The sequence below is a fragment of the Ovis aries genome, chromosome 1 (genome assembly GCF_016772045.2).
Source record: "Ovis aries strain OAR_USU_Benz2616 breed Rambouillet chromosome 1, ARS-UI_Ramb_v3.0, whole genome shotgun sequence".
NCBI lineage: Eukaryota > Metazoa > Chordata > Mammalia > Artiodactyla > Bovidae > Ovis > Ovis aries.
Genome location: NC_056054.1, coordinates 176,801,126 through 177,089,483, shown reverse-complemented (window position 1 = coordinate 177,089,483; position 288,358 = coordinate 176,801,126). Strand labels below are relative to the sequence as shown.

The 288,358-nt window shown below is 38.8% G+C and overlaps 1 protein-coding gene across 3 annotated transcripts; it reads right to left on the bottom strand.

The window, feature by feature from the left end:
* Nucleotides 1-80,086: 80,086 nt before the first annotated feature.
* On the bottom strand, nt 80,087-209,374 carry NECTIN3 (nectin cell adhesion molecule 3). 3 transcript variants are annotated; one of them, XM_042231110.2, is made up of 9 exons: nt 209,145-209,374; nt 167,288-167,629; nt 159,437-159,733; nt 155,817-155,934; nt 151,452-151,603; nt 133,555-133,693; nt 131,716-131,800; nt 89,918-89,980; nt 80,087-89,122 (listed from the first exon to the last, which is right to left on the bottom strand). In XM_042231110.2, exons 1-9 carry the CDS (start codon nt 209,302-209,304, stop codon nt 88,943-88,945), a joined length of 1,536 nt encoding a protein of 511 aa, XP_042087044.1. In that variant the 5' UTR covers nt 209,305-209,374; the 3' UTR covers nt 80,087-88,942. The 3 variants fall into 3 exon arrangements, with proteins under 3 accessions (XP_042087044.1, XP_027835684.1, XP_042087034.1); XM_027979883.3 differs by lacking the exons at nt 80,087-89,122; nt 89,918-89,980; nt 131,716-131,800; nt 133,555-133,693 and adding an exon at nt 137,318-144,997; XM_042231100.2 differs by lacking the exons at nt 80,087-89,122; nt 89,918-89,980; nt 131,716-131,800; nt 133,555-133,693; nt 209,145-209,374 and adding exons at nt 137,318-144,997; nt 195,361-205,113.
* Nucleotides 209,375-288,358: the final 78,984 nt, after the last annotated feature.

Here is a 288,358-nt window from a genome sequence, read left to right as displayed (position 1 = left end):
CATTTATCTTCAGCATTGAGAACCCAGAGAGAAAAATTTATAAGTTTTCAGGTTCAATGGCTCTTGAACTGTGAACTCTGTCCTTTCAGTCTGCACTCTCTACAGTCGAGTGATCACAGCATCAACAATTGGGTGGCCATTCCCAAGACCATGAACCCCTCGCCTGACTTCAAAGCTACATTTATAAATGGCCATGAACAAAGCGCCTTGCCTCCCCCATGGTCATATGCTGGGCTCCTTTTCTCAGTGGGGTCAGCGTTCATCACACTGCACCGCTGGAGATTCTATCCTTGTTGGAATTAAACTGGTCTGAAGTTTGGTGCTTATTTGTCTGTCTTGTGGAATGAAGATGCATACATATTTATTATCCAGTTACCACACAGGTGACTCGTTCCAGTCACAACTGCTGTGTAACTATCTATACCAAAATGTATAGTTTAATAAGCACAGTAGCAGCCAGCACAGAAGGGATGGTTTGTCTCTGCTCCACGAAATATGCTACTTTACCTGAGAAGATTCCAAACCAGGATGACTTGATGGCTGGGACTGGAGAGATCACTTGGAGGCTCTTTCACTCACATGATCTGCGCTGACCTGAACTGCACTGACATGCGGTTAGTCCATGTGACTTGACTTCCTCAGATGGCCTCAGGATGGTCAGACTTGATGGTCCAGGGTTCCAAAGTAGAGCCTTATAGTGAAAAGGCAGGGCTGCCTCCCTTTTTATGAGCCCAGCCTGGCAGTCACACAGCATCATCACCACCACACGCAATGGTCAAAGAGGGCTCTCTACACACAGGAGAGGAGACAGACCTCAGCTCTCAATGGAAAGAGTGTCAAAAAACTTGCAGCCAATTTTTAAAAATGCTACACTCTCCCTTCCTCTTAAATTTACTCCTCTCTTAACACAGCCTAGTACATCTGCCACTAAGGCTAATAAAAACTTCTCTTACAAGCTCTACAGGTGTGGTAATACATCTTTTGTTCATTCATCTGCATAAAGCCTCAGCAACTCACCTTTTGTTACTTCACCTGCATAATAAAGGAGCTGGACTTGAAGACTAGTTTTCTCCCTTCCAGCTTCTACACTACATGCTTCTAATATTGTAATGGGTTGAATAGCATTATCCAAAAATTCATATCCACCTGGAACCTCAAAATGTGACCTTTTGGGCAATAGTGTCTTTGTAGATGTAGTTAGTTAAGAATCTCAAGATTAAAATATCCTAGATTTAGGATAGGCCCTAAATACTGTAACAGCCATCCTTATAGGAAGAGAGGACACAGAAGGACACAGAGAAGAAGGCCATGTGAAGATGGAGGCAGAGATTAGAGTTAGGCTCCCACAAACCAAGAAATCCCTGGAGACACTGGAGACTGAAAGAGGTAAGGCAGGCACCTCAGAGCTTTCAGAAGAGCCAAGCCCCACTGACACCTGACTTCAGACTTGCCTCCAGAACTCTCTGAGAGTAAACTTGTGTTGTTTAAAGCCACCAACGTTGCGGTAATTTACTGGAAGAGCTCTAGGAAACAAATGCAACTGCCTTGTTCTGTCTCTTCCTTTCCCAAATCGAGCCTCAGTCACCACAGGTAAAAGGCTCCTCTCTGCTCCCTCCTCCTGACCTGCTCCCCATTCCTGACCTGCTCCCCAGCAATGCATGACTCTGTGAGCACAGTTACAAGACATGAACTTAAAGGACAGAGACTCTGGGGGATAAGCTCACCATCTAAAGCCTTGGTGCACCCAGGTCACCTCCGCATTGCTGCTTGTTTTCATTGGGTAAACAGTGCGGTTGAAGCTGAGGATCAGAGGTCCCAGTGTGTGGAAGACACAGATGTGCTCTAATGCAGGCTCCAGAAGATGGGCAGGGAGGACAGGAAAACATGTTGTGCTGCGTCCCCTGTAGATGCCACTTTTTGAGAAGGACACCCAGCATGGCACAACCGCCAGCCTGAAGTACCACTACCAGTGTTCTCAAGACACGGAACAAAGAAAAAGTAGAGTATGTAGAGTGGTAAAGCCCAATCAATTCAAGTGTTTAAACTTATTTTTTTTTTTTTTTTTGGTATTAGAAGCTGAAAAAACAAGAAATAAGAAATTTAATGGGGGCATGAGTAATCTGTAAGAAAATCATAAAACTGCAAATGATTCAACTGTTCATGCTTAGACTTCGGAAGACTCTGCTAGCTGCCAAAGGCTGCCTGCTCCTTCTTGACTAAGATGCTTTCATCCCTTCCTCCTGACTCTAATACAGCTCTCTCCTCGCCCCCTTGACTGCCAAGTCCAGAAATGTGTTGCATCCTCATGGGAGAACTCCCCTTCTCTCTCTCACATCTCATTTAAATTTCTAATTCCCCAAAGCCTAAAAAAAATGGATGCTTCAAGACAAGCTGAACTCAGAAAGTCAAAGTGAATAGTAATAAGGGGTTCAATTACAGAGCATGCACTTCCCTTATCTGGGTGACAAACACACTCATGTCATTTGAGTTCCTGCCCTCATTTTGCTTTGAAAGTGATTAGGAGGTCTTAATATATTTTGAAAGAAAGTATCTCCCCCACCTTTATATTTTTCACAGACCACATGCTAAGCTAGCCGGCAAGAAGAAATTTCATTTCAAAGCAAGATTAGAAAGTGCCTTTTTGAATGCTATCAAAGCTGATGCTAAGATGTGAAAGGTACAGTTAACCAGATATTTAGAATATAGAGGCTTACATCATTAAGAGGGTATATTTTTCATTTATGCAAATCATTTTCAAGTAGATGGTGAGGGAAAAGAACGTATGTAATAAGGACATTAATTTTTAGTTTATAAGACAGAAGCTCACAAGGGGAGCAGCAAATGAGCTGAGCTGTTTATCAAAGGGCTGCAATGGAAGAAGAGCACAGGCAGTTACCCAGCACAGCAGGCAGCTCAGTGAACATGGAGGCCCTGCTCACAGCCCTTCTGGAAACTGCAGGAATTAAGCCTTTTTGTTCTTGCATTGTGGCCTGGCTGACTTTGCACCAGGTCGAAGCAATGATCTGTATAATTGCAAACCCTCCCCTATTACCAGAGCCTGTCACTTCACAAAGTGATATCTGGGCTCCAAGCCAGATTTTTGGTTTCACCTTAGTTTTCAGAATACTCTGTATTGATGAAAGGAAATATATTATGGTGTCTAAAGTGGGGAGAGAGGGGTCAGGCGGTGAGAAGGAGAGAGAGAAAGGAAGAGAGGAGAGGAGGGAAAGGAAGGAAGAGAAAAGTATAGGGAAAGAAAGAGAATGGACACAGGGAGAGGAGGTTGGGTCAGAAGATGGCCTGTGTTTTAGAAACAGCATATCTGTATTTGTCTGTTTGTGGAAAAGCAGTGTGAAGAAGGACAGCAGCTTCCCTTCTAACCAAGAGGGAAAATGGCATAAAAGGATATTTCTCTCTTGGTATGCTCTGCTATGCCTCTTCTTCTGGATAATTACCACCCTTATTCTTAAGATTTGCACTCAAAGAGTAATTGTCCTCTTTAGTCATGCATCATTCATTATTTAAGTTAGAAAGTAAGTGCACAAAAAACACAGCAGGGTGGGAAGGGACAATTTCAATTTGGTGGAGGCAGAGGACGTGAAAGAACAACGTGGTGGGATGTGATCACAAGTCCACTGAGTCATTCTGGGGAACTCATTTTTTCTGAGAACTATTTATAAACCATAAAAGTCTCTAATAGAAAACAATGGCCCATCACTCCTAGAAACTCAAATCTCCTCATAGGCTGCTGCCATCCTTTTCCTTCAAGAAACAATGATCCATCTTCCCCTTAATTTCTTTTTGTCTCAAGCTGTTAGTTGGCCCACAGTGAATGGCAGGAATAGTCAGGTGATCAATACTGGTTAGTCCCTAGTAACGGAATGTTTTCACATTCACGGGACTGGGGAAGAAACAGTAATGCAATTGCCCTTCTCACTGTCAGTTGAGGCACTCAATGAATGGTGCACCAGATCCCATTACATACTGCCTCTTTCCTCAAGGGGAAAGCAACTATGCATCTTCATAAACCCTTGGATGGACAAGCTCTCTCCTCCATATCCTCTGTGGAATCTCCAAGGTGACCTAGTCAGGTCCTGCACCTCTCAATAGCTACAGTTTTCTCTGTAATAGTTCTTTTCAGTTCTCAAAGAACATCATTCTGCTTTCTCTAGGTGAAGAATGCCTCAGAGAGAAGTGGTTTATTCAAGACTCCATGACTAGTAAGAAGGGATTCTGGACCAAGAACTGGGGTTTCTCACATTATAGAAGAACTAGATATACCTAACTGCTCTGAAAACATCATTTTAGGCTGGACAGTGGGCCTAAGTAAATAAATAAATTAATAAATAAATGTTTTAATTTACAAAAGATAAGTAGGAAATGTGGCTGAAGATAAATCTCTTGACCTAGGTAATAAGACAAAATAAGAATTGGAGGTTGGGAAATATTAGCAGCTACTTAAATATTAAGTAGAAATATTATCTCTACTTAAGCAAAATGTATGTGTATGTCTCCGCATCCTTGTTTTTAAATTGATGGAAGGGATTAAAGGAGTTATGACAGATGTTCTAGTTTCACAAATGAAGTGAATCAGGGCACATTTTATTGACTGAAATGACCTTAAGGCTATAAACAATATATTAGCTTTTTCTAAGTTATGCTTATCATAATTAAAGATGATTGTGTGGTTATGCTTGATAAATGGGGAAGAAAGCAATTATAGCTTTTTATGTCCCCATTACTATAACCTATGAAAATTAGATAATTAATAGCTCTCTGCAAGAAGCAGCCTACCCCAATTTGGCATTTCTTTCTACTCATCTAAGCAAAGCTCCTCACCAGTACTTAACATTTTTTTCCCATCCATCTGAAAGCAGATTCATATTATTCTGCTTCTGCTGCTACAAACTGAAATATGCCTTTTCATCAGTAGTTCAGTCAGCACACCTACTACAATATTTATTGAGAATATACCATGTTAGGTACCAAGGGCGTAATAGTGATTAAGGCATCAAAAGTAATCATTCCCACTATGATTATGGAAAAAAATACCTATTTTCTAAATAGCAAAATGGATGGCCTAAATCTAATCATTTTATTTCTTATTGAAGTAGAGCTGACATATAATATTGTTCATTTCGGGTGTACCACGTAGTGACTTGATATTTGCATACATTATGAAATGATGGCCGCAATAACTCTAATAACCATCTGTCTCCATACAAAATCATTGCTGTATTACTGACTAATATGCTGTATATTATATAACTGCGGCCTATTTATTTCATAAGTTTAACCCTTTTAATCTCCTTCACCTACTTCACCCCTTCTTCCACCTTCCCTCTGGCAACCACGCTTTGTTCTCTTATCTAGGAACCTATTTTAATTTTGCTTTTTTTTTTTTAGTTTTGTTTAATTTTGTCTTTTAGATTCCACATATAAGTAAGAGCATACAGTATCTGTTTGACATTTCATTTAGCATGATACCCTCTGGATCCATCCATGTTGTCAAAAATGGCAAGGTTTATTTTTCTTTGAGTAATATTCTATTGTCTAAATATACCACATCATCTTTATCCATTCGTCTGTCAAAGGGCACTTAGGTGACTTCTATACATTGACCATTGTAAATAATGCTGCAGTGAACATTGGTGTGCCTATATCCTTTCAAATAAGTGTTTATTTTTTATTTTTTCAACAGCTTTATTGAGGTATAAATTACATACCATAAAACTTACCTATTTTAAAATGGTGTATAGTTCAACAAGTTTAGTAAATTTATACAATTAGGTAATCATCACACAATCCAGTCTTAGAACACATCCACCACCCCACAGAATTTTCACCCTGCCCATTCCCTGTTTCTATTTTCTTCATGTAAATATTCAGAAGTGAAATCGCTGAGTCATGTAACAGCTCAATTTTTAGTTTTTTGAAGAAACTCCATACTATTTTTCCATAGTAGCTGCACCAATTTACATTCCCACCAGTACATGAATGTTCCTGTTTCTCCACATCCTCATCAAGATTAATTATTTGTTGTATTTTTGAAAACAACCGTTTTGACAAGTATGAGATGGTATCTCATTGTGGTTTTAATATGCATTTTCCTGATAAGTAGCAATGTTGAGAATCTTTTCATATGTCTGTGGGCTATCTGTATGTCTTCCTTGGAAAATGTCTCTTCAGGTCCTTTGTTCATTTTTAACTGGGTTGTCTGGTTTTTCCAATAGTCATTTATTGATGTGAGAGTTGGACCATAAAGAAGGCTGAGTGACAAAGAAATGATACTTTCAAGTTGTGGTGCTGGAGAAGACTCTTGAGAGTCCTTTGGATTGCAAGGAGATCAAACCAGTCAATCTTAAAGGAAATCAACCCAGAATATTCATTGGAAGAACTGATGCTGAAGCTGAAACTGCAATATTTTGAACACCTTTTGCAAAGAGCAGACTCGTTGGAAAAGACCCTGATGCTGAGAACAATTGAAGGCAGAAGAAGAAGGGGGTGGCAGAGAATGAGACAGTTAGATAGTATCACTGACTCAGTGGACATGGATCTGAGCAAACTCAGGAAAATAGTGGAGAACAGAGAAGCCTGGCATGCTGCAATCTTGCAAAGAGTTGGACATGACTTAGTGACTGAACAGCAACAACATGCTTTTCTGAAGTTGAGTTGTATGAGTAATTTGTATATTTTTCATATTAAATCCTTATGGAGTATATCATTTTCAAATATCTTATTCAGTAGACAGCCTTTTAATTTTTTTGACAGTTTCCTTTGCTGTGCAAAGCTTTTTAGTTTGATGTAGTCTCATCTGTTTATTTTTGCTTTTATTTCCCTTTCCTTAGTACATATGTCAAAAAGAAAAGAGCAGAATGCATATTTTTTCTTCTAGGAGTTTTACAGTTTCAGGTCTTACATTTAAGATGTCAATACATTTTAAATTCATTTTTGTATATGGTATGAGAAAGTAGTTCATTTTGATTCATTTACGTGTAACTGTCTAGTTCTCCCAACATCATTTTTTGAAGAGGCTGTTTTTTTCCCCACTGTATGTACATTCTTGACTCATTTGTCATAGATTAATTGGCCATATAAGCTTGGGTTTATTTCTGATCTCTATTCTGCCCCATTGATCTGTATGTGATTTTATGCCCATACCACACTAATTATTGTAGTTTTATAGTATAGTCTGAAATTAAGGCATGTGACACCACCAGCCTTCTACTTCCTCAAGATTGTTTTAGCATCTTGAGGTTTAGTTTAGGGGTCTTCTGTACTTTCATACGAATTTTAGAATTATCTGTTCTAATTCTGTGAAATACGACACTGGAATTTGTATAGGAATTACCTTAAATATGTAGACTGCCTTGCATAGTATGAACATTTTAACAATATTAATTCTTTCATGAACACAGTGTATCTTTCCATTTGTTTCTGTCATCTTCAATTTCTTTCATCAACATAGTTTTCAGAGTACATATCTTTTACCTGTTTGTTAAATCTATTCCTAGATATTTTATTCTTTTTGATGCAATTTTAAATGGGATTTTTTGCTTACTAATAGCTCATTGCTCAGAGAAGGCACTGGCACCCAACTCCAGTACTCATGCCTAGAAAATCCCATGGACGGAGGAGCCTGGTAGGCTGTGGTCCATGGGGTTGCAAGGAGTCAGACACGACTGAGCAACTTCACTTTCATGCATTGGAGAAGGAAATGGCAACCCACTCCAGTGTTCTTACCTGGAGAATCCCAGGGACAGAGGAGCCTGGCAGGCTGCCATCTATGGGGTTGCACAGAGTTGGACAGACTGAAGTGACTTAGCAGTAGCAGTAGCAGCAGCAGCAGCTCATTGCTAGTTTATAGAAATGCAACAGATTTCCATGTATAGTTTTCTATCCTGAAGTTTACTGAATCCATAATTTAGTTCTGTAGTTTTTTGGTAGTGGCTTTAGGATTTTTTGTAGAATACTATTATGTCATCTGCAAATAGTGACAGTTTTACTTCTTCCTTTCCAACTTGAATTCCCTTTATTCTTTTCCTTGTTTGACTGCTGCAACTAATACTTCTAATAGTAGATTAAGAGGTGATAGTAGAGATCCTTGTCTTAAGAGATATTAGAGATCTGATCTTAGAGAAAATTCTTTCAGCTTTTCATTATTGAGTTTGATGTTCACTGTAGTTTTGTCATTCACAACATTTATTATGTTGAGGTATGGTTCCTCTGTATGCATTTTATTGAGAGCTTTAATCATAAGTGAATGTTGAATCTTGTCAAAAAATTTTCTGCATCTTTTGAGAAGATCTTACAATTTTCATTCTTCAACTTATTAATGTAGTATATCATGTTGGCCGATTTGCAGATATTGAACCAACTTGCATCTCTGGGATAAATCTTACTCGATCATATTGTGTGACTCAATGTATTATTGAATTTGGTTTGCTAAATCTTGTTGAGGATTTTTCCATCTATGTTAATCAGTGATATTGGCCTGTAGTGTTCTGCCTTGATATTAGGATGATGCTGGTCTTATAGAATGAATCTGAAAGCATTCCTGTCTCTTCTTTTTTTTTGGAATAGTTTGATAAGAATAGATGTTAACTCCGCTTTCAATGTTTTATAGAGTTCACCTGTGAATCTATCTAGCCCTGGACTTTACTGGGAGTGTTTGAATTATTGATTCAATTTCAATACTGATAATTAATCTGCCCATATTTTCTATATTTTCCTAATTCAGTCTTGGAAAATTGTACATTTATAGGACATTATCCATTTCTTCCAGGTTGTTCACTTTATTGGTATACAATTGTTCACAGTAATCTCATGGCCTTTGTATTTCTGTGTTGTCAGTGGTTAATTTCTCTTTCATTTCTGATTTTATTTGGGCTCTTTCTTTTTATATTGATGAATGTGGCTAAAAGTTTATCAATTTTGTTTATCTTTTCAAACAACCTGTTCTTGCTTTTATTGGTCTTTTGTATTTTTTAACTATTTCATTTATTTCACTTTCATTTTTTTTTCTTTTCTTCTATTAACTTTGGGTTTTGTTTGACTTCTTTCTCTAGTCTTTCTGGATGTAAGTTTAGATAGTTCATTTGGGATTTTTCTTGTCTCCTAAGATAGGCCTGTATTGATATAAACTTTTCTCCTAGAACTGCTTTTGTTGCATCCCATAGATTTTGGAATGTTGTGTTTAGATTTTCATTTATCTCTAGGTATTTTTTTATTTAAATTTTATTTTTTTACTTTACAATACTGTATTGGTTTTGCCATACATTGACATGAATCCACCACAGGTGTACATGAGTTCCCAACCCTGAACCCCCCTCCCACCACCCTCCCCATATCATCTCTAGGTATTTTTTAATTTCCTCTTGATTTATTCAATGATTCATATTGTTAGAAGCATATTGTTTAGACTCCACATGTTTATGTTTTTTAGGGGTGTCTTTGTAGTTGATTTCTAGTTTCATATTGTTGTGGTTGGAAAAGATGCTTGATATGATTTCTATCTTCTTAAAATTACTGAGATTTGTTTTGTGCCCTAACGTGTGATCTATCCAAGACAATGTTCCTTGTGCACTTGAAAAGAATGCGCATTTTGCTGTTTGGGGATAGAATGTTCTATATACAGCTATTAAGTCCATCTAAAGTGTTGCTTAAGGCAAATGTTTCTTTACTTGATTTTCTGTCTGGATGATCTGTCCATTGATATAAGTGGAGTGTTAACATTCCTTACTATTATTTTGCTACTGAAAATATCTCCCTTTATGTCTCTTAATGTTGTCTTTATGTATTTAGATACTCCTTTATTGTGTGCATATATGTTTACAATTATTATATCTTTGTGGATTGATCCTTTTATCATTATGCAATGCCTTTCTTTGTCTTCTGTTACAGTCTTTGTTTTAAAGATGATTTTGTCTAATATAATATGGTTACCCCAGCTTTCTTTTCATATCCATTTATATAAAATATCTTTTTAACTTCTGTCACTTTCAGTCTGTCTGTGTTTTAGATATGAAGTGATTTCTTCTAAGCAACATATATTATACTAAGCAACAGAAATCCATTCAGTCACACTATGCCCTTTCATTAGAGAATTAACGCATAACATTTAAAATTTATGGATAGTCATATGTTTATTGCCATTTTATTCACTTTTTTCTGGTCTCACAGTTCTCTATTCCTTTTTTCTATTCTTGATCCACTTGTTATTTGATTTTAATCTTTAGAAGTATGTTTAGATTTCTTTTTCTTCTTTTTTGTGTATCTATTATAAATGTTTGGTTTGTGGTGATTATGAAGTTCATATACAAAAAAACTATATCTATTTTAAGTTAATGATCTCTTATGCTCAGATGCATTCTAATAGCCCCACATTATCACACTCTTTGCCCTGTTTTAATATTTTGATGTCATATTTTACATTTCTTTTTATTTTGTATATTTCTTAACTACTTACTATAAATATAGATGACTTTATTTCCTTTAATAACCTTCCTACTAGTTTTATAAGTGATTGATCTACTACATTCACTACACGTTTGCCTTTACTAGTAAGATTTTTCCTTTCTTTAAGATTTCTAATTGTGGCCTTTTCCTTTCCACTTAGAAAAGTCCCTTTAACATTTCTTGTAATGTAAGTTTAGTGGTGATGAACTCTTAACATTTTCTTGTCTTTAATACTTTTTATCCCTCCTTCAATTCTGATTGATAACTTTGCTGGATGGAGCATTCTTGGTTGTAGGCTTTTTTCTTTTCGTTATTTTGAATATATTTGTGTCACTCCTTTCTGGCCTGCAAAGTTTCTGCTGAAAAGTCAGTTGATAGTCTTGTGGGAGACCACTTGTATATAACTAGTTGCTTTTCTCTTGCTGCTTTTAAGATTTTCTCATTAATTTTTGCCATTTTAATTATAATGTGTATTACTGAACAGTGCTTCCTGGATCTGGATGCCAGTTTCCTTTTAGGTTAGAAAAAGTTTTCAGCTATTATTTCTTCACATATGTGTCTGCCCCTTTCTCTCTTTTCTCTGTTGTGGACTTTATAAAGCAAATGTTAGTATGCTTAATGTTGCCCCAGAAATCCCTTAAGTGACATTCATTAAAAAAACACACACACACACTTTTTTTTTTTTTTTTTCTATTCAGCTTGAGTGATTTCTACTACTCTTTCAGACTGCTGATCTGTTCTTCTGTATCAGCTAATCAACTATGGATTCCTTCTAATGTATTTTTCACTCCAGCTATTGTATTCTTCAGCTATGATTGTTGATTTTTATATTTTTTAATTTTTGCTGAAGTTCTCACTGTGTTCATCTATTATTCTCCTGAGATCAGCGAGCATCTTTATGATCATTACCTTGAACTCTTTATGGATAGATTATCTTCACTTTGTTTAGTTCTTTCTCTGAGATTTTGTTTCATTCCTTTATTTGGAACGTATTCCTCTGTCTCCTCATTTTGCCTAATTCTCTGTGTGTATTTCCATATATAAGGTAGTTTTGTTACATGCCCTAAACTTAGAGAAGTGGCCATATGTAGGAGACCTGTGGTGACCAGCGCTACACTCCCTTCTGGTCACCAGTACTAGATGCTCCAGGATTATTCTGTACATGGGCCACAGGCTTTTTTATTGCTGCTGATAATTGTGGGTGAACTTATAGGTGGGGCTGACCCCTGCCCTGGCTGGCTGTGAGATTCTGCCTCATGTGGCTATTGCAGCTCTTCTAGCAAGCAAGAATGGCTCTTCAAGCAGCTGGCTGTGTAGCCTGCTGGAGTTCAACTGCTGTTGGCTCATTGGTTAGGATAGGTCCCTGGTGTTAATAAGCTAAAGGAAGGATTCCAAAATGACACTTCACAGTGCAGACGTCAGTGTGGTAGGATAAGATTACAAAAATGACTGATGCCAGTGTCTCCATACCAGGGGCAGTTCAGCTGCCTCCTGTCCCTCTGAGAGGCTCTTCAGGATCAGCACGTGGGTCTGACACCAATGTCTTTCAAACTACTGTCTTTGTGCCGGGACTCAGAGCATTGACATTCCGGGTGTGCTCTTTAAAAGTGGATGTGTACTTCCTATAATTTTCCAGAACGTAAGTCCCACTTGTTTCAAAGCCCAACTTTCTGCTGGCTTATCTTCCTTGTGCAGGATCCCAGGCTGGGAAGCCAGATGTGGAGCTGGGGAGGATCCACATTGGGAAGTATCTCTGCAGCTGTGATATCACTCCCACATGTGGGTCGCTGACCTAGGAATTGTATCTCTGCCCCCACCCTACTACTTGTCATATGCGGCTTCCTTTTTATATCTTTAGTTGAGGACAATCAGACATGCAGATGACACCAAACATTATGGCAGAAAGTGAAGAACTAAAAAGCCTCTCAATAAAAGTGAAAGAGGAGAGTGAAAAAGTTGGCTTAAAACTCAACATTCAGAAAACTAAGATCATGGCATCTGGTCCCATCACTTCACGGCAAATAGATGGGGAAACAGTGGAAACAGTGTCAGACTTTATTTTTGGGGGCTCCAAAATCACTGCAGATGGTGACTGCAGCCATGAAATTAAGACACTTGCTCCTTGGAAGGAAAGGTATGACCAACCTGCTGCTGCTGCTAAGTCGCTTCAGTCGTGTCTGACTCTGTGTGACCACATTGACGGCAGCCCACCAGGCTCCTCTGTCCCTGGGATTCTCCAGGTAAGAACACTGGAGTGGGTTGCTATTTCCTTCTCCAATGCATGAAAGTGAAAAACGAAAGGGAAGTCGCTCAGTCGTGTCTGACTCTTCGCGACCCCATGGACTGCAGCCCACCAGGCTTCTCCATCCATGGGATTTTCCAGGCAAGAGTACTGGAGTGGGGTGCCATTGCCTTCTCCAATGACCAACCTAGATAGCATTAAAAAGCAGAGACATTACTTGACCAACAAAGGTCTGTCTAGTCAAGGCTATGGTTTTCCAGTAGTCATGTATGGATGTGAGAGTTGGGCTATAAAGAAAGCTGAGTGCCGAAGAATTGATGCTTCTGAACTATGGTGTTGGAGAAGACTCTTAAGAGTCCCTTGGACAGCAAGGAGATCCAACCAGTCCATCCTAAAGGAAATCAGTCCTGAATATTCATCGGAAGGACTGATGCTGAAGCTGAAACTCCAACACTTTGGCCACATGATGCGAAGAAAAGACCCTGATGCTGGGAAAGATTGAAAGCAGGAGGAGGAGGAGATGACAGAGGATGAGATGGTTAGATGGCATCACCAACTCAATGGACATGAGTTTGAGTAAACTCCTGGATTTGGTGATGGACAGGGAGGCCTGGCGTGCTGCAGTCCATGGGGTCACAAAGAGTTGGACATGACTGAACAACTGAACTGAACTGAGGACAATAATTTTTTCTAGCCTTCAAATAGTTCTGACAGAGGATGAGATGGTTGGATGGCATCACCAACTCAGTGGACATGAGTTTGAGTAAATTCCGGGACTTGGTGATGGACAGAGAGGCCTGGGGTGCTGTAGTCCATGGAGTTGCAAAGAATTGGACATGACTGAGCAACTGAACTGAACTGAGAACAATCATTTTTTCTAGTCTTCAAATAGTTCTTATAAATACCTGCTGTGTAAATAGTGTGATCTTGGTGTGCCCTTAAAAGGAAGTGAGTTTGTGGTCTTCCTCCTCTACCATCATGATCTCTTTCCCCACTCCCCACCCCAGCTTTTAAAAAAATTCATCTCTAAATGCCTAACCTTTAAGCTCAGTAAAAAAGTGGATATGGAAAACCCAACAGTGTCCACGGGACTGGAAGAGGTCAGTTTTCATCCCATTTCCAAGAAAAAGGCAGTGCTATAGAATGCTCAAACTACCGGACAATTGCATTCACTTCCTTTGCTAGTAGGTTTATGTTCAAAATCCTGCAAGCTAGGCTTCAATCAAGCCATACTTGAATCAAGAACTTACAGATGTACAAGATGGAATTAGAAAAGTCAGAGGAACCAGAGATCAAATTTCCAATATTCATTGAATCATAGAGAAACAAAGTGAATTCCAGAAAAACATCTAGTTTTGTTTCATTGACTACACTAAAGCCTTTGACTGTGGATCACAGCTGTGGAAAATTCTTAAAGAGATGGGAATACCATCTTACCTGTCTCCTGAGAAACCTATGTGCAGATCAAGAAGCAACAGTTAGAACCAGACATGAAACAATGGACTGGTTCAAAATTGGGAAAAGAGTACAACAGGGCTGTATATTTTCACCCGGTTTATTTCACTTATATGCAGAGAACATCTTGTGAAATGGAAGGTTGGAGGAGTTACAAGCTGAAATCAAGATTGTTGGGAGAAATATTAGCAACCTCAGATATGCAGATGATATCACTCTAATGGCAGAAAGCAAAGAGGAGCTAATCAGCTTCTTGATTAGAGTGAAGGAGGAGAGCGAAAAAGCTAGCTTGAGACTCAATATTCCAAAAAACTAAGATCATGGCATCCAGTCCAACCACTTCATGGCAAATAGTAGGGGGAAAAGTGGAAGCAGTAAGAGATTTTCTCTTCTTGGGCTCCAAAATCACTATGGATGGTGACAGCAGCCATGAAATTGGAAGACATGTACGTCTTGGAAGGAAGGCTATAAAAACTTAGTACATTAAAAAGCAAAGACATCACTGCCAACAAATGTCCAAATAGTCAAAGCTACGGTTTTTCCAGTAGTCATGTACAGATGTGAGAGTTGGACCATAAAGAAGACTGAGCACTGAAGAATTGATGCTTTTGAACTGTGTTGCTGGAGAAGACTCTTGAGAGTTCCTTGGACTGCAAGGAAATCAAACCAGTCAATCCTAAGGGAAATCACCCCTGAATACTCATTGTAAGGACTGATGCTGAAGCTCCAATACTTTAGCCACCTGACACAAAGAACCGACTTATTGGAAAAGACCCTGATGCTGGGAAAGATTGAAGGCAGAGGAGAATAGAGCGGCAGAGGATCGGATGGCATCACCAATTCAATGGACATGAATTTGGATGAAGTCTGGAAGATGGTGAGGGACGGGGAGGCGTGGTGTGCTGTGGTCCATGGGGTCACAAAGAGTGCGACATGACTTAGTGACTGAATAACAGCAAAATGGTGACTCTGTCCAAGATGCCACCATAAACACTTTCCTACTTTTTACCCCCCAAGAAGAGGAGTCAATGCTTACATTACAAAATGCCATATCTGGCAAGATTAAACATATAGGGACCCTAATTATAAGTACATAAGGAAGACAGATGATGAGGAATAAAATCTCAGACTGTAATAAAGTATTTTCATCTTGGAAGCTTCAGCCTTCCTAGCAATGCATCACAGATTACACTTTAAAGTTTTCATTCTGTTAATAGGAGATTTTTTTTCTGAATGGCGAATAAATACATTGTTCTTTTATCAGTAATAACCCTATGGATTACTAGAACATTTTCTTCCAAGTCACAATGCCTTTGAAGTTTATTGATGGTAATTTATTGCAGCACATTTAGCAGAGCAAGGGAAGATAGTGTTAGGTCAGACTCACAAAACACTAATATTTCAAACATCAATGAGTCTCTGGAATCTTATATTAACTAACTCAATAGCCTATGTGGTTCCATAGCTGTGTCTCCTTTATTCTCCCACTTTTACTCATTTAAATTTTATCTGCTTCTAAAAAGAACATTGTATGATTTAAATACATATACTTAAAATGAAGGTTAAAGAAACAATTTAGGGGAGAAAGAATAATTTTACCCGTCCTGAGAATGAGATCATTACTGTAATTAAACACTTATTTTATCTTCCAGCTTCCTAGTAGTAAAGGATAACATTAAATGTAACATTATATAGTTATATATATATATATATATTTTTTTTTTTAAAGCCTACAATTTTACCTAGGGAGACATTTTCATGTCTCTAAATTCCTGGGCAATGATTTTCAGTCTATGTCGTATATGAAGCAGGAAGCAATAGAATAAGCACAACAAAAAATAATAATTTTAGAGGTGATCATGAAATATTCTTCAACTAGATCTCTATATCAAAATTTAATAAAAACCCAACAACAGAGAAAAGTTTAACATAAATATACCTTTGTGGGAAGTTAAGTTATCAGTCCTGGTATATAATATCCTGATGATCTCATTTTTACAAGGATCAGGTTTGAAGAACCTAGATAATGTACCTCTTAGCCTGTCTCTTTTAACCACAATTTATCAGTTATACTCTCAGTGGATAATTTATAGGAGCCACTTCAAGACTCAGATCTTTTAAAGACATCTAGACTGCTGATTTTGTGCGTGTGTGTGAGAGAGAGAGAGAGAGTGTGTGTGTGTATGTGTGTGTGTGTGTGTGTGTATGTGCTGTTGACTGGTAACAGTGCTGTGATCAGGAGATGGATTTTTGCTAAGTAAAATATAGGTGAGGGTCCCTCATATTTATTACAAGACACTAACTTTGACATCTTCTGTTCCTCTGGTACCACAACCAGAATGAGCTATCCCTATTCAAGAGAGTGATTTAGCTCACCACTGAACACCACCAAACACCAGCGACAATAAAAAATTTACAATTTTAGTTTAATACATCAAGTCTTTATCAATAATTCGTTTTTTGAAAGACCAATTAGCTCAAAGTTACAGTGAGAGAATCAGAATCTTAAAATTGTAAGATACTCCTTCAACGTTGGGATGTGAACACATCCAGTGACAGGTAACTTACTGCTAAATGAGACAGCTTGTCTAGCTTCTAAGGCACTCTAAATGTGAGAATGTATTTTTAGATAATGTTCTTTTATAAAATTTACTTCTAACTTCCATTTATAGTCTTTTCTGCTGCCCTCTGATGCGTGCAGGATATGCATGATAAATAGAAAATATCCATTTCAAATCACTGCTACACAGGCATTTTAATTATGTCATGGGTAGTGTGCCTACGTTATTTCATTGCATGATCACTTTTTGTGATGTTAATAGTATATGTGATTCTTCTCTATTGACTTATTAGCTCTTTTCTTTCCTCTGTTAGAACTTAATCCAAATGATTTGTGGGCCTGCCCTTCCTACACTTCCTAAAAGGTCTGTGGTATTCAGTGTGTGCTTCCACCCCATCTTAGATCATGACTGGTTGGAATATGAATAAATATCCCAACCAAAAGTTACCAATTCATGACCGGAGTGATTTGTATTACTCAAAGGAAATGGTCCCATAAGAGTTTCTCTCTTTCTGAAGATGGATGTTAACTGAATCTGCTTTGGTAATATGTGCTGTATGCCTTAAAGTTTCAGTTATGTTTTTTAATTAGTTATTGATATAACTGGAAAACATTAATTAATTTTTTAATGATTTTCTCTTAAATACAAAATACGTTGTCAATGGTGAATGTTAGAGTAGGAAGATCATGAAGATTGGAGGATCTTACAGTTTAAGCTGTCATTGAAAAGATGACTAACAAAGATAAAATAAGCGTTTAAAGGAAGGAGAATAGAGTGTGCAGAAGAGGATTTGCTGGTAGTTTATCTGAGCCTGAGCAATAGAGAAAGCAGTTTTTATACTTGCTGCCTTTCATTTCCACAAGGCCTGGTTACAGTGGTTCCCATCCTCAGGTCCCTACGTGAGCTCTGAATCCTTACAGTGCCCTCTCACCTTTACTTGATCTGATCTGACTGGGTCTTTGTGTCTTGAAAATGAGGCAGCCCTGACTGAAGAGGAATGAAATGCAAACATCCCAAGTGTACAGATGGAGAATCCAATTTACAGAATGGGACTTGAATTAAGAACACAGAGAGCTATATTTAGCACTGGCAACTGAAACCCTTCTAATCTCCATTTTTGTTGTTATTCATTTGTTCAGTCATGTCTGACTCTTTGTGACCCCAAGGACTGCAGCAGGCGAGACTTCCCTGTCCTTCACCATCTCCCAGAGCTTGCTCAAACTCGTCTCCATTTAGTTGGTGATGCCATCCAACCATCTAGTCCTCTGTCATCCCCTTCTCCCCCATTTTAGTTCTATTTTATATGGGCTAATTTCAGTTACAGAGATTGTTTTGTATACTTTTATGCATAAAAAAGGAAGAGATCAAATTAAAAGAGATTAACTATGACTCTATTCAGCCTGTGTGGTTCAGAGAGCAAGTATCTGCATATAAAGAATTCAGTGCACTTCACACCACAGATCATCCCCACGAACTTGGTCTATTTCACAGTAAGATGCTGGTTCAACATGCAACTTGTCCCTGTTTCATACTCAGGATGAGCAGCAGTTTAGACTAATGTTAGGAAGCCCTGCTTCACATGAACAGAGCAGATCACAGAGATTGTGGAAACATACTCGGGAAATCCTCCTCACACACCTCTCATCTGTGGATGGGCTGGAATTCTAGGAGGATAGATGGTGCCTGATTGAGGGACAGTGGGGCAAATGAGGGACAGAACTGGCTTTGACTACTGGGAGGGGAAGGTATAGATGACATTGGAGAATCACTGGTTTGGAACATGATTCATAGTATTTTCCAAAAGGGAGTTCCTACCACATAGTGCACAATTTTACACCATGCAATATGCATTCATCTTCCCTTCCTTCTCCATTCTATTACAGACTTTTAATGAGTCATTCTTGACACACGTTGTATTGTTTCGGACACCAGTTATTTTGAAAAGCAGTGTGGAATAAAATGCTTTCTCATTACTTCATCCCTAGGAGCTATTGGTTATTTCATTTGGTTTGTAATATTTCTTTTTTTGGTTCATAAAATAAATCATTTAGTGAAGCCCCAAGGTAATCATGCATGAAAATAAAAACATCTGACAGCAAAAATTCGCCTCACAAAATTCCTATTTTATTTATGCCCAAGTGCAGTTTTTTGGGAATTATAGTGGGAAGTAAAAAGCGGGAGAGAAAAAGACAAAGACTTCATAGTTAAAGTGATTTCTAACAGGCACAGGATTTAAAAAAAAAAAAGGCAGAAATTACATTCAGCAACCAAAGCAAAAAGGCAGAGCAAAATGAATCGCAGAAATGTCTGCTCAGAATCTGAAAATTAAAATATTGCTCTGAATAAAACAGATATGATTCCCAATTGAACAATGAGCTGAAATCCAGGAAGCTTTCAAAAATAAATAGAAGGTAATCACAGTGAAGAATAAAGATAAGTGCACCTTCTCATTTACATAAGCGGACAGTAGTTCCATAGACACTTGCTTATTAAAATGGATTGTTACCCAGACTGCAAGAAGCAAAGTGAAATGGATCATAAAGTTGCTCATTTTAATGCTACAATCTCTCAATGAAAATGTATTTTCAAATTAAGATATAATATATGAGATGAAATCTCAACATCTGAGTGATCAAAGAATCACTGGGGAGGGATTTTGAATTAACCAACATGTACTGTTCAGGGCAAAGAGAGTTTTTGTCTAAGTGACCCACCCATCATTATAATTCAAGGGCTTGTTAGGGGACTTCCATATATCCTTCTCTCATAGACAATTACTATTCTTACCTTTCCTGGATAGTTGTATTACTGCCCTTGTTGTTGCAGAGTGACTGGGTCAGCCATGAAGTTACTTATCTAGGCACCAGGATATAAGCCCTACCTTCAGTGAGTTTACGTATCTGTGAATAACTTATTTCTTGCTATTTAACAATCTATTCCAAAACTTAAGGACTTAATTTACTGATTTATGATTCTACAATTTTAGCTCGACTCAGCTGGGCAGTTCTTTGCTCATCTTTCTGAGTGGTGGATGATCTAAAGTGGCCTTATTTAACTAGATCTGTGGTTCTCAGTTCTCTTCCACATGACCTTTCCATGTTTCTAACATAAAGGAAACAGCTGTCCACAACAGCAATCCAAATACTCAAGTACATACCAAACCTCTGTCTGCATGATTTTTATCGATGTTCCACTGGCCAAAATCACATGGCAAGTGACACAGCCAACCCCAGAACCAATGTGGGAGAGAAATCACACCAAATCCTGAAGTTCTAGAAGTCACTATTCATAGGGCTATTAATGCAACAATACATTAAAACTCCTATTTTCGGTTGAGCATAGAATAAACTACAAAATACTTAGCCTGACATTTCTACATATTGTTACCCCAAATCACCTTTTCTTGTCCCATAGAAATGTTACAGTAGCAAAAATAACCACAGGTTTCCACATAAAGACAAATGCCATACCCAGAATCTGTCCTTTTGAGTGCTGAAATACACTATTATGGTCTCCACTCTCTCTGCCCAGGTCCTTCCATCTACTGAGAATCCTGGCCATCCTTCAAGGTCCAGATTAGAGGTTGCCCATTCTGTGAACACTTCCATCATTGTTCCAACAAATGAGTAATTTCTCCCTTCTCTGAACTCAGTATCAAGATGTCACCACGTAGTGCAAATGACCGACTTTGGAATCAGACATACTTACTTCCAAACCCCAGTTCTTCTAGTTATTAGTTTGTGATTATGATCATATTACCTCAGCTTCCTGTTTTACTTTATATCCTCTTATTTTGAGAATCTGTCAAATAATGTGAATCTTTAAAGACACAAATAAGTATCAACACCTTTTTATTGCCCAAGTCTACCTCCCAGTCTACAGTCTACCGCCTGTACACAGGTCAGGAAGCAACAGTTAGAACTGGACAAGGAACAAATAGGAAATAGGGGTACGTCAAGGCTGTGTATTGTCACCCTGCTTATTTAGCTTATATGCAGAGTACATCATGAGAAACGCTGGGCTGGAAGAAGCACAAGCTGGAATCAAGATTGCCAGGAGAAATATCAATAACCTCAGATATGCAGATGACACCACCCTTATGGCAGAAAGTGAAGAGGAGCTAAAGAGCCTCTTGATGTAGTGAAAGAAGAGAGTGAAAAAGTTGGCTTAAAGCTCAACATTCAGAAAACTAAGATCATGGCATCTGGTCTCATCACTTCATGGCAAATAGATGGGGAAACAGTGGGAACAGTGGCTGACTTTATTTTTCTGGGCTCCAAAATCACTGTAGATGGTGATTGCAGCCATGAAATTAAAAGACACTTACTTCTTGGAAGGAAAGTTACGACCAACCTAGACAGTGTATTAAAAAGCGGAGACATTACTTTGCCGACAAAGGTCTGTCTAGTCAAGGCTATGGTTTTTCCAGTGGTCATGTATGGATGTGAGAGTTGGACTATAAAGAAAGCTGAGTGCCGAAGAACTGATGCTTTTGAACTGTGGTGCTGGAGAAGACTCTTGAGAGTCCCTTGGACTGCAAGGAGATCCAACCAGTCCATCCTAAAGGAGATCAGTCCTGGGTGTTCATTGGAGGGACTGATGTTGAAGCTGAAACTCCAATACTTTGGCCACCTCATTCAGAGAGCTGACTCATTTGAAAAGACCGTGATGCTGGGAAAGACTAAGGGCAGGAGGAGACAACAGAGGATGAGATGATTGGATGGCATCACCGACACAATGCACATGGGTTTGGGTGGACTTTGGGAGTTGGTGCTGGACAGGGAGGCCTGGTGTACTGCGGTTCATGGGGTCAGTTCATGGGGTTGCAAAGAGTCAGGCAAAACTGAGTAACTGAACTGAACCTCCCAGTCACTTCTGTATGTAGTGTTTATTCAATGTTAGCTGAAGGCAGAAAAAAGAAGAAAGAAGGAAAAATAGAGAGGGAAGGATGGTGTACATTACTTCTTCAAGCAAATGGTGTCAGTTGTAGTACCTCTCTTTGTGAAGGGCAAAGTTGCTGATCATCACTGGTAATTATTCAAACTGCTAAACTGCTAAGACATACTAAATTTCACTGTAGAAAAACATTTTTCTAACCATAATAGGTCTATTTGATAAGTAAAGATATCATGGATTTATAGACCTAGAATAAATGCTAAGAAATTGTTTAACCTAGCTTCTATCTTCAAACAGAACTGCACCCAATTTATAAAGACAAAGGTGAAGCTTGTCCTCACACTGGAGGAAAGGAAAGACTCTGCTGAAAGGAGGTGTGGCAGGCCTATCATGTAACCAGGCTCCCACTGCTGAGGTACCCTGAGGAAGATGCTGATGGTGGATATGTAATTTCTAGCAAGTCACTATTAAAACAATTTACTTTTTCCCAGTCACAGGGGTGTGTCTATGAGCCTGGTTTAGAGCAGTGTAAGAAAGTCACTGGAGAGATAATGGGAGACAGTGAAGCTGACATTCAGGGAAACTTAGGACAATGTGATTTGAGTCAAATAAAGAGAAACGAGTATATGATTTTAAATGTTGCCATCAGAAGAAAGGAGTTGTCAAGAGTTAGGGATGGGGTGAGGAGGAAGTCAATGTAGCTATAAGGGGTAGCTGGAGGGATCTTCATAACAGAACTGCTTTTTATCTTGACTGTATCAATATCGATACCCTGGTCATTATATTGTACCATAATTTGCAAGATATCATTGGGAAAACTGGATAAGTGGAATATAGAAATCTGTATTATTTCTTAACAACTGCACATGAATCTACCTGTATTCAAAATTAAATGTGTGATTTAAGAAAACTTCTAGAGATGCAAATAAATCAGTTGAGTTGAGAATCAAGTATAGAAATACAGAGTTTGTTGTCAGAACAAGTTTTCAGTCCCAAGTCCATCCTTAGTAGTTGTTTGATCTTGGCCAATGTCTTAATCACACTGAACCAGAAAACTCTTGTCCTTTGAATAGGCTTAGTATTAATATTAGCACCTCTCTCAGAGGGATATGCAAGAATTTAATGAGTTAAGATATAGAAAGTCTTATCCCAGAGCCAGGCACATGGTAAGTACTCCATAGATGCCATTTCTAATTATTACTTCACATTTCCTCTCTCTCAGTACAGTCCATATCATTTTAGGAACACAGGAGAAATAATAAGATACAAAAATAGGAAGACTTGGTTTTTATTACACTGAAGCTGGGTAAAGACTTAGTGTGAATATCTCAAATGCATAAATTATAATGAGACGCAAAATGCAGTTATAATTAAACTAAGCAATTTTTATGAACTAGAAACAAAGTCACTGCCCAGGTTTATGCATCTCCTTTTTCTTTTTTTATGAAACAGAGAACCAATTAAACAGTCAGTGTGGAATTTTTGAATTAGCATTAAACAGAGGCACAAAAGTGATAAAGATAATTCCTTGCTAGTTCCCCAAATTACTAGCAATAATAACTAAAATCAATTAAAGTTTCCCTAAGATCTTTTCCTGAGAAAAAAATTTCTGAGATGTTCACACTTTTATGAATTCAATTACCTGTTTTTGTGCTTTTTCCTTTAAGGAATATTCTTTTCAAAATCAGGAGAGGTTGTAAGGGCATGTGGACCCTCTCTTTTCCAGAACAGTGGTGGATGGGGATAATACAGGCAATTGAAGTCCCTTGGAAAAAAATCTAAATTTGTCATATCAACTACTTTGGTCTTCTTCTCTAATAAGCAGGTAACCATCAACCATATGGACTAACTAGCATTTTTGGTTGACCTGATCACCAGTTGCTAAGAAAGAGAGGAAAAGAAACACTCGAGGTCAGAATAAAATATAGCAGTCTATAGAGTTGAGGATATGGGCTTCCCTGGTGGTTCAGTGGTAAAGAATTCACCTGTAATCCTGGAAACATGGGTTCGATCTCTGGGTTGAGAAGATTCCCTGGAGAAGGAAGTGGCACCCCACACCAGTATTCTTGCCTGGGAAATCCCATGGACAGAGAAGCATGGCAGACCACAGTCCATGGGGTCAAAAAAGAGTTAGACACGACCTAGCAACTAAACAATAATAAGAGCCAAGGATACCATGCAGCCTTGGCACTTTAAATCACCATGGATTCAAGATTTCATAGAAGACAAACACCGAACTATGAAATAGAAAACAAAAGAATTCAGCAGAACATGGAAAATATGCTTTTCCTAACAAGGTTTCACTATGAAATGATGAATCTATCACCCTGGTGAAATGGATAGAACACACGCACTGAAATAAGCTAAACTTTAGTCAAAACCCAAGGTCCAATGACTACTTGCTGTGGGACTTTAGACAAGTTACTAATGTCTTCGAGCTGCAACTTTTTCATTTGTAAAACTGGAGTTACAGTAGCTGTCTTGCTGGCGGCTCTGGACCCAAATGAGAGCACGTTCATGACATGCACATCGCAGTGCGTGGTGCAACAGGAGCTGAGGGTAGTATTAGATCCCTTCCCTCTTTGCTCTTGCATCTTCTGTTTCTCTTGCTATTGCGGTTACTCCCCACTACTGATTATGAAACTGTTCCTTAAGGACAAACCCTGACTCCTCAAGGCAACACTGAAGATAGATATCTGGATATTCCATTCCAGGTTGTTACTGACAAGTAAATCCTTCTGAATCAATTGCAATACACACATACTAAAAAAAAAGGTCAGGTAGAGTTATTCTTTGGAATATTAAAAAGGAAAGAGAAATAGGTAAATGGAACGGGGGTTGGAGAAGAGCTCGATTCCAGTGACAGGGGGCACTCCATAGCCCCATGGGTTCATTCCCATAATCTTGCAGAATGGCCTCACCCAACACCTTAAGCAAAGGCCCCTGACCATGCAGAGAAGCTTCAAAGCCTGTGTCTAACCCAGTTTCAGTCAGCAAAACATCGGAAAACTGAAAAAGTGGTTGTCTCTTGAGAGAGAGAAGTTAGGTGGGTCTCTCATGGGCCAAGAAGCAGGAATCTAGGTTTAAGCAAAGGTTGAAGTCTCCTTTGATTACTTATCCATTATGCCCTCACTTCACTTATGCCTTGATTTTTTCCTAATTGAATAGAAGAAATGTACCATTGTAAGACGTATTCTGACATGAAAAAATGTTAGTAATAGTGTGCATGAAATAGTACAGGGTTAGACAACTCTAATCCTTTTGTATATTTCTAGTTGCCTATGATAGATTGCTACAATAATGGCTCCAGTGAATGACGCTCTCCTTTTTTTTTTTTTTTTTAGTTTTTTATATTTTAAATTTTAAAATCTTTAATTCTTACATGCGTTCCCAAACATGAACCCCCCTCCCACCTCCCTCCCCATAACATCTCTCTGGGTCATCCCCATGCACCAGCCCCAAGCATACTGCAACCCTGCGTCAGACATAGACTGGCGATTCAATTCTTACATGATAGTATACATGATAGAATTCCCATTCTCCCAAATCATCCCACCCTCTCCCTCTCCCTCTGAGTCCAAAAGTCCGTTATACACATCTGTGTCTTTCTTCCTGTCTCGCATACAGGGTTATCGTTATCATCTTTCTAAATTCCATATATATGTGTTAGTATACTGTATTGGTGTTTTTCTTTCTGGCTTACTTCACTCTGTATAATTGGCTCCAGTTTCATCCATCTCATCAGAACTGATTCAAATGAATTCTTTTTAACGGCTGAGTAATACTCCATTGTGTATATGTACCACAGCTTTCTTATCCATTCATCTGCTGATGGACATCTAGGTTGTTTCCATGTCCTGGCTATTATAAACAGTGCTGCGATCAACATTGGGGTACATGTGTCTCTTTCAATTCTGGTTTCCTTGGTGTGTATGCTAAATCCACACACATATGGACACCTTATCTTTGACAAAGGAGGCAAGAATATACAATGGAGTAAAGACAATCTCTTTAACAAGTGGTGCTGGGAAAACTGGTCAACCACTTGTAAAAGAATAAAACTAGAACACTTTCTAACACCGCACACAAAAATAAACTCAAAATGGATTAAAGATCTAAATGTAAGATCAGAAACTATAAAACTCCTAGAGGAGAACATAGGCAAAACACTCTCAGACGCTCTCCTGTATCAACTTCCCTCTGCAGTGTGACCTGCGACTCCTCCTACCAAGCAGAATCTATTTCCCCATCATGTGAATGTAAGCTGGGCTTGTGACTTTCTTGGACCAAGAGAATGTGGTAAAGTGATAGTGTGTGACTTCCAAGGCTAAGCCTGAAAATGCCTTGCAGCTTGTGGAGAGGCCCCATCGAGAGCCAACACCAACCGTCAGTCAAGTGAATGAGGTCATCCATGAATGCCCCCGCCCCGAGTTCACCAACCAACACTCTGAGAACATGTGAAGGTGTCCAGCCAACCCTAGAGGAGCAAGAGGGTTTCCCAGCTGAGTCTAGCCCTATGACACTATGATTCATAAGAAGAAACTGGTTTTGCCTCATGTTTCCGGTCGTTGTTTAGTCTGCTGAATCATAACATTTCTGGTACAGAACTCCTAAAGCCCTACGTGATAAAAGTAGGGCTTTTATCACGTAGGGAATTTCCTACGTGATAAAAGTAATAGGGGTGTCTTTTGTAATGTTAATGAGGCCATAATGGAATTGCACCTAAAGGTCGAGACTGGTTGTCAGGAAAATCAAACAGTTTGGTTAGAGGATTGAAGGCTTTCAGTTCCATCCTTCTAGTTTCCAAGGAGTGAAGAAGGGCTGGAGGTTGAGTCAGTTGCCTGTTGCCAATGGCCAGTGATTTAGTCAATTTTGCTTGTGTAATGAAGCCTCCATAAATATTCAAAAGGATGGGGTTTAAAGAGCTTACAGGCCATGAAGACATGAAGGTGTGGGGAGAATGGTCTGCTGGAGACGGCATAGAAGCTCCATACCTGTCCCCCCCCCCCACACACCTTGCCCTAAGCATCTCTTACAGCGTTGCTGAGCTATAGTCTTTTATAATAAACCGGTATTTCTCTGAGATCTGTGAACTACTCCAACAAATTGATCACACCCAAGGAGAAGGCTGTTGGAACCTTCAGCCTATAAGTGGCCCAACAAGCGCTCAGGTGATAAACTGGACACGTGACTGGCATCTCAAGGAGGGGGGGGGAGGGCTGCAGCTTTACAGAACTGAGAACATGACACCATCTCCAGGCACACAGTGTCACAATCTAGTTAGACTGTAGGACACTCAGCTGGTGTCAGAGAACTGCTTTGTGGTGTGGGGAAAAAACCCACACATTGTAAATGGGTATAGAATCATAAGCCCAGACTGTTCATGCACGGAACTGTGACCAAATACACAGCTTTGTTTTAAGCTACTAATTTCTGGCTTGGATTCTTATCCAGTAATGGATAACCAAAACACAAGGTAAAAGGACCTGGAGAGGCAAACTCCTGACACAAAATAAAAATGAAGCTCAGAAAACTAGTCACCGCACCTCCCATTTTTGTTACATCCAGTTGCCTTCTTTTTATTCTTTTTTTTCCCCTTGGTACTTCTGCAGCTTTTAAGATGTCTAACCACCCTTTTTGGAGATGTCTCCATAATTTCCTTCACAGCTTTCCTGGGTGTTACACAATCTCCTCCCTCTCCATCACCTTTTCCAGCTTCTTTTCCTCTAGACTTTCAGCATCCCAGCTCTTGACTCTCTGTTCTTATCTCCCACTCACTCATGTAACTTTCTCCTGCAAATAATCTCCTCTATTCTGATGATATGCAAGTGTTTAACTGTTGCCTGGATCCCTATATACCTTTCAATAAGTACCTGCAATATGGTTTTCACATGGTTTCATATGGAGAAAAATACACACCCTGACTGTGAATCTCAGTTACATTTGACAACACCAAAAACATCTGAAAATCTATTTGTTGTTTTCAGTCACTAAGTTGGATCCCAACCCTTTGCAACTTTTAAAGGGTTCTGATTTCAAGAGACAATTTCCCACCCGACTGTGAAAATCTGCTGTATTATATTGGGGTCAAAATATTTCCCATCCTAAACGAGGATGACAAAAAAAAATCCAGTACGAGTTCAACTCTTATTGTACCCCCAAAGACACAAGATGAATGAAAGATTCAAGTATTAAATATTCACATGTCACTGCGGCTTAAATACCTTTCTTCAATTCTCACTTAAGCATTCAAAGATGCTTCTGACAGTTCCAAATAGGAATCCACATGTAGCTCTGGGCTTCAAAGAATGAAACAAAACAATAATTTCAATTTCTAAGTCCTCAGAGTGAAAACAACTGAGAATGTAGCCTTTTTCTGGCTGTTGTGTGTTCCAATCCCTGCTGGCCAATTAAGTTATTTCAAAGCCCCAGCAAGGGCTTGAAGGTTAATTAAAATGTGTGATTTAGGGAAAAAGAGAAAAACCAAACTAAGGATGCTGTAAAGGCACACACTCTACCAGCTGCTTTGGAAGCGACATTTAATTAACTAGCAGTGAAGCGAAGCGCCTGCACCGTCCATCTCAGCACAGACACCGTGGCTGCAGGGGCCAAGGTCTCAGTAGGTGATGTTTGCAAAGACGGCAAACAGGATGTCTCTCCATTCCCCACCCCCAACTCTGTCCCCTCCTCTTATAGACAGGGATCCTGCTTTTTATTGTCTTTATTATCAAAACTGTATAAGACTCCCTCCCACAAATCTTTCCCCATTGACTCTCCTCTAAAGCCCCACAGAGAAAATTTTCTCATCTCTTCTGTTCTCCCCTCTACACACAACTTGCCCATCTATTTTCTGCTCTTCAGAGTGGCAACTACTTGGTTAAGTAACTAATGGCCTGTTAATATGTTAATCCGCTCTGGAAACACATACGTCTTAAATGAAGGACCCACAGGGCTTGAAAGACTATCACTGGAAAGGGGTGGCCAGCCTCAGAGACACCCCCAATGACCTCTGCCTCTTGGTATGCACACATCCCCTCCCACATTTTACCAGGGTTGGTCTGAGTGATCAATAACATATAACCACAGTAATACTATGTCATTTCCAAAAGTAGGTTATGAAAAAAAGAAAAACTTCCATCTTAGGTTTTCTCTCTCTTACTAGTTCCTTTGGGGGAAACACAGAGTAAGAGCCCTGTGAAGAGACCTTCACAGCAAGGAAGTGAAGAGTCACATGAGTGAGCTTGGCAGTGGTCCCTTCAGCCCCAGTGAAGCCTCAGAGACTGCAGGCTTGATGGATTGCTTGGCTGTGACTTCATGAGAAATATTGGTCTAGAGCCACCCAGCTAAGTTGCTCCCAGATTCCTAACCCACAGAAACTGCGACATACCCCATGGACTCTAGCCCGTCAGACTTCTCTTTCCGTGCAATTTTCCAGGCAAGAACTCTAGAGTGGGTGCATTTCCTACTCCAGGGGATTTTCCTGACCCAGGGATCAAACCCACATCTCTTTTTGTCTCCTGCTTTGGCAGATGGGTTCTTTACCAGTAGCGCCATCTGGGAAGCCCCAGAAGGAACTTATCTCAGAACAGTAAAGGCCACAGTTAACATCATGGTAAAAACGGAAAGCTTTTCCACTAAGTTCAGCAGCAAGCTAAGGATGTATACTCTCACTACTTCTATTCAACATAGTACAGGAAGTCCTAGCCACCACAATCAGTCAAGAAAAAGAAATGAGTTCAAATTGGAAAAGAGAAAGTAAAGTTATCTCTGTTTACAGATGACATGATCCTGTATCTAGATAACTTTAGACTCCACACACACACACACACACACACACGTATTAGAACTAATAAATTAATTCAGTAGAATTTTAAGATACAAAATTAATATAACAGCTGCATTTCTATGACTTTCAAGCATGATAGATGAGTGGCAGTGGGTTACTTTGATTAGCGGAAGATGTCACTGGGCTGAACCTTGGATAAAGAAAGGCTGCCTCCCACCTCTGGTATTTTATAACTGGTATTGGGTGCAGGTCTTATTTTGGGGGGAGAGGTGCAGGTGTTTTAAATAAAGCATTGGGTGATAGAAAGAGCATGGACTTTAGTGTCAGGCAGACCTGAGTTTAAGTTCTCTTCCCGGTACTCCATAGTTTCTGACTGTGAGAAAGCTATTTTGTCTCCTTTGCTTCTCATCTGTAAAATGAGACTATTAATATTTACTTACAGACTTGTCAAAATGAGATATGATATGGTGTATATGAATATAGAATGCTTAAAATTTAGTTAAGTTCCACAAAATTTTGCTGTGAATGGTGGCAATAGGAGAATAAGTAGTAACAGTAAAATCAAAAGTATTTATCAAGCACTCAAACCTTATATAAGAATTCATCCCTCTGAATGCCCAGACTTTTGAGACACTACTCCTTTCTCAAATTTCTCAGAAGCTCTAAACAGAAGAGAGGGTGTGAGTATATCAGTGTAGAGAGGGGAACACAGGTAACAAATACATCTACTCCCCATGGTGCTCTTGAACTTGGCCAAAGCCATGGTAGCTTCCACGGTTTGTGACCGAGAAGCTATATGGAAGAGTTGAAAATGAGTGTTTTGGCATCAGATGCCTCTGGGGTCTAATGTATTCTCTGCAGCTTACCTGTGGTGTCAGGTGGGTAATTTCTCTGAGCCCTGGATCACTCATCTATAGAATGGAAATGATGTCTAGCTCATTAGCTTATTGGAAGTGAGATAATATACATAGGTCTCCAAACGCAGTTCCAGGAATCTGGAGAATGTTCACCAAATACTAATGTCCCTTCTTTCCAGTCTCTCATCTGAATCTTTCAGAGCAACTCTAATAACTCCCAAGGATTTAAAAAGAACTCTGGGGTCTATTTCATGAGTCAAGAAAAATGAGAGGTGTATTATAATTCTTATGAACGTGCAATCACTTTTGAAGAAAGAGGAAATCATATGTATGCCCTAATTTTCATGTTATTTTTGTTCCACCTCCAGATAATACTTAAAATACACATGATTCAAATAAATTTACAAAATTATTCAAACCACAGATGAAGCATATGTGAATATTTAACTGTTATCGATAGGCCAAGGACTAGCTCTATGAAAAAGATTTCAAGATGAAAGGGGACTTAGAGCACATGGAGGCTAAGTGCACACTCCACAGGGAAGTCCCACCTAGAACACCTTTAGAGACAGAACAGTACTGGAATACCTGGATTCAAACCCCAGCTCTGCCACTCATTAGCCGTGTGACCATGGGCAACAAACTCTCTGAGCCTCAGTCTCCTAATCTCTAAAATGGGAATAATTGTAATACTTGACTTTTAGGGTTATTTTGAGAATTAATTATATCTATTATATACACATATATCAACAGTGGACTGCCCTGGGGATTCAGATGATAAAGAATCTTCCTGTAATACAGGAGACTTGAGTTTGATCCCTGAGTTGGGAAGATCCCCTGAAAAAAGGAATGGCTACCCAATCCAGTATTCTTGCCTAAAGAAGTCCATGGACAGAGAAGCCTGGTGGGCTGTAGTCCCATAGGGTCGCAAAGAGTTGGACACAACTAAGTGACTAACACTTTCATACCAACAGTGCCTATTTATACTAATACCTGGTAATGACTAAATATAAGTGGTCACTGCCATTTTCAAGTAGCTATTGAGCTCTAGCTTGAACTTCAGGAAAACTCAGGAAACTTAGCCCCTGATAAGGCAGATCTTCCACTGTTTGATAGCATTGGTTCCATGTTCTGGGACAGAATAAAGCAAGGCTACTCTATCCAGACAGGCCAGCCTCCTGATACTCAGGGGCAGCTAGGGCCATGCTCTTCACTGTGTCTCCCATCATGAAGGATTTCCAGATCGTCCAGTCCCTGGGTGGCCTCTTCTAACTGCCCCCAGTTCGTCAGTGATCTTTCTGGAGTGTGTCATGTAGAATTAACTCAGTACTACAGATATGATTAGCATCAATAAAATGGGACTAAGATTTCCATTAACAAAGACTAACTCTGTACCTTTACTAAAACAGAATCACATTATGCTAGGGTTTTTTGCCTGTTTATTTTTGTTGTAGTATTATAAGATAAAGCTTGTGCTCCGTGTTCAGTTGCTTCAGTCATGTCCAACTGTTTGTGGCCCATGGACTGTAGCCGACCAGGGTCCTCTGTCCATGGAATTTTTCAGGCAATACTGGAGAGGGTTTTCATTTCCTTCTCCAGGGGATCTTCCCGACCCAGGGACTGAACCTGTGTCTCCTGCCTCTCCTACACTGGCAAGCAGATTCTTTACCACTAGCGCCACCTGGGAAGCCCCAAATCAAGCTTGTTTATTACTGAATATAGGTCTTTACTCCTGGATTTTACCTTATTACTATGATTCCAGTATTCTAGCTATTCTATTCTAGTACTAGCACTTTGAATTCTTTCTGTTTTTCCTACTTTTGTAGCTTTGTCAGCTACAAAGCTACAAACCAACAAGAAGCCTTCACCCAAGTCGTGTGGAAAAGGGTTTTTTCTTATACAGCTGCTAGTAAGCAAGGAGCACTCCCCTGTCTCAGTGTGTGAAACAGGGTAATGCGATGGGCATCTTTTGGATCCAACATGACTGTGGATGGTGTGGCCTGGAGGGCTGCAAGCTTTGCAAGGAGACAAAAGCTACTGAGCACAGCAAAATCAATCAATCAATAGATCATTAAGGAGAGGCCCAGAAGAAGAAAACTCCAGACCAAACTTCACATTGAGCAAGACATGACCAATATTAGATACTCTGGAGAAAAAATAATTTTTTTGAGAAAGGTAACTCTATTCCTAAACAGGGTAGGAAAATAAGTTACTCAAAAGAGGAAACATGCAGAGACTTCCCTGTGGTCCAGTGGCTAAGATTCTGCCCTCCCAATGGAGGAGGCCCTGGTTCTATCCCTGGTCAGGAACTAGATGCCACCTTCTGCAACTAAGAGTTTACATGCTGCAATTAAAAAAGAAGATCTTGAATGCTGCAAAGAAGATCGAAGACCCCCATGCTGCAACTAAGACCCACCCAGCCAAATAAATAAATACTTAGAAAGAGGAACTATTTAATAGAAACTTCAGTTAGTTCACAATACAAGCAGACTCTCTTTCCCAGAAATTTTGAGGCAAAAGGCTTTCTTATCTCAGTAAAGCCTTTCAGATCACATGATTTACACCTTTCACAAATGCAAATAACAAATAACTAAGAGATACAAAGGACACAAACTCCTTAACCTGAGGAATTTGCTTTAGAATTAGAAGAGTGAATGAAAACTTGTAAAGAGAACATAGCAATATTAAACAGCAACAAGAAGCTATGGGAAAAAATGAAAAGAAAATGGAAAGCAAACCAAAACATTATTGAGAGCCTACTCTATGCTAAGTGCTTTCCACACATGATCTCTTTCATTCCTTCCCAAGACTCCTTAGTGTAAATAATCCATCTTTTTTTTAATAGATGAGAGAAGTAATTTTCTCAAGACTTACAGGTAATAAGAAGCCAAATGTGACTCAAACCAGATTTGCTAGACTAAACTATGCTCCCTCAGTGCAACACATTGCCTCCTTGGGTTTTAGTCTATTTTTGGGAAAGTAGATATATACAAATCGAAGAAAACAAATTATGCCAATGATCACTGAATTGATCGTTGACAATATTGATAACTTTTGTAGCACAGATTAGAACTTGTTTTGAAGTTCGAAAGTAAAGAAAACCTAAGAAATCTAGACAGGTCAGAGAAGGTGGCTTCATAGAAAGGTTGACCCTTAAAGGGTGAGTATAGAACTTGAGTGGTTGTGGGGAGAGGGGAAAGACAACAGAAGACGTCGTAGGAAGATAAGGAGAGCCATTTCTTAAGAAAATGTGTTAGGACCTAGCATGGCACGTGATATGGAGTGTGAAGGATAGAGAAGAAAAAAAGACAACTGCAAAGTGTAACGGTGGTCCCACCGACAAGGGTCAAAAGAAAGTGAAGAGAAAAGATGCTTTTAGATGAAAGAAGATAAATTCTTCTCAGGACTGCTGAATTTAAGATGACAGCAAAGCACACAAACTAAAATCTGAGCAGAGGAAACAAACTAAAACTAGTGAGAAAATCGGGCTTGAGGTCCATATCTGAAGGGTACTTTACCATTGAGGTGATAATTGCATTTAAAGATATTATTAATGAAGACCAGACCACAGTACAAGCAACAAGGGTACTGCTGAAAATCCAGTTACACACAGAGGATCCAGTGAAAGGTCACTGGAGTTCAGAACAGTATAGAGTCACAAAAGCCAGAGTGGAAGAGAGTCTCAGGCATGGTACCCTGAATGACTGGCTTCAATTCCCTGCATGCAGCCTCTGCCGTGGCCTCACTAGAAGCAAATGTACCATTCCTGCCCATGACTTTAGGTTTACCCAAGTGACTTGTTCTGAGCAACAGTGGGAAAAAGTGACATGGTTCCAGCTCTAAGACTCTAAGAAGCTTTCCATGTTTCCACTTAGCTTCTTGTGTCTCTACCATTACCGTGAGAAGAACAGGCCCCAGCTTGCTCACTGATCATGGGAAGAGGATAGGAGAAACGTGGGAAAGAGCCTCCCTGGCTGAACCTAAGTGTACAGCAGGACTATGCCAGCAGCCATAGCCCGAAGCAAGAGACACCAGCCAAAGCCATCCTTTATCAGACAAACGCCTAGCAACCTGCAAACCTGTATGAGCAATAACATCTGATGGTTGTTTTAGATCAATGAATTTAGGGTTGGTTTGTTATGCAGCTATGACTAAGCATCAGGATTGCTGACCTGAGCAAATATGTCAGAGATGATAAAGAGAAAAGGACTACCGAGCCTGGAAACAGGGCAGCCCATAGAGATTTTTAAGAATAAATGATGTTGTAGTTGTAATATTTCTCTATGAAACACAATTGCAGTAGGCTGGCAGTGTATGAAGACTAGCTCTTGAGAAGGACAGGGAGCTGAATCTGAATATATCATCAGATTCTGAACATATTGCCAGCTGAATACAAATTGTTGTTGCAGGCTGGATTACCTGATGGCAGAGCTTTCTTAATAAGCTCTCTTGAATAAAAAGTGTATGTTCTCTTGAATAAAAAGTGTAGGTACAGAATTATTTAGACATGCAGAAATGTTATCATTTAGGAGCATATGGTCTGAAATGACTCTAAAGGAACATCCTGTGATGGGCAATGAAAATGTGTGTGACTCTCAAAAAAAAAAAAGAAAAGAAAAGAAAAGAAAGATGCTTCAGGAGAACTGCAAGTGCCAAAACTAGATTTCAAGGAATAAATAACAGTGGGATGGATTGGGAAATGCACTTGTAAGTAGAGATCACTTAGCTAAGAAGCTTTAAGGTTAAAGTAAAAAGGGTAACTATTAGCAAGATACTCAAATATCATATCCCAAAGTGACTTGTACATATCTGGAAGCACAGGGAAGGAATCTGTGAAGGTGGGTTGGTGGTGGCGGGGGCAGGGAGGGAGGGGGAAGGAGGCTGATGATTGTGGAGGATGAGAGCCTCATTGTGGAAGGAAGGGTCCCCAGAAATCAGAGGGAATGGTGAACAGCACAGAGCGTAAAATGATTCCGCACTCTCCAAGGTGACATGATGAAGGAACTGAAGTCAGGTCCTGAATCAATAGACCACAGATAGGAGGAGTATATTTTCAGTGAAATTCTTAGATTGCAACTTGATAGCAGTGATGAGGATGTGAAAAAGTATTGCACACTTGCTTGTGAAATTTATTTTCTTTGTATTGAATAGGATTCTGTAGAGTCAAATGTCTAATCAAGAGATACATCCAAGGAGTTCTTCAGTTTCTGAAGAGAGAGTTTGACACTACATAAAATTCAAGTGCATGGCTTTGAGCATCTTTAGGTACTTCATAGTGACCAATCATGGTGTCAAATGGGGAAGAGGAAGTTCACGGGATCACTACGTGAGGAGGGAAGCATGTTGTCTTGGAGACAAGTATGATGCACTGATGCTCCAAGAAGTCACTGGACCATTCTAGGCTAGTGAGAGTGCTGCTACCTTCGTGTTCCTATGACCCAGGAGGTCATGAGATTTCCTTTCACTGTCCTGACTTCCCGATCTCCAGCCAAATAAATGAATGTATCTGTCTAAAGGCCTTTCAAAATGACATAATAAGGCTACAAAATAAGGTCTGAGAGCAATTCATGGATGAGGATGGTTCTATTTTTGAACACTGGTTTGTAGCAGTGTGCCCCAAACTAGCTGAGACCAACATGCCAGAGCCACTTGAGTGAGCAAAATGGAATAGGACCTATTCCTGGCATGGCAGCTGCTGACTCGCCAGGAGAGGCAGTGAGCGCCCCAGCAACTGTGCCGTCGCTGTACGCTGTCTGCCTCATTTCTGCTCTAATGGTGAGGCAGAATGATATTTACTCTGCCTGCTCTGACCCCAGTGGAGTGTCATCAAGGCTGCCCTCCCTCTCAGGCTGTGTCTGGACTGTCAGGGAAACTCTGAGGCCTACATACTCAGAGCCACTGGCCTACTGGCTGCAGGCACACCAGAAAGCAACCAAAGCCAAAGTTATTCCAGGGCACCTGTCAGAGGGTAGGAGCACCGGCGGGAAAGGATTAGTACAAGAAGGTGGAGGGAAGCATCTTCTGGGTCTTCCAGCGAAGGAAAAACAAGTGAACGGTACTCTGAGGACAAGGGCACCCAGCATCTGGCCTGCTCCCAGACACTCATTCTGGAGGCACGTCTGGAAATGCTACGTGAAGCAAGGAAAATGCAGACAGGGTGGATCTAGGGACATTATCCAGGACACTCCCTACTCCCCTACGTTCAGATTTTAAAGTTGGCCATTACAGTATGTCAGGAGACTTATGATCAGTGCGATAGACTCTGCCCACCATAAACTCCTCATCAGTGAACAAACTGCTAGATATTGTTGGTTGAAAATCAGACCCTTTCTACCTGTCTAAGCTCTCCTCTGTACTGCAGGGATGAGAAGCTCAAATCCCACAGTTCCCAAGCTCCCTGGCCAGGAGACCCAGTTAGGTTTGGCCAGCATTTTGAGATTTTGGGGACAGAAGAGAAGAGCCAGTTGTTCCCCAAGCAGCAGCTGCAGACCAAGATGTGGGTATCAGCAGATGACACACACGGCAAGGATTTTACCCTAGGCTTCCATGCATCCTCCTGGGAGCCATCTACTTCTCCATGTGAGGCCATGGTGATGGCTTCTTGTGAGCCTGTTCTTCCTGGTTCCTGTGCTGAAATTTTGCTTGCCTTTACTCCCCCAGCCTCCCAACTGAAGGCTCCAGTTATGCCAACTCCAGTTCTTCTTATTCAGCTTCTTCCTACTTCAGATACCTGGGGTGTCTTCTGTTTTACCGACAAACCCTGACTCATACACTCATTAGAATCATATATACTCGTTCATATACTCATTAGAATCTGCACGCTTCTAATTGAAGAAGGCTTGCACATATTGACATCTCTGGTTTTTTTTGACTGGAACTAATGGCAACCCCCTCCAGTACTCTTGCCTGTAAAATCCCATGGACGGAGGAGCCTGGTGGGCTGCAGTCCATGGGGTCGCTGAGGGTTGGACACAACTGAGCGACTTCACTTTCACTTTTCACTTTTATGCATTGGAGAAGGAAATGGCAACCCACTCCAGTGTTCTTGCCTGGAGAATCCCAGGGAGTGTGGAGCCTGCTGGGCTGCTGTCTATGGGGTCGCACAGAGTCGGACACGACTGAAGCGACTTAGCAGCAGTAGCAGCAAGCCCCAGGAAGCCACACCCTCATCTGAGTTGTAAAACACAGAATGAGATGGGAAACTGCTAGCTAGTTTTGAGCATGTGTGGCTTCTCTGCTAAGGAGAAAAGAAAACTTGTTTTTAAAACAATAGAACTTTAATAGGTACTCCACCAAAGAAGATATACAGATGGCAGATAAGCCTATGAAAAGATGCCCCACATCATATGCCATTAGGGAAACCCAAATTAAAACAAGATACCATCCCACATATTAGAATGACAGAATTCAGAATCATGACAACACCAAATGCTGGCAAGGATACAAAGCAACAGGAACTCTCATTCACTGAAGATGGAAATGCAAAATGATGCAGCCACTTCAAAAGACAGTGGTCATTTCTTACAAAACCAAACATATGCTCCAGCATTCATATTCTTTAGTATTTACTAGAAGGAGTTGAAAACTCATATCCACATTAAAATATGAATACAGATATTTATAGCAGCTTTATTCAAATTTGCCAAAACTTGGAAGCAACCAAGATGTTGTACAGTACGTGAAATGATAAACTATGAGATATCCAGACAATGAAATGTTATTTGCTATTAAAAAAGAAATGAGCTACAAAGACATAGAAAGCCATGGAGGAACCTTAAAGGCATAAGTGAAAGAAGCTAGTGTGAAAATAATAATCTGTATGATTCCAACTATATGACATTCTGGAAAAAGCAAAACTATCGATACAGTAAAAAGATCAATGGGTTGCCAGGGGTTGTGGGGAGGGAGGAATGAATGAGCAAAGCAGAAAAGACTTTTAGGGCAGTGAAAATACTCTGATACTATAATGGTGGACATATGTCTTTGTATACAATTTTTTGAAACCCATAGAATGTACAGGACCAAGAATGAAACTTGACATAAACCATAGACTTTGGATGATAATGATGCATCAATATAGGTTCATCAATTGTAAAAATATACCACTCTGGTGGGGCATGCTGGTGATGGAGGGGTGAGCTATGTATAGGTGGGGTCAAGGTGTAAATGGAAACCTCAGAACCTTCTACTCAATACTGCTGTAAACCTAGCATCGCTCTTAAAAATAAAGACTATTAAAATATAGAGCTTGAGAAAAGACAGACACAGCATTCATTCTCTCCCTGAAAGCCACAGTGCACTGTTTCCCACTGTCCAGCTGCTCCTCACATATAACCTATTGACTTCTTGCCTTTGGTTTGTAAACACCATTTGCAACCTGGCTTATAAAATGATTATGAGTTCTACACCAAGCTCTTATCAGAATTTTCTGCAAACGGCAAAATAAGGACTTTGTTCCCCAGATGGTGACAAGATGATGTTGAATTGAATGAGAGGGAAGAGGCTAAAAAATAATAATAATTGAAAGCTAAGAGAGAAAACGCATGTACTTTGGCTGAGATGGTTTTCCTGGGAAGAACGGCCAGTAGATCCTGGAGAATGTCTCATGGAGGGGGCTCCAGCGCAAGGAGACCGTGAGAGTTCCCGGCGCTGTGCTCCAGACCCCGCGAGCTGAAGAAGACGTCAAGACAGAGGCTCTCTGTTCCCAGAGCCACTCTTTTTTTTTCCCCATCGATTTGTTTATTCATCTTTATTTTTTAAATTTTATTTTAATTGGAGGCTAATTACTTTACAATATTGCATTGGTTTTGCCATACGTCAACATGAATCCACCACGGGTGTACTCGTGTTCCCCATCCTGAATCCTCCTCCCACCTCCCTCCCCATCCCATCCCTCTGGGTCGTCCCAGTGCACCAGCCCCGAGCATCCCGTATCATGCATTGAACTTGGACTGGTGATTCATTTCACATATATTATACATGTTTCAATGCCATTCTCCCAAATCATCCCACCCTCTCCCTCTCCCACAGAATCCAAAAGACTGTTCTGTACATCTGTGTCTCTTTTGCTGTCTCACATACAGGGTTATCTTTACCATCTTTCTAAATTCATATGTATGTGTTAGTATACTGTATTGGTGTTTTTCTTTCTGGCTTACTTCACTCTGTATAATAGGTTCCAGTTTCATCCACCTCATTAGAACTGATTCGAATGTATTCTTTTTAATGTCTGAGTAATACTCCATTGTGTATCTGTACCACTGCTTTCTTATCCATTCATTTGCTGATGGATATCTAGGTTGCTTCCATGTCCTGGCTATTATAAATAGTGCTGCAATGAACATTGGGGTACACGTGTCTCCTTCAATTCTGGTTTCCTCAGTGTGTATGCCCAGCAGTGGGATTGCTGGGTCATAAAGCAGTTTTATTTCCAGTTTTTAAAGGAATCTCCACACTGTTCTCCATAGTGGCTGTCCTAGTCTGCATTCCCACCAACAGTGTAGGAGGGTTCCCTTTTCTCCACACCCTCTCCAGCATTTATTGCTTGTAGATGTTTGGCAGAGCTGCACACAAACACTGCGCTGAGACAGCTTTGTCCAAACCAGCTGCCAGCACAAAACAAACAGTTGAAACCTGAAGGAGATGGTAAGGGAAAGATGAGAAGGGGATAGAGGGGAGGGGAGAGGGAAGGGGAAAAGAGGAAAGGGAAAGGAGATGTAGGCTAGCTATGCCATGTACTACTCGGGGGCTGTGAGGAAGAAAAATCCCCAACAAAACACTGGGAAATGAAAGAGCGAATATATCTGAATTCCATTAAATAAACTTAGCCAGGACTAACACAAACAGGAATTCCAACCTGACTTCAGAAACACTTAACTGAAAGGATGAGAGTGGTTATTACAGATTTTATTTGCTGTTTGGTTCCACAAAATCTTTTCCTTGATAAGCTTCTCATCTAAAGCCTCATTTAGGAAAATATCACATTGTCATTTAAAATAAAATCTTCTAGCTCTATGTAGATATGAAAAATGTACAGCAGAATTCACAGGGCTGTTAACACACCAACACCCTAAATTTTGGAAAGAAACTCCTGGCTCTAACAGCTCAGTTTGTCAAGCCCCTCCTCTCCACCCCCAAGCCACCCCCTGCTATATACACACAACGCACACACAAGGCACACCACACCCCTTTCACTCCTCCCATGGCTCCGGGAGTCACATATTTTAACATCCACACACAGGCTTCTTACCCTCAGCTACTTCTATGGTGGACACACATCGAATGGGTTATTCAGTATGGGGGCAATCTTGGCCTCAGCTATTGTGTTCAGGGCCTGATTTGAGAAGCACCGAAAGCCCCCTGTGCAGAAGTGTGGCCTGCTCATCTTCTAAGTTTCTTGCTTTTCAGGTAGGAGCATGGACCACGGCCTCAGCATCACCTGTTGTTGTTTAGTCATTAAGTCGCATCAGACTCTTTTGTAACCCCATGGACTGTAGTGCACCAGGCTCCTCTGTCCATGGGATTTCCCAGGCAAGAATACCAGAGTGCGTTGCCATTCCCTTTTCCTGGGGTTCTTCCCAACCCAGGGATCAAATGTGAGTCTCCTGTATTGCAGGCAGATTCTTTACCATCTGAGCCAGCAGGGTAGCCCCTGTGAACACACCTTATACACTCTAAATGCAGTCATCCAGATGGATCAGGAATGTGCCTGTAATGCAGGAGACCCCAGTTCAATTCTTGGTTTGGGAAGATCCTCTGGAGAAGGGATAGGCTACCCTATCCAGTATTCATGGGCTTCCCTTGTGGCTCAGCTGGTAAAGAATCTGACTGCAATGTGAGAAACCTGGGTTCAATCCCTGGGTTGGGAAGATCCCCTGGAGAAGAGTACGGCTACCCACTCCAGTACTCTGGCCTGGAGAATTCCATGGACTGTATAGTCTACGGGGTTGCAAAGAGTCGGACATGACTTTCACTTTCAGATGGAACTCAGTAAGTCTGAAGATCACCTGAGTCTGTCAGGTATTATGTCAACAGTCATGGGTTCTACTTCCCTGTAGTACTTTCCTCTACGACAGTGAGTGTGGACAGGACGCTCTGCCACAAGCAGCTGTATTTGCTGCTGCAGTTGCGGGCACGTGGAAGAAGCACAGAATGTGCAGTCAGGATGCATAGGGTTGAGGTTTTCACCCACATCTCAGCCGTACAACTAAGTCCAATTTCACTTTCCAGCCTCAGATTCCTTTACTGTAAAAATAGTAGCTCTTTTATGTATACCACAAAAAATTGTGAGGATACATGAATATAAGGTAAGGTGTAGGTGTAACATAAGGTGTAGGTGTAAACTATGACATACTAAAAATGCTGGAGGTTGTCATTCTTATATCTATTAAACATAGTATGCCCCACATAGTTGTTGATTGGGTACTAGGCACATAGATAATTATAGAGCTTTCAATTTTGAAATAAATTCCCTATTGATTGCCTCCTCTAGGGCAGAACAATTTTTAAGGTTTGGTGAGCAGGGCTGTACTGTCAGGTTATCAAGTGTAATATATATAAATGCCCTTCTGCTGGAGAAGGTGTGTGGACTGTTTGCAGTGGGAAAAGGCTGATGAAGGCAAATTCAGATTAGAGCCAAGTTAAGAACATGACTCTGGGGACAGAAGTCCACGTGAGATTATTTGGCCTGCTACTCTGTTTTCCTTCTTGAACCCCAGTTTCTGCATCTGTGAAATAAACTACTGCCTGGAACTGTTGTGAGGCTTCCAAGAGAAGATGCACATGGTTAGCACTATAGTTGATCCACAGTCTACCCTAATCCATAACCGTTTCCATCATCATCTCAGCTCAGCAGAAGCCTGCCTCATCATCCTGGGAGAGGCAGCAGCTTTGGTGAAGTTTCAAAGCGACCTGGCCATTCATCTTGTTTGGGGGGTCTGTGTGGAGGCTGTTGGCAGGTTTGTTTAGCAGGGACAGGCCCTCGGCTGGCACTCTGTTTGATAACTTCAAGCCGTTTGATCACATTCTGCTGGACAGACGCATTATTGCTGATGAGCAAGAGAAGCAGCTCACAGGATTGATGGCTCTTTCCAGTCCGGGCAGCTCCCGTGGGGCTCCCCTCTCAGAGTCTGCCCTCCCAGGGAGAACCTTTCTGCTTCATCGACTTGGGTAGATTGAGTCCCGCCTCATGAGTTCCCATCCCTGACGGGCACTCTATGAGCTTATGATAGCTAGTGTCATTATTCCAGCTGGGTATTCATAAGAAACCCTATCAGCCCAGCAGATCTCAAATTACTTTCTATAACTTCTCCTCTTCTGAGAAGCCTTTTCTTGGAATGATGTGATCCCTGGGTGACAGGGGGAACACCGGAGGGGATGGCACAGGGCCAGAGCAGTGACAGCGAGCTGGTATTTATAGTTGTAACTGACTGTGCCTTGGATGGCAGAGGCCAGAGGACCAACTGTCTTGGTTTATCGGAGACTACGGGGTAGTCTTGGATGCAGAACTTTAGCCAAATTATTGAGAAAGAGAAAGCATCAACCAGTCAGTCGTGTCCGACTCTTTGCAACCCTCTGTCCATGGGATTCTCCAGGCAAGAATACTGGAGTGGGTTGCCATTTCCTTCTCCAGCGGATCTTTTCAACCCAGGGATCGAACCTGGATCTCCTGCATTGCAGGCAGATGCTTTACCATCTGAGCCATCAGGTAAACCCATTTTCAGGAAAAGTTTCAGGAAAACCCAAAACACCAGGATAACTATTTGATTATTGAGAAGTCTAGACATTAGATCTCATTCTTAGACCAAAAAGGTAGAGTAGTACTTCTCAAAATTTAATGCGCGTGGAGTCGCCTGGGATCTTGATAAAATGAAGGTTCTGGTTCAGCAGGTCTGAGGTGGGACCTAACAGTCTTCATGTCTAAGAAGCTCCTGGGGGATAGTGATGCTGTCAATTCTTGGGCCACTCCTTAGTGGACCTCTAGGAGGCTTGGGAAAGGCTTGGCTTGGCCACCTGGACACATCTCTTCTCAGACATTATTCTTTGAACTTCACTTTCCTTGTATGCTTGAATCCTATCCCCCTGCAGATAAAACTCACTGCCAAGGTTACTCATTATTCTGTAATCTTCAATCTCCCTATGCAGCCCCTCCTGTTTACCAACTCTCATCTTTTCCTATTTATGCCAGTGCTCACAGCCTCCAGCAGGGGGCACACAGTCATACTCAACAGATGCCAGTTTCCTCTCCCCACTCCCATACCTTCATTACTGCTGATTCTAAGCCTCATTAAAACCCTTCTCCTCCCCTCAACCTTATCCGTTCCATCCATTTCACCCATTCCAATGTAAATGTGGATGATTTGGGCCTGGGTGTGCCTAAGGACATTGAGTCACAAACGTTCCCCTTCTAGCTGCAGGCTTCCCAATTATGGTAGGCAGAAATCTAAGATGGTAGAGAGGATTCCTGTCCCTTGGTGTATGTATATCAGTATACCATCTCCCAGTAATTCAAACAAATGCTAATCTAGGTGCTGCTATGAATGGATTTTGCAGATGTATGACTCAATGGACATGAGTTTGAGTAAACTCCAAGAGATGGTGAAGGATAGGGAAGCCTGGCATGCTGCAGTCCCTGGGATCACAAAGAGTCGGACACGACTGAATGACTGAGCAACAAACAACACATTAGTTTCCCTAACCTGTTGACTTTTGAGATAGGAAGGTGATTCTTGGCAGGCCAGACCTAATTAGATAAACTCTTCAAAGACTGGACCCTCCTTGGTGTGAGAGATTAGAACTGTGAGAGTGATCCGATATGGGGAAATATTCTCCCTTGTTGGATAGAGGGTGCCATATGAGAGGGGGACGACAGGGGACTCTAGAAGCTGAGAGTGGGTGACAGTCAGCAAGGGAATAAAGATCTCAGTCCTTCAGTGGCAAGGAATAACATTTGGCCAACCACCTGAATGCGCTTATCATCAGATTCTACCCCCAAAGCCTCCAAGCAAGAACCTAGACCAGTCAACACCTTGATTTAGCCTGTGAAACCATTGAGCAGAGGAGCCAGTTAATCTATGCCTGGACTTGTGACTCACAGAAATTACAGGTGATAAATAGCATTACTTTAAGACATCACATTTGTGGCAATTTGTTTTGTGACAATAGAAAATGTATAGCCTAATACACCCTCTCACATTACCATAGCAGAAGAACAACCGACCACCAGTCCACTTGGCTGACCTTTCTCTTCCCCCAGGAATCGGAGCACACTGGGTCAAAGTCTAAGTGAAGTGACAGGCACACGGAGTCTAAACGAAATGCTTACTGAAGTTGAGAACCATGATTTCTCTCTGATTTCTCTCTGCATTATTTCCCTCATTTCCCCTATTCTAGCCATACTGGCCTCTTTGCTTTTCCTCAAATACATCAAGTGTGCATCTGCCTCAGGGCCTTTGCACATGCAGATCCCTCTGCCTACATCACTCTCCTCCAGGTGGCTCCACGACTCCTTCCCTCACCTGCTGCAGGTCTCCACTCACATGCTTCCTTATCACCCCTGTTTATCATGTGCATGATTCGTCCCCAATACTACTTAAAATAGCCACAGGGCTTCCCCCACGGTTCACTGGTAAAGAACTTGCTGCCAGTGCAGGAGATAGAGGAGATGCAGGTTCAGTTCCTGGGCTGGGAAGATCCCTGGGGTCGCAAAAGAGTCGGGCACAATTTAGCAACTGAACAACAATGACCACCGTCTTTCCTGGTCAATACCAACATTCACACACACTCCCTATCCGTACCCCCCTGTTTTATCATTTCTCCCTGCTTTTTTGTCTCTTCCAAGCAGCTATTAACATCTACGTAATTTATTTCTTTATATCTTGCATCCCTTCACTGGACCATAAATTCTGAGAAAGCACAGAATTTGCCTATTTGTTCATTCCTACAGTTCCAGTGCCAAGCAGATAGCTGACATGTAGTAGGCATCAAGAAATACTAATAAATAAGTGGCTATTGTAAATTGTGACATAGCAAAACCTTCTATATAAGAAAATAACCACAATCAGCCAGATAAATGCACAAACAGACTACAAAGCATAAAGCATTCTGACTTCAAATCCCTTTATAAATTCCTTCTATAATATTTATAGTTTGAGTTTATGTACCTAAAAATGCATAGGTGTCTATGGACTGTCACATGCCTTTGTGGGCACACATTCATACACAGTCACACACAAATATGCACACACACAAAGCTTAATAAGGGGTACAAATAGTGTGCACCATAAGTGTGTTTTGAGGGGAGGGAGTTAATTCCCTGTGAACCCTGAATAGCATGGCACCACTGCTTGAGCACAAAGTGCAAGGCTCTTCTCCTGCAAGGACAGCGGTCCTAGTAACCATGTTTCTAAAATATCCACCTGACCAACTCAGCGGAACTTGATGAACCGACCAAATCTCAGTCATCAAGCAGAAAGTCAGAGAAGAAGGCATATTGCACCTAAAAGGTGTCTTAACTGTTTCACAATCGCCTAACTTTATTGCTAATGGCTTACTTTCCAGGTTGCACATCCTCACTCCTTAAATTGAACTTAGCGTAACTGATGCCAGGTTAATCACTGTGCCAGCCAAGGGAAGTGTCCACAGGGCAGGAGCCACATGCTGTTCTACCTGTGCTTAAAAAATGTCACGCCTCTCTGAAGAAACAATGCTGTCTGAAAATAGTACAGAGTCTCAAATGAGACCTTAGAGAAAAAGAAAGCATGAAGCAGAAAGGGGGAAAGAGACAAAACTCACCACTGTCTAAGAATTAAGATGAATATTAACGTGTTTATTTTTTCTTCCTTATATCATTATCTTCTGAAAATAGAATGATGTATATTATTTTATAACTACTGACACTGTAGTTTTATGTAAAAAATGTATTATATGGAAAGGGCTCCCAATTTTAATTGGGACTTGTCTTAGTCTATTTGGGCCACTATAACAGATAACCATAGACTGGGTGGCTTAAAAGCAACAGGAATTTGTTTCTCACAATTCTGATTTTCAAGAATTTCAAGATGAAGGCACTAGCAGAATTGGACTTCGTAACGATCAGTTTCCCAGTTCAAAACTGGCTTGCTCTCACTGGGTCCTCACACAATGGGATGGGGGAGTTCTGTGGGTTTTCTATTATAAGGACACTAACCCCATTCATGAGGACTCTGCCCTCTTGATCCAATCACCCTCAAAGGTCTTACCTCCTAATATCATCACATTGGGGTAGACTTCAACATGTAAATGTTGTAGGGACACAGACATTCAGTCTGGGGCAGGACTAGAGAGAACTAGAAGATTCCAATGATGCACGTACTATGCTCAGTCTTGACCAACTCTCTGCAACCCTATGGACTGCAGCCCTCCAGGATTCTCTGTCCAAGGGATTCTCCAGGCAAGAATACTGAAGTGGGTTGCCATGACCTTCTCCAGGGGACCTTCCTGACCCAGGGATCGAACCTATGTCTCTTAGGTCTCTGGCATCAGCAGGCAGGTTCTTTACCACCAGCCATCTTCGAAGTCCCCCCAAGAATGCATACTGAAATGTTAACAGTAGATACCACTAAACAGTGAGATTAGTGTTAAATCTTATTCCTGCCTCCTCTCCTTTTTATTTTCTTAATTTTTGACAGTGAGCATCAGCTACCTTTCTAATTTAAAACCAAGTGGGTTAATTTTCTTAAAATTACTACCATCCTGTTTGTGTAATAACTAAGCATTTATCTGCTTGCCTTGAAAAGAGAGTTAGTCACACAGTTGTGTCTGACTCTTTGCGATCCCATGGACTGTAGCCCACCAGGTTCTTCTGTCCACGGAATTCTTCAGGCAAGAGTACTGGAGTGGGTTGCCATTTCCTTCTCCAGGGGATCTTCCCAACCCAGAGATCGAACCCAGGTCTCCTGCATTGCAGGCAGATTCTTTACCAGCTGAGCTACAGGGAAGCCTTGTTTGCCTTGGGTTCATCTTAAACAGATTCCATCTCAGATTCCTGGCATTATATATACTAAGAAGTGGAAAGGTTTTGTCTTGAAGAGGTAAAGAGAGTGTTTTCTGTAAGGTGTCACCTCTTAGAAGGAATCTTGGCATCTTGCCTCTCCCTAAGATTTCCCCTTCTCTAGTGGAAGCAGGGGAATTAAGGGGAGCTGCTCTCCTGGGCTTACACTCATTTGAATGCAGAGCCGAGTGGCCTTGGAAGTCACCAAGCACCACCCTCTGCTTTCAAGAGTTCCTGAAAGCAGAAAGGGCTTACTCAAGATCACAACATGTTGGCGACATCATAGCAAACCCAGGTCTGGAACTCAGTGAGAACCTGTGTTCTCTCTGCTCTCTACTTATTCCCTGGACTCAGATATAGGGTCCTTGAGAATTCTCAGCATGGTACCTTGCATAGCCCCCAACAAATGAAGTTTGGAAGAATAGAAAAATTAATTTTCAAAGTCTGGAACATTAACGATCAGTGCTTAACATGGAGAAAAAAAAAAAAGAGGTTCTGAAAACAAATACAAGTTCCTTTTCTTAACTTGACAGGAGAAAAGAAAAAGCAGAGACAAAACTGCCTTAAAAGTAGAACATCCACCCTGTGGGCCACCCGTGGTGGCAGCAGGTGTCTGGATCTGTCCCCAGAGAGAAAGTTAAGATGACTCTGGAGATGGAAACGCACAGGGAGGCCTGCACGCTTCCGTCTTGGGGTTTAAGAGGTCCCAAGACCTCAGGAGAAAATGTAAAAATGTATACCTCTTTCTGATGGGGAAATAGAAAGCCTCACCCAGCGGCCACAAGGGAGTTCTGGTAAGTGCTTGATTGAGAAGCCTCCAAAACCCAACGGGACATCACTCCGCTCAGCAAAACTGATGTGGCCCACACATGACAAACTTCAGGTATTAAAGGGAGGTTTAAATGCACCCTGGAGGCAGCAAAAGGAACAGGAAGAACATTTAGTCCCCAGAGTAGGGACAGTTTTAGAAGCGAAGAGAACATTTTCAGGATTTAGTACGGCTTACCAATAAGGATGCACAGGCTTCTCCAATGACAGGCTGCACATAAAATGCAGGGCTGGCTTTTCTTCTGCCATCCTCCTGTCATTTGAACCAGCTAGAGTCTCCTCAGTAGCTTGGCTTACTCTGAGACAGTCATTTCATACGACTCAGTAAACCACACCACTCTCAGAACGGCAGGTACCAGAGTTGATGGAAATTTCTCTATCATCTCCATTTTGAGGGTTTCTAATGCTAATTTTCGTATTTTCCCATCTAGAGATGCTTTCTGCGAAGATTCCAAACTGTCTCTTTAAAAAATTGTTTTACTTATCTATTCATTTTTGGCTGGGCGGGGTCTTCGTTGCTGCGGGCTTTCTCCAGTTGCAGTGAGCAAGTGCGGGGCATCGCAGTGGCTTCTCTCGTTGTGGAGCGTGGGCGCTAAAGCACAGCCTTCAGCAGTTGCGGCACATGCTCTTAGCTGCTCCACGGTATACAGGATCCTTCCAGGCCAGGGACTGAACCCGTGTCTCCTGCTTTGGCAGGCAGATTACTTACCATTGAGACACCAGAGAAGTCCTCCAGATTGTATTTTCAACCCCAGTCTTTGGCTCAGGTGACCCGTGATGCAAACATGGAACCATGGTATGCCAGGCATACTTTCATAGAATGTTTTCTCCCCCAGTTCTGAGATTAGGGATTCAAACTGTCGTGACGGGGTGAGAAAACAACAGGTCAGTGCAGACGAGAATGCGGCATTGCTCTCCTGTGTATCGTGAGGCGGGGGCAGTGGGCAAAGATATGCATACAGCTCTCAGGGAGCTTCAGTTTACTCAGATGCTCCCCTAATTGGAAGATAATCTCCGCTTCTTTTCATTTACTAAAACCATTAACTATCAACTAGAGTTAGTTGGTAAAAACATGGCTTTCCATAAGGAGTTGTCCAGCCTGAAAGGAAATTTATCATGGGCTCTCAGCTTTAAAAAGAGGCTTCCATACAGAAGTTCCTTAATATGCATTCATTTATTTATTACTAAATAAACTGTGGAAGGCAGAATAATGATCTCCTTAAAGATGCCTATGTTCTAATCCCTGCGGCTTGTAAAAATGTCACCTTACATAGTAAAAAGGACTTTGCAGGTGTGATTAAGTTAAGGATCCTGTGATAGGGAAATTACTCTGTTTTCTCATAGGTATAATGTGATCACAAGGCAGAAAGGTCAGAGTAGAAGGAAGCTGGAAGACTCTCCACTGCTGGCTTTGAACAGGAGGAAGGGCCACAAGCCAAGGAAGGCAGGGAGCCCTTCGAAACCAGAGAAGGAAAGGAAATGAATGCTTCCCAAAAGCCCTCAGAGGGCATACAGCTCTGTTGACATCTTAATTTTAGCCCAGTCAGACCCAGTCCACACTCTGACCTCCAGAATCATAAAATACTAAATTCTGTGTCATTTTCAGCCACTCGGTTTGTGGTAATATGTTACAGCACTAATAGGAAGCTACTACAAAACCCAAGTGAAAAGGCACATTTGAGAATTACCCAAACTATCCCTCACCCCTTTCTAGAAAGAGATGATTAATAGACAGGAAAACAACTCCAGAGACTTCCAGTGCAGATTCTTCCACCAGCCTGTCTCAGCAAAACTGCCATGGTGACCTACAAACACGAGCACACAAAAGCACGGCCACCCTCGCTGTGGCTAATATGCATTTCACAAAGTCATCTGCAATCAGAACAATCACTTCTAAATAACAGAGCTTTTTGCTCTGCAAATCAGCTCTCTGGCCTTCTTTTTACTCCAGATTATAACAAACTCAAATACCTCAGTACCGCATGAAACAAAGACACAAAGACATTGCCTAATGTGTAATTTGGGAGGGAATTTAATGATACATCTGTCTGTTTTGACAAAGCACAGTCTTGAAGTGTCTACTTAAAATAAAATCAGCAGATTGGCAGCGATTAAAAATGAAAGGCTATAAAAAGTTTAGGGAGAAAAAGCATTAAAGTCTAATAGCTTTTGGTTTATGTGCCAGTACTATAGTAAATATTTCCAGCACCAAATTTCTCTCCTGAAATCTCAAGTGTTAGCTACTGCAAAAAATACCACCATTAAACACATATCAGAAAAAAAAAAAAATCCATCCTTTATAGAGATTAGGCAGTGAATCTACCTGGGATACAGTAAGACTCGGTATGCACAATGTTTTAAGATATTTTATTGAACATTGCTGAACTCCATCTTTCAAAGCAGAAAAGTAGGAACAATATCCTGTTATTTTGTGTAAATGTTGCCCTGCAATCTTTTTGACACTAACTGAGCAATCTATTAAGGAATTTTGGAAGTGTGTGAATTTACGGTATTCTAAAAGATCATTTGGAAATCTAATAACCATATAATATATTGATATCTGCTCTCAAAAACTCTAATATAGTTTATAACTTAAAGCAATAATGTAATGACAACCAGAGAAACCTATTACCAAAATGAAGTTTTTAAATAAAGTCAGTCATAAAATCACAGGAATTGCCATGATAGAATGACACCTATAAGAACACTAAGAGTAAAATCTACTGCATGTTTAACAGTCCTGGACACAGAGCCCACCCTGAACCACACCCCAACGCAGACCTCAGTTCTTTCCGGCTCCAGTCATACTTAATGTCTCCTTAGGGCACCTGCTCCCTTTCCTCTACTTAGCTTATTAAATCATTGGACATTTGTGAGAATCTAGTCCTAATCTAATAGATCTCTTATCCAGTACAGATTCTCTTATACAAGCTTCTTATTTCATGGAGAAGCTTTACATGCAATAACTCTTCCAAGAACTGCAAACTAATTCTACAGCTTTTAAAAAGCTAGTTAATGGTGGAAGTGGCTAAGGATGATTTATAGTATAGCATCAGTTCAGTTCAGTTCAGTCGGTCGGTCGTGTCATAGGACTGTACAAATGTGGAACTTTGATACTTTTATTATTGTAACTACTTCCTTAGTATAAACTTGGCCAAAGCTTCTCTAAGAAGAAGGAAAATGTGGGAAAGAATATGATCAAGGAAATCATGCTTATTCATTTATTTAATAAATAGGTATGTCTTGTGCTGAGGGTTGAAAATACAATGGGAGATAAGACAGTCATAGGTGTGGTCTTTTCCTTCAAGGTCTAAGATGACTGCTAAAGCTCCAGCTATCACAAATGCATTTCAGGTATTTGGATGTAGGAAGGGATAAAGAAGATAATGTCTTTTCCATTTAAGGGAGGAATTTTTCACACTGTCACTTAAGTCTCATTAACAAATACTTAGCCCCATGTTCATAGTAAGCTGTAAGGGAGCGGAGGAAAATAGATTCTTAGGTGTCTGATCTGTGCCCAGCTTAAAATTAGTGTTCTTATTTCTAAAGAAAGAGAAATAGATCTTCAAAGTTAACTAGCATATTCTGAAACAGTATCTACTTTTTTTATATCCAACAACATGTAGTCTGACTTAAAGCATAGGAAATTCATTTAATTTGAATAATAATCAAGTGTAACAATATAAGAAACAGCTCTTTGTAATCTCTGAATTGCCACATACATGTAAAATACTATCAGTTCAGTTCAGTTCAGCCGCTCCGTCGTGTCCAACTCTTTGTGACCCCATGAACCGCAGCACGCCAGGCCTCCCTGTCCATCACCAATTCCCGGAGCTCACCCAAACCCATGTCCATCGAGTAGGTGATGCCATCCAACCATCTCATCCTCTGTCGTCCCCTTCTCCTCCTGCCCCCAATGCCTCCCAGCATCAGGGGCTTTTCAAATGAGTCAGCTCTTTGCATCAGGTGGCCACAGGATTGGAGTTTCAGCTTCAGCATCAGTCCTTCCAATGAACACCCAGGACTGGTCTCCTTTAGGATGGACTGGTTGGATCTCCTTGCAGTCCAAGGGACTCTCAAGAGTCTTCTCCAACACCACACTTCAAAAGCATCAATTCTTCAACTCTCAGTTTTCTTTATAGTCCAACTCTCACATCCATACATGACCACTGCAAAAACCATAGCCTTGACTAGATGGGCCTTTGTTGGCAAAGTAACGTCTCTGCTTTTTAATATGCTGTCTAGTTTGGTTATAACTTTCCAAGGAGTAAGCATCTTTTAATTTCATGGCTGCAATCGCCATCTTCAGTGATTTTGGAGCCCAGAAAAATAAAGTCAGCTGCTGTTTCCACTGTTTCCCCATCTATTTGCCATGAAGTGATGGGACCAGATGCCATGATCTTAGTTTTCTGAATGTTGGGCTTTAAGCCAAATTTTTCGCTCTCCTCTTTCAGTTTCACTGAAGATAAAATTCAACTAGCTGTTAATTCAGGAAATTGGTACTTTCAAAACCCAGAGCCTGAGAGGTGTTACAGGACAAGACAAAGATCAGTCCCATAAAATACTGAATTCTTTTCCATTAAACTGAGTTATTTCATTTCATATATTTAGTTGCTAATTTTTATAGTTATTTCTATTCATACATTGTTTTTGTGTTCAAAATATTTAAATATCATTCTTGTATAAAACATCTGTTCTCAGCTTTTTTTCCAGAATGCACTGCATGCTCCTGATTTATTGAAATGAGTCAGAACTAAATTCACTCATCAACGTATGTCTATTAAATGCCTACTGTGTAGCAGGCACTGTTCTTGGTTCCAGATGATAGAACATACAGTTTGTTTTTTTTTTAAATCCTTTCAGAGAGCTTATATTCTAGCAGAAGAAGAGAGAAAACAGCCAAGAAAGTCTGTTTAGTTTTGCAATTTCTGTGAGTGACACAAAATCAAAGAAACAATGGCATTTGATGCCCCTTTACCTTTATAATGATAAAATAAGCATGTGCTGTGTGTTGAGTTGCTCCAGTTGCATCAGACTCTTTGTGACCCTGCAAGTCTCCTCTGTCAATGGGATTCTCCAAGCAAGATTCCTAGAGTGGGTTGCCATTTCCTCCTCTAGGGGATCTTCCCCATCCAGGGATTGAACCCCAGTCTCTTGTGTCTCCTGCATTGGCAGGAGGATTCTTTACCACTGGCGCCATCTAGGAAGCCCTAAAACAAACATAACCTGGTCGTAAAATAAAGATGGTGGGGGCAGGTGGTGGTGGTGTGGAGGGAGACAGAGTAAGAGGGAGAGAGGTTGAGAGGTTCATTCATCTGCAGGGCTGAATGAACCAACTGAAGCTGAAAGAGATTTCCTAGTAAGGGTGGCTCAGTGGTAAAGGATCTGCCTGCCAGTGTAGGAGATGTGGGTTCAATCTGTGGCTCTGGAAAATGTCCTGGAGTAGGGAATGGCAACCCACTCCAGTCTTCTTGCTTGGAATATTCCATGAACAAAGGAGCCTGGTGGGCTACAGCCAATGGGGTCTCAAAAAGTCAGACACGACTGAGTGCACACACATAAACACACACACACACACGAGTCAGATATGACTGAGACCGTGCACATGTGCACACACACACACACACACACACACACACACACAGAGGAAGAAGTCAAAAAGAAAAAAGTCGGTAATTGTAAATGAAAGAAATAAATTCCCCCTACCTTGAAACGTGCCCCATAGACCTAACAGAAACTGGTGACTAACAGAATTTCTTGAGCTCCTCTTACACAACAGTGGATGAGCTAATTAATGACCTCTCAGCTAATAATGCAACAAAACAGCCTAAAACTGGATGGAACTGATGTGGCCGATCAGAGTCTGTGCAGAACAAACTCGCTTGTCCAACGGGTAAGCTTTTGACATCACAGCCCAAATTTTCCCCACCTGTTTCAGCCAGCCCACCTAGAACTTGCCCACAGGACCCACAAAGAGACGGAAGCCTGCTTGTGCCTGTGCATAACAAATTTAGCAAGTCGGTAAACTTTGTAACCAACCTCTCGTCCCGTTTTTCTTTCTCACCTGGAGAACCCTAATCCTTAAACACCCATCTCACCTTGCCATGGGGAGACAAAGTTGACCCTTGCCTCCTGCCAGCTTGCTTGGTCGACCTGCAATAAAGCTTTTTCTTTTCTCAGAAGCCAGCAGCATGGTGTCTGACTTCTAAGCTTGGTGTGCATCAGGCAAGGAGCGCTTCGCTCCATTAACAGCCTCCCCGCTTACCAATGGTGACAGTGCAGAGTGCTCTGCTGATCTGAGTACAACTTGGGATGGTGTTGGTTCGAAACCTCATGAGTCTCCTGGGTGAAGTCTGAAATTGACCCTCGCACCACTGGCCAGCCTCTTAAACGTTTACACAAAGGCCTTACCTGGGTTCAGTCACATCTGCCATCCAGATGCTCTCCATGCCACCTTGATTTCTCAAGTCTTCATCCTTGAAACGGCTCCAGCTATGAGAAAGGTGGGCAGAATGTACACTGCAAGGAACAACAGGAGCAGGGGTAAAGATTCTCCGACTCCCTGATCCAGTTTGTGGGTCAGCTGGCAATCACGTCCATCCCCGTGACATCATCCAACAGATGAGGATGGTTGGAAAGGCAATAGCTTCTTTTGCCCTGTTGCATCTTAACAGACTGGAATGCTCGTGCCCCAAATGAGCAGAGGAAGGGCCACCTCAGTGCAAAAGGAGGTGAATTTCTCCATTCATTCATTGCACTGACGGGACTAGGCAGGGCAAAATACACCCAGCTCCTGCCCTCAAGTGGTGTCCAGTCTAGGACAGACAGTAAATAGAAACAAAAATAAACATATATTCCTATATCATATATAGTACTCTGAAGTAAGGACTGTGGTGAAAAATTACCACATGCGGTCCTGTGATAAATTGTGTGGGGGGTGGGGGGACACAGGTCAGTGGAAACTAAAAAAGAGACATCTGAGCAGGACAAAAGGGATGAATAGAGGTCAGCTGGGGGAAGTGTGGGCTACCTCCCAGGAAAGTATTAAACAGTAGAGGTTACTGGTGAGAAAAATAGATTTTGGAGATTAAAAATCACTCAAAAACTCCATGTCCATGTGCATGCAGATGACTCATTTGAATTTAGATATATAGTAAAACATTGTCCATTAATAAAATATAGTATATCCCTAAAACTGGTTTCGGAGAAGGCAATGGCAACCCACTCGAGTACTCTTGCCTGGAGAACCCCGTGGAGGGAGGAGCCTGGTGGGCTGCAGTCCATGGGGTTGCTAAGAGTTGGACATGACTGAATGACTTCACTTTCACTTTTCACTTTCATGCATTGGAGAAGGCAATGGCAACCCACTCCAGTGTTCTTGCCTGGAGAATCCCAGGGACAGAGGAGCCTGTCGGGCTGCCATCTATGGGGTCGCACAGAGTCGGACACGCCTGACATGACTTAGCAGCAGCAGCAGCAGCAGCAACACTGGTTTGCTGCAGTTACCTTGTACTGGCTCACTAGAGCCTATTCTAAGCATCTCTTCCTGAGTCTGCATTTGGTGATCAGCTTGAAATTGGCAGTGGTCAGAGTCTCTAAATCATGGGAATTGGCAAAGGTGACACAGCAGGGCTCGTTTTTTTTTTTTTTTCCTTCCAGAAAACATGTTAAACCTTTACCAGTACATCATTGTCCTTATGTCAACTAATGACAGGATGGCTAGGCAAGAAATACCCAGAGAAAGGCAATAAAAACCAGTAATTTAAGTCATTCTAATAAAATCTGATACAATATTTTAATATTTCTCTAATGGTTTAATGTCTCCATAGAGAAAGTATCAAGTTTATTTTGGGAACAAAATGGAATAATCATATATTTGCTTTATCTATAGTAAGTTGCTTAATTACAATGGCTCAAGAATTTACTTAGGTGCGATAACATCACTTCTGAAGAATGTTGATAATTTTCTGAAAACTGCAACATATTTCATTGATCCTTATTTCTGTTTATTTCACTTTAAACATTCAAAAGCCTATTTTCTGATTACTAATTATTGTGCCAAGCTTGGCAGGGGAAATGCCAAATGAAAATAACAATCCTAGGACTCAGAAAGCTTTCAGTGTAGAACAAATAAGGAGAAATATTAAAAAATTGAAGGCTACAAATGTTAATGACTAGTAAGATGAAGACAGATACACATAGGTTAAAATGATAGGGAGGGAAGACATCACTGAGAGCTTGAATTGATCTGGGCTATCAAAGATATGTAAGACATAATAATCTAACATATTGCTGGCTGGAATGTAAAATAGTCTAGTCAGTCTGAAAAAGAGTATGGATGTTTCTTAGAAAACTAAGTAGGTACTTACCATAAAACCTAGCCATTGTACTTCTGAGCATTTATCTCAGAAAAATGAAAATTTGTGTTCACCCAAAAAGCCTTATACATATGTTCATAGCAGCTTTATTCATAATAACCCCAAACTGGAAACGAAAAATCAGTTTGTCTAACCATTTATCCTTCAGTGGAATGAATGACCCAAAAGTGTAATACATCTACACCACGAAATCCAACTTGGAGAAACCTCAAGGGAATTATGCTGCGTTTAAAAGCCAATCTCAAAAGGTTACATACTGCATGATACAGTTCCATTTATATAGCACTCTTGAAATGACAAAAGTATAGAGACCGAGAACAGGTTAGTGGTTATGAGGGTTTAGGAGGGAGAAAGAGGGAGGGAGTTGGCTAGGGCCATAAGAGGACATTAGAGAGATCCTTATGTGGAATTGTTTTGTATCTTAACTACAGTGGTGGCCATACATATCTATACACATGGTAAAATTGTGTAGAACTAAACACACTCACACATGCCTGCAGCCACCATAATGAGTGCATGAAAAATGAGTGAAACAGGAATAATGCCCATTAATTGTACCCAAGTCAATTTCTTATTTGTGACATTTTACTATAGCTTTTTATTTTTTCAAGATTTTATCACTAGGGGAAACTAGGTGAAAAATATACAGGGGACCCTCTATGTTGTTTCTTCCAACAACATGTGAATCTATAATTATCTCAAAATTAAATGTTGACTTTAAAATTATAACACAATAGTGAACAGGAATGGAAAAATAATCTCCATAATGCCGTCACACCTTTATAATAATAATGGCCATTTCTTTTATTCTTGTGGGTAGTAGTTGGATAAAGACACAGGAGGGGATTTATTAGAATACCTCAAATCATCATGTATGACTCTAATAAGACAAAAATCAGTCTTACTTATTCTCTGTGAATATTAAATAGGGGAAGAAAACAGCACAGAACTGCATTACAGAGTTCAGTCTCTATCTTTCTTATTCGTCCTATTCCACCTTTGGTAAGTGTGTCATCCAAAGACGCCTGCATCATCCTTGGCCCTCCTGAGAGGACTAATGTACAAAGTCATAGCTGCAACATCAGATTACAATTTAGGGAAACATCACTATAAAAACTGAGTACTTCTTTTCTGTACCCTTTTCTTGATTTTTCAAGATACAGTGACAGTAACTTAATCGTAGAGTAGATATCAGAGTCTTGGCCTGCAGTTGTGTTGGAAGGTAAAACTTTAGGCTTAGAATGGCAGTGAGGTGTAATTTTCACCTGATAAAGCACAAACCCATGCATGAACCTATCTGTTTAGTTGTAAGCAGAATCATAGATTTTGGATCTCAACGCTCAGTACCCCCAGCACCACTATATGTGTGTGTGCTAAGTCATTTCAGTCGTGTCTGCCTCTTTGCAACCCCATGGACTGTAGCCCACCAAGCTCCTCTGTCCATGGGAATCTCCAGGCAAGAATACTGGAGTGGGTTGCAATGCCCTCCTCCAGGGGATCTTCCCAACCCAGGGACTGAACACACATCTCCTGCAGCTCCTGCATTGGAGGCAGATTCTTTGCCACTGAGCCACCAAGGAAGCCCCCAGCACCACCACACATATACTCAGAATGTATACATGTTTTAAGCTCATCTCATAAATGACTATAGAAAATTATGTAGAACTAACTGATGAAACTAAGCCATAAATTTGGCATTTGAACACTCTCATAGCCCCAGGTAACATCCAAAAGCCACAATTTAATTTTAGACCCAGAGTGAAAGGTTTATGACCATGTTATTCAAACAAACACATGTTGCTGTGAAATGCTACTCTGGTCAGACCATCTGTTTATCTGGGCGAATTCATTTAGTACACAGATCTGAAGGATAAATCAGCTGTTTTTTGGCATAAAGGGGTCTGCAGAGAAGGCCAAAGTTGGGAACTCAGTTTCTGCTCATCCATGATCAAGCTCGAAGCCCTAATCAGAGTCTAGTGGAAAAGGGCTGATTTGAAATGGCAGCCTCTGAGCTCTGTTTCTAATGTCTCTCTTTCTAGAAGGTGCTTAAGATCTTAGGTCAAAACAGAATGATTACTGTTAACTGACCATTGGGAAAGATCCTGATGCTGGGAGGGATTGGGGGCAGGAGGGGAAGGGGATGACCGAGGATGAGATGGCTGGACGGCCTCACCGACTAGATGGACATGAGTTTGGGTAAATTCTGGGAGTTGGTGATGGACAGGGAGGCCTGGCGTGCTGCGATTCATGGGGTCGCAAAGAGTCGGACATGACTGAGCAACTAAACTGAACTGACCATTGTTATATTGCTCAATAAAAATCTCATTTGGTAAATTTAATAATTATGTATTTTTTGTTTTGCTTTGTAAAGTGCGTCTTTCTTTATTATAGTTAATTCACAACATTGTATTATTTTCAGGTGTACAGCAAAGTTCTTTTTCAGATTATTTTCTATTATAGCTTATTACAAGATATTGAAATAAAGTTCCATGTGCTATATAGTAGGTCCTTATTGGGTGTCTGTTTTATATATAGTAGTGTGTGGGTTTCCCAGGTGACTCAGTAGTAAAGAATCTGCTTGCCGATGCAGGAGAGGTGGGTTTGATCTCTGGTTTGGGAAGATCTCCTGGAGAAGGGAATGGATACCCACTCTAGTATTCATGCCTGGAAAATCCCATGGACAGAGAAGCCTGGCGGGCTACAGTCCATGGAGTTGCAAAGAGTCGGACATGATGAGCGACTGAGGATACATGCACAAATATAATAGTGTGTACGTGTTAATCCCTGTTTCCTGATTCATCCATCCACCTCCTTTTCCCCTTAGGTAACCAGAAGTTTGTTTTCTATGTCGGTGGGTCTAGTCCCGTTTTTTATATAATTATGTATTTTTAAAGCCAAAAATCAGTGAGGAAAACAATTTCAAATATTGGTTTGTCCACACTTCTCAGTGGAAGGAATAAAAATTTGAAATCAAACAGACATCTTTTGAATGTTTGCTCTTTTTATTGACCAGCTGTAACTTGGGCAAGTTACTTCAACTCTCTGAATCTGTTTCCTAATTTGTAAAACAGGGATAAGAAAAACTACCCCTCACATTTCATGAGAATTGACTCAATAATTGGCACACAATAGACACTGGATAAATTCTCTCGTCTTTTATTGAGATTTTCTTAAGTAACACATTTCTTTGAATTGTTACGCTGCTGCTGCTGCTAAGTTGCTTCAGTCGTATCCGACTCTGTGTGACCCCATAGACGGCAGCCCACCAGGCTCCTCCGTCCCTGGGATTCTCCAGGCAAGAACATTGGAGTGAGTTGCCATTTCCTTCTCCAATGCATAAAAGTGAAAAGTGAAAGTGAAGTTGCTCAGTCGTGTCCGACTTTGTGACCCCATGGACTGCAGCCCATCAGGCTCCTCCGTCCATGGGATATTCCAGGCAAGAGTACTGGAATGGGGTGCCATTGCCTTCTCCATGAATTGTTATGAGAACTGACCAAATAATTAAGTACAGCTCACTGAATGCTTGTTCTAGTCCTTTACTGAGATTTTTCCATAACAGAGTTAACATTAATTCAAGGCAGTATGTGTAAGTGGTGAAGAGTGCAAATCCTGAAGCCAGACTGCCAATCTATGAAGACCAACTGTAGCATTTTCTACTTAGAAATACTTGGACAAGTTAATTCATCTCTGTTCCCCAGTGTCCTTATCTGTAAAGCGTGGATAATGACAGGATCCTCATAAGGACTAAATGAGTTAACATAAAGCACGCTGAGCAATACCTGGGGCCTGGTAAGTGCTAGATAAGGGTTAACTATCAGTATTATTATTACCAGTTCAGTTCACTTCAGTTCAGTCTCTCAGTCGTGTCCAACTCTTTGCAACCCCATGAATCGCAGCACACCAGGCCTCCCTGTCCATCACCAACTCCCAGAGTTCACTCAGACTCACGTCCATCAAGTCAGTGATGCCATCCAGCCATCTCATCCTCTGTCGTCCCCTTCTCCTCCTGCCCCCAATCCCTCCCAGCATCAGAGTCTGTTCCAATGAGTCAACTCTTCTCATGAGGTGGCCAAAGTACTGGAGTTTCAGCTTTAGTATTATTCCTTCCAAAAAAATCCCAGAGCTGATCTCCTTCAGAATGGACTGGTTGGATCTCCTTGCAGTCCAAGGGTCTCTCAAGAGTCTTCTCTAACACCACAGTTCAAAAGCATCAATTCTTCGGCACTCAGCTTTCTTCACAGTTCAACTCTCACATCCATACATGACCACTGGAGAAACCATAGCCTGAACTAGACGGACCTTTGTTGGCAAAGTATATCTCTGCTTTTGAATATGCTATCTAGGTTGGTCATAACTATTCTCCCAAGGAGTAAGCGTCTTTTAATTTCATGGCTGCAGTCACCATCTGCAGTGATTTTGGAGCCCCCAAAATAAAGTCTGACTCTGTTTCCACTGTTTCCCATCTATTTCCCATGAAGTGATGGGACCAGATGCCATGATCTTCGTTTTCTGAATATTGAGCTTTAAGCCAACCTTTTCACTCTCCACTTTCACTTTCATCAAGAGGTTTTTGAGTTCCTCTTCACTTTCTTCCATAAGGGTGGTGTCATCTGCATATCTGAGATTATTGATATTTCTCCGGGCAATCTTGATTCCAGCTGGTGCTTCTTCCAACCCAGAGTTTCTCATGATGTACTCTGCATGTAAGTTAAATAAGCAGGGTGACAATATACAGCCTTGACGTACACCTTTTCCTATTTGGAACCAGTCTGTTGTTCCATGTCCAGTTCTACCTGTTGCTTCCTGACCTGCATACAGATTTCTCAAGAGGCAGGTCAGGTGGTCTGGTATTCCCATCTCTTTCAGAATTTTCCACAGTTAATTGTGATCAACACAGCCAAAGGCTTTGGCATAGTCAATAAAGCAGAAATATATGTTTTTCTGGAACTCTCTTGCTTTTTCCATGATCCAGCGGATGTTGGCCATTTGATCTCTGGTTCCTCTGCCTTTTCTAAAACCAGCTTGAACATCAGGGAGTTCATGGTACATGTATTGCTGAAGCCTGGCTTGGAGAATTTTGAGCATTACTTTACTAGCGTGTGAGGTGAGTGCAATTGTGCAGTAGTTTGAGCATTTTTGGTATTGCCTTTCTTTGGGATTGGAATGAAAACTGACCTTTTCCAGTCCTGTGGCCACTGCTGAGTTTTCCAAACTTGCTGGCATATTGAGTGCAGCACTTTCACAGCATCATCTATCAGGATTTGAAATAGCTCAACTGGAATTCCATCCCCTCCACTAGCTTTGTTTGTAGTGATGCTTTCTAAGGCCCACTTGACTTCACATTCCAAGATGTCTGGCTCTAGATTAGTGATCACACCATCATGATTATCTGGGTCGTGAAGATCTTTTTTGTACAGTTCTTCTGTGTATTTTTGCCACCTCTTCTTAATATCTTCTGCTTCTGTTAGGTCCATACCATTTCTGTCCTTTATTGAGCCCATCTTTGCATGAAATGTTCCCTTGGTATCTCTAATTTTCTTGAAGAGATCTTAAGTCTTTCCCATTCTGTTGTTTTCCTCTATTTCTTTGCATTGATTGCTGAAGGCTTTCTTATCTGTTCTTGCAATTCTTTGGAACTCTGCATTCAGATGCCTATATCTTTCCTTTTCTCCTTTGCTTTTGACTTCTCTTCTTTTCACAGCTATTTGTAAGGCCTCCCCAGACAGCCATTTTGCTTTTTTGCATTTCTTTTCCATGGGGATGATCTTGATCCCTGTCTCCTGTACAATGTCGTGGACTTCAGTCCATAGTTCATCAGGCACTCTATCTATCAGATCTAGGCCCTTAAATCTATTTCTCACTTCCACTGTATAATCATAAGGGATTTGATTTAGGTCATACCTGAATGGTCTAGCGGTTTTCCCTCCTTTCTTCAATTTATGTCTGAATTTTGCAATAAGGAGTTCATGATCTGAGCCACAGTCAGCTCCTGGTCTTGTTTTTGTTGACTGTAGAGCTTCTCCATCTTTGCCTGCAAAGAATAGAATCAATCTGATTTCAGTGTTGACCATCTGGTGATGTCCATGTGTAGAGTTTTCTCTTGTGTTGTTGGAAGAGGGTGTTTGCTATGACCAGTGCGTTTTCTTGGCAAAATTATCAGTGTTTGCCCTGCTTCATTTCGTATTCCAAGGCCAAATTTTCCTGTTACTCCAGGTGTTTCTTGGCTTCCTACTTTTGCATTCCAGTCCTCTGTAATGAAAAGGACATCTATTTTGGGTTTTAGTTCTAAAAAGTCATGTAAGTCTTCATAGAACCATTCAACTTCGGCTTCTTCAGCGTTACTGGTTGGGGCATAGACTTGGATAACTGTGCTATTGAGTGGTTTGCCTTGGAAATGAACAGAGATCATTCTGTCGTTTTTGAGATCGCATCCAAGTACTGCATTTTGGACTCTTTTGTTGACCATGATGGCTACTCCATTTCTCCTAAGGGATTCCTGCCCACAGTAGTAGATATAATGGTCATCTGAGTTAAATTCACCCATTCCAGTCCATTTTAGTTGGCTGATTCCTAGAATTTCGATGTTCCCTCTTGCCATTTCTTGTTTGACCACTTCCAATTTGCCTTGATTTATGGACCTGACATTCCAGGTTCCTATGCAATATTGCTCTTTACAGCATCGGACTTTACTTCCATCAGCAGTCACATTCACAACTTGGTGTTGTTTTTGCTTTGGCTCCATCCCTTCATTCTTTCTGGAGTTATTTCTCTACTGATTTCCAGTAGCATACTGGGCACCTACTGAGCTGGGGAGTTCCTCTTTCAGTATCCTATCATTTTGCCTTTTCATACTGCTCATGGGGTTCTCAAGGCAAGAATACTGAAGTGGTTTGTCATTCCCTTCTCCAGTGGACCACATTCTGTCAGACCTCTCCACCATGACCCGCCCATCTTGGGTGGCCCCATGGGCATGGCTTAGTTTCACTGAGTTAGACAAGGCTGTGGTTCTAGTGTGATTAGATTGACTAGTTTTCTGTGATTATGGTTTCAGTGTGTCTGCCCTCTGATGCCCTCTTGCAACACCTACCATCTTACTTGGGTTTCTCTTACCTTGGAAGTGGGATATCTCTTCACAGGTGCTCCAGCAAAGCACAGCTGCTGCTCCTTACCTTGGATGAGGGGTATTTCCTCACCACTGCCCCTCCTGACCTTGAACGTGAATTATTACCAAGTGTTGTTTAAAAACTTATATTTCATGGCTTGCATCTATTACATTCAAAGATGTTTTTTTCTCTAGATCACTTAGTAAAACAATTTCTTTTCCATTGTTTCATACTAAAAATAGGTAAATCTTGTTCTCTTCCTTCCTGCCTCGTCAAGTCGTCCCAGATGATACTATACTTCAAATGAGGGATCAATGACCTTTATAAGTCTTTCCCAGGAGGTGGAGCCAGCTCTAAGTTTCTTTTGAATGTCTGAAAAATTTTTTTTTGTTTTTTTCTTCTGGTAAATCTGCCCTGAGGCTTGACATTCTCTAGGGTTTCTTCCTGCATTAAAATTCTGTGAAGAAATCCTTTTCCACTCATGGAGATGATTAGGGAGAAAGAAACAAGTCTATCTAAATCTCTGTGGGAAAGCACTGAATAATAAAAATGGAACTAAGACATCCTTACTCTCTCCTCTTCTTCAATGATGAGTCCATTAATATATTTCAAGGCCATTCTGTCACAATAGATCTATAAAAGCTTACTTTTTTCTTTTCATCTTTATAAAACATCATATTTAATTGTATTAAATAAAAATTTCTACAACCCTAAATAATAGCAACGGTCTCCTTTGCAAAGAGAAAGGCACCACCGCTGTTCTCCAAGGACAGGACAAGTCTTTTGGGTGAATTCACATTGGAGTGATGTCTGTTACATTGGAGTGATGTCAGTCTTCTTGAATACTCTTATGCTCTTCTCCTCTTTGACCAGGATAAGATGGTGCCCCAGGTTGGGAACATGGGTTTTTCCCACAGCCATGGCACAAAGTGCAGCTGCCAGGCTAAACTCTGAAACCTAAATTGGTGTGACAGTTCTGTGCTCTATTGACCAGCTGAAGATTTAACATCAGCATTAGCCAAAGAGGGCAGAAGTGGCAGTTAATCTCATTCAGTTTGGCTCTCCTAAAATAAAGGGTCCTTAAAAGAACATCCTGAATCTCTTCTCTTTCTTCCCTCAGAAAAAATCCCAGGCTCTCATCCTATTTCAGATCCTGGGTCACATCGCAACACCCATGAGGCATTAGAAGTCTCCCAGGGCTCATGAGAGACCATCCTCACTTCAACAAAAGAGATCTTTCTTGGCAGTATATCTGACTTTATACAGAAGGAGTGTTCACCCACTCAGTGTGGCTCTAGGGGCTATGAGAAGCCCCCTGAAGTTCCTCCTTCCCTGCCTGCCTACATTCCCATCAGAAGTGATTATTCAGATAATTATTTGGGGCAAATAATTTGTAATCTAAGGTAAATTGTTTCTGTCTTTCATTGACCTTTGAAAAAATGAAACTATCACAGCAAAATAGGAGAGGATGGATCTGATTTTTATACTACTTATCAGATATCTAGACTGTGTGAAAGCTTAGTATTCTTGCCTGGAGAATCCCCACGGACAGAGGAGCCTGGCAGGCTAAAGAGTTGAACTCTACTGAGCAACTAAACACACACAGACACAGACACACAGACACACAGACACACACACACACACACACACACCAAGCTATGTGGGGCTCCCCAGGTGGCACAGCTGGTAAAGAGCCCGCCTGCCAATGGAGGAGACATAAGAGACTGGGATTCGATCCCTGGGTGGGGTAGAAGATCCTCCTGAGGAGGAGGCATAGCAACCCACTCCAGAGCACCCTCAAGGTACTTGAAGCCAGAAGTACAGTGACCATAAAAAACCAAAATGTGCTGGAACAGCTCAGTTTCATGCCTTTTTTTTTTTTTTTCCTTCAAAAGAGGCTTTTTGCTAAATACAGCTAGAGATGATCCAATGTTTACATTGGAAAGACTTTTCCAAGACAACTTGCGGGAATGTGTCCATTATCCCACATGTTCTTGTTTGAGGTTAGGCAAATACAGCCTTTATCATAAGGAATGCATAAGTCAGAGCTGGGTGACTTGGTGATGTGAGAAGGGGTGTCTGGCTGAGCTCAAGCCAAGTCTGTGCAGGAGGCTGGGGCAGAGCCCCACCCCAATGCTGGCAGGGAAAGGCTAGGAGTGCACAAAATCTGCCCCGACGTGGGCAGGTCTGCTGCAGCAGGAGGAAGGTGGGTGTTTTACAAAACCGCAGCCACAGGTGGGCCAGCGGTGGAAGGCGGCTGATGTTTGAGTCTATCCTTACTGCCTTACTGTCTCCACTGGATTCGCCTCGCCCTCCTCACACAAAGGACTTGCTGCAAGTTTCTCTAGGAAGTTACTCATAGTCTGTTTCAGGGGGAAAAAAAATTTTTTTTTAAATAGAAGATACCCATTGTTCTAGGAATTCAAAATTACTTTCAGTCTTCCTACGTATGTTCTGAGTGTATCAGCACTTCCTTCAGTGAACTCCCCAGAGCTGATGCTGACTTTTTTGATCTGGGGAGGAGCCCCACACTAAGCGAACCTGCACACACCCCTCTCTGTGGCTTTGGCTGAGCCCCCAGGACACAGCGGTCAGTTTGCAGCTCAGTTTAAGTTCCAGCGTTTGTGCTGAATGGGGTTAGTCTCAACAAACACAAATTTATACCATTATGATTGTTGAGCTCCACCCCTTAATTGTTCCTCTTGAACATGAGAAAGTATGAGTTGCAGACGTCAGTTCAGAAGCTGAAAGGATGTAATTTCTCAAGCAGTGTGACAGGCAAACTCAATGACATGCACATCACTGTTGCTTGAATGTCCCTCCTCTCGACAAGTAGAGGATCCAGGCAGTGGCCCAGGTTGATAGAAATGTTTCACTTGAACTCGTCAAACTACCTATGTGTTTTCAATATTGTTTTGTGATTATAAAACTAATATGTATTTACTGAAATGTAGGATATCTGACAAAACACAAAAACATAAATATAAAAATCTATTTTAACCTCATAAAGGGGTGCTGTTAATGTTTTAATGTATTTATCTCAATGTTATTTATATAATATACACATACACAAGCACATTTGCATGCCTTACCACTTGTGACATAACTGAGATTACAGAATATAGTATTTTGAATTATACTGCTTTCAACTTATATATCATTAATATTGTCCCATTATGTAAAATATTCCTTGAAAACATTTCAATGGCTGCATAATGTTCCATAGAATAAATGTACCATTATATATTAACTTTTCTCTATTAATGGTTTTTTTTTTAATTTTTCCAAATATTTGCTCTTTCAAATAATAATTTTATAAACACCTTGATACAAGAATCTTTGTCTGATTGTTTTACTATATCCATACCGTAGATTGCTAAATGGGAAATTACTGAGTATATGGACTTTCTTTTTAGAAAGATGTATTAGTTTATATTTCTAGAAGCAGTGTAAGAGAATATTATTTTAATATCTTGTTTTCAATACTGAATAGTATGACTTAAAAGTTCTTTAATGCTATAAGCAGTGAAAAACAGCCACTTGATTGCTGTTTCAAGCCTCATAGTTTTTTTTTTTTTTTTAAGCCTCATAGTTTTTAAGAGGCTTCATTTTTCTAGGTAAAAAGTATCTTTGTATGTATAGCACATTTTCTTTGCAATGTCTACAGACCATCCTTAATTTTCACAAATGCAAGTGCTTGGTGGTAACTATGATATTCTCACTGTAGGGTTTTAGGAAGAACTCACCAGTCTCTGAGGCTGTGCCTGTGGAATCACCTCACTAGAGCACTGGCTGCAGAAAAGGGAGGAAAGGGGGATGGAGTTGAGAAGGGGGTACTTCTCAAGGCTGGAGCCGACCCTAAGGGATAGTCCTGCCAGAGCTGCTCTAGCAGGAGGTCTCTGGACACTGGGAAAGGAGGTGCCAGGTAATAGAAAAGGATACAAAGGTATCGGGACAAGCAGTGAATAGCTGGTCTTACTGAGGACGTTCCTGAGAGGAAAGCCTCGGGAGGATGCTGGAATGACGGAAGTCATTAACCACTCTTACAGCCACGGGTGTCAGACGGAGCTGCTCACTAGAAATGGAACAGGTGAGACCTGCCCATCTGGTGGGACGTGCTCAACAGAAAAACATCCAGCTAGGAAGGCAGAGTGTGGTGCCCCAGTATAAGGTGACAAGCAGACGGGTTGCTGTGGTCCAAGACGACGGTACTTGGCACTGGAAGTTCCTTGCTGGGCTTCCCTGACCTTGAAGGGGCATGGAGAGCTAAACATATTGTCAGCCCGAACACGAGGCTAGACAAAAGTGTCGCAACAGGCAAAGACAGATCCTAGCCCTTAAGTGTGGTTTGGGGAAGGACCCACAAAGGTAAAGTGAGCCTGGATGATCTGATGATCTGGACAAGTTAGATCAGATCTTTAAGCCTAGACAGCCAGACAAGAGGCCAGGTTTCTAGAGCTCATGAGTAAGGACTGGGCTGGGCATGGAGATCCTCAAGAGACTCCATGCATTCTTGTGGTGATGCCTAGGACTGAGGCCAGACTTTGCCTCTGGATGGGGCTGTGAGGTCTCGGCTATGGAGACTGGCAGGCTGAGATGGCACAGAGCCAGGGATGTCATCAGAAAAAACAAGCAGAGAGCCCTTGAGGATACCCCCAGATGAACATTGCATTTCGTTCTCGCCATGCATGTTCATGAACGACTGGAGGCTTCAAATGATAAACTGCAAGAGATTTATGGATGAACGGGGAAAAACATCTATTTGTAGAGGCCTGGTGGGGAATGAACAAAAACCGCAACTGTTAAAGTAGGCTAAATGGAATGAAATAGCAACCAAAATGAAATGCGTTGTGACACTAGCGAGAGGGGGCTAAAAAGCAGAAGGATTTGTAGGGATGCCTTTTTTTAAAGCCAGCTTGTAAATCAAGAGCATGAGATTAATGATGACTTTGAAATGGTCAAGGTATTGAACTGATTTTCTTAATCGGTCTTTAACAAGAGAAATGGAACCAAGCGGCTGTTTCAATTAGGAGGTAATAGGGAGTTTGCAAAAACATCCACAGTTGGTAAGAAAAATCTGGTGACCATATAAATATGCTGCTCAGCAGGTTCTAATGAGATTCACCCTTGACGTGATGTCTGCAAATAATCCTCACAATGGAGGGAAGGGGTAGGCAGAGTGGGAAGGGGTCAGGAGACTGGAGAAAAGATGGAGGGGAAGCCAGCCTGTTGGGAGAGTGCCCTGTAAGCAGGCTGGTGGAGATGTTTATTAGAAAAGAGGTCTGTGAGAAATCCCCAGTACTGTGCTGGGAGGCAGACATTCGAGCAAGCAAGTCACCACTCCAGGAAATATGCCTTAGGATAAAGTAGTTAGGAACAGAGGGAAGGAATGCAGGTGGTGGTCAACATCACCATGATTTCCCACATGTCTTTCCGCATTAAAAACATAAAGACAGTTTGCCAGATCACTATGAAAGACTTTTTTGAAAGAGCTTTTGATAAAAAGCATCAACACTGAAGAATTGATGCTTTTGAGCTGTGGAGTTGGAGAATACTCTTGAGAGTCCCTTGGACTGCAAGGAGATCCAACCAGTCCATTCTAAAGGAGATCAGCCCTGGGTGTTCTTTGGAAGGAATGATGCTAAAGCTGAAACTCCAGTATTCTGGCCACCTCATGTGAAGAGTTGACTCATTGGAAAAGACTTTGATGCTGGGAGGGATTGGGGGCAGGAGGAGAAGGGGACGACAGAGGATGAGATGGCTGGATGGCATCACTGACTCGAAGGATGTGAGTCTGAGTGAACTCCGGGAGTTGGTGATGGACAGGGAGGCCTGGCGTGCTGCAATTCATGGGGTCGCAGTGAGTCGAACATGACTGATCGACTGAACTGAACTGACCCTAGTTTTGAAGAATGTAGGTTACATTTTGTTCAATCCAGTAAATATTTGCCCAAGACATATTACATGCCTCCTCTGTGTTGGAGGGGGTGGTGAAGACAAAAAACCAAAAGCCAAAAAGTTACATCAAGTCCCTGCCTTTGTAGAGCTTATGAACTCCTGGAAGTACCCAAACCAAATGAGAAAATAGTGCACAGTGGTGTAAGCTAACTTGTCAGCATGGGAGGTGCAGGCTCTGATGGTCAGGCCCAGGGACAGAGCTGCTCACATGGACTGTCCCTGACATGACATTCCTCCATGACATGACTTCCCTTCGTGTCAGGGAAGACATGCAGAAGAGGGCACCTGAAATGGGTTTTAAGAGGAGGGGAGGGAAGGATCTAGGCAAAGAAAAGGATGTGGGTTCCCCTTGCAGAGGTTAGCAGGTTGTCTGTGATGGGAGAACAGTAAAGAAGCTGATGAGAATAGAGAGCTCAGCTGGGAGGTAGGAGGTGCTCAAGTAGACAGGAAGAATGGCAAGTTGCAAAGGGTTGCTGCTGCTGCTGCTAAGTCACTTCAGTTGTGTCCGACTCTGTGCGACGCAATAGATGGCAGCCTGCCATGCTCCTCCGTCCCTGGGATTCTCCAGGCAAGAACACTGGAGTGGGTTGCCATTTCCTTCTCCAGTGCATGAATCTGAAAAGTGAAAGTGAAGTCGCTCAGTCATGTCCGATTCTTAGCGACTCCATGGACTGCAGCCTACCAGGCTCCTCCATCCATGGGATTTTCTAAGCAAGAGTACTCGAGTGGGGTTAGAGTCCTCAAAAAAAAAAAAAAAAAAAAAGGCAGAGAACATGATCTGATCAAACACAAGGAGTTATTTTGGTGTTCTTGAGTTGAGAAAGGGATGTGAGAAGAGTAAACTTACAGAAAAGGACCAAGAAAGAATTAATTCCACCCTGGAAAGGGAGGAGGGTTAACTAGGAAAGCTAGAGATGAATGGGAGTTTTGCAGTTTGAGAAATGGTGAAAAGGCTGTCCTGGTCAGACCATACACAGACACAGTATTATGGAAGTGGGTGTAAAGCTCCAGAAAGTCAGTCAGAGACAACTATGATACCAGTGGGGTCTGGAGAGGGAGTGGCAGATGAGATAAGAAAGGTTACCTGGGGCCAGGTTATGGAAGCTGACCCTCCAGCCAGAGAGCAGACTTTCCTCCAGGCAATGAGGGGCTACTGAGCAACTTCTAGAGAAAGGAGTGACAAGACCAGAGTTATGTAGCATTGTGCAGGGCAGGCTGAAGGAAGGAAAACCATACCTAGCTAGAAAATAAAAGCTCACTTCAGGTTATTCTTCTGTAACTACCCTTTAGCCAATTTGAAATTAAGATAATTAAGATATAACTGAAATGTATGTTACTAATAAATTTTACTATATATTTTTTTTAAAAAAGAAAGTAAGAGGTCCAACCTTGCAGAACACAGGGAAGATTAGAGCAAAGAAGATGTTTAGGATGTTATGTCTACAATATGAACATCACATTTCCTGCCCAAACCCTGATCTAACTACCATGGTCTCTCGGCTAAATGCTTGAACTGTTATCTGAATTAGACACCCTACAGGGGTCCTCTCCTGCTTTGGACATTTCCATCATGCCAGCCAGAGTGATCCTGTTAATGTATAAGCAAAGCATATCACTCCTTTGTTGAGAACTCTCCAATGACTCCAAAACCATGCAAGAGGCACAGTCCTCATAATACCCGACAAAGGATTACCTGATTCAGTCAGTGCCTACCTCCCTTTCCTTCTCAGATCTCATCTTCTACTTACTCACTGCTAGTCCTCAAATGTGTTGGCCACACTCCTGCCACAGGGCCTTTGCACCTGCTGCTCCCACTGCCTGGATAGTTCTTTCCCCACATGATATCCCCTATCCCTTCCCACTTTCCCCTAAACATCACCTTCTCACCAACGCCTTCCCTGGACACTCTACCTAAAGTTATAAACCCCAACATTTTCTAACTCCTTTCCCCACTTTGTTTATCATTCATATGCATCACTTTCTAACATACAACTTATTAAGCTGCTTCCTGTCTCTCTTACCCTCTCCACCCACAAGGCAGAGATTGTTGTTTGTTTTGTCCATTGCCATAGTCTCAGTATCTGCAGCAGACCTTGGTAGGCACTCAATCACACATATCAGATAAATGGATGAATGAATAAATAAATATCACAGAAAGTTGAGAAGGGTTGAGAGTAAAATGGCCAAGAGCTCCAAGATGGAGAATTGGGTGATAAGTCGGACATGACTGAAGCAACTTAGCTGCAGCTTGGGTGATAAGTCGGACATGACTGAAGTGACTTAGCTGCAGCAGCAGCATGGGGAGCTGTGCAAAGGTGTTAGAGCCAAGGAGGAAACAAGGAATGTACACCCTCTCCCCAGAAACCCTGCTCTTAACTCTCCTTATCAGCCCTGTCTGAAACATGAGGCTGGGTTTTATAGAAGGGAATGGAATGTTCCCTTCTATGAAATGTGCAGAAGGCTGCACACTTTATAGAAGGGAATCATCTTTGAAGCATGATGTACAACTAATTGAGATCTATTAAGTGACCTGCTAGGACTTCCCCAGTAGCTCAGTTGGGAAAAATCCACCTGCAACCCAAGAGAACCTGGTTTGATTCCTGGGTTGGGAAGATCACCTGGAGAAGGGACAGGGTACCCACTCCAGTATTCTTTGGCTTCCCTGGTGACTTAGTTGGTAAAGAATCCACCTGCAATGTGGGAGACCTCAGTTCGATCCCTGTTGTTGGGAAGATCCCCTGAAGAAAAGCATGGAAACCCACTCCAGTATCCTTTCCTGGAGAGAATCCCCATGGACAGAGGAGCCTGGGGGGCTACAGTTCATGGGGTGGCAAAGAGTCGGACATGACTGAGTGGCTTTCACACTTCACAAGTGACCTGCTATATGAAAAAATCTCAACCTTTTCTTTCCAGGATATTCCTGATGAGGTTTTCAAACATGTACTTCCCCTCTTCTATCTTTAATTCTCCTTGATATTACTGAAAATAAAATCCATTTTTAATACTGGTCAGAAATCAATATTAGTATGTTCTGTTCACTTTAAAAGTTTATTAAAAAAGAGAGTCTTTTGAGGTTTCTTATGAAAAATATTATAATCTACTGTTTTACAATTAGAAATCTCAAAGAAGCTCAGATATGAGGAAACTGAAAATAAGGAATAAAAGATATGAGATGAGTGATATAAAGGACAGGAATGTGAATGTGAGAGAGAAAAAAAATTGAGGATAAAACCAGAAATGGGTGGAGTCAAGTTTTCGCCGAAGTGCTATTATAAAGAAATACTGGTAGGATTAGAGTTGAGTTTAGATCAATGCAAGAATAAACCAATGGCAGGAATAACTGAGACGCAGACATAGAGAACAGACGTGTTACTGCAGTGGAGGGGACAAGGAGGTTGGGATGAACTGGGAGAACAGCACTGACAGATACACACTGCCGTGTGTAAAGAGACGACTCATCGGAAAAGACCCTGATGCTGGGAAAGACTGAAGGCAGAAGAAGATGACCCAGGATGAGATGGTTGGATGACAACACCGATTCAATGGACATGAGTTTGAGCAAACTCTGGGAGATAGTGAAGGACAGGGTAGCCTGGTGTGCTGCAGTCCATGGGGTCACAGAGTCAGACATAACTGAGCGATGGAACAAGAATGCGTAAAACAGATAGCTAGCGGGAAGCTGCTGTATAACACGGGGCGCTCAGCTCAGTGCTGTGTGATGACCCAAGGGATGGGGTGGTGCGGTGGAAGGCTCAAGAGGAGGGACCTATATGCATACATATCACTGATGCACATTGGAGTACAGAGGAAACGAACACAACACTGCACACCAACTGTACTCAAATAATCTTTAAAAATGAACAAACCAGTGGAGTTGGGGTGGAGGACAGGATGGGCCTGCTCCTGTTCAGAGAGGAGGCTTTGCGAAAGTGCTCAACATCTCTGCATCCGTCTGGTAATATGTGGTCCAGATAATAAGTGTGTGTGGAAGGAACTGGGAGGCTGAAAGGACATTAGCAATTACCAGTGCTGGGGGATGGAGAGACTGACATGATGGTCTTTCACATGAGTGAAGCAGGTAAGAATCAGTCTTTACACGCAAGACTACAATCAATATCACACCTCTTTCTTTTCTTCTAGTCAGCTTTTTCTAAAACCATGTTTCTACCCCAACAGGTGAGATTGGAAATTCAAAGCTATTCTTGTAACATTCTTGTCTTACCTTTTCTGTTTCAAGGTTATTTCAAAGTCCTGGGGTCTGACACAGTGGTGAGGAGGGGTGGTGTCTCTTCAGGTTCACCCCCCTAGCGCCCTTCTCAGCTGAGACTAGGACAATGAAGAGTCTCACCATGCATATTTACTGGGGAATTGTTCCCTCTGAGGCTCTTCTAAATACACAAACATACCCGAAACTCTGTATCTCTTGTGACACTGACCATCCTAGAGCATCTTTTTTTAGTTTGAGAGAAATTGCCTTTCTCTTCAAACTCTGTTCTCAGAACAATGGGTTTAGGCTTCTGGGAAAAAATACAGAAAAGAATAAAACCTCCCCTGAGATGAAGAAAGTACTCCCTTGAAAGGGGAAGGAGATAGGGGCAGAATATAGAGAGAAAGTATGATAATCGAACATTATCTTGCCACTTACAAAGCCTCCCTAGTCCAAGAATAAATTAATAGTAATGAATCGAATGAAAGTAATCAGCTTACTTCAGTTTCTCTCTTGGTGTGGTCAGTGGAAAGGCACTGCCCACATCCCCTTTCAGAAAAGGACTTGCCCCAGCTCTCAGCTTGATCCTGTTGCAAAGGGCCCCTGCACCCAAGAACATGCCTTTTCTGGGCAGCCTGCATCTAGTGATGGAGGGGGGCAGGGCATGGACAGGAGCCATTTCAGCTCAACATGGGATATGCGTGCTGCAGACCTCCCTGTGGATGGATCGATGCTTCACAGACCTTCCTCACAGTTCTAATGTCTTTCTGCCCTATTTTGCTTCAGCCCCTTACCTTCCACAGGTGTTTGTCTAAAAAAAAAAGATAGCTTGCACACTCAAATCCATCTCATCATCTGCTTCCAAGAAGCCAACCTACAAAGTGCATCCAGGAGTGGTCCTAGAAAGTACATCAACAACACGGTACTTGGGGGCCAAATCCCTAGTCACCCGATAGGCAATGAGGACCCAGCTTGTGTTAGAGGGAGCAGGGGCACCCTCTGGCCCAAGGTGACAGTCCTAAGGGACACGTAAGAATTGTAAGGACAATGGGATTGTGTGAGTTTTGCTAAGAGCCACTGATACACCAAGGCTTCCCTGGTGGTTCAGACAGTAAAGAATCTGTCTACAATGTAGGAGACCTGGGTTCGATCTCTGGGTGGGAAGATTCCCTGGAAAAGTGGCAACCCACTCTAGTATTCTTGCCTGGAGAATTCCATGGACAGAGGAACCTGGTGGGCTACAGTCCATGGGGTTGGGAAGAGTTGTACACGACTGAGCAGCTAATACTTTCAATGATACACAAAGCATAATAAAAAGCTGCAGGCAATTATTAGGCTGTAGAAAAGTCAAATATAAAAATCAGAGGATCTCCCTGATAGTTAATAAATAGGCTTGCATCTCCTGCAGCTGAGGCCAAACTCAGGAGTAAACCTAGTGCTGATCTCCAGAAACAGTTAAACACCTCACCAGGCAGACCTGTTACTAGTTGGGGGAAAGGAGACGCTGACACTTGGGATGGGAATATCTGGGAAGATTCCCCTGAAGATGCTGAATCCTGGGGTGACCGACTGTCCTGATTCTCAGTGACTGAGTGGTTTCCTGGGAGGTGGGACTTTCTGTGCTAAAAGTTCGACAGTCCCGGGCTAATCTTTGTCCTCTGTGCTGCTGTGCTTTGTCTCTTGGTCATGTCTGACTCTTTGCAACTCCCCTGAATTCTCTGCTCGGACTTCCCTCTTGCTTGGAATCAATAGACACCACTGCCACCTTCAAGTTAGCATATGCCCTACTCAGGATCTACCCACACCTCTCCTCCTGGCTACTAGGCTTCTAAGTAGGATTAAGTCACAGCATAATCACCCTGGGACATGCTGGGCCTGATAAGGAATACAGGGACTTCACTCCAAAGAAGCTGCAAGGCCCAGCCAACATCCACTGGCAGATGGAAGGCAGTACCAGTTGGCCTGGGTTCTGAGGCTGTGTGACTGAGCAGAGATGGAACATAAGATCAGATGAGGGAGAGTTTATTGATTTGGGAGCATACTTCAGAGATACAGGATTTACAACCTGTCAAGAACCCTAGGAGATGATGTCTAGCATGGTACCTAGAAGCATGAAAAACCAATGGCCTATCTATTGAGCAGAGCTGGAATGCCAGAATGTCCTGGAATATAGAGGAGCTAAGAATTAAAGGGCTTAGGGATATGGACATATCAAACATGACATAATTCTATATTGCGTGAGGCCTGAAAACTAAGTAAAAAGGCAATACCATGTATGGAGGTGATGCTAATGAGGCATGGCCTCATTATCTGCTAGAAGTATGGTAACGAGGAGCTTTGGCATCACCAGCGCTCAGCAATGATGAAAGTACCACCAATGGAGTACCAGAGTACCCTCTGCCCCATGATAGAATCCCACATTCTCTTGTTGTTCAGTCACGAAGTCATACCCAACTCTGTGACCACATGGATCGCAGCACGTCAGGCTCCTTTGTCCTCCACTGTGTCCCAACGTTTGCTCAAATTCATGTCCACTGAGTTGTTGATGTTATCTAATCATCTCATCCTCTGCTGCCCCCTTCTCCTCTTCAATCTTTCCCAAGATAAGGGTCTTTTCTAATGATTTGGCTTTCTGTATCAGGTGGCCAAAGTACTGGAGCTTCGGCATCATCTTTCCAGTGAATATTCAGGGTTGATCACCTTGCTGTCTAAGGGACTCTCAAGACCCTCCTCCAGCACCACAGTTTGAAAGCATCTGTTCTTCGGCACTCAGCCTTCTTTATGGTCCAGCTCTCACACGTGTACATGACTACTGGAAAAATCAAAGCTTTGACTATAAGACCTTTGTCAAGAAAGTGATGGCTCTGCCTTTTAATATGCTGTTTGGTTTGTCATAACTTTCCAAGGAGCAAGCATCTTTTAATTTCGCTACAGTCACCATCCACAGTAATTTGGGAGCCCGAGAAAATGAAAGCTGTCACTACTTCCACTTTTCCCCCTTCTATTTTCCATAAAGTGACGGGACCGGATGTCATCATCTCAGTTTTTTGAATGTTGAGTTTCAAGCACCTTTTCCACTCTCCTCTTTCACCCTTGTCATTATGTGAGAATCCTACATAATAGAGGCCAAGTGTGTAAATGCTTAGCAAGCCAGGTGAAGTTATCCTAATGAACAGCCAGGTAAGAGTAGCAGCCAAGGGGGCCTGCAGAGTGTTATGGTCGAACAGGACCACCAGTGGCAGCATGTCCTGGGAACCTCTTAGAAATGGAATTCCTCAGGTCTCTTCCCTGACCGACTGAATCAGAAACTGCATGCGGGACCCAGAAATCTGAGTTTTAACTAACTCTCTGGGTGATTATAATGCAAGCTGAAGTTTGAGAACATCTGAGTTAACAGAACACAGGTAAATCAAGAGCAACTTTGAAAGCAGGGCTATGCCTGAAAGCCCAGAAAGTCGGCATGTGCTAGAAAGTCCTTTACATTTGAGAAAAGGCTTTGTTTCCTCTTTAGCCAATACAACAATGGGAGAGTTTATAGAGAAGCCACAGCTTAAGTCTCTATGCCCTGCACATTTCTACTTAGAAAATCCAAATTTTAGGGAATTAGCAACTGTGAGCACTGAGCAATTGAACAGTTCTGCCCATCTGCTGCACTGAGCAAGGTAACATTCCTCTTCCCAGCAAAGCAGCTTTTTGGTTTGCTTTGAGTTGAGAAATGCAGGTCAAAAGCATCAATCCCACACTGCACCTCTGGGCTTTACCATCAGTAAGTAGGAGGAGAAGTGTTTAGAAGCAGGGAGGCAGATTGTGGACAAAAAGGTTGGGATGTTCTTAATCACGATTCATGAACTAAAGCCAACTTGGAAACCCAGGTGGTGCTGGTGGTAAAGAATCTGAATGCAAATACAAGAGATGCGAGGTAGATCCCTGAGCTGGGAAGATCCCCTGGAGGAGAAAATAGCGCACCACTTCCACACTTTTGCCTGGAAAATTCCACAGGCAGAGAAGCCAAGCCGGCTACAGTCCATAGGGCCTCAAAAAGTCGAACATGACTGAGTGTGTGCATGCACACACATACACAGACACACACACATTGGACTAGAACTTCAAGGGCTAAAGTTTGAGATATGAATTAATTATTTTCTGGATGATTTTCCATCTGATTTCTCTAGAGCTTTTTTGCAGCAATTTCAGGTTGTAGAGGGATTTTTTTTTCCCCCCATGTTTTACTTCTTGGTGAAAGCATAAATCTCAAGGCTTTTCCCAGAACCTCTGGGGAGAAGAAATTCAGAGGCAAAAATATCTGATTGCAAGAGTTCATGATTCTGTTATCTAAACATGAACAAACATCATACCCAATTTTTTTGACTCCTAATTTGAATTCTTCTCCAAACCAACTATTTGTGTAGAGTATGTCTGCTCTTTTGTTTACTGGCTATTTCCTATCCATTCAACACTCAGCTAAAATATAACATGTTCACCATTGTTGTTCTGACTTCATTCCAATCTGTTTCGACCTTCTGGGAAGTGTGCGGGTATGTACTTATCTTGTGGCAATATGGCCATGATTTCAGAGAATGAAGGCTGAGAAAGAGCCATAGGCTATTTGGGAGTCTAACAATATAATGAAGGACAGACAGGCGTGGAGGTGAAGACCAATGACAGTCAGGAAGATGGCAGCTCTAGTTTCTGATGACTCTGTGTCACATGTGCAGTTAGAGACGGTCTACGTCAACACTGTACTAGTCAGGTAGCACCAGCTTGCAGGGGCCAACTGTGTATGTCCCTTCCCAACTGAGTTTTCCAATCCATGAGCATGGTAAGTTTCTCTATTTATTTAGGTTTTCTTTGATGTCTTTCATCAGCATTTTGTAATTTTCATCACTGAGACTCTATATAGGTTTTGTTTAATTTATACCTAAGGATTTCATTTTCTTTGGCACAATGGCTCATGCTTTCCTCTACATTGCTGAACATAGACAGTGTATTTATAATACTGGTTTAATGATCTTTCTTTATCCTCTAGGTCAGAGGTTAGCTAACTATGGGTCAAATCCAGCCTGCAATATGACCCATGAGCTAAGAATGACTTTACATTTTTAAAGGACTGTAGAAAACAAAACAAGACAAAAAAAAAACAAAAAAACCCATCAGCAGCAGTCAGCGAAATGATGAAACAGTGAGATAGCACTTCATATCTACTAGGATGGCTATAATCAAAAAGAGCAGATAACAACAAGCATTGGTAAGAATGTGGAGAAACTGAAACCCTCAAACACTGCCGGTAGGAATGTAAAATGGTGAAGCAGCTTTGGCAAACAGTCTGGCAGTTCCTCCAAAGGTTCAGTCAGAGTTTCCACATGATCTAGCAATTCCACTCCTGGGTATATATGGAAGAAAAATAAACACATATGTTGGCACAAAAGCATAATTCTTTCCAGAAAGTAGGAACAACCCAAATGTTCCTCAACTGAGGAATGGATAAATGTGGGATATCCATACAATGGAATATTATTCAGCAATAAAGAGAAATGAATGATAAATGCTGTAGCATGGTCGAACCTTGAACACATTATGCCAAGTGAAAGAAACCTACATATTATGTGACTCTATTTACATGTAATGTCCACAATAGGCTAATTCACAGAGATAGAAAGTAGACTGGGAAGGGGCTGGGAAGGGGGAAGAGGGATGGAGGCAAGGAGCAAATAGGAGTGGGCTTCTTTCTGGGGCAATGAAAATATTCTAAAATTGACTTTGGTGATGATGATAAAATTCTCTCAATAACTAAAAAGCATTGACTTGTAGAATTTAAGAGGATGAAAATTATGATATCTCAATAAAATGTTTCTTTTAAAGTGGTTCCTATTTTGAGATTTAACAGATCAGTAAAGCATCCATCCCTAAAAAAATTCAGGAATGCCAACTTAAAAAATTTAAGAACATATTAAAATTTATCATCTAGCACTAATACCATTTCATAAAAGAAGGGACATTTTAATACCTAAAGACTAATCAGGAATGAAGAACAGTTTTTACATGGAATAAATTCAGTTTCATTTGAAAAGTATTAAGTAATTTTCACAAGCAATTACAATAATATGTAACTTGTCACGTTTTAAAAAGTATTTATAATATTGCTTGAAGTATAAAAGTATTCCTGTTACTATTGTTAAAATCATTTTTTAAAAAGGACTCCAGTATAGAAATTTACTACTTCTATGAAAGATGTTCTTTAAATCTTGAATTTTATATTCTTGTAATTAGGCTATTAATCTTTACATGCATTTTAATCATACTTGATTTATCAATAATGAAAATGAAAAAGTTTAGTTGATAGAAACTTTATTCAAAACATATCAAGAACCACATAGTTCAAAACTGCAAAAATAAAAGACAATTTCTGGTAACTTAAAAATAAACAGTATCTATAAACAACCACATTAACACCTACTATTTATAATACAATCTCAAAACCAAAGCTAATCTCCATATTTCTGTATCTCAATACGTTTGAGCTAGAATCCTCCTCCTTACCTCACTCTATAATTATGTAACCCCTTCAGTTTTAACAATTAAAATATAACTTGGGTATTTTCTGTATACTATTGATCTCTTCCATACTGAAAAATTAAAACAGTTCAAATGATTAGAAACTAATCTTTACTCAAAAAAAAGAACAGGTTAATAAAACATTTCTTTTGAAAACAATGGGTAGATTAGCATTCTGAATTGAGCTACACAAAAACACATTTCTACTTGAGGACTCTCCAGATTATTCACTATGCATATATATATAGTATAAGACATTTGAAAAAAGCTTTTCATCTTTTTTTTTTTTTTTTTGGTCAAGATTCACACCACCCAAGTGCTGTGAAACAGCAGAATTAACCCCAGTTTATAAAGGGAAAACAAAGGCACCATAGTGAGATCTCACCAGGGCCAGAGTGAGGGCACATTTACCTTCTGACTTATGTCCACAGCCAGATTCTCTTTCTGGAGGACATTAATTTGTTCAATGATGGAAGTAAGCAATGTGGGATTTATTGTGGGAGAACTAGTTTTGGCTCTGTAGGTAAAAAGTTCACAGCGTGGACAAGGTAGAAAGGACAATTTCAGTGTGAAACGGGTTAATGAGAAGAAAGTTAAAACCGGGTACACACTCTATTCAGACAGAGATCATTTTTCAGACATATAAATAGCAAAACAAGGATAGGAAAAAATAATAGCTATAGAGTTTCTCATTTCTAAACCAAGGGGCTTTTACAAAATCACTTTAAAAGTAGGAGCTCTCTTGGAGACAACCCTTAAGCATCTTATTCTCCCCACGCTCCATAAAACTCCTGTGAGGTGTAGAGTACTTTTTACTAGGGATGAAAGTGAGAAGTAACGAAGTTAAGAGGCTAAGACCACATGGAGAATGAATAGGCTGGAGCAGATGTAATGTCTTAAAGCTTTGGCTTAGAAATAGAAACAGAAGGTAAAGGATAAACAGGAACTTTTCTGGATGGACAAGTGGAATAATCCAGGGATCCAGTAACAACACCACCTACTTAACATTTTTCTACAAAGAACTTGGAATTTCAAGTACATAGTGAAACCTAAGATGACAAATGTTCTTCTGGGTATTGAAATGCTCAGTTGAAGGGAATATAGCAGTAAGTTCTCATAAGAACACATGAAAAAACAGAGGTGTTAGTAAGCCACAGTGTGGGTAAGTGCAAACTAAGGCATTTAGGACAAAATAATGCTGCCTGTAGCTAAAATATGATGGACATGGAGCCAACAACATGACTTCGGAGAGGATTTAATTTAGCCTGATCAATGAGTTAGGGTGGATTAAAGAAAAAAAAAAAAAAAGAAACAGAAAAGCTGGTCATTATTGGCAAGAATAATGAAAGCTAAAACAACGGTGCCCATACATTTGGGAATCAATGGAACTCTGGGCTTTATAAACCCACTGGGAGTTATTAAGGGACATTACAAATGCTTGAAATACATTCTTAACCTCTGGAGGAGACACATAAGACATTTTTTCATGGCTGTCAGACATATTTGTAGCAGGACAGGCCACAGTTCTAAGCCAGTGTAGCAAATCTAATGTTCTGGATTCCCAAGGGGTTTTCCCCTGTGGTCTCCTCCAATCAACTTTACAGTTCAATCCTGTACCACAATAATAAATACAACCAGTTCAGGCCATGAAATCAGGGGTCCTGCTGGGCCACAGGGAATCTGATCATAAAATCTTTAAATGGTAATGCTGGGAAAGACCTCAGGAAGGGAACTGTTCAGTCTCCTACCTCTAGATGGAGTAAAACATTGAAACATCTCAGAAAGCAGGTTTTTGTTTGTTGAAGATTGTTTGGGATCGCAGTTGTAATCTAGTAATTTCGAGTCCATTAGTCTATCTCCTTGGAGAAGGCAATGGCAACCCACTCCAGTACTCTTGCCTAGAAAATCCCATGGGCAGAGGAGCCTGGTAGGCTGCAGTCCATGGGGTTGCGAAGAGTTGGACATGACTGAGCGACTTCACTTTCACTTTTCACTTTCATGCACTGGAGAAGGAAATGGCAACCCACTCCAGTGTTCCGGCCTGGAGAGTCCCAGGGATGGGGGAGCCTGGTGGGCTGCCGTCTATGGGGTCACACAGAGTCAGACACGACTGAAGTGACTTAGCAGCAGCAGCAGCAGCAGCCTTCTATCTCCTTGGGTCTAAATGACCTGTGTGTGCGTGTGTGTGTGTGCGCCATGCACTCAGTAAATGATATGCTTCCTGTATAAATTGTATGCAAGTGGCAACTGTAAACACAGCTCTAGAATGGGAGTCCTTAGAGGATAGGGCCCGGCTGACCTATAATTCATGGAGGTGCTGCTGTTTTCCATAAATATTCACAACATCTGAAACTTACGCATTTATCCTTATACCTCACAGCTAGAGGTGACAGACACTGCATATAACTAGAACTTTTTTGATCACAACAAACTGTGGAAAATTCTTAAAGAGATGGGAATACCAGACCACCTGACCTGCCTCCTGAGAAACCTGTATGCAGGTCAAGAAGCAACAGTTAGAACTGGAGATGGAACAGACTGGTTCCAAATTGGGAAAGCAGTATGTCAAGGCTGTATATTGTCACCCTGCTTATTGAACTTACATTGTACATCATGCAAAATGCTGGGATGGATGAAGCACAAGCTGGAATCAAGATTGGTGGGAGAAATATCAATAACCTCAGATATGCAGAAAGAAGAGAAAGCCTCTTGATGAAAGTGAAAGCCGAGAGTAAAAACGTTGGCTTAAAACTAAACATTCAGAAAACTAAGATCATGGCATCTGGTCCCACCACCTTCATGGCAAATAGATGGGGAAACAGTGGAAACAGTGTCAGACTTTATCTTTTTGGGCTCCAAAATCACTGCAGATGGTGACTGCAGCCATGAAATTAAAAGACACTTGCTCCTTGGAAGAAAAGTTATGACCAACCTAGATAGCACATTAAAAACCAGAGACATTACTTTGCCAACAAAGGTCCATCTAGTCAAGGCTATGGTTTTTCCAGTAGTCATGTATGGATGTGAGAGCTGGACTATAAAGAAAACTGAGCACCAAAGAATTGATGCTTTTGAACTGTGGCATTGGAGAAGACTCTTGAGAGTCCCTTGGACTGCAAGGAGATCCAACCAGTCCAACCTAAAGGAAATCAGTCCTGAATATTTATTGGAAGGACTGATGCTGAAGCTGAAACTCCAATATTTTGGCCACCTGATGTGAAGAACTGACTCACTGGAAAAGACCCTCATGCTGGGAGAGATTGAAAGCGGGAGAAGGAGATGACAGAGGATGAAATGGTTGGATGGCATTACTGACTCGATGGGCATGAGTCTTGAGTAAGCTCTGTGAGTTGGTGATGAACAGGGAAGCTTGCTGTGCTGCAGTCCACGGGGTTGCAAAGAGTCGGACATGACTGAGTGACTGAATCGAACTTTTGGTGAGGACAGGATGTAGGTATGTAATTTGATACACATCATGGCCTTATCCCCCAAACACTGACTGGAATTTTCTGGAGGAATGGACTAATGAAAGGGATTTATTCCCATATATGGAATGGAGAATCCTTTTCTTTGTCAATGGTGGTTTCCCTTCTCCTTGAAACTTCAACATCATAGTCTCAACTGATCATGTTTGATAAAAAGATGTTTAGTGTGATCTGAATTGCTGACATTCTCTTTATTCTAGTCTACTCGTAGTTCCAAATTTCCACAATCAAACAAACATGACTAGATAATACCTATCCTAATAAATGGAAATACAGTAGAAATAAACCTAATGCTTTATATATTTTGGCCATTGAGGCAAAAAGGCTTCTGAACCCACTTCTAACCTTTTTGCAGAAATAATGCTAAAGTATTATAAAAAAATGCTGATGCAAGATAATAAAATGGGCCTGAAATAGATGTTTGTAGATGTGAGGGTTTTCTTGCATGTGTGAACTCCAACATTTTTTTCAACTGTGAATTTTAAGTGGGCTTCTCTCCCCTCTGTCTTTCTCTCTCTCTGATGCATACACACATACACACACACCCACACACACACACCCATCCTAAGAAGGAAAAGGCTGTCACTAAGGAGAAATGCCAGCAGGTGGTTGACTTTAGAGAGGTGAATATAGTGTGAAGGTGTGGTAACAACAATTCCTTAAGAAAATCTGTTATGTTGAATGCAATTTAAATTATTTTGGCACTTGTTAAATGGTCTTACCACACACACCCTAGAAGCGTTTAGTTAACATTTGAAATTTCCTAGTTGGGAATATACCCTCCAAAGGTTGTTAGTTAGCATTCGAAAAGCTCACTTCAGAGGCTACTACCACAAGAGTTCAGCACCAGAGACTTCGTTAATAGGTGATTATTTTCAGTGGTCAAATGAATGGTGTTAAAGGTATGTGGACTGGCAAAAATACTACAGGGCACTCCACTCTTTCACAAACAGGGCATACAGAGCTAGCAAGCCCACTAGCTCTAGGATTCCTAGATTACTAACCTGCTCTGTGTCTAGAAGTTGAACAGAATCAGGCTGCCTGACACTGAATCAGCTATAATATTACTGGATTCATTTCTAATAACCCTTTTACACAAAATATTGATAGGCTCTCTAAAAGAATGGAGTGGGAACTTTTTCAAGCTTACATGACAGGTTGACTATTATAGGATGTCTGTTCTGGTGCCTGCTTGTTTATGTACATGAATAATGCAGACATTGGCTTAAAACCTGATTTCTGTGTAATATACCACCTAGTAAGGTTGTGGGGAGGAGACCTACAGCCCTCATCTACTGGAAGCCACCAAAAGTGAAAGTAAAAGTCACTCAGTTGTGCCTCTTTGCAACCCCATGGACTATAAAGTCCATGGAATTCTCCAAGCCAGAATACTGGAGTGGGTAGCCTTTCCCTTCTCCAGGGCATCTTCTCAACCCAGGGATCAAACCCAGGTCTCCCACATTGCAGGCAGATTCTTTACCAACTGAGCTATCAGTCAGAAGCCCACCAAACCACCTAATAATTGCAAGTGACCAAACTGACAAAGTCCAGCTTACAACAGTTTTAATGGAAGGAACACAAATACCTTTTAAGGGCCATAAGATGAACCCAGGCATAGTCCACAGTTGAACAGGCTTACAAACAACAGTTTCTGCAAACTGCCCAAGGATGAAGGGTGTTGCCAGTTCAGCACAGGAACAAGAGAAGCACAGAACTAAACCACAGGTAGGGGCCCTGACATTTCTACGTTCATTTCAACAGACCACCCCTCCCCACACACACATGTGCATGTTACAGTGAAGCCAAGGACAGGTAAGAGTCTTCAAAGTTAGCATATTCTGACACTATTTCTTACGTGTGTGTTCTCAGTTGCTCAGTCATGTCTGACTCTCTGAGACCCCATGGACTCCACCAGGGTCCTCTATCCTTGGCTTTCTTACATGTTCTATTCAATTTTAGAACATGTTCTATTCAATTTTAGAACATGTAAGAAAGCCAAGGATAGAGGAGCCCTCAAAGAAGAGAAAACAAACCACTGCCTTTTAAGAATGAATCTAAACTGTTATCCCATTATGTCAGAGCAATCCTAAATCATGCTGACACTAGTTCAGTGTGGTGTGCAAGGAATCTGGTGATCTGCTATTGCAGCGATGACGCATGCTCCTGGAGGTTAGGCCATCTACAAAATCAAGGCTGTGTGTTTAAGATGGAGCATGCACACTCCCCCTTGAAATGCAAAGCTGCAAGCATAAGTGGATAAGCACTCTGGGATTTATTTCTGGTTCAGTGTGTTTTAACAAACCAGTTATGGGAAGAGTATCTAGTATCAGCTATGGCTTACATCCTTAAGCCTCACTCACAGACCTTGAAGAGTCTGACTTCCAAATTTAACTGTCCATCCTCAAGTGGTCTAGACTCCAAATTTAGAGATCAACAAGCTAATTTTGGATGGCATTTTTTGCTTGAGGGAGCTTGTTGATCAAACCCTTTTAAAGCTCCATTCTATTCCCCTCAGTATTTAGAGAGAACAGATGGAACGCACCGGGATAAGCAATTATACAGCTTCTGTGACCCATGTAAGGGGCCAACAGCTATAAAGTCTACCAGTTTGTTAAAGAAATATCATAGCTGACAGAGAAGCAAAGAGGATATTGAACTAGCTGGCTGTTGCAAGAGGTGTCTGCATCCTGAGATTTCTTTTCTATAACTCCACCAAGAATGTACAAAATTGCAATAGTGGCTACTTGTTGCTAGGGAGGCAGAAACACAGGTCAAAGGGTTCTGAAGCTCAGTGCTTCCAATCTCTTTCTCTAGTGCCAATGAAGACATCTCAATTCCCCCCGGGGTCCAAGGTCTTCTTTTGTAACACTAATCCAACAATTTGCTCCCCAGTAGGACCCAAGAAACCATCCCCAATTTTTAAAGCTCACTAAAGGAGTGACTGTACCTCAGTATCTTCCACTATAACATCCAGTATGTATAAACCACTTCCTTATCAAGAAGAACTCTGACTAGAGTCAACTATCTACTGGAAGGCATTGCAAGGATCCCTATACCCTCAGTTACATTAACTCACTGATGGGATTTCGAGTAATAAAATTAGGTACCTTCTTTCTGGGCCAGCTTGCTAGCAAGGGCAGTGAACTAAGTTTGAGGTAGTGCAGTGATACAGCAATGATGGTCCCTGGTATTTACCATTTGATTCCATGTAACTATAGTCTTTTGGGGCTTCCCAGGTGGCTCAGTGGTAAACAATCTGCCTGCCAATGCAAGAGATGCAGGTTCCATCTCTGGGTCGGGAAGATCCCCTGGAGAAGGAAATGGCAACCCACTCCAGTATCTTTGCCTGGGAAATCCCAAGGACAGAGTAGTCTGGTGGGCTAATCCAAGAGGTCACAAAGAGTCAGACATGACTTAGCGAGTAAACAACAACAACAACTATAATCTTTTACAGAATTGCTGGTCATCCATGTAAAGGAGGGTGGCTTTGTATTACCACTGTAGAACAACTTGGATAATTTTTCTGATAAAGCACGGCAACTGAGTAAAGGGAATAAATACACAAGCAAGAAATAGAATCAGGGCAATGTGAATCATAATTTATCTTTGGTATCCCAGTAGAAATCTCCGTTAATATTCTGCTGTCCCTTGGAGCTCAGGTTGGAAATGTGTACAATTTTATTTCAGTGCTTATGTCACTCTTTCCTAACATATGACAAGTCTGCAGTGTCTTCATATCTGTGGCAGACCCATAAGCTTCCAGAACACATAGTAAAGCAATGCTTGTCTAAGATGTGAGGACGGGAGACTGACGCTTGCGCGTGTGCCTATGCTCCCCACTCTGCTCACCCCGTTATAATTGCTACCTTCAAGGCTCAGTGAGGAAAAGTTGGCAAAGGGAAGTGAGAAAATTCCAGACAGGCATTGGCAGGAACCAAGATGTTGCAGGAAACACTAGTAAGCCGGTCACTGTAATATCTGCCGTTAGCATCTCCTGACTCTTATTATTGACCAGGTAAAGATGGGGAGGAAGGATCAAGGACCACATGTGGGTTTAGCACACAGGCCATATTAATGGGGCTTTTTTTTTTTTTTTTAGGTTTTCAAATTTTTGACCTGGCTTTTAAGAGCAAGGATTATTTCACGGTGCTTTTTCCATCAGGCATTTTTTTTTTTTTTTCCCCCTGAGGTAGATAAAACATGGACAATAAGAAGTCTGAAGAATGCAGAGGGTAGCTGAAGCCTGTGTGGACAGGATTAGTTTGAAAGAAATTTCAGTAGTGAAAGCTGAGCTTGTCATATACAATACCACAGAAAAGAAGGAAAAGGCTCAAGGCTGTCCACCATTTAGAAAGGGCTTTTAGATTTTAACAGGTGGGAAATAGGCTAATCTGGACTGCAAAGAACAGAACTGTGGGAACAATGACAGAATAAGAGAAGAACCTTGGTAAGCACACAGCTCATCAAGACTAGGTCGATGACAGCAAGAAATATGCATCCCTCAGGACCTTGGTGATCCTGAGATCATAAGAAGGAACACACAGTACAATATCACGAGAGTATAAAAGCAACCAACAGACCTGAAGGTTTAAACTGCCTTTTGTTATGTTTTTGGGATAAACAATAAAGTATGCCTCTTAGCCTCTTGATTGTAAGCAGGTATTGTTAACTGTACTAAACAAGTCAGTAAAGCCCAAGTTCCATGAAATAATTAGTGAGATGGATTCTGAGCTCCTTTTTCTGCCTGTTTGAATTACAAATGAACAGGCTGGTCTGCCTGAGACCCAGTGAGGTTAATATTCCCAGCTGGGGCCTTTCTTTCTGGAGAATCACTGCTGTCATCCCAGGCAGATGCTCTACTTTTAAATGAACATGCCATTGTAGGCCAAATGTTAGTAGTTAAACGCCATCATCACAGAAACACACAAAGCTAGAGTCAAGTTCACAAACACAGCTGGTGGCTAAGAAACTCTTAATGAAAGAAATAAATTCGCTCTTGGCGCCAAGTCATTCATCACAACTTCTGATACACTTAGACTGGGATTGCTTTATATGAGAGAGAATAAAATCGTAACTATTGGCCTCAGTTTCTCTCCCCCCAATCTAAGAATAAACATTTGTTAAAACAGCACTGGAGAAAGAGGACTTCACACATAGTGTTCCCGCGGGTTGATGTAGACTCCCTCCAGGTCGCTATATGGATGGTGTCTGCCGGGGCTCCCGTCTTGGTAGCGCATCTGGTCATACAGGGGGTACATCTGCTGAGTTCGGTCCTCCCCCACTGGATTCTCATCTTCACAGTCGAATCTCCTGCTATTCAGCCCATTCTAAAAATTCAAACATTGCTTACATTAGTTGAGCAGCTGTTTGCATTTTTTCTAGCTCTTGGGTGAAAACAGGCAAGCACAGAATTCATTACACACAAGCTATTTATTGAATGGCAAGGTGAAGTTCAACAGCTTAGCATTTTCTAGTCACTTGTTGCTTATAATACCTAAGAGTGATGGCATCTCCTAAACAGAAAACTGTGACTAATGGGGACTGTGGTCAGTTTCAGGCTTCGAAATTTGGAACTGGTATCAGTTAAGGTAAACTGGAGAAATACAAGGTTGTGAACTGCAGGAGTCTCTCAGCAAGGCTCAAGCTTGGAATCCGTGCATGAGATAATACAGAGATTTAAATCAAATAACCAAAACCAAACCAGAAGAAGCCTCAGGATTCAGAACTGGGGAATCAGGGGAGAGACACAGTGAAATGCATAGGTAATATTTGACTGTATGCCCAACAAGGCCGAGAATAAGAAATGCTTTCAAAAAGCAGCCTTTTGTCTTGCCCTTTCTTCCTTGCTTGACTCTGGGTCACAGCTGACACCATAAAATGAACCTCCCTGGTGCTCTGTGTTGTCACTGCTACTGATCCTCTGTCAGGTTACTGGTTTCATATAACTTGATTACTTCTAAGAGCAATAAAGCAGCTCAAGGACTTTACAAAATCACACTACAGGTGCTCAGATAGCAGAGGTGAAGAAGATGAAATTGCATGGGAATAAAATGATCTTTTAATAAACATGGTGATCACTGGCTCCACCTGGGCTGACCCCGTTAGAGGATCATGTTACTTACAGGGCGCTGGACACTTCCAGTCTCTCTTTCTTTGAACTGAGTCTGCTGAGCCAAGTGTTCAGTCTGGAGGGAGAAGACAGAAAAAGACATGCACTTTAAAGCACAAAGCACATGATAAAACAGATCAATCAAGACCACTAAGACTCCTATTTTTAAAAGAGCCAATCATGTCTTATTAAATGTCTGCCAATGAAGCAAACTGTTTCACGTGAGGATGGGAAAAGCAACAGCATTTCCTGAGTGTTGTCTCTCTCAGCTCCAGCCTTCTTGCAGAGGAAGAAAATGCACAGAACATTTCCTACAGAAGCTCTCATGCAAACTGGTTTGCATCTTACTCAAGGGAGCACTCAGCACGGAAGGGCTCTTGCCTCTTCTTGGTGGGAGTCTGATATTTTGAATCAGCTAAAAGGGGCTTGGGGTGGTAATGAAAGGTTATTCTGTTTTTATTTATAGATGTATATATGGTCTGCTTTCTCTTCCTCTCGCTACTCCTTGTCTCGCATCCCCAAGCAGCTCATAAAAGGGATTCATCATTTCTAAACCTCAGCCTGAGAGAATGTTTCTCAGCTTCCCCTTGGCTTATAAACACATACTTACCCTTTAGCCCCAAGTTCAAATATCATCTCTTGCAGGAAGCAGAGCACAAAACCCTCAGGCAGAGAGAGTCACTTTCCTTTCTGTATTTTCACAGCATGTGTAATCACATCTATTTGCTTTTTCCTTCATTGGACTGAGGGTACTGGTTGAAGTATTTACAGACATTACCTCATTTAATTTTTATAATTCTGTAAAACCCAGATCTTTATTTTACAGATGACTAAAACGGAGGCTCAGAGTGGTTAAGTAAGGTGGCTCTGGTCACACAGCTCGTAAGTGGTGGACGCTTTGTCTGATTCCTAAACCTATATTCTTATAAGCCCGGCTTGTGCCTAGAAAAGAGATGTTCAAGAACTGTAATAAAAGAATGCTTGAAAATCCCAGCATGTGGGCACATCTATGAGCACGTTCTTCATTTCACTGTCTTTGCTTATGCTGTCCTTTCAGTCTGGAATGTCTGCCACTTAGCCTCTGGCACTTGAAATACTACCAGTCTTGGCCAGACTAAAGTCTTTTTTTTTTTTCCCTAAAAGGCTTTTCTGCAGTACCCATCAAAGTCAATTTATTTACTTCTGCTTTTCCTGTTGTTCTTATTTGTATTTATACCTCTATTAAAGCAGACATCATGATCTGTTTTTTAGTTCCTAATGGTTTTATCTTTCAACCCTAGTGAGCCTTTCCTGGCCATCCTCCTCCAAACCCACACCCTAGCCTGTGGGTCTGTCATAATAATAAGTCAGTAGTTAACTAAAAACTTCACTGAAATATGAACTATCAATTTTTGATATCCTCTGTCATATGCCATGTTATCCAAAGCATAGTTATCTGTGACAAATTTGTTCCCCCGTCACATTCTGCATGATTCTGGGGTGCTTTTGGCATGATCAGTTGATACTGACAGTACACAGTGGTAAAATTCAAGGCAAGGCCTGTTCCATGGACCAATCACATGGGGCCTTGTGCTCAGAAGGGTCCTACTTTGGGGTTCAATGTTCCATGGTTGCCACCTTAGATTGCTTAATGATTTTATTATGAATTTGTGGTTTGTATGTGGCCAAAAGGACAATAGAGCATGCTTCAGGGACCTATAACTTCAGCCCAAGGGTGTCCTGCCTCCTGCTTGTCTATTTCTTGGCTGCCACCCCCGGACCCTCCCAGTTTCCCTTCCCTTCCCCTGTCCAATGACTGCTGCTGTCCTCTGCCCTGGCAGGGGCCTGAGTGCTGGTACAGGCAAGTCTCGGGTCAGGAGTGCATGCCCTCCACACCACAGAGCATCTGGAGGGTGGCAGGAGGATATGAGGACACGTTTCAGTGGGGCCAAACCTCTTACGTCCATATAGGAACCTAGTCTCCATATTGAAAATCTTATTTTTTAAACAAAGGGCCCTGCATTTTGCTTTGCACTGAGACTACAAATTACATAGTTGATCCTGGTCCAAGAAAAATAGACTCAGAAAAAAAAAACAACAACCCTAAAATTAAATTAGCATTTTCTTCTGTTTCCTGGCTGTTTTAGATGAGCCATGGCTTTATGGGTGGCTCAGACAGTAAATAATCTGCCTACAATGCGGGAGACCCAGGTTCGATCCCTGGATCAGGAAGATCCCCTGAAGGCAATGGTAACCCACTCCAGTATTCTTGCCTGGAGAATTCCATGGACAGAGAAGCCTGGTGGGCTACAGTCCATGAGGTTGCAAAGAGTCAGACACGACTAAGTGGCTAACACATACACACAGGACTTTATGAGCAATAACAGCATTGCTACCCTTTTCTCATGGCCTGAGATTTAAAATCAGCAAGTACACTTGAAAATATTGGACAAGAAAAGAGAGTTCTTAGGACAGAGCAGGAAGAAATGGTGCCTGGACACCAGGAGCAGTCTTCACCTTCACTGACGGGACAATCAGCAAATGTTAAGTTCTTATTCTCTATCCAATATTGTAATTCTCTATCAATAAATCATTATACCTCACATGAGTCCATGAATTTTGTAATACAATAGTCAAATTCTTTATATAGACAGAAGCCCCACATGTCCTAGGGATGGCTCTGCATTAGGGACCAAGACTATGGATGTCTGCCTCTGCAATGTATTGCCATCTAGCTTGTGACCAGATACCTAAGGAACTTAATTTTATAGTGGCTGATAAATGTGTTCTCTTTCTGCTAGTCCATTAACTACTCCAAATGTTACATATCTGACTTTCTAAAAAACTTAATCACAAGAATGTATAGAAAAGTGTCTTACATGATACCTCACATATGACTGGTGCTTGGTATATGTAAACTGAATTAACCTATGATATTTTAATTGGTAGATACATGTATATATTATTATTCTTGTATTTTTTTCCCAGAAAGCCTTGAGAGAGTCTGAATCTCTAAAACATATTTAGATTTCCCTACTTTACATGTACTATCTTGTAACAATTTCTATTGAGCTACAACCCATACTTACTTTCCTGATTCACTAAACTCACGTAGATGTTCATTCCTGTCTTCCAAGGAACTAACAAATTAGTTTTTCAAATTTTATTATGTATTATCATAATGAATACTTTTACTTTCTCTGACTCAACAAATAAACCTCCACATGTTATTATGTGTTATATTTTATTCTTTCTGTGTAGGTTAAGACTTTAAAACCCCATAAACAGAGCTTTTAGAGTTACTAAAGTTTATTTTCAGTGATAAACAGAATCAAGATTTCAAGTTGCTATTGTCAACAAGTCTACAATCACAATGGACACTCTGCTTGCTCTGGCAGTGGAAAAACTACAAACTAGAGTTCCAGTTGAAACCATTATTCCCCTACCGAATTAGAATCCTTTTGGTCTTCTCTCGTATCATAATTTCACCCTCAAAATGCTCTTGTACTTCCTTCCATGTCTTCCTTTTGCTCACACTCTTTCACTGTAATTTAAAACCTTAAACATTATTTTTTAAACACATTCTCTTACCTTCCCAAATGTTTCTCTAACATGTTCCCTCCAATGTCTAGCCCCAACTGACATCCATCCACCTCTTCGACAATTTTCTTAAGCCTAGAGAAAACTACTGCAGATCATTCCCACATCTGTAAGAACTTCCCTATCGTTCTCTTATTTTTCAACTCTCTCACTCTTATTTACCACGGATTCCTACTTCTTGGCATGACAATATGTTCAAGCATCTGCCATCTTCAGACATATATGAAAAGATAGTATCTATTAAAACTTCAACATCTTAAATTCTAAAAGGGCATATACCTCTTGAAACTTCAGCCTAACAAGATAACCTAAAACTCATTACCTGCTGAAGGGCCACCCATCCTCTCTCAGTTCCTAAGATTATGAGGGAATATAAACTAAGCTATCATCAGTGTGTTCTCTTGGCAAAACTCTATAAGCTTTGTCCTACTTCATTCTGTGTACTCCAAGGCCAAATCTGCATGTTACTCCAGGTGTTTCTTGACTTCCTACTTTTGCATTCCAGTCCCTAAAATGAAAAGGATATCTTTTTCAGGTGTTAGCTCTAAAAGGTCTTGTAGGTCTTCACAGAACCGCTAAACTTCAGCTTCTTCAGCATTATTGGTTGGGGCATAAACTTGGATTACTGTGATACTGAATGGTTTGCCTTGGAAACAAACAGATCATTCTGTCATTTTTGAGACTGCATCCAAGTACTGCATTTCAGACTCTTTTGCTGACTATGAGGGCAGCCAAAGATGGAGAAGCTCTCTACAGTCAACAAAAGCAAGACCGGGAGCTGACTGTGGCTCAGATCATGAACTCTTTATTGCCAAATTCTGACTTAAATTGAAGAAAGGAGGGAAAACCACAAGACCATTCAGGTATGACCTAAATCAAATCCCTTACGATTATACAGTGAAGTGGGAAATAGATTTAATGGACTAGATCTGATAGACAGAGTGCCTGATGAACTATGGACTGAGGTTCATGACATTGTACAGGAGACAAGGAGCAAGACAATCCCCAGGAAAAAGAATTGCAAAAAAGCAAAATGGCTTTCTGAGGAGGCCTTACAGATAGCTGTGAAAGGAAGAGAAGTGAAAAACAAAGGAGAAAAGGAAAGATATAACCATTTGAATGCAAAGTTCCAAAGAACAGCAAGGAGAGATAAGAAAGCCTTCCTCAATGATCAGTGCAAAGAAATAGATGAAAACAATAGACTGGGGAAGAATAGAGATCACTTCAAGAAAATTAGAGATAACAAACAAACATGTCGCCAAAGATGGGCTCAATAAAGGACAGAAATGGTATGGATCTAAAAGAAGCAGAAGATATTAAGAAGAGATGGCAAGAACACACAGTTCAGTTCAGTTCAGTTCATACACTCAGTTGTGTCCGACTCTTTGTGACCTCATGAATCCCAGCACGCCAGGCCTCCCTGTCCATCACCAACTCCCGGAGTTCACTCAGACTCATATCCTTCAAGGCAGTGCCTTGACTAGAAGGACCTTTGTTGGCAAAGTAATGTCTCTGCTTTTGAATATGCTATATAGGTTGGTCATAACTTTTCTTCCAAAGAGTAAGTGTCTTTTAATTTCATGGCTGCAATCACCATCTGCAGTGATTTTAGAGCTCCCCAAAATAAAGTCTGAAACTGTTTCCACTGTTTCCCCATCTATTTGCCATGAAGTGATGGGACCGGATGCCATGATCTTCGTTTTCTGAATGTTGAGCTTTAAGCTGACTTTTTTGCTCTCCTCTTTCACTTTCATCAAGAGGCTTTTTAGTTTCTCTTTACTTTCTGCCATAAGCGTGGTGTCATCTGCGTATCTGAGGTTACTGATATTTCTCCCAGTAATCTTGATTCCAGCTTGTGTTTGTCCCAGTCCAGCGTTTCTCATGATGTACTCTGTATATAAGTTAAAAGAGTAGGGTGACAATATACAGCCTTGACATACTCCTTTTCCTATTTGGAACCAGTCTGTTGTTCCATGTCCAGTTCTAACTGTTGTTTCCTGGCCTGCATACAGATTTCTCAAGAGGCAGGTCAGGTGGTCTGGTATTCCCATCTCCTTCAGAATTTTCCACAGTGTATTGTGATCCACACATCAAAGGCTTTGGCATAGTCAATAAATCAGAAATAGATGTTTTTCTGGAACTCTCTTGCTTTTTCGATGATCCAGCGGATGTTGGCCATTTGATCTCTGGTTCCTCTGCCTTTTCTAAAACAAGCTTGAACATCAGGGAGTTCACAGTTCACATATTGATGAAACCTGGCTTGGAGAATTTTGAGCATTACTTTACTGGCATGTGAGATGAGTGCAACAGTGTGGTAGTTTGAGCATTCTTTGGCGTTGCCTTTGAGATTGGAATGAAACCTGACCTTTTCCAGTCCTGTAGCCACTGCTGAGTTTTCCAAATTTGCTGGCATATTGAGTGCAGCACTTTCACAGCATCATCTTTTAGGATTTGAAATAGCTCAACTGGAATTCCATCGCCTCCACTAGCTTTGTTCGTAGTGATGCTTTACAAGGTCCACTTGACTTCACATTCCAGGATGTCTGGCTCTAGATGAGTGATCACACCATCATGATTATCCAGGTCGTGAAGATCTTTTTTGTAGAGCTCTTCTGTGTATTCTTGCCACCTCTTCTTAATATCTTCTGCTTCTGTTAGGTCCATACCATTTTTGCCCTTTATCGAGCCCATCTTTGCATGAAATGTTCCCTTGGTATCTCTAATTTTCTTGAAGAGATCTCTAGTATTTCCCATTCTGTTCTTTTCCTCTATTTCTTTGAATTGATCGCTGAAGAAGGCTTTCTTATCTCTTCTTGCTATTCTTTGGAACTCTGCATTCAGATGCCTATATCTTTCCTTTTCTCTCTGGCTTTTCGCTTCTCTTCTTTTCACAGCTATTTGTAAGGCTTTCCCAGACAGCCATTTTGCTTTTTGCATTTCTTTTCCATGGGGATGGTCTTGATCCCTGTCTCCTGTACAATGTCACAAACCTCATTCCATAGTTCATCAGGCACTCTATCTGTCAGATCTAGGCCCTTAAATCTATTTCTCACTTCCACTGTATAATCATAAGGGATTTGATTTAGGTCATACCTGAATGGTCTAGCAGTTTTCCCTACTTTCCTCAATTTAAGTCTGAATTTGGCAATAAGGAGTTCATGATCTGAGCCACAATCAGCTTCTGGTCTTGTTTTTGTTGACTGTATAGAGCTTCTCCATCTTTGCTGCAGAGAATATAATCAATCTGATTTTGGTGTTGACCATCTGGTGATGTCCATATGTAGAGTCTTCTCTTGTGTTGTTGGAAGAGGGTGTTTGCTATGACCAGTGCATTTTCTTGGCAAAACTCTATTAGTCTTTGCTCTGCTTCATTCCACATTCCAAGGCCAAATTTTCCTGTTACTCCAGGTGTTTCTTGACTTCCTACTTTTGCATTCCAGTCCCCTATAATGAAAAGGACATCTTTTTTGGGTGTTAGTTCTAAAAGGTCTTGTAGATCTTCATAGAACCGTTCAACTTCAGCTTCTTCAGCGTTACTCTTTGGGGCATAGACTTGGATTACTGTGATATTGAACTGTACAAAAAAGATCTTCATGACCCAGATAATCTACGTGTGATCACTCACCTAGATATCCTGGAATGTGAAGTCAAGTGGGCCTTAGGAAGCATCACTACAAACAAAGCTAGTGGAGGTGATGGAATTCCAGTTGAACTCTTTCAAATCCTGAAAGATGATGCTGTGAAAGTGCTGCACTCAATATGCCAGCAAGTTTGGAAAACTCAGCAGTGGCCACAGGACTGGAAGAGGTCAGTTTTCATTCCAATCTCAAAGAAAGGCAACGCCAAGGAATGCTCAAACTACCACACAATTGCACTCATCTCACATGCCAGTAAAGTAATGTTTAAAACTCTCCAAGCCAGGCTTCAACAATATGTGAACCGTGAACTTCCAGATGTTCAAGCAGAATTTAGAAAAGGCAGAGGAACCAGAGATCAAATTGCCAACATCCGCTGGATCACTGAAAAAGCAAAAGAGTTCCAGAGAAACATCAATTTCTGCCTTATTGACTATGACAAACCTTTGACTGTGTGGATCACAATAAACTGTGGAAAGTTCTGAAAGAGATGGGAATACCAGGCCATCTGACCTGCCTCTTGAGAAACCTGTATGCAGGTCAGGAAGCAACAGTTAGAAATGGACTTGGAACAACAGACTGGTTCCAAATAGGAAAAGGAGTACGTCAAGGCTGTATATTGTCACCCTGCTTATTTAATCTATATACAGATTACATCATAAGAAACACTGGGCTGGTCAAGCACAAGCTGGAATCAAGATTGCCAGGAGAAATATCAATAACCTCAGATATGCAGATGACATCACCCTTATGGCAGAAAGCAAATAAGAACTAAAGAGCCTCTTGATGAAAGTGAAAGAGGAGAGTGAAAAAGTTGGCTTAAAGCTCAACATTCAGAAAACTAAGATCATGGCAACCGCTCCCATCACTTCATGGCAAATAGACGGAGAAACAGTGGAAATATGCAGATGGTGATTGCAGCCATGAAATTAAAAGATGCTTACTCCTTGGAAGGAAAGTTATGACCAACCTATACAGCATATTAAAAAGCAGAGACATTACTCTGCTAACAAAGGTCCATCTAGTTCAGGCTATGGTTTTTCCAGCAGTCATGTATGGATGTGAGAGTCGGAATGTGAAGAAAGTTGCATGCTGAAGAATTGATGCTTTTGAACTGTGGTGTTGGAGAAGACTCTTGAGAGTCCCTTGGACTGCAAGGAGATCCAACCAGTCCCTCCTAAAGGAGAGCAGTCCTGGGTGTTCACTGAAAGGACTGATGCTGAAGCTGAAACTCCAATACTTTGGCCACCTGATGCGAAGAGCTGACTCATTTGAAAATACCCTGATGCTGGGAAAGATTGAGGGCTGGAGAAGAGGACGACAGAGGATGAGATGGTTGGATGGCATCACCGACTCAATGGACGTGAGTATGGGTAAACTTCAGGAGTTGGTGATGGACCGACAGGCCTGGTGTGCTCCAGTCCATGGGCTTGAAAATTGTCTGACACGACTGAGCGACTGAACTGAACTGAACTGATAAACTAAGCACTCCACAACTTCATACCTGGTGTCTCCATTGCTTTCTTCCCAATTCAAGCATCTGTTAAGCTTCCACATCACTTCTTTGAGTAACTTTATACCACTACCTATAGTACACCAGATATAACAAAATATTTTCATATGTACTATTTTTATAAAACCAGGGTATCTCAGAGTTAAGATTACGTGAAGAATGCATGAATAATGAATTTATTAATAAACTGTCATGATTCCACTTGAAATGTCTTGAAAGACACAAAATCCTTCTTTCCACAGCCCTAACAGGATCACCATTAAATTCCACCAAATGTTTAAAGAATTAATACTACTCGTAATTTATGCAAATGAGAGAAAAGAGAACATTTTGTAACTACTTTTATGAAATTATTATCATTCTAATAACAAAACCAGTAAAAGGTATTAAAAAAACAAAGAAAAGTTTTTATTCCTTTCATCCCAAAATCTTAAATGAAAACAGTCCTCTACAGTTGAATACTAAACAAACTGTGGCGTATTCATAAAATGAGGAGTACTACTCAGCAATGAAAGGACACTTATTTACGCAACATGAATCTCAAAAATATTATGCTAAAGAAGTTAGACACAAAATAGCATGCTCTCTTCCTTCCTCTGTGAAATTCTTTATAAAAAATGTAACTATTATTCTGTGATAGAAATCACATTTGGTGTGGTGCAGGGTATGTATGAGAAGTTTTTCAGGTGATAGAAATGTTCTTGATTGAGATAGTGTACATGAATGTATACATTTGGCAAAGCTTATCAAACTGTACACTTAAAATGGGTGAAGTATTATGCCAATTACATCTCAATAAAGTTGGTTAAAAAAAAAAAACTATGCCTTTCCATTTTATCACAGTCATTCAGTTTTTTTTTCCCACTTTTTTTTTTAAGTTTTTATTTTTTAAATTTTAAAATCTTTAATTCTTACATGTATTCCCAAACATGAACCCCCCTCCCACCTCCCTCCCCATAACATCTTTCTGGGTCATCCCCATGCACCAGCCCCAAGCATGCTGCATCCTGCGTCAGACATAGACTGGCGATTCAATGATTTGGGAGAATGACATTCTAACATGTATACTATCATGTGAATTGAATCGCCAGTCATTCAGTTTTGCAGGAGTATGCAAATGGAGGGAATCAGAATGGGAATTCACTGGCAATCTGGAATCTGGTGTGATACAAAAACATAGTAAATTCTCAATAAATACTTCATACTAAGGTCTGTCTAGTCAAGGCTATGGTTTTTCCTGTGGTCATGTATGGATGTGAGAGTTGGACTGTGAAGAAGGCTGAGTGCCGAAGAATTGATGCCTTTGAACTGTGGTGTTGGAGAAGACTCTTGAGAGTCCCTTGGACTGCAAGGAGATCCAACCAGTCCATTCTGAAGGAGATCAGCCCTGGGATTACTTTGGAAGGAATGATGCTAAAGCTGAAACTCTAGTACTTTGGTCACCTCATGTGAAGAGTTGACTCATTGGAAAAGACTCTGATGCTGGGAGGAATTGGGGGCAGGAGGAGAAGGGGATGACAGAGGATGAGATGGCTGGATGGCATCACGGACTCGATGGAAGTTAGTCTGAATGAACTCTGGGAGTTGGTGATGGACAGGGAGGCCTGGGGTGCTGCGATTCATGGGGTCGCAAAGAGTCGGACATGACTGAGCGACTGAACTGAACTGAACCAGATCATCCTTGACGCAGGAGTTTCTCGACTATAATATTTAATTGCTTACATGTGTTCTAGTGACTGAGTTCCTAATCCACAGATATGATTTTACCACACTAAAGGAATAATACATGAAGAAATGGTTATCATACATAATTCACTAAGTATGGATTCCTCAACGCATGAAGGATATTACTTTCCTATCAAGTACCTCTCTAAACCGTGACTAAGACTGTGAACCAAGTCAATTTTCCCTTTCACTTTTATTAATAGTTGTGAGAGTGGCTGGCTATGTTGTATGAGCAACTATAAAGATTGTGTTTCAATCAAGCAAAATTTACTATGACATTAATTGGGCACTTGTTTAATGAGATATATAATTATTACTGTTCTCTGCAATAATTGCCCAAGCTATTCACATGAATATCTCTTATTAGTATAGTAGACCTTTGGCATTTACAGATTTAACACTGCTGGTTTTAACCATTCATGAGTGAATTTCACAAGGTTATGACAGGTTGTAATTTCTAACTTTGTTGAGAAACAAATTTGAATACAGACTGAGGAGATTTGTGTTATGGAATAGTTATTTAGCTAGTTAATGAGCTCAGTAACTGCTAAGCTGTGTCTTTGTTATTCTCAACTCATTTATGAATTCTATAAAAGATAGGTGTACTTAAGAAAGTAGGGTTTCTCAAAAGCCTGTGGACATTTCCTCAGTGAATGTCAAAGGGGTGCTATATTATTAATCAACCTAATTGTTTTCACTAATTTTTAGTTAATTCTTAGGTTTCTAGTATTTAGAATCAATTATTATCAATACACTATACATTATACAGATTAAATACATAAAGACTTTCTGGATCTTATGCCCTAAGACTTGATATTTTATTTGCTTATAACTCCTCTTTGCTAATTATTGGAAGAGTAAGGCTCATTTCTATGTTCTGTCCATGAACTCCATTGTATAAATCCTTCCCTGTTAACACTCTAAGAAGGTGACTGGGAGGTTTCCCCCAAATCTTACATGGTGCTCAACAGAGTAGATGCTTAACAAACCCTTGCGGATGTATTATCCATACACAGGATCTGTTCTGACTCCCACTCTCAGTCAGCAGTCCCTAAAAAAGTCTTGGGTGCTAGAGTATGTTGAAGAACCTGTGCCTGGACTAGAAACCTTGGGTCTAAATTCCCAACTACAAAAATAGGGCACAGTTAGGTCTGAACTGGTTCAAAAAAAGACTGTGAACACCATGAAAATAGGTTCTAGATCCTTAGTACTCAGAAATTTTATAAAGACAGACTGGAGGAGAGGGTCTAAGGTAAATGGAAGATAAAAAGGCTCTGCATAGTAAAAAGAACAAGTGTAACTTGTAAGGACTGACAAGATATTTCCCCTACTCCTCGCCCCTTAAGGCAAGAATTGTACAATAAGTTTTGAATGTCCTCATATTCTTATACATACATCTCCTAAAGGTGAATTTTATCACTGTTCCTATAATGGAGATGAGGAAGCTGAGGCTCAGAGTTAAAGCAATGTTCCCAAGTTCGAAGAGCTAAGATTCAAATTCAGTCTGTCTTAAACGTCACACAAAGCTGCCTACCTTCCTCTTATGAATATATCCAGTCTTCCTAATTTGACCGTAGAAGACTCAAAAGGAAGAATACAGTGGGCATTTGAAAGGGGAGAGGGCATAAAACTGAGGGGAAGGACTGGTAATGCTCAGTACTTGACAGTTTTACAGCCTGCTGAGTCATCTTCATCTGAAATAGTCAAATAGAAACTATGGCTTAAGTTACTTTACTTCCTGCTTGGGCTTCAGCCTCAACTGAGGAAAAAGAAAGGCAGGGCTTTTCATGAGCAAGCCAGGACTCTCAGAGCCCTCAAGTTTCATCTGCCCCAGCCCAGGGCCGAACACATAATGGTCATTTGCTGTGGGATAATACTATAAAATTAACTTAAGGGCATTTTCCCTCCTGATTTATGGTTTATACACTTCAGTGATATGGTTAGTGCCTTAAAATGGAATGTCCAGGCCCTTAATTTATAATGTTAAAGATTGCAATGAGGCAATTAGAAGCAGAAATGCCTACAGAACATCCTCATGGCAAACTTTTCAAATGCAGACTTAAATCATGAGGCTTTTTATAAGAGAGAATATTAGATGTCTTATCCCACAAGGTACCTTTGGGTTTTTCTTAAGTCCCCACAGAATTATAACAGCCTAGCAGCTGTTGAAAACATTGTCTTATCCAAAAGGAAGACAGTGTTCCTTCTTATCACTGGTAAACAAATGCATTACTTTTACTGAGTATACATTCTAGATTTTAATTCTTCAAAGTAAAATCTGATATGACACATTTTAATGAAATTTCTTACCTTGACTGTGGTCTTACTTAATAATCCTTACCTTAAACTACACAAAAAAAGTGATACTTCACTTAAATTGTAATATGTATGCAAAGCCAAATACCTAATTAAGGCAGATAGATGATAAAGATGATGGAAAATTATTTGCAGGCAAACAAGACATTCACATACAATACTAAGATGTCCTCCCCCATCACTAATGCTACTCATTGAAGGATACAAATCAAATGATTATGCATTCATATGTGCTAATTTCCACAACTAATAAATACCTGCACATTTTAACACCAGAATGCTATGCTGTGCTTGTCACAGTGGGCATCTTTTCTCTTAACCCTTTGCCTTAATGCTGTACCAATTATTCAGGCATACCACTTTATCTCCAAATCTGCCCAGAGTAAACCTTCAATCCAGAGCTACTGATATACATTCATCTATGCACCTAAATGCCCTCAAAGAAGGGGTTAACTACCTCCTCTGTATCAGGCACAGTACTGTAGTTCAAGTCACTATGCCCAGAAATATTATCTTGACAAACCAAATTCTAACTCCTCTCAAGAAACTATTAATATGGGCCTTCCCAAGTCTTACATTTAATTCATCATTCCTGAACTCACGGCACTGAAAAAAAGATACTCTAATAAGAACTTTTCTGTGGTTAATGTTATGCTATTCTTAGCTTAAAAAGATTTTAAAAAGTAAAAAGAGCCTCCCAAAAATCTTTAACACCAAATATATTTTAGATTATGAAACAAAACATAATATATTAAATATAGAGTACCACTACTCTTATATTCCTTCCTGACGAAAGGTAAGAATAATATATAGGAATCATTTCCCTTACCAATATCTACAATTCTATTGAGAGTGTAATAAAAAGGAAGAAAATGAAATATAAATAAGTCTTTATCTGTTCATTAAATGATTACACTCCTATGAACAATCTAAGGGATCTTGGAATATATTTAGTTAATAATTACATGTATTTTTCCTTTGGGGTCTTACATTTGATTGAATGTAAGAATTGTGAATTTTCCTGAAAAGAAAAAAAAGATATATAGGTAACATACACTGTTTCTTCTTCTAAAGGAAAATAACCTAATAATAGTAAAGAAGGCCAAGACAGAAGAGAAATTACCTGCTATGGAAAGCTAATATTAACCTTCAGGGACTGCAATTTTGTAAATAAATATAAAGCCCAAAGCAGGCCATTTTGTTTGAAATAGAGAAGCAGCTATAATCCTAGTTTGGCACTAATGTGTTGAGCAACCTGCACAAAGATTCCTTGAGCTGGAACCCAGCTCCTGGGTTAAGCACAACCAGAGCTGTCAGTGATAGCAACAGGGTTCACAGCACCAGTGGTTTAAGGAGGAGGGTGCAGGAGAAATGACACGAGGAGGAGGATTCTTCTGGTGGAGATAAGGTTGCTTAGCTCATAAAATGAGTCAAGGATCTTTTGCACACCTTCAATCTACCCTAGAGTCAGAATTGAGTGTTTAAGATACGCTTTTAAGAGATGCTTTCTTTATCAGGCAAGAAACACTGCTTGTGCTGTGCTGTGCTGAGTCGCTCAGTCATGTCTGACTCCTTGTGACCCCATGGACTGTAGCCCACCGGCTCCTCTGTCCATGGGGATTCTCTGGGCAAGAATACTGGAGTGGGTTGCCATGCCCTTCTGCTGTGGATCTTCCCAACCCAGGGATCGAACCCAGGTCTCCAGCATTGCAGGTGGATTATTTACCATCTGAGCCACCGGGGAAGCCCAAACACTCCTTACTAACAGTTAAACAACAGTTGACATAGCATTGTGTCTTCATGCACACATGATTTAAATGGCCAAATAAAGCCTAAGTATTTTCTGTTAGCGCTTAGAACAGGCTAACAACTATAAACAACAGGTCATCCACCAAGTCTGGATTTGTTGTAAATGCCATTTTAACTGACATTCCTTCAGAGATACTGAAAGTTGTCGTCTGTTAGGACATGATTGCTTCCATCATTTGAAACAATGAACTAAAGGTGAACTTCTGGGGGAAAGAGCAGAAGCAGCATTTTAAAAATATCAGTTCAAAAGATATTCAAATTAATTCCATATTCATGGCATTTAAAGTGATAGAATTATCTAACCCCTGCCCAAGCTGGAATGGCCACAGGCTGTGGGTGCCCCCGGTCAGAATGGATCCTACCTGGAGAGGCCTCCCTGGGAGCCATCAGCAGGGCCCACCGAAGCAGCAGCAGCTCCTTCCTTGGCTCTGGGCAGTTAGTTCAGACACAAGGCTCCTGAGAAGAGCCGTCATGTTAGGGGTACCTACAGCAGCCTGAGAGCTGCTGGAAGTTTTGGTTCTACTGCTTATGAGAACTGATTTCTACAGAGGTAAATGTCAGTCTTCTCTAAATGGTCTGGAAATAAGTAAGTCTGTACTGAAATACCCTCATCATTAGCCATATTCTGCAAGTCAGTTCAGTTCAGTTCAGTTCAGTTCAGGTGTTTGACTTTTTGTGATGCCATGGACTGCAGCATGCTAGGTTTCCCTGTCCATCACCAATTCCCAGAGTTCACTTAAACTCATGTCTATTGAGTCAGTGATGCCATCCAACCATCTCATCCTCTGTCATCCCCTTCTCCTCCTGCCCTCAATCTTTTCCAGCATCATGGTCTTTTCAAATGAGTCAGCTCTTTGCATCAGGTGGCCAAAGTATTGGAGTTTCAACTTCAACATCAGTCCTTCCAATGAACACTCAGGACTGATTTCCTTTAGGACGGACTGGTTGGATCTCCTTGCAGTCCAAGGGACTCTCAAGAGTCTTCTCCAACACCACAGTTCAAAAGCATCAATTCTTCGGTGTTCAGTTTTCTTTATAGTCCAACTCTCACATCCATACATGACCCCTGGAAAAACCATAGCCTTGACTAGATGGGCTTTTGTTGGCAAAGTAATGTCTCTGCTTTTTAATATGCTGTCTAGGTTGGTCATAGCTTTTCTTCCAAGGAGCAAGCGTCTTTTAATTTCATGGCTGCAGTCAACATCTGCAGTGATTTTGGAGCCCCCCAAAATAAAGTCTGTCACTGTTTCCATTGTTTCCCCATCTATTTGCCATGAAGTGATGGGACTGGATCGATGATCTCAGTGTTCTGAATGTTGAGTTTTAAGCCAACTTTTTCACTCTCCTCTTTAACTTTCATCAAGAGGCTCTTTAGTTCTTTGCTTTCTGCCATAAGGGTGGTGTCATCTACACATCTGAGGTGATATTTTTCTGCTGATAGGGATGCCAAAGAACTTATCTGTTCCCCTGCCCAGGGAATTTACAACCTTGTTTCATGTGTCTCCAAATGGTTAAACAACAAAGCAAGACAGTTTGAATGCAAACTAACTAAAAATAGGAAACCTGTCTTATGCTTCTACTTTTTCTATCACCGTGCCTACCCATGCTTTAGATATATATAACCATCTGATCCGATTATAACCTCAAATTACTACAGGGCCACAATTTCTTAACTGAAAGTTTTAGGGATGGATATATTTTTGATTGGGGGTTCCCAGGTGGTAAATAATCTGCCTGAAATGCTGGAGAGGCAAAGACTTGGGTTCAATTCCTGGGTCAGGAAGATCCCCTGGAGGTGGGCATGGCAACCCACTCCAGTATTGCCTGGAGAATCTCATTGACAGGCAAGCCTGGTGGGCTACAGTTCATGGGGTCACAAGGAGTTGGACATGACTGAACATGCATGTGTATTTTAGAATTCAGAATTTTTCAGATTTTTAGAAAGGTGACATATACTTATTCCATGTATTTATAAAACATCTCCTGAAGAGCTCGCTATGGAACTCCATAATCAAGCATATAAATATTTTTGCAATGGAAATATGAGCATGCGCATTAAGTGAAGAAAGTGGTGATTATGTATAGCTTCATGAGAGTCAGCAGTTCAGGTCAGATTTTGGTGCAAAATGAGTTTAAAAAAGTTAACTGCCTTGAGATTTTTTACAAATGTATATAACAGATTGTGGACCTATAATACACATCATAAGAATGTCAGAAGTTCAGAGGCTAGAGCAATCAAGATTAGCTGTGGAGAGGTGGAGGCTAAACACTATTAGTGAGAACCCAGACGTTATTGGTGGAGTTCGAGGATGCATCTGACCACAGTGAGGGTATGAGGTCTGACCACAGAGCAACAGACAGAGTCTCAAGCCTCCAGAGCCACCCAGATTCTAAGTTACAGACAGCAAGGCCTGAGACACATCAATCTAATCAATGATGCTGATCATGCTGATGGTGAGTGTGGCTAGGTTTTTAGAGCACAAGAGAATCCGGGATTTGACCAATAGCAGGGAGTGGAGAAGGGGAAGTAAGAGAAGGCAGAAAACACCAACAGACCTATAGCTATAAACCAAGCCTGTGGATGCTGTAAGCATGTAGAAAAAAAGAGAAAATAAGAGGAAAAAAGAAGAAATGTAGGTCACGTACTTCATTAAAGGTTTATGGGGCAGAAGGTATATTTGTCCATGAAAACAAAAATAATGTGGTTAATAGCAGAGATTATTACTACAGATTGAGGTGAATCACGAGAAAAATCACATTCCATCCAGGAAAACAACATAGATTTTTCAATAGCACAATGAAAGAAATGAATACTCACTTAATTGTAGGAAGGAGTATATTAAAAGGCCAGCTAAGGGGGAAAATGATAGTTCTTAAAGAACGCACCAAGACTGTAAAGTACCCAGGGAGGGGTATGAGGGGGGTGAGTGAGCAGCTCATGTTACAGACATTGCAGCAATTGTGAGGCTGGGGAGGAGTAGTAGAAGTGAAAAGGCTGCTGTGCCCCAAAAGATGGGTGACATTTTACAGGCCCCCATAAAAGATTAAGGTGAATCAGAGATGAATCAAAGAATTCTGATCGAAAGGATCATGCATGATTTACAGGCAAAAGATCCAGAAGGAGTGAATGCTGCTGGCCTGAAGTTGACAAGATGGAAAAAACAGGAGAGGTTAAATGTTATCACATGGAGGAAAACACCACTGTTCACGTGAAGGGGAAGAGCATCTGGTGGTTCTGTAATAGCCCTTCCTTGCTTGAAGCATGTTATATTAAAGAACAGTGGCATGCACTTGGAAGAGGAGTCATGTTTTCCTAACAGACTCAGAATGGGTAACACATCAAAGAGAGTAAGCACCATCTGTGTATTCAAGGAAAGGCATAATGTTTGCTTCTGACTGTAGCCTGTTTTGTGTTTTGTGTTTTTTTTTTAATGTTGCATTTCCAAGTTGCTTGGAACAGAACAAAGAATATACTCAATGTAAGTGCCTTAAAAGCTCCAAAAATCTTCCATCACTTTTCCTCCAAAGCAGCTCAGACTGCTTTGCTAGAATCTCATTTTTAGTTCCAAAAGGATCTGGGCAAACTCAGCAGTGAGGGTTAGAACAGACAAAGGTTCTCAGAGAGAATTATGCAGGATTTCACAGCAAGTCAAGGTGCTTTCCTCTGTTCATAGAACAAATGAGGCCTCCAAACAATGTGCATGGTATTTGGCAGATCAAAGAAAAAGGCCAACAGGAAAAAACAGCCTCTGATAACAATTTGTGGGTAGTGAATTTTCTAACAAGTATTACCGCACCATTAAGAATGCAAGTTTTACTTCTTATCACGTCCAATAACTGATCCTAAAGACTCACTTTAATTTTCTTATTCTAAAGTCATTAATTTTTTCCTTCTAAAGTCAATTTTGAATACTGCATTATCTTATATTTAGTATGTTTTGGAGAAATACACTTTTTCAAAAAGTAAGTACATAAAGAGAAGCTAGGTAATCCAAATTTCTAAGAAATAAAATCCAGGCAAACTTCAGCTCCCAAATATGTGGAGAAGTAGATATAAAATATCTTGTTTTTATATTCATCCTTCCTCATCTAGATTTTGGCAAGAATCCAAAAGAAAAAGGAGCTGTAACAGTACAAAGTCCTCAACTCATATATTTTCAAAAGTCAGTTTGGTTGAATCTGCATTCACATCAAAACAAGAAGAGATGGCTTAGAATATTTAGATGACTAATACCAGCAAATCCCTGAATGTTTCCCTATTTTGTGAAATGTTGAAAAAAAAAAATCTACCTCAAGAACTTGGCTACAAATCTGTGCAACAGATCTTTAACAGGGCTGGATGAGTAAGTGAGTTGTTCTGAGAAAATGCAAGCATGTCACATTGTAGCTAAACATTTTTTCTTAGCAGGAGATGACTCTCTCTATATATATTTCTCAACTGTTTTTAATTTAAGGATTTTTTTCCTCATGAGGTTCCACCCATATGTGAAGTGGGTCATATGATATCTTCTTATAAATAGCTTTCAAATGGCCACATGCACTGGAGTATGGAGCTCTGTTCTGTACAGCTGCAAAGGCACCTGATGTGCTGGGAGAGGACAATGTGTCCAACTGCAGCAGCCGACCGTCTTCTAGGTGTATTCTCAGAGGCTGTGGAATAACATAGCTGCTGAAGTTTAAGACTGTCATTAATAATTGATGAATCTAAAGCAGCAGCCTGGTTTAGCCCTTTTCATCTGAGGAATTCTAAAATGTTACTGAAAGAAAAGCCTCAGGAATTATCCAGAAACAAATGCCCTCCTTTCACATATGAGGGTACAGAGTGCCAGAGAGATAAAGGGATTTCCCCAAGGATTCACCCATGATGCAACTGGGACACAAATCCAGGTCTGTATTTCTTGACTCCCAGGCCAGTGATCTTTCCAGTATTTGTGACACAGTGTGGACTCTCACACTAGACTGCCTGGGTTCTAATCTGGGCTTCATAGCTGGGGACACTGGCAAAGTTATTTAAGCTCTGAGCTTGAGTTTGCTCATGTGAAAGATGAGGATCATACTAGCAAGTGCCTCACAAGGTTGTTATGAGGGGTACATAAATTCATACATATAAAGCAGTTAAGACAATGCCTTGCATTTAACAAATGCAAACTATGTGAAATCTAATTATTATAGTCAGTATTAACATGTGTTCTCTCAGCTGGTAGGGTGCTGCTAAGTCACTTCAGTTGTGTCTGACTCTGTGCAGCCCCACAGACGGCAGCCCACCAGGCTCCCCCATCCCTGGGATTCCCCAGGCAAGAACACTGGAATGGGCTGCCATTTCCTTCTCCAATGTGTGAAAGTGAAAAGTGAAAGGGAAGTCGCTCAGTTGTGTCCGACTCTTCGCAACCCCATGGACTGCAGCCTACCAGACTCCTCCGTCCATGGGATTTTCCAGGCAGTGGGGTGCCATCACCTTCTCCGTCAAGGTGACTATAAGAATTAAATGAGATGGTTCATGTGAATGTTTACAACAGGGCCTGGCATACGAGTAGTGCTCTACAAATAACAGATACTATTCACAAACAATAATTCAATGAAAACTGTAACTTTATCACCAACCTACTTCCTCCCTACTTAACACTGTCTCCTTCTACCTTTCTACTTTCTCCATATCTATGCCCAATAAAGAAGAATAAATGATATATTTTTCAACATTAAATAAGGGAAATAAATAAATAAATAAGTTTAAAAGGCTTAAAAAAAAATATATATATATAAACAGCCTAATTTATCCAATACATGAGTACATGAGAGTTGACACTCTGGAGAAAGGAAAAACTGTATGCACAAGAACATTTTCAACTCACCAGAATATCATTTAGAGCCTTAATAAAGTACAGTAGTAATGTAAATACAGAACAAGCTAATAAATGAACTAAAAGATGTGTTTCCCTCTCACATACTATTGGCGGCAGTGTACACTGGTGTCAAGCACAAATCTGTGGGCAATAATGATCAAAATAAAAATCCACATACCCATTAATTTCTACTTCTTAGGGAGTCATCTAATACATATGTTTTAGACATACAAAAATTATATTTACAAATTAATCACTGCAGCTGACTATAAAACTATTTCCTTAATTCTTAGTTCAAGATTCTAGATATCTCTCCAGTACCTAGTCATATGTACCTATGATTGAGAATTTTAAGGGAAAAGTAATATCTTCATATTAGACTCTAGAAGCTAAGTAAATAGAATAATCATAAACAATTTAAAAATATGCTTTAGTAACCATGCTTAGAAATCTATTACTTTTCTACGATAGTAAGTATTTTACTTACCCTTGTGCACAGTTTGCTAGGGGGAAAAATACTCATTGATAGTATCACAGTATCAAGCTGTATTTGCCAGATATTGCTTTTAAAACACCAAACATTTTGGGTAGTGCTATCACCAAGATGGTGGAGTTGGAGAACCCAGCCACTAGCCCCCTACAAAAATAATCAGACAACTAATCACAAACAAAAACAGTTCTGAGAGAGCTCAGGAGCCCACTTAAAACACTTCAGCAACAAAGTGGAACAAAAAAACTTGAGAAAAACTATAGGAAAAGGAAGGAAGAACAAAACTTCATTTTGCCTGCATCGTCCCATCCCCCAGGCCTATGTTGCTCAGCGCCAAGAGCACACTTCCAGCTAGAAAGCATTCCTCTCCCTGGGGATGAGAGGGGTTGTGAACGACCAGCTTCCCTAACCTTTTGGAGGACTACATGAAGGATCTACCTCCATTTCACTCCGCCCAGGGACCTGCACAGCTGAGATGCACAGAAAGGGCTAGGAACAAAGAAAAAGAACAGGGGCTGCCAATGAGAGTTACACAGTGGGGGTAACCACACTTTCCAGTAACCTGGTCTGCAGAGGAACCCAGCAACTTTTGCCATTGAAGAAACCAACAGTCAACACAGCTGTCACAAAACCCTTACAGATTTAACCTTTGTTCATCCCAAGGTATCTGCATTTGCAGACCACCAGCTACTGTGCTGCAAGCTAAGTCACTTCAGTTGTGTCTGACTCTTTTCGATCCCATGGACTGTAGCCAACCAAGCTCCTCCGTCCATGAGTTCCCCCCCAATTCCCTCCCTTCCCTGTGTCTTCTGTAGTCCAGGATCCTTGCTGGCAACCAGCCCAGGCCTCTACAGCTGAAGACACCAGGCTAGACTCCCTCGGCCGACTCCCATCACATATGTGTGCTTGGGGCCAGAAACTCTGACTGAGAGCTTGCATTCTGACAGTCCACAACCATCACTCATCAGCACTGCCCTGTATGCATCTGTATGCCCTGGAGCAAGATCCTGCGATCATAGAAGTACACACTGATAGTCAAGGGCCCCACGGTTATTTTTAGGGGCCAACTGCCAGTGTGTCCACAGCTGACTCCACCCTTGCTGACTGCCTTGGCCTCTATCATTACATGTGTCTGTAACCAGAGTCTGCTACACAGGTACCTATAGCTGGCCCCCTGCAGTCTAGTGTATGCGCACTCCTTTCTCTGGCCACCACTACTGCCTGGTCCCTGGCTGCTGTTCCTAGATGTGCTGCTGCAAACTGCAACACCGCAGATCCCCTCACAGGGCTCACCAAGGACTACACAGTTGTTGATGCTGTGACTCAAGCGACCTGAGCCAAAGCAATATCATGGCCTCTCCCAGGGCCACGATATGGTCTCACTCTTATGAAGGCAGATCATCTGAAGTTATTCACTCAGAGGACCTAAAAAGGATGAGTAGGAATTAAGAAAGCCTACTGGACTTGTAGATTACCATTAAGAGAAACAATCTATGCCCCACTGGAGTCCCATAAGGAAAGAGAGGGAGAAAGAGGCAGAAAACCTAGTTAAATAAATAATGGCTGAGAACATCCCAAACCTGGGGAGAAATCTGGACATCCAGGTTCATGAAGATAATAGTTTACCCCATAATTTCAATCCAAAACAATTTACTCTTAGTCACATAATAATAAAACTATCTAATATTAAAAAGAACTTAAAAAGCATCAAGAAACAAATTTCTCTCCAAAAGGGAACCCCTATAATGCCAGAAGTGGGTTTTGCAGAAAAAACTCTACAGGCCAAGAAAATAGCATAATATATGCAAAGTGCTAAAAGGAAAAAACAAAACAAAACTGCCAACCAAGAATAATTTACTCTGCAAAGCTGTCCACCAGCAATGGTGAGATAAAACAAAAATATATGCATGTAACAGTAATGGTAAATATACACAGCATTCAGAATACTCTACTACTGAAATATGGAGGTATGTTAACACTTAACTCTAGTTTAAAGGAAAAGGGACAAAAGTGTTAAAAATGGTTTAGTTACAATAATTTCTTAATGGATTCACAACAAAAAAGAAGTATATTTTAATTAAAATCACAAGATTAGGAATGAAGACAAGGCCATTCTCATCAATCATATAGAACAGTAGACTAGAAGTCCTAGCCAGAGTAATAGGGAAGAAAAGAAAGGCATCCAAATTTGAAAACAGAAGTAAAATCATCTCTGTTTGCTGATGACATGATCGTGTATACAGAAAATCCTAAAGATTCCACCAAAAAAAACCTGTTTTAATTAATAAATGAATTCAATAGTTTCAGGATTCAGACTCAATATACAAAAATCAGTTGCAGTTCTATATAACAAGAAACTATCTGAAAAAGAAATAAAATTCCATTTACAATAGCATCAAAACCAAAAAATACTTAGGAATAAACTTAGCCAAGGAAGAGAATACACTAAAAACTACAAGATGCTAATGAAAGAAATGAAGATGACTCAAATGAATGGAAAGTTATCCTATGTTCATGGGTCAGAAGAACGAAAAAGTTAATGCAATCTCTGTCAAAATTCCAGTGGCATTTTTCATAAAAATGTTTCAAAGATTCTAAAATCTGTATGAAACTACAGAAGACCATGAATAGCCAAAGAACAATAAAGCCAGAAACATTGAACTTTCTGAATTCAAACTATATTACAAAGGTATAGTAATCAAAACAGTATGGTAATGATGTAAGAATAGACACATAGATCGAGGGAATACAACTAAAGCCCCAGAAATAAATTCATGAATATATGGCCAGTTATATGGCCAATATAGGGTCAGTTAATAATATGGTCAGTTAATTTTGACAAAGGAGCCAAGAATATACAATGAGGAAACTGTATTTTCTTCAATAAATGGTATTGGGAAAACTGGACAGCCACAGGCAAAAGAATGAAACTGGACCACTATCTTACACCATACACAAAAATCAACTCAAAATGAATTGAGGACTTAAAAAAAATTCTTAGAAGAAACAATATTTCTTGGCAATGACTTTTTAGATTTAACAATGAAAGCAAAGGCCACAAAAACAAAAGTAAGTAGCTTCTACACAGCAAAGAAACTAAAAAGCTTCTGCACAGTAAAGAAAAGGCAACCTATGGAAATTGAAAGAAAGAAATGAAATGAAAGAAAATACTGACAAACCTATTTCCAATAAGGGGTTAATAGCTAAAATGTAAGAGGTTCTCACACAACTCAACAGCAAAAAACAAATAACATATATTAAGACAGCTATTAGAATAAAGACAAGAGATAACAAATGCTGGTGAGGATGTGGAGAAAAGGAAACTCATGTATACTGCTAGTGGGAATGTAAACTGGTACAGGCACTATGGAAAACAACATGCAAGTTTTAAAATTAAAAAAAGAACTACCATAATATCCAGCAATGCCTTTTCTGGGTATATATCCAAAGGAATTGAAATATGAATCTCACAGTGACTTCTCTCCCATTCCCATGTTCACTGAAGCATAATTCACAATAGCCAAGATGAGCAAATAATCTAAATGTTCACTGATGGAAGAATAGATAAAGAAAATACAACAGTTGGCAGGGTGCTGAAGAGACAGCTAGTGAAGCTTCCCGGATTTGAAGGAGACTTTCGGTGTGCATTTAAGGAAGGTTAAGGAAAACGCTGCTGAAGTTGAAGAAAAGGGGATCCTATTACACGGTGGGATAAACTTTAGAGGCACTGCTGCCTGTGATAAAGTGGGAAAAAATTAATATACATAATGAAATGGTAGATTTACTTTAGGAGATTTCTAGGTAACATGCTCTAAGTGCCAACTATTTTCTTTTCGTTGGTTACAGTTTTTGTTTTTTCCTTTTAAGGCATTGCTTCATTTTCTACATCAATATAGTAAACTACTAAGTGTGGCCTCCCAAATTGCAAGATTTTTCCAGGTTTTTTTTTTTTTTGGCCAGCTTATAGAGATAAAAATTTCAGAACCTAGGTGGAAGAAGATACTAACAGTTTTGAATCAGGTAGTAGGAATATAATAATGAGTCAAACAGAACATGTTTATAAACATGGTACTAGATCAGTATTTTTGATTCAATAGACTGAGTAGCTGGTAGTAACTGTAAAAGTCTGATTAGATGCCTGAAATTCAGGACCCAAAATAGACAACACTAAATTAAGGTAAAATTCTAGCATTTCCTTGCACACTCTAGTGCAAAGTATCCACAGATTTAAGGAGAACAAATGTTCAGGTCAGTTCAGTTGTTCAGTCGTGTCCAACTCTGTGATCCTGTGGACTGCAGCATGCCAGGCCTCCCTGTCCATCACCAACTCCTGGAGTTTACTCAAACTCATGTCCATTGAGTCAGTGATGCCATCCAACCATCTCATCCTCTGTCATCCCCTTCTCTTCCTGCCTTCAATCCTTCCCAGAATCAGGGTCTTTTCCAATGAGTCAGATTTTTGCATCAGGTGGCCAAAGGATTGGAGTTTCAGCTTCAACATCAGTCCTTCCAATGAATACCCAGGACTGATCTTCTTCAGGATGGACTGGTTGGATCTCCTTGCAGTTCAAGGGACTCTCAAGAGTCTTCTCCAACACCACAGTTCAAAAGCATCAATTCTTCTGCCCTCAGCTTTCTTTATAGTCCAACTCTCATATCCATACATGACTACTGGGAAAACCATAGCCTTGACTAGATGGACCTTTGTTGGCAAATTGATGTCTCTGCTTTCTAATATGCTGTCTAGGTTGGTCATAACTTTCCTTTCAAGGAGTAAGCATCTTTTAATTTCATGGCTGCAGTCACCATCTGCAATGATTTTGCAAAAAAATAAAGTCAGCCACTGTTTCTCCATCTATTTGCCATGAGATGATGGGACCAGATGCCATGATCTTAGTTCTCTGAATGTTGAGCTTTAAGCCAACTTTTTCACTCTCCACTTTCACTTTCATCAAGGGGCTTTTTAGTTCCTCTTCACTTTCTGCCATAAGCGTGGTGTCATCTGCATATCTGAGGTTATTGGTATTTCTCCTGGCAATATTGGTTCCAGCTTGTGTTTCTTCTAGCCCAGCGTTTCTCATGATGTACTCTGCATGTAAGTTAAATAAGCAGTGCGACAATATACAGCCTTGACGTACTCCTTTCCCAACGTGGAACCAGTTTGTTGTTCCTTGTCCAGTTCTAACTGTTGCTCCCTGACCTGCATACAGATCTCTCAAGAGGCAGGTCAAGTGGTCTGGTATTCCCATCAGAGAATTCCCATCCCAATAGAGATTCCCATCTCTTTCAGAATTTTCCAGTTTACTGTGATCCACACAGTCATAGGCTTTGGCATAGTCAATAAAACAGATATAGATGATTTTCGGGAACTCTCTTACTTTTTCAATGATCCAGCAGATGTTGGCAATTTGATCTCTGGTTTCTCTGCCTTTTCTAAATGCAGCTAGAACATCTGGAAGTTCATGGTTCACGTATTGTTGAAAATGAGAATTTGTCATTTGTTTTTCAGTCACTCAGTTGTGTCAACTCTTTGCACTCCAAGGACTGTAGCACGCCAGGCTTCCCAGTCCTTCACTATCTCCCAGAGTTTGCTCAAACTCATGTCCACTGAATCAATGATGCCATCCAACCATCTCATCCTCTGCTATCCCCTTCTCCTCTTGCCATCAATCTTTCCCAGCATCAGGATCTTTTTCAGTGAGTCCACTCTTCACAATAGGTGGCCAAAGTGCTGGAGTTTCTGAAAAGACCCTGATGCTGGGAAAGGTTGAGGGCAGGAGGAGAAGGGGATGACAGAGGATGAGATGGTTGGATGGCATCACCGACTCAATGGATATGGGTTTGGGTAGACTCCAGCAGTTGGTGATGGATAGGGAGGCCTGGCATGCTGCGGTTCATGGGGTTGCAAAGAGTCGGACATGACTGAGCGACTGAACTGAACTGATATAAACTAAACAAATACGAGAGCAGACTTATAAAATTTAAAGTTCGAATTAACCATTAGCACATCTTCTTTGATGAAATGTCTATACAGTCAGCCCTTCATAACTGTGAGTTCCCCATATGAGGATTCAACCAACTACAGATAGAAAGAAATTTGAAAAAATTTTCCAGAACGTTCCAAATTGAAAAACTTTAATTTCCCCACACATTGGTAACTATTTACACAGTATTAATTCTTATTTACAAATACTTACAAAGTGTTTGTATTGTACTAAGTACAATGTATTTATAAAGTAAATGAGAGATGATTTAAATATATGAGAGAATGTACACAGATTATATGCAAATGCTATGCTATCTTATATAAGGGACTTGAGCATATGCAGGTTTTGGTATCTGCAGGGTGTCCTGGAACCAGTTTCTCCCCACCCCTCATACTGAGGGATAACTGAGTTGCAAGATTTCTTTATTTATTCTGGATATAATTCTTTTGTCTGATATATGTGTTGCAAATATTTTCTTCCATCTCTGGTTTGCCTTTGTTTTCTTACTGATGTCTTTTCAAGATCAAACATTTTTAATTCTAATGAGGCCTAATTCATCACCTTTTTCCTTTTCTATTCTGCATTTTTGTGATCTAGTATAATTACTTTGTTTTGTAAACTGCATGTACACACACATGGCTTTACAGTTTTACATGCAATTCATATCTCAGCAAGAAGTAATCACAGCAAAAATGTTCAATTTTGCAGCCTACCTTTTCTTAGATATAGCCTATAATTTCTCAGGTTTGTAAAGCTATTATTTTACATCATATTTCAAAAGGGGTATTTGTGGTTTCCATGGGAATACATGTACCAGCAAAAAAGCATTTAAAATGTTTCAAACAAATACATTTACATGGCATTTCTTTTGATAAGGAGGATAGATAGTGTAAATAATTAATGCCCACCAAACATTTGAAATTGAGACTATTACCTTTGTAAAGAACCAATGAATTTAAAATAGGAATCATTATAAAGCTAAGTATTCCTTTTCAAAGACCTTTAAATTCTCTTTCTTCTGAAGTTACTTATATACATTAAATATTCTGCAGTTACCAAGTTTTATATTTCATCATTTATTCATTGTAGTTAAAGCCACTGTAAAGATTTCATTCAGAATCTATGTGGGCAGTCAGTCATTAATTGAAAACCAACCATAAAACAATGTATAATTTGCATTTTAAGAAGAAAATATTTTTCTTCCTTAAAAACAGGTGAAAACATTTAAAGTAATTTTTCCTTTCTCAAATTGCTTTTTATGAAGACAATGAAACTACATGGAAATAGATCTTGAAATCAAACTCAGTGAAAACACAAATAGTCAGTTACCTCTAATGTTACTGCTTTTAGTAACTCATTAACAAACTAACTAATCATATAGTAAAATAATATACTCAGAATCAAATTGAAATATCTATGAAGAACAAACCTAAGACCAATATTATTTACTTAGGGGAAAAAAAGAAAGAAAAATCAGCAGATAGGACTAGAATGGACCTTAAAATTCAACTTTACTCCTAATTTAGAAATGATTCCTATAACATACAATAAAAGACATCAGCTGAGTCCTTTTCCCAACAAGGCCCACTGGGAAATATGTATTATTTTTGAGATTATCAGCCCCATTATCAGACAGACCCTAACTATTGGATAGGTCTTCTTTATACTGAGTATTAAAATCTGTGCTCCTATGCCCTTCATCTTCTGATACTAGATGTTTTCTAAAGTTACAAAGAAAAATTATACTCCCCAAACCAATGGAACAATAGGAAATCATCAAGGAGATCAGTTCTGCGGAAAAACCAAAGTAGTAACTATGTAATCACAGAAATGCTAAATGAACTTAAGCTTGCTCTCTTGAAAAATAAGAAACAGACCTACAGCAAGTCATCAAGAGATAACCTTGAATATATTACATACATATTTGCTAGTAATCAGCACACAGAGGTAGAGAGAATTGTGCATTTTTGTAAATATGTAAATGATTTTAACAAGCTTAATGATTTTTGAAAAATATTTGCATGGAAGCACCAATGATTCAAACCAAAGTACCTCTCTATATAAGTAAGTTCCCCCCCCCATAATGGCTTATTAATTCCTCAATAATAAAATAGTCCAAACTATAGAAATAATTTTTAAATTTACACACCCAGAGAAACACTTTTCACTTTGGGGCTGGCTTCTTTTCAGAATCAGATTCCCAAATAGCAAGCAATACATTAAAAACACTGAGTGAACAACAGGCTAACTGCTTGCCCTGCACATATTTCTAATTAAGCAAGTATCAGGAAAGCAAAGGGCTTCCCAGTTGGCGCTAGTGGTAAAGAATCCGTCTGCTAATGCAAGAGAAACCAGAGATGCAGGTTTGATCCCTGGGTTGGGAAGATCCCCTGGAGAAGGAAATGGTAACCCACTCCAGTATTTTTGTCTGGAAAATCCCACAGACAGAGGAGCCTGGCAGGCTACAGTCTATAGGGTTGCAAAGAGTTGGATACAACTGAAATGACTTAGCAGCAGGTAAGCAAAGAGAGTACATAAAATTGAGGGGACAAACATCTTGTTTAGATGATGTGTCAGAGAATCAACAAAATAAATCTGGAATCATGCCACAGTCTAACTTAGCCAGTGCCGACAGCAAGTCTCTGGGGAAAGAGAGCAGTAACCATGTCTACCATCACGCCCAGGTACAAGAAATTGTAACATGGTAGTTTGGTAACTGTGGAAACTCATCTGACTGACTACAAATGCAGAAAGAGTGAAAGACTCCTATATTTATATAAGAAAATGGAATAATGCAGTGGCTCTAGATAAAATGACTAAAGTTAATTCACCCAAGGATAAACAGGAGTCTTGACTACTTTACCCAAAACAAACCGTTTAGAATGTTTTTCCATTTTTTAAAAGTTTCTTAATTTTTGGCATTGTAAGGATCATGAATTTAATTTAGTATTTCTAATCAATTTCTAACTTGTAGCACGAAAAGTACATATATATGGCTTGTGCTTTATCACTGAAGTTTTTTTTTAAAGACAATGAATGGGCTATTTGTTGTTTAGTCGCTAAGTCATGTCAGATTCTTTGTGACCCCATGGACTGTAGCATGCCAGGCTTCCCTTCCTTCACTATCTCCTGGAGTTTGCTCAAACTCATGTCCATTGAGTCGGTGATGCCATCTAATCATCTCATCCTCTGTTGCCCCCTTCTCTCCCATGTACTTAGAGATAGAAAACACTATTTAAAAGTTAGAGAAAAGGCTTGGGAAAATGCAAGAAAGTCTCAAAATTGGAGATGCTGTGCTGTGCTTAGCCACTCAGTTGTGTCCAACTCTTTGCGACCCCATGGACTGCAGCCTGTCAGGCTCCTCTGTCCATGGGGATTCTCCAGGCAAGAATACTGGAATGGGTTGCCATGCCCTCCTCCAGGGGATCTTCCAAACTCAAGAATCAAACCGGGGTCTCCTGCATTGCAGGCAGACTCTGTACCAGCTCAGCTACCAAGGAAGCCCCCAAAATGGGGGATCAGTTCAGTTCAGTAACTCAGTCATGTCTGACTCTTCGCGACCCCATGAATTGCAGCATGCCAGGCCTTCCTGTCCATCACCAACTCCTGGAGCTTACTCAACTTCATGTCTATCCAGTCAGTGATGCCATCCAACCATTTCATCCTCTGTCATCCCCTTCTCCTCCCACCCTCAATTTTTCCCAGAGTCAGGGTCTTTTCAAATGAGTCAGTTCTTCACATCAGGGGGCCATATTATTAGAGTTTCAGCTTCAACATCAGTCTTTCCAATGAATATTCAGGACTGATCTCCTTTAGGATGGACTGGTTGGATCTCCTTGTAGTCCAAGGGACTCTCAAGAGTCTTCTCCAACACCACAGTTCAAAAACATCAATTCTTTGGTGCTCAGCTTTCTTTATAATCCAACTCTCACATCCATACATGACCACTAGAAAAACCACAGCCTTGACTAGACAGACTTTTGTTGGCAAAGTAATGTCTCTGCTTTTTAATGTGCTGTCTAGGTTGGTCATAATTTTCCTTCCAAGGAGCAAGTGTCTTTTAAGCTCATGGCTGCAGTCACCATCTGCAATGATTTTGGAGCCCAAAATACATAGTGACACTAAAGCATGAATATGTAAAATCAGGGCAATCCTGGAAATTATAGGATACAAGATTGGTGTCCCAATATGTTTGGAACATTTGATAATAATCAACAGCCTGAGTTAGTCTTCCCATAGTGCTTTCATGTTAACAGGCAGTAACAAATAGTACTAAATTAATCTCTATTGATTTCTATTATTAATCTCTGTTCATCACTATTATTCTCTGATGCTAAGTCAGGCATTGTGGTAGGCACAGAGGTCTCACTGACACTGCTGCTGCTGCTAAGTCACTTCAGTCGTGTCCAACTCTATGCGACCCCATAGACGGCAGCCTACCAGGCTCCCCCATCCCTGGGATTCTTCAGCAAGAACACTGGAGTGGGTTGCCATTTGCTTTTCCAATGAAACTGAAAAGTGAAAGCGAAGTCGCTCAGTCGTGTCTGACTCTTAGCAACCCCATGGACTGCAGCCCACCAGGCTCCTCTGTCCATGGGATTTTCCCGGCAAGAGTACTGGAGTGGGGTGCCATTGCCCTCTCTGTATACATCACAATACGAAAAGAGCTGCCTAAAGCAACACTCCGTTTAGGTCAGCTTCATTTAACCATAATTGAATCTAGTTAGGAAGAGACTAAAAAAAAAAAAAAAATCACTTAGCATTGTTTACTGTAATTCACTGAATGAATAAATGAACACTGTAAATTCAAACATATGGGTAATATTTATCTAAAATAATACATCATTACATTACTCTCTCAAAAGTTCATGCATGGTGTTTACTAATTTTTTATATTTAACACGTCAAAATAACTTCAAGAATTTGCTGAGATGAAAATTAAAACTAAATAACCAAATTCAAAGTTTGATTTTTAATGTCTATATAAAATTAAATTAACTAATAAGTAGTCTGTTCTCTGAAAACAACAGTGTTAGTTTGTTCTGAACATTTAAATAACAGCTCTCTCAGATTTCTCTGTAACTGAAAAGGAACCTCTCCCAACTAAAACCATGGCTGCTTTTAAGAATGCTATTAGGTCCCCTAAAATTTGGATGAAAATTTCACTGTACTTAGCTTACTGTATTTAATTTCAATAGATCTTTTACTCCACATTACTCATGAGTCAATCAAGAGTCACCTTTAATTAAGACTTATAATTCCTTGATGGCAGTATGAATTTAATGTAGATCTCAAATAAACCACTCAAAATTTAATACTGACTGCACCTGAAGTATGAATAGTCTAAATTTAATTCTTTAAAAACCAAAGCAAAAACTACAATTTAAGTAAATTAATGGTTAGGATAATACTTTTTTTCAGGAGTTCTCAAGTAGTATTGAGGCATTAAAACAGTTTTATTCCTCCAAAGTTTAGCATTAAATCTGAGTTAATATTTGACACTTTAACATGGTTTATGAGGTGCCTGAAAAGTATTCTGGTGGTTATGTCAAAAAGAGGATGCTCATTTCCAGTTATTAGGAGTTGACAGTGATTAAATCTTGGGAAAAGATTGGCAACTTGTTACATCATCTTGGGCTTCCCTGGTGGCTCATACGGTAAAGTGTCTGCCTACAATGCAGGAGACCCAGGTTTGATTTCTGGATCAGGAAGATCTCCTGGAGAAGGAAACGGCAACCTACTCCAGTACTCTTGCCTGCAAAATCCCATGGATAGAAGAACCTGGTAGGCTACAGTCCATGGGTTCGCAGAGTCAGACATGACTGAGCTATTTCACTTCACTTACATCATCTTACTCAAAATTACTGATGGACTGGCTATAAAAGTCCAAGAAGCTTAAAATAAATTTTCTAGGTGTTACAGAAGTAGAAGGATGAGGTGCCACTACTAAAGACTTTGATGTCTTCTTTTCCCCCCAAATTCCTGAAATAATCCTCAATTAGCTCAGGAAACTGTGACTTTGCAAAGAATTAATTTCACTACCACTGTAACTCAACAACAATTACTGAGTAGCTTTGTACAGTGAAGTTTATTAGATACAAAGAAAGGTTACAAAGGCAGTAGTAACTCACAGTTTCTCTTTCTAAAGATTTTATAATTAAGAAAATAGAAAAACAGAAGACTCACAAATACATATCTATTAAGAATAATGAATATGTAATATTTATAATAAATCAGTTCTTACACCTTATTTATAGGTTCAAAGGGAAGAAAGAAAATGAGATGTTTATCACAGATAGAACCACGAAGAATTTTACTATAAAAAGTCTTACAAAAAGGTGTCAATTAGATCTTCTCTCTGGATTGCTCAGAACATCTTAAAAGGCCAACATTTAGTATTTTACTTTAATCATCTCATTATTTCTTATTTTTTTGGTAATGAGTATTAGTGACTGGGATGAAGCCAGCTCTTTTCTCTTATTTAATCTACATAAAATAATTCAATATTTTTTAGAAATAGTTCTGAGGGAACTACCGTTTTGTTTTTTTTTCTTTTTCCTTTTTAAGATGGTCCAAACATTCCCACTCACTTCAGCTACAAATCAGAAACAATCAGAATCAAGGTAAGATTTCAACTCCTTTCTGAAAAATCACATAATAAATGCACTTATGCTGGTAGTACCATTAAAAATACTAAAATGCAATTAAACTCAGAATCTTTAGAAATCATCTCTCCAGGTTCCCCAGATTCATGCTGGTTTACATGTATACAGTAAGTCTGAAATAAAGTTTCTTAGAGTATTTCTATAATTTATAGCAAGTCAAAATAAGTGAATTTGAATCTTTTTATTATAACAAGATTATTAAATCCCATTTGATTCTACTGAAAACAAGAGGTAACAACATGACTCAAATGTTGTCTTACATGTACCACTTACTATTATTATATCTTAAAATTTTTAGTAAGCATCTTCTCTCTACTAATTACTGTTTTTGATACAGATGAATAGAACATAGAGAGAGATAATGGCTACTTCATTACCAAAGACCACAAAATACTATTATTTATGTCTCCTGAGGATACTAGATATTGAAGGAATGCTAGTGACCAAGAAAAACTACTGTCTTTGAATAAACTCACTAAATTTCCTAATTGTTGATACTGACAAGGAAAAACAAAGAAATTGATATATCATAAAATGCATTAACCAAATTAAGACAAAGTAATAAAAATACAAGGGAACATTTCATGCAAAGATGGGCTCGATAAAGGATAGAAATGGTATGGACCTAACAGAAGCAGAAGATATTAAGAAGAGGTGGAAGAATACACAAAAGAACTATACAAAAAAGACCTTCATGACCTGGATAATCACGATGGTGTGATCACTTATCTAGAACCAGACATCCTGGAATGTGAAGTCAAGCGGGCCTTAGAAAGCATCACTACAAACAAAGCTAGTGGAGGTGATGGAATTCCAGTTGAGCTATTTCAAACTCTAAAAGATGATGCTGTGAAAGTGCTGCACTCAATATGCCAGCAAATTTGGAACTCAGCAGTGGCCACAGGACTGGAAAAGGTCAGTTTTCATTCCAATCCCAAAGAAAGGAAATGCCAAAGAATGCTCAAACTACCACACAATTGCACTCATCTCACATGCTAGTAAAGTAATGCTCAAAATTTTCGAAGCCAGGCTTCAGCAGTACGTGAACTCTGAACTTCCTGACGTTCAAGCTGGTTTTAGAAAAGGCAGAGGGACCAGAGATCAAATTGCCAAGATCCGCTGGATCATGGAAAAAGCAAGAGAGTTCCAGAAAAACATCTATTTCTGCTTTATTGACTATGCCAAAGCCTTTGACTGTGTGGATCACAATACACTGTGGAAAATTCTGAAAGAGATGGGAATACCAGACCACCTGACCTGCCTCTTGAGAAACCTGTAAACAGGTCAGGAAGCAACAGTTAGAACTGGACATGGAACAAACTGGTTTCAAATAGGAAAAGGAGTACGTCAAGGCTGTATATTGTCACCCTGCTTATTTAACTTCTGTGCAGAGTACATCGTGAGAAACGCTGGACTGGAACAAACACAAGCTGGAATCAAAATTGCCGGGAGAAATATCAATAAGCTCAGATATGCAGATGACACCACGCTTATGGCAGAAAGTGAAGAGGAACTAAAAGCCTCTTGATGAAAGTGAAAGAGGAGAGTGAAAAAGTTGGCTTAAAGCTCAACAGTCAGAAAACGAAGATCATGGCATCCAGTTCCATCACTTCATGGGAAATAGATGGGGAAACAGTGGAAATAGAGCCAGACTTTACTTTTTGTGGCTCCAAAATCACTGCAGATGGTGACTGTAGCCATGAAATTAAAAGACGTTTACTCCTTGGAAGAAAAGTTATGACCAACCTAGATAGCATATTCAAAAGCAGAGATTACTTTGCCAACTAAGGTCCGTCTAGTCAAGGCTATGGTTTTTCCTGTGGTCATGTATGGATGGGAGAGTTGGACTGTGAAGAAGGCTGAGCGCCGAAGAATTGATGCTTTTGAACTGTGGTGTTGGAGAAGACTCTTGAGAGTCCCTTGGACTGCAAGGAGATCCAACCAGTCCATTCTGAAGGAGATCAGCCCTGGGATTTCTTTGGAAGGAATGATGCTAAAGCTGAAACTCCAGTACTTTGGCCACCTGATGTGAAGAGTTGACTCATTGGAAAAGACTCTGATGCTGGGAGGGATTGCGGGCAGGAGGAGAAGGGGACAACAGAGGATGAGATGGCTGGATGGCATCACCGACTCGATGGACGTGAGTCTGAGTGAACTCTGGGAGTTGGTGATGGACAGGGAGGCCTGGTGTGCTGCGATTCATGGGGTCGCAAAGAGTCAGACACGACTGAGTGACTGACCTGAACTGAACTGAACTGAATAAAAATACACATTCAACATTCAAAAAACAATGATCATGGTATCCGGTCCCATCACTTCATGGCAGACAGACGGGGAAAAAGTGGAAGCAAAGACAGATTTTCTTTGCTTGGGCTCCAAAATTATTGCGTATTGTGACTGCAGCCATGAAATTAAAACATGCTTGCTCCTTGGAAGGAAAGCTATGACAAACCTAGACAGTGTATTAAAAACCTTTGCCAACAAAGGTCCATATAGTCAAAGCTATGGTTTTTTTCAGTAGTCATGTATGGATGTGAGAGTTGGACCATAAACGAGGCTGAACACCAAAGAATTGATGCCTTTGAATTGTGGTGCTGGAGAAGACTCTTGGGAGTCCCTTGGGCTGCAGGGAGATTAAATCCTAAAGGAAAGCAACCCAGAATATTCACTGGAAGGACTGATGCTGAAGCTCCAATACTCTGGCTATCTGATGCAAAGAACTGAGTCATTGGAAAAGACTTATGCTGGGAAAGATTGAAGTCAAAAACAGAAGAGGATGGCAGACGATAATGTGGTTAAATAACAGCACCGACTCCATGGACAGGAATCTGAGCAAACTCCAGGAGACGGTGAAGAACAGGGAAGCCTGGCGTGCAGCCATCTATGGGGTTGCCAAGAGTAAGACACAACTTTAGAGACTGAACAATGCCAATTACAATAAATAGCTGTGAAAAGAAGAGAGGCGAAAAGCGAGAAAAGGAAAGATATAAGCATCTGAATGCAAAGTTCCAAAGAATAGCAAGGAGACATAAGAAAGCCTTCCTCAGCGATCAATGCAAAGACATAGAGGAAAACAACAGAATGGGAAAGACTAGAGATCTCTTCAAGAAAATTAGAGATACCAAGAGAACATTTCATGCAAAGATGGGCTTGATAAAGGATAGAAATGTTATGGACCTAACAGAAGCAGAAGATATTAAGAAGAGGTGGCTTTTGAACTGTTGTGTTGGAGAACACTCTTGAGAGTCCCTTGGACTGCAGGGAGAGCCAACCAGTACATCCTAAAGGAAATCAGTCCTGAATATTCACTGGAAGGTCTGATGTTGAAGCTGAAAACTCCAAATCTTTGGCCACTTGATATGAAGAACTGACTCATTTGTAAAGACCCTGATGCTGGGAAAGACTGAGGGCAGGAGAAGAAGGGGATGACAGAGGATGAGATGGCTGGATGGCATCACCAACTCAATGGACATGGGTTTAGGTAGACTCTAGCAGTTGGTGATGGACAGGAAGGCCTGGCGTGATCCAGTTCATGGGGTTGCAAAGAGTCGGAGATGACTAAGCGACTGAACTGAACTAAACTGAACTGATGCTGGGAAAGACTGAAGGCAGGAGGAGTATGGAATGAAAGAGGATGAGACGGTTGGATGGCATCACCATCTGACTTGATGGACACGAGTCTGAGTAAGCTCTGGGTGTTGGTGATGGACAGGGAAGCCTGGCGTGCTGCAGTCCCTGGGGTTGTCAAGAGTCAGACACACCTGAGTTACTGAACTGATATTATTTATAGGAATATAAATTAATACATCTAGTTTGGCCAGCAATGTGACACCTATTTAAATGTAAAAAATATTCATAGCAGTTCTATTTTTTCCATATATTTTATAAACACATGTGTATGATAAAGTATATAAAACTATGCTCAATGCAACAATTAATGTAACCAAAAAAAAAAACAACCTAGGAAAATCATTAGGCAATTTGTGGTGTATCAACACAGTAGAATACAATTACAGCCATTAAGAATGACATAGAGAAACAGCAACAGTTCTCAAACATGAATGTGCATTAAAATGCACCTGGAAAGAAACTGAAAGTGAAGTCACTCAGTCCTGTCTGACTCTTTGCGACCCCATGGACTGTAGCCTACCATGCTCTCTGTCTATGGGATTTCCCAGGCAAGAATACTGGAGTACGTTGCCATTTCCTTTTCAAGAGGATCTTCCTGACCCAGGGATCGAATCTGGATCTCTAGCATTGTAAGCAAGATGCTTTACCATCTGAGCCACTAGGGAAGTCCAAATTTACCTGGTGAGCTAGGTAAAATGCCTACTGTCACCAACCCCTGGGATTGTGATTCAGTAAAACTGAAACTGTGCTCCAGAATCTTCCTTTTTAGTAACACAGAAGATTTTGATTAAGGTGGCAACATCAGTCATTCTGAAAAATATTGCTTTGTGATAGTGAAAAAAGCAGTTTCTAGAACAATATGTATTCTATGATCACATTTATGTTTTTTAAAAATTAAACTACTTGTAGATATAAACAAGGATGATGTACGCTTCAAAGTAAACATGTGGGAAAAAGTCTGGGAGGATATTTAAATTTGTAACAACAGTGACCTCTGTGAAAGAAATAATATATTTGGGAATAGGAGGATGAAAGAGAACTTTAATAGTTAACTCTATAAATATCTTTACTATTTGCATTTTTGTACCAAAATATACTTATATATTACTTAAAATGTTATAAAAATAAGCCATAACAAAAAGGTAAAATATATTTTAATGTCATGAGTTAATATAGTTTCCTAAATGGAGACTCACTTTTGTAGGATTATCAACTAATAATATAACAAGCTGGCGGTCTTTTTTTTTTTTCCATATTCATTAATTTTTTAATTGAAGGATAATAGCTTTATAGAATTTTGTTGTTTTCTGTCAAACATCAACGTGAATCATCCATAGTATTTTTTAAATACTCTTTACCACCAGGCAAGAAATTCCTCTTTTTATTTCCTTCTTTTTATATTTTTGTGGGCCTCCACATATCTTCTCTGCAGTGTGGTAACGGTTGGCTTCCCACTCAAGGAAATTACCTCTTCACAATACTAGGCCTCATTTCCCAGCTTATATTTAGAGTGAAAATCCTCAGGTATGAGTTTGGTAATATTCCCTGGTGGCTCAGACAGTAAAGAATCTGCCTGCAATTCAGGAGACCTGGCTTTGATCCCTGGGTTGGCAAGATTCCCTGGAGAAGGAAATGGCTACCCACTCTAGTATTCTTGCCTGAAGAATTCCAAAGACAGAGGAGCCTAGTGGGCTACAGTCCATGGGGTTGTAAAGAGTTGGATGCAACTGAATAACTAACGGGCTTCCCTGTGGTTAAGATGGTAAACAAATGTTAAGTAGTAAGGATCTTTTTCTTTGTGCGGTTTCCCAAGGGTAGAACGCCAATGGGTAGAACAAGTGGGATCTCTTCCTCAAAGCCATGTAGTATTTGGGAGCATGACCTGGTGTAAGGACTAAGGACTACTGACTTCAATTAGGAATTACCTCATAAGTTTAAAGCTGACAAGTTATCTACTGAAGCAGAACATTATGATGGCATTTACTATTGCAGCATGGTTATCATTTCATGAAGCTAATTAGATAGTAATTACACACTTACAGATTTCTAGGTAACCAGGAAACAGTTTTGTGTATTTTGCATTTTGGTATCACAACATTAATTAAAACACAAACAGCCATATAATTAACATATGACATTATAATGCATGAATCACAACAAATTATCTTACTGATGGATAATAATTTTAGCTTAAATTATTCTTAAAATCTTTATAGAATTACGAATTATTTCATTTCTAACTTGTTTTGACTCTCCTAAGCAAAATGACGCAACCAGGTGACCCTCAGCAATATCTTATAGACTCAATTTAATAGCTAGAAGAGGGAAACAGTCAATCTTCACCTGCTTAATTTTACAGATGAGGAAAAAGTTACAGTGATCCTAGGTGGTCTCTCACTCCAAAAGTCTAGGGTTATTCACTGCAGATGCTGTCACACCAATTCCCTTTCTAAAATCTGTTACTCTTTCACATAACTGTTCATTTCCACCTAGATTTATGCCTGTGATTATGAAATTTATTCTAATCAACAATTGAGTAATTTTATCACATGCATCAAAAATCCTACTTCCAAACTGATCCATCCAGGAAGCTTTCTCTGACTCCAAGGATAAAAATTTCAGTCTGTATCATTATCACATCATCCAAGAAAAATCTTCCTTTTGTGTTTATTTAGCAGCACTTACATATATAGAAATTATATTTTCTTAACTGAAACCAGGTCCCATGATCTGTGCCAAGTAATTTTTTTCAATTCATAAACTTTTATAAATATTTAGTTTGAAAATATTTTAAAAAGTAACATAATAAGTTGATTTTATGGACAAGAATAAAATTATATGCAATTAGGGTTGTACTAAAAATTACTAACAGCATTCTTAAACTATCCCCTCACCTGAATCTAGAAATCCTCCAGTTAACTTCCAGCTTTGTAGAGGGAAGAAGGTGGCTATCCTATCCATCTGCAGCAGTCAACAACACCTCCAGCTAAATCCTTTGCTGACATTTCACACTGCTTATCAATTTAATTCATTTGCCAAAGGAGATGTGAAGCTGTACTCTGTGTTAAAACAATAGTTCTGAAAAGACAGGTCACCTTCATCTCTAGGACACCAAAGTTGTGCAAGATGACAAAGCTGAGAAAGATGTTATGGGGAGGGAGGTGGGAGGGGGGTTCATGTTTGGGAATGCATGTAAGAATTAAAGATTTTAAAATTTAAAAAATAAAAAACTAAAAAAAAAAAAAAAAAAAAGATGACAAAGCTGGTACCCACTGTCAGTGAGTGCACATTCTGTGAAATGCCGCTCCCTGCCCCACACTCAATGGCACCCCACTCCAGTACTCTTGCCTGGAAAATCCCATGGACAGAGGAGCTTGGTAGGCTGCAGTCCATGGGGCCGCTAAGAGTCAGATATGACTGACCGACTTCACTTTCACTTTTCACTTTCATGCATTGGAGAAGGAAATGACAATCCACTCCAGTGTTCTTGCCTGGAGAATCCCAGGGACAGGGGAGCCTGGTGGGCTGCCATCTATGGGGGTGCACAGAGTCGGACACGAATGAAGTGACTTAGCAGTAGCCCCACATTCAGGCAGTTGATCGACTAGTCAATCTACGGAACAGAAGCTGAGAACATCTAAACAGATATATTCCTTTTAAGTTTTTCCTCCAAATTAAATAATTAATTGGTGGGCAACTGATTTGCCTTATTCAGGCTGAAGATACAGGACATATTTGAGAAGAAAAATATTCCAGAATAGTTTCTCAGGTAATAAAACTCCAATATGGGGTTAGAGTCCCATGGGTGATGGAGGAAAGAAAACAAAAAAAAAATTAAAATTAAGAATGCGTGCATGCTAAGTCCCTTCAGTCGTGTCTGACTCTGTGTGACTCCATGGACAACAGACCATCAGGCTCCTCTGTCCAAAGGATTCTCTAGGCAAGAATACTGGAATGGGTTGCAATTTCCTTCTCCAAAATTTAAGAATAAAAGTATTCAAACATTCCATTGGCTTAAATTTTCCTAAGTAGAGCATATTACTTTAGATATAGAATCTAAGACAGAAGGATTGAATCAGTATTTTCACATGAATTTCTGTAAACTGATTTTAGGAGATAATTTGAATTATCATCAGTGTAAAATGGGGCCCAATATTCATGTTCAATATTTTTAACTGGAATATAAACCTTTGGTTGCTAAATAAAAGAAAGCAAAAACTTAGACCTTGCATATACTGAAAAGAAACAAAATACATATGCCAAGGAGAAAAACCACTCCATCACATATTAAACCTTAAAATTCAATTTTTCTTTTTATAGGAAAATGCATATTATACAACAGATCTGTATGTCAATAAAACTGTATTAATAATGTCTTCAGTCATAAGCAAAATTTGTGCTCCTAATACAGTGTTGATTTGTTTTACCTATACCAGCCATAACTTCTTTTATCCAATTTGTAGACTAAATCTGATTCCTTGAGTGCTTTGGAGAAATTATTATATAATACTTAATGTATAATGACTAAATAATATTTAGAAATAAATATTGAAAAATTTGAAACAGACACTACTTCGTAGTTTTTATTTTATTTCATTTTAAGTGTACTCAAGGATACTTACTTGATATAGAAGGTCTTTCTGAGGCAAAGGGGGAGACTGTTCTTCATACATAGGAGGTGGTTTATGTGTGGGTGGAAGGTCGATCCTGCATGAAAATGTTTAAAAAATATGATTACCACATTTCACAAAAGACAAAACAAAAAAGGGGAATGGGGAACCATCAAGATTCTCTTAAGTTTTGAGAATATTTTCCTCATACTAATATTTGTATTAGTATACATGTTTAATTCAATTCTTACATTTCCATTAATCATATTGGGAAAAAAGTAAACTAGCTTTACAGGTTCTAATGTTTAGGAGTAATCTGAAATAATTCTTCAAAAATTTTAAAAAAGAAGCAACCCATATAGAAGGATTTTTTGAAAACTGTTATTAAGCAAGCAATCTAGTATATAACTAGGCTTCCCTCATGGCTCAGTCGGTAAAGAATTCACCTGCAATGCGGGAGACCTGGGTTCGATGCCTGGGTTGGGAAGATCCCCTGGAGGAGGGCATGGCAACTCCCTCCAATATTCTTGCCTGGAGAATCCCCATGGACAGAGGAGCCTGGCAGGCTACAGTGCATGGAGTCACAAAGAGTTGGACATAACTGAGCGATTAAGCACAGCACTAGTATATGACTAATTAAGTACTGCATATTTTTTACATGTGACCATGCATACCAACATTTTAAAACAGTCAACTGTGTGATGGAAAACACTTTCCTCCAAAGTGTCATAACAGTGATTTGAAAGACTTAGGGCTTCCCAGGAGGTGCTACTGGTAAAGAACCCGCCTGCCAATACAGGAGACATAAGAGACATGGGTTCGATCCCTGGGTTGTGAAGATCCCATGCAGGAGGGCATGACAACCACTCTGGTATCCTTGCCTGGCGAATTCCATGGACACATGAGCCTGGCAAGCTACAGTCCACAGGGTCACAAAGAGGAGGGCATGATTGAAGCGACTTAGCATACATACACAAAAGACTGTATCTTAAAATGGTAATGAAAAAATAACTTTATACTACATTTTGGAAATACTTCTAAAATTAGTTTTCAAAAGCCATGGTCACCCTTAGAACATGGATCATGTAAATTAAGATTTTCAATCTACAAACCATTATAAATCTTGCCACCTGAAACAAACAGAGGCTATTATATCCTTGGGGAATGCATTTACCTTTGCCAAAATGACCTAATCTACTAAAAAAAGTATTTTCATATAAAGCCATATGAGGTAAGCAGGAAAAGTATTGTTTACATTTCACAGGTGAAGTAACAAAAGCTGCTGATGGAATTAAGTGAACTGGGACATCAGTCTTTTGACTATACAACAAAGCGCAATTTCTTTTTTATAACTCTATCTAATGATTAGGTCCAAAACATTCCTTTCTCTTTAAATAAAAAAGATGCACATTTTGTAATTCACCAAAATCAAATTAAAGATAAAAACTTTAAAACTCAACATATTTAATGACTTGGCAGCTGAAAGTTATATTTATACATATGACAGGCATATATAATCTAAGACTTTTGTATGTCTTTCAACTACTTCATTGAAGACTTGCATCTTTATTCAGAAGGCAGGAAACATAAAGGGTCATTATGCTACCATTTGGAAAGATGTTTAATATACTGTAGGAGAAAAAAAAAAAAGAATATATTTTGTCTCTAATAGCCCCTTGCAACTGTTTACCAAGATGTAGTTTGAGACTTTCTGATAAAACTAGCCATCTTACAGATACCTAACAGTATCTTTATTTCTATCCCTCACACTTTTCACATGAGTAGTTGTAATGATAAAGACTGACACACACTGAATATTCATAGCTGAACACCAGCAAAAAAGTTACCTACACTTTGTCAAGGTAGGATGGTCTCTTTTTTCGAGGAGTCAACAGCACAGTCACAAAGATAGCAATGATGAAGAGGGCAAGGACAGCTCCAATTACAGCTCCAGCTACGGCTATAGAAGAGGTCTGCTTAAATGGAACATCTGAAAAAAGTAACAAAAATTAGGTTTTTCAAGCAATTTTACAAAGAATTCTCGAATTCCTGTCCTCTGATTTCTACAATGTGCAAGAATGTTATCCAGCCACAAGCTCAGAAGACCCCAAACTTGATGTTTCTTTTTAATGCTCACACACTCTTTGCAAGATGTAACCTTACTACTCCAACTTTACTTTTTTGAAGTTATGAAAAGAATATCCCTCGTCACGTATGAATTGAGTGAATCTACAGTCTATGGGCAAAGAATGTCTTAAGAAAAAAGATGAAAACTATTTCTTATTCTAAAAGACGATAAATGAAAACTATTCAGTATGCTTTAATGGAGTTAGCCAACACCATATTCAGCTTTTATTATATTAAAAGAAATTCTATTAAAGAAATCAAAAATCTTCAAGAAAGGGCAAAATAACACTAAAGAACAGAAAATACCCTAGCTCTAATAATAAATAGTCAAAAACTGACATTGCAAAATTTAAGTTTTTAAAACAGAAATGTGACTGAAACAGTATGTGCTGCAGATAACTTCCCTTAATTAACACACATTTAATACATAGTACACTTTAAGATAGTGTCTCTACTACAAAATTATGTAAATTCTTCCCTATCTCCTGACTACACACGATATAATTTCTGAATACCAATTTCTCATTTCCAGCCTGTATCATAACACTTTTATAAAAAAGGATTTTAAAAACATATTTAATAGTTAGCATTTCACACATTTTTTTAAAAAAGCCACCCTATTTTATGAATTCCCAAGTAAAAAAATTTACTAAAATTATTTTCAAATGTAAGTATTATGGATATTACAAAACAACCATCAATCCTTATGCACAGGTACTATTTTGACAATTTCAGCCATATTACACCCAATAACTAAATTTTGAGGAACAACCCACTAGTTACAAAAAACCTTCAATATACTCAATTTATCTAACCAATAAGATATTTAAGGTAATATTCTATAAATGAAGATACTCTTGTTCTCAAGTTAAATGTTCTACCCAAGGTCATTCAGTCAATGAATAGGAGAGAACACAGGGTGAAATAAAGCTAGGTTAGGACATGTTACAAACCTCTACCCCACCCTACATACACCCTTTTGGGGAAAGAATGGTTTTTGCAACATCTAATATAATCTCTTCTTTTGGGTCCCCTATTTGCAAATAAAGAGCTCTTTTGTCTTCAGTTAAACTGATGCTCACATACCTCCTTAAATAGTTACCACTGGACTCCAGACATGACAAGTTTAAATAGAATCAAAGCACTATCAGTTTTGAAATATTTCACCTACTTACCATCACAGAATTTCCAAATATACTGTATTAAGGAGTATTTTTCAACTGTTTTTATTCAAATGTGAGTCACGAGGTGTTTTAGATTGCTAAAAAGAATGTTTCACTTCTTTACCAATTATACAAATTTCCTAGCAAACTAACATCTTGGGTTTGTTAATGTGTCATTTTATTAGTTTTATTCTAGACTAAAAATCTTGTACCAGTGAGTGCCAAGTAACCAATTTCAACAATAACTCAAATACTAAATAGAATCTAAATATACACAATTATTACAAACAATAAAACCTGCTTCATCATTCAAATACATTTGCTAATACATACCTGGTCCATCATTCATTGTTGCTCATATCTCTAACCAGTACTAACTCCATTTGAATATGTGCTACATGAGAAAAAAAATTGAAAACCAAGCCAAATATACTCTGCTTTTATAAATGTAGAAGAGACTTGGGATGATATAGGGCTAATCTTCTCATCTATACTATCACTTTTTCTCACACATAAATTACAGTTTCGTATTCAGGTTTTAACAATTGGCCAATTGAAACCTTTTAAGGTTACAATGCAAAAGTTATTTGACCAACATCATACACCTTGTCAGAGGCAAAATTTTTTAAAAATCTCCATGTGTCAAGTATGCTACCTATTTCACACTAGTCTATACTTTCCCTTTAAGAGAAGTTTTTCTTTTCCTAAGGAGTAAAGTGATCCTATCGCTTTTGCCCAAGTATGGAGAATTTAAATTTGAGTATTCTTACTTTGATGATAATGACAAAGTTATACCATATTTAGAGTAATACTTCTGAAATTATTTTTCAAACACTCAGGTTACTTTTTGAATGTAATTAGTCCAAAGTAAGATTTTAGGTATGACTCCATTTACCAACTGGATATCCTACTCCACACAGGTAAACTAATTATGTCAAGTACATACATGCCATAATTTCATGTTTCCTTTTTGATATTTCAATTCTTCAAATCTTTAATTAAGAAAAGAAGAAATAATACATTTAAGAGCATTAAGATTTTAAAGGTATTAACAGGTGATGAACACTAGTATGAAATGTAAATGAAAAGCTAAAGTTTCTTGCATTCAAGTTAAAGATTTTTGACAAAATTTGAGAATTTAGCCCCAACACTGCCTCCCCATATCCCTGCCCACATAATCGACATAGTCTCTATACTTGAACAAAACCAGAAGAAAAAAAAAATTAAGTAAGCAATGTATAAAAATTTGGCATTTTTAAACATCAAGCTAGTTTACTGAGTGATTGACATGAAGCAACATTACCTTACCATCACTTAAGGAGATGTTCTACTAAATCTAATTTTACATTTATAAGCAGCAGAAAACAAAAAGACAAACATTCAAATATTTAGCATTAAAGGACTGGTACATGTCTCCCAAAAGAACATATTCCTGTTATCATGGCAGCTTATGAATCTGTATACATTGGAAACCACCTCCAAAAACAGAAAAATAGCATTCCTCAGTACAATTGAAGTATCCTATTCATAGAAATATAAAGACACCATATATCTGTCTTATGGAGAAAACTATCAAAAATCAGCTACAAATAACTTTCATTATTTTTTGAAAAATATATATATTACAGATATTAAATTGAACTAAAATCCACGTTATCACTCTGATATAAGTGAATAAAACCTACATAAAACTATTCAAACATGTGCTCACTTAATTCACATCTGAAACTGAGGTACTTTTATAGTTTTGCAAAGTTAAATACTATTCTATAGACTAAAATATGTGTTTCTGGCAATCTGCTAAAACCATTTTAAAATTAGTATAGAAATCTATAGTCCCTTATTATACTTATGTGACAAAACCAAATCTTAACAATTAACTGAAACACTGTTTCATCCCTTTTTCTTCATTTCCTTCAACAAAACTAATGTAATCCATCAACTAATTCACAGCTTAATATGATACTATACAAATTTATCTTCCTTACTTTTATTTGGGTTTAAAACACATAAATATTCCCACACTACATGTCACTATATTACCAATTTTCACCATAAATATGCCCCAGTCTCACTTTTCATAAAAAGCCCTTTTAACACCTATCAATATGACATCTAAACCTCTATATCCATCCATATATTTATCTCACTACTTTTTAATGAAGGTCCTCTATTTGGATCAAGAGGGTCTCCTTAGATTTTCATCCAACAAATTACCAATAGTAACCTAATGTGTGTCAGGTCTTGTTCTAAGTGCTAGCAATGCAAGGGTAACTTTTACAGTTCCTCTCCTCACAAAAGAAAACAAAATCCTCAAAACACTGTTGGAGAATCCATAAAATTATTTATTTTCCAATAAAGTATAGAAAGAAATGATCACTTATCTAAAAATAAAAGAGAGGGAGAAGGCATTTAATAAAAATTGGCATTGTACTAATATGGATTGGCACTGGTAGCCCTAGTAGGTCCATGCATCAGGTGGCACCCTGCTACACAGGGCACCCAAAATATCCTAAGGGGTGTGTGGAGTTGGACAGTCCCAAATTAAAGTAGACAGTAACATCTTCACTTGGTTGTCCCCCTCATCACAGTCTGCATCTTGTGACAGATATATTACGACATATGGGAGCTCAGCTGAACTAAAAATTCATCTAGATTTAACGAAAAAAAATCAAACATGTAAAGGAGGCATGGCATGGGTGCTCTATGTGACAAGTGAACATCTGACTCATAAACCAAGTGAGGGTATCAGTGCTAACCCATGTTAAATACTAGTAAGCATTTATTCTTGGCAAATGTCATTCCTGCAAAGAATTGACAGAATGAACACCAATAACATAGGAACAAATAATAAAACACAATCCTCCAAAATGGCAATGCAAATATCTTACTCCTAACTCCTAAACTGCATGTTACATTATGAAATAAAACCATGGCAACCTAATTAGATGTGACAAATCAAGGCCCCCTCAGATAAAATAATGAGAAACCAAATAAAATATAAATTTATATTCACTCCTCTTTAAACAAACCTCACACTAAACCCATACTGGGCTGAAATAGCTAATGTGAGGGTGATTAGCATTGACAGTGAAAAACCAAACACCATGAACATGAAGACAAGCGCTAAAAACAGTAGTTGGGATGAAAACTGTTAAGGTCCCTAAAAATGTACATCTTTCATTTGACTTGTTTCCGAGAGGTAACTGAGCTTTCATATATAAAAACCAGTGTCAAAATATACTCAACATGGACTTAAAACTTTTAATCACTGAATCAAAAAGTGTAAAACCAAGACGAAAAAACAAATGAAGCACATTCAATCATATGGCTTTTCTCAGAAATGTTTTAGTGAGGAAAAAAGTTAACTTTCAAAATGAGGTACGATTATATTATTTACTCAAAGATTCCTCTTTTAGTGAAAATAATTAATCTTTTACAAATGTCACTTTATAAAATTTAAAATTTTTTCACTTTTGAATACTTTATAATGCATATAGCAAACTTCTATGGTAGCACACATATAATTTATAAACTCTACATATGAGGAGTACATATGAATTCTTAACTGATAAGTACCGTCAAGTTCTGTTGAAGACCACTGATCTAGAGAAGACAGATAATAACTAGAATAATGTGGTATTAGAGTAGAGGAGATATAAATTGATAAAAAAGAATTATGAAGAGCAGTTATTAACTCTGAAGGGAAAAGTTTCACTGAGCTATAATTTGAACTGGACCTTGAATACAGACTGATTTCCCAGTAGGGCAGAGGGAGGAAATGGAATTTCAGGTCAAGGGAGCAGCATGAACATAGTTACTAAGACATCAAAGTACATGGCCTGGTAAAAAGCACAATTAATAGACCTAGATGCTACATAGGTTCCCTGTCAGTGAGCTAAGTCTAGGCTTTGGACATCAAATTGCTGCTAATATTGCAAGAAAACCAGGTGCTATGTGCCTGATAGAGGAACATACCACCACTTAAGAAGTAACCTTGCTCCCCAAAATTAAACATTAATCTTATCAAGGCTCTAGATCGGTCAAGAGATGCAAGCAAGAGGTGTAAGCAACTGGCACAATCCAAACTGCAAAACTGCAGGACAAATGAAGCTGTTTCTTCCCAAAAAATTGCATGAGAGAAGTGTGAGAGTGGGAAACAGCACATATAGAACACACAGATTAAAAGACATTTCAACCAACCAATGTATGGATCATATTTGCTTACTAGCTGAAACTGTAAAAAGAGATGATTATAAATTTGAACAGTAACTGGATATTTGATATTAGGAATGATTCATTTCGGTAGAGTAATGAATCTGTGATTACTTTTCCTAAATATTCCTTATCTTTCAAGTTACAGACTGACATACTTACAGATGAACTAATAATAATGGCAGGAGGGATTACGCAGACAGGAGTTTAAATGAAACAAGACTGACCATGAATGGATAATAACTGAAGCAGGTACATGAACATTCATTTCATTATTCTGTCTTAGTTTTGCATATTTTAAAATAATTTTTTAAAAAAGTCAAAGCCTCTAGGTTTTGTTACCTCTAACTTTTAGATCAAACTGTCCCTTCAAGACTAGGTTTTTCCTGAGATGTTTCTCATAGCTGAGACTGTGAAAATTGGGGTATCATGTCTATATAGAAATATTATGCATGAAAGGGAATGAGGTCTTGAATTAGTCTCAAGTTTTGAGAATAACTTACACTTTACTAAACTTTCACTAGGTTTCATCCACAGTACCCAGCTAGAATAAACAGTTATTTGGTTGGCCAAAAAGTTCATTCTTGTTTTTTCTGCAACATCTTACAGAAAAATATAAATGAGCCTTGTGGCCAACCCAAGGCAAGTAAAATAAAACATCACAAAACTGAATCGTTTTATCTTTAGAAATTGAAATGAACATGATAAAACTATTATCAAGGTTCAAGAAAAGAAACGATCCCAAGCGTAGGTATATAGCAAAAGCTTTTGTAAGCAATTCTTGGTTTTAAGCTCTTGATGGAAATCTATCACTACTCAATTCAAAGTAGATACACTTTTTTTAAAAAAAACAGTGCTTACTGGAATATAACAGAAGAAAACAAATGCATTAATAGAAACAATCTAAAGACAGAAAAGTTGGTATATTTTGTACACTACTCAATGATTCTTTTGTGCATGAATTTTTATTGGTATAATAAGAATGAAATCAAACTTAATTCAGTCAAATTGTATGTTATTTGGGAGGAAAAAAAACTGTGCTGCTTGCTCTAAAACAGTTTAAAGTTTAGAGGAAAAGTGTATCATAATTTTATTTTGGTTTAAGTATTTTGGGCTTTCAAGTTTTTTTTAATTTTTTTTGTATACACCATGCAGCATGTGAGGGCATGTGCAATCTTAGTTCTCTGACCAAGGACTGAACTCAAGCCCTCTGAAGTAGAAGCACAGAGTCGAAACCACTGGCTTGCCAGGGAGTCCCTGTGTTATAATTTTAAAGGTCAGAAATAAGGAACAAGGAGAAGAATAAGAATCAATGTTATTCTTACTTGAAGTAGCTACTAAGCTATACAGTAAAAACACTAAATGCCAACTTAAAAAATATCTTATGGAATTTGTTAATTCCAAACTGAAAGTTAATATATAAAAAAACTGATGTCAAAGTCACAGCAAAACACTTAAAACATTTTAACTGCTAGGGCTAAAGAGATAAGACAATTTATGACTGTGGGGAATGTTACTGATTATATGTATATATGAGATAGGAACTCTATGCTTAATTAAAAGTAAATTTTATAATGGTTAACATACCCAAATGGTTCCTCAAATTTTATTTAACTGTATCCTTTACCTGGTACGGTTTTGTTTGGACAGAGACATTAATTCATTTCTAATTCCACAAAACATCATTAATTAAAGGGAACTAGGTTACAGAGACACATACATACACTCTCTCTCTCTCTCTCTCTCTCTCTCTCTCTCTCTCTCTCTCTCTCTGAAAACAAAGAAGGTAATCCATAACCACAGGTTTGTTACAGAAATATGCCTCTAAAGAATTTTTTTAAAAAAACTTTTATTTAAAGATTTGTTGTGCAGCTATTGGGGCTATCACTGGATAAGTAACTTGATTAAAAAAAATCCCTGGTACAAATAAAAATTAAATATATCCCAACATACCAAAAATTTAAGAAAGGAGCTTTTTATGGATGATACATCAACAAGTAAATAAGAAAAACAATTCAATCTATAAATAATTCCCGTTAAAATTAAAAAATCAATATGGGTACCAGTTCTTTCTTATACTTTACATTGATTACTTCCACACATTAATAACTTCTTGTTCATACTTTTGTTTTTAGCAGTATTTACCAAAAGCAAAATCAAACTCAAATCAGATGTTTTCACATCTAATATTGCTACATTTCTCTCAATTTTTGCATGTATACATTATACTTCCTACAGCCTCTTGTGCTAAACATTCAGCCAGGGATACCATTATAAAATTTTCCTATTTATGGCTATCAGAAGCAATACTACTACTGAAAAAGCTTAACGATTTCTTTAATGTTAGACTTATCAAATGGAAACCTTTCAGGCACATGGTAAAATACTAAATCTTTCAACTATAAAGTACTTCTCAAATATCACTTTTAAAGTTAACCCCTATATCCTATTAAAGTTTCAAGACATTTCAATAAAAATGGAAAAAAAGGGAAAAAGAGTTGAATTAATCTCCACTGTGCAAGTATTTTAACCAGTGTGAAAGAAAACCCTAAAGTGAATACAAAAATGAAAAACCAGCCCAAATATAAAGGTAATAAATATAAACATGGCCAAAATATAGTAAAACTATTCTGCCATCTTTTCCAAGAAGAGAGTAGGAATTCAACTCATCAGTCAACTGTGTACATTACTGATATTCAAAATTAATTTAACAAAATGTTTATTAATATGACTATGCTTACAAACAAGTCTCTATGTACAGTAAACATACATAAAGTTCTAATAAACAACAGTGCAATGCTTCAGAAAGTCTTAAGCATTAGTCGTAGATTCTTAACATTCTGAAGTCTTTTAGCTTGCTAAATGCTTTGGATTAAGGATAGAGAATATATCAAATACTCACTTGCAGTTTTCCATGTCACCCTCTACTGCCAAAAACAAAACAAACCAACAAAATCTAAACAAAAAGCCCTAACCACACAATGACCACAATTTAAAAGGAAATTCACGATTACTAAGTAGATATTTATACTTTTAAAACACAGCTCCTGAAACACTGCTAACTTCTTTCAGATCAGACTCAAATGGAGATTTGTATGATATTCTAAATGGGATTACTCTTCTCAAATTCATATAGCACTTCAAATCACTGTTCCAAAGATGAGATTTTGATTAAAAAAAATAAAAAGGCACAAGTTTACATCTTCCAAAGAAAAAAAGCTTTAGACTCATCTTTCTATGGCCATATCATTGCTAACATTTAAATTAAAAGTCATTTCAATCATAGAGTATTATCAAGAAAATTTTTCTTTCAATGATCTGGATCAAAGAGTCTTAATATTTGCCAGTGGTAAGCTATATTTAAAACAAATAGTTTCAACAAGACATCAGCGAATTTTACGTAACTGTATCCTTAACCAATACTTTACTGTTATACTAAGCTTTTGAGGGAGAGAAAGAAGATAGATTTCAAACTTCCACAAAATACTGCTAGTTAAAATAAACTAAGTTATAATCATCGAGATTAAAGCCTTTACTACTTGCAAAATTCTATGAACATGTTAGAACTTTGCTTTATAAAAATATTTTTTTTGAGATCTGATGAGGATTGAGAAGGGGTAGGTTGAGAAGGCAAAAAAAAAAAAAAAAGTAACTACTTTGTCTTTATTAACAAAATAAGTCAATTTACGGTTCTCCTACAAACTTCTATTTCAATTCCATGGCAAAACACCTGAAGGCAATTCTACAGTCCTTTTTTCCAAATGAATCAACAGGAAAAACATACACTACGGGCTACAAAATAGTTGTCATTTTTATAGTTGTATAGAATCCCACTGCTGAAGCAATTTAATTACCTCACAAAGAAGATCCACATTTGAAGATTTAGGAAAGATTTCTTTTGCAAAAGATGCATGATTTTTGGAAAGAATAAACTTAATTATGTAAAAATCAAAACAAAAAACCTCATGATGTTTCCAGTTTTAATTGGAAAAACAAAAATCTTGAAACACATACAAACATTTAGGAGAAAAGAGGGGATGGTTTGACAACATCCATCAGCAAGTGTTAGTGACTGGTTCTATAACTAAGATTTTTTTTCTTGTTAAATCTCAAATTTCCAAGTTTATCCTATTTTTTCCTATATATATTTACCCGTTTGAACAACATCAATAAATGACTAAAACAAGATGGTCTACCACATTCTTTGCACAGATTCTTGTCTGAAACATGTCATATTTTTTTAAAAAATGGTACTCCAATGCTTGCTTGCTTGTTTACATGGTTTTCCATATAGTGATGCCCTCTCTACATTCTATTAAACTATGTACCATCTTCTCATTATTATTATATTTAGCACATAAAGCATTAAAACAAAACTACCACTTCATGTACCAACGTTCGCATGACAATATAAGCACTGTCTTCCAGAGATGAAAAAAAAATTGTAATAATTATCATGTTTAAAAGGCATGTTTTTATTACTCTTAAATGTATTTTGGACAAAAATATTGATCAGCTAATTATGCTCTTCCACACATCATGTTCACTGAGTTTACTACCACAGTTTTTAGTGCAACAAAATACCTTTGAAAAGCCACTCTACAGTAATTATGGCAAGGCTCATTAAAATGCAGAGGTAAAGATTCCATTTGTATAGAAACATAGAAAACAATGTTTGAAAAGAAAAGGTGTTTTATCAGGCTGAATTTTTTGTATACTAAAAATATATATAAACATTTCTTGAATTAGTTTTATACTCAATTTAGATGTAATATCATTTAGTGGTGATAAATTTTGAGAGGTATATGTTCAATAAACATTATACTTGAGATTATATAGTCTTAGGTAAACATTTAATACACAATGCCAAGGTAGTTTCCTTTTTTTTGTTTCTTTTAATTTTTGTACCAAAAAGTCATACATTTATGTTGACATTTCTTCTTACCTGTGTGCCTCAGACCAATAAAGTACTCTGCATTAAAATTTAAATCTTGAGACAGTAGTATAGCATTGAAAAAAAATTGTAAAGCAGCTCAGATACATTGAACCCAGATTTTACATTTCCATTTGTCAAATCAGAATATAAAAAGTAAGCTTGAAAATCAAGTTGAAAAAGCTTATTCTTCCCCCAAGAAAAAGTATGAACAATCTGAAAATGATCAACGAGTATGAATGAAACATTGTACATTAAGTCATATTTAGTGGTTGCTAAACATACCACTCCCTCCTGGAAATTACGGAACCATCTACATGTGAAACTAAGTCATCTTCATTTTCGTCATACTGTTCATCACTGACGAACTTCATTCCCATTTTTAGATCTTCATAATAATCCATTGGTCTTTCAAACCTATTGAGATTTTCTACATTGTTCCACTGCGTTTTTTCAGGCTCTTCTAAATAGTCTTTCCGTATTAGATTGTTCACTGGATTTTTGTTTTCTTTTTTTACACTGTCTGGGTAAGAATCAAGCTCATCTTGCTGAAGAACATCTATTTGTGATTCTTTTTGCATATCTGATGGTGGAATGTAGTTCTTGGCAAAGTAGTCTCCACGAAACGTCCGTCTTCTCCTATAGCAGAATATTCCAGCCAAAACACTTACAAGTACTATGAAGAGAGCCCCACCCACTACACTAGCAATGATCGTGCCGATTGTGTCATCCTTAATTGTTGCCAAAGTTGACAATGGGAAGGGCAATTTTTTTGGTTCTGTTGCTAGATCCTCGAAGTCAGCAGTTGAGGGATGCCACTGAATTGTAGGCTGAAGGGTGGTAGTAGTAGGAGGATCTAATGGAAAAAGTAAAGATAGACAAGACACAGAAAGGCAAAGAATGTCAATGCAGGCTGATTCAGCAGCAAGTTGAAAAGACAGCACAGTTAATGAAAATATATTCATAGTAACAATAGTTTTTCATTCTTAATTTAAGATCAGAGGGTAGTGATACTTCTATACATATATATATTTTTTAATAATAAAACCGACACTAAGTCAGTTACCAATCACATAAGGGAAGTGAAAAATTAGGCATGGTGTAAATCCTAAATTTTCTATTCCAAGTTTAAGCACAATACTGTACTCTAAGAAAAATATTTTTTTTAATGAAGAGTATTATTTAAATGTTATATATATACTATACAGCTGGCTTAAGAATTATCATTATCAAAAAACTAAATCAAATCATTCAAATGTACATTTTCTTAGCCAGTACATTAGCAAAAGGAAGTAACAGAATAATAAAGTAAAAGAATGAAAAAGATTCAAGTGTATTTTCTAAATATCCATCTTTACCTAATAAAGTTAATCTTTATTAAGAAGTGAACTTATCTTTAAAAGAATGAAAAACTATAGATTGTTAAGTGGCCATAGTATAAGCTGTTGGCTTAATAATTCTCTCAAAAATATTTTCCTTAAATAAAGAAAATGCTTTAAATTTTAGAAAGCATGTATGCAGTATATACCATTATTTAGTGATTAAAAAAATAAAAAGTACGTATTTATACTATGTTAGCCAATCATAGGCTATTATCAAATGAGACTAACAGACAAAGAAAAGCATGTTATAAAGTGTTATAAAAATATCATCATCATGTCTATATCCCACGGGTAAGATAACTGAACATTTAGGAAATTTGAGAAATTTCAACCATATCTACAAAATTCAATGTCACACTGCTTTAGGATGGAGTCTCAAAAAGAGCAGCTAATATTTTAGAGAGAACATTCTAATGATACTTAAATATTAGATGCAAATGACCCTGTGTATTGCCATTAGATTATAGAGTAAATAGCCATTAATATTAAAAAGCAACTAAACATAAATAGTAAAAAATAAAGATTGGTTAATTATCAATTAAGTGGTATTTGCAGATCATGTTACACAAAATGCTAGAGTTTGAAGAAAGGATGAGTTTAAAATTCTTGAATTTCTTCATTGATAAAAAAAATGATCCAAATGATAATCTCCTATAATTATTTTTTAAATGAGTGGTACTGACAGAGCTTTTAAAAAGTGATTGTTAGAAAAATACTAAATCTACATGGGGTAAGTTATTCTAAAATTACAAGCTAAAGAAAAATACTTACTGAAACAGGTTTCATCACGGAATGCCATATGTACAGAATGTGGTAAAAATTTAGCAAGTACAGTATAAAATGTAACAAGTACATTATAAGTAATTTTCTATGAGTGTAAACCAATATAACAGGCAATCCAGTCAAGTACCTTGAAGTGAATATTATTTATCATAGTATATGTAAGTGAATCAACAAAGAGTTTCAATTTGTGAGAACATAATCACTACCTGAATAAATTCAGTCTTAAAATTGTGGAACAGTAGGATCATTTGCACTATAAAAGTAGTAAAGCCTCATATAATCCAATCCAACCTCACAGAACCAGGATATTAAAAATTAATCATTTATAAGATAACTCATTTATTTTCTGAGGAGGACTAATGGAAAAGTTTTACGTATTCAATGTCATCTTTATAATGATTACCAAAGAAAAAAGTATTATAATAAATGGGCATCAGCATGTTTAAACAAAAACACAAATTACCTAATTAATAATTTAAAATTCTAAGTTTGTGATAGCTCTTAACGAAATGGTATTTTTCTCAGAATAGTACACCTGCATTCTCACCAAACATAAGATACATAACTGTACATTTTTATGAAGTATTCTTTAAAAAACCACCAACATTTATTTCTACTTGCAATGTTCTTTACCTAAACACAAATGAACATCTACTGTTTATTTAACTGAGATTTAACAAAATACAGCTTTCTTAAAATCTAACTACAAAAAAAAAGTAACCCCCCCAAAAAAAATCTATTTAAAACTCTTAGTCAGTGGTTTTAGAATCTTTTTTTAACCTACCATCTCAACTATTAAAAAAAAATGAAAAAAACAGAATAGGTTCACTATCAATAAATTCCATGAAAAAGGGACTCTTACTAAACTTTATATTTTGTATCTTAACCAACAGACAGACATATGATTCACAGAGACATTTGTTCCTGCTTTCCAATTTTGCTCTACTCCAAGATAATTACAGTGAGAGTCATATTTGTGAAATGAGGCAACTAACAGCTACTTATTTATCAAGATTTAGAAATCCTTCCCAGCAGCATTCTGTATTAATGCAGATTTTTAAAAATATTCTTTGCTAAATGTGATAAACGTATAACAAATGTAATAAACTAGTAGATTCTGAGTTCTCCATATCCAACTTCTCAACTTCCCTTGAGTCCTGCCAAATAGGAAAACAAATAGTCCACCAAAACCTCTGTAGCTATGTTTTAGCCTAATAATTACTCTGTTAAAAATGGAATGAATTGGTCCCTTTTTCTTTCAGACTACTTAAATCGTTAAATAAACAAAATCTATAAACATTAAAATTTAAATAAAATTTTAAAAAAAGTAAAAAAAATAAAATAAAATTTAAGGACTGCTAAGTGTGTTTAATATGTCTGGATCAAATGAATTTGATTTGAAATTCAAGATCTGCACAGGAATATACTTTGATTTTTTTAAGGCATGAGGGAACTTAAGTGATACATGAAAATTTGCTTCTCTATTCTCAGAGAAGTAAGAGGTATCAGAAGAAAAGACCCACCTCAAAAGCAACTAGAAAAACACAATTTCATACAGTCAGTCAGTATTGGACAGAGTCATTGTACCATGATGAGTAATAACTAAATCTGTATATTGAAATCTTGGATCCTGAATATACAGAAATTATGCCAACGTGGGAAAATGTATAACAAAATTTCAAATAACTTCTCTCAGTGCTAATAATTCTATTCTGGGTTACCTTTTAGTCTCCAGTCATATGATATACTCATTTTACAAATATTTTAAAAAATCAGTAATGAAATTTTAAAATATAAATTTTATTTTTGAGATAAAAATGTTGTCCTGGAGAAAAACAAGAACATATAACTCACAATGAAAAAAGACTAACTTTCTGATCATTCACTGTGTAAGTTATGGCCTTTTATTGTGATAAAAGCCTACTAGTAGACCTTAATAGCCATTTTGGAAAGGGAATTTATATCTAAGATACTAGATAAAACTAAGAAGCTCTTGCAGAGTTAACTAAACTCAGCATGGTATACTGTATTAAAGACTATGGATAGAAAAGTAAAGTCTAATTCCTGATGATTACTTAAAGAAAACCATCTCGTATAATGCCATCTTTTTCTGAAGTATTTAGCGGTAATTAATTTGATTTTTCATATTTACTCAAAATGTTTTCACTCTTATAAGACTTGGTAGAAGTTGATTTTAAAATGTGTGAAGTTTATCATCAGCGTTACATTAGACTTTTGCCAAAAAAATAAAATTACATACAGGCAGATTCTCAATTTTTTATCCTTTCCTGTTTTCTTCTTAAATGTATTCATGCACGCAACAGAAGTTTCCTGAACACTTGTTATGTGTTAAATATTGCTGCAATTGGTCAGAATATAGTATTGATTAAAGCAGACAACAATCTTGCGTTCAAGAACATATGTTCCAGTGGGGATAAAAACAGGCACGCATATAAATAAAACCAAATATGTAGTCTATCACGTGGTAATATGTACCACAGAGAAAAAAATAAGGCAGAGAGATGGAAGACAGACAGTAGTGAAGGGGTGAGAAGAGAGGAGTTTCAATTTTAAATACAGTTGTGAAGGTGATATATGAGCAAACACTTAAAGGAAGTGAGGGAAAGAGGTATGAATATATCTGAAGAGTATTCTCAGCAGCAGAAACAGCAGAGGCAATGACTCTGAAATGTACCTATTGGGTTCAAAAACAGCAAACTGGCTGGTATGACTGAAGCCAAGCAAGCAAGAGCTATTAATAAGAGGTGAGCTCAAAAAGATAATCTAGCACCAGAACATGTACAGAGCTCACAAATCACTGTAAACATCTGGTTTTCACTGTGGGCAAAATGGGAAGTCCATGAAAAGTTTGAAGTAGAGGACTGACGTGATCCGGCATGTCCTTTAAAAGGGTTAATCTGGCTGCTCAATTGATGACAGGAAGAGCAGGAATATTAAATGACTCCTCTATAGAGAAGCAAGGGTTGCTGATGGTTTGTGCCAGAATACTGGCAAAGGAAGTAGAGAATTGGTAAGGTTTTGTATATAACATAATGAGAAAGTTCAGACCAATTTGTTGATGGATGGGGTGTGGTACGAGAAAAAAAATCAAAATCAAGAATAAGTATAAAGGATTTCATGCCCTGAGCAAACGTACTGACAGAGATACCAATACCTAAAAGATAAACAAAGACTACTAGAGGAAGAGATTTCATGGCAAAAAGCATAAGAAAGATGAGGAACTCAGTATAGTTTGAATGCAAACTATACTTCTACATATAAGGGGCTGCGTGTGTGTGCTAAGTTGCTTCAGTCGTGTAAGACTCTGCGACCCTATGGACTATACCCTGCCAGGTTCCTCTGACCATGGGATTTTCCAGGCAAGAAACTGGAATGGGTTGCCATGTCCTCCTACAGGTGATCTTCCCAATCCAGCAATCGAACCCACATCTCCTACATCTCCTGCATTAGCGGGTGGGTTCTTTACCTCTAGTGGCACCACTGAAGCCCCCATAAGGGGTTAATGGTCACTAATAGACAGTGGGACACACAAGTAACCAGTACTGGGAAATGGACCCAGAATACCAATGATATAAATTTGGCAAATCACCAATTGATAAGATGCTAAAATTGAGCCTTGATATTTAAAAGATTACAAAATTAGAATACATTGAGCCTAGGATTTATAAGTAATATCCCATAACAAATTTTGTACAACAGAAATATTAAGTATACAGTCCTTAGGTAACTACATTTAAAACATGGATTTCCTGTGGCTTCAAAGTTCTTTTCTTTTTTAACAAAAAAACGTCTAAGGGAAGGAAATAAGACTAATACACTAATACATTTATATCAAAGCACTGCTACTGGCAGGAAAGACTAGGTAGAGATGCACAAAACTCTAAACTGCTTGTGAGATACATGCAAGAAAAAAAAAAAACTTGTGTCCCTACCATGTGCCACGCACTAAGTGCTAAGAACACAATAATAAAGCAAATGCAGATGGTTTAAACATGAGGACAGATAATAGATAAATAAGTAAGTATACAACTACAAACTGTGATAAATACCATGCAAAATAATATGGGGAACTGTTCTTAGATTAAGAGATCACAGAGGACAAAGAATGTGACATTAATGCAAGCTTAAAATTTCTCTAAAATCATGCAAAAGAATCTGAAAAAGAATATATATATGCACATATATAAAACTGAATCACTTTGCTGTACACTCGAAACACTGTAAATTTAGTTCAATTTCAAAAAATTTAGTTTCAGACTGAACAGAGATAAAACTCTTAATACCTATTATCAAATTACTATACAAACCTGTATTTCTCAAGGTTCTCTTCCTTTTTCCTCTCATTTTCCATGTTAGAAATAAAGATTACTACATTCTTATAGTCAAGGAGATGCTTAAAATTTTTATATCATCTTTATAAATAAGCATTCCACTGATAATCTGTTATTTATAGCCACACCCAGGAAAAATATATTTTTAGCTCCAACTATGTTTTGTAAAAACCCAAATTTATACTCAAACTGATGAAAACATTCACAGTGAAACAAATGAAATGCATAAAATCTAAGTTCTTAGTGGCTTATGGACCAACCAGAAAAAACATCTTATATTTTATTTGATCGGCACATTTTCAGTAGCATGCCCACTTCACCTCTTAGTAACTCAATAAGGCATAATCTCATATTGAGTGATGATGATATTTAATAAGAAAGGTCATCAAAATGGATATTTTATTTATTAAAGACACTTGTGTGCAGAATAGCTGCCAAAAGCAAACAAAAAATCCCCTATTTATTTCTGGTATAAATACAAAAGAATCTAGAAGGGTACAGACTATATGTCATATTATAACTGAAAAATCAGCTATATGCACAGGTCTTAAAATGTATATGAAGTTACTGTGTAGACATTTTGACAATTTTTAAGTCATGGAATGCTACTTTATATATGAATTTCAGGTAGAGTTACTTTATCACATCTCTTTTAGATTATTTGGAAAACCTCACACTGAGGAATACGTATCTTCACAAGTACAAATTACTGCCTCCATCACAGTGCTACTGTTATTACTGTTGTTATAGAAATAATCTACATAATTTATTTTGTGAGTAGATAGTAACTTACCTGAAATATAGATGACCTTTTGATCACTTCTTTGGCCAAGCGAATTGGTCACTTTACAGACATAAACACCAGAATAATTGAAAGTCAGTGGATGGACAAAATGAAGAGTGTTGTCTGAAGCCAATAAACCATCAGGCCACTGTCCATCTAACCTAGATTTTAAAGAGCATGAAATTAAATACCTTCAGATTCTATTCACTGACAACTATTTAAGTAAGATATTACACTTTCGAGTTGTTAAGAGAAAGAATCAGCATCCTTTAGGTAAAATTCACTATGAAATAAAAGCATGTAAGTTATGAATTTTCATTTTAGTAGAGATGAACCAACAGATAAAGAACACCCATTTAGAACACCCATTCTTTCAAAATATCAAGTCATATAAGTAAAACTAGGCTAACATATTAGAGGGAATAGGAGAGAAGAAGAGAAAAAAATTATTGATTTTTAAAGAATTATATTCAGAAAACTGGAAAATTAGAAGTATTTAAAAACATACCCATAGTCTTAAAAGAATTAAAATAATTCTCAGTGAATTATGAATCCACACATGATGTATCTATAATTTACATAGTGAAAGTCATCACTTTAGTACATGACAATATTTTAGCACCTTCTGTAACATATTTAAAGAGTAACATTTAATATTGAGCAAATAAATTTATACTGCACTATATTCCAAAGATGGTTAACTTCTAAGGCACCAACAAGGGTCTTCTTACAAAATAATTTTATTCATAAAGTAGGCATCTGTGACAGTAAAAACCAAGGCATCTTTGCTATCAATAATAACTCTTTTAAAATGATTTTTATACTAATTAGGCTAAAAGGTTCTATCTGGTGTACACATTACTCTATGAAGTATAACAGGAATAAAATTTCACTGTAAGAACTCTAAAGCTATTCATTGCAATGAAACTAAATGTAAACTGTTTTACATCATTTTTCCATGTTAGGGTATATCCCACTGTGGAGTGAGGAGGAACCAATTAAGTCTTTATTTTGAAAGTGTTTTTTCAGCCCATAAATTATTTTTATTAAGATAAGAAGATAAAAAGTGAAGTAAACCCAGATACTCAACTAGTACTATAGTTTGAGTTAAGCAGATTTTCAAAGTTAATTTACTCATTCACTCAGTCACCCATTATTTAATTATTAAGAACTTAACCGTTTACCATACTCTGTTCTGCTAGTGTTCCTGAAATGCACAAGTAAGAAAGATCTGGTCCTTGTTTTCAGTGATCTAAGCACATTAGTAGACCAACTAATTAACAAAGGAAGTAAGAACAAAAAACACTGAAAAGGTACAAAGAAACAAATCAACACTAGAGACAGGATTTTGTTCTGTGATCCAAACAACCAATAAAACCTTTTAGAGTTGCTATGCGGAGAAGGCAATGGCACCCCACTCCAGTACTCTTGCCTGGAAAATCCCATGGACGGAGGAGCCTGGTGGGCTGCAGTCCATGGGGTCGCTAAGAGTTGGACATGACTGAGTGACTTTACTTTCACTTTCACGCATTGGGGAAGGAAATGGCAACCCACTCCAGTGTTCTTGCCTGGAGAATCCCAGGGAAGAGGGAGCCTGGCAGACTGCCCGTCTATGGGGTCACACAGAGTCGGACACGACTGAAGTGACTTAGCAGCAGCAGCAGCAGCAGCAGCAGCAGTAGCAGCAGCAGCAGCAGCAGCAGCAGCAGCAGCAGCAGCAGAGTTGCTATGACTTAATTTAGCATTGAAGGGTAAAGGTAATATTCTTAAATTATTTAAAAAATAAAAACTTCATATTTTCTTCCTAAGAGGACCTTGGAAAGAACACTTTTACAAACATCAGCTTTCAAAAGGTGAACTCTTTCTCTAGAAGTACAAGAATGAATATGAAGTCTATGTATCTTACCAATTAGCTCTGTACTTTGGGCCCTAAATTCTAATCCCTTTAATTCTGAGAAATATAAAAATGGCTTATAATCTTTTAAAGGTGCTTATTCAAAGAAGCTAGAAAAATATAAATACCATATTAAACTCACAACAAAGGACATGCTAAACACCTTACAGGCTCTTGTACCTACACTACATGGTTTAGATTCATCAGCTTTACCCTCACAAAAACTTTGTGGAGTACTATTATCAATGAGGAAACAAAGGATCAGAAAGGTTAAATGATTTATTCAAAAGACTGCTCCAAGTGCAGACACTATAATGAGAACTCAGAAGTGTATGACTGTCAGAAACGCCCTATCACACATCTTAACCAATGCATGCTTCCCACTTTGAGGAAAATGTGACTAGAAGGCCTTCACTACTTTAAAACTTTACCTTTGCTTAAAGACAACAGGTTAACCAAATATATTCTTTCTCTGATCCCACAAAATACCACCTAAAACAGGAGCAATATTAAAGACCAACAAAGAGAAAGAGAAAAAGGAGGCAGAATTCATCATACAAGATGTATTAAAAACTTTTAGAAGACAGAAAACAGATAGGGAAAACAATATATGCATTAAGCCAGTGTTTCCCAGACAGAAGACAGATAAAAAGACAGAAGTAATTCTGTCTCCAGGGGACATATCTTGTATACCTTGAAACAGTTTTGGTGGTCATAGCTCAGAGTAGGGCAAGTGTGTGGTACTGACTCTAGAGAAGCAAGGCCAGGGATGCCACTAAAATATCCTAATAGTCCACAAGACTGTCTCCAACAACAAAGATTTATCGAGCCCAAAATGTCAGGAGTGACAAGGTTGAAAAGCTCTGCTTTTGGCTGAAGAAGTCCTTGCAGGAGGCACATGAATAAGAATGCAGCCAATTTGGCCCAAACAAGCCAAAGATCAGAGTCTGACCCACTGTACTGCAGAAGGCCAGTAAGGCAGAGGGCTACAAATAGGAGATTAGTTGAAAGCTGAAAAAAAAACAAAACAAAACCGACTCCACTCAACTCTGCACAGATACCAGGTATTCATGCTTTAGGCAAAATAATGAAGGTTAATTCATGAAAAAAAGAACTCCACTCTTCAATAAGTGGTATCTAAAGCTTCTTCAGGGAAATAACCTCCTCTATAGCAGAATCTACCCAATAAGTACTCTCCACTATAGAGAGTTTCCACTCAGCATTTTAATGCATCACTGTGAAATGAATGGACAACTGAGAAAATCAAGAAATATCTACAAAATAAGACCAAACAACAACAACAAAAGAACCTGGAAGAAAAAAGAAACAATATGTAAGAAACAGAAAAACTCCGCCAAGGAAATAACTCTAGTATCCCAATTTAGAAACCAGAAGATACATCCATAAAAGATGAAAAGGGTGCTATGAAAAAGAACAAAGAATAAGAAAACACTCTCAGAAACACTGAACATATCTCAAAAGAAAATTTTTAATCAATGGTGGGGAAAAAAGCAAAGAAATCTTGGGAGAACAACAAAAATTATCTGAAAATTGAAAAAGACTGTTTAGTATACAATAAATAGGAATTCTAGTATGAGCAAACAGAAAAAAAAAAAAAGTAGGGGAAATAACCCAAAAAATAAAGGAAAAAAAAAAAAGAGAGAGAGAGAGAGAAAAGAAGAATTTACAGGTAACAGATAAAATTCTCTAGATTGAAAAGGTGGGGTTGCGGGGTTGGGGGGCAAGGGTGGAAGTTTCAAATACTGAGAAATAAGAATGAAATCTCAGCAGAACAGTCTAAAATTTCACAAATAAAGAGAATTAAGGCTTGTCAGTAAACTACACAAGTAAAAAGAAGGAATTATTAACCTCAGGAGAAACAAACAGCTTTAAAAAATAAAACAAAATTCTAGTATACTACTTAGTTCTCAGTAAATAATATTTATCTATTATAGGGAGGCAATGATTACACAATTTAAAGGCTGCTTAATGTCACTCTGGGAGCTGGTGATGGACAGGGAGGCCTGGAGTGCTGCAATTCATGGGGTTGCAAAGAGTCAGACAAGACTGAGCGACTGAACTGAACTGAACTGAATGTCACTGAGACTAGCTTAATTTCACTGGGATGATAAAGGGCAGGAATATGTATATGGGTATGTTTGTGAACAGGCAGATATAAAACTGAGTTTTCATTTTTATAGTAAGCCAATAGACAGTGTTAAAAATTAGTAGTTTAAGAAGTAAGTTTAAGACCTATGATGATAAATGCCAGGAAAAATTACTAAAGTTGCCAAGGTAGCCCCTGAGAGACAGGATTGAGGGGACTGGAAGGCGGGGAGAGGTGAAACCCAAAAACATGTGAAAGATTTCCAGCTATTACGGTGATCGTATATTACACTGATAAAAACAACTTCAAATATGCACTGAAGAACACTTTTGACTTTTAAATAATTCCTTTTTAGAACTATCAACAGTATTACCTGCTCCACACAGATTTGAAGGGTGGTGGATTTGCATCAGCATTACATTTGAGATTAACACCTTTTCTTCCTACGAACCAGTTTCCATCATAGCCTGTTACTGAAACCTCAGGAGCATCTATAAAATAAATGCATTATACAGCAGATTATCTTTTGGTAACAATAGATGCAATATACAATGATAAAGTATTAACAACTTTACAACGTCAGAAGCTGTGTACTTTCCTTCTCTCATACACATAAGAAATAAGCAATATAGTATTCAATCCCAAGTGGCTCAGTGGTAAAGAATCTGCCTGCCAAGCAGGAGACATGCGTTTGATCACTGGATCGGGAAGATCCCCTGGGGAAGGAAATAGCAACCCACTGCAGTATTTTTGCCTGGAAAACCTACCTCATGGACAGAGGAGCCCAGCAGGCTGTTACAGTCCATGGGGTTGCAAAGAGTCGGAAATGACTCAGCAACTGAACAACAACAAACTCAATAAACTCTGGGTAACTAAAATAAATGAATGAGTGGACAATGAGCACCAAACACTAGACAACTATAAGCATGCTGGACACTAAGAATATTAATAAACTTGTAATCACCAAAAGCAAAATATGAGTCCTATTATGAAATATACAGAAGTAGATAAACAAAGAAAATATAGTAATCTGATAATGAGACATGGCATTTAAGCACCAAGTCACTACATAAAACTGTCTTTAAAGAAATGTTTAATGTGAAAGGAAATATGTCCTAAAATATATCAAGTTAATTATAAAAAAGTATAAAATACAATATTCATACATTTAATCAATGTGTTATATTATGATTAATATTGTTAAAATTAATATATTAAGATAAATCATATTATAATTAATATAATAATATCATACACTTACTATCCATAGGGCATGAGAGATATGACAAACTTTCTAAGACTATAATTACAACTAAAGTAAATTTTCTGAGGCCTCAACTGTTCCAAAACATGAACTTTTATCCATTCAATGTATCCAAAGGTCTTTTAGCATATGTACTACTTAATTAAATGAGTAATTATCCACATCTAACATCAATATAAATGTATACTTTCAAACTGTGAATTCCAATACTAATCATTCACTGAACCATTATTCGTTTAGCTCCTATTAAGTGACAGGCACTGTTTTAGATATTTAGTATAGATAATCTGTATTTATAATACTAATATTCTAATGGTAACAGGGAAGATAATATTTTAAAAAATTTAACAAAAATCTATTATGAGGGCTAACAAGGAAAAATATAGAATGATACGAGAGAAGGTAAAGAAATGATACTTAAGTATGGTGCAGAGACCTTCCAACCTTCTGTGAGCTACACAAGTAAACTAGACAAAAAGCAGGCCAGACGGGAGGTTAGAGAGACCAGGTCAGTCTTTTAACTATGCAGGGAAGCCTGAAGTCAGTAAGGTTTACAAAAAACAGTGGTAAAAAGTTAAACTTCAAACAAGGTACAATTACCTTAATAATTTCAAAAGGCCTGCCTCACAAATACCAAGAATTAACATTTTTTTCTAATTTAAAATTGGTAATAATTAATGTTGCTGAAAGAACAGTACAGATATCTGTGCGTTTATTTTCAACAATAAGATAGATATTAAAGTATCCTCAAAGAATACCTCTTAATTTTGAGATATGAATTTTGCATATAAGATTTTATCTCCTCAAACTTTGTTTACATGTTCAATAGGGCCTAATTAACAACAGCAAGAAAGAATAAGAATATTTTAGGTGTAGGCCAATAAAGTCTAAGCCATAATTATAAAGTCTTACATCAGGAGAAATATTTTTATATTTTAAAATTGCATTTAAGCAAACAAAAAATAATAGTATACATAACTGATGAAAATTTCAGTCATTATTAGATACAGGGAAGATAAAATACATATAAAAAAACATTAATGGACTTATAATTGAATCTAAATTTTATAAGAAAAAAGAATAAGAGTATGTACAAGATAGAAAAATGAGGAGAAAAGGTAGAGCCAGCCATCTTTATGAGTTCAGTTTCTGTGGATTCAACCAACTGTGGATGAAAAATATTCAGGAAAAAAAAATTCTAGAAAAGTTCAAAAATAAAAACTTGAATTTGCTACATATCAGCAATTACTTCCATAGTATTTACACTGAATTTAAAGCTATTTACATAACATTTACATTGTAGTATGTATTATAAACAATCTACAGATGATTTAAAGAACATAGGATATGTATAGATTATATGCAAATATATCCCATTTTATATAAAGGATTGGAGCATGCCTGGATTTTGGCATAAGCAGGAGTCCTGTAACCAACCCTTCACGGATACTGACAAATTACAATGAGAAGGGACTACTACTAGGACTGTATTTGCACTCAAGAATACAATGGCAATAAAATCCACATAAGATAGCTTCTCAAGTTTAACTCTATAAATGTTGAAAAAGATCCTTATAATTAGTTTTCAAAACAATCACATGAAGTATAATGAATACGTGTAAATTAAAATTCCATGCACGTCATATCAAAAAAACAAAACAACAAAAACAGAACATCTCCTTTAAAAACCTAGCTAGATTTATGATCTGTGCATGGATGGAAATGACACAAGAACCCAGAGACTTTTCATAATTTTATCTTTAACCTACTTAACTTTCATTATCTTTACTATAAGCTATCTGCATTTCTCTTGCTCAAATTTTGAAGTGCTATACAAAGAATTTAAAGTGAGAAACTTTATAAAAAGGGGAAAGTATATACACATATGTATCATATATATGACATCCATATAGATATATATCTCCACATAAATACACACATAAGAGAGCATCTCTTGAGAAAAAAAGCAGCACAGGATGGGCCAGTTTTTGACTCTTTGCGACCCCATGGACTGTAGCCTATCAGGCTCCTCTGTCCATGGGATTTTCCAGGCAAGAATGCTGGAGTGGGTTCCCATTTCCTTCTCCAGGGGATCTTCCAGACCCAGGAATCAAACCCGGGTCTCCTGCATTGCAGGCAGACTCTTTACCGTGGGAGCCACCAGGGAAGCCCATTTATCTAAGATTACTATTATCCCAATGACCACTTTAATGTTTTACCTTTATGAGGATCTTAGAATGTCATCAACAAAATTTGACTACAAATAATATTGAAAGAACAAATTTTCCAGCTAATTAAAATGCATCTAGGAAATTAAAAATTCCTACTGAAAATATCAGGGGTAGCATGCATAAAAATGAACAACAGCTAAATTAACTGGATTGGAGAAGCCGCTGTTTTTCTCCAAGTACTGAACATTCTGAGGTACAAATTTCCACAATTCACCTAAGTCTAGCCTATTTTTAAGGTCTAAAAAAGACAAGGCTAAATAATTTTAAGTTAGACAGCAACTTTAATCATTGTCTTTACAAACTGACAATAACATTCTGGTTAAATGAAATTTCCATAAAAAATTTTTTTTTAATTAAGAAAAAATGTCAACAAGGGAAATTTGCAACAATATAGGAATACTACATATTCAAACTAAATACAATTTGATACAGAATTATGTTAGAGGAATAACATTAAAACACATAATGTTTAAAAAGCAAACATTATTATTTACTTACACTGTATATCTAATATGAAGGAATATCGGATGTCCTTTTCCAAGGCTGGATGTTTTACAACACAAGTAATTCTCCTTCCTTTGGCAAATCTGGTAGGAAAAAGCTTGTATTGGCTGACAATTGTTGCTGTTTCATTTGGAAAAGAAGTTGTAGTGGATTCCATTTCTCCAAGATCACCTTCCCAATCAATATGTGCAACTGGTTTTCCAGTGGCTGCGATACAAATGGCTGCTACTGTTTCATTTCCTCCATCAATTAAAGAATCTGGCCCTTTAATCAGGCTCACAGTAGGTTCAACTGTTTAAATTTTAAAAAATTAGTTACATTTCAATTAAGAGCATATTTACTCCTTCCAAGCCACATCTAGCCACATTTCATAAACTTAGGGACAACTGAACGTAAAATACACACACACTAAATGCCAACATCAAATGGATTCTTAGAACAAGAGAAGACTGAGTCAGGCCAATCTAGAAGCAAGACTTTATATAACCATCACAAAGATGGTTCTCCCTGCCCGGATAGAGATACACCTTTTTTTATAGGGACAAATGAGTTTCATCCAAAGTTAACATATTAAAAAAAAAATATGCGAACTTAATCATAATTTCCCTTAGGAGATTAAAGGTACTATTATTCTGAAATGGAAAATAAAAAAGCAGTTTTAATATATAATGCTTCAAGCTGTGGCAAAAATGCTTATATTTAAATTACAACTGTTAAAATATAGTGTCATTAACAGTTATGCTTACTGAAATGTACATGCTACCTACCTTTATCTGATATAAGAAAGATCCTCAGCAGAAGTAACCTTCATGTTAGACCCTTTTAATCTACCCTCCACATACATGCTAGCAATCTCTTCAGATTTTCCAGTAAATTTCATATGCTCCTTTCTGCATAAATTTCTTAGTACTCACTTCATGTGTTCTTAGGCTCCAGCCTATAGTTTACTGTGTCCATTAAGTTTTTAACCTAATTGGTGCTACTTCCTCTTTGGAAAAAAATGATTTTGTAAGAAACATTTTCACTCATGTATCTTGGTATATTTTAAAAAATGTTTCCCTAGTTTTTCTCTTGTTTCTATGTTTATTTCCAACTTTACCAAGTAAGGCCAAAAAACTTTCCAAAGTACCAATTTACTCTCAGTCTTAGCACTTTGATTGGTCCCAACATACCCACTACAGTTGATACTGTCAGACTTCTCAGTGTCTGACAATCTTGTAAGTATATAACAGCATATAATAGGGACCCTGTTTTTAACTTCTCAGATTATAAATGACACTAAGAACCTTGTCTTGTTCATGAGCCATCTGGGATTTTCCTGAAAATACCTTTTAAAGTCCTTTTTTTTTTCCTTACTGATTGGGGAGAGTCCATTTCTGATTATATGTGCAGTATCTTCTACCATTTAGGGCTTCTCTCATTATAGTGTGTTTTGATGAGCAGAAGTTTTTAATTCAAATGTATAAAATTCATCTGTTAATAGTTTTTTATATACAGGCACACCTCACTCCATTGTGCTTCACAGATATTGTATTATCCACAAATTGAAGGCTTCTGGTAACCCTGTATTGAGCAAATCTATTATCATCATTTTTCCAACAGCATTTGCTCACTTCCTATCTCTGTCACATTTTGGTAATTCTCGCAATATTTCAAGCTTTTTCATTATTATTCTATTTGTTATGATGATCTATAATCGCAGATGTTACTACTGTAAAAAGATTAAAACTGGCTGAAGACTCAGATGATGGTAAGTATTTTTTAGCAATACACTAATTTTTTAGCTAAATTATATACATTGTTAAGACAATGCTATTGCACACTTAATAGACCACAGTGTAGTATAAACATAATCTTTATAACACTGTGAAACCAAAAAATTCATGTGACTGTTTTACTGTGGTATTTACTTTATTGGTCTGGAACCAAAACCACGCTATCTCCGAGATATGCTTGTACTAAGAATTACCTCTGTACTTCGAGGACAAATTACTATGTGAGATAAATATATATATAAATATATACACACACACATATACATTATATATACATATACATTATATAGATACATAGACATCATACACACACACACACACACACACACACACACACATACATACATACATATATGGGCTTTGCTGGTAGCTCAGATGGTAAAGAATCTGCCTGTAATGAAGACCTGGTTTCAGTCTCTGGATGGAGAAGATTCCCTGGAGAAGGGAATTCTCCAGGGTTTTTGCCTGGAGAATCCCATGCCCAGAGGAGCCTGACAAGCTATATAGTCCATGCGGGCACAGAGATGGACACGACTGACAGTTTCTTGTTCTCTGCAGAAATTCAATAGATTGACTTATCCCTTCAAATGGTAAGCACTGTTTCATAGTCTATATCAGATAATTCCAACACCTTACACAGGTCTTTTTCTCTTCTTGTTTGCACTGGCTGCTTCTGGGGTCTTCTTTACTTGTATGCCTGGTCATTCAAGCAGATCATATGCTTGAATTTGAATAATTAAGGTAGAAATAATTTGAGGCTTAGAATACAGTACCTTTCTTCCAGAAAGGATCTTTCTTTTCTTCTGCTAAGCTAACTTCTAAGAACACTATCCAGCCCAGGATCTCAATTTCAGATTACTCAAGTGATATAAGCCAAGCCTTGAAGTCTGTAATAAGGCTAGTTTACTGTGGATGAACTATTCTTCTGAAAATGTTAAGTTGCTGGGTACCAGGAGAATATAAGAAAAGTTATTAGACATTCCATCTTGAGCAGACATACATTTGGATATTTGTCTCTCCTCACTTCTCAAGGCTCTCAAAATCTTAGTTCGTCATCTTAGGTATCTCTTCTGAATTGTTGAATGTCCTCAAAGTTGAATGCAGATTTCAGCTTTCAGAGCTAGGTTTATTTCTATGTTTCTACTTTCTCTTAGACTTTAGTGTATATTCCCTACTATATTGTTATTTCTTTGAAGTTTTCAATGGTTTTTAATATTTCACTTGCCCATCCCCCAACCATGGCAAAGTCAGTGTGAATAACCTGTGCCATCAATAGAGGTTTTCATCTTTGAGAAAATTTAAAAATTATTTTAAAGTTAATTTTAAATTATATTATTTCTATTTCTTCTGAAGGGACTCAAACCCCTGGTTGTAGACCACACTGGCTTTCTAAAGTTACTTTTCTCATATTTCCCAACATTTTAGTTAGCTTCTCTGCACTTTGTCCCTAGAGGTTTCACTGTCGCTCCCTCTCCTACCCAGTGCCCTCTATACTCTGATTTGGAGGAATAGGATATTTTCCTAGCCCTGTATTAACACCAGGATTGTTAAGACCACTTCTTTCTGCTGGTTCTTTCCCCCACCTCCAAAGTACCTCCACATGTACACAGCAAGTTCTAAACCAAAGACTTCAGAGGGTCCTTCTGTAGGTCTCTAAAGCACACACATTCTTTCCCTTAGGTACTCCCTTCTTTCTACTTTCTGCTCCACAAATTCTAAACATCTGTCCAATCCATCTCTTAAACTCAGTGAGACCAGCATTCTTTACTTGAAGCCCTTGTCACTGAGTTGTCACCGGAGACTGACTAAAGAGGAGGCTGGAGCAACTGTAGAATTCTTGCTTATCTTTCTTCTTTCAGGGATCATAATCTCATCACACCTATTGCCCAATGACTAAGAACTAGTTGGTTAGTTTTCTTGTTAGAGAGAGAAAGGGTAAATCCAATCTCTCTTACTCCATTATGTCTGGCAGTAGAAGTCTTTTTTTATTATTATTACAAAAGTATTACTAAAAACTGGAAAAAAAAACAAAGAAAAATATCCACAACTATAATATACTAATACAGTCATTATCATATACTTCCACTTCTTTCTCTTTATTTTTGTTTCCAGTGTCTATATAGATGTAATCATCGCATTCCTACAATTTTGTGGCTCATTTTATTTTCAAGCAGCAATACTTCTCTTAACTATGATTTTAACCACTATATAACATTTCATATATCAAGAAGAAGCAATCAATTATACAGTAACTTCTGCTATGGGACATTTGTTGTTCAATTTTCTTAAAAGTGTTTTGCTATATTACATTCCCTTAATTCAGGTCTATTACTACCACTCCTTTGAAACTCTAATGTCACTATCTCTGCCTAATCTACACACTCAATGCTTTTCTTTGTCTATTTTCTTTGACTGACTTGGTAGAAATTTGATACTTAGAGCAGTTCTTCCCAATCAGTTCCAAAAGAATTAAGTTCTAATGCCTTCAGGTATCTGCTCTAATAGCTTAACTTCTGGGATATGCGTTTAGAATGATAGTAACTATGTGCCAACCATGCATGCTAGGTCGTTTCAGTCGTGTCCAACTGTGACACTATGGACTGTAGCCCACCGGGCTCCTCTGTCCATGGGATTCTTCAGGCAAGAATACTGGAGTGGGTTGCCATGCCCTCCTCCACGGGATCTTTCTAACCCAGGAAGTGAACCTGCATCTCTCATGTCTGCTGCATTGGCAGGTGGGCTCTTTACTGCTAGCGCCACCTGAGAAGTTGTATGTGCCAACCACAGGAACACTGAAAAAAATGGGTCACCGAAATCATTCCTGTAGGGCTTGATTCTCATTGTGGGAAAAATGTGCTAGAGCAATCTTAAAAACTTTATCTTCTCTTGATATAAATAATATTACTTTAACAGTATTTTGCAAAGCCATGTTTTTGAACTGTTCATCTCTTTTTCTTCTAATCCCTACCCTAATAAAACTTCAGTTACTTTCTGTATGTCTCTTAAAAATTTTTATCTAATAAACATTACTACCTGAATGATCCCTAATTTTATTCACTTCTGATACAAAATGTGGTATCATTTGTCTATGTATCCTCCAACTCAGTAAGCCAAAGGTTGAATTCATCATCTCATCCTCCCAATCCCCAATATGATTTTCATTCAGACATGCCAATTTAAATTAATGGCAACATAATTTACTCAACCACTAAGGCTCAAAGCCTGTTACTGTTCAAACCTTGGTTTCTTATATATAGCCAGTTACAAAGTTCTGTTAGTTTTTCCTTCCTAATAGCTCCCTTCTTCACTCAAGTGGCATAAATTAGAAAATTAACTTCAAGCTTTCATGGCCTCCCATCTGAGGTATTATGATTTCAGGACTCTTCACTGTAATCCATCAAAACACCTGACTGATCTTCCTAAATGACAACTTTCATCACATTACTTACAAATCAAGTCTATGAGTTAGACACTCCTCTAAGCAAGGTGAGAAGATGGTCACAGTAGTGTTTTTCAAACTTTACCTACTGTGCATAAAAATTACTTGGGGATCTTGCTATAATAGATTTATCATTCAACAAGTCTGGGGAGGATCTGAATTCTGTATTTCTAACAAGCTCCCAAGTGATACCACTGCTGCTGGCTCATGAACCACACTTTAAACAACAAGAATCTGGGACTTCCCTGGCGGTACAGTGGTTAGAGCTATGCACTTTTCACTAAAGGCATGGGTTCAATTCCTGGTCAGAGAACTAAGATCCCATGTGTCACGTGGTACAGTCAAAAATAATAAAAAATAAAATAAACAGAACTTGAGAATAAGAGAAGTGAGAAATACAACATGCTCAGTTTGCATTTCAAGCAATAGAAGGCTCAAATTCCCAATCTTGATATTCAAGTTACTTTAAAGTGGTCCTACTCTACATTTCTAGCCTTTAATTCTTGACTTTATATAAATCCTTTGAACAATCAACAGATTGTTCAGTGGTCCCTCAGAGGACACTTGGCAATGTTGGGAGACATTCTAACTTGTCACAGCTTCTAAGGAACTGCTACTAGTATCTAGCGGGTAGATGGCATGAAGGCTGCTGAACAGTCTATAATGGACAGGACAGTTTACCACAGCAAAAATTTCCAGCCCCAAACTTCAACAATGCCATGGTGAAGAAACTCTGCCCTAATATATGTTGTTTTCTGTCTCCTTGCATTGGCTCACTTATTTCCCCTCCGTATGTTTACACCATTCAAGGACTGGCTCAACTATTTTTCAACAAAACATTTCTGAACTAGAGTTAACTTAGCTATTTCCATACCCTACCTAAATAACACTTAGTGTACTATTGCTACACACCAGAAACTCTTATAAGCTTTACAGACACAAAGTCAAATTTTAAAGCGCACAGTTGCAGTCCACCACAGGTTTATAGTGAAAAAGACATACAATAAGTGTAAATTAACTGCAACAACAAAGATAAGCTCAAGATACAATGGCAAAAGAGCAAAATAAAATCCCCATCAAACAGCAGAGGGCTAGATATTTTTAAAATGGCTACCAAAAGGATGTAGTTTGATGAGTAACAGTTAAATAGAAGAAATGTAGGAAGAAAAAGACAGGAGGGGAAAGGTGGTAATCTCTGGAGAAGAGAGGCATAACAAAAAATACATATAAAAACATAAATGTTAACATACCACAAATAGTTCATTATGATTATAAAATTTGGGCTGTTGGGAGAAGTAGAGCAAGGAATGGAATAGATGAAATTAGAGAAGCAGACACAGGTAAAATCATGACTGGTCTTATACTTTAAATAATCCTGAGTTTTAAACCATTGAATGTTTATTAATTTAGGAAGGATTACTAAAATAAAAAGTAAAAAATCTTATTCTCATGAGTTCTCTCTTCTACATACAAGCTATTTTCTTTTCTTGACACTTATTTTTTTTAATTTTTTACCCCAATGGTTTGTACTTGACTTTTTAGATATTAATACCTTGTCTTCCAATCAAAACTGTTCTTAAAAGTATCAATTTTGTAAACCTAAGTTATATTTTTCCCACAGCCCTTAGGACAAGGTCTTAAATACAAAATCTTCAAATATTTAATTTTATTTCTATTTTTAAATAGTTTTTCTCAACATGAAAAAATATATAACAAATTTGGACAAAATTTCTTTCCTGAACTTCAGAGATCCTGAAATCATACCATTAAATATCAGAGGCTGTGTAACTGTTTGGTTCTCTTGAAGCAGACAGTGAGATCAAGTGAGCAGGGCAAAAAGTTTATAAAGGAATAACATCTTGGAGAAAGGAGAAGGAGGATCGAGTAGGGAAAGCTATTAGCAGACTTGACAAAATCCCTGACAGGCAAACAGGTGGATTCAGAGCAAAGACCACCCATTAAAGGCGTTCCACTTTGGGTGGAAATGGCTAAGGTTGCTAGTAGTCCTTGGTCCTCATACTAGTATTCTATGAGTACTCACCAGCTATTCCAGATTGGTTTACCTTTCACTGCAGGTGGCTATTTTAATGCTAATAAGCTCTTTCTAAAGTTCACCATAAATTTTAACAGTTATCACACAGTAAAAGGTAGAAGATCCTTCAATGGAAGCAACAGCCCATGATTCAAATAGCTATGCAAATCCACAACAGCAGAAATAAAAATCTGATTTGAAAAACACACATAAGACATCAATGGCTCTAAGACTACAGTCATTAAAAAAAATGGAAAAGCTTATTTAAACATGATAATTTAATTAAAGGTTGAAGTTTGAGGGGAAATAAACATCAAAGAATATTAGCACTTAGTATTATAAATAAAAAACAATCTTTCCTGAACAAAGTAAAAAAGTTATGAACTACATAGCATTATACAGACAGGTAGATGAGGACAAGATTTGTTTAAACAGAGTCTAGAATCAGAGTTTTATGACAGAAATTGAAAAATCACATTTGAATTCTTTCATTTAAAATCTACATTTATATGTAATTTCAATCATTTTTAAGTTTTTGAAAATGTTTTTACTATAATCCTCACCACTACCACCAAAATACACAATTCAAGTACACGTACCTAATACAGTTACAGTTGTAGAGGACTCAGCATTTCCAAGTGGGAATGTAACAGCTTTGCATATGTATTTTCCAGAATCAGAGAATCCTATGTTATGTAGAGTAATTGTTGCATCATTAATTGAATAGTTTTTAAACAAGACTCTTCCCTGATATTCTCCTTGAACAGAGAATCCATGTTGAGGATGATGAACTGCAACAGTCTGTGAACTTTTGCCATGTATCTTCTCCCATGAAATTTGTGTTATAGTTTCATTTACTTCAATTAAACACTTCAACGAAACATTCTTTCCCCATACTGCTGTGACATGTGGCTCCACAATAATTGGTCCAGCTAAGGCACCTAAGGAAAATAGAAAAGCATAATTCTTAAAAATGAATATAAGTTATGCTAACATATGATCAAATTCCCTTCCTTCCTGTTTCCTACACACTCATACAGACACTAATGATTGAGTAAACAGGAAGAACTGAAAAGAGTTAGATGATTCCATGGCTGGATTTAAGACCCAAAGAATGATTCTTAAATAAATCTAATAATCACCAATATGTGTTGCAGTGGATAAAGCACTACACTGGGACAACCAGTAAGCTTAAAAGGAGGTCCTTCCCCAGTCAAGCCACTAGGTAAGGTCCCAGCCCTAGCTGACACCCTGACTGTAGCCTATTGAGAGACTATGAAACAAAGAACTCAGCTCAGTCATGCTTGGATTCCTGACCCAAAGAAACTGACATATAATAAAAGTATGCTATTTTAAAACTATCAAATTTTGTTACTCAGTAACAGATAACCAAATCCTAAAAGTATCTTCCTTTGGAGGGTTTCTCTACCAAAAATCTGTATAAAACACATTGGTAAAGACAGATCAACTGCCAGAAAGCATAAATCAAAAAAAACTATATAAATGTGAAATCAAAATTTTCTATCTCATAGATGAAGAAAACATACAAACAAAAGTTAAAATAAAATCATCAAACTTCACCCTTATGACACTGATTCCTTCCTAAAAGCAATGGGCCAAATATAAATCATTTTACGGAACATAGGACTAACACTCATTAAATACTAAATTCAAGCAAGACACTCTTCACTAACAAGTATATTAGAACAGTTATAGCAAATACATGGGGAGTATCATTTAAAAGATGATTAAGAAAAATGTTTAAACATGTTCAAACAGCTCTAAACAACAATAAAAACTTAATACAATATTATTTCTATGAACTTTTTTTGAAAAAAAAAAAAAAACCCATAAATGAATACATTAAATAGATAAGAAAGTTAACTTTCTTATCCAAGAGATGACTGACAATTCACAGTGATCATATTTAACAGCTATGGAAGAAAAGTTGTCTTTTTTTTTAACCACTCCACAAAAAAAAAAACCAAGTCCAAAAAATGTACTTTCAACCATATAATTACAAAGTTTTTAAAATTTAGTGTAATTAGTATAAAACATGAAAATATTCAAATGTATTTTAGCAAGCTATCATAAGCCTAATACTAAACCTGAAGATACACAAATGAAAAAGCAATTTATAAATATTAAAAATTTCATAATATTATGAAACAACATATAGCTCTGTATTTAAAGAAAGAGACACAATGACTAAGTAGGATATTCAAAAATGTAAGGATTTTTTAGACTATTCATCACACTGAAAGGTCACATGGCTTTCTCATTGGAAGCCAAAAGGATATTTAATAGAATTTAATGTTCATTATCTGGATTTTTAAAAAGTTAACAATTGAAAAAAGAATTCTTAATAATACATTCTTCTAAATAATGAACATCCCAATGCTAAAATTAAAGGGGGGCAGGTTACTAAGGAACGATGAAGACAAGATGGTACACTATCATCATCATTCGACTTAGCATGGAAATTCTCATGCAACGAGACAAGGAAAGGAAACAGGGACGAATAGAAAAAGAACACGCAAAATTATTATCTTGACAATCTATTACTAGAAAAACTGAAGAAGGCCAAGGAAACCACTATTAGAACAAATAAGGTGGCTGCTTGTAAAGAATGCAAACTGTATACAAAATATATATTCAACATGTTATAATATGTGATAATCTTTACAAATTTACTGTAGAAAAAAACAGTATTAGTAAAAATATTAATATTTAAACTACTTAAATAATGTTATAGAGAACCTGCAGACCTGAGCAACTGACCTGCATAATTGGAAGCCATGTCATAGTCATGAGAAGGAAAATGTAATGCTACAGAGATGGCAAATCTCCCCATATTAGCACACAAATTCAATGTAACTGCAATGAAAATCATGACAAACATACACACAACTGCACAGTAAGGAGGGGGTTGATACTGAAGTAAAAATAATAAAAACCTTAGTATCTTAAAGCAACTTAAAATATATAAACACATCAACATATATAATGGCATATGGTATGTAATATGTTCTACAAGTGTAAATAATGAATTAGTGAAGACATTCTGAAAGGACAAGAGCTAAATATTTGGAAACAGAGATCCCTGCTTTACATTAAACACACATACACACACAAAACCAGATGGACTGAAGATCTAAATGCAAAAATTTAGTCACATATGCCATATATACTGACAATAATTTTTTGTATGTTCTGGAAAATAAACATTAGTTACTGTAAGGAGTGAAATTACTAAAGATTAAAGAAAGAAAGTAACATTTAGTTGTTACTTTGTGTTCTTCTTTGATGTCAGAATCACTTACAATAAGTAATGTTCATAATAAGAGCAAATAAACATATTCATCCTCCTCAGGTAGAGATATAGAAGGCACAGGATAAAGAAGTATTATGGAATGAATGTTTGTGTCCCTCCAAAATATATATATTGGATACTAACTGGAGGTGGGGCCTCTTGTGATAATGACATTTATATGAGGGCAGGCCCACATGCTGGCAGATAAAAGAGCTCTCTCTTCCTCTCCACCCTGACAAAGCAAGAAGGTGACTGTCTACAAGTCAGGAAACGGTCCTCAACAGGAACTGAATCTGCTTACACCTTGATCTTGGATTTAACAAACTCTAGAACTTTGAGACGTAAATGTCAGATATTTAAGTCAACCAGTTTTTTATAGCACGCTCACCTGACAAAAACATCAAAATAAACTGGAAAGGATAGCGCTAATGATATCTCCTTACAGCCTTAAGAATAATGGCTTATGGGGTAGCAATGTTCACACCAGACAGAACAGAATTTAAAACAAATTCTACAACAAAAGACAGAGAGGATATCATATAATAATAAAAGGGTCAATCCAAGAAGCAGATATAACATTGGTAAACATATACGCACCTAATAGAGATCTCTTCAAGAAAATTAGAAATACCAAGGAAACATTTCATGCAAAGATGGGCTCAATAAAGGACAGAAATGGTATGGACCTAACAGAAGCAGAAGATATTAAGAAGAGGTGGCAAGAATACACAGAAGAACTGTACAAAAAAGATCTTCATGACCCAGATAATCACGAAGGTGTGATCACTCACACTCACCTAGAGCCAGACATCCTGAAACGTAAAGTCAGGTGGGCCTTAGAAAGCATCACTACGAACAAAGCTAGTGGAGGTGATGGAATTCCAGTGGAGCTATTTCAAAATCCTAAAAGATGATGCTGTGAAAGTGCTGCACTCAATATGCCAGCACATTTGGAAAACTGAGCAGTGGCCACAGGACTGGAAAAGGTCAGTTTTCATTCCAATCCCAAAGAACGGCAATGCCAAAAAAATGCTCAAACTACCACACAATTGCACTCATCTCACACACTAGTAAAGTAATGCTCAAAATTCTCCAAGCCAGGCTTCAGCAATACGTGAACCGTGAACTTCCTGATGTTCAAGCTCGATTTAGAAAAGGCAGAGGAACCAGAGATCAAATTGCCAACATCCACTGGATCATGGAAAAAGCAAGAGAGTTCCAGAAAACCATCTATTTCTGTTTTATTGAATATGCCAAAGCCTTTGACTGTGTGGATCACAATAAACTGTGAAAGAGATGGGAATACCAGACCACCCGACCTGCCTCTTGAGAGATCTGTATGCAGATCAGGAAGCAATAGTTAGAACTGGACATGCAACAACACACTAGTTCCAAATAGGAAAAGGAGTATGTCAAGGCTGTATATTGTCACCCTGCTTATTTAACTTATATGCAGAGTACATCATGAGAAATGCTGGGCTGGAGGGAAGCACAAGCTGGAATCAAGATTGCCAGGAGAAATATCAATAACCTCAGATATGCAGATGACACCACCCTATGGCAGAAGTGAAGAATTAAAGAGCCTCTTGATGAAAGTGAAAGAGGAGAGTGAAAAAGTTGGCTTAAAGCTCAACATTCAGAAAACTAAGATCATGGCACCAAGTCCCATCACTTCATGGGAAATAGATGGGGAAACAGTGTCAGACTTTATTTTTTTGGGCTCCAAAATCACTGCAGATGGTGACTGCAGCCATGAAATTAAAGACACTTGCTCCTTGGAAGGAAAGATATGACCAACCTAGATAGCATATTAAAAAGCAAAGACATTACTTTGCCAACAAAGGTCCATCTAGCCAAGGCTATGGTTTTTCCAGTAGTCATGTATGGATGTGAGAGTTAGATTATAAAGAAAGCTGAGCGCTGAAGAATTGATGCTTTTGAACTGTGGTGCTGGAGAAGACTGTTTGGAGTCCCTTGGACTGCAAGGAGATCCAACCAGTCCATTCTAAAGGAGATCAGTCCTGGGTGTTCACTGGAGGGACTGATGTTGAAGCTGAAACTTCAATACTTTGGCCACCTGACATGGAGAGCTGACTCATTTGAAAAGACGCTGATGCTGGGAAAGATGAAGGCTGGAAGAGAAAGGGACGACAGAGAATGAGGTCGTTGGATGGCATCACCAACACAATGGACTTGGGTTTGGGTGGACTCCGGGAGTTGGTGATGGACAGGGAGGCCTGGCGTGCTGTGGTTCATCGGGTTGCAAAGAGTCGGACATGACTGAGTGACTGAACTGAATTGAATAGACGAGTACCTAAATATATAAAGCAAATAATAATAGACATAAAGGAAAGAATTGACAACAATATGGTAACAGTAGCGGACTATAATGCTCTACTTATATCAGTGGATAAATCATCCAGATAGAAAACCAATAAGGAAACAGTGGTATTAAATGACAGACAAGATGGACTTAATAAATATGTACAGAATAGATATCTCATCCAAAGCAGCAAAATACATATTCTTTTAAAATGCACATAGAACTTTCTCCAGGACAGGTCACATGCTAGGCCATGATCAAGAAGTACTCCACAATGGAAGGATGGTCCAATATCTGCACATCAATCAGCGTGATACAGCATATTAAGAAAACAAAGGATAAAAAGCACATGGTCATCTCAATAGACACAAAAAATACATTTGAAAGAATTTAACATCTATTTACGATCAACTCTCGACAAATTTGGTACAGAGGAAACTATCCCAACATAATAAAGGACATTTATGACAAATCCCAGTAATCATGTATGGATGTGAAAGGTGGACCATTAAGAAAGCTAAGTGACAAAGAATTGATGCTTTTGAACTGTGGTGTCAGAGAAGACTCCTGAGAGTTCTTTGGACTGCAAGGAAATCAAACCAGTCAATCCTAAAGGCAATCAACCCTGAATGTTCATTGGAAGGACTCATGCTGAAGTAGAAGCTTCAATACTCTGGTTATCTGATGCAAAAAGCCAACTCATTAGAAAAAGACCCTGATTCTGGGAAAGACTGAGGGCAGGAGAACAGGGTGACAGAGGACAACATGGTTGGATGGCATCACCGACTCAATGGACATGACTTTGAGCAAACTCCAGGAGATGGTGAAGCCTGGGGCACAATGGAGGAAGCCTGGCATGCTGCAGTCCATGTGGTCGCAAAGAGTCAGGGACACAATTAACTGAATACGACAATGACAAATCCACAGCTATTATTATACTCAGTGGTGAAAAGCTAAAAAGCTTATCCTTTAAGATCAGATAAAACAAGCATGCCCACTCTTGCCACTTCTGTTTAACAAAATAATGAAAGTCCCAGCCACAGCAATCAGACAAGAAATAAAGGCATGTCATTTGGAAGGGAGTAAGTAAAACTGTCATTGTAGATGACACGCTACTACTAAAGTCTTCATCAAAAAAAAAGAGAGAGAGAAGTAATATGTAGATTCAGTGACATTACAGGCTACAAAATCAATATACAAAAGTGTGGATTTCAGACTTCCCAGCAGCCGAGTAGTTAAGACTCCAAGCTTTCACTGCAGGGTACATGGGTTCAATTCCTGGTCAGGGAAATACGATCCCACATGCCATATGCATGGCAAAACACAATAAAACAAAACCTGGTGGATTTCTATAAACAGTGGCAAATCAATAGAAATTAAGACAATTCTATTTACACACAACTGCACTGAAAAGAGTACCTAGGAAAAAATTTAACGAAGGTAAAAGACCTCTATGTTGAAAGCTATACTACACTGATCAAAGAAATTGAAAAAGACACAAATAAATGGAAAGATATCTCATGTTCGTGGATTGTTAAAATACCCATACTACTCAAAGCAATCTACAGGCTCAAAGTAATCCCATCAAAATTCCAGTGGCACACTTCATAAAACTATAACAAATAACCTTAAAGTTCATATGAAACCACAAAAGAACTCTAACACCCTAAGCAATCTTTAAAAAATTTGGAGGCATCACACTCCTTGCCTTCAGACTATACTACAAAGCTACAATAATCAGAAAAGTATGGTACTGGTATAAAAAATAGACACATGCTCAATGGAACAAAATAGAGTCCAGAAACAAATCCATATATATACACTCAAGCCAGATTAAAGACCTAAATGTAAGACCTGAAAACTTGTAAGACTCCCATAAAAAAGCATGGGCAATACTCTTTGAAATTACTCTCAGCAATATGTTTTTTGGATCTGTCTCCTCAAGGAAGGGAAACAAAAGCAAAAATAAACAAATGGACCAAATCACACTTAAAAGCTTTTTCATAGTAAAAGAAATCATCAACAACATGAAAAGACAACCTATTGAATGGAGAAAGATATCTGTAAGTGATATGTCCAATAAGGGATTACTATCCAAACTACACAAAGAACTAATGGAACTCAATATCAAAAGACTACACAACCCGATTTAAAAAATGGGCAGAAGACCTGGATATGCATTATTCCAAAGAAGGAACAGATGACCAAGAGGCATGGAAAAGATACTCAATATCATTATTATCAAATGCAAACACAAACCACAATGAGGTATCATCTCACACCTGTCAGAATGGCTATCGTCCAGAAGACAAAAAAATAACAAGCATTGGTGAGAATGCGCAGAAAAAGGAAGCTTATGGACAGCTGATGAAAATGTAAATTGGTAGTCACTACAGAAAGCAATATGGAAGTTCCTCAAAATGTTAAAATCAGAGTTACAATATGATCTAGCAATTGCACTCCTGGGTGTTCATCTGAAAAAACAAGAACGCCAATGTGAAAAGATAGATGCATGCCAATATTCAAGCAGTATTAATTTACAATGGCCAAAATAAAGAAACAACCCCTAAAAGATGTAATACAAACATATACACACACACACATAGAATTTTACTCAGTTATTAAAAAATAAAAATAAAACTCTGCATTTGTGACAAAATAGATGGATGGACCTGGAGGGTATAGTGATACAAGACAGAGAAAGACAAATACTGTATGTTTGCTCTATATATGAAGCCCAAAAATTAAAACAGACTCACAGAGAACAAACGCGTGTTTGCCAGATAGGAGAAAGGGGAGGAGAGAGGTGTGATGAGGAGTACAACAGGTGAAGGGATTTAAGAGGTACAAACTACCAGCTACAAAATAAATAAGTTACAAGGATAAAATGTGCAACACAGGGAATATAATCTATATTGAATAATAACTTTGCATAGAGTACATTTTATAAAAATATCAAATCACTATGGTGTATACCTAAACTAGTAAGTCAACTATACTTCAATTTTTAACAAAGAAAAGTTTTTGGAAAAAGAAAGAACCATGGCTTAATGGGGCACTATTACTAAAGAGAATAATACTTGGAAGATTGGAAAAAGAAAAAGTGGATCCAGTAAATCAAAAATACATTTAAAATATTTTACAATATTTAAATGGGGAAAATTACTCTCCACATAACAAAGACAGAAAAACCACCAAGGAAAAAGTTGACAGATTTGACCAATAACAACAAAACACCTCTCTAATAATCAAAGAGCTTGAGCAGATATTGACCAAAAAACTATAAATGGCTATTTTTAATGAGTTCAATTTTACTTATAAACAAATATTAATGTAACTGTCAGGTTTTTCTTTTCCACTTTAATTTCTAGGAACTTACAAGTGATTTTTACTGTCTAATTTTCCTACAGAAACATTCTGAGTATTTTTTGTTTTCTGCAAAAGTAAATCTGGTATAAGTTTTTGTTTATTTCAACCCTTAAATCTTTACACAAGGATTTACATTACCCTGTAAGTACTGATAATTTGGCTCTCCCTTAGATCTGAGTTTCCAACGATATATCTCCTTGTTTGTGTTTCAGTTAGCCAAAGTTAGTTCTTGTTGCTTGCAAACAAAAGTGTCTAATACATTTTCAAACCTAGACTAAACCCAAAAGTTAAAAGCCACTTCTGAAGAAGATTTTCCCCATGGAATCTTAAAACCATGGAGAAACAGATTTTCCATTGTGGTTCTTAGACCAAGGTCAATATTATAATGTTCATTACTTAAGATCTCCCAAACATGGAGCCTACTTCTTCCTTCCACTTTCCCATCTGCAGCTGTGTGTGATTGGAGACCAGAAGAGTACTGGAGAAGCAACTGATTATTACTAAAGATTCTAAACTAATTGAAGTATGTTCCTCATTTATGGTTATGTAAAGTCTACAATATAGAGAGGCTAAGAACAGCAAAGAATTGAATGTATCCTATCTGGCAAGACCCTAACTTTGTCATGTCCTGGCTACTGCACACTCTAGAGGCCAAGGAAAGGCATGATAAGATACGATGCTGTTTCTGCTCTGTATATCGATTTGATACAAACCAAATAAAAAGTTATGTAATTAATTAACTAAACTTATTATCTTTTTAAAGATAAAGAGGATTGCTTTTCCCCTACCTGTGGCTTCCATGAAAACACTACAATCAAGAAAAAAACAACTCTTTGCAATTTTCACGTATTTTTGAATACTCATGTGTATTTGAATTCAGTGAGAATTCAAAGTGCCCACAGGATACAAGCAATTAGGAAATATATATATATATGAACAATAAGCTTCTGACAAAAAGAAAATATAATAACACATGGAACTTATATCGATTTTTTAAAAACAAAAAGACTTGAGATTTATAATAGGGATCACATTAAACTGATTGAAATGCAAGTATGAATAAAGTGGCAACTATCTAAGAAATGAACCAAGAAGTAAAAGTCACCACAAATCTATCTTTAAAACTATCTTTTTTGATATTTTAATATTATCTTTTACCACATTTCACTTTTCAACCTACAAAAAATGTTATGCATCTTGGATATTTTAGTTCTGGGATCTTCCAAATGTTAGATCTATAAAATAAGTATAAGCAAATATACAAATGAAACATTTATTGATTGTACTGTGTCCAACTATAAACATCTCCAAATTATCTCTAGTATGGATTCTTTCAGACTTCTCAGAAATTAGAATTACTTCTTCAAAGCAACAACTGAAATAACTAGGTATTTTCAAGAGACTAGCAAAATCAGACCATCTAGGTATCTTCAGTCAGTTTAGCACACTTAACATTTGAGAGGGGGACTTCCCTGGAGTTAAGGTTAAGCGGTTAAGAATTCACCCTGCCATGCAGGGCATGTGGGTTCGACCTCTAGTGGGAGAACTAAGATCCCACATGCCAAGGGACAACTAAGACTATGAGTCACAACTACTCAGACCACGTGCCACAACTATTACAGAAGTCTGCACACTGCAACTAGAGAAGCCCCTGCACCAGACGAAAGACCCCCACATGCCACAATTAAGACTCAAATACATATTTTTTAAAGCATTTAGATAAATTTTACACCAAATACATTCAACAATTAGTCTGAATTAGTCTGTTTAACTGATAAGTGGTTTGACATGTCAACTTCAAAAATGTAAGCAAAGTCTTAACAACAGCCCCAAACACTCAGAAATAAGCACAGAGTAGTAGAGCCAAGTGACTAACAAAATGTGAGAACTATATTATAAACAAAATGTGAGAAATATATAATATTATATATTCTAACTCAAATACTATTAGAATATAAAAGAATCTCTAACTTTGGGATCATAGGAGATCCTATATTCTAAGGAAAAACCTGGATCACATATCAAAAATGGCTGAGAGAATTTAAGACATTGATGTATTAGTATGTATTAAGTATGTACTTTGTTTGCAGACACTGTCACTGTTCTAGGTGCTGGGAATAGTACCAAACAGGTAAGATACCCCAGTCCTTACGGGGTTTACAATCTAACTGGAAAGACATAATTAACAGGAAAACAAATAGATGCCAGAAAGTAAGAACTATGGAGGAAAATAAAGGAAGGTAAAAGGTACAGTTATTACTTTAGGATAGCGCCACAGCTTTCTGATCAGAGTGACAAAAGATCTTTTTAAAATAATATTGGAACAAAGATTTGAAAAAGGTGAAAGAGTGAGAAAAAAGAACCTTGCGGTGTCCCTACAGTGAAGCAAGAGAAAGAATGGCAGGAAATGAGGCCACAGCAATAGCAGGGGACCAGGCTATACGACTGTATGACCTGGCTTTTACTAATCCTGGTAAACTGTATGACCTGGCTTTTATTAATCCTGGTAAACTGAAAAACGACTAGAAAAGTTTTTAGCAGAAACATGACACACTCTGATCTACCTTTTAAAGGGACAAGGATCCCAGGTAAGAATACATTTTGTTAAAGAAGGAGAGAGAAGATGGGGTTTGGAGTACTGTAACCAAAATGGTTCACTGATGCAATGGACATGAATTTGGGCAAACTTGGGGAGATGGTGAGGGACAGGGAGGCCTGGTGTGCTGCAGTCCATGGGTTTGCCAAGAGTCAGACATGACTGGGTGACTGAACAACAACAACCAAAGTGGTAGTGTTAAGCAGTAGTCAGATTCTGGATACTGTATTTTGAAAGCAGAGCAAATGGGATTTTTTGGTGATGGAACCAAATATCAGGTCTAAGATACACAGAGAAGCCAAAATTATTCCAATGTTATGGCCTGAATAAGTGAGATGATGGACTTGGCTTTTTACCAAAGTGAGAACTAGGGAGTATTTTTAAGGATTAGACTGCAGAAGTGCAGCTTTTAAGTTTGTGATACCTATCTCACAACCAAACAGACAAGATTTATAAACAGCTGGATACATAAAAGTATGCTGTTCTGGAGAAACTGATGGACTGACTGAAGATGTAAATTCAGAGTAATCAACCCATAAAAGGTATATAAAGTCATGAGACTGGATGAAACCACTACAGAGTATTTAACACAAAGGCTACGCACTCATGGTGCATTCAAATATTTACCGGTCTGGAAGTTGAACAGAACTCAAAAGAGAAGATGGCAAAAGCACGGCCAGGGAAGAAGGAGGAGGACCAAAAGGTATACCCTGCACAAGAAGCAGAGCATTTATACCAAGAGAGAGCGACCAATTACCCCAAATGCTGTGGAGGCCAAAAATGAGGACTAATAAGTAACCAATGAATTTAGCTACTGTCTTACTGAATGGTGAGGATAAAATAAAGGCCTGATGGGACTAGATTTGTAATACTGAAGAGTATAGATACTTCTGAGTCTAGTCAAGGAAGAGTGACAAGATTTACCCTCAGGCTTGAAACAACCGTAATGATTCCAGAGAGACAGTAAACATACCAGTGAGCCTGATGATTAGCCTCAGCTTACCACTCATAGTGAATTCCAGGGCTAACACTAGAGAGAGAGAGAAACCCTACACAGCCAGGCAGTGTCTCTGAGTTCTACCCAACCTAACAGATTCTAGCCAGTACAATCTGGCCAGAAAACAAAACTTATCTGGATTAGGAAAAAGTAAAACTGTCTTTATTTGCAGAAAATACAATTTTCTATTTATAAAATATCTGATGGAATCTATTAAAAAGCTACTATAACAAGGGTGATTAGCAAAGACAGTACAGTAGCTATACAGGATCTGACATCAATACACAAAAATTTACTGTATTTTTACGTATCAGCAATGAGAAACTGGGAAAAAATTTTAAACATTGCTGTTTAGCATTTAAAAAAAAGATATGCTAGGGAGAAATTTGACAAAAGCTGTAAAACACTGGTACAGTTAAAACTGAAAAATTGGAAAATTAAAGACCTAAATAAAAGTAAAGGCATACTTGCTCAGAGGTTAGAAGATTCAATGTTCTTAAAACATTATCTAAATTGATTTACAGATTCAATACAATCCCAATCAAAAGCCAATATAGATTTTTGGATCGCGGACATTCTGAATGGTGTGAAATGGTACCTCATTGTGGTTTTGATTTGCATTTCTCTGGAGAGGGTGTGGAGAAAAGGGAACCCTCCTACACTGTTGGTGGGAATGCAAACTAGTACAGCCACTATGGAAAACAGTGTGGAGATTCCTTAAAAAACTGCAAATAGAACTGCCTTATGACCCAGCAATCCCACTGGGGAAACCAGAGGAAACACACCGAGGAAACCAGAATTGAAAGAGACACATGTACCCCAATGTTCATCGCAGCATTGTTTATAAAAGCCAGGACATGGAAACAACGTAGACGTCCATCAGCAGATGAATGGATAAGAAAACTGTGGTACATATACACAATGGAGTATTACTCAGCCGTTAAAAAGAATACATTTGAATCAGTTCTGATGAGATGGATGAAACTGGAGCCGATTATACAGAGTGAAGTAAGCCAGAAAGAAAAACACCAATACAGTATACTAACACATATATATGGAATTTAGAAAGATGGCAATGATGACCCTGTATGCAAGACAACAAAAAAGACACGGATGTATATAGCAGACTTTGGGACTCAGAGGGAGAGGGAGAGGGTGGGATGATTTGGGAGAATGGCATTGAAACATGTATACTATCATGTAAGAATCGAATCACCAGTCTATGTCCGATGCAGGATACAGCATGCTTGGGGCTGGTGCACGGGGATGACTCAGAGGGATGTTGTGGGGAGGGAGGTGGGAGGGGGGTTCATGTTTGGGATCACACGTACACCCGTGGTGGATTCATGTCAATGTATGGCAAAACCAATACAGTATTGTAAAAGTAAAATAAAGTAAAAATAAAAATTGAAAAAAAAAAGCCAATATACCCTTTTATGAAAAACTAACAGGCTACTGCTAAAGTTAATATAGAAACGCAAATGTAAATTTTTGTGACTCTGCCTTCATTTCAGTTCAGTCCAGTCACTCAGTCGTGTCCAACTCTTTGCAACCCCATGAATCACAGCACGCCAGGCCTCCCTGTCCATCACCAACTCCTGGAGTTCACTCAGACTCACGTCCATCGAGTCAGTGATGCCATCCAGCCATTTCATCCTCTGTCGTCCCCTTCTCCTCCGGCCCCCAATCCCTCCCAGCATCAGAGGCTTTTCCAATGAGTCAACTCTTCGCATGAGGTGGCCAAAGTACTAGAATTTCAGTTTTAGCATCATTCCTTCCAAAGAACACCCAGGACTGATCTCCTTTAGAATGGACTGGTTGGATCTCCTTGGAGTCCAAGGGACTCTCAAGAGTCTTCTCCAACACCACAGTTCAAAAGCATCAATTCTTCGGCGCTCAGCTTTCTTCACAGTCCAACTCTCACATCCATACACGACTACTGGAAAAACCATAGCCTCGACTAGATGGACCTTTGTTGGCAAAGTAACATCTCTGCTTTTGAAAATGCTATGTAGGTTGGTCATAACTTTCCTTCCAAGGAGTAAGCGTCTTTTAATTTCACTCTGCCTTGGCAACTATTTTCTTAGATATGTAATTACACAATCAGTAGATTTCATCAAAATTTAAATTTTCAGAAGACACTTCTTAAGACAAATCACTTAATGGGAAAATGTCTTCTGCAAATTATATCTGATAAAGGATTTATAGCTGATAAAGAACTTAAATCCAAATATATAAAGAACCCTCAAAATTCCATAAACAGAAAACGAATAGGTCAGTAAAGAATGGACAAAAGAATAGAACAGACACATCACCAAACAGCACATGAAAAGATGTCCAACATCATCAGGCAAATGCAACTAAGGCCACAATAAGATACCACTACACATCAGAGTAGACAAATCAAAAATGTTGACACCACCAAGTGCTGGAGAGAATGTGGAAATACAAATTCTCCTACACTGCTGTTTGAATTATAAAGTGGGAAAACCTCACTGGCAGTTTCTTAAGTGTATAAGCACTGTATCATTCAGCAACTTTACTCCATTATCTTTACTCAGTAGAAAAAATGGCATGTATCAATACAAAGACTTATACACAAATGTTCATACAGCTTCATACTTAATAGTCATGAACAGGAAGCACCCCAAATGTCCAGCAATAGATGAATGAATAAAGAAACTGAGAAATATCTGTACAATGAAATACTACTCACCAATAAAAAGGAATATTCAAGTAGGAGAGAAGCTTCTTCAATTTGATAAAAACATTTATCTAGAAAACTTACGGCTAACACGAGAAGCTTCTAGTGAAAAACTAGAAGCTTTCATAAGATCAGGAACAAGGATGTACCCTTTGCCGTACCTTTTCAACATCATACTGGTCTTCCCTGGTGGCTTGGATGGTTAAAAATCTGCCGGCAATGCAGGAGACCTGGGTTCTATCCCTGGGTCGGGAAGATCCCCTAAGGAAGGGAATGGCAACCACCTCAGGCATTCTTGCCTAGAGAATTCCATGGACAGAGGAGCCTGGTGGGCTACAGTCCACGAGGTCCCAAAGAGTCAGACACAACTGAGTGACTGAGTGTTAGTGAGTGACTAACACTTCCACATCACATGATGTAGTAAAAATAAGAAATAAATAATATACTGATTACAAAGGAAGAAATAAAGTATTGATCACAAATGACATGATCATCTATGTAGGAAATCAGAAAGAATCAACAAAAAACTCCTCAAACTAATCAAGCAATTATAGCAAGGCTGTAGGATACACCTGCTTTCCTATATATTAGCAATGAACAAATAGAATTTGAAATGTAAAACAATATTATTTATATCGGCACCCCCAAAGAAAATACTTAGGTATAAATCTAACAAAATATGTATAAGATCTATTTAAAGAAAACTAAATAAAAATATTTATTCTATGTTTATGGGTAGGAAGAGTCAATATTGTCAAGATGTCACTTCTCATCTTGATCTACGGATTCAACACAATCCTTGCTCCCAGCAAACTGCTTTATGGATATTGACAAACTGATTATAAAATGTCTATGGGAAAACAAGACACAGGATTAGTCAACAATACTGAAGAACAAAGTCAGAAGACTGATACCACATGACTTCAAGACTGCCTATAAAGATAGGATAATCAAGACAGCGACATTGGTGAAAGAACAGACAGACTGACAGAACAAAACAGAGCCCAGGAATAGATTCATTTTACTAGGTCAATTGATCTTTAAAAGAAACAAAAGCAATGTAGTACAGCAAAGAGTCTTTTCAACAAGTGATCCTGAAACAACTGAACATTCACATGCAAAAATATGTCAAGACACAGACTTTACACCCTTCACAAAAATTAACTCAAAATCAGTCACAGGATTTTCCCTTGTGGTCCAGTGGTTAAGAATCTGCCATCCAGTACAGGTGACTCAGGGTTCAGTTCCTGGTAGGGGAACTAAGATCCAACATGCCTTGCTGCTGCTGCTGCTGCTGCTGCTGCTGCTGCTGCTGCTGCTAAGTCACTTCAGTCGTGTCCGACTCTGTACGACCCCATGGACTGCAGCCTACCAGGTTCCTCTGTCCATGGGATTTTCCAGGCAAGAGTACTGGAGTGGGTTGCCACTGCCTTCTCCCCCAACATGCCTTAGAGCAAAATAAATTAAAACAAAAGAGCTCACTGTAGTCCTCAACAATTTTTTAAGAGTACAAAAAATGTTCCAGATCAAACAGTTTGAGAACCACTACTAGAAAAATGTATGATTTCAGACTAGTACCAAGAGTCACTCGTACTTATTAATCTTGAATTACAGTGACATCATTCAGTATTCAGCTGCCTAAGTTGATAAATGGAGATGGCAAAGAGTAAAATAATTCAGTTTGGTTCAGAGTTTCACCAGGCTAGCACAATCAGAAGAAAGATGAGCAAGCAGCTGATGGTCAGGCAAATAAATGATTTCAATGGTAAACTACAGACTTTAGTCAAGAAGGAAATAACGATTAAAGGATTATAGAAACCAACGTAGTTAAAGAATTACTATAATAAGTATTAAGTAAAGGGAGGCAGAAAATGGGACAAAGTCAATCTCTTTGAGACTCAGTTTTCATATTTCATGAACACCTTACAGCTGCATATTCCTGAAAACTGTCAGTTTTTTTATATACCATTATTACGATCCCCACATCCTATTTCCCACGCACTCCCAAAAGATGCATGTGGATGTCCAGTTGTTCCAGGATCACTTGTTGAAAAGACTCTCTTTGCTCCGTTACATTGCCTTTGTTTCTTTTAAAGATCAACTGACCTACTTAAATGAATCTATACCTGGGCTCTCTGTGAGGTACATAGGTAATTTTTTTTCCATATGAGATTGAGAACCAAAAAAGTTAAGACTTACCACAGGTCATATAAATAAAAAGAGACAGTGCCTTTTGCAATAGTCCAGAGAATCAGAGAAAGCTTTGCAAAAGGTGGCATTTAAGCTGTTAGTGCTTCCCTGATAGCTCAGTTGATTAAAACATCCACTAGCAATGCAGGAGGCCCCAGTTCGATTCCTGAGTCAGGAAGATCCACTGGAGAAGGCATAGGCTACCAACTCCAGTGTTCTTGGGCTTCCCTTGTGGCTCAGCTGGCAAAGAATCCGCCTGCAATGCAGGAGACCTGGGTTTGATCCCTGAGTTGGGAAGATCCCCTGGAGAAGGGAAAGGTTACCTATTTCAGCATTCCGGCCTGGAGAATTCCATGGACTGTACAGTAGAGTCCATGGGTTTGCAAAGAGTCAGGTATCACTGCGGGACTTTCACTTTACTGTTATTCCAACCATAAAACTTACAATCAACAGTAAACAATGTTCAACCAATGGAATTGTTTTTTAACAATACTGACGAATTTACTTCTGGTCCTTAAATTTACTTTAACCTAACTGTAAGTGATACATAAAAACCTTAATAATCTGAAAATCTCAAACTTACTTTCAAAAGAAGCATCTCTAAGTAAGTATATGGAGCTTATGGTTGAGTAGTGTAATACTTTGTGAATCAGAATCAAAGTTGTGAATGTTAAAAGGATGGAATAAAATAGAACTTTGGAGCCTGAGTAACCTATATTCAAGAACACACTGATCTCTAAATTATTACCACTGTGACCCTGGGTACTTCAATACCTTGTTTTATTACCTATAAAACATGACTATCATCACATAATTAACAAGGTTTTAGTAAAATTTTAAAGAAAAAACTAAGTGGAACTGCCTTAGTGATACAGTGGTTAAGACCCTGAGCTTCCAACGCAGGGGCCCTGGTTCCATCCCTAGTCAGGGAACCAAGATCCAACACACTGCAACTGAGTCCACTTGCTGCAACTACTGAGCCCACGAGCCACAACTGGAGAAGTCCACATGTTGCAACAAGGAGCCTAGGCGCTGCAAGGAAGACACATCACAGCCGAAATAAACTAAAAAACCATGGAGCACGCAGTCAGTCAGTTCAGTTCAGTCACTCAGTCGGGTCCGACTCTTTAAAGCTCCATGAACCGCAGCACGCCAGGCCTCCCTGTCCATCACCAACTCCCAGAGTTTACTCAAACTCATATCCATTGAGTCAGTGATGCCATCCAACCATCTCATCCTCTGTCATCACCTTCTCCTCCTGCCTTCAATCTTTTCCAGCATCAGGGTCTTTTCAAATGAGTCAGTTCTTCACATCAGGTGGCCAAAGTATTGGAGTTTGAGCTTCAGCATCAGTCCTTCCAATGAATATTCAGGACTGATTTCCTTTAGGATGAACTGGTTAGATCTCCTTGCACTTCAAGGGACTCTCAAGAGTCTTCTCCGACATCACAGTTCAAAAGGATCAATTCTTCCACCCTCAGCTTTCTTTATAGTCTAACTCTCACATCGATACATGACCACTGGAAAAACCATAGCTTTGACTAGACGGACCTTTGTTGGCAAAGTAATGTCTCTGCTTTTTAATATGCTGCCTAGGTTGCTCATACCTTTTCTCCCAAGGAGTAAGCTTCTTTTAATTTCATGGCTGCAGTCACAATCTGTAGTGATTTTGGAGCCCCCCCAAAATAAAGTCTGTCACTGTTTCCACTGCTTCCCCATCTATTTCCCATGAAGTGATGGGACCAGATGTCATGATCTTCGTTTTCTGAATGTTGAGTTTTCAGGCAACTTTTTAACTCTCCTCTTTCACTTTCATCAAGAGGCTCTTAAGTTCTTCTTCCCTTTCGGCTATAAGGGTGGTATCATCTGCATATCTGAGATTATTGATATTTCTCCCAGCAATCTTGATTCCAGCTTGTGCTTCATCCAGCCCAGCGTGTCTCATGATGTACTCTGCACAGAAGTTAAATAAGCAGGGTGACAATATACAGCTTGACTTATTCCTTTTCCTATTTGGAATCAGTCTGTTGTTCCATGGTCCACTTCTAACTGATGCTTCCTGACCTGCAAACAGATTTCTCAAGAGGCAGGTCAGGCGGTCTGCTATTCCGATCTCTTGAAGAATTTTCCAGTTTGTTGTGGCCCACACTGTCAAAGGCTTTGGCGTAGTCAATAAAACAGAAGTAGATGTTTTTCTGAACGGTCTTGCTTTTTTGATGATCCAGCGGATGTTGGCAATTTGATCTCTGCTTCCTCTGCCTTTTCTAAAACCAGCTTGAACATCTGGAAGTTCACGGTTCACATACTGCTGACACCTTGTTTGGAGAATTTTGAGCATTACTTTGCTAGAGCGTGAGATGAGTACAATTGTGCGGTAGTTTGAGCATTCTTTGGCATTGCCTTTCTTTGGGACTGGAATGAAAACTGACCTTTTCCAGTCCTGTGGCCACTGCTCAGTTTTCCAAATGTGCTGGCATACTGAGTGTGGCACTTTCACAGCATTAGCTTTTAGGATTTGAAAGAGCTCAACTGGCATTCCATTACCTCCACTTTGTTTGTAGTGATGCTTCCTAAGGCTGACTTGGCTTCACATCTAGGATGTCTGGCTCTAGGTGTGTGATCACACCATCATGATCACCTGGGTCATGAAGATCTTCTTTGTACAGTTCTTCTGTGTATTCTTGCCACCTCTTCTTAATATCTTCTGCTTCTGTTAGGTCCATACCATTTCTGTCCTTTATCGAGCCCATCTTTGCATGAAATGTTCCCTTGGTATCTCTAATTTTCTTGAAGAGATCTCTAATCTTTCCCATTCTATTGCTTTTCCATATTAGCTCACTTACTTTTTCACTTATTACAACCTAGACTTGTAATATCTAAGCACTTGCCCCGGTGTTTTTCATTTACAGCAGCCCTGCAAAATGTTAATTCTGGATCAGTTCACCTGTACAAATTCTTTATGATTATTTCTCAGGTACTAGTGGGACATGGGGAGAAAAAAATCATATAACCATGCAGATTGGTGCCACTGTTAATCAGGCTTTAGCTTCATGGAGCATGTACTAACTAAACCAAACGAATTGTTAGAAACACTGTCTAAGGTCCAACTGAAGCTAAACCAAAAGAATTGTTAGAAAAACTGTCTAAGGTCCAACTGAAGCTAAAGCCTGATTAACAGTGGCACCAATCTGCATGGTTATATGATTTTTTTTTCTCCCCATGTCCCACTAGTACCTGAGAAATAAGCATAGAGAATTTGTACAGCTGAACTGATTCAGAATTAACATTTTGCAAGGCTGCTATAAACGAAAAACACCAGGGCAAGTGCTTAGATATTACAAGTCTAGGTTGTAATAAGTGAAAAAGTAAGTGAGCTAATATGGAAAATCTACAAATATGTATGGCACGTGGTAAGAGCTCAAATATGTACTGCATTTCATTCACTCCATATTAAGTACTAAGTACTATAACGTGGGCTTCCCTCGTAGCTCAGACGTTAAAGAATCTGCCTGCAATGCAGGAGACCTGGGTTCAGTTTCTGGGTTGGGAAGATCCCCTGGAGGAGGGCATGACAACCCACTCCAGTATTCTTGCCTAGAGAATCCCCAGGGACAGAAGAGCCTGGTGGGCTGCAATGCACGGGGTTGCAAAGAGCTGGACACAACTAAGCAACTAAGAACATTATAACACAGAACATAACACAGCCTGAGACTTCCAGGAGCTGAGAATCTAGAATAGAAAATAAGACATGCGAGGCAATGGATGTGCGGTAAAGTGATCATCTTTTAGAGTGAAAAGAAGTGGAGGAGTATTATTGTTGACTATGCCAGAAATATAGCTGTAAGCCTAGACATTCGAAGGCAAACTGGGCTATATCATCTTTATGAAAGTCACCATAATTAAGGGTGAAAAAGAGACCTGGGAGAAGGAATGAGAGAAGCGTGTAGAGGAGAAAAGTTGAAACATTTTCTTCAGCCAAGCCCAAACTGGTGATTACTAATTTTACTTGGTAATATGTGGAAATGCAGTAGAACTTGAGCTAGATCTTATTTAGGCAAGGTAGAGTTTTTCTAAAGGTTGAGTTTTTCCAAACAGAGAATGGGTACTATAGGAAGAAGGATGAAAGCAAAGAGATTGACAGAAACAGAAAATACACGGAAAGTTTGGACAAGTAAGAAAAATCTAAAGTACTGGTAACAAATAACAGTGATGAAATCAGAAAGACAAATTCTTAATTCAATTTCTTTGCACATCCATTTTTTTCGCTAACACTTATTTAACACTTACCAATATAGACCAAGGTTTATGCTGAGAAAGGACAGGAAGAGGCACATTCCATGCCCTTCAGGAGCTTAAAATCAAATCAGGGAAATTGTAAATAAGAGGGAAAAAAATAAGTAATAGTGAAAAGTAAAAATACAAGAAGCCAAAAAATTAGCTAGAAAAATTCATGTAGCAGAAGTTCATATATTATAGTGGAAAAAAATATAGCACAGATGAAGAAAGTAAATAGGAGATGTTCACCTGTGAATGTGACCTTATTTAGAAAACATACAGGCTCAATTTGCATATATATGAGAAATACTAAAAATCAATAATCTAACCAGCCATTAAAAAAATAATAATAAACCATCCCAAAATTATAGAAGAAAATACAGAACAGATAATAATGAAACAGAAAACAAACATAGGGACTTTCCTGATGGTCCAGGGTTAAAACTCCATGCTTCCAATGCAGGGGGCTTGGGTTCAATCCCTGATTGAGGAATTAAGATACCCCATGCCATGTGGTATGGGCCAAAATTTTTTTATAAAAGGGAAACAGAGAGCTTGGACAATGAGTCAAAGATAGATTCTTTGAAAAGTTGAATAAAACTAATTAACTCCTGGCAAGACTGATCCAGTAAACAGAAAAAAAAAAAATAAACCTGAGGAATGAGAAAGGGGGGCATTACTATTAGATACTCCAGGCAGTAAAAAGTTAGTTAAAAAAACTTAACAACTTGAGGTCAACAGATTGCAAGCAGGAAACTGACAAATTCCTATAAAAATGCAATGTGCCAAACCTGATGTAAGAAGAAAATGATTACTTAAAAAGTGAACTGGAACTAAAAATCCTTCCCATAAAAAAATTACTTCCAGTCCAGACAGTTTTACCAACAAATTCTACCAATTGAAAGAAAAAAAAAGTATCAATCTTATTAAACTCTTACACAGAACAGAAAAAGATGCAGCAATTCTCAGTTTTTTTTTGTGTGTGGTCTAGCACGACCTTGCTCAAAACTTTGAAAAAGCATTGTAAGAAAATTACAGGCCAATTCAATTGATATACATAGATAGCAAAGAAAAAACTTAAAAAAAAAAAAGTTGAATCCTGCAATATAGTAAAGGATACATTCATCAAAACCAAACTGGGATTATTCCAGAAACACAAAGATGATTAAACATTTTTTTTAATGTAATTCACAGTATAAAAAAAATCATATGATCATCTCAAAATTAATATAAAGCATTTGATAAAACTGAACTCTATTCATGATAAAAATTCATAGGCAAACTAGGAGTAGAAAGAAAATTTTCAAAACTGATAGAGATTAAAAAAAAAAAAACCTACAGCAAACATCATACTTAATTTTGAAATGTTGAACACTTTTTTACCTCTGAGATAAGGAATGAGACAACGATCTCTGCGGTCACCACTTTAATTCAACATCATAGTGGAGGTCCTAGCCAGTGCAATAAGCAAAGGAAAAGAAAAAAAAAAAAAAGTATAAGGATTGGAGAGAAATAAGGCTTTAATTATTCATAGATGGTATGACTGTATAGATGGAAAATCCAGAAGATTCAACAAAGTATTAGAAATAAATGAAGTTATTTAGCAAGGTCTATAATTTTATATGCCTATAAACAGCAATATTTTAAAATATCATTTATAATAACATCAAAAAATAACTTGAAATCTATAATTAAAATAACTGAAAGTTTATAGTTATACAAGACCTCTACACACAGAAAAAAAACTAGTTTCATGGAAAGAAAGTAAAGAAAATCTCAGAAAATAGATAAATTAGGTTCACTGCATTGGAAGATTTAGTATTATAAAGCTATCAATTTAACCCCACATTAATTCATATAGATTTAATATACTTCCACTAATATCCTTGGAGGTTTTCCGTAAAAACTGATAAACTGCCAATAAAATGTACATGGAAAGGAAAATGACCAAGGTTAACCACAATAAACTTGAACAAGTAGGTTAACTTATTGTACCCAATATAGGATATATTATTATACACTTATAATCAGACACTATGGTATTTATATACAGATAGTAAAATGCACCAATGGAACAAAGAAGAGAATCCAAAGTTAAACCCAGGTATATATGGCTAATTTATTATAAAGGCAGTACTGCAAAGCAGAGGGTCTTTTCCATAAATGGAGATGGTCAAGTGGATAATAACTGAAGAAAATACATGGACCCTACCTCATTAGGGGCTTCCCTGGTGGCTCAGAGGTTAAAGCGTCTGCCACCAAAGCGGGAGACCCGGGTTCGATCCCTGGGTCAGGAAGATCCCCTGGAGAAAGACATGGCAACCCACTCCAGTATTCTTGCCTGGAGAATCCCATGGACTGAGGAGCCTGGTGGGCTGCAGTCCACAGGGTCACAAAGAGTCGGACACGACTGAGTGACTTTACTTACTTACTACCTCATTAACCACAAAAATAAATTCTAGATGTTATCATATTAAAGGCAAAATAATAAAGTTTCTAGGGAAAAATGTTTTCATGATGATATAACAAAGACTCTGCAAAAAAGACACAACTAATTATAAAGAAAAGGATTAGTTTTGACTACATGAATATATATTAAAGTGTCTATCCATAGATGCCATTAATACAGTGAAAAGGTAAGAGTGGGAGAAGATATTTGCAATACACATAACTGATAAATGGTTCACAACTAGAATTCAAAAACAACTTCTACAAATCCATAGATGACAATCCAAATGAATAAAATGGGAAGTGAATGAAAAGGTACTTCACAGGAGGATATTCAAATAGTCCATAATCCTTAGATCTCAGCCATCAGATAAGTATAAACTACAACCACAATATTATATCATTACGCATTAATTGGAATGGATAAAAAAAAAATGAAAAGACACTTACTCTTTGGAAGAAAAGCTATGACAAACCTAGACAGTATATTAAAAAGCAGAGACATCACTTTGCCGACAAAGACCTGCCTAGACAAAACTATGGTTTTTCCAGTAGTTGTGTATGGATGTGAGAGTTGGATCACAAAGAAGGCTGAGTGCCAAAGAACTGATGATTTTGAACTGTGGTGTTGGAGAAGACTCCTGAGAGTCCCTTGGACTGCAAGGAGATCAACAGCAGTCAATCCTAAAGAAAATCAATCCTGAATATTCATTGGAAGGACTGATACTGAAGCTCCAATACTCTGGCGACCTGATGCGAAGAGCCGGCTCATTTGAAAAGACCCTGATGCTGGGAAAGATTAAAGGCAAGAGGACAAGGGGGTGACAGAGGATGAGACGGTTGGATGGCATCACTGACTCAATGGACATGAGTTTGAGCAAGCTCTGGGAGATGGTGAAGGACAGGAAAGCCTGGTGTGCTACAGTCCATGGGGTTACAAAGAGCCAGATAGGAATGCGGGACTGAACAACATGACAAAGGGCTGGTGAGGCAGCAGAGCAACTGAAAAACTCTTAAACACTACGATGGGAAGTTTAAGTTGTAACAAACACTCAGGAAAACCTTTTCAACCAAAACATACACAAAATAAAACAGCAATTCCACCAGCAAAAGAGTGATACAGATGGTCCCCAACTATCGATGATTTCAGTTAAATATTTTTCAACTTTATGGCGGTGTAAAAGCAATATACATTCAGTAGGAAGTGCACTTCAAATTTTGAACTTCTCCTAGGCTACCAATATGTAGGAGGATACTCTCCCACGGTGCTGGGCAGTGAGGGGCAGGTACCAGTCAGTCATGCCATCGCAAGGGTAAACAACGGACACACAACCATTTTTTGAGTATAGTATTCAATAAATTACATGATATGCATTACTTTGTTATAAAACAGGATTTGTGTTAGGCAGCTCAACTACAGGCTAATGGTAAGTGTTCTGAGCATGTTTAAGACAAGCTAGGCTATACAGGGGGCTTGCCAGGTGGTGTGAGCAGTAAAGAATCCACCTGCCAGTGCAGGAGATGCAAGAGACATAGGCTGGATCCCCAGGTCGGGAAGATCCCCTGGGTAGAAAACGTAACCCCACTCCAGTACTCTTACCTGGAAAATTCCATGGGCAGAGGAGCCTGGTGGGCTATAGTCCACAGAGCCACAGAGTCAGATGCAACTGAAGGATGAAACACATGCGCGCGTACACACACACACACAGATATACACACAGGCTAAGCTGTGATGTCTGTTAGGATGCATATATTAAATAAATATTGACATGATATTTTCAACTTATGGGGATATAACCCCATCATAAGTCAAGAAAGATATGTACAGTGATGTTCACAGCAGTGCTATTCATAAAAGCCTCAAAATGAAAATAAACTAGATGTCTACACAACATTAAAAACGATAAATGGTTAATTCTCCAAAATTGGCAAAGAAATAGAAAGTTCAAAAACAGGTAAACTAATTTACGATGTTGAAGTCAGAATTGTGGTTATTACAAAAGAAGAGAGAAGAATTGTGACTGGAAAATAGTGGGAAGGGCTTCCTTGGTGGCTCAAATGGTAAAGAATCCACCTGCAATGTGGAAGAGCTGGGTTCAATCCCGGAGTTCAGAAGATCCCCCAGAGGAGGGCATGGCAACCCGGTCCAGTATTCTTGCCTGGATAATCTCCGTGGACAACGGAGCCTGGCAGGCTACAGTTCGTGGGGTCACAAGGAGTTGGACACAACTGAGTGACTAAGCACAGACTAAGCTCAATAATGGGAAGGGGGCTTCTGAAGTGCTGGTAAAGATTTATTCCTTGACCAGGGTGATGTTTCTGTGGATGTGCTCACTTTGTATTAGTTCTTCAGACTGCATATTTTCCACGTATACTTTCTGTGTGTTTGTATCTCTAATATATGTGTGTATATATATATATACACACACATATAATGCTAACATATTATATTAATATTCATATGTGAGTTTTAGTATTTCCTGAATTAATGTCTCAAGTCTGGTTCAAACAAGCCCATACTTCACATCTTCAAATTCTCTATTTACCTGCCACTCTCACTTGAGCCTCAAATCTCACAATTAACACAGTCAAAACTAAAATCATTACTCCTTTGTTATGGGATGTTATATCTCCCTTTAAAAATATATTAAAACTCTTTAACTCCAAGTACCTGTGAGTGTTACCTTATTTGGAAATAAGATATTTGTAGATAATGGCACCCCACTCCAGTACTCTTGCCTGGAAAATCCCATGGACGGAGGAGCCTGGTAGACTGCAGTCCATGGGGTCGCTAGGAGTTGGACACGACTAAGCAACTTTTGAGTACGTCAAGGCTGTATATTGTCACCCTGCTTATTTAACTTATATGCAGAGTACATCATGAGAAGCGCTGGGCTGGAAGAAGCACAAGCTGGAACCAAGATTGCAGGGAGAAATATCAATAACCTCAGATATGCAGATGACATCACCCTTACAACAGAAAGTGAAGAGGAACTAAAAAGCCTCTTGATGAAAGTGAAAGTGGAGAGTGAAAAAGTTGGCTTAAAGCTCAACATTCAGAAAACGAAGATCATGGCATCTAGTCCCATCACTTCATGGGAAATAGATGGGGAAACAGTGGAAACAGTGTCAGACTTTATTTTGGGGGGCTCCAAAATCACTGCAGATGGTGATTGCAGCCATGAAATTAAAAGACGTTTACTCCTTGGAAGAAAAGTATGACCAACCTAGACAGCATGTTGAAAAGCAAAGACATTACTTTGCCAGCAAAGGTCCATCTAGTCAAGGCTATGGTTTTTCCAGTGGTTATGTATGGATGTGAGAGTTGGACTGTGAAGAAAGCTGAGCACCGAAGAATTGATGCTTTTGAGCTGTGGTGTTGGAGAAGACTCTTGAGAGTCCCTTGGACTGCAAGGAGATCCAACCAGTCCATTCAGAAGGAGATCAACCCTGGGATTTCTTTGGAGGGAATGATGCTGAAGCTGAAACTCCAGTACTTTGGCCACCTCATGCAAAGAGTTGACTCACTGGAAAAGCCCCTGATGCTGGGAGGGATTGGGGGCAGGAGGAGAAGGGGACGACAGAGGATGAAATGGCTGGATGGCATCACTGACTCGAGTCTGAGTGAACTCTGGGAGTTGGTGATGGACAGGGAGGCCTGGCAGGCTGTGATTCATGGGGTCACAGTTGGACATGACTGAGCAACTGAACTGAACTGAACTGAAGCAACTTCACTTTCACTGTTCACTTTCAAGCATTGGAGAAGGAAATGGCAACCCACTCGTGTTCTTGCCTGAAGAATCCCAGGGACGGGGGAGCCTGGTGGGCTGCCTTCTACGGGGTAGCACAGAGTCAGACATGAATGAAGAAACTTAGCAGCAGCAGATGTAATTAAGATGTAAATTAAGCACAGTCACACTGGAGTAGGCTGGGCTTTAGTTCAATATGGCTGCTGTCCTTACAAGAGAAGGAACACACCAGGACAAAAACACAGGGAAAATGGCCTGTGATGACAAAGGCAGTGACTGTAGGAATACAGCTGTAATCCAAGGAATGCCAAGGATTGAAGGCCACCACTGGAAGCTAAGATGAGGCAAGAAAGGATGCTACACCAGAGTTTCAGAGGAACACAGCCCTCCTGACGCCTTGATATCAGACTTCCAGGCTTTAGAACCATGAGAGAATAAATTTCTGCTACTGTAAGCCGTGCAGTTTGTAGTATTTTGTTACAGCAGCCCTAGGAAACTAATAAACCCTTCCATCTGGTATCTAATTCTTAACCTCAATCTCCTTTTTAGCAGTATTTACACTATTCTCCCATCTACCTAATATATAATCTCCAAATGCACTAATATTTACTCATTCTTCATATCCTGAGATCAAGAGGTATTGTTTAGCCTTTTTATTCTCTCGTTTTAAAATTTTCCCTTTCATTTCTACCATCACCATCTACTTACTTTCTGTTCCTGGATGGTGCCACACCAAAGTGCCCTTCCCATCCCCCTCACAAAGACAAAGAAGTCTCATCATAAGCTTTTCTTCAACTCTCTATAGTAGACACCCACAGAAAATTTATTCTCTTGAGCTATGGGACTTCATAGTAGAACCTGTGGACAAAAATGGAATTACCACATTGAGAATTAGAGCTCTAACACAGGAATTTGGGGACAACACACTCAGTCCACAATAACTGATAATTATTCCCCCTCAAATTATTTGTTCATTTCCTCTTTCCCAAAAGCAAGTCCTACCCTACTGTTTTTTCATTATTCCTTCATCAGTTAATTTTTTTGAAAATTGACCTTTCTCCTAAACACTTTTACTAAATTACTCAGTCATCAATGTACTTCTCTTAACTACTAAATGTACTGATCTGTCAAGATTTTATTCCCAGATTATTTATCCCTTCCCTCCCTCTTATCAATGTACCTCAACCTTTAAATTCTTTGCCAGTCCCCTCCCTACTTCCACTTCCTTCCTCTCTTCTCTTCTCCCTTCTTCTCTTCTTCCATTCTGCCTCTCCCTCCAAGAGCTCATCTAATCCAAATACTGATAATTCCCAATGCCACGTCCTTCCCTCCTTTTCTCTCATAACAAATTTCTAACTACAGCTGTAAAATACATCCCAGAGGCGCCACAATTAAAATGCCTCCACAAAGTTACTAGACTGATTCATTAATCCTTCTGCAGCCATGAAACTAAAAGACGCTTTCTCCTTGGAAGAAAAGCTATGACAAAACTAGAAAGCATATTAAAAAGCAGAGACATTACTTTGTCAACAAAGGTCCATATTATCAAAGCTATGGTTTTCCAGCAATCATGTTTGGATATGAAAGTTGGACCATAAAGAATGCTGAGCACTGAAGAATTGACACTTTTGAACTGTGGTGTTAAAGACGACTCTGGAGAGTCCCGTGGACTGCAAGGAGATCAAACCAGTCAATCCTAAAGGAAATCAATCCTGAATATTCATTGGAGGGACTAATGCTGAGGCTGAAGCTCCAATACTTTGGCCACCTGATGCAAAGAGCCGACTTACTGGAAAGACCCTGATGCTGGCAAAGACTGAAAGCAGGAGGAGAAGGGGATGACAGAGGATGAGATGGTTAGATGGCATCACTGACTCAATGGACATGAGTTTAAGCAAGCTCCGGGTGATGGTCAAGGACAGGGAAGCCTGGCATGCTGTAGTCCATGTGGTCACAAAGAGTCGGACATGACTGAGTGACTGAACAACAATCCTTTTCTAGTCACTCAAGAAATCTAAGTTCATATCCAACTCCTGTCTCCTCAACCATGATGATATTCAGACACCATGTAATCTACTTCTCAGATCTATCCCTCCCTTCAAACTTTTCTATCAAATTGCCATTTCTCTCCACAATCCTCTCTTCTTAAGTACAGCTGCAATGGTTTTCCCTTTTGCTTGTCTCTGATTATCTCCCATATATCTTTTACAGTGCTGTCAGAGCTATAAAATATTCTGGAATCACAGACTCAGTAGTTACCCGCTTTCAAAAGCTTCTCACTGCCTCCCACACAAACTCTAATCTCCTCAGCATCAGCAAAGTATTTAAAAATCTATGACACCCTTCCATAACAGCTCATACTTGAACCACATGGGAACATTAATTCCTACCACAGAGTCCTCAGTCCAGTGACCTTTTCAGCCTGGAATGCTTTTTTACTGACTTCCCTCAGAAATGGAAAACTCTTTCTTCAAGGTTCAGCTAGAAAATCAGGTCTTCTATTGAATCTTTCTCAGTTAAACTTCTTCTTTTGAAGCAACTAGATACACTTTGCATTTTTAACCTAAGACAATCCATTTTTGCTTCCATTATGGTTAGTTGTATTTGTAAAGCACTTTACTATAGTTTAATAAGGATTTCATTTAATTTTCACAGCAACTCTGTACAGGAGGCATCATTTAGCTAAATGTATAAGGACTGAGGGGCTTTCCTGATAGCTCATTTGGTTAAAGAATCCACCTGCAATGCAGGAGACCCTGGTTTAATTCCTGGGTCAGGAAGATCCACTGGAGAAGGGATAGACTACCCACTCCAGTATTCTTGGGCTTCCCTTGTGGCTCAGCTGGGACCGAGGGGCTTTCCTGATAGCTCATTTGGTTAAAGAATCCACCTACAATGTGGGAGACCTGGGTTCGATCCCTGGGCTGGGAAGATTCCCTGGAGAAGGCAAAGGCTTGGACAAGCTTGGACACTACCGAATGACTTTCACTTTCACTTCATGTAAGGACTGAAACAGGCAAAAAGATTAAGTAACTGGGTATAAAATAGACAGAAACACACACGCTATTTTCTAATCCCAAAATCTGCTAACAATTAAATTTTACATTTCCTAAAGGCAAAAGACTCCAAGGGTCCTAGCATAGCCCTTTCTGTGTAACAGATGCTTTGTGTTCTAATATTTTCTTTTCCTGTTTGACATAACCCTGTTTTACCTGTCTGAACTCAAATCATTCTTACAGTTCCAAAGTTTCATTTCCTCTAATTAGTGTCCTTGACTCTTACGGGCCTTACTGATCTCTTTTGCGGGGGGGGGGGGGGGGGGGGGGCTGTATCATACTATCTGGTATGCTGTTACAGATACCTAACACTCCGTTACTCGTACCAGCGGCTTTATAAGCTTGTGAGCACTCATCCCACTGTGGTGTCCTCTGCACTACCCATCACCAGGTTGGTGCTCTCTCATCTGTTTCTTGACTGATGTGCAGCAGTCTCCTGTCCATCCCCTACTTGTAAACTTTTATTTTTTGCATTAAAGGTATAGATCAACTGTTGTTATCTATATGTTATCATACTTTACAGTAAATATTATTTAACCCACTCTTGAAATTTAAAGCACACGTGTCAAGAAAGTATTTTAATCATCTGATGGAAGAAAAGTCTAGAGTGACTATCTTAGATGACTGTAGAGGGCAGCAAAGCAACAGAAGTATTCTCTAAGAAAAAATATTTATTTTTCTCAGAGAACTTCAGATTTGTTTTTATATTTTAACAGATGTTGTTAACCTTAAAGCTTTTATTATAAGAGAAGACTTTTTAACATACTATATAAAAACTTCACCGGCTACTTATTCCTGTAAACATTTTCACTAGCAGTTACAAAATATAACAAATACAAATACAATCAAAGCGCACACTCTTCTATACACATATAGAAAATAAGCCTTACAAACAATTCACGGTTTCAAAATAGCCACCATAATTGCTAAATCTTTTACAAATAATCTAAAAGTTGACAATGTTTTTAACTGAAAAATGAAAAAATAATCTATCTTAAATACAGAAAAGAGTATCAATAGTCCACTGAGTCTTACTTCTTGCTAAGTAAAATGTTTTCGTTAGTATTACTAACTCTAACCTTGATGCGCCTCCTGTCATTCACCTGGAAAAGCTATGCCAGCCTTAAAAGAAAACAACAAAGCTTCGACACTGTGCTAGTGCACAACAAAAGGCAACAACTTGGCAGGAGTGCTTCTCACTGTTACTGCGATACTAAAATTCACTCTGGTTCTAATGTGGACTAGGCAAATGAAACTGTGTCATCAGAATAATCACCTGTTCATAACCTTAAAATTGCTTAAAGGAATGAGAAGTTAATGTAAAAGTTGATGCTCAGTTCAACTGCATTACTTGCATATGTTTATCAAAGTTTTTGTTGGTGGTAATTTTTTACCTCTTTTAAGTAGCTGCTACAGCAATTAACATATGAAGACTCCTGGTTAGTGAAAAATGCTATAATGCTCTAGCCCTGTGCCCTTAATGAGAAGGACAGGACTGTTAGCTATGTACCTTGTACCTTCTCCCACCTGAATTTCTTTAATGAAAAATAGAGAAGCTTTTTAAAAATTCTACATTTAAAATAATCTGGGTATTCCTTCTCATTGAAGAAGGAAATGGCAACCCATTCCAGTATTCTTGCCTGGAAAATTCCATGGACTGAGGAGCCTGGCAGGCTACAACAGAGCTACAAAGAGTTGGACACGACTGAACACATGGGTACTACTAAGCAGACTCAAATACAAGATAGACTATTCTCTGACTTATTTAACATTAAACTGAATTTATAACCATGAATGATTATCTCTAATCTAAATCAAATTATAAGGGAGTTTGGAGTTCATGACAAGGACACTTGTAAAATGAAATCTTAATCTAACCCACAGTAGCAATGACTAAATTAAATACTGTATTAATAAGTTTCAAAACCAATGGCCTCAGATATTTTAGTAATGACAATAATGTCTATCAAGGATAACTCATAGAGTCACTATGTGAACTTCATCTTACCATAGTTTTCCAATACTAACACTTCATTAATACTTTGCTTTTTCCTCTGAAATGAAACCATTAAAAAGAATCAAGCACATTTTTAATTTTATACAATGTTCTCAAATGTTAAGAGTCCTCGCTGTGTACATCTATTTTTATATCCACCTCTTGGTTTTTTCATGTCCTTTTCAGTAACTGCACTGGTATACTTCCATTAAAACAGAAAAGCTATCTTAAATATACCTACTCTATTTCTAAAACACAAACCCAGAATGATATGTATTATACATAAAGTGAGGTATATCCCAAAGAAACTGCTTAAGCTACATATATTTTGGGGTAAATAATACCGTACTAATACCAAAGAGGAAGAATTGCATTCCTCCTAGGTCAATTTCTCAAATTTCTCAGATTCAAAATGGGTAAGACAATGGGGACAGAATATAAAGACAGGTATAAAGACAGAACTAAAGAAAGCAAAAGGAATTTTTAGAAAAAAGAAAAGGCAATGAAGAACATTTCTCACCAAGTAACATCTTTAAAGCCTATCATCCTTTTCTAGTATATTAAATAAATAAATTCCTCCCCTATCTTGGAAAATAGCAATGGAAAAAAGGTCAGGATAGGAATAAATATCAAATATACAAACCTCTTTAAGAATACATTCCCTATAGTGTGTTCTGTACAACAAAGCTTCTGTAGCAAAAACAGGCTGTTTAATTAACTGCAGAAAAGGATATTTTACTGAAGAATTTCTTAAGCCATTAGTAAACCAATGCACACAGTGATTTTCCATGAGGGAGGGGGTTACACGATTAGTTTTTCCCATTCCCAAATATATTCAACCATGGCACTTTTTTCCAGAAACTAGGGTTCTATTAAACACTTTGGAAAACATTCCTCTAAAAGCATGAAAAAATGAACAGAATTTGCTCCAGGGACTAAGGATTTGAAGGATAGCTAGGATCAGATAGGAAATGAAGTCAAATTCAGAGAAGTTTTTGTAGCTATTTATTATAGCTATTATTCTGTTTTATTATCTTATTTCAACATGGAAGATGAAATCATAAGCTAAGTATTCTCTTGATACCCTTTTGTTGTATAGCAAATTTGGTCAATTCTAAAACACTTATTAACAAGGAAAAAAGCAAATGTTTGGGAACAAAAGTTGCTCCCCAATAACGTCTCTGGCACAGGATTATTGTGAGCTGAAAACACCCAAGGACCAAAAGACAGAAAGAAACTTTGACCTTCCCCCTAATTGCCTAAAAAGTTTTTTTTAGATAGAGGGCCTGGCACTGAGCTATCCCCAGAGTTATCTGTAAAAAGTAAAGGCAAAGTGTAGTGGGGAATCTCTGCAAGGCCTCAAGATCAGAGTCCACTCTATGTTCCCATTGTGTCTACAAGGCCCAGCAAACATTTGTTTACCAAACATTTGTTTTACATCTTTATGTGAGTTGCCTTTCTCCCCTTTGAAGTCCCAAATCACTACCCCCAGTACCCTGTTTTGTCTGTAGCCAAAGTTGGTATTTAATGTGAGGGTTAGGCCGTTTCCTGGAAGGGCCTGCCCAGTGGCTCAGCTAGTAAAGAATCCACCTGCAATGCAGGAGACCCGGGTTGGGAAGATACCCGGGAACTGCTATCCCCTCGAGTATTCTTGCCTGGAGAAGTCCATGAACTGTAGAGTCCATGGCACCCCAAAGAGTCAGACTCGACTGATCGACTTTCATTTAAGCAGTTTTCTGAGTCTCTTCCATGTATGTATACATGGCATCAAACTTTCTATTTTATGTTCTTTTAATCTGTCTCATGTCAATGTAATTTAGACCACACAGGAGAAACTAGAAGGGCAGAGAAAAATTTCTCCCTCCCTGACACGTTAAAAATCTATAAGCTTAAAAAATAACTTGTGTTTATTCTGTAATAAGTGCTAGGATGCATACAGTAAAGCTTGAGGCAAAGTCTTTACTGCAAAGAGCACACATCATAGATCAACTCACAATTACATTACTAAATAACGAGTAAAAAGAGTAACTACTTTAGAAAGAAAAAGCTCACTGTATGAAAGAAGTGGTGAAGGAAGTATTCATGGAGAAAATTAATTTCAAACTGGGAGCTCCAGAATTGGACTAGATAAGAAGGAAGAGTAATATCATTTTAGGACTTTTGAGTAAGTACCAGAGAAGGGTATAACCTACTTTGGAGACCACATATAGTTTAGACCTGCACTGTCCAATATGGTAATCATCAGCCACACCTGACTTCTGAATACATGAAATACAGTTTATCCAAATAACAATCTGTAAGTGCTAGTACATATCATCAGATTTCAAAGACTTACTACAAAAGAAAAAAAAATGTAAAATATCTCAATTTAAAAATATCAACTGCATGCTAAATAACATTTTGGTTATACTGTGTTAAATAAAATATGTTAATTTCACATGTTCCTTTCATTATTTTTTTAATGTGGCATTAGGATAACTTAAATCTATGTATATAGTTCACAGATCTCTATTGGGACACTGATGGTTTAAACTAAATTTTATTTTGTTGTTAAGCTCTTGCTATAAAGAAATCTGAGCACCCACTGCATACTTAGCATATGAGATACAATAATAAAATAATGACCACATCTGGTCAAATCACATATAAAAATGCTATAATAAATAGTACTCATCAAGGGAAGAAACAATCAAATGAACATGTCTCTTAAACTACAAATGTCCCAATCACCAGGCTCCACTCTCCACCCCCTTGCAAAATTCTTGATCCAGTTAGTCCACAGTGGGGCCTGGGATGTTGTTTCGAAAAAGATTTCCTAGTAACTAGTATTTGAACCTATCAACACACTGTACTTTGGCTGACCTTGGGTAGCTGAGAATAGTGATTTATAGATATACCCTCCTTCCTTTCAAAAGTTTTACTTCTGAAGAAATCTAACAGCTTAAAGTAAAGTACCTCTACTGGGACAATAGCCAACCTATTAAAAAAAAAAAAACTATTAAACTATTAACTTCCTATTAAAGGAAACCAAATAAAGTAATATATATATATATATAATAACCTCTCCTATCTATAGAGTCACAGTATAATTAATCTCACAGCTACAAAATAATCTTTGGAAATGCTGTAAATTCTTGGTCATTTAAACCAGTTATGAACTGGTATGTTCTCACATACCATACCTTAAATTCCAGTTTATGGATATCTACTCACAATACCACATGGTACTTTTTTCCTACTGATCTTAATTAGCAGAATGAATACTAGGCAATTAACAGGGCTGCAAGTAAAATAATCTCCCTGGATGCAATATTAAAGAAAACATGTTAAACTCACAATATAAGTATGCAATACAATATCATTTCTGAAACAGCTATAATACCTGCTGCTGCTGCTGCTACTGCTGCTAAGTCACTTCAGTCGTGTTCGACTCTGTGCGACCCAATGGACGGCAGCCCGCCAGGCTCCCCCATCCCTGGGATTCTCCAGGCAAGAACACTAGAGTAGGTTGCCATTTCCTTCTCCATATAATACCTGCAGTATAACTGTATCTAGACTTACAGGAGGCAGCCATCACTAAAATTTTAAATTAATGATCTATGCTGTAATAAGTGAGCCACTTAGGAAAAAACCTAAAATTCACCCTTGATAAAGATTCACAACAAATTTTATTTACACAAATAATTAATCTGTCAGAGCCTAAAACAGAAAATCATAAGTTTTATAAACTCAAGAAAGGATATGGGTTCAAGATAACTTTAGATAAAAATATAAAAGGTAACCAAAAGTATGACATTAATGGTGCTGAGATTTTTGGATCTGAGTTTCTGACACACTCATTACTTACTTCAAGGTTCTTTGACTTTAGCCTATATTTACATGTAAATAGTCATTCTTAGGGCTTCCCTGATAGATCAGTTGGTAAAGAGTACGTCTGCAATGCAGGATACCCCAGTTCAGTTGGGAAGATCCTGGGTTGGGAAGATCCACTGAAGAAGGGATAAGCTACCCACTCCAATACTCTTGGGCTTCCCTTGTGGCTCAGCTGGTAAAGAATCCACCTACAATCCTTGGGCTGGGAAGATCCCCTGGAGAAGGGAAAGGCTACCTCCAGTACTCTCGCCTGGGAAAGTCCATGGACCGTATGGTTCATGGGGTTGCAAAGAGTAGGACATGACTGAGAGCCTTTCACTTCACTTCACTTCGGCTATTATTAATTAAACGCTACATCTTTCACAAATCATGTGTTCAGTATTGCCAATTTTATGAGGACTTTAATAGAGTATAGGATATGCCGTGCTACTGCTACTGCTAAGTCACTTCAGTCATGTCCGACTCTGTGTGACCCCATAGATGGCAGCCCACCAGGCTCCCCCGTCCCTGGGATTCTCCAGGCAAGAACACTGGAGTGGGTTGCCATTTCCTTCTCCAATGCATGAAAGTGAAAAGTCAAAGTGGAGTCACTCAGTTGTGTCTGACTCTTCGTGACCCCATGGACCGCAGCCCACCGGGCTCCTCTGCCCATGGGTTGTTCCAGGCAAGAGTACTGGAGTGGGGTGCCATTGCCTTCTCCGAGAATATGCCACAGGAATATGTTATTTACTCACTAATTTTTTAAGGGGTAAGCAACAGAATACCAAAATACTCCTTTTTAACAAGGATATCATGGCCAGCTTCACTTCAATCACTTTCAAATAACAGGCAATAAGCCATAAGTTTTGTTCCTTAACTATACAGATGCAAAATGTACCTCAGAGTTGCTGAATCACATATATATATATTTTTTTCTTTTACACACACATATATACGCATAAGTGACATAAACAAGGTAAAACAGTAAATACACCCACACCCACAAATATATTATTGACCAGCTTTTCCCAATTCCTATTTTGGACACTACAGCTAAATGCAAAATTTGCTCTTTTTTGCTTCCTTTTAAATTTGGGTCACTTTGCCATTATATCCGTCTTAGAAGCAGGAAAATTGATATGGGCAATATTTATTGTAGGCTCCAACCTGATACTACCAATAACTTGCTAAAGTAGAAATGAAATTACGACTCTATCTTCAACTGCACATTTTCGACTCTACACTTTTCAATATAACCACTAACATTCTAAGTGGCCACACAGAACCGCCAAGTCCTAAAACACATTCTACATCATTATGGGACCATCCAACTAGATTCCATACAATTACACAGCTGGGTTAATTTCACTACATCCCAACATTCTGAAAACTGGTCTGTATACTTATCCGAGGTAAATTTAACAAACACTTCAAGAGCACTGACTGGGCTATACACTCAAAATAAAGATGAAAGTATAAAAAAAGCAAGTCAATCAAGTTGAAAACCCAGTTATTCAAGTCATCAGGGTAAAATTTAAGAATGACAAACACCATGTTGGTTGGTTTGTCTTTGTTGTTTAGTAGCTAAGTTGTGTCCAACTCTTGTGCCACCTCGTGGACTATAGCCCACCAGGCTCCTCTGTTCATGGGATTTCCCAGGCAAGAATACTGACCTGGGTTGCCATTTACTACTTCTCTAGGGGATCTTCCCAACCCAGGGATCGAACTCAAGTCTCCTGCATTGTCACGCAGATTCTTCACCACTGAGCCACCAAGGAAGCCCCTAATAATAATATGAAATAAAATAAATGCGAAAATTTGAATGTATATTCCATGCATTCTGCTATTTTATTTTCTTCCATTTAATCCTCATAAGAACTCTATAAGCAAGTTGATAGTACCCTTTTTTGAAAAGATGAAAAAACTTAAGTTTACTGAGGTTTAATAACTTGCCAATGATTCACACAGCTGATAAGTGACAATCTTTTTTCAGATTCAAACTGCCTATTTAGTATCTTAACCATAAAGTGCAGAAAGCAAACTTATACCACCTACCACAATGACCTATCTCAATAAGAAAATCTGACTCAATTGATTTTTTCTTAGGTAACTTTGTTTTTCTCAGTTTACACTAATATGTCTACATAGTTGGTTAGGTTCCTCTTCCGGGTAACTGACAGTACCTCATGCACAAATCTATCATAAACACCAAGCTGTCCTATATGAAAGTCGCTCAGTTGTGTCTGACTCTTTGTGACCCCATGGGCTGTAGCCTGCCAGGTTCCTCTGCCCATGGATTTCTCCAGGGAAGGATACTGGAGTGGGTAGCAGTTCCCTTCTCCAGGGGATCTTCCCAACCCAGGGATCGAGCCCAGGTCTTCTGCACTGCACATGGATTCTTTACCATCTGAGCTATCAGGGAAGCCCTACAACCACCTATTTACTTTATACATTACGGCTATTATACTGCTGTAAGCTCCTTGAAGCCAGGGCTCTGCCTTATTCAGTGTCCTCAAGTATCTAACAAGTGCCATGAATAAAGAAATTTCTGAAAGTGCTGTTAAATGTTCCATCATCATAATAGATTTTTTCTTCTATAACCTTCTAAATATCCATTTGAGATAAAACCTTGTTGAAAATGGGAAGAGCTGGAACTTAGGTCAGTAGTCTATCTTCTCTCTCATTGATACCATATCCCTGCTAATATTCTCTGTTCCTTAAGAAAAATATTGGAAGGGAAACTAAGATAAATCTCATCACATATTAGTTGATCATTGGCACCATAAAGAAATATGGACTTCCAGATTTAACTAAATCAGGTTTATCAAGTCAGAAAATGTTGAAAATCTAGTCCTCTTAACCTTTACACCTATGATGTATCGGGCTTAACACACATACATATACACACACAAACTAACCACAATGAGTGAGAATTTCAGTTCTTCAAATAGGACAGATAATGTACACCCTTCAAAAGAGCAAATCTGATTACTTTTTATAGTTTTCAGAATACCATGTCTACTAGTTTGAATATGAGGGTTTTTTAATAGCCATAAAATCAGCATGACATAGAAATGATACTGTGCTAATAGAGGATACTCCAAGAGTTTAGCATAGTTAAGGCCATGCTATATGTAACCAGAATATCAAAAATAGCAGCAAAAAGAAAAAAATAGTCTGTATGTGGTAAAAATAAGTAAAGCATTCTAATTAACAAATCATCATATAGTCATCTCTTTAAAGCCTAAAAATCTTCTCATTTCTAACACCTTCCAAAGCACTGTAACTCAACTATACTTCAATAAAATTCTATAAATAAATAAAACTAAACTCAAACATCAGTACACGCCAAAGCTTGTAAGTAGTACTATGAATGTTAGATCAATGCACAGGTTACAAGCAGAAATTTCCGTTTCCATACTTAGTATCCATAAATCAGGACAACTGTGCCCTATTCAAAGACTTTATTCTAAAATAAAGGTTGACAGAAAAAACCTGTCATAAGGGTTCACAAATTAGGGTGTTATAACACTATAAGCCAAAAAAAGGAAGCTCTTTAAGTGAGCAGTGCACAGTAATACAAAGCTAGTGTCTGTCTCTGCAACTACAAGCAGAGATGACTCTTAAAAACTTCAATTTACACCTCTCTAAATCAGTCCTTTTGGCTATACTACTTGGATTTTCAGGACTCTAAAATATCAAGCACATTATTATGGAAGATTTTTTAATTCTTTTCTTCTTTCATGTGAATTCCAATATATTTCTTCAAAAAGTAAATGACACTTTACTTTCACAATAACTATGAAATTATTACCCAAATTTAATTTTCCTTGTATTACCTGTACATATTACCTTGCTTCAGTCTTCTAGGGGGCTTTGCTTAGCTAGATAAACCTTTACTGGAGGTACAAATATTCTTAGTCTTTAACACAATCTGTATCAGAATAGTAAACTGTTAACATCCCCCTCCCATTTTCCTCCCACCCAAAGGTATTCCACAGTACTCCTTAATGCAAAAGAACAGTACACAAAATTCAATCCAGAACCTTGCATCAATATAAAGAAGTAACAGCATTAAGAACTGTGTCCTGAAACCAAACATCTGGGGAGTGGCACTACAGAAACAATGTAGATTAGATAACATGCCATTTGTCATACTATACTCTGTAAACCAGAAACTGTCATTACAGTGCTTTAAACGTGACAGTGATTTTGTGGTGGAAATTCTCAGCCTATAAGGGACACTCAATCTCTTGAAAACTTTGCCTTCCTCATAACCAGCTACCCCGACACACCTACACGGTACAGGGGTATAGGATTCTCTTCTAAATCACACCATCCAAGAAAACCGCACACATCTCTTCTTGTAGTAAATACTGGTAAAACTTCCTGGCTTCTTTTAAGATTTCATTAAATGCTGACATCCAACAGCAGATTTATGTACTAGAAAAATGTCTCAGGTAAAACACGCGTTGAGCCAGCCTAAGTTTTCCTCTCCACTTTCCTCTAAGTGGGAGTCATCGAATGAATAACGTCTTGCTGTGTTCCAGTATTACCAAAAGACAGAGCTAGTCCCGAGAGCTAGACCGGTGGCCTTAGTCTCCCAAATCGCCGCATTCCATTAAGGATCACTTAAATCCACGTCTCTCGCACGAAACGCAGATATTTATTTAAAGATACTCTTAACAAGTAGTCTTCTAGTCTCCGATGCCTAGGAAGTAAACTTACAATGAGACCACCTCCCAAATGTGACAAAACTGTAACAGAACATATGGGAAGAACGGCAGGGAAGAGGCGCGGGGCTTATTTTGACCAGAACAGCCGGGGCACGGCCAATGCAGTCAGGTATTTTACATATAAATCAAAGTCCTGAAGACAAACTGGCTCAGCTAAAATAAACGTGGACAGTGAGACAGACGCCCCACAAACTGGAAGGCTGCGACAGGCTCAATGCAAAGCGATCCAGAGGCTACCAGGGCAGCAAGGGGCCGGAGGATCGAAGAAAACTGTAGGGGATGCTGCAGGGTGGGTTAACATGGTGCCTTCTCCAGGGTGGAAGGAGAAGCGGGGTGGGAACCCAAAGGCTTCATTCCGTGGTCGGTTCTTGTGTTCCTAAAGGTATCTAGGCTCACAGCTCAAGTTTCACCCGGGAAAAAATGAAGCGGCAAACGACCATCCCATCACCTTAGCGCCAGCACAAAAGTCCGTGCTCTCGGCTTCCTCCGCGAATCAGCGAGCAAGTAACGGTCCCGAGAGCAAAACCGAGGGACCCCGGTAGCACCGAGCATTAGGCGCCCGGACAGAGCACACCGCAGCCAAACCCCGACCCGCAGCGTGGCGAGCCGCGCGGCCGCGGGGGAGGGGACCGGGCAGTCGGCGCCTCACTCGCCGGCCCCGGCCCTTCCCCGGCCTCGCCCCGGGCGCGGCGAAAAGTTTCCAGCCAAAGTCCACGGCACCCGCTCGCGCAGCCAACCGCCGAACACAACCGCCCTCCGCACGAGAAAACGGCCCGCGCTGGCCCGGCCGCGGCACAGGGACACTCGGTCGCGCCTCCCCTCAGCCCGCGCCGACAGCCGAGGTTCACCTACCACAGAGCCAGGAGAAGAACAGCAGCGGAAAAAGCAGCAGCAGCAGCGGCGGTGGCGTCGGGGGCGGCAGCAGGAGCCCGGCCCCGGGGGGAGAAGCGGAGGAAAGTTGTGCTTTGCCGCCTCCGGGACACAGTGGAGCCGGCCCCGGGGTCCGCGCCATCCCCCACCCTCCCCCCGGCCCGCTCGCTCTCCCGCCGCCCGGCTCCCCCGGCCCCGGCGCCTCCGGCTCTGGGCGGCGGCGGCGGCAGTGGCCGCGGCGGAAGGTCCGGTGCGCGCGTCCCTAACTCCCAGTTCTTGAGCCGTCGCCGCCGGCTGACACTCAGTCGAGCGCTCGCGGCTGCTTCGACTCCGCCGTCGCCGACGCCACTGCCGAGGATGAGGCGGGAGCCGCCCGCCACCACCGCCGCCGCCACTCCCCTCCCCCCCACCCCGGCACCCGCCCACTTCGAACTCCTGGGAACTCGGAACGCACCACCCCGCCCCGCGCGGGAGGGGGAGAGGAAGCCGGACCCTCAGAGCAGGAGCAGGGACTCGCCCGCCCAACCCGCGCAAGTCGCGCTCCCGTCTGATCCCAAAGTGCGAGCCGCGACTCCTCCCACCCCGCCCTCCTACACTCGCTCCACCCCTTTCAGAAAAAAAAAAAAAAAAAAACACCCAAATCTCTTTTCTCCTCTATGATAACGGGGTTTCTCCCAAAGCAGGGCTTTAAGGAGGACAGGAAAATCTGGAATAGGTTAGTAGGCCCCGCCCCTCGCGTTCCTGCCTTGCCCCCCCTTCCCAGCCTTTCCAATGGTCTCGCCCACTCCGCCCTTCGCGGGTCCACCGCTGCCCCAGCTCGGATAGAGGCGGAGGGCGGTGGGACGGTCGTGCTCGCGGCTCAGCTAGCCCGGGCGGCTTTCTCCCTCTGGCGGGGACCCGGCGGAGAGAGGGGGTGGGGAGAGGAAGGCACGATGGGGCTGCGCTTCCGTTGCCCCGGCTAAAGGTTCCTGTCTGGGAAGCTGGACGTATTCTGCGAGACTAGTCATCTCCCTCCTCGCCGGGGTCTGGAAGGAGAGACTTTCTCCCTCCTGCTTCACGGGACAGCTGAGCTCTCCGAATCCCTCCTTTCTTCCCAGCCCCACTTCCCCCTTAGCCCGCCGAGGCACGTTTGCACAGGCGTTTTTCTTGCCCCTTTCTCTCGGAGGGCAGTTTGGTGAAAGGGTCAACGGAACCAGGCAAGGAGAGGAGCCCCAGAAGGTCTTTTCTCGCTCTCGTTTCTTTGGCCGCCCGGCTGTCCGCTGTCTTCGCCGGGCGACTGGCAACAGGAGGCCGTGAATTTCCCTGATCGGAGCGCCAGTAGTGCGGTGGTGTTTTTCTTTGGTTTTGTTTCATTTGCATGTTCGCACATGTGATTTTATTTTCGTTGCCTGTTTTCCTATGAACTGAACGCGGAACAGTGACCTCGGGAAATATTAAATGATCCTCCGCGACCTTCCTTCACCCCGGTGGCTGCGCACCCTGCCCTTTTCATTTGCCCGCCACGCACTGCCCTGGTGGCTTAACCTTGGAGCCACGGCCACCGGCGGTTCTGCGGGGATGGTGGACAGTTTCCACTATCCCAAGGGGGGCTGGTGGCGGAGGACACACATCCTCAATCCTGACACCATTAATTTTATGTTGGTCCTGCCATCGCCACCAGATAGCCACATATGTGCTCCAATAAGAATAAAGTCAAAAAAGGATTTGGCCGCCTGTCGCAGCTAAACTAATGATTATCTCTCGCCAAGATCACGCTGTCCTCCGCCTTCAGTCACTAGGGCTCCCCGACCTCCACCCACTGACTTAACGTTTTACTCACCTCCAAGACTACACGCAGTTCCACCCACTGCCCACCGCTCTTTTTTTCTTTCTTAACTTCCGCCTCCCATCCTGTCTTCCAGCGCTCGGTTTAAAGACCTCTTTTCCTCCACCCCTTTTCCTCCACCCCCTTTTCTCGCTCCCTCTCCATTCCTGTTTGCCTCTGTCGTCCCCTGGAAGCCGGTCTCCTGCAACCACTCCTTTCCATCACCTAGTCTCAGAATGGACTTAAGAATAAACCCTGTCTTGCCTCGCTCCAGGAGATGCCCTGATGATGATCATAACTGACTAAATGTAGCTATTGTGACATTCCTCAGCTGTGCTGACACCACCGTTTCCCTTGAGAAAAAATTCCCCCCTATTTTCACATACCCTAAACCTAATTTCACAGTTAAATTTAGACAGAGCCCACTGCGCCATGACTAGCTAATTATGTTTAGATGGCACTTTAACACGTTGTTGATACTCAGTTAAATGTTAAACAGCCAGAATTTTAATGCTACTAGCCAATGTTAAACAGCCAGAATTTTAATGCTACTAGCCAATTCATTCCCCTAGTCTTTCCCTGATAGTTCCAGTCTCCAGATAAAAAGTAATTTGGCCAAGATTTGAAAACGTGCCAAAGACTTAATATGGGGGCCATCATGCAATTGCTACAGAGCCCATGAGGGATTAGGCGGTTTAGTGCTTCTCAAAGGGATGATACGGAGCTTTAAAGAATATATTTCCTCCGTATTTTGAGAATTGGATTAGTATGCTATGATTATATTCTCCTCTGACCTAAAGTGAAGGGAGCATGGAAGACTAGTATTTTATAAATGTAATATAAAATTGAAAAGAGCACCATGCTGGTGTTTTATGTGCATACATGCATTGTGTTTTTATAATAGTAGTTTGTTTTAATACACCAGCTTCAGCCAGAGATGTCAAAGCAAGAAAGGTTACAATTACTGTTATACCTCCTTGATAGCCAGAGGAACCTAGGCACGAAGTTTGCAAACTCTACAAGCAGATGTGGTGGTCTCACCACCAGAATCATGTTCTTGCCTTCTAGTAGACACCACAGACCTCCAAAGATTTCTTTTAAAAAGTAGAAAACAAATTGACTAATTCAAACTTCTACTTTCTACATATCCAGTCTCAAACACATTCCTCTCAAATGAAGACATACCCAGCTTAAGTTTTCTTGTAGGAAATTATTACCATCTACAGAAAAAGATTTTACATTACATGGTACAACTCACTCTTTTCAAGGACCAGAATTACTGTTATTTTTCTTAAAGCCTTTAACATAAGAATATAACTGGGTTATAAAATTTTCAGATGTCTAAGTTTACAGGTAAGTTCATTTTTATTGTTTGAGTAGCAAACTGGTTGAAGGAATACTTAATCATAGTTAGTACTGACATCTCTGGTGCCACTGAATCCAAAGTATTCATGTATTTTCCAAGAAAAAAAAATTATCTGAACAAAATGCAACGTGATTCTAATGCCAACAGTGATTTCATTGTTTTGGATTAAGAGCACTGATAGTATCCATCCCGCTTTCTGCCTAAAAGACTGTTGGCCAATTATCAAGGCTCATTAACTCTTAATTAAAGAATGAAGTTTGACAAAGACATCAAAGACATCTTATGTACAGTTTGGACACTTTACATTTACTCAGATCATCCAAAGAAAAAGTTTGAGGCTAGAATTTCATACCTGACTCTGAAAGAGGAAATATTTTTTTAGTACAGGTAGGGTATTATGTACATACCTCAGCTAGTTCTTTTACCATCAGCAATTTTTTAATAACCTGCTGCATGAAGAAGTATAGCATTTCCCTCAGTGGAAGCGATGAGCAATGCTTTGTGGAATGTTTGAATTGGTACTATATTTGACAGTAAGTTGATGTTACCCAGCTTCATCTATAGCAGAACTATGCAAATAGTTAAAGTGCAAATCCATTCAAAAAAAGTCCACCCATTTTTATCAGATACAGCCATTCCCTACTGAAAAGATCTTCAACCATATATTCACACTGCTTTCTTCCTCTGATTTCTTTTGGGTTTTTACTCTAATTGCACTCTGTCATTAAGATCTTCCATGACCACCCCATATGAAAGAGCTGCCCCCACCTCCAATCCCTGTTCACCACCACACACACACACACACACAACTTGCTTTATTATCTCCATTGCACTCACCATCAGACACATTGTATTTTTATATGTTATCTTTTTTCTATTCATTAGAATGACAGTTCCACAAGGGTGGGCAGAAACCTATTTATTTTTTCACTGTTGAAACTCAACCACCTTGAAAAATATCTGCCATATAGCTCTCAGATTGGATGATTGAATGATATCTATAGTGACAAGCTTACTCAAGTATATGTCTAATGGCAGACAGACCCAGCAGAAGAATATTAATTTCTTAAGGTCTTGAGTATATGACCATGTTGAGTTTTTCAAGCTGCAAGATGATTGGTTACTTTAACTGACCATGGCTTGCTGCTGCTGCTGCTAAGTTGCTTCAGTCGTGTCCGACTCTGTGCGACCCCACAGACTCCGCCGTCTCTGGGATTCTCCAGGCAAGAACACTGGAGTGGGTTGCCATTTCCTTCTCCAATGCACGAAAGTGAAAAGTGAAAGTGAAGTCGCTCAGTCGTTCCTGACTCTTCGCGACCCCATGGACTGCAGCCCACCAGGCTCCTCCGTCCATGGGAGTTTCCAGGCAAGAGTACTGCAGTGGGGTGCCACTGCCTTCTCCGAGACCACGGCTTAACACTCTTGATTTAAATTGCTCTTAGTGCTACTTAGGGCTTCCCTGGTGGCTCCGTGGTAAAGAATTCTGCCAATGCAGGTTTTAATCCCTGGGTCAGGAAGATGCCCTGGAGAAGGAAATGGCAACCCATTCCAGTATTCTTACCTGGGAAACCCCATGGACAGAGGAGCCTATAGTCCATGGGGTAGCTATAGAGTCAGACACAATTTAGCGACTAAACAACAACAGTACTACTTAGTAAGCTATCATATCTCCATTCCATATTCACACTTAATACTGGGGCTGGGGCAAAGGAGATGGATGTCTACTGGCTTCTTGATAGGTTTTATTAATAGAAGTCACTGGACAGAGGGTGGTAGGTAGGAGCAGGGGAGAAGACATGTATTCCCTTCTGTTTACTTCCTGCTCCTATCAGTATTACCTCAGTAGTAATGGTGCATCAGCCTGTCATGAGCAGTGGGCTCCAGCCTCCCATTTTGTTTTTGGAATGAAGATTTTTTTTTTTTCTCTTCCAGTTTTATTGAGATATAGTTGACATATAGCACTATAGAAGTTTAAAGTATACAGCATAATAATTTGACTTACAGATGTTATGCAATGATGACCACAATAAGTTTAGTGAAAATCTGTCATCTCATATAGGTACAAAATCAAAGAAATAGAAAAAAAAGACACTTTTTCCTTGTGATGAGAGCTCTTAGGATTTACTCTCTTCACAGCTTTCATGGATTACATGCAGAAGTACTAATTATGTTAATCATGTTATGCATTGTCTCCCTAGTACTTTTTCACCTTTTAACTGGAAATTTGTACTTTTTGACTACCTTCTTCCAACTTCCCCTCCCTCTATGCCTCACCTCTTGTAACCACAAATCTGATTTCTTTTCCTAGGAGCTTGTTTTTTGAAGTGAACTTGACCTATAGCACTAAGTTAGTTCCTGATGTACCACATAATGATTCAATATTTCATTTTTTTAAATTTTACTTTATTTTACTTTACAATACTGTATTGGTTTTGCCATACATCAACATGAATCCGCCATGGGTGTACATGTGTTTCCAATCCTAAACCCCTCTCCCACCTCCCTCCCCATACCGTCTCTCTGGGTCATCCCAGTGTACCAGCCCCAAGCATCCTGTATCCTGTATTGAACCTAGACTGGCGATTCATTTCTTACATGATATTATACATGTTTCAATGCCATTCTCCCAAATCATCCCACCCTCTCCCTCTCCCACAGAGTCCCAAAGACTGTTCTATACATGTGTGTCTCCTTTGCTGTCTCACATACAGGGTTATCATTACCATCTTTCTAAATTCCATATATATGTGTTAGTATACTGTATTGGTGTTTTTCTTTCTGCCTTACTTCACTCTGTATAATCAGCTCCAGTTTCATCCACCTCATTCGAACTGATTCAAATGTATTCTTTTTAATGGCTGAGTAATACTCCATTATGTATATGTACCACAGCTTTCTTATCCATTCATCTGCTGATGGACATCTAGGTTGTTTCCATGTCCTGGCTATTATAAACAGTGCTGCAATGAACACTGGGGTACATGTGTCTCTTTCAATTCTGGTTTCCTTAGTGTGTAAGCCCAGCAGTGGGATTGCTGGGTCATAAGGCAGTTCTATTTCCATTTTTTTAAGGAATCTCCACACTATTCTCCATAGTGGCTGTACTAGTTTGCATTCCCACCAACAGTGTAAGAGGGTTCCCATTTCTCCACATCCTCTCCAGCATTTATTGCTTGTAGACTTTTTTATGCTATAAGAAATCATTACAGTACCTCAGAGTTACCCACAAAAGCGAGGCTATGCCAAGTTCTCAAAAGACCTTGCCCTAAACAATAGGACCTGTCCTCTGAGCTTCTTAGTTCTAATAACCCAGAATTTTCCCTTTGCTTCCCCAGTCTTAAGGTGGTAATAGTTTTCTACACTACATATCTGAATCACCTCAGTGTCCCCCTTTTTGGTGTGGAGCACCCTTTCACCCTCTGCAACAATACCCTGTATTAAATTCTGTAGGCAACGTAATGTAGTTTCTGTTTTCCTGACTGAACTATGGTTGATGTCCAGTTTTTCAGTGACTCTTTCCTCAAACTTTCCCTTATAACAGTTATTTTTCTCTAAGTCAAACTGTTTAAAATTATAGAGCCTACCTACATCAATATGGCAATTAATATAAATAAAAGCAATAAGGCAAATGAGCAAAATTTCTTCAGTTTCATTGACAAGAATCCAGGTTAAGCAGAGGTGGGTTTGAAATGAGTAATTTTGGAAGTAGTTGTGCTGGTGTTTCTGTCATGTAAACATATGATTTGATTTTTGCAATTAATGTTCCTGATCTAGATCATGGTGGAAACAAATAGAAATTTCTAATATTAGGTGGTTAAGGAGTTTTATTTTACAGAACTTGATTGCCCTTGAGAATTATTATGGAACTAAAAAATAAGAGGATTGTTTGGGAAAGGAAGAATTGGACTTCTCTCCTAAATCTACAATGAAAACATACATTTCACAAAGCTATCTAAAGGCTAATTCTATTTATATTAATAATACATAACTCTTTTGTAGGGGCACTCAGTTCAGTTCAGTTCAGTCGCTCAGTCATGTCCAACTCTTTGCAACCCCATGAATCGCAGCACACCAGGCCTCTCTGTCCATCACCATCTCCCGGAGTTCACCCAGACTCACGTCCATAGAGTCAGTGATGCCATCCAGCCATCTCATCCTCTGTTGTCCCCTTCTCCTCCTGCCCCCAATCCCTCCCAGCATCAGAGTCTTTTCCAATGAGTCAACTCTTCTCATGAGGTGGCCAAAGTACTGGAGTTTCAGCTTTAGCATCATTCCTTTCAAAGAAATCCCAGGGTTGATCTCTTTCAGAATGGACTGGTTGGATCTCCTTGCAGTCCAAGGGACTCTCAAGAGTCTTCTCCAACACCACAGTTCAAAAGCATCAATTCTTCAGCGCTCAGCTTTCTTCACAGTCCAACTCTCACATCTATACGTGACCACAGGAAAAACCATAGCCTTGACTAGACGGACCTTAGTCGGCAAAGTAATGTCTCTGCTTTTGAATATAATATCTAGGTTGGTCATAATTTTTCTTCCAAGGAGTAAGCGTCTTTTAATTTCATGGCTGCAGTCACCATCTGCAGTGATTTTGGAGCCCCCAAAAATAAAGTCTGACACTGTTTATACTGTTTCCCCATCTATTTCCCATGAAGTGATGGGACCAGATGCCATGATCTTTGTTTTCTGAATGTTGAGTTTAAGCCAACTTTTTCACTCTCTTCTTTCACTTTCATCAACAGGCTTTTTAGCTCCTCTTCACTTTCTGCCATAAGGGTGGTGTCATCTGCATATCTGAGATTATTGATATTTCTCCTGGCAATCTTGATTCCAGCTTGTGTTTCTTCCAGTCCAGCGCTTCTCATGATGTACTCTGCATAGAAGTTAAATAAGCAGGGTGACAATATACAGCCTTGACGTACTCCTTTTCCTATTTGGAACCAGTCTGTTGTTCCATGTCCAGTTCTAACTGTTGCTTCCTGACCTGCATACAGATTTCTCAAGAGGCAGGTTAGGTGGTCTGGTATTCCCATCTCTTTCAGAATTTTCCACAGTTTATTGTGATCCATGCAGTCAAAGGTTTTGGCATAGTCAATCAAGCAGAAATATATGTTTTTCTGGAACTCTCTTACTTTTCCATGATCCAGCGGATGTTGGCACCAAGGTTCCCAAAAAATGCAGTTTTAGGCATTAATATTCAGGTAGGTTAAATGAAAAATTAGAGAAATACAGCAAAGATGATTGAACTACTATATACCGAAATTTATATCAAGTGTTGGGAATGGAAAAACTCAAGTCCCAGACCCAAAATACCAATAACAGTATTCTTGCCAACAGTGGAGGAAAGAACAGAGGGTGAGCCTGAGGTCTGCCTAAAAGAGACTAAAAAAGCCTAACAGCAAAGGTAATATTTGAACAATCTTTTTTTTTTTTTTTGATTGAGGTAAAATTGGTTTATCAGTTCAGTCAGTCAGTTCAGTCACTCAGTGCTGTCCAACTCTTTGCAACCCCATGAACTGCAATATGCCAGGCCTCTGTGTCCATCACCAACTCCTGGAGGTCACTCAGACTCACGTCCGTCAAGTCAGTGATGCCATCCAGCCATCTCATCCTCTGTCATCCCCTTCTCCTCCTGCCCCCAATCCCTCCCAGCATCAGAGTCTTTTCCAATGAGTCAGCTCTTCGCATGAGGTGGCCAAAGTACTGGAGCTTCAGCTTTAGCATCATTCCTTCCAAAGAAATCCCAGTGTTGCTGTCCTTCAGAATGGACTGGTTGGATCTCCTTGCTGTCCAAGGGACTCTCAAGAGTCTTCTCCAACACCACAGTTCAAAAGCATCAATTCTTCAGGGCTCAGCTTTATAACATTATGTAATTTTTAAATGCAACATAATATAATTCAACATTTGAATACACTATAAAGTCATAACCACCAAAGGTCTAATTACCATTCATTACCATACAATTCATGTCCTTTACCTATTTCTCCAAATTTTCAACCTCCTTCCCCTCTGGTAATAACTAATCTATTCTCTGTATCTATGAGCTTAGTTTTGTTTGTTTATTTGTGATTTTTTTCAATTCCATATATGAGTAAAATCATACAGTATTTGTCTTCCTCCCTCTGATTTATTTCACTTAATACCCTCTAGGTCCATCCATGTTGTCACAAATGGCAATATTTCATTCTTTTTATTGACTGAGTAGTATTTGAACAGTTTTAAAGACTGACTAGGAGTTTGCATATGGATGGGGTAAAAGCAGCTGAGGGGATATGAGAATGACAGATGGAACATTGTGGAGGCATGGAAGAGAATGACAAAGTCACAAGTATTTCTGTGCTGACAGAGGGTAACATGCAAAGGGGAAGTAGGAGAAAAGGGGGAAACAAACTGAGATAGGTAGGCAAGAAGTTTTTTGAACCTTATAAAGAAGTTTGGATTTTATTGGTAGGTCATGTGAACCATTGAAGACTTTTGAGTAGGGAAAGGATAAGTTTAGGTTTTCTAGAAAAGTCAGAAAGCAGTGTAAAGGTGAGGATGGATGATTGTCAGGGGATTTAGGAGAATTATTAATATAAGCAGAAATGTACTAAAGAAGTTGTAAAGAAACGAGAGAATGAACATCTGAACTTGAGCAGCGATAAAGTGGACAGAAAGGAGAAAACGAATTCAGGAGAATTTTAGTATTTTAAGACAAAATAGTTTTTTCCCATGGTGCTTTGAATATGTGCTAGAAGATAATAATATGGCAACTGAGGGAAACAAGAGGCAAAAGACACATGAGTAAGAGAATGAAAACTGATGAAAAAAATAGCACTCAAATAATAATAATAATGGAAATATGGGTAGAGGCCACTGTTTCCATTATTTCCCCATCTATCTGCCATGAAGTGATGGGACCTGATGCCATGATCTTCGTTTTCTGAATGTTGCGCTTTAAGCCAACTTTTTCACTCTCCTCTTTCACTTTCATCAAGAGGCTCTTTAATTCTTCACTTCTGCCATAGGGTGGTGTCATCTGCATATCTGAGGTGATTGATATTTCTCCTGGCAATCTTGATTCCAGCTTGTGCTTCATCCAGCCCAGCGTTTCTCATGATGTACTCTGCATAGAAGTTAAATAAGCAGGGTGACAATATACAGCCTTGACGTACTCCTTTTCCTATTTGGAACCAGTCTGTTGTTCCATGTCCAGTTCTAACTGTTGCTTCCTGACCTACATATAGGTTTCTCAAGAGGCAGGTCAGGTGGTCTGGTATGCCCATCTCTTTCAGAATTTTCCACAGTTTATTATGATCCACACAGTCAAAGGCTTTGGCATAGTCAATAAAGCAGAAATAGATGTTTTTCTGGAACTCTCTTGCTTTTCCAGTGATCCAGTGGATGTTGGTAATTTGATCTTTGGTTCCTCTGCCTTTCCTAAAACCAGCATGAACATCTGGAAGTTCATGGTTTAGGTATTGCTGAAGCCTGGCTTGGAGAATTTTAAGCGTGTGAGAATTTACTAGCGTGTGAGATGAGTGCAATTGTGTGGTGGTTTGAGCATTCTTTGGCATTGCCTTTTTTGGGATTGGAATCAAAACTGACCTTTTCCAGTCCTGTGACCATGGCTGAGTTTTCCAAATTTGCTGACATATTGAGTGCAGCACTTTCACAGCATCATCTTTTAGGATTTGAAATAGCTCAACTGGAATTCCATTGCCTCCACTAGCTTTGTTTGTAGTGGTGCTTTCTAAGGGCCACTTGACTCACATTCCAGGATGTCTGGCTCTAGGTGAGTGTGAGTGATCACACCATCGTGATTATCTGGGTCATTAAGATCTTTTTTCCACAGTTCTTCTGTGTATTTTTTGCCACCTGTTCTTAATATCTTCTCTTCTGTTAGGTCCATACTATTTCTCTCCTTTATTGAGCCTGTCTTTGCATGAAATATTCCCTTGGTATCTCTAATTTTCTTGAAGAGATCTCTAGTCTTTCCAGTTCTATTGTTTTCCTCTATTTCTTTGCATTGATCACTGAGAATCACAGATGGTGAATGCAGCCACCACCAATTAATAGATGCTTACTTCTTGGAAGGTTAGTTATGACCAACCTAGATAGTATATTAAAAAGCAGAGACATTACTTTGCCAAAAAAGGCCCATCCACTAAAGGCTCTGGTTTTTCCAGTAGTCATGTATGGATGTGAGAGTGGGACTATAAAGAAAGCTGAATGCCAAAGAATTGATGCTTTTCAACTGTGGTGTTGGAGAACTCTTGAGAGTCCCTTGGAATGCAAGAAGATCCAACCAGTCCATCCTAAAGCAGATCATTCCTGGGTGTTCACTGGAAGGACTGATGTTGAAGCTGAAACTCCAATCCTTTGGCCACCTGATGTGAAGAGCTGACTCATTTGAAAAGACCCTGATGCTGGGAAAGATTGAGTCCAGGAAGAAAAGGGAATGATAGAGGGTGAGATTTTTGGATGGCATCACCGACTCAATAGACATGGGTTTGGGTAGACTCTGGCAGTTTGTGATGAACACGGAGTCCTGGTATGCTGCAGTTTATGGGGTCGCAGAGAGTCAGACACAACTGAGCAACTGAAGTGAACTGAACTGATGGGTAGAGGCAGCTTGCATGCATGCTTAGTCACTCAGTTGTGTCCGACTCTTTGTGACCCCATGGACTGTGGTGCATTAGACTCCTCTGTCCGTGGGATTCTCCGAGTAAGAATACTGCAGTGGGTAGCTATCCTCTTCTCCAGGGGATCTTCCCAACCTAGGGATCGAACCTGGAACTCCTGCATTGCAGGAGGATTCTTTACTGTCTGAGCCACCAGGGAAGTCCCAGAGGCAGAAGGATATTAGAAGAAGAGAGAAAATAAATGGAGGAAGATCATGTGGCAAAGGTTGCAATAACATAATAGATTTTTCTAAGTTATTGGGCAAATTTTTAAGTTACTTCCTATATATATCATTATGCTGTCCCCTTAATTCTTATGGATGCTTTCAGGTTCCTTTAATTCCCAATACCATTTGTTTTGTATTGTCATTAATCAATAAATAATTATTGAGTGCAAGGGAGGGAAAAGAATATACATCTGTGAATTATTTTGCTGTTGTATTTAAATTGAACTGAACTAAGAAAATCTTATATCTGTGTAGATTTAGTAAAATCAAGAGCCACTTTTCCCCCATGGGTGTTTCGAGAGATCCCGCCCTAATTAATCACACGAAGTTTTATTTCTATCTTGTACCCTTTAAACAGAGTCCATCTAAAACTGAGTTTCACTGACAAATTTACGATGAACCTCTCTATCCAAAGCTTTGTTTCCTTTCTTGTCTCATTCTCGTTCTCCTCAGAACTGGGGAGTATCTGATGAAAGAGGAACTGAAATCAAGCAAGATGCTGTAGGGCCTTCCAAGGCATAAAAGCCCCATCTGGTCCCCAGGTTCTTGTCTGCAGAAAAAGGTTTAGTCTCTTAGGCTTCCACCGAGTCCACAAAAGGAGACTCAAGCAATTACTAATTTGGGATGTCAGGGAATGTAGAAACAAAGGGAAAAATCAAGCAAAAGTAATAATCGTTCGGTGATAAAACAGAGTCCCAGTTTTTCTTCCTTGTAGAATATACAGAGCAATCTAAGATATATCTTTGAATTGTTCTTCAGAAGCTAAGACTGACCCACTCCCCGCCTCAGGTACAGGATGTTGACTATATGCTGACCACAAGCACTAGACTCCAGATTGGCTGGAATCAGAAGGTTGATGATTAAAATTCTCCAAACATCACCCTGTTACCTCACCACCTACCAATCAGAAGACAGTCCATGAGCTTATCACATGCCCTGCAATCCTTACTTCTAACGTTGCCTTTAAAAATCCTTCCCTCATCAGAGAGTTCTGATATTTTGAGTGTAAGCTGCCCATTCTTCTGACTTGATGCCTTACAGTGAAGTCTATACTTTCCTTCACCACAACCTGGTGTCAGTGGATTGGCTTTGCTGCATGGTGGGCAAAATGGTCAGAGATGCAAAGTTATTGACTTTATAAATAGAAGAAAGAGACAATAAGCCAAAGCATTTGGCAGTGTTTGGAAGACAGAAAAGGCAAAGACATAAATTCTCCCCTAGAGTCTCTAGAAAGGAATGCCCATGCCTTGATTTTAGTTGGACCTGTGTTAGACTGCTGATCTAGAGAACTGAGAGATAATGAATCTGTATTGTTGTAAATCATTGAGCCTGTGTTAATTTGTTATAACAACAATAGAAAACTAATTGTGACATAATAAGAAATAAACATTTGATCTTCCTCTCTCCAGTTCCTGGCACAGAACTCCTATAACCCTTGGAATTTCCTGAGTGACATGGGTGAAAGGAGTGTCTTTTGTTACTTATGATAAACCCCTTTCAACCATTTGTGTGCTTATGCTAATGAGGTGACTGGAGCATTTGGGCTGGTTGCCAAAGAAACCAACCTAGTGATCAGTGGGTTGGAATTTTCAGGCCCACCTCCCTCTCAGCCTCCAGGTTGGGGAGAGAAGCTGGAGATTGACTTAATCATCAATGGCCAATGATTTAATTAATTGTGTTAACTTAATGAAACTTCTTTTATTTTTTTAATATAAATTTATTTTAATTAGAGGCTAATTACTTTACAATATTGTATTGGTTTTGCCATACAATGACATGAATCCACCACAGGTGTACATGTGTTCCCCATTCTGAGCCCCCCTCCCACCTCCTTCCCCATACCATCACTCTGAGTCATCCCAGTGCACCAACCCCGAGCACCCTGTATCATGCATCAAACCTGAACTGGCCATTCGTTTCACATATGATAATATACATGTTTCAATGCCATTCTCCCAAATCATCCCACCTTCTCCTTCTCCCACAGAGTCCAAAAGACTGTTCTATACGTCTGTGTCTCTTTTGCTGTCTTGCATACAGGGTTATCATCACCATCTTTCTAAATTCCATATATATGCGTTAATATGCTGTACTGGTGTTTTTCTTTCTGGCTTACTTCACTCTGTATAATTGGCTCCAGTTTCATCCACCTCATTCGAACTGATTCAAATGTATTCTATTTAATGGCTGAGTAATACTCCATTGTGTATATGTACCACTGCTTTCTTATCCATTCATCTGCTGATGGACATCTAGGTTGCTTCCATGTCGTGGCTATTATAAACAGTGCTGTGATGAACACTGGGGTACATGTGTCTTTTCAATTCTGGTTTCCTCGGTGTGTAAGCCCAGCAGTGGGATTGCTGGGTCATAAGGCAGTTCTATTTCCATTTTTTTTAAGGAATCTCCACACTATTCTCCATAGTGGCTATACTAGTTTGCATTCCCACCAACAGTGTAGGAGGGTTCCCTTTTCTCCACACCCTCTCCAGCATTTATTACTTGTAGACTTTTGGATCGCAGCCATTCTGACTGGCATGAAATGGTATCTCATTGTGGTTTTGATTTGCATTTCTCTGATAGTGAGTGATGTTGAGCATCTCTTCATCTGTTTGTTAGCCATCTGTATGTCTTCTTTGGAGAAATGTCTATTTAGTTCCTTGGTGCATTTTTTGATTGGGTTGTTTATTTTTCTGGAATTGAGCTCAGGAGTTGCTTGTATATGTTTGAGATTAATTCTTTGTCAGTTGCTTCATTTGTTATCATTTTCCCCCATTCTGAAGGCTGTCTTTTCACCTTGCTTATAGTTTCCTTTGTTGTGCAGAAGCTTTTAATTTTACTTAGGTCTCATTTGTTTATTTTTGCTTTTATTTCCAATATTCTGGGAGGTAGGTCACAGAGGATCCTGCTGTGGTTTATGTCGGAGAGTGTTTTGCCTGTGTTCTCCTCTAGGAGTTTTATAGTTTCTGGTCTTACATTTAGACCTTTAATCCATTTTGAGTTTATTTTTGTGTATGGCATTAGAAAGTATTCTAGTTTCATTCTTTTACAAGTGGTTGACCAGTTTTCCCAGCACCACTTGTTAAAGAGATTGTCTTTTCTCCATTGTATATTCTTGTCTCCTTTGTCTAAGATAAGGTGTCCATAGGTGTGTGGATTTATCTCTGGGCTTTCTGTTTTGTTCCATTGATCTATATTTCTGTCTTTGTGCCAGTACCATACTGTCTTGATGACTGTGGCTTTGTAGTAGAGCCTGAAGTCAGGCACGTTGATTCCTCCGGTTCCATTCTTCTTTCTCAGGATTGCTTTAGCTATTCGAGGTTTTTTGTATTTCCATACAAATTATGAAATTATTTGTTCTAGCTCTGTGAAAAATACTGTTGGTAGCTTGATAGGGATTGCATTGAATCTATAGATTGCTTTGAGTAGTATATTCATTTTTACTATATTGATTATCTGTAAATCAATCAATGTAATATACCACACTAACAAATTGAAAAATAAAAACCATATGATTATCTCAATAAAAGCAGAGAAAGCCTTTGACAAAATTCAACATCCATTTATGATAAAAACCCTCCAGAAAGCAAGAATAGAAGGAACATACCTTAACATAATAAAAGCTGTATATGACAAACCCACAGCAAGCATTATCCTCAATGTTGAAAAATTGAAAGCATTTCCCCTAATGTCAGGAACAAGACAAGGATGCGCACTCTTACCACTACTATTCAACATAGTTTTGGACGTTTTGGCCACAGCAATCAGAGCAGAAAAAGAAATAAAAGGAATCCAAATTGGAAAAGAAGAGGTAAAACTCTCACTATTTGCAGATGACATGATCCATTACACAGAAAACCCCAAAGACTCCACCAGAAAATTACTAGAGCTAATCAATGAATATAGTAATGTTGAAAGATATAAAATCAACACACAGAAAGCCCTTGCATTCCTATACACTAATGATGAGAAAATAGAAAGAGAAATTAAGGAAACAGTTCCATTCACCATTGCAATGAAAAGAATAAAATAATTAGGAATATATCTACCTAAAGAAACAAAAGACCTATATATAGGAAACTATAAAACACTGGTGAAAGAAATCAAAGAGGAAACTAATAGGTGGAGAAATATACCATGAAACTTCTAAAAATTCTAAACCCTCAGAGCTTCTGGGTTGGTGAACATGTGAAAGAGCTGAGGATGTCCTGAATTCTTCCCACAGATTTTGCCCTATGCAACTTTTCCATTTGGCTATACCTGAGTTGTATCCTTAATAATAAACTAGTAAATGCAATTGTTTCCCCTGTGTTAGGGAAATTAAAATGGAGGTAGTCTTGTTCAGGCTTCAGAAGTGGAAGAGCAGGCCTCTGACTGGATTCTGACCCTGCCTGGACCCTAACTGAACTACGTGCCAGCCTGCAAACACACCAGTTATTACCAGCAAGTCAAGCAGCACTTTAATTAAGAAAATGAGTGGGTCTTGAAATTTCTTAAGCTTCTGGGGGCCTGGCCAGCCCCTTGGGGTCTAAAAAGTCTTTTATCTCACAAGGTGAAACAAACAGCATTGGAAAAGTTAAAGGAAAACCAGAGCTGAATTTTTGGTGTGCAAACTTATGATGATTCCAGTTTTCAGTCTGGGATTATAAGCAGGAGCCCCCAAAGCTACAATTTGAAGTCCTACCTATGGGGTGGGCACACTGCCCAAGACCTTTTTCCCAACTGGGACTCCACACTGCTGTTACTAGGGACTTCCCAGCACTGTTCAAATTTGGATAGAAATTCTCAATTTACAGCTGATTGGTCAGAAGTACAGCAGACAACCTTGGACTTGTGATGGACATCTGAAATGAGGGTAGTCTTGTGGGACTGGCTCCTTAATCTTTAGGACTTTTTGATTTCTGGTATCATAATTGAATTGTAGGACAATTGGTCTGGAGAACTGGAGAACTGTTTCATCTGGGAACACACCCCCCAAAACACACACTTGGCGTCAGAAATTGGTGTGAGTAGAGCTGTGAGGAAACAGAGTTGTTGTTGTTGTTTTTTTAAGTTCTTTTACTAATACAACTCCCTATCACCTTACTTTAATTTTTTGGACTAATATTCAAAGACCTTAATGTAAAATTTAGCATTACTTCTAACCACTTTACTTGGCTTTCCCTAATACCACCATAGGCCCACTCCATTCCTGACCAGTCTGTGTATTTTCTTCATGAGACTTTAGGACCCCTGTTCCACCATGAACTAACATCTCCATATTCTTATTTTTAATACTTCCATCTTCTTGAACTAAATAAAACAAAGATTTTTCTCTAAAACTTAATATTCTTTGCATCCTCTTCTATAGAAAGTTCTTTTTTTCTACTGCTTCAACCCATGCTGCCTGGAACAAGGATGGGTATATCTACTTCTAGATCATTGCTCTGTAGACATCATTTAACAACCAGTTTTGTTTTGAATTTCTTACATGTTTTTAATTCTACTATTTGAGGTTCTGTGTAACATCAGTACTTTCCAACCTCCTGTGGAAATTTCCTCTCAGTGGGAATTTCTTACTGAAGAGTTTTTTCTAAACTAGCTTTGTGTTTTCCAACCAGTTAAGCATCATTATTGAATTTACTCTTCATCTTACAATTTTTGTTTTCTAATACTTATCTCCAAACCCATTGCTGTATTTCTGACTTTTCTGCCTTCCAGTTCAGACTGGACTCCATGGTAAACTTCTCAATAATGCACTCACCAGCATTTGTTTGCTTTGCTAATCCTCACTAACAACACTCAGCATTCCTGCCATAGTGTTACCAAAGTGTTGCTTGCCACTCAAAAGCCAATACTCAAGAGGGAAGTGTTGGTTGGAAAAAGGAAGGCTACTTTATTGAGGAGCCCAGCAACCTGGGGAGAAGGCAGGCTTGTGTCTAAAAATTAACTCTGAAGATTCTGCTCAACCATGAAACTTTCTAAATGGAGAATCATTTGGATAGGAGGTCAGAGTGTCTGTAATCGTCCATAGTGTGAAGACTTTCTTCTGATTGGTTAGTACCTTCAATTTTGATTGGAGGTAACAGGACGTTGTTTCAGGAATCTTGTGCTCTGGCTGAAGTTACCATCCTCTACCTGAGTGGGGGCCTTAGTTTCTGCTTGTTGCTGTTGTGAAAGTCGCTCAGTCATGTCTGACTCTTTACAACCCCATGGACTATACAGTCCATGGAATTCTGCAGGCCAGAATACTGGATTAGATAGCCTTTCCCTTCTCCAGGGGATCTTCCTAACCCAGGGGTCAAACCCAGGTCTCCCACATTGCAGGTGGATTCTTTACCAGCCGAGTCACAGGGAAGCCCTGCAGAAGAACTCAAAGATAAATATATGTATCCCTTGAGGAGGAAACAGGACCCTGTCTCATTGCTGCACTGTTGTTTCTTGACTGCTCTTCTTGCATTTCTGTATTCCTTCCCTTCCCCAATAAGCAACTGTTTGAATCTGCTCTTTGGAACTTAGGGAAAGTCAAAGAGTCTGAACGAAGTCTATTTCCTACAAACAAGAAACAGGAGAAAGGGAAAGGATTTGTACCCTGAGAGTCCCACAGAGGCCTGCTTCATTTTAACAGATTCAGAGTTACTTGATAAAATCTCAATAGGGCACAAGCTATAATTCCTAAAAATTTATGGTATCAAACTTTTCCATGGATTCTCAAAGCTATTCAATAGTTCTTCTAATCATCCTTATTAAAACCTTTACAGGACTTCCCTAGTGGTCCAGTCATTAAGATTCTGTGCATGGGTCTGATTGCTGGTCAGAGAACCAAGATCCTGTGTGCCATGCAGCATGGCCAAAATGATGATAATAATAATAATAATAATAAAAGCAATAAAATAGAATTTCAGTTCAGTTCTGTCGCTCAGTCATCTCCGACTCTTTGTGACCCCATGGACCGCAGCACGCCAGGCCTCCCTGTCTATCACCAAATCCCAGAGTTTACCCAAACTCATGTCCATTGAGTCGGTGATGGCATCCATCCATCTCATCCTCTGTTGTCCCCTTCTCCTCCCACCCTCAATCTTTCCCAGAATCAGGGTCTTTTCAAATGAGTCAGCTCTTTGCATCAGGTGGCCAAAAGACTGGAGTTTCAGCTTCAACATCAGTCCTTCCAATGAACACTCAGTACTGATCTCCTTTAGGATGGACTGGTTGGATCTCCTTGCTGTCCAAGGGACTCTCAAGAGTCTTCTCCAACACCACAGTTCAAAAGCATCAATTCTTTGGCGCTCAGCTTTCTTTATAGTCCAACTCTCACATCGTTACATGACTACTGGAAAAACCATAGCCTTGACTAGACGGACCTTTGTTGGCAAAGTAATGTCTCTGCTTTTCAACATGCTATCTAGGTTGGTCATAACTTTCCTTCCAAGGAGTAAGCGTCTTTCAATTTCATGGCTGCAATCACCATCTGCAGTGATTTTGGAGGCCTCCCTGACAAAAAGAGTCTGTCACTGTTTCCACTGTTTCCGCATCTATTTGCCATGAAGTGATGGGACTGGATACCATGATCTTTGTTTTCTGAATGTTGAGCTTTAAGCCAACTTTTTCACTCTCTTCTTTCACTTTCATCAAGAGGCTCTTTAGTTCTTCATTTTCTGCCATAAGGAAGGTGTCATCTGCATATTTGAGGTTATTGACATTTCTCCTGGCAATCTTGATTCCAGCTTGTGCTTTATCCAGCCCAGCATTTCTCATGATGTACTCTGCATATAAGTTAAATAAGCAGGGTGACAGTATACAGCCTTGACGTACTCCTTTTCCTATTTGGAACCAGTCTGTTGTTTCATGTCCTTAAAATAATTAAATAAAATAAAATTTTTAAAAAGTCTTTACAGTGACTGCTCTTTTTTCCTTTATCCTCAGGCCTCCATCTCTTTCCTTAGCCTATGCATTGTAATTGGATAACATTTTTTCCTATTTCCCTGAAGAAAACTGAAGCTCTCCTAAATGAATTGCATCAATCACCTTCTAATTTAACCTGATTGTGACCCTTTTCTCTCCTTCAGCAGTAATTTAAAAGTTCATTGATAGTAACATCATCTCCACTCTCCCCCACCAATGGAACCTATGGACTTTTATTCTCTAAGCAGCTGAAGATGGAAGAGCGTACATATGACTCACCTCTTAGAAACAGATCAAAAACTTTGAGTATTAGAATTCTTAAAATCCAATTTCAGAAGCAGGAATCCAGCTTTAAAGGTAACCCACCACTGATAACGCTGCTGCCCTCTTGTACAGGACGGTCTTTCTGTTATGGGAATAGAACACCAAACAAAGAAGTTGACCTAATGAATGGAACTACATTAGAAAGCTACAAGCCAGTTTGTCAAGAAAAATCAGTTCTGTCTCTTTCATGATCAAATATTTAATGCTAAGCTATTGCCATTCACTGAAAATACAATTTTGGTATAAAATGTATGTGAATATTTGGGTAAATAAATGTTTTGTTGTTGTTTTCATATGTGATTCAGTAACTAGATGGCTAAAACCTCAGGATTGAAGGGGTTATAATTTTTTTCCATATGTCCTTCTGCTCTGTAATTTTGTCTTTTTTTACTCTGCCTTTTGTACATTGCATAAAAATTCCATCTATTTAATACTTTAATTGGTCTTTTACTATCTAATTCGATAACTATCTCCATGGTTACTTAAATTATTGTGAAATATAGACGGGGGAGCCTGGTGGGCTGCTGTCTATGGGGTCACACAGACCGGACACGACTGAAGTGATTTAGCAGTATACTACATTATTGGAAAACATCTAGGCATTTCTACTTCTACTACAACTCACTGAGAGAAATTAAAAGTCATTTTAAAACTGCAGGGAAGGGGACAGGGTACAACCTTTGAAAGAATGACATAGCCCATGACATAAACTCATTAGAACCAAACAGATCCAAGATGAGTGTGTAATGAGGCTTAAGGTCTATTGGAAGTTGAATCTTCAGCCCTCTTAGGCCTAGTCAGGTCTAACCAATTTATGCCTTATAACCAAGGGCTATGTCATTCTTTTAAAGGTTGTACCCTGCCTTCTTCCCTCCTGTTTCAATAGGAAGACTGAGAAAGAGATGTGAGTCAGAGGACACCCTAAGAATGGGTAATTCAATTGCCTGGAAATGCCACTCCAGTAGGGATAAGCACCATTTTACTGTTTAACATGATCTGTCAGAGACAGGAACAAACTTAAAGGACTTGCTTACACAGAAGCAACACAATTCTATTTGATTATCTTAAGTTTTCAGATTTTGTGAGATTCTGACCCTCCATCTATAAAAACTGTAAACAAGTTGTCAACTTAGTGTAAACTAGTTTTTACTTGCTTATTACTCATGTTAAATCCAGTATAATATGAATCTCTTTGGAGAGATTTTTAAAAGGAACTTCAAAAAGAGTAGTATACTAAACTTAATCTTTATTCTACTACCATTTAAGCCAAAATTAGAAGTAGAACTATAACTTGAATCATGCTGATTTATAACTATTGCAATGTTAAGAGCAGAAAGACTATGTGTATTAGCTATTTTTGACATATTAACCTGCTAAAAATTGAAGCACATAAAAGTAATAACACATTAAGTTTTTCAGCCCAAATATTATACTCTAAAAGCTTCTGCTCAGTAAAATTGCTTTTTAAAAATCCAAATTTTCAAGATTGAAAATAAATGTAATTTCTCTGGAATTTAATCTTCAGACAGAACTAACACCCATCTATCATTTAAAAATCTTAAAGGAATATGTTAAAACACAGAATAGTTTTTGTTATGATAATATGGTCTCCTATTGAAAATGAAGGTAACACTTATTCTTTGCAAGTGTGCTATTGCAAATCTACTTAGAAAGTGCTTTTAAAATCCCTTACTTTCATTCTATGAAATTGTTCCTTTTCAATGACCAAGCATTACCTCCCCATAGTGATATTTAAATAGTAACAATAGAAAGACTTTTTCTACAGAGTTGTCATTAGAAAAGGTATTTTCCTTATGCTGGGCTCAGAGTAAGACCTGAATTGATAGGCTTTTTAAAATTAAGTCTTAGTCCTCTTAAAATATTGTGATAGGCCAATAGTTATATGGGAAACCTTTGGTGGTATTTTGGGGGCTATAAGACCTGGGTTCTTTCAGTCTTTCTGCCATGGTCTCCACAGATTTCTGGCTCTTTACCCTCATAACCTCAATGCTCCTGGTCACAAAAAGGGTGCAACAGTTCTAGGCATTATAGTCAAATTAAAGGCAAGAGGGAGGGAGAATTGGAAGTGAACATCTTTTCTTCATCAGTATACTGAAATACCTCCCAAATGTTTTCTAAGAGATCTTTCTCATCTTTTGGTTAGGACTAGGTTATATATCTACTCCTGGGACGGGCCTTTCTAGCCTTCTGCAAGAATCATTTTTAGAAGTGATTGTGCATGCGTGTTCATTCACTTCAGTCATGTCCAACTCTTTGTGACCCTATGGACTGTAGCCTGCCAGACTTCTCTGTCCATGGGGATTCTCCAGGCAAGAATACAGGAGTGGGTTGCCATGCTCTCCTCCTGGGTATCTTTGTGACCCAGGAATCAAACTTTCATCACTTATGTCTCCTGCATTGGCAGGAGGGTTCTTTACTACTAGCACCACCTGAAAAATGATTGTAGGTTTGGTCAACCACTGCTATTGGGATTTTAGAAAGCCATTTTTGTGTAATTAGAAATTGTCTGTATTCCACCTGAATATTCTGTAATGAAACATAATTCAAGGATGCTTAAATTGCCCAAAGTGGAATTACTTTAGGATAACAGAGACAAAATAAGTAAAAGTGTCCTATTTTCCATATCACGATTATTATCATTACTATTACTATAATCATCTTGCTTGAGGACAGAAATTTGCTTTTTTAAAAATATTGAAATTATTGGGACACACACACACTTCCTTTCAGAATTTTAGGTTTTTAGGGAGCAAATCATGGACACATATACATTACCGTATGTAAAATAGATAGTGAGAATTTGCTCTGTAAAACAGGGAGCTCAACCCAGTGCTCTGTGACAAACTAGAGGGATGGGATGGGTTGGGAGATGGGCGGGAGGTTCAGGAGGGAGGGGACATATGTACACCTGTGGCTGATTTGTGTTGATGTGTGGCAGAGCCCAACACAATACTGTAGAGCAACTGTCATCCAATAATTGATTTTATTCTATACTTCTCAATATTGTACAATTATAATCTTTGATAATTAAAAAATTAAATAAATTGTATTTTTGGAGGGCAACAATAAAAAAAAAGGAGCAAATCAGACTAATGAAGAACCTTTTCCACTAATATTGTTCTGGGAGGAAATGTTCACAGCATGCTTGCAAGTTCTCACTTTACTCTGAGACCTCTGTACCCTCCTTTTTTTTTTTTTTTTTCATCCTTCTTTATGAAAGACACTCAAGGTAGAAATGAATCTATGAGTTTCAGGTGTTGGTCTCACCTGAGCCGAGTTTGCTTCTCCAGGTGCTAGTTACAAATGCCACAGAACCATGTTGAAAGTGAAGATTTATCTGCCCTTTTGCTTTTGAATGTGAGATCCTTTAATGGGTCTCTGAAGAAACGTAGGATGAAATGAGGCTGTGACCTCTTGCTCTCCATGAAGTGACACAGCAGAAAGTATGATTGTCCAACTGCCATTTTACTGTATGAAGTCTGTCTGTCACTTCTCTTGGGACAGCCTTAGAGACTGATTTACAAGGCTTAGCAATGTGATTCAACACCAAGTCCACAGGCTTTCATGTCAGAAATTCAAGTTCTGAAGCTTATTTTCCCCGCTTACTAATTCATTATAAGCATATCACCTAAGTTCTGTTTTTGTTTCTTTTTTCTTTAAAATGGGTATAGTGATAATATTTTCTTCAAAGATCTGTTTTGAGAGTCAGGTGGGATGTTATTAAGCATTTTATAAATGAGAAAGCAAGTTATAAATGTGTTATCTTATTAATTCAGTAATTTTGAAGGTGGGTCCAATCTGGGCCTACTTTGAGGCAGACTGTGTTTCATGGATTCAAAAGTTTAACCAAGATAGTGTCTAGAAAAATGCCTCCTTCATGTTTGTATGTGCTTTCCTTTGCAATTGCTTGCAAAGGTATAATCAAAGAAGAGTTCACGTCTGTTTATAATATTAAACAGATTTCCTCTCATTCATATTGAGATTTGAAATTCCTTCCTTATATAGCTAAGTGTATCTGGTTCACCGCTTTTGCCATTACTGCTTTATTTAGTAAGCCCCACTGACATTAAAAAAAGAACTATTTTTATCTGGGATCTTCTCTGATAGTACTAGAAAAGTGCAAGTTTACTGGGTGAAACTGATTTCAATTAAAAAAAACAGACAAAATAGACCTTTACTGACAAATAAATGTTCGAATTTTCCATTACATTTATTTCACAAATATGTAAATATTTTTATGTCATAAGATAGGAGATTAATTATTTAGAATATCATCAAATATTTTTCATATTTCATATAATATTACTGTTCATATGATGTTCATATGTGTTATTCCCTCAGAGAAGACTTTGCTGACCTCCCATTCTATATTATTTATCCCTGGTTATTTCTTTATATGGTAAATATTTATTTGATTTAAGGTCACAAAAGTATAAGCTTCATTATAATCTAGTCTATTCAGCTGACTACTACATACATACCCAGCACTTAGCTAATGAATAGATGCATTCAAAGAATATTTGTTAAATGAAAAAATGGATAAAATCAAAGAATAGATAATGCTTATAATGAATATATTCCATATTTTTTTCATATATTTCTTCTGTACATTGGGAGGTAGAAAAATGGTAGAAAGAGAAGAGGAAAAGAGCAGTTTTAAAAGCAGAGTTTCAGATCCCAAATCTAAAAATCTGGTCTAGAGGAAGAGGTTCTTGAAAATTCAACATCATTGGCAAGGTTAGAGACATCTTTTTATTTATCTATGCAAACAGTCCAAGTTTAGAAGGAAAAGATACATAATGCAAAAACAGTAAGAGGCATCTGGAAAAGAGGAGGAAGAGCGAGTATTCACTGATTCTTCTTTCCCTGCTCTTCCATGGAGAATAGGCTGGCTCACTCTTATCCTCTTTATTCACCTCTCTTCATCTGTCCTAGTGAAAGCAGGGGCACCTTCTACCTCATACAAAGTGGTCCCCAAAAAAGGCAGCGATGCCAACTATGAAATTGACTTATTGATGCTTTTGAGGCTCCCAAGTTGCCTGTTTGGCTGGGTGTGGTTATTACCTTGAAATATAAAAAATAAGAGTGGTTTATAAATATTCAAGGATTGTACCTCTAATTTTATTTTGTCTATAGGATACTGGATTTCTTGTTACACTATACAAAAATCATAATACTTGATGTGTAAGGCATGTCTTTTTTCTTAAGAATTCCTGCTGCATGTAGTCATTGACTCAGGGAATAGAGAGGAAAGCACGCGTACCCAAAAGGTCTTCTCATAAGGCAGGACAGCCCACAGTGATCTACTATGTCACTAATCTTCACAATTCAAAGAGGTACCCATAGAAGTTAGAGCCAGAAGTTAGGAGCCAGGAATTTCCTGTTAGCCACAGGATAGCAATTCAGCTCCTGGCAGTTTGTTTCTCTCAAAATTGGAGAGTATATTGAAAAGGAGTCTTTCTCATATGATGGGGAAAATAAGCCATGGAGTTTTTTGAGGAAATGTGAAAGAAAGACTGATTTACCGATCTTTCTAAAGCTTCTCCAGGATCTTTCTCCCACGTTGAAAGGAAAATGAGATTTTATCATCCTCAACGAGAGAAGTAAGACAGCAATGATGAAGCTATTTAATTTGTACAAAAGGAATTATCTAAAAACTATACACACGCAAAAAAGGAATGATGGCTATTTACATCATGAATGCTCTGGAAACAAGTAGAGTTTTAAGACTGAGTATTTATGCCAGTGTATGCATTTTGTTAACTAAAATCCCTACTCCTAAGGAAGTAATTGGGTGTAAGGTGAGAGGTGGTAGGCTAGTCTACCCATAAAAGATGAGAGACTTCAGGAGAGCCTCCCAAAGTCTGCACAGACATACAGGGTGACCCTAGAAGTCGTTTCTGGGGACCAGCTGTAGTCTGATTTTCATATGCATGCTGGATCAAATATATTCTATTTCCTGGTTTCATTTAAAGGACAGGAGTTGGGGGGCATCAAAGCTAAATACTACTACCTCTTCCCCACATCCCCTCCCACACATGGAAACGCAGTGCTCTGGCTGATAAAATCTTAGAGCTGGAAGGGCCTGCAGAAATCATCCCATTTTAACATATTTGCTTTTTTGTTGACATGGGCCAAGGGTACACAGAACTGAATCAGTTGACCTAAGTTAACCTGCTGTGAGTGGAAGGATGCTGTACAGGACAGGAGAAATGGATCAAGTCCAGGACCTATCCCCAGAGAGCTTGGGCAATTCTTTTTTTTTTAAGCAAAAAAGTTTTTTTTTTTTTTTTTCCACACCTTGGTGTTGCTCTCCTGCCACCCTCCAGAGACACGCCACTGGTCTTTTTATTGAAATAAAGTTCCATCCACACCCGGTGGCCTGAGTTCAAGATCTGACCCTGAGTCTGCCAGAGGATGGGCATGATGCTTGAGGCACCTTATAGAGGTTTTCTGAGGCTGCTTCCTGCACAGTGACCTGTCCTCTGGCTCTGAGAAGGGTCACTTGGCTCCCCAGACACCTCCAGTGGCACAGCTGTGATTTCAGGACAGTGGTGTGCCCTCAGAGGGCGAGGCAAGGGAGCCTTAGTCATGAAGCACAATGCCCGGGCAGCTCCACAGCCACAGGCTCAGTGCCCCACCCCAAGCCACCTCCCACCCCTGCTCTCATCTCTGCAAAGCATTGGGTGCAGGATGGAGAAAGGTGAGACATGGGTGGCTGCCCTCTACTGACCACATAGACACCTGAGGCTGGTCACCCCGATGCCCCAACTCGGCCATAGAACGTTGCCTGACCTGGAGCCATGCGGCCATCCAGAAGTCCTAACAAGCATGGCCTGACTGACTGGCACACCAGTTCCCTAGTCCCAGGAAAGTGGCTCCTTCCCAAACTCGACCATGGCTCCTGCTGAGGAGGTGGCCAAGCAGCTGGCTTCAGCAGGCCCTTGGGGCCCAGGAGGTGAGTGTGAGTGAGGTCTAGGCTTTGAGGCCTGAGCTTCACCTGAATGGCAATGATGATCAATATTTGATGCTGCAGGCCTGTGGGATTCATGCCTAGGGGAGCGTCAAGTGAGTCTCAGTGGGACAGGCTCCCTGGACAGGACCTTCAGAAACCTGTCTCTGTCTCCTGATTTTCTGGAATCAGGCTCTAGATCCCACTGCTAATCAGTGCATGCAACACTGAGAGATTAATCTTCCTGAAATACTACTTTTATCATTGCATGCTTGTGCTCAAAATAATGAATAGTTTTCTATTACCGCCCTACTAAGCATTAAATGTTAATTCATTTGCTACTCCTAGGGCAGAAGTTGCAAACTTCAATACCTACACAGAATATATGTCTTACTGAAAAGAAAGTTGCTAAAACATGGCTTCCTCAGACCGCTGTTATATGGGAAGGTAGACTTGATGAGGCTAGACAGAGCTTTCGATATCTCAAGAGAAAGGAAGTTTAGATGCTAAATGTGGGTAAATAAATAATTTTTTTCTTTGTGACTTTGTTTTGTTAATTATGTCAAAACTATATTTCAAAGTCAAAGCAATAAGTTATATTCACAGAAGTCTTGCTCTCGTTTCTGTCCCTATCACCTTGTTTTGTCCCTCCCCTTATAAGTAACTGCTTTTGCTAGTTTTTGGTTTATCTTTCCATCATTTCTTTTTGAAAATATAAACAATATAATATGTACTCATATTTCTTTCAATTTCTTACACAAACAATAGCATACACCAGTTTGCCCTTGTTTTTTCACTTAACACAGTTTGAATCCATGTCATAATACAGGTATTTTCCTCAGTTATTTATCTAACTGCTAGGATAATATTGGTATATACTATGGTTTTTCCCAGGACTGACGAACTACAGTCTGAGAGCCAAATCTACCCTGCCATCTGTTTTTATATGGACTTCAAGCCTAGAATGACTTTAATGTTTTTAAGTGGCTGAGAACAAAAGAAGAATATTTTGTAGCACAAAAGTTAGACAAAGTCAAATTTCAATATTTACAAATAAAGTTTTATTGAAACACAGATACACTCATTTATTGTCTATAGCTGCTTTTGTCCTATGATGGCAGAGTTGAGTATTGCCACAGAGGCTATATGCCCATGAAGCCCAAATCATTAACTATTTGGCCTTTTATAGAAAATATCTGGGTATCCCTGGTGGCTCAGTGGTAAAGAATCCACCTGCCAATGCAAGAGACAGAGGTTCAATCCCTGATTTGGGAAGATCCTGCATGCTGCAGAGCAACTAAGCCTGAGTACCCGAACTATTGAGTTAGACAAGGCTGTGGTCCTAGTGTGATTAGACTGACTAGTTTTCTGTGATTGCGGTTTCAGTGTGTCTGCCCTCTGATGCCCTCTTGCAACACCTACCGTCTTACTTGGGTTTCTCTTACCTTAGATGTGGGGTATCTCTTCACAGCTGCTCCAGCAAAGCACAGCCACTGCTCCTTACTTTGGAGAGGGGTATCTCCTCACTGCTGACCCTCCTAACCTTGAGCTCCTCTAGGCCCTCCTGCACGCCCACGCAGCCACCGCTCCTTGGACGTGGGGTAGCTCCTCCTGGCCACCGCCCCTACCTCGGGGGTGGGGTAGCTCCTCCCGGTGGCCACTCCTGGCCTCAGACGTGGGGTACCTCCTCTCGGCTGCTCCTGCACTGTCACAGCCTGGCATTCTTGGCCACTGCCCCTGACCAGCAAATTTGGAAAACTCAGTAGTGGCCACAGGACTGGAAAAGGTCAGTTTTCATTCCAATCCCAAAGAAAGGCAATGCCAAACAATGCTCAGACTACTGCACAATTGCCCTCATCTCACACATTAGTAAAGTAATGCTCAAAATTCTCCAAGCCAGGCTTCAGCAATACGTGAACTATGAACTTCCAGATGTTCAAGCTGATTTTAGAAAAGGCAGAGGAACCAGAGATCAAATTGCCAACATCCACTGGATCATCGAAAAAGCAAGAGTGTTCCAGAAAAACATCTATTTCTGCTTTATTGACTAGGCCAAAGCCTTTGACTATGTGGATGACAATAAACTGTGGAAAATTCTGAAAGAGATGGGAATCCCAGACCACCTGACCTGCCTCTTGAGAAACCTATATGCAGGTCAAGAAGCAACAGTTAGAACTGGACATAGAACAACAGACTGGTTCCAAATAGGGAAAGGAGTACATCAAGGCTGTATATTGTCACCCTGCTTATTTAACTTATATGCAGAGTATATAATGAGAAACGCTGGGCTGGAAGAAGAACAATGTGGAACCAAGATTGCCTGGAGAAATATCAATAACCTCAGATATGCAGATGACATCACCCTTATGGCAGAAAGTATGAAGAGGAATTAAAAAGCCTCTTGATGAAAGTGAAGGTGGAGAGTGAAAAAGTTGGCTTAAAGCTCAACATTCAGAAAACAAAGATCATGGCATCTGGTCCCATCACTTCATGGGAAATAGATGGGAAACAGTGGAAACAGTGTCAGACTTTATTTTAGGGGGCTCCAAAATCACTGCAGATCGTGACTGCAGCCATGAAATTAAAAGACATTTACGCCTTGGAAGAAAAGTCATGCCCAACCTAGATAGCATGTTGAAAAGCAGAGACTTTGGCCACCTCATGCCAAGAGTTGACTCATTGGAAAAGACTCTGATGCTGGGAGGGATTAGGGGCAGGAGGATGCCGGGAGCCAGGACAAGGAGTCCTGCCTGTGGCAAAAGTCATGATGTTAAGGGGTCCAACAGGCAAAGGCGAGTCTGGCCTTAAGGGAGCCTCAATGGATTTTCTCAAACATCTACCCCCAAAACCAGAGTCTGTCTGCCGTACTGCATTATGCTTTTCGCTTATGCTTCTGACATTAACAGGGGCTGTCCCCCCACCACCTTTTCTGGAAAAAGTTAATTTAGAGCTTTTAGATAATAAATATCCTGGACATAATAAGAGTGTTTCAATCCAAAAACCCCTCTGATGGCATTCTAGCCTGCCTACAGGACTCTTACAGCTGCACATGTGATTGTGGCCTCCCTACCGTGAGAGGAACAGGAAGCTCAAAACATCCTAGGAATGTAGGGGCTTCCGAGGAGTCAAAATCATTAAAATAGGACTGATTAAGGGTTTCATTTGTTGAGCCAATACTTGCTGTCAAATTTTCATATCTTTTATTTGTTGATATAGTTGGAATATAGAAAAAAAAAAGTAGCAACATAGAGCTTTGAGTTAAGTACCTTCTTTGTTATAACCCACTGCACCTTTGTTCTATAGGGATGTGACTTTAGTGCTTTAAGGGTGATGCAGATTAAAGAAAAACACTTCTGGGGAAATGACATTCATTAAGGAAGAGAGCCATAAAGAACAGGCCTCTTGGCCAGAAGATAATGTAAATCACCTGAGACCTTTTGTATACAAAAAGATATACAGAAAGGGTCAGGACTGCTGCCCCTGCATGACTCTGTATCTTCCATTATGTAAAACTTAGGGTATATAAACACCTTTTAAAAATAAAGTTATGGGGTTTTTGCACAAGCTTGGCCTTCCTGGTGACGACTCTCTCTTGCTTTCTCCTTCTCCCTCCCTCTCCTTTTCAGGCTGATTCCTTGGAACGTGGAGGCTCACTGAGTCTACTTATTTGCCCTGGCTTCTAAGACCCACATGAGAGGGCACCCAAGGAAGGGCACCCTCCGCTATTCAAGCAGGCACCGGTGGCCTATGTAGACAGTACAAGTTCCTTGTCTTGGAACTTTATTGGTTTTCCAAGTTTCCAATAACTTGGTAAAACCAAGTTATTCAGCCTTTTTTTTCCACTAATTTTCCTACTACACTATTCTTTCCTAATCTCTCTTTATATTTCTAAATAAATAAGTTTTTCCTCACCGACTCCATCTCCGCTTCGAATTACCCTGGATCCACCAGGGCTGGACCCCGGCAGGAGGAGAAGGGGACGACAGAGGATGAGATGGCTGGATGGCATCACTGACTCAATGGATGTGAGTCTGAGTGAACTCCGGGAGTTGGTGATGGACAGGGAGGCCTGGCGTGCTGCGATTCATGGGGTCGCAAAGAGTTGGACATGACTGCGCAACTGAACTGACTGACTGACCCTAACTATTGAGTCTAAGTCTGTGCTCTAGAGCCTTGGAACCACAACAATTGAGCCCACACGTTGCAACTACTGAAGCCCACGTGTTCTAGAGCCCATGCTCTGCAACAAGAGAAGCCACCGCAATGAGAAGTCTGTGCATTCTAACAAAAAGTAGTCCCTGCTTGCCACAACTAGAGAAGCTTGAGCAGCAAAGGCCTGGCACAGTCAAAAATAAATAAATAAATATTTTTTAAAAAGAAGAAAATGTTTGCCAATGCTTCTTTATGCAGTCACCCTCTATTATTAGAAGTTTGTTTTTTCCAGTTTACTGCTATTGTAAAACATAAAGTATAGTCTTGGACACAAGTCATTTTGAATTTTTACCAGTAAATCTTTACAATAGATACCTAGAATTGGGATTTATGTGTCACAGGATAAATACATATGTAACTGCATTAGAATTTGTCAAATTCCTCTCTGTGAGGATTGTGTGATTTCTTTTTTGCTTTCTTACTAACCATGTATGAGGGTAACTGTTTAGCCATGGTCTCACTAACAGAGCATATTGTCAAATATTAATTTAATTAATTCTAATACATTTTAATACACTGGAAGATTTCAACAAAGTATGTCTAAACCCAAGGTGCACCTTGAGATCCACCTTTTCAGGTCTGCGATGTATTATTACCCAGGTAGTACTGTGTGGGTAACAGTGTCTGACCCTGGGGTGCAAAAGGAGTCTGAAAGCCATCTTTGTTCACCTAAGTCTGTGCCCTTCAGGCTTGCTTTAACCTGATTGGTTCAGCGAGTCACCATTTTCTAATTTACTCACTAGAAGGCACTTTTTGCAATTTATTGATATAGGGGCTGGGTAATGGCAGCAGCCTCAATGGAAGCAGAAAGTTGAGATGGAAACTTGGTGTAGTAAGGCTACGAGAGAGAGTGGGGAAGATGGTTATAAGAAGAACCTGCAAGAATAAAGTAAAATAGTTAGGAATTCTAGGAACAAAACTTACACTGAGTAAGAAAGAAAATGTAAACATAGTGAAACTGACTGATAATACTACTACTCGACTCTGTAGTGAACATCTATATATAGTTAAAATACTCTAAACATGATTAGATTATTTAATTAAAATTGACGTAGTTCTAGTGGGAGAAATGGAAGAGGGGTGGTGATAGTTGTGTTGAAATAGCCAAATTCTCATTTATCATAGAATGGCATAAATAGTATGCAACATTGGTAAATCAAGAATAGCAATGTAAACATACTACTTATAAATACAGGAACTAGTAGTTAAAGAGAGGTTGCCTCTAGGGAACAGGACCTAGGATTGGGGAAATGTAGAGAAAGAAATTGCTGATATTCCTGATAACTTTTTTGGTCCTATTTTATTTTTGTAAGCATATGAATGCATTGCTTTTATGGAAATCTGATTTTAAAACTATTTTAAAATTAGGGATCCATCAGTTCAGTCTCTCAGTCACGTCCGACTCTTTGTGACTCCACGGACTACAGCACACCAGGCTTCCCTGTCCATCATCAACTCCCGGAGCCTACTCAAACTCATGTCTATCGAGTCAGTGATGCCATGCAACCACCTCATCCTCTGTCGTCCCCTTCTTCTCCTACCTTCAATCTTTCCCAGCATCAGGATCTTTTCCAATGAGTTGGTTCTCTGCATCAGGTGGCCAAAATACTGGAGTTTCAGCTTTAGCATCAATCCTTCCAATGAATATTCAGGACTGATCTCCTTTAGGATGGAATGGTTGGCTCTCCTTGAGTTCAAGGGACTCTCAAGAGTCTTCTCCAACACCACAGTTCAAAAACATTAGTTCTTCAGCGCTAAGCTTTCTTTATGGAGTAGGCAATGGCACCCCACTCCAGTACTCTTGCCTGGAAAATCCCATGGACCGAGGAGCCTGGTGGGCTGCCGTCTATGGGGTCACTGAGTCAGACACGACTGAGGCGACTTAGCAGCAGCAGCAGCAGCAGCAGCAAGCTTTCTTTCTAGTCCGACTCTCACATCCATACATGACTACTGGAAAAACCATAGCTTTGACTAGATGGACCTTTGTTGGTAAAGTAATGTCTGCTTTTTAATATGCTGTCTAGGTTGGTCATAATTTTTCTTCCAAAGAGCAAGCATCTTTTAATTTCATGGCTGCAGTTACCATCTGCAATGATTTTAGAGCCCCCCAGAATAAATTCGGTCACTATTTCCATTGTTTCCCCATCTATTTGCCATGAAGTGATGGGATCAGATGCCATAATCTTAGATTCCTGAATGTTGAGTTTTAAGCCAACTTTTTCACTCTCCTCTTTTACTTTCATCAAGAGGCTCTTTAGTTCTTCACTTTCTGCCATAAGGGTGGTGTCATCTGTATATCTGAGGTTATTGATATTTCTCCTGGCAATCTCGATTCCAGCTTGTGCTTCATCCAGCCCAGCACTAAATGATGGAACTGAACAGACTATATTGTAATCTTTGTAGTTTACTCTGATAGATCAAGTATGAGCCCCGATTTCTTAACTAGCCAGTGTGGTTCTAATCCATGTGTTCCTAATTCTTCCTCTCCTGATGGAACTGTTTTAAAACTTAATTAACCAATGCCTATAAAGGAATTTCAGGTGCTTGGATGAAAGGCTTAGTCAGTGTTGAAGTTGTTTCTCCTAATGAGTTATTTTAAGGTACATTTTGCTATGACTTTTATTTGACATCAAATGACAAGGAAATACTGGAAACTGAATATTAGAACTAGTACAGTCTATTATATAAATAACATTCTATTATAGTCTGCTGTACTTTTAAAATTATAGGTATTTTTAAAAATCAAAGGAAAATTAGTATTTTTATATTTCCTAGAGGTCACCAGGAGAAGGCAATGGCACCCCACTCCAGCACTCTTGCCTGCAAAATCCCATGGATGGAGGAGCCTGGTGGGCTGCAGTCCATGTGGTCACTAAGAGTCAGACACGACTGAGCGACTTCACTTTCACTTTTCATTTTCATGCATAGGAGAAGGAAATGGCAACCCACTCCAGTACTCTTGCCTGGAGAATCCCAGGGATGGGGGAGCCTGGTAGGCTGCCATCTATGGGGTCGCACAGAGTCAGACACGACTGAAGCGACTTAGCAGCAGCAGCAGCAGAGGTCACCAAAATAGAGGAGTGAAATGTAGACAATAAAGTTGAATCCATTTTTAAAAGAAACTAAAAGCATTCTGAAGACATAAACAAGATTGAAAAATTGAATGAATTTAACATATGTCATTGCCTGGCTTTAGAAGGTATGATAAAAAAGATAACATTTATTGAGCATCTACTATATACCAAACCTTCTGCTAGATTTTTTCAAGTACATAATCTCTTCCAATCCATCTCATCTCTATTGTGCAGATAAGAAAATAGGCTTCAGAAATGGTAAGTCACTATTTCAAAATTAGGTAATATGGTAAATCTTTAGTTTATACTCATAGAATCTAATTTTAAGTTTGTGCCTTGTTGAACATGCTATGAGCTTTTCAGAGAAAGCAAGTGAAACAATAATGAGAATATAATATTTTGCCAACCCATTCCAGTACTCTTGCCTGGAAAATCCCATGGACAGAGGAACATGGTAGGTTACAGTCCACGGGGTCACAAAGAGTCGGACACGACTGAGCAACTTCACTTATTAACAGGGTAAAGTGGCAACTGTCTCTAATTGCTACCAAATTTAAAAAGATGTGAGTTGGCAAGTTGGGGCTGAAACATTCACAGTAAAATTGATTTAATTTGGACAAAGCAAAAGTTAAAGTTCTTTAATTTGAGGCGATTGAAACAGGCATTTGTTAGGTAGCAGAAATAATAACCCGAACCTCTCAATCAATGTTTCTTAAAGTGTGGTCCCTAGACTAGCAGAATCAACATCACCTGAAAATTTATTAGAACTGCAATCATTGGGCCCCAATCCAGACCAAGATAAATACTTCTCAAACAATAACTGCTTAGGAATCACATGGACAGGTAGTTACAGCATGGATCCCTGGATGCAGGGATTCTAACTCAGTTGGTCTGTGGTGAGGACTAGAAATTTGCTTTTCTAACAGATTCCTTAGGTGATACTGGTGCTGCCATTCTGCAGCCACAGTTGTACTTGAGTTATAGATCACTGAATCTCACTGTACGTTACCAATTAGTTTTTTGTTAAAATAATGAACACATGAATGAACTTTTCACTAGGACAAGGAATTGAGACATGGCTAGTTTAGAGAATAGTTAGAACTGAAAAATCACGGGAGATAGGTCAAGCAGGTACCTCAAAGTCAAGAGGCTTATTAGTCGGGGTTATTCCTAGAGGGGATGAGGTCTGCATAAGGTCATTATGTTGGGAGATAATCTGGAATTTCCCTTAGCAAGTTTGTTTTTTTCCATCCTGCATCTATTAGGTCTCAGATGTGGCAAGGGAAGGGACCTTTTTTAAAAAAAATTAATGATTGCAACCAGCTTTATCCAAGAGTTCATGAATCATTGGAGAGAAGAGGGAGCAGGTGGAAATTAACTACTAATTTTCAGTGTCATATTTTTTTCTCTAAGGCATTCTGAAAATGTGGGGTTTGACCGATACACTGATAGCACCTTCTTTTAACTCTCTTGCTTTCATGTCAGCAGAAAGCAGCACTGCCTGAAGACACAGAATCGTCATCATCATCATTGATTCATGGTATAAAAACAAAATTTTAAAATAAAGATTTAAAACTTTAGAAATAAATATAGAACATATTTTGGCCTCAAAAAATTCCATACCTTTCTACCATTTTCAATTTCCTTCCCAAATCTGGAAAGAAATGTTGAAACTACATTTTCAGATTCAGTTGAAATATTTGTTTCAATATAAAATATATATTTTATATATATTTCAATAAATATACTTGTTTTCCAGAACAAATGATGATAAATATGCTGTATAATTTTTGTCAGTGAGGGTCATATTTAACAAAATCAAACACCACCATAGCAGAATTCAGAAATCCACAGAAAATTATTGTATGTTGTGGTAACAAGTACAGAACAACTTTTTCTTTTCAAAAGAGGCCAAGAGAGTCATAGAGTTATAGAATGAGGAGGAATCCGTAGAGAGCTTGAGCCCTTTGCATTCAAACTGGAGAAGGAGGAAATAAACACAGGAGAAATGATTGTTTGGTTATGCATCCTGGATAGTAAAAGGTACACACAAACACAAACCCCAAAGCCTCTGAATTACAGATAAGCCTGTGGAAGAAAGGACCCCATTCTCTGGGAAATACTTGTTTTTCAATTAGTAAAAGATATTAGAAATGTCTCAAATATTGGCTTTCGAATCACTGTTACTTTGGGTTTCTCCAGGCACATACACAAGGATTCAAATCCAAGTGGTATATTTGGAAGATAATCTTAGGAAGCACCGGGGGGGAAGTGAGGAAGTGAGGCAGAGAAGGAAAGGTGGCCAAGAGCGCTTTATCAGTCAGTGGGACTTCCATGATGATTCAGTCACTAAGACTGTACTCCAACTCAGGGAATGCGGTTCCTTCCCTGGTTGGGAACAAAGAATCCACATGCCACATGGCCAAAAGGGAAAAGAAGAAAGAGCACTTTATCAAATTACTACATGATGAAAGGAACTGAATCCTGCTGGAGACCTCCGGAGCCACTGCAGAACACACATCCTCCCGCCAGCTCCAACACTCATCCTTGAATTAAGGGTGGCGTGAAAAGGGTGGGGTAGACATTCATTCTCTGGCACTGCTGGTCTGCCATGTCTGGGGGCAGAGAGAGTTCCGCTGAATCAACTATTGGATTTGCATCGTCCAAAGCAAAATGATAATGTGGAGCTCCTGGCTCAAAAATCCAGGAAAAGCCCTCTCTTTTTGTCTCTTTCTCTGCATGTGTGTGCATGTGAGCGAGTTTGTGTGAGGGCTTGCTATTTATTTAATATATCACTCCGGTAGAGGGATACTCACAGGGCAACAGCAGATGCTCACAAGTTGTCCCATGCTCCAACCCATCCCATCACTGGACACATGGAATGTGCTGTACGCACGTGCTTGACCCTGATCTTCACCCAACTGTGTCTAGCTCCTCGGCCAAAGGCAGAAAGAGGCAGAAGTCACTGGGTCAGGCCAGGGGAAAGGGATGCGTATGAGTGGAGGCTCCAACCCCCTGTACATGTTCTACTGCCCCACTGGACTTCACTTATAGAACACACACTTACTAAGAATTTCAATAGAGCAACAGCTGAGAATTATAATTCTCCAAGCATAAGGCCCCCATCTGAGTATAGAAAGCTGTAAGACTGTACTCATCATACCTCCAAGAAGCTAGCCCAGGTATGGTCAGTCAGATGAGCCCTTGGCCAAAGAGATACAGATACTGGTAGCTGGAGAATAGAGGTGACTGTATTGGTAAAAGCCCAAGGGGATATGAATGGGGCATCAACAGTGCATGGTACAGGCTCAAAGACTTAAACTATAGATAATAGCTTTTCCTGAAATTAATTTAACCTTTCAAGTGAGATCATAGAAAGTTCTTTAAGTGTCCCGGAAGAGCTATACAGCAAGATATACTCTTGTATATCTTGTGTATATAAGAGTTACACAACACTTGCAGATAATCTTCCTTTTCTGCTCACTCCCAAACATTAGGGAGCACATGTGTGAAAAGGGTAGTGTTAGTTGCTCAGTCATATCTGAGTCTTTGCAACCCCATGGACTGTATCCTGCCAGGCTCCTCTGTCCATGGAATTCTCTAGTCAAGAATACTGGAATGGGTTCAGTTCAGTTACTCAGTCATGTCCGACTCTTTCTGACCCCATGAACCGCAGCATGCAGGGCCTCCCTGTCCATTAGCAACTCCCAGAGTTCATCCAAACTCATGTCCATTGAGTTGGTGATGCCATCCAACCATCTCATCCTCTTTCATACCCTTCTCTTCCTGCCCTCAGTCTTTCCCAGCATCAGAGTCTTTTCAAATCAGTCAGCTCTTTTCATCAGGTGGCCAAAGTATTGGAGTTTCAGCTTCAACATCAGTCCTTCCAATGTACACCCAGGACTGATCTCCTTTTAGGATGAACTTGTTGGGTCTCCTTGCAGTCCAAGGGACTCTCAAGAGTCTTCTCCAACACCACAGTTCAAAAGCATCAATTCTTCTGCCCTCAACTTTCTTTATAGTCCAAGTCACACATCCATACATGATTACTGGAAAAACCATAGCCTTGACTAGACAGACCTTTGTGGAAAAAGTAGTGTCTCTGCTTTTTACTATGCTGTCTAGGTTGGTCATAACTTTCCTTCAAGAAACAAGAAACAAGTGTCTTTTATTTTCATAGCTGCAATCACCATCTGCAGTGATTTTGGAAACCCCCGCACAAAAAAGTCAGCCACTGTTTCCACTGTTTCCCCATCTACTTGTCATGAAGTCATGGGACCAGATGCCATGATCTTCGTTTTCTGAATGTTAAGCTTTGAGCCAACTTTTTCACTCCCTTCTTTCACTTTCATCAAGAGGCTTTTTAGTTCCTCTTCACTTTCTGCCATAAAGGTCATGTCATCTGCATATTTGAGGTTATTGATATTTGTCCCAGCAATCTTGATTCCAGCTTGTGCTTCATCCAGCCCAGCGTTTCTCATGATGTACTCTGTATATAAGTTAAATAAGCAGGGTGACAGTATACAGTCTTGACATACTCCTTTTCCTATTTGGAACCAGTCTGAGGTTGTGTGTCCAGTTCTAACTGTTGCTTCCTGACCTGCATACAGGTTTTTCAAGAGGCAGGTCCAGTGGTCTGGTATTCCCATCTCCTTCAGAATTTTCCACAGTTGGTCTTGGGCATAGTCAATAAGGCAGAAATAGATGTTTTTCTCGAACTCTCTTGCTTTTTGATGATCCAGTGGATGTTGGCAATTTGATCTCTGGTTCCTCTGCCTTTTAAACCAACTTGAACATCTGGAAGTTCATGGTCCAGGTATTGCTGAAGCCTGGCTTGGAGAAATCTGAGCATTACTTTACTAGTGTGTGAGATGAGTGCCATTGTGCAGTACTTTGAGCATTCTTTGGCATTGCCTTTCTTTGAGATTGGAATGAAACCTGACCTTTTCCAGTCCTGTGGCCACTGCTGAGTTTTCCAAATTTGCTGGCATATTGAGTGCAGCACTTTCACAGCATCATCTTTCAGGATTTGAAATAGCTCAACTGGAATTCCATCACCTCCACTAGTAGTGATGCTTCCTATGGCCCATTTGACTTCACATTCCAGGATGCCTGGCTCTAGGTGAGTGATCACACCATCATGATAATCTGGGTCATGAAGATCTTTTTTTGTACAGTTCTTCTATATTCTTGCCACCTCTTCTTAATATCTTCTGCTTCTGTTAGGTCCATACCATTTCTGTTCTTTATTGAGCCCATCTTTGCATGAAATGTTCACTTGGTATTTCTAATTTTCTTGAAGAGATCTCTAGTCTTTCCCATTCTGTTGTTTTCCTCTATTTCTTTGCATTGATTGCTGAGGAAGGCTTTCTTATCTCTCCATCTCTCCTTGCTGTTCTTTGGAACTCTGCATTCAGATGTTTATATCTTTCCTTTTCGCCTTTGCTTTCTCTTCTCTTCTTTTCATAGCTATTTATAAGGCCTCCTCAGACAGACATTTTGCTTTTTTGCATTTCTTTTTCTTAGGGTTTGTCTTGATCCCTCTCTCCTGTACAATGTCATGAACCTCGGTCCATAATTCATCAGGCACTCTATCTATCAGATCTAGTCCCTTGAATTTATTTCTCACTTCCACTGTATAATCATAAGGGATATGATTTAGGTTATACCTGAATGGTCTAGTGGTTTTCCCACTTTCTTCCATTTAAGTCTGAATTTGGCATTAAGGGGTTCATGATCTGAGCCACAGGCAGCTCCCGGTCTTATTTTTCTGACTGTATAGAGCTTCTGCATCTTTGGCTGCAAATATAATCGATCTGATTTTGGTGTTGACCATCTGGTGATGTCCTTGTGTAGAGTCTTCTCTTGTGTTGTTGGAAGAGGATGTTTGCTATGACCAGTGCGTTCTCTTGGCTAAACTCTATTAGCCTTTGCCCTGCTTCATTCTGTACTCCAAGGCCAAATTTGGAGAAGATCCCTTCTCCAAAGGATCTTTCCAGCCCAGGGATTGAACCTGGATCTCCTGCATTGCTGGCAGATTCTTTACCATCTGAACCATCAAAGAAACGCATATATCATAGCAACTCATACTTATTGTACATATACTATGTATGGTTTCCAAACAGGCTCAAACATGTATTGAATATATTCGCTGAGCTCCTATTATGGACCAGACACTGTGGCAGGTGCTAAAGATATAGTGATGAACAAGACCAATAGGCTCCCTATGATAATGGAGATTTTGTTTCAAGCTGTACTCAAGGAATCTTTTACTTTTATCTGACTGAAATTCTCCCCACATCATAGAAGCAGTGCTAGTATATGGAAAGGAGAAATGACACCCTTATGTCACGTCAGTTGCAACCCTTGAGAGTTATTCATGAAAATGCAGCAGCTACATTCGCTTACCTTTTAAATCCATTTAGAATCCTTGTTAGGGTATAAACTCAGTGGAAAGTCCTTTGGGTTAATTAGAGATTTTGTAGAAGTGATTCCTTATATTCCTTTTCACAATGACAAGCTCACCAGCATATGATCCAGGGTAAAAACATAGCAGTGGCTTTGTAATATACTTTGGTTCCTAAGCATTCCTAATTGTCACACTGTTGCTGTAAAGAGAAAAGCCTTGTAGTAAATCTATACTCCCCCACCTAGGTCATAGGATTCACTTTTTCTAACAAATGAAAGTCAGTCTTCTATTTGCAACTCTGTTAGTTATGATCTTAAAACCGTTCCTAAACATTTGGATCAGTGCTCCATTAAAATATGAAAACAGCTGTCTTTCTATGTAAAAGGTAAGAAAGAAAAATATCTTTTAATATAAAATATGGAAACCATATTGATGGTTTCTCTCTTTTTTCCTCTAGCCTTGGTGTGAAGAAATAACTCCTACACACCAACAAGGCTTTCAGAACTGTGAAAGAAAAATCACATCATGAAACAAAATAATTCTCACTTTGTTCCTGGAAGAAAATGGTCATTGTTTCTTATCTGTGAGGTCATTCTTGGTATAGTGAGTGAAATGGCAAGAATAATTGAGAAAAATAGCTGTGTGTAGCACAAAAGCCAAATGCATCTTTTCTATTACATAAATAATGATCAGCTCTTACTGCCAGTTGTTATTGTATATTTAGAAAAGAGGTGTTTGTATTCTTAGATATGATATGAAAAGCCTCATATCCCTCTTTCACTACATTTGTAGTGATTTAAAACATCAGTTGCAGCATGCACTGTGTATCCTGTCCACATAAAAATGTAATATATCTTGGAACATATCTATCTCAAATGAAGCTGCTGGTAAACTACCTTTATATATCTGATTCTAGAAGATCACAAATAGCATACATAAGAAATATCAAAAAAGTAATATCACATAGAAATCTAATTTGTTTCTTATTAGTGTTGAAAATTGTATTGATAGTTGTTTATGGCTTTTATTGATAACATCACATGGAAAGAAAGGTTGTAGGCATTTTAAATGACATTTTATGCTCCTTTAGAACTTTTAGTTCCTATACAATAATATTCAAAAATAATTGCAAAACATTCCACTAGTGAAAAATGGCAGCATGAAAGCAACTTCTCATTTTTGCTTATAAAAATATTTAAAACCAAGGAAACATGTAAATAAGATTACCCACACTCTATTTAAATGAAATAAATGTTTAATTTTAACCTTTGTTTTGATAGCTTTTTTTTATATCTGCTATTGCAGAACCTCCAGTCTCCTGCAAAATTGCCTACAGTTATTTCTGAAGGATCTCTGGGGATGTTTTATCATAATTCCTGAGTTCCACCAGATATTATTATATGGTGTCATCCATTATTCTTATCTCCAACTCTGACCTGCATCTGAGGATGCTCAGTGCTGAGGACTCTATGTGCACAGGCCATATTCATTCCACAGATGTCCTGCTCATCTCTTGAAGGCTACTGTGCTGGGAATGGCCCTCACTCTTTTGGACATTGCTCTCTTTTATCAGATTATTTCCTCCTAGGTTCTCCATCAGTAGATGTGGTAAGTCCTCCAAGAAGCCAACATTTCTTTTAATAACAAAATACCCTCTCTTGCTCCTGCCCTAAGTATATTTTCTGCTGAGCTTTCATTTTTCTATTGCTCAGGTCTCAAACCCTGAGCCACCCTTGATTCTTCTCTTTTTTTCACATCCCACACCAATTTATAAGTACCTCCTCTTCGCTTTATCTTTAAATATATCCAAAATGTGATCATTTTTACCCCATCTACCTCTGCCATCTTAATCCAAGTCTATCACCGCTTGCCTAAACTATCATAAGAGCTTCCAATGTATGCCTTTGCTTTCAGTTTTGCCATTCAAACAGCAGCCAGAGTGATTATTAAAAAAAAAAAAGCAAAAACCCATATCACAGTTCTGCTGTAAACACTTCAGTGTTTTCTATCTCACTCAGAATGAAACTCAAAGGATGTACTTTGTTTTACACAGCCCTTAGTGATCTTCTTCCTTGCTACCTAATACTTCATCATCTTCAACTCCCCTTTGCTAACTCACCACTTATGCTCAACTCATGTGTTAATAAAACTTGTCTTTCTTAATTTTTTGCTCTCTGCAACTGTCACCTTCTCAGAAAAGCATTTCCTAATCTGACCACCTTATTAAAAAAAAAAAGAGTAGTTTTCCCTGTTCACTTATACTCCACCTACTTTCTTATCCCTTAACTGACTTTTTCATCTCAGCACTTTTTGCCATTAGATACATTAAATATTTATCTATCTTTCACTCCGTGTAGAATGTCAATTTCATGAAAGTAGCAATGTGATTTGTTTTGTTCATTATTAAGTCCCCAGAACATGGCAAGTAGTAGCTGTTCAATAAATATGTATTGATTAAATAAGCGGATATGATATTGGGACAAAATTCTAGTATTCCTGGATCTCTGACTAAATATTATAATAATAGCATTACATCAATGGCAACCCACTCCAGTACTCTTGCCTGGAAAATCCCATGGACGGAGGAGCCTGGTAGGCTGCAGTCCATGGGGTCGCTGAGTCGGACACGACTGAGCGACTTCACTTTCACTTTTCACTTTCATGCATTGGAGAAGGAAATGGCAACCCACTCCAGTGTTCTTGCCTGGAGAATCCCCGGGACGGGGGAGCCTGGTGGGCTGCTGTCTATGGGGTTGCACAGAGTTGGACACGACTGAAGTGACTTAGCAAATAATAACTCCAAGCTGTTATATCCAACAATAATACTACCATCAGTGATTAAGTAATATATTATTTGGTACTGAATGAATGGCCTCAAAAGTTTGATTACCTTTCAGGGAAAGTTTGGTTGCAAGTCTGGATAGCTGTAATGAGTATATCTTTGGATGTGTTATAGCTAAATTATACTCTTCATAAAACTTACATAAAGGATAATTTTTATTTATCAATTTTTAATTCAATCAATAATATCTGTTTTTTCATTATATTTTGTATATTTTTTTCTTTCAAAATTAAATAATTGAGAATATATACTCAACAGAAAGAGTTGTTTGAAAAGAAAATTTCTTATTCTGTTTGTAAACCCAAAAGGGAAAATATTTGTAAATGAACAGGACTAATTTTTTTTACACAACTTATATCCATTTTTAAAAATGTAAGTGTGGCTGTTTTTTCTTGCTTTTGTTTTCAATGTCTTTCTGCTTTCTAATCAAAGTAATAATTTATTTTCTGTATAAATGATGGTGAATTTAAAACTTTCCTTCAGAATAATGTAATTTAAATGAGGCTATTTTAAAATGGGCCATCTGTCTGCAGGAAAGCTCAATTAGGCCTAAAATCTATCCAAATAGATTTTTGAAAGTCATGTAAAATTTTTGTTAATATCTTCAGTAAATCAGATTAATTTCCTAGTCTATAATTAGCTTCACTAATCCCTGGACAATATTTCTAGCATCTAAGGGCTCTTGTAGACCAACAAGGGTGAGCTGCAAAGGATGGAGAGAGATATAAGAAAAAGAAACAGTAAGTAATTAGGCCATAAAATAGTAATCAACAGTAATAAATTCCCAACTTTAGCATTTATAACATCGTTTGAAGTCCTCAGAAGTCTCATGCTTGGGAAAAATATGAAGGTGAGAAAAATGAGATATGAGTAAAGAATGATCTTTTGGAACATGAAATACCAGTATAAAAACCTTTAGGTCAGGGGCAAACTTACTCTGCAAATTTCAATTTTAAGTTCTAAATTAGACAATCTCATTAAACAAACATTCTCAGTCATTACCAGAGTATCATTTCTGCAGTGCTGTGATTACAGAGAATGCCATAATTAGAATCTTCAATAGCAGAAGAAAAATTATTGTAATACTATTGTAATACTTTTCACCTGAAAAATGGAAACTTGCCTTCTTTTATCTAAAATAATGTAATGCTTAAAGGCTGCTGAATTGCAATTATTTTGGTTAATCTTTATATCCCAGTCTGAATGATGAATCCATCAAGGCTTAAAAATACATTTGCAGGTGTTTTGATGGGGAATTCATTTCTAAAAATGGCCTAGATTTTTCCCCCTTTTTTCAGTGAAGGTCATCAGAATAGAATAGCTAAAAAAAAAAAAAAAAAAAAAAAAGCTGTGATGTTCAAACTTTAGTGTGCCTGTGAAGCATCTGAAAATTGCTGAGCCCTACCCCCAGAGTTTCTGAGCCAGTAGGTCTGGGTAGGGCCTAACATTTTGTATTTCCAAAACATTTCTAGGTAGTGCTTACGCTGATGGTCTAGGAATTATCCTTTGAAAACAGTGAGCCACTAGCTTGTATTAAGGCAAGTGGTTACTCCACAAATCATTTTGTTTAAAGTTATATCTATTTTTAATTGTAAAGATGTTATTTCTCATGCAAGAAAACTAGACTGTTTAAATAGATACTGTTAAATAGACTGTTAAAATAGACTGTTCAGATAGAATTTTTAAAATGCACTGAATTCTCTATTATGTCTTACTAAATCTTACTTGGGTCTTACCAGTAGCACACATCCCCAAGATGGTATATCTGTGCAAAGTTTGAATTTCTAGCTGTAGTGTAGAATCTGTACATTTAGAAAACTGTTGGTGCATTACTTCTACCTTTTAATACCAATTAAATTAATTGACAAACATAGACTATATTAAAAAAAAAAAACTGCTAGTTTAGATTATATTCATTCATTACCTGAACCAATTTCTGGAATTCCTTATTAATGCATTTAAGTTAGCTTGCTTTGAAAGAGTCTTCGACCTAGTCTGGACTTTTTCTTATCTTTCTTGCCTGAGAAAATATTTGCATGATCACATGTACAATGCTAAGCTATTACGATATGATTCACAATGGATATATTCTCATGGTAAATAAATCCCCCACATCTAAACCATCTTTTGTTCAGTTACGTGTCCAGTTCATTTATGGTACTTGGAAACAGAGATGAGAAACAAAGCATTATAAAATTCCCTTCCATAGTCATAGCAGTAAAAATTATCCCCTCAAAAGGTTTTTTCCTTAATTTGATCTGATTGCATTTATCTCTATATACCTAGCAATGGAACTTTCAATTTTAAGTTCTTTTGCTCATTCTGCACACATTATTTTCATGAATATAACTCATGTCATGACTTCTGTTTTCAGCCTGTCTCTTCACCTCAGACATTTAGCAAAACACCAGGTCTGTCTGGCTAGAGGGAACTGGCATCATCACCATGGACATAACTACCATTAACGTTATTGGATTTGATGACCTGCCATCTTCCTCTATTGTCCCAAGGTGATTTTTGTTGTTTGCACCTTCCCTGAAGGCATTTTATATTTTCTAGGCTTCTCCCAGGCTTTGGAATTTGCAGAGATGCTTCTGATTTATAAAGCAGCCCACATCCTTCGAAGTGTATCTTTTCTGAATAATCTCAATATAAAGTCCCATATAAAGTTGTATGATGAAAATTCAAACACACTATTACCAAAAAGTCATATATAAGTCTAATAAGCATATATGATGTTGAACCTCAGACCATATGGAGTAGACAGCATACTCCCAAAAGTTAAACCATAGCAGGCCATTACAATGATTTAGGACCCTTTAGAAAAGAAGTTCTTCTTCCCTTTCTATCTCACATTCCAACTAGAGAACCTGCTTGATTCTTATTCTCAGAAGTCACCCTCCATCCCTGTGAATTGGAAAAGTGTTAGCTCTGGTATAGATGATTAACTTTAGGGAGACAAATTGGGATTTGAAAACCTGATTTAGAATTTTTAGGTAGTTGGCTATAAAAGCTAGTCTTGGAAAATAATGTAGACTCAGAAATGGAGGACACCATTCCTATACATACAGAAAAAGAGTAAAGCAAATAAGCACAGTGGAGCGGGAAAAAGACATTTGAGCTGTAGAGTTTTGTTGACTTTCCATTTCCTGACTATCCCAGATGTAGTTCCTGTCCTCTGCAATAATCTTGCTTAAGCTCGCTCAAGTGAATCTCTACGACTAAATTATGCTTGATTAACACAATGTGTGAAGTCGCTCAGTTATGTCCGACTCTTTGTAACCCCATGGACTGTAGCCTGCCAGACTCCTTTGTCTATGGGATTTTCCAGGCAAGAATACTGGAGTGGGTTGCCATTTCCTTCTCCAAACTAAGACAATGCTTATGGTTAAAATCCCTTTATTTCCAACTGGAGGGAAAATAGAGTAACAAGGATAACAGACTCAACATCAGAGCCACCATGCTGTCCAACCCAAATGTTTCCTGTTACAATTTTTCTTTATTAATAATTTAAATTAGAAAAATAAAAAGGAATACATTGTCAATTTAAAAAATCAGAAGTATAGAAAGTTCATATCCCAAGTCTCACTTTCTCATGATGCTATTGTTGCTGCTGCTGCTGCTAAGTCGCTTCAGTCGTATCTGACTCTGTGCGACCCCATAGACAGCAGCCCACCGGGCTCTCCCATCCCTGGGATTCTCCAGGCAAGAATACTGGAGTGGGTTGCCATTTCCTTCACCAATGCATGAAAGTGAAAAGTGAAAGTGAAATCGCTCAGTCGTGTCCGACTCTTAGCGACCCCGTGGACCGCAGCCTACCAGGCTCCTCCGTCTCCAGGCAAGAGTACTGGAGTGGGGTGCCATTGCCTTCTCCACATGATGCTATTACTCGGAAGTAAATTCCAGTTAACCATTGTTACATATCTTTCCAGATTTATGTATTTATAAACAACAAACATTAATGCACCTGTGTATATTTCTGTATATGTATCTACTCCTGTCCAACTTAAATACAATATCTCTTGTTCATTCTTCCCCAGACACAGGAAATATCTGCTCAGGTTCTGCATATAAATCCTTCATGCGTCTGAGGCCAACCATCAATTGCTTCTTAGTTTTTTTTTTTTTTTAGGTAAAACAATCCCATTTCCATTATATTGTCCTTGGTAAATATATTCAAGCATCATTTTTTTCTTTTTCTCACTAGAAAAGAAAAACTGGTCTTTGGATTAAGTGCTCGAATAATTTTTTAAACACTAATATTTTTTAATACTTGCTAGCTCTGTATGAGTCTCACCACCTGTATAATGGGATCATTGACTCATTCAGTCAGTTTTGAGGCTTCATTTTGTTTGACATTGCATTGATTACTCTCTGCTCACAGATATTAGGGCTGTATATAGTATGATGAGCAAATAAATTGTCTATTTTAAAATTTATCCTAAATAGAAATATGGTCTCCTATTTAAGATGATGTGGCTATTGTAAAGTCAAAGATGGAGAAGAGATATTCTTCATTGCTCAACATTCCTTCCACAAGTTGTATAACATCTGAATACTTGCAAAAACCTAGAGAAAGTTCTTTTTAGGTAGAGTTTATTAAGTTATGTTTTATAGAGTTAGTATTTCTGACATATCCAAACAGGGAAAAAAAAAAATCCCTCAGTGGCTTCCCTTTCAATTATTTTTTAAGACTTTGTTTTAAAAATAATCTTTGAAATACATCATACATACAAAGAAGTATATAAAACCTATCTGTAAAGTTCAGATGATAGTAAAATGAGTATCTCTCCTCTAGCCCTAGGAAACAGGAAGGTATCACCCCTTCAGAGGCACCTTGCCAAATATATCCCCTTTACCTCTGAAATACAGGTAGCCTCAATTCTAAATTTTTATTCCCTTCGATTTTATTTCACCACTTAGAGATCTATCCTTCAACATTATTATACTGTTTAGTTTCCTCAAACCTTAAATGGTACACTAATTGAATCATTCTGCACATATTTTCCCATGATTTCAGCCAAATAATTTTGCGATTCATCCATGTTGATGAGTACAGGTTGCACTCATTCATTTAATTGATGAATAATATTTCCTTGTACTAACAACGCATCTGCCTACAATGTAGGAGACCTGGGTTCAATCCCTGAGTCAGGAAGATCTCCTGGAGAAGAAAATGGCAACCGACTCCAGTACTCTTGCCTGGAAAATCCCATGGACAGAAGAGCCTGGTAGGCTACAGTCCATGGGGTTGCAAAGAGTCTGGACACAACTGAGCGACTTAACTTTCACTTTATACTACTGGTAAATTTTGGGGTTGCTTCCAGATTTTGCTGCTTTGACAATGTTCACGGACTTCTGTTATTTGCCTAGTAGGTGGACTGCTTGGTTCCATCAAAAAAATTTTTTTTAACACAAGCAAAACTCTTTGCACATAGTAGGACCTGAGAAATGCTTGAGTGAATTAATTTCAATAATGCAGCAATTGATTTAAAGTCTTTTTAATATTTCTTAGCAAACATGTACCAAGGGACAAATATGAAAAACATAACTTGTACATAGAATGTAAGGTGGAAACTTAGTAACTGTTCAATTGGATTTACTCATCCCAGAAGGCACTCACCCTTGCTGAAGAAAACACAGCACAACTAAAAAGGGACAGCTCATTCCCATCTCCTGTGTGTTCATTGATAGGCTACCAAGCAAGAACACATTTGGCCAGCTAAGCTGGTGAGACAAAGACATATAGAAACAAGTACAGTACGTTTCATTAGGTTCCATTTGTTTATTTTTGCTTTTATTTCCATTACTCTGGGAGGTGGGTCATAGAGGATTCTGCTATGATTTATGTTAGAGAGTGTTTTGCCTATGTTCTCCTCTAGGAGTTTTATAGTTTCTGGCCTTACATTTAGATCTTTAATCCATTTTGAGTTTATTTTTGTGTATGGTGTTAGAAAGAGTTCTAGTTTCATTCTTTTACAAGTTATTGACCAGTTTTCCCAGCACCACTTGTTAAAGAGATTGTCTTTTCTCCATTGTATATTTTTGCTTCCTTCATCAAAGATAAGGTGTCCATAGGTGCGTGGGTTTATCTCTGGGCTTTCTATTTTGTTCCATTGATCTATGTTTCTGTCTTTGTGCCGGTACCATACTGTCTTGATGACTGTTGCTTTGTAGTAGAGCCTGAAGTCAGGCAGGTTGATTCCTCCAGGTCCATTCTTTCTCAAGATTGCTTTGACCATTCGAGGTTTTTTGTATTTCCTTACAAATTGTGAAATTATTTGTTCTAGATCTCTGAACTACCAGCTATCATTGGTAGCTTGATAGGGATTGCATAAGCAAGGTGAAAAGACAGCCTTAAGAATGGGAGAAAATAATAGCAAACAAAGCAACTGACAAATAATTAATCTCAAAAATATACAAGCAACTCCTGCAGCTCAATTCCAGAAAATAAACTATCCAATAAAAAAATGGCCCAAAGAACTAAATGGACATTTCCCTAAAGAAGACATACAGATGGGTAACAAACACATGAAAAGATGCTCAACATCACTCATTATCACAGAAATGCAAATCAAAACCACAGTGAGGTACCATCTCACGCCAGTCAGAATAGCTGCAATCCAAAAGTCTACAAGAAATAAATGCTGGAGAGGGTGTGGAGAAAAGGAACCCTCTTACACTGTTGGTAGGAATGCAAACTAGTACAGCCACTATGAAGAACAATGTGGAAGTTCCTTAAAAAACTGGAAATAGACCCAGCAATCCCACTGCTGGGCATACACACCAAGGAAACCAGAATTGAAAGAGATACATGTACCCCAGTGTTCATTGCAGCACTGTTTATAATAGCCAGGACATGGAAACAACCTAGATGTCCATTGGCAGATGAATGAATTAGAAAGCTGTGGTACATATACACAATGGAATATTACTCAGCTATTAAAAATAATACATTTGAATCAGTTCTAATGAGGTGGATGAAACTGGAGGCTATTATACAGAGTGAAGCAAGTCAGAAAGAAAAATACCAATACAGTATATTAACACACATATATACGGAATTTAGAAAGATGGTAACGATGACCCTGTATGTGAGACAGAAAAAGAGACACAAATGTAAAGAACAGACTTTTGGACTCTGTGGGAGAAGGCGAGGGTGGGATGGTTTGAGAGAATGGCATTGAAACATGTATATTATCACATGTGAAACAGATTGCCAGTCCAGGTTCAATGCATAAGACAGGGTGCTCAGGGCTGGTGCACTGGGATGATGGGATGGGGAGGTAGGTGGGAGGGAGGGTCAGGATGGGGAACACATGTACACCTATGGCTGATTCATGTGAATGTATGGCAAAAATCACCACAATATTGTAAAGTAATTAGCCTCCAATTAAAAAAAGAAAAGAAAAGAAAAGAAACAAGTACAGTAAGTCAAATATTTGCCCAGCTGACTTTTTCTGTCAAGTTGGTCTGTATATGGGTAGCAATTTTCCCTTCAAGCTCTTTCTCGCCCTTCTTTTGCTACTTAAAACATTTTCATTCCCATCAAAAAGCATTTATTAAGCACTTAGTCAATCACTGTATTTCAAGTGAAATCACAGTTGCAAAGTAGATTAGTGCAAAAGGGCTGTATGCTTTGTTAGTGAAGAAAGATTAATAGCTTTGTTTAACCTATATCTTATGCTAGGACTATAGTTGTAATATCAATTTTTTCCCATTCATTGTGAATAATTAATATGGTGACAAAGGCCTAGACAGTAGAAATGCAAGGGTAACTATTATAATGTCCCTGCTATCACCTGCAGCTTCAGGGAGACCTGAGTTTGCTTACCATCTTTCCCTTCAGCAGGAAGTGTCAGGAGGTCAAGTACTTCCTGCCTTCGAATTAGGCTCTTCCATATCCTTAAGGCAGGGGTTCTAATTATGACATTTTTTTTTTTTTCTAGATTTACTTGCTTTATCTGACATCAGTAACTTGTCTGATTTCTTTCAGTTTTCTCATCTGACTTTCTGGTTTTAAAAGTTTAGTTTAATTCTTTTGTTTCTTAATAATTATTATTCTTTATTACCAAGGTGACAAATGATTTTTGCAGATGCAATTTGGGATGTCCCAATTACAGCTGAGGTGTGAACCATGCTTCCAAGTATTATATTTGATAGCTTGCTAACTTGCTGTCTATAGCAAGTTAGCAAGCTATCAAATACCATCTTATTATATTAGATAGCAAGTTAGCAAGAAATTTAATCCCTTTCCCTGATACCTATCTCCCTCCCAAGCTCCCTTTCTTATTTTTATTTTTGAAATTTTATTTATTTATTTAATTTTTATTGGCCAAGGTTTTTAGTTCAATCCATAAATTCTTTTCAAGCTGCCTTTCGTATTCCAAAGGTCAGTCCTGCTTATTCCTTTATTCTTGCCAGCTCTATTGCTATTATATTTCTTACAATTAAACAATGCCTAACATAATTCCATCTAGTCAGGGCTATGCTTTTTCCAGTGGTCATGTATGGATGTGAGAGTTGGACTGTGAAGAAAGTTGAGCACCGAAGAATTGATGCTTTTGAACTGTGGTGTTGGAGAAGACTCTTGAGAGTCCCTTGGACTGCAAGGAGATCCAAGCAGTCCATTCTGAAGGAGATCAGTCCTGGGTGTTCATTGGAAGGAATGATGCTAAAGCTGAAACTCCAGTAGTTTGGCTACCTCATGCGAAGAGTTGACTCATTGGAAAAGACTCTGATGCTGGGAGGGATTGAGGGCAGGAGGAGAAGGGGATGACCAAGGATGAGATGGCTGGATGGCATCATGGACTCGATGGATGTGAGTCTGAGTGAACTCGGGAAGTTGGTGATGGACAGGGAGGCCTGGCGTGCTGCAATTCATGGGGTCGCAGAGAATGGGACGTGACTGAGTGACTGAACTGACTGAACATAATTCCCATGGCTAAAACTTCTTGTTTAATCTGTAAAGACTTCTAGCTCAAGGATAATGGGATACCTCTTACTAGAAGAGTGCATGAGGTCAGCTGTCTTCTCCCCTCTTCTCTTCTTTTTAATATCAACCCACTAAGAAATTAAAGCTACTACGAGGTCTAACAAAAATGTTTTCCATTATATTATTTTATTTAGTAATATTTTAAGTTGGGTTTCCCTGCTGGTTCAGATGGTAAAGAATCTGCCTGTAATGCAGGAGACAGGGTTCAACCCTGGGTCGAGAAGATCCCCTGGAGAAGAGAATGGCAACCCACTCCAGTATTCTTGCCTGGAGAATTCCAAGGACAGAAGAGCCTGGTGGGTTGCAGTCCATGGGATCACAGAGTCAGACATGACTGGGCAACTAACACACACATACACTATTTTAAGTTAGAAAAATGAGAAGTAATATATGCCCATTTTGTTACCATGGGGATTAGGACTCATCATTTTGATGGGGTTATCAGATAAAATACAGGATTTAATGAAGTTTAAAGTTTAAAATTAATAAAGTTAACTAAATGAAGTTTCAGATGAACTACTATATATATTTGATACATATTTGTGTGTGTGTGTGTGTGCGTGTGTGTGTGTATGTCCCAAGTAACATTTAGGAAATCTAGTGCTAAATATTATTTATTGTTCATCTGAAATTAAAATTTAACTGGAAATTCTATATTTTAGGTTGCTAAATCCAGCAATGCCACCCCTTGTGCTGGTGGACTTCAAAACTGCCCACAGACACTGGTTCCTTGTTAAAAAGCCACTACCTTCTCCAACATTGGTGCAGCCAAAGTTGGAGGCAACCAGGAGTCTGGTAATCATTAAGAATGGGGGTTCATGTCTGGGAACGCATGTAAGAATTAAAGATTTTAAAATTAAAAAAATTAATAAATAAGAAAAAAAAAAAGAATGGCTGGTGTCTAAGAAGAGGAAGCTTATGATAAACTTTTATGTTCCCATAGCTTCTGCATCAGTCAGGGTAGATTACTGTTTACTGATTCTTTCAGAATTCAAGGAAGGGTCATCTTATTCCCTAACACCTTCCTCACTGCTCTACTAGGTCAATGGTGTTTCATGGTAAAATTATCCTGAGGCCCTTATATTCTAGCGTTTCGGACTCATCCACATAATTACTTCAGGGAGCCAGCGCCTGCCTGTGGAAAGATTGATATGGGACAGGTTCACCTGTGGAGAACCTGTCTTTTGTCAAGCATGTCATCTCGTCCCAGCCTTTTCTCTCTCTGTGGTGACTTTACTTTTATTTTTGTCTTTTCTTGTCACTTAGGCTTCTGTTGGGGTTATCCTCATCTGTTCTCACAGATTTCAATTATCTTGACTCTTGGAGCAAAATGGTTTGAGCTCTGGTACTGTCATTTGGAAGAAAGTCACTAATTGTATGCAAATGTGATTCTCTCTGGAAATTTTAAAGATACAGATAATATCAGTAATTTATCTTAAAAAGGTAGGAAGAGCAATAGATGGGTAGAGGGAGGGATAAAAGAAGAGAGGAAGGGAGGGAGAGAGGGAAGGAGAGAGTGAGAGAGACAGAAAGGAAGGAGGGAGAGAAAGAAAAAAATAGAAAGTTCTACTTTCTCCTCACTGGGAATTAAAAAAATGGAAGAAAGCAAAAACTTGAGGTCCACTGGACATAGTTAAATCATAAAATGTGATACAGTTTTAAATTTGGGGAAAACAGAGCAACATTGATCTTCAAATCCAGCTACGATCCCCTGTGTGTGTGTATGTGTGTGTGTATCTGTGGTTATTCTGTGGGGGTATATATATAATCAGATATACAAATAAGCTCATACTCTACAGTTTATTTTAAAATCTTCATTTTTCACTTAGTATTATATTTTTTCATAGAACTAGAAGTGGCTCAGTGGTAAAGAATCCACCCACAATGCAGGAGAGGCAGTTTCAATCCCTGGGTCAGGAAGATCCCCTGGAGAAGGAAATGCCAATTCACTTCAGTATTTTTGCTTGGGAAACCCATGGACAGTGGAACCTGGCAGGCTATAGTTCATGGGGTTGCAAAGAGTCAGACATGACTTGATGACTAGACAACAAAAACAACATAATTAAAAATACTTCTAAAATATTATTTTAATGGCTAGGAAATATGCTATTAATTGTAATAATAATTTATATTTAACCAATCATTTATTTTGTACATTTAAGGTATTTTCATTTACCATCTTATGGCTAATCTTTGCATATATCTTTATTTCCTTAGAATAAATTATCAGCAGTAGAATTTCTAGAAATCAGTAAAACAGGATTTTATTGTGAATAATTTTAGACTTACAGAGGAGTTACAAAGATGGTATAGAAAGCTCTCTTCAGCTAGCTTTCCCTAATGTACATCTTATATAACCATGGCACATTTACCAATACTAAGAAATCACCATTGGTAAACATTAAGTTGAACTACAGCATTAACATCCTTTTATTGTTCCAGATTGCAATCCATGTAACTATGTTGCATTTAGTTATTACGTCTCCTTAATCTTTTCCAAATTGCGTCTCATGACCTTGACACTTCCAAAGAGTACAAAGTTAGCTATTTTGTAGAACATCCCTCAGTTTGAATTTGTCTGATGTTTTCTCAGTTTTAGACAGCTAATGTGAACATATCGCTTAAGGGTTTGACCTATACATTTGAAACTGTGTTGTGTATAAGTGATAGGCTAGTTGAAAGAAGTTGTTGAAATCAGTAAATTTATTAAAATAATATATACATACTTTATTCATTTTACTTACTTATGTATTTTCATGTGCCAGCATTTCAGTTTTGAGCCAAAGTTATACCTGTTTTGTTTTCTTGTTCTGAATAGCCTTTATTTCATAAATCACAGCTGTAATTAATAAATCATTTATGATTCTAGCTTCACTTTGCTTAAAATGAAGAAAGAACCTAAAACACTTGAAAGCAGCTTTTCAAAATTTTTGCATTCTCTTGCATTTGATTCACCTACTTTTGTTAGCAATTTTCTTCTTTGAAAATTTATATTCATTGAATCTTTTCAAAACACTTGGTTTCCATTGAAAAAACAAAACATTTTCATTCCATCAAATTATATATTTATTAAATAACAATTAAAATAATGAATATAATTGAAATGATTAAGTTTAGAAAAAACATAATCCTCTTGATAAACTCCTTTGGGTTACTAAACAGCAAGAAAGCAGCAATACTTAGGTGAATTCTAGAGAAGCTCCCTAGCTTCAAGGGCTTCCCTGGAGATGGTAGTTTGTCGGCAATGCAGAAGACCTGGGTTTGATCCTTGGGTTAGGAAGATTCCTTGGGGAAAGGAATGGTTACCCACTCCAGTATTCTTGCCTGGAGAATTCCATGAACAGAAGAGCTCTGCAGTCCATAGAAGCATTCACTGTGCAGATGGTACTAAACTGTGCTTTATAGAGAGAATGATGGGTACTGGTTAACTCAGAAAACTGGTTAAAAGAAGCAAGTTAAGGAGCTGCTGATGTATCGGTAGACTGTCATTCAGTAAAGCTGTAATCTATTTATGTTCCAGTTACCTGATAGGAGAATTTCTATTTCCTCACCTTTGATAACACTAAATAATAGGATGTCAAGCTAGATTTTAAAGAAATAATCTATGTTGATAGTAAAAAATTATATCTTGGTGATTACAAATGAGACTGAATTTTCTTTTTATCATTTTACTTATTGATCATCTGTTTCTTTGTTTATGATATTGATATATTTCTACACAGTTAGGAACCCAAATTACAGACCTGCCTTTATTTTAAGGTTTTTAGACTGTGACTAGCAATGGGAGAGGCATTCAGCATGGAGCTTAGAAAAAACATATCTGGATAAGCCTTGCAACTTGTAGCTTAATGACATGTCACTTCTGTCCCTTGCCTCTCTCACATCCCCTCCCACTACTCTCCTCTTTGCTGGTCTTTGTTCTGTTCTTGGAATACACTGAGCACATTCCCACCAGAGGGCCTTTCTGTGGGCTACTCCCTTTGCCAGGAACATTCTTTCCCTGCTTATCTACAGGGTTAGCCCCCTTACCTTCTCCAATTCTTCGCTCAGAAGTCACCTTTGCACTGAAGTCTATATTGATTATCCTACTTAAAATTGTAACTTACCACCCATACCACTTCTGGCTCCCTTTACTTTTTCTTTTTTTTCCTGTAGCACTTATAAATTTCCTTATTCTATATCACTTATTTGTTTGGTTTTTGGCTGCTTTGCACAGCCTGTGGGATCTTATTCCCCAACCAGGGATGGAACTCATGACCCCTACAGTGGAAGCATTGAGTCCTAACCACTTGACTGTTAGGGAAGTCCCTCTATATCATTTACCTGTTTGTCACATATATTATTTAACTCTGTCTCCCATTGCTAGAATGAAATGGCACATGGCAAACCCTCAGTAAATATTTGTTAAATAAATGAAGTAAATTAAAAAGAAGGCCTTCAGGTATGCAAGGGAAAGATACAGAAAAGGGAAGTCCCTATAGGTTATTCTATCTGGAAAAACAGAACGGTTTCATTCAGAGCCATTTGAATGTGTTGCCACCCTCTTTGCTGTTTGTCCTATAGGAGTGATTTTGGTTGCCATCTGCTGTGTGCTCACATTGCCTCTTTTTTCTGTGCTTGAAGTGGGAGGAGCAAGCTTCTCTGGTGTCTCATCCTGTAAGTGCACTAATTCCACCATGAGTAGCCCACCCTAGTAACCTAACCTAACCTTGCTGCTGCTGCTGCTGCTGCTGCTGCTAAGTCTCGTCACTCGTGTCTGACTCTGTGCGACCCCAGAGACAGCAGCCCCCGTCCCTGGAATTCTCCAGGCAAGAACACTGGGGTGGGTTGCCATTTCCTTCTCCAATGCATGAAAGTGACTCAGTTATGTCCAACTCTTAGCGACCCCATGGACTGCAGCCCACCAGGCTCCTCCATCCATGGGATTTTCCAGGCAAGACTACTGGAGTGGGGTGCCATTGCCTTCTCTGAATCTAACCCTAATTACTTCCTAAAAGTTCCATCTCCAAAAATAGAGCAATAGAAACATTCAGCGGGTCACACTGGGTGACTGTAGCCCCATGAGTGAGAAGCTTTAGAAAACACACCCCATACCATTCTTTTGGAGCTCACTAAGCAGGTATTTGGCTTAAGGCGATGATCTGTTTTTCCCCAACCCTCAGAGGAGAAAGCCAGAGAAACTGCTGTAGGCAAGAGCAGAGTTGGTCCTCATTTTCTTTCAATTCACTGAGACTATTAAGATTTTTTTTTTTTAGGTTTAAAGAATTTTTAAGGGTGTTTTGTTTTAAACACTAATGGGAAACTAGAAGTTCAGTTTTGTTTATGACAAAGAAAGCCACAAAAAAAATCTTGCCTCTGTACTAACAAGAAGAAGAATCCAGATAGTCCAAAAGAGCCTGTTTTTCCTTAAACTTGTCAGAGAACCAAAGTTACAAGGCAGCTAAGGGAACTGGATCTTATGGAGCCTGGTGTGCTGCAGTCCATGGGGTTGCATAGGGTTGGCCATGACTTAGTGACTGAACAACAGCAAGCCCCTTTGAGGAGGGATGGGAGATACAAACTCTTTTACTTTTAGCAGAGCAATGGAGGAAGAGGAGGCTTTCAGGGAAGCAACTAAGAATAAATCAGCTAAAATGTCAAGAAATACCTACAGGCCATGTGTGGGCTAGCACATCAGTTTAGGATAACTGGGAGCTCGGTTCACAAGAGGAATTCACAGTCTTTCAAAAATGCGTCTACAGAGACTTACCCTGGATGCTCACAAGAAAGATAAGAGTCAGGGCAGGAGACCAGAGAGTCACCTTTGGAGCCTTAGAAACTAGGGAATGTCTGGTTGTCATGGGAATGGAGGCAGGAGCACTGAAAGGGCCCATTCCTAAGGCTGAGGTGCACAGACTCTCTACCTAACTTTGGGGCTGGACTAGAAGAATCAAGAACTACCCACACTCCCACTGCAATAAGCAACAGCAGTCTACTGCTGAGGCAGGCCAGTGCTTGGGGTGAAATATCCTCTGGGATGCACATGTGTAGGGACTGATGAAAGCTGAGGGTGGAACAGGAACACTGAGAGAAGCTCTCCAGCACTTCCAGGTTGGAGAGCCTGGTTCACAAGAGGAATTCATAGTCTTTTCCTTTGGAGAGGAATCTGAAGACGTGCACAGAGATAACGACAGAAACAATCAAGGTCAAACAGGGCTTTTAGATGGGCTGTAGAAGGGATGAGAAGGTACCTATCTGATGATTCGTCTTTTCAGCATTTCCTGCCTTACTCTTGGCTCAAGGCTTTTGATCTTAACAAAATGAGTGTTTGAAAGTTTTGGTTACTCCATGGTTGGCAGCCCCAAAGCAGTGAGGGCCTCCCATAGAGTGGCCCAAGTGGTGAGATGGTGAGTTGGAAAATGGAGAGTGAGGGGAGCAGTATTAACAATTATTTGCTGCACTCATATGCTTGGTCCTCAGATTTACCATAAGCTGTAACATACCATGATTTCTTTTAAAAGTATTTAGTCAAGGTTTGTTTTGTTTTGTTTTAGTATTTACTTATTTTTATTTATTCATTTGGCTGTGCCAGGTCTTAGTTGTGGTATGTGGGATCTAGGATCAGTTCCATGAACAGGGAAGGCCCCTTGCATTGGAAGCTCAGAGTCTTAGCCCCTGGACCACCAGCGCAGTCCCCAACATTCCATGATTCTAAATCAAACTTTGTGAACAATTATTTTTCTGCCCATGGGAAAGAAAGGATCTCATTTTAAGAGTCCTTTGTCTGTTTCTGCCTGTTGCTGTGGTGGTTGTGGTTTGATTTTCATATCCATCTCCTGGTCCTTGTATCAACATTCACGGTATGCGGCTAGACTAAGTGGTTATGGCCAGGGTGAATTATAGGCAAATTCATTTATCATTGTTTCCAGTGGGATCATCTTTTTCAGAAATTACATACTGGAAAACATGTACAGGCAATTTGGCTTTATGAAACTTCTGCTAAGAAAATCAATACATATCACACAGACGATGTTAAATGTTAAGGGTATTTCTTTAAACAGTTCCCTAGATTCTCCAGAATGTTCTTTAGCAATTCTTCTATGAATTCTGTAAACATTCACAAGAGGATATAGCATAGTTGAAGAGACAATTCATTTTTCAAGGTTAAATTTACTTATAACGCCTTCTTAGATGGTCCTCTACTTTACAGTCTGCATGTAAACATAACTGCACAGTTAGGAAACACAAACTTAAATACGTTGATTACAAAATAATTTCTAGCACTTCATACATGAAATGCCCGAGATTTCAACTTCAAATTTAATACAACACATGTTCAACAGAGGGAAAAAAAATAATCAGTAACATTTACTGATACAGTTCTTCAGAATTTCAACTGAAAATTGATTCAGTTGATTACTGAATCAAAGTTGGAATTCAAGATTACCTTGAATTTGTAACAGATGAGATTAAAAAAAAATCAAAAAGTAACAACCACCTCAAAATGTTTTCTATCTAAATGAGTTAAAAGCAACTGACAGTTTGATTTGTTTATAAATTAGGCTTGTTCTATGAAAAACAAAAAAAAAAATCCTCAATCTTAACTTCCTTTATATCCTTGAACTGGAAAAAAGATGACATAAGCAAGTTAACAATTTTGTTTGTTTGTTTGTAGGTGATGATGGTCCTAAAAATAGAGGCAATTGCTACCTATATTAGAGCTTTAATGGAAGAATGTGATGATCTGTCAGTATGCAAGGGAACAGTCAGAAGGATAAAAGAGAAGGAAAAAAGGAAAGCCCATGGCATTGGTTCTCTCTGTCCTCCTATCTTCAGATAAAAGTGGTCACCAAACGAAAGTTGGTAAGATTATAAACCTTGCTTTTCTATGTCCTCCACAGGGCAAGGATGGTCTTTTCTATCTGGATTTTTATCTTTTAAAAATAGCCCTGGGTCATCTTTATTTTCTATATCGACACAGCACAAGTTTTATTCATTGGCCACAGAAAGGAGAAGTGTGAACTAAGTTCACAGATCAGTATCTCCCTATCTGTCGAGAGGGATTTACTTTTTCTGGCTCTTCTTTTTGAGGTATGTTAATAGGTAGAAAAATATAGTAGGTAGTTAGATTGATTGCTAGAGTCCATATAGAGGTTTAGAGTTAGCTCTCGTGATAAAGACTACTTGCTTCAGAATTAGTTTGTTACACACTTTACAAGTAGAACTTCAGTTTCATTCTAGTGTAGTTTGAACAGCTGGCAAGTATTGTATACATTTTTCTTAGTTTTTTCCATTCCTATCATACTTTTCCTTATGGAGTACAAGAATAATACGCATTCATTGTATCAGTTCAGTTCAGTCGCTCAGTCATGTCTGACTTTTTGCGACCCCATGAATCGCAGCACGCCAGGCCTCCCTGTCCATCACCATCTCCCGGAGTTCACTCAGACTCACGTCCATCGAGTCAATGATGCCATCCAGCCATCTCATCCTCGGTCGTCCCCTTCTTCTGCCCCCAATCCTTCCCAGCATCAGAGTCTTTTCTAATGAATCAACTCTTCACATGAGGTGGCCAAAGTACTGGAGTTTCAGCTTTAGCCTCATTCCTTCCAAAGAAATCCCAGGACTGATCTCCTTCAGAATGGACTGGTTGGATCTCCTTGCAGTCCAAGGGACTCTCAAGAGTCTTCTCCAACACCACAGTTCAAAAGCGTCAATTCACTGGCCCTCAGCCTTCTTTACAGCCCAACTCTCACATCCATACATGACTACTGGAAAAACCATAGCCTTGACTAGACAGACCTTAGTCGGCAAAGTAATGTCTCTGCTTTTGAATATACTATCTAGGTTGGTCATAACTTTTCTTCCAAGGAGTAAGCGTCTTTTAATTTCACGGCTGCAGTCAGCATCTGCACTGATTTTGGAGTCCCCAAAAAATAAAGTCTGACACTGTTTCCAATGTTTCCCCATCTATTTCCCATGAAGTGATGGGACCAGAGGCCATGATCTTCATTTTCTGAATGTTGAGCTTTAAGCCAACTTTTTCATTCTCCTCTTTCACTTTCAACAAGAGGCTTTTTAGTTCCTCTTCACTTTCTGCCATAAGCGTGGTGTCATCTGCATATCTGAGGTGATTGATATTTCTCCCGGCCATCTTGATTCCAGTTTGTGCTTCATCCAGCCCAGTGTTTCTCATGATGTACTCTGCATATAAGTTAAATAAGCAGGGTGACAATATACAGCCTTGACGTACTCCTTTTCCTATTTGGAACCAGTCTGTTGTTCCATGTCCAGTTCTAACTGTTGCTTCCTGACCTGCATACAGGTTTCTCAAGAGGCAGGTCAGGTGGTCTGGTATTCCCATCTGTTAAAGAATTTTCCACTGTTTATTGTGATCCACACAAAGTCTTTGGCATAGTCAATAAATCAGAAATAGATGTTTTTGTGGAACTCTCTCGCTTTTTCCTTGATCCAGCAGATGTTGGTAATCTGATCTCTGGTTCCTCTGCCTTTTCTAAAACCAGCTTGAACATCAGGAAGTTCACGGTTCACGTATTGCTGAAGCCTGGCTTGGAGCATTTTGAGCATTACTTTACTAGCGTGTGAGATGCGTGCAATTGTGTGTACACAATTCTGAGTACAAGAATAATACATATTCATTATATAGAACCCGAATATTATAGAAATATGTTTACTACAAACTTTCCCAAAGACATGAATTGTTTAGGTTATGTAGTTTAAAATGGTCTGATGACAGCCTGTGTTAGGCAGAAAGATAATATATATATAGACAAATAGAATGGTTTGGTTTCTTAGAAATTATCACAAGATATGTGGTCCTAAAGTTTAATATATCTTTTCTGATCCTTCTTACACCTCATTCTGAGTCTGTTCTCCCATTTTAAGTTATGATACCACCATTTTCAATCCAATGAGCTCCAGGCTCAGCTCAGAGATTCAATCACGCTGTCAGAAGTTGCCCAAAATAAATTCATTTTGTCTAAATTTTAGATCTTGCTCATTAAAAATACCTTCATCTTCCAAATGATGAACAAATATATAGGCCAAGAAGAAGACATTAGAATGGAAAAAGTTTTGGTTTAATAGCATCCATTTCAAATTTACTAAAAGTAAATAAAAAAATATTTTCAAAAATTATATTTAATAATTTAATTATTCTGTTTATGTACAGTAAGACCATATGTATCTGGAATTTAGTTAGGCAGCAACCTCACTCACTTGTAACATAGCCTGAAATTAAAAATAAACCAAAGTAGTTCACATAAACAAAACTCTTGCTCCTTTATTTATAGATGGCCTTCTCAGGCCCTCTCTCGAAAACAATTTGCTCTTATGTAGTACATATTTTTACTAAGTTTTATAGAGTCTATGATTTTAATAAGCTTGGCAATCTGGTTTATAATCCTCTTCTAGATTAGAAGAAACACATCAGGAGAGGAGAGAGGAGCATCTACCTTCAAAGACACTGGCAACTGTAAGAATAAGAACTGTGAGCTTGAAAAAAATTAAAAAAATTAAAAATCTATAAATAACAGACCTAATTATTAAAAAAGTTTTTGGTTTAGGTTTGGAGTTATAAGTCCTTGAGTGGTCCATGGTAGACCCTAAGAATGACAAAAACCTTCCTTAACACACCCAAGGTCTTCGTAGAACAATTCATTAACCAGACTGAATTAACTGCAACCTAGCTCTTTTTTGAAGGTAAAAGACCTCTTCCAGGTTCTCTCAACCCTTTCAGTAGAAAAAAGGTACTTATTACTTTAGTCTCCTCTTAGTTTTCAAAAAAATAAGATCATGGCATCTGGTCCCATCACTTCCTGGCAAACAGACAGGGAAACAATGGACACAGTGACAAACCTTATTTGCTTGGGCTCCAAAATCACTGCAGATGGTGACTGCACCCATGAAATTAAAAGACACCTGCTCCATGGAAGAAAAGCTATGACCAGCCTAGACAGCATATTAAAAAGCAGAGACATTACTTTGCCAACAAAGGTCCATCTAGTCAAAGCTATGGTTTTTCCAGTAGTCATGTATGGATGTGAGAGTTGGACTATAAAGAAAGGTGAGTGCTGAAGAATTGATGCTTTTGAAGTGTGGTGTTGGAGAAGACTTTTGAGAGTCCCTTGGACTGCAAGGAGATCCAACCAGTCCATTCTAAAGGAAATCAGTCCTGAATATTCATTGGAAGGACTGATGCTGAAGCTGAAGCTCCAATACTTTGACCACCTATGTGAATAGCCAACTCACTGGAAAAGACCCTGATGCTGGGAAAGATTGAGGGCAGGAAGAGAAGAAGGTGACAGAGAATGAGATGGTTGGATGGCATCATGGACTCCATGGACATGAATCAGAAAATTCCAGAAGACAGTGGAGGATGGGGAAACCTGGTGTGCTGCAGTCCATGGGGTCACAAAGAGTCAGACATAACTTAGTGACTGAACAACAACAATCTGGTAATTAGTATGATGCGGTAGAAAGCATAGTAACTTTTGATTCAAGCAGATTGGTTTTGAATGCTGCCTTGTTATCAAAACCTCTATAACCTGGAGTTAATTAACTCCAGTGAATTCCAGTTGAATCATCTGTCAAATGAGGATAATGTAATATTATTATAGGGATACTGTGGAAATTTAATATGAAAATGTGTAACAGTGCATAGTGTATAGTAAGAGTCCGTTATGCCATTATAAACTAGTTACTCTCATCCTCCTCTGGTCACTCTCAACTGCTGACTTTCTGATTATTTCATAATCATGGAAGCTTTGGCACCTGGCTCAGTGGCCTCCTTTCCACCTTAGTGCCTGATATCATCCAGTCGATATTGTTATACCATGATGCCTTCACTGCTTTTCAGCATCCCATTGCCATGTGTTGACTTGTGCCTTGATATCAGTCAGATCTGTTTTATTTCACTATTTCCTAGGTATGCTCTACATCTGAAATTTTAAATTCCAAGTAATGCTCTTTCTAATTATTGCTTCCTTTTCCTCTACTTTCATTCTTTACTTACATCTATATATTTTTTTCATAACACATTATCATCTCTAGTCAAATAGCTGCTTAATTGTTTTCCAATATATTAAGTTCACTTTCTTACTTTTTTCCTATCCAGTCTACACCTGGCGACTCAAGACTTCAAACACTCACGCAGTGCTCTCTTCTCTCTTGCCCCTTGTCCTTTTAATATACCCACTCCAAAAATTCCTGATCTATGTACAATCTAGATTTTCTGTTCATACAAGTCCTTTAACGTATATACTCACTGCAAATGTTTTCTCTCAGTCTATATCCTGCTATCACATTTTTGGGACTTCCTTGGTGGTCCAGTGGTTAAGAATCTGCCTTGCAATTCAGGGTATGTGAGTTCAATCCCTGGTTGGGGAACTAAGATCCCACATGCTGCAGAGCATCTAAGATCCAACACAGTCAAAATAAATAAATATATATTTAAAAAACTATCAAATTTTTACATGTGGTTAGCAATTTCTGTGCCGTAAGAAATCTTTGCCTACTCCATAGTAACAAAGAATTTCTCATATATTTTCAAAACTGGAAGTTTAGCTTTTACGTTTAGGTCAGAAATCCATCTCTAATCACTGTGTATTGTGTGATGTAGGGGAAACAGTCTTTTATCCCCATATACTTAGTTGTTTTGGCATCATCTGTTGAAAAACTTTTCTGCCCTCACTGAATTATTATGACACCTGTATGGAAAAGTAATTGATCAAATATGTGCATCTCATTATGGATGCCCTGTTCTATAATGTTCATCTATTTGCCTAAATTTATGGCAAGCCACTCCAATATTCTTGCCTGCAAAATCTCATGGACAGAGGATCATGGTAGCTACAGTCCATGGGGTCGCAAAGAGTCAGACACAACTGAGCAACTGAGCATGCATGCCACTACCCTATCAGAAAACACATCTCTATGGATCGTTTGCATCTCTGAATGGTTTGTAAACAGAGGTACTGATGGCCTTTGTTCTGGAGTATCTTTTTAAGGGTAAGAGATAGTGTCTCCCTCTAGAATAAAAGGCAGACTTATTTATTGTCTATTACAGTAAAGGTAATGTCTTCTTTCTAGCAAAGGCCAGGCAGGCTTACTGCCTTTTAGAAAAAGCTTTGGGTTCCCTAAACTCAGGGTGATGCCATCCAACCATCTTATCCTCTGTCGTCCCCTCCTCCTCTTGCCTTAACAACTCAATGGACATGAATTTGAGCAAGCTCCGGGAGTTGCTGATGGACAGGGAAGCCTGATGTGCTGTAGTCCATGGGGTCTCAAAGAGTCGGACATGACTGGGTGACTGAGCTGAACTGAAACTCATGGTTCCTCTCCTGTAAATGCACTCTACTGTGAGTACAGTTCTCTGACACTTTTAGTGACATCCTGTAGGAATTAGTCCCCAGAGAACTGACATTAACCACTGCTGATACTCTGGCTTTAGCTATTACCATGAGTAATGAAGTATTTTGTCTCCGACCCTTATGTCTTTTGCCAGCATCCTTGAAACGGTGGCAGACTATGAGATCCAGCATGTTCTCTGTCTTGGTGAATACTCCATGTTTATGTGTGATTCTCCCATTGTTGAATGTAGTACTCTATAAAACCAATTCACTTAAGTTGGTGGCTACTATTGTTCAAATCTTCCATGTAGTTAATACTCCCCCAGTATAGTTGTACTATTAATGACTCAAGGAGCCATTAAGTCTACCATTAATTTTTTCACTTCTTGCTTGTCCTGTTTGTTCTTTGTTCATTTCCCCTCCCTTTTTCTTTTTTTGGATTAGCTTAGTATTTATAGGTATTCCATTGTATATCTTCTCTTGGCTTTTCACTATAACTCTTTCTTTATGTGTGTAGTTTCCTTAGGGTTTACTATATGCATCCTTAACTTATCACAGTCTACCTGGGATTAACATAATAATAGGATGCATAATTTAAGAATATTGGATACTATACTTACACTTACCCCTTTCCAAATTATTGTGCAGTTTTCTGTTTTAATATTACATATATGAGATTCTTCATGTTTGTTTTTTATCACTTTTTCTTTTATAAGGTAAATTATCTTTTGAAGATATTAAGAAACAAGAACAAAAATGTTATATATTTGCCTAAAGAGCTATCATTTCTAGTGCTCTTCATTCCTTGGTATAACTTTGAGTTTTTGTTCAGTCTTGTTTCATTTCAGCTTAAGGAACTTCCTTTATGATTTCTTACAGAACAAGGTTTGCTTATATAAACAAAGTTCCTTGGCTTTTGTTTATTTGAAATGTGTTTTGTTTTCATTTTTGAAGAGTATTTTGGGAAAGCATGAGTTACATTCTAGAGTGATAGGTTTTTCTTTCAGTGCTTTATAGATTCCACTCCAGTGACCCTGGCTTGCTCTAGTTCTTAGAGATGTCAGTGATCATTCTTACTGCTCTTCCTCTGTATGTCTTGTTTTCTTAATTGCCTCTAACATTTCCTCTTTACCTTTGGTTTCAGCATTTAGAATAATAAGGTCTTATTGAGTTTTCTGGCTTTGTGGGTTGACTTTTAAAATTTAATTTGGAAAAATTTTAGTCATAATTTATTTCAATATATTTCTTCTCAGTCTTTTTCTTCTTCCGAATCTTGATTATATGCTAGACTTCTTGATAATCTTCTACAGGTCATAGGCTTTCCCCCCCGCCCTGTGTGCTATACTTTCTAGTGACCTGTGTTTAAATTTTTAGATTTTTTTTTTGGCTAAAGATTCCAATCTTAAGACCAGTTGGCAAATTTTCTCCCAATTACAAATATTGTAATTTTGAGGTCTAAAATTAATTTCAGTATTTTTTGGAATTTCCATTTTTCAGTTGAGATTTTCCATCTCTCCACTCATGATGTCCAATTCTCCTTTTAATCTTTGAACATATATTTAAAATATTTTAATATCCTTGTTTGGTCATTCTATCAATAACATTTTTGTAATTCCTTATTCTGTTTCTACTGCTTTTTTTTTTTAGGGAAGAGGGAGTCATGTCACATTTTCCTGTTGCCTCATATGTTTTATAATTTTTGGTTGTGTGCTTGATGTTGTGAAAGATAATTGTGGAGAATCTGGATTATGTTGTCTTTCTTTAAAGAGTTTTGAACCTTTGAGAGGTGAATTAATTTACTGGCAATTTTGCTTGATAAACATTTATTTTTATTTTAGACTTTATTAGGATGGATTTAGAGCAATCCTTGCATTAGAACTGGAAAAGCCCTCTTTGTAAACATGGCTTTTCTGAGACCTCAGAACACCCAGAGTGTTTAGTAGGGTCTGTTGGTCTTGTCTGCAATATCTCTCAGCATTATATTGGGACGTTTACATTCAGTTCATAGCTTCTCATGCCTTCTTCTTTGCTAGGTTAATGTACTCTATTTCTGTGCTTGTACAGTTTAGAATAGAGCTAAAGGCTAAAAGGGACTCTTCAAATTTTGGCAGCTCTCTCTCTCTATAGTTCCCTGCATTCTGGTTCCCTGATGAACTAGCTGCAGCCACCTCAGGATTGCTGAACTTAAATTTCTCTTCTCCCCATCAAGATAATTTCTCTCTATGTGGGCTCTACTAATCTGTATTGCAGTTTGGAAAGCGTCCTCAGCCAGAAACCTGGGGTGAATGTAGCTTATGTTATCTATTTCCTTTCTGTCTAGGATCACAGCTCTTTTCTCTCTTCCAATGCCAGGAAAAAATTCATACAGTTTTTCTAGTTTAATAGATGTTTACAATGAAGAATATGTTCAACACTCCTTAGTCTGTAAACGCTGGGACCAAAATCAGTACTATTCTTAACTCCTGGATTCTATTCTTAATTTTTGGATTTATCCTCTTTTTTTTTTTTTTTAATACTCACAGCCGCTACCACACTTCCAGAGTCATCAGAACCCACATTACTAGGAATCTTGCAGTTGGCTCCTAATTTACTTTATCACAGTTCTATTTTCCTTCTATGTATTCTTCACATTTATGCTGGAATATCCTTCTAAAACATGAATTTGATAAATCTAAGTCTCTTTAAAGCCTCCAAGAATTTCTAGTAGCCTTCACGATAAATGTCAAATTCTTAATTATGGCATTCAAAATTCTTCATTATTTGGATTACACTGACTTCTCTATCATTAAATATCTTACAATTCTGCCACTTGCACCCCATTATCATGCCAAACCAAAATCCTTTGAGCTCAAAGAATTCTTTGTTTCCTTTCCTTGTCTCTAGCCAGCTAATTTCTCTTTATTCTTTGGAAATCACTGATCTTGGGAAAATTCTCCTATCCCGTAGATCAAACAGTCCACTCCTACTTTAAATTAGGTCCTCTATTTCTGAGCTCCTACAGTACCTTGTGTTTATCTACAGCATAGTTATTGTAAAGTTACCTTATAACTTCTCTTATCTATCTCCCATACTATGGTTTAATTAATAAAAAAAAGAAATTTTTGTATTATCAGAGTACTCAATAATTGATTACTGAGAGAATAAATAGAGCATAATCCAGTAGTTTTCATAAGGATGATCACGGATCATTAAAAAGATTTAAAATTTTATTTCATTTAATATATTTAAGAAGGCAGGAAATATATACAATGGCTTAAAAATGCTTCTTCCCAAAATAATTATTTTTTTTTAAAGGTTCAGGGAGGCAGGGAGTTTTTTAATTTATTTAATTTATTTTATTTACTGACCACCCATGGCATGTGGGATCTTAGTTCCCTGACCAAGGGATTGAATCCATGTCTCCTGCATTGGAAGCATGGAATCTTAATTACTGGATTGCCACAGAAGTCCCAAAATAGTTAACATTTTAAACATGATTCATATCTTCAGAAGGGCAGAAAAACTTATTAACCAGAATAATACAAGCTATGGTTTGCTATGATTTATTGTTAGCCTTGTAATTTTTAGGAATAGTAAAGACAACCATTTTTAAAATAAAAAAAGAAAAACTTAGGTTTTCAGGCACAATTGCAAAATTGCTGTCTAAAATATAGAACAGAAGGGAACAGAACAGATTTCTCCTGAAGAGGTCTGTCAAAATCTCTTTATCTCAATATGCCTCCTTCAAGACAGGCAGATATCTGTTTTCTTGACCAGGGATCAGAAAGTCTTGATCCATTAACTGCTAATTCTTGTACAAATCAATAATAGTCTTCATTTGTTATTTGCCATGATACAGTGCCTTGGGGGCTTCCCAGGTGGCGCTAGTTGTAAAGAACCTGTCAACCAGTGCAGGAGACCTAAGAGATTATGGTTCGATCCCTGGGTTGGGAAGATCCCCTGGAGGAGGGCATGGTAACCCACTCCAGTATTCTTTCCTGGAGAATCCCATGGACAGAGGAGCCTAGCAGGCTATAGTCCATAGGGTCACAAAGAGTTGGATGAAACTGAAGTGACTTAGCATGCACACATGATGCCAGTTACTTATATCAACAAACTGAGAAGTGAAGCAATTTGCCTTAGAATAGCAGACCACCTGACCTGCCTCTTGAGAAACCTATATGCAGGTCAGGAAGCAACAGTTAGAACTGGACATGGAACAACAGACTGGTTCCAAATAGGAAAAGGAGTACGTCAAGGCTGTATATTGTCACCCTGCCTATTTAACTTCTATGCAGAGTACATCATGAGAAACGCTGGGCTGGAAGAAGCACAACGTGGAACCAAGATTGCCAGGAGAAATATCAGTAACCTCAGATATGCAGATTATACCACCCTTATGGCAGAAAGTGAAGAGGAACTAAAAAGCCTCTTGGAAAGTGAAAGAGCAGAGTGAAAAAGTTGGCTTAAAGCTCAACATTCAGAAAACTAAGATTATGGCATCTGATCCCATCACTTCATGGGAAATAGATGGGGAAACAATGGAAACAGTATCAGACTTTATTTTTCAGGGCTCCAAAATCACTGCAGATGGTGATTATAGCCATGAAATTAAAAGACGCTTACTCCTTGGAAGAAAAGTTATGACCAACCTAGACAGTATATTGAAAAGCAGAGATACTACTTTGCCCACAAAGTTCCATCTAGTCAAGGCTATGGTTTTTCCAGTGGTCATGTAAGGATGTGAAAGTTGGACTGTGAAGAAAGCTGAGCACTGAAGAATTAATGCTTTTGAATTGTGGTGTTGGAGAAGACTCTTGCTAGTCCCTTGGACTGCGAGGGGATCCAACCAATCCATTATAAAGTAGATCAGTCCTGGGTGTTCTTTTTAAGGACTGATGCTAAATAAAGCTGAAACTCCAATACTTTGGCCACCTCATGTGAAGAGTTGACTCATTGGAAAAGACTCTGATGCTGGGAAGGATTGTGGGCAGGAGGAGAAGGGGACGACAGAGGGTGAGATGGCTGGATGGCATCATCAACTCGATGGACATGAGTTTGAGTGAACTCTGGGAGTTGGTGATGGACAGGGAGGCCTGGAGTGCTGTGACTCATGGGGTCACAAAGAGTTGGACATGACTGAGCGACTGAACTGAACTGAACTAAACCCATTAAACAGTCTGGAGTACCAGAATGCTTCTTATTTTCATGCTCTAAATAGCTGTTAACCTAGACCCTATGCTAATTATGATGATAACCATGGATCATACCATAGAATCTAATGTTAAGTATTGTTGCTACGTGTTTAGAGCAAACCTCTCTTACAGGACAATAAAAGCTTCATCAAATAGTCTACTTATCTGTAACATTTTATTGATAATTCTTTCTTATGGGAAGAATAAAATTCTTTGTAATAAAAATAATATCCAATGTTTGTAAGATATAATAAGATATTTATAATTTTAAAAATTTCTTATAAACTCCTTTAAGCTGCTTGAAGAGATATGTAATATGAAGGCAAGTTATTAGTGATTGAAATGTGTTTTCCACAAATCCCACCAGTTGTTTTAAATGCAATCTCTTGGTAACAGTTTGTTCAGCCAAGATTAACATAAGCCAATATACACATTTGTAGAAAAATTCAACCCAATTACTTTCAGAAACACTGACATATTTTAGATCATAATGCCAAAAAATTCCAAGTTTCTTGATAATTTTAAAAATGACATATTTCAGAGAAAAACTGTTCTTAAGAACACCTCTATGCTCTTATGTTACATCTATTATACCAGCTACTAAGTTACATAAATGAGCAAAAATAAGAAAAGCAACTAATCTCAATAACAGCTCATTTCTTTTTTTCCTAGTTGACATATGTGGCAAATTACCTTAAAGGTCATTAGCCACGTGTTCTGTAGATAAAGCTCACAACTGTTGCTGTTTAACTTGGCAGGGCTATAAAATTTAGAAAGCTGTGATTGAAATTGAAATGCTGAAAGTTTCTATAAAGGCTAAAAATCTTAAAACTTGTAGCTATGACAGAAGTGGTTCATGCATTTCATTTTGTAAAATCCAACAACAGCAACTTCTGGCTGTTTCATCTCGTCAGATTCAGATGCAAGCATCTCTTTCTTGATCTAGAGAAACATATCTCTCTCTCTATATATATCCTATTAGAAATCAATGTGTATATGTGATTTTTATTGGCACTTTGGGAGATTGGGGAGAAAGTTATCAGAAATTTACCTATTATATTAAATACACCTATTATATATATTTTATAGTCAGAAGATTAAGGAAAAAAAATTAAGAGACTATAAGGCTGGATGAGTAAGCTTAAAAAAACATTTTAGAGATAAACGCTAGGTGTGTGTACTCAGCCCCTCAGTCATGTTCAACTCTTTGCCACTCCATGGACTATAGCTTGCCAGACTCCTCTGTCCCTGAAATTTTCCAGGCAAGAATACTGGCATGGATTGCCATTTCCTACTCCAGGTGATCTTCCTGACCCAGGGATCGAGCCCACATCTCTTGCGTCACCTTTTTAAGCAGGTGGATTTTTTACCACTATGCCACCTGGGAAGCCCCAAAGTCTAGGTGCAGACTAGCTAAAAGTTATGATTTCAGATAGCTGCATAAAAAAGTTAAACTACAGTATTACAGGAAGTCAGTTAAAGCATTTTAGGAGTTATGCATGCTAATGAGTAGAAGGAACTTTAGCTATAGATCAATAGATCAAATAAAAAACATACTGGAATTTGGAGTTCTTATTCCATTACAACTTGGTGTAGTTTCTCAGACACTTAGTTTTAGATTTCCCTGGGCCTGGGACGCAGTTTTCCTTCTTCCTAACCAGAGCCTGTTGATTCTTCAACATCAACATCAACATCATGGCTTTCGTCTAAATAGACATGTTACTTTTTGTTTAAACCATTCATTTGTACTACACTGTGGGTATTTCTGAACTTTTACCTCAAAGTCAAATTTAATTCTTAAGATTTTTCATGGCAGAAACCAAATCTTCTACTGCTTGTCTGCTCCTATTTGCTTAGCACAGTGTAGGCACTTTAAGATTCACTGAAACCTGTCAGGTAAAAATCACTAATTAAACAAAAGTGTTCATCTTTGCTCCCTCCCAAATTTCCAGCAAAATTACAGGAAGGAATAAAAAAAAGCACTGATTAATATAAGACAAGACAGGGAGAATGGGAGAGAAGATAGCAGTGGACAAGAAAGATTAAAAAATTGGGGGAAATACAACAAGTGGATAGAAGAAACACTTAATAGGGCAGGGGAAGATGAATCTTAAAAGCAAGCAGTGGGAGATAAAATGCAAACCTACATTTGTCAAACTATAGAAAGGCTCAGACATTAAAGGCACCAGTTAATCAGAAGAAAGGGGTCTGAATATGTGCTCCCATCAGATTCATCTGTTAAAATTCTAACCCCAGGTGATGGTATCAGGAGATGGGACATTTGGGAGGTGATCGGGTCATGATAGTGAAGTTCTCATGAATGGGATTAGTGCCCTAATAAAACAGGCCCCAGAGGGCTCCCTTGACTCTTCTATCATGTGAAAATACATGAGAAATCTGCAGCTTGGAAGAGGGCTCTCACCAGAATCCAATCACGCTGGCACCCAGCCTCCAGAACTGTAAGCAATATTTTTTGCTCTTTATAAGCTAGCTACCCAACCCATGGTATTTTGTTATATCAGCCTGAATGACAAGGGGTACAATGGGGAGTGAAAGCAAATGCATGGGATCACAGGATTCTAAGTCCCTGTGCGTGCCTGCTAAGTCACTTTGGTCGTGTCCGACTGTGCAACTTCATGAACTGCAGCTATCAGGCTCCTCTCTCCATGGGATTCTCCAGGAAAGAATACTGGAATGGGTTGCCATTCTCTTCTCCAGGGGATCTTCCTGACCCAAGGATCGATTCCATGTCTCTTAGGTCTCCTACTTTGGCAGGTGGGTTCTTTACCACTAGTGCCACCTGGGAATCCCATCTAGGTCCCCACCTCTCTCCTATGTAGCACATGCCCAGCTTTCTGTCACTTCCAGAGGAAATAAAAGGTTTGGGTTGAGAAGACATATAGCCATAAGGACTCCAGACTTGTGCTTCTCAGGCACAAAGATGAACATGGGTAAAATGGTTACTTCAAGACAGAGTAAGTTAAATGAAGGTGTATATATACAATGAACAACGGGAACACACCCCTTTCTGCCTTTCCTGACCAAATCCCAGAAGATCAGCAGTCACATCCACCCTGAAGCAAGACATGGGAGGAAATGGAAGAGACAGAGAACATAACCACTGATAGTTACTTTTTTGTATGACCTAGCAAGAAGGCTGGTGGGCTACCCAGTCCCCACAGTGAAGTGCTTACTCTCATGCATGGAACTTCCAATAAGTCTTAGTATATAGTACATGGCTATGTACTATGTCTATGTACATGACTTTCAAATATGAGTGAGTCATCAGGGATCACCTGCCAGTTGGGAAATTACTCCAACAGGAAAGAGCAAAACAAAGAAAAGGAACAAGGTAAGAGGCATCAGAGTGACCTCCAGAAAATCATATAACTTATATATATATTTATATATATATATATGTATATATATATGTATATATATTTAAAAGGAGGTTTGAACATGTGGAAAAATCCTTTTGGAAGTTTTGTGTGAAAAAAGGAACAGATTATGAGGAGAACTCAAAATTGGGGGGAAAAAGCTAAGAAATTGTTAACTCTAGCAGAAAATAAAAAATTTTTTTAAGAAAATATGTAATATGATGTCATACGGTAGAAAACATTAGTGTAGACACTAAATACTGACTAACAATTTGATCTTTTTAATTTTGTGGGATGGAGAAAGAGAAAGCACAGTAAAACTGCTAATGTCCTAAATTATGAGGAAGTTAACAATTAATATTTAAATTGATAAGATATAGCAGATTAGATATATTTTTCAATATGAAGTTAAGTGCCAGAAAAAAGAGCTACAACGTTGAATGTGACTATCTTTGGTAGCAGGATAGGTTGGATACAGAGGACTGTTGTTTCTGTTACAAACCTTTAAACTCTGCATATGTTTCTATGATTAAAAAAAAAACATTAACAATTTTTTTTTGAATATTTGGTTTTAACTTATTTCCAGTGAGAAAGCTCAGTGTCTTATCTTGATATTTAAAGTGTCTAGAGGTGTCTGTTACTCTAAAGGAAGAATGATAAAAGGAAGGCACTTTTTGTCCTTTCACACTGAAATGCTGCCTGGAGTATGAACTAGAGGCTTCCGTAGTACCTGCATATTTCGATCTCAAAGATCAGCCCAGAGGGTCTTCTCTTCCTCCAAATATTCTCTGTAAAGGCAGAGTCCATGTTACCAGAGGCAAGCCTGAGGCTCCCTATTGGAAGGGATCTTCATTTCCTGCTCCTCTAGTTTCCAAGAGGTGGGTTGGCCTTTCTCTTAACGCTTAAGTTATACTCTACCCATGTGTCCATTGGCTCCACCCTCAGCAAGGAGAAAGACTTCATCTTATTGGTGAATTTAAGGCAGAGGAGGAACAGGGTGTATTTGGGATTGGTCCTTCCACTTCTCTTGGGAGCGTTCACTCCTAAATGTGAGCAAAGCAAGGCCAACTCCTTCCTGCTGTACCAGGTAGACTCTCTTTCACCAGGAAGGCTGTTGAATGGGGAGCATTGGTGTTTATTCAGTGTTGCCAGTAATCGCATGGGGTTATTCTGTTGGTAATTAGGAAGTCCGTTGGTGTCCCTTACTTATACTCAAGCGTTCAGTAATGGTAAAGAGGATGTGTTGGTTCGATCAGCGAGTTACTCTGTTATTATTTATCGGGCTGAATCGAATTCAACATTTACTCTGCCAGGTATCTACCTGTATGCCATTGGATTTCTCAGGTCTGTGGAATTTTACCTGGTGGCAGTGTATAAATACTGGTTACATAAATACTAAATGTAATGACCTTACAATATTCTTCCTTGAGTTAATTGTGTAATAAGTCAACTATATAATGAAGAAAAATGAAGAGACTAGGTTAAGTCTCCTTTATTTGCAAGCACTGAAAAGGTAAATAAAAGTTGTCATCTGAGATGCACGACACTGTGCATGTTTCCAGGGGAAACACAAGTTAAAAATATGAGGATTCAGTAAAGTGAAAAGTAGATGAAAATGACATATACTTTCGCACTGGATCCCAAGAGAATGAGTTCAGTTCACATTAGGGAATCAATTTATACAGCAAATGTGCTATATAACATAAAATTAATCGAGTATCTGTGTGGCAGGAAATGCTTTAATGCTAGGGATATAGCAGTCAACAAAACAGACAAAAACTCTCACGCGTGTGGAGATTACTTTTTTTCACCTTTATTGAGATATAATTACAAATGAGATTATTTTCTAATGGACAAGACAGATAATGATTGTAAATATATGAAGTATATACTGTAGTATGTTAGAAGGCAATGAGTGTTAATGGAGAAAAAAATAAAATCGGAAAAGTAAATATTGAGTGTTGAGATTGGGAATGAGAATTGCAATTTTAAAATAGGGAATTATTTTAGTAAACACCTGGAGGAAATTGAGATGACAACTCATATTTTCGTCATCTTTAAACATGTTATTTATGTTAATCACTAAGGGAGTGAATGAGATAGAGAAGAAGTTAAAGGACTGAACCTTGGGATACTTCAAAAGTGAGTGTTGAGATGAAGTAAAGGGAGATGAAGAAGAAACAGCAAAGCAGTTTGTAGGAACTGTTGTGGAAGTAACCATGAGAGACCCATTACCATCTGGGTATGCGTAAAGAGAAAGAGAGGCTAAGGAAGATTTAACTATGATTATTAACTGAACTTGGCATTAAACAGTGAGTAGCACATTAATGGGCAGATAATTTTATTTTATTTTTGTTTTTAATTGGAGGATAATTTCTTTACAATGTTATGTTGGTTTTTGCCATACAACAATGCAAATCAGTCATAAGTCTATTTCTACTTTTTAACCACCACTATTTCACAGAACCAGGAAGGAGACCAAGCAAAGATTTATCAGTTGAACATGTACAAATCTTGGACATACAAGAAGAGAAGACCAACCTGCATATGATTTTCTTTGGTGAGTGAGTGAAGTCGCTCAGTGGTGTCCGACTCTTTGCGACCCTGTGGACTGTAGCCCTCCAGTCTCCTCTGTCCATGGGATTCTCCAGGCAAGAATACTGGAGTGGGTTGCCATTTCCTTCTCCAGGGGATCTTCCTGACCGAGGGATCGAACCCAGGTCTCCCGCATTGCAGGCAGAGGCTTTAACCTCTGAGCCACCAGGGAAGCCCAATTTTCTTTGGTATTTAATATTTTTTTTACTGTGTATTTATTAAGATTTTTCCATGTGCCAACTTTTGTGCTATGGTAAGCAAATAACAGTCTTTCTTCTAGGGGCCAAAGAATAGATAAGGTAACTTTAGGTAAGAAAAATGATAGCAGCTAAGAATTTTGAACTTGTAAGACATAAGGAAGCAGTGGAAGATTCCAAACAGAAAGATACATCTGTTTTTAGTAAAGGGTGATGATGGTAATGATCATGATTAAAAATGGTGTTTGTAGAAGCAAGAAGAATCAAAGTAGCACACTGACATTTAATACAGCTACTTTTATGCTAATCAAAGATTTTTTGAGGTAATGTCAAGGAAATATATTTTTCTGCCTTTTTCTGCCTTGGTTTTCTTACCTTAGATAGGTGAAAGTTCTGGAATTAAGAGATGAATATGTGAAGACATTGACTTCTTCAATTTCACGTAGAGTTTTTCAACCCATGTGAATTCAGATATGTCTCAGGTGTCTAACAAATCTCCTTTGAACACTTATAGGCCTCATTCACAAACATGAGAAAAGTTTATTTTTTTAAAGACAAGATGAATTATACAGTGAATAAAAGAAGAATCTTACCTAGCAAACAGTTATATCTACGTTTTTCCAAAATAAAACTTAAGAACATTATTTTCTTTCCAATGGCATTACTTCCCTATGAATTTAAAATGTTTTGCTAGGATTAATGGAGAGAACCAGTTCATTTTTAATTTTAATTCTGCTCCTGTTTCCACAGGGCTTAGTGAGTCTGGAGAAAGTCACATGGCCATATTGTTTAGCCTCACTATTATTTGGTTTCTCTGAATGTAGTTAATGCCATATAGTTCTTCATTAATCCTTTATTCATCTGACTTCATTTCACATCTATATCATTTGGCGTTGCAAATCTTTTTTTGCTCTACCAGGCTTATATATGCATTCCTGATTGTTTAAGTGTGAGCTGACACAAATGACTAATTCTTAATGAAAGAAATCGTACATATTTATTATGAAGTTTCCAAACTTTATTTCCTTCTAAACTATCTTTGTATTTTTATACACCATCTAAACTGTCTGAGAAAAAAAAAATAAATAAACTGTCTGAGATTTATTTATCTTTTCTTAGATCTTTATTTATCTTTTCTTAAATCTTTATTTTATCTTTTTATTTATCTTTATTTTATCTTTTTTGTATTAAAAAAAGTGTCCCTCTTTCTCTTCAAGATTGTACCTAGGACCCCATAATCTCCATCTTTTTTGGACCTTGTCTAAGCAAACACCTTCTCTGCATTTTTTAACCTTTCTTTTTCTTTTTTTTGAGTTTACTTTATCCTAGATCTATACATTTTATTAAATTTCCCCATCCTAAAGCATAAACAAATACAAAGAACCACTAGCACAAAAATGTTCCCCTCAATTGTATTATATTTTTGCTTTGTTTCATGGCTTAATCTTATTTTGAAGAGCATGCTTTCTGATTACAAAAGTAATATATGTACAGTTTAGAACACTTGGAAAACAGAATTTAAAGTAAAATATTCACCATTGAAGAATAGTTATTAATATTTTAGAGTATGTGCTTAGTCGCTCAGTCATGTCTGACTCTTTGTGACCCTGTGGACTGTAGCCCGTCAGGCTCCTCTGTCCATGGGGATTCTCCAGGCAAGAATGCTGGAGTGGGTTGCCATGCCCTCCTCCAGGGAGTCTTCCCAAACCAGGGATCGAATTCAGTCTCCCGCATTGC

What these genes read in the sequence shown, in the direction of transcription:
- NECTIN3 (XM_027979883.3), bottom strand. Translation starts at nt 209,304, where the DNA reads ATGGCGCGGACCCCGGGGCCGGCTCCACTGTGTCCCGGAGGCGGCAAA. An exon ending in TACAACTGTAACTGTATTAG is followed by an intron (nt 159,734 to 167,287) that starts GTACGTGTACTT and finishes AAATTTAAACAG; the next exon opens with TTGAACCTACTGTGAGCCTG. An exon ending in CTTCATATTAGATATACAGT is followed by an intron (nt 155,935 to 159,436) that starts GTAAGTAAATAA and finishes TTTATTTTATAG; the next exon opens with ATGCTCCTGAGGTTTCAGTA.